Consider the following 243,793-nt stretch of genomic DNA (forward strand, 5'->3'; position numbering starts at 1 on the left):
AGCAAGAACAGTTCTCAACTTTTTTTCTGTTATATGTCCTGTTTCCAAATCCCATGGTTGACTAATTATGTCTTTGCTGTGCTGCAGCCTGTATAAGAGATGGGCTAATTTGTCTCTAATATCCATGTTGACTTAACAGTTTTATATAAATAGCAAATTGAAACAATGCCAGCATGTATTACTGGTCATTAAGCTCCTTTCAAAATTGTGTCAGTGAGTTTTGTTGTGTAAGAAGGAGTGTCAGAATGCCATTACAAAACCTAGGAACAGCGTTAACAAAACAGCACAAATGCATTGAAGCTGTGTGCATGATGCTGTTTTCTGAACTGCAGTGTAGGCACATCTGAAATCTGCTTTCTCACACCACAGAAACTACTTATTAGTGTCAGTATATAACACATCATCACCACAGGGAAAGCTAGTTTAAAATCATAAATGTCAAGACATAATTAACTTAAAGGTCAGGTTTAATTACAGTTGTTGAAACTGAAATACACTCATTACCATTACTATGTCAGAAAATTTCTTAAAATGATTTGAAATGTTTTGTTGGTGCCCATACTTTTCTGTAATTGACATCTTTTGTCTCATGATGGAGACGTTTCAATGAGCATTTTTTTACTAACTTTGAAGCAGGAGAACAAACCAGAAAACTAATGAACAAAGCACCACCACAAATCTCAACAAAACCTGTTCTCCACATTAAAATATTATTAATTACTTTCTTGTAATTGGCACTTCAGATAATCATTTAGATAATGAAATTATTTTGAGAGTCTGGTACACGGAGGAAACAGATTTAACTGTGCAGCTCTGAAGTTTAATGACAAAACTGATCAATAAGTGAAGCAGACTGGTGAGAAAATAACTCAATAACTGAAAATTTTCCTCTATCTGTAGGCTTTTCCAAGAATTCTACTGGGAATAGTTATTGACTCACATAAGTATTTAAGTTCTCTCTTTCCCCCAAGGTACAGAAAGTTTGAATGCTGTGATTTCATTTTCTCTTCTGTTTTCTAGTGTTTATTCTCCCCTCCCCACCACAGCCAGGAACTCCAACTTTTCTTTTCCTATACTTTCAGCAGTGTGATAGACATTTTTTCCCTGAAGAAGCCATTCCCAGCTAGCTAGATTATGGCAGAGAAAAGGTTAAGCTGTATAAAGTCCATTTCCCCACAACAGCATAGCTTTTAGCTGGCTATGGCCCCCATGCAAGAATTCAGAAGTCTAAAAGTGAATATAGCAGATTATTCTGGAGAAAAATATTACTAACTGATGAAGACAGGCCATCAAATGCACTGATAAAAGAGACATTTATTAAGTTTCATTCATTCTGCACCTGAGGTACAGGGTTGCAACAGCTGCTCCCATGCTGTGGTGCTGATGCCTTCCAAAGTGCACTAATCACCTGAAATCAGCAAGAAATATTTCTGTTTCTGAAGGATATATTTCTGCTTGTTAAGTGGGCAGTTCCCACACCCCTTTACCCCTCCTCTTCCACAAGCCCCAGTACTTGGTGCTTCTAAAAATTTACAGAAAAGAGCTCAAAAATCTGAATATACGGGATACAGACATCAACTGAAACAATGAAGGGCTGTCCCAAGAACACAAGTATGGCAGGAAAGTGGCTGGTTCAGAAACCAGCAAAAGAACAGCCTTGACTGTGCTACTGCCTTGCATCTCAATAAATGGGAAAGGATAGCATTTAATTAAAGAGTACCTGCCTCCCAGGTACTGATGACATTGAAATCATTGTGGACAGAAGGCATTAAAGCTGGCATAACCCAAAAAATCTCTTATTTAAGATTTACAGCTCACTGTTAGAGAAAAGTGAAAATTTATTAAAGGCTTCCATCTGGCAGAATGTATCATTGGTATTCAAACTGATAGCAGCACTGATTTAAATTTAATAATCTGAGTGGAGATATGCATCAAAAAAGAATTCTTTTAAAATATGTCTAATAGCAATAACTGACTTCTATATTATAGTCTGCCTGTGAGAAATGCCAGATATCAAAGAACAAGACATCAAATGTTAATCTCAGTGTGTTCTTCTAGTTGAAACTCACATTAAAATAATATACTTGCTGTGAATCAAGTAGCACAGACTGTACCTGTTTGTACCTTCCTTGAGGAAGAGTTGAAATATTGAGGCCCAGGAAAAGCAGGAGTTTGACCATATAGAAGGGAGCAGGGAGTTTTTAGGAGTGGAAGTGTCCCAGCAGGGGCAGTGGGGGCTGCAGAGCTGGCCCCAAGGATTTCAGCCACTGGCCCCAGTGATTCCAGCCACTGGCCCCAGTAATTAATTCCAGCCACTGGCCCCAGTGATTCCAGCCACTGGCCCCAGAGATTCCAGCCACTGTCCCCAATGCTGGGCACAGCTGAGCCCTGCTGTCATGGCTGTGGGACCTCCATGAAAACATATTTAAGAAAGGGCAAAACACTGTCCAGGAGAGAGGAGCAAGTTAAAAACAAGTGGTTTTAGAGCTCTATGAACACCAAGGTCAAAAAGGAGGAGGGGAGGGCTGTTCCCAGGCTGGATCAAAGATTCTCCTGCAGCTCCTCTAAGAGAGCACAGCAGAGCAAGGGCTTCCCAGCAGCTACTGGAGAAGAGCAGGTGTGATCAGATGTCTGCACTGCAGGGCAGGAGAACCACCCAAGAGCAGCTGGATACTCCCTAAAGTAATCTCAAGGTTTTCCTGGCAGGAGCAGCAGCCCGTGGGACTGACTGCTGCACCCATTCCCAACCTCCCTGCAAAGCTCAGTAGTGGGTGGAAGGACAAGTCAGGAGGGAAGGAGCGAAGCTGAGCCTGGGAAAAGGGATGGAGGCTTGTAAGGAAGGTGGTTTAGTGTCTGTTTCTCACTATCCAACTCTTATTTTAACTTGCAAACACAATACCAGTATTTTCCACAGGCAAGGCTCCCTTGCCTCTGATGGCAGTTGGTAAGTGATTTCCCATCCTGATCTCAACCCATAAGCTTTTTCATCCTATTTTCTTCCCATGTCCTGTTTACAAGTGAGAAAGTGGCTTGGTGGATACATGGCAGCTAGCCAAGATCAACCTAATCTTGTATTTGTATGGGCAACATGTTCTATGAAGCTGTACTTGGGTATCCTATGTAAGTATTACAGTGAGGAAAGTGCATGTAAGACAAAGAGATAATCTGCAACCTAAATCTTTCTTCTTTTTTTTTATTATTATTACCATGCCAAGTTGCATTTTGTACTTGTTTTAATTAATTATATGAAGTTACTCTTCTGCTTTCAGTTTATACAACTGAGGCTTCATGTTTTAGGCAACATTCACCTCTCAGTCTCAATATTAAAAAAACTTTTTATACATCATTCTTTCATGCCTCAGCTCTCATATAAATAGTTTATATAAAGCTAAGGTGACAACACAGGGTACCTGCAGAACAGTCTTTCTGTTAATATATACTGGGAATGCCTAAAAACACTCCAAAAGTCACAGACAGAATCACTGATATACCATCTAGCAGGTGAACAAGGGAACAGACAATTTGTTCAAGTTAAAAATAAACACAAAAATGAAGGCAAAGTCCAAGTATCACACATTGAAAAGGCTGGAGGAAAAATGTTGTATTCATTATAAAAACAAGAATAAAGTAGCTACCTAGTGCACAATTTGAATCAGTGTTGCACAAACAATACCTACAAATTATTTACCCTTTTAATAATTTTTTTTCTTAATTTCATAGTAACAGGCAGTTCAAATTTACAGGTTGGTAAGACAACATTAAAATGCTTGAAATGTGTTGTTGGCAACAACAACTAGGGTTGTTTAAATGGGGCCAGGTGCTTTAAATGTCCCAGGGCACTATTTTGCAGGGAGGCAGGCACTGGATCTGCCCTGGCAGTGTCACAACAGGTGATCAATACCAAGACACTCATTCCTTGTCTCTCCTGGCTCAGCAGGGGTGAGCACAGCCAGAGTCTGAGGGACAAAGGCTTTCAGAGTAGTCAGGCAGCTGTACAAACTAATGTGGGCACATCTCACATGGCCTGGGGGTAGGGGGTGAATGTGGCAGAGTCCCTGCTCCTCTCTCAGACAGCTGTTTAGAAAAACAAACCAACAAAATCTCTACAATTTTTTTTTTCTATTTTTCCTCAGAAATGATTCACATGAACTTCTCCAATGGCAGGTATACCAGAAAAACAAGTTTTGATTTTCAATTAAAAAATCTGAAGGTACACGCTGATTTCATTTTTTAAATTTCAGTTTTAAAAAACCATTTTGATTTCGTCCCATAATGTTTTCTTTCAATTGATGCATTCTCAGCACATCAGAAGAAAAGTTTTAATTTTTATTATAAATGAGAATGATTTGCTACATTCTTCACAAAAACCTGATAGACAGAAAAAAGTCTTTTTTTCTTAGCTGTATGTCAAATTAGAGGAAGAAAAAAGCTAGCAATTCTGATTCTTCACCAATATTTAATCTACAATAAAATACTATACAGCAGCTCTGAAGGTGTTCATACTATTCCATGTATACATCTCAGCTGACAAATCACAAAGTTTCCACACAGTCTTTGAACTCAAAAGCTCATCATTTTATACAAACTAGACATTGAAAGCTGAGACATTGTTGGGGAGATAATATGTGATGTTACACTAGGAAGAGCAAGTGCTTAAAGAACACAGAACTGCCACAAATACATGGGGAATGCAGTCATTCTACCTAATAACATCAAATTCTTAAAGTTACTGAAAATGTTCCTGGCAATGGCAGATCTTTGCACAATTCAGAGCTTCTCAGCCAGACCCCACACCATGGCATGAGAAGGTTCTAGATTACAGCCAAGGAAGATGTACCCTAATTGATTCTGAATCAATTATGGTCTAGAAATACTGGACTATATTTGAATTAGTAAGTTAATTTGTTAAAAAAAAATAATGGGAAAAATTTTCTTATTTCCCATAAAATTAAAAACCCCATAACTATGAAAAATTTATTATAGGAATAAAAATAAAGTTCTATGACTAAACTCCACTTTATGGAGCTATAATTAGTTCACATTCAACTAAACACTCTGTTCCATGCACAACTATTTATGTTTTTCTTCAGTAAAAAACATTAAAACTAAAAAATTATGAGGGTAGAAGTATAGTGTTCATAAAAAGCAAACTTGGAGTTCAGCCCTTCTAAATGCTGTGGCTTTTTTACAAATCTTGTTTGGTCTTTCATAAAATTTTATTGCATAATTTTAATTTTTTTTTTTAAATCTCCAAAGCTGATTGAATCAATAAGAATCTCATCTTTTCTTGAAAAAAAATATTGTTCATAGCTAGCCAGCACTGCTGTAAAGGCAAATCCTCCTTTAACACCCCAGAAATTACAAGAAAAATTAATAGAATCAAGCATGTATTATGTTAAAATAAAGTCTCAAGATTTTCATGCCATATGTGTGTTTACTAAATATGTGACATCAGGGATACCAAAGTGGTGAAATTTTCTTTTGTAAGATCAGGAATGGAGAAATGCTCACTTTCTTTAAAACTATAAAAAGAAGAAGTCATATAAAGAAAAACGTTTCACAGAACTGGGACAAATTAAGATATCCACAGTTTTACAGTACCACCAAACAAATAAAAATGAGATGCCTTATATGAGTGCATGCTTCTGCTGCATGCACATCCAAATTGGACAAATTATGACTGGACATAATCTGCTTACCCTTGACACTCACTGACATCTGATGCAGTAATATACACATAAACAAGATGTGTGTCAGCTGAAGTTCAGTGAAGATGATTAAACTACTACTACTATTATTATTATTATTATTATTATTATTATTATTATTATTATTACTATTATTATCCCAAGTCTAAGGAATCTTACATTTCTGCACTGGAAAAGTTCGAAGTTTATGAAAGACTGTAGACAAATCAACCCAAAAAACAATCTTCTCTGAATTATTGATTGCAACACAGATTTCAAGATAATGTATATAGGAGCACAGAGCCAGATTCATCAGAGCTTTATTGACTCATTAATGTAGCTCTGAATAAATGAGATTTTGTGTGTAGATTTAGTTCAAACGATAATTGCTAGGATCAACAGTGTGATATGTATTTAAACCTGGGACTACTGCCACTGAATAAATGAAGAAATGATTACTAGTTAATCTTTGTAGGACAGTGTGTTCCTAGTTGGACCACAAAGTATCAGCAATAATTTCTGCAATGACTGGGAAAAACTCCATTATTTACAATCACTGGAGGATTTTACCATTTTGCTGAGCCAGAAATAGAGTAGAACTTTTGGAAGATTTTCTGAGGATGCCATAGCTAAAAACAACAGCAGGTAATGTAGAAGGACAGACTGCCCAAGTGCTTTAAAATGTTTCTGTGACGTAGACAACAAAGTTAGTATTTTTAGAATTATGTATGTTTTATACATTATTTCCATTCCTTTTACTGTCAGTCCCTAGAGAAATTATCTGAAGGTTCTGAGGAATTGGTTTCTTTGGGCTGGAAACAATAATCATAATCTAAGGGAATTTTTGAAACTCTCCACTCTGGAATATTTTTTAAAACACACATTAACTAGTTTGCAAAATTTTGTAAAAAATTATACAAGTTTTTGCAGCTGTATAATTTAATCTTAATTCTGGATGTCACTCCATTTTAGACAGCTGCAATTTGGAGAATCAAACTTCAAGATAACAACAGTAATCTGGTTAAATAAAGCTTTTCTGAGAAAGAGTTTTTACTACAGCTTGAGAACTAAAATAAAATTGGAATAAAATAGCAGAGTACTCACACACCAGGTCTGAATGGTGGAAGTCATTGGGTCCAGGCTAGATTTTCTGATGTGAGGCAGAGATATCTCCCCTGATTCAGGCTGGAGATGTGAGAGCAGTACCTGTCCCTCTCCTTCTCATGGAATTCACTTTCTGTTGCTAACAAAGGATATATTGTTCATGAACTCTGGCTGCTTCTGTCCACTAAGCTACAGAAAGTCTTTCTTTCCCCTTTTATCCATAGCAAATGAGGCTTTAAAACATAAAGATTTTGATTTAGGCTGAGCTCACAGTGAGAAAACATTTATTACTCAGACCCAAGAAAATTACTATAAACAATTTTTAAAATCTAAAATACTTATTATACTTTAATCAAAAATATAATTATCTGTATTGAAACAACTTCCAGTGGAATATCTCTTTTGGTGGTCACTACTTATATTCCACTGAGATGAACAAAGAGGTTTGGCCATTCTTAGATGAGTAGTCAACAAAAGTTATGTTTGGACTTGTAAACCTCATGTGCTTACAGCTTTAAAATGACAAAGAAAAAAAAAAAACTTATGAAATATCTTGCTGGCCTGTGCAACACAGAATGCACACATCCATAGGAACATTTGATCATAACAGTATGGGACTTTACAATTTTCCCCTTTCAGAACAGCTACTTTAGGTAACAGTAATTTTAGTTAAACATAGAATGTTCAAACAACTCAAGCTTAATGAACACTTTTACATTTCAAAGCGATGAGAAATATTTGAACTCTAAAATAAATAGAAATATACAGAGAAGACAAAGTAGAAAAGAATGGATTTTACTAAGTTATTCCAGAAAAAAAAATACCATTTAGACCATTCTCTCATGATAATCAGGCAGAAATTATGTGAAGAAGGAAGAGAGATAAAGAACCAATCCTGAGCATTGAAACAAAAAGCCATAAAAAAGTAAACATTTCTTATTCTAAATAAGAATAATTCTAAATAATAAGCTAGCTAGAGAAGATACTACTAGGTCAAAATGAAAAAACTGAACATCTAAGTATGATTTGTATCTTTGTGAAAGCATCCATCATGTCTAAATTACAGTCAGTCTAATTTCACAATTATAATTAAATGTGTCCCACTCCTCATTATTGTTGTGCATGTCAGAAACATTTTTAATAGCTTCATTGTTTTCCCTGGATCACCCAGAAACACACAGGTCAAACTGTTTATAAAAGTATTCCCACTAATGTGTGAAGGAAATAATTGGTGATGAAAAACACTGAATACATCAAACACCATTTACTGTCATTAAGATTATGTGCTAAAAGTTAAAACTGCAGCATTTGCATTACATGTTAAATCTGGTTACAGCAAATTGAAAGAAAATACAGTACAAGCACTTCTGGGGTTTTAGTAGGGGTTTTTTACTAAGTACAAAGTCATAATTTTAAATCTTAGTAAATATAACAGATTAATCTAGCTACAAAACATATTAGCTTGTAACTAATGCCCAAAATGTCACACAAGAGACCTCATACAACCACTGATTTATGGTGATTACAATGGTGAGGGGAATGAACAAACAAGGCATTGAAAAACAAAAATGTCAAAATGACCTATTCCCTCTAGCTGTCCCTCCGGCACCCTCTTACTCAGTGCTGCCTGAATATGGAGTGACTGTGTTTGGCAATCCTTTTCCAGCCTGAGAACCAAGGACACAAGGAGCTTCAGCCTCAGAAATTATAAACTACAGCAAACTGAGGAGAGCTAACTGGGAGGATGGGACTTCATAACCTGAAGCTGTAATTGGATAATAAACCCCAATATGTGACTGGACCAAAATTTATAAAAGTGTGAAAACTCGTGACCAATTGTCCATCTTGTGTCATCTTGAGTGGAGCCATGGCCAGGCTCTTTTACTGTCCAAAGTGTATTCTCTAAAGGCCCTTTAATAAATACCTACTTTATTCCTTTAACACTGTCTAGCCTCTGTTCCAGGTCAGCCTCGCCCAGGCATTATATGTGTATAGACATTAACAATGCTCAAAAGAGTTCAAAAATTCAGTGAAACAAGTTTTTCTGCTCTGATCAACTAACCTCAGCTTCTAAATATTGCTATTAATATGCAATTACACTGTATTTCTTCCTAGCATCATTGTGGTAGGATTTACAAGGAACAAAAATCCTATCCTGGATACCTTACAAATGAGTGGTCTGTCAGTCTTCTCTGGAAGTCTCTTCAGAAGTCTCTTCTGCCTCCTGATGATGTGAAAAAGTTATGCAGTATCAAAAACTGTCCCTGCACTTTGCTGTTCTTTCCAGTATCTCACTGAATTGTTGTAACTTCCTGTAGCAGCTCTAGAATCCAATAATTCCAATGGATTGTAGAGGTTTCCTGGGGCACTAAAATATGTATGGCAGTACATATTGCACTTTCAAGATTAGATTTTTTCTTTGCTTTTATTTTTGCACTTTTTAACTTTTTGTTGTATAGAGTGAAGGCATTAACTGCATTCAAGCACAAGACATTGAACTGGTGTCTTGCCAGGTACTGTGATAAAAGTGAAGCCCAGGAAACGAGCCTGTGGAGCAATTATGCATGAAATGTCTTTTAAATATATTTATTCATTACTACTAATAAAAAGCTTGTCTGTAGATGATTCTTTAATTTGTTTCAGATGCAAATATTTCTAACTGTTCAAACCATAAGCATCTTGTGTTGAAAATTTTGCTCTTATGGTTATTTAGAGAAAATTATTTCAGAATGTGAAGCTATGTCATTCTGTTTAGATAGTAACATGCAATCTCTGAAATAATAAACTGCAGCATTTGTACACCTCTTTTTTTTCAGCCTACTATTCAGCAGTCATTGACACTAATGAGGCAGACCTTCCAATCACACAGCAAGTATTATTACTGTTTCACAGATGAGAGAGTTGAAGTAAAGAGAAACAAATCGCTCTAGGGTCTCCTTCCCCTAGAAAAAGATTCCAAGTTAGTGATTCACAGGCCTGAAATAAGAACACAGCTTCACTGGTTTTCTGTAGACTCCAAATTACTAATAGATCATTGTCATCACAGAGTCAAGTGCATTATAAGGAAAATATGTCTGTTGCACTGGATAATCACAGATAGTAACACACAATTTAGATTTCACTTGAAAGCTGTTTAAAATTCTTAATATAAAAACACAATGCCTCTTAAATGTTGGATTTAATCCTCAAAATAAATTTGACCCTGATATAACAGCATGTGGGGGGGGAAAAAAAAAAAAAGGAAGAAAGAAAAATCACAAAACCCAACAAATAACAGACTCTACACTGTGTAACAGTGCCTAGATGGCTGTGGAGTGGAGTTCATTGATTTAGACTCTCCATACATGTTAACAGCCCAAAAGCTTGAAGTTCAAAAAGACAGAGAATTCATTACTAAAAAATAGATGTGAACCACTTAAGGATTCCCACTTAAGCTTGGTTCAGTGACTGGAGACACTGCTCACTAAAATGTCTGTATGTGCCACAGCTCATCCCCATGAATTTGAATGTTAGTGTTACAGGAACAATGCTGAAAATTTTCTCCACAGGTTAAAAACACAAATATTCCAGGAAGGTCACAGGAAGGGAAACATACCTGAACTTGGAGAACCCCAGGGAATTGAAGACAGTTTTCAAAGATCCCAGTGGAGTGTAGGAACACTTGTAAATAACTCTGGTAACAAAAAGTACCATACATTGGTCTACTGGCTGCCAGAGTGAACAAAAGGTTTCTCAGCCCGTGCTCAGAGAAAGGCTTCAATACTCTTGAAGGTAAGAGGTAAGAACCTGCTTGTGCAAGGTCATTAGAGATTCTTTAAGGCCAATTTTTGATTTCACATTTTAACTCACATTCATTTCTCTTGCCTTCTCTATGAGCTGGAGTGAATAGAAACAGGGGGTTTTGGTTGTTTTTCTTCACTTTGGTAAACTATTTTAATCATGCTTTAATTTATAGCTGCAAACTTTTACTTCTCATTTTTGTCTGCTTTCCAACTGCCATAACCATCACATACATCTCAGCTCTCTGAGCACCATAGCTGGAAGCAAAATAATCATATCAATAGTTGGCTAACTTTGGAGAAATCACAGGTATCTGGTATAGACCTAAAGTTGCAGCATCAATCTACATTTATTACAGAGAAATAAAGTTAAATCTGCTATTGCCTTTCAACCCTTCATGATCCTTTCCCAGTTGCCTCAAGGTTTAATGGCACCGAGTTCCTGAAACATCTGAGTTCCTCTCTTTGAAGAGCTATGCAAATTGTTGTTTGTGTGCAAACTGGAATTTACTCTCCTAATTTTAATTGGTACACCATCATGCAGATGTCTGCTAATAGTAGCTTGATTTGTAGATTAAGGTCAGTAGACTCAAACATCACAGTGTTATTTGTTTCAACTAGAAAGATCAAAACCACAGAATAATGATAAAAAGCAGAGAGTTCAAATCACAGGAGAGGCAGGTTCCTCGTCTTCCTAAGGGTCTATAACCTCAGCTAAACATTAATCTGCAGCAGGAGTGTTAATTTTGTCTGCTTGGTGAGAGTTTCTGAACAGCTGGCAAACTGAAACTATTTGTCATTTATATACAGATACTATTGACACATCCTGGGATCTTGCTGAAAGATAAGCTTCCAAGTGAAACTGTTGAAACTGATGGAATGGTTTCTAGTTCTGAGAAACAAACACTGGATGTTTTTCTAGAATCAGTCACTATATCAAGTAAGTGTTTTTCAAGGGACCCACAAGTTATTTTTTCACCTTTGTTCCTCATTGCAGTAGTGATTCCAAGGAAAATATCTCTATAGCAACAAATTTGTTTCCAAATTGCATAAATAAAATTGATAGGAGATGCCTATGGAAGAAGATATTCTTATGAACTCTAAAAAGCAAAAGAAAGAAATTACCTGTGTATTAAACTGAATGTTTAATAAAGAGATTAAAATACATAAGTCTTTTGGATTTTTTTCCTGCTAGAAACTTATCCATTGACTTAAATAACAAGGAAAAACCAGATTTTATGTCTGATTTCCTGATTTGATCAGGTAAGTTGAAACAACTAGAAAAAGGATTGGTTCATAAAGTCTCAAGCTTCAATATCTTTATTTCTAAAATGGACATAAAAAGAGAAAGCATGGAAATGAACCATTCTTGTTTCCACCTAATTGTATCTGTGTACCATAAGAGTCTCTCTGCAAGAAAAATTAAACATTAAAAATAAACTTTATATGCTTCTGCAGGTCTTCAGTTAACACAAAACTACACTCCATTTCAGAGAAACTATTCAAGTTAAAAGGGCACACAGTAAAGAAAAAAAACAAACACATATTGTTCTGCCAGACAGGGCATGTAACAACATACTCACACCACATACAAAAAGCACACTTCAATCAGGAGAAGAGAGTTCCTGAACAGAATGTAATTAATGTCACATGCCAAAACAATTAGTGAAGTGTCATTGGAGGCACAGCCGTTGCCTCTACAGCTCCAAACTCCTGGGCCAAGATCCGGGAATTATATCACTTGAAAGCCCTTAACAGGAAATAATGAACATTTTTATGGCATGAGAACCATAATTCATATCAGCCGTTTGATGTGTGAACATAATTAAGCAGTCAGTATACTTAGATGTAATGGCTGGTTTCTAAGCTTTCCTCTCCCACCCAGTACAAAAACAAGTTGAAAGATCATTAAGGGATGTAGGCATCATAGGGCCTGGTGAGCTCCTAGACACCAGGCTAGCAGGGAGATGCTCAGTCAAGCATCCAGGTTTGTGTTGTCAAGAGCACAATACTATGTAAAGCTAATTCATAGTATCATAGAACCATAGAATATGCTGAATTGGAAGGATCCATCAGGATCCCTGAGTTCGACTCCTGGCCCTGTGCAGGACACCCCAAGAATCACACCATGTACCTGAGAGCACTGTCCAAACACTTCTGTGACCACTTCCCTGGGGAGCCTGTTCCAGTGCCCAGCCACCCTCTGGGTGAAGAACCTTTTCCTAATATCCAGCCTAACCCCCTCCAGACTCAGCTCCATGCCATTTCTTTGAGCCCTGTCTTTAGAGTGAAGAGATCAGTGCCTGCCCCTCCTCTTCCACTCACAAAGAATTTGTAACTGCAATGGGGTCTCCCCTCAGTCTCCTCTTCTCCAGGCTGCACAGACCAAGTGACCTCAGCCTCTTCTCTTGAGGCTTCCCCTCAAGGCCCTTCACCATCCCTGTGGCCTTCCTTTGGATGCTCCCTGATTGCTTAATCTCTTTTTTTTTGTTGTGGTGCTAAAAACTGCACACAGGGGCCAAAGTGAGGCCACTCCAGTGCAGAGCAGAGCAGAGCAGAGCAGGATAATCACCTCCTTTGACTGCAATCTCATGGAAAAGAATAGAGTTAAAATTGAGTTATAAAATATAACAAAAAGTGGATAATTTTTAACAGCTCAAAAAAGAAAAGAAAAAAATGTCTGGAAGGTTTCCTTAAAAGTCATTTGAAAAATTACCATTTTTTCTCTTTGAATGGAAAGAACTAAACTTAGACAATGTCTACAGTATGCTTGTAATTGTATTCTGAAGACCACTTTTATTCATATGGCTTTGAAATACAAGCATGGAGAGATGCTCTATGAAATTAAAACTAAGTAAATTTCAAATGTATAAAGGAGAATAGATTTTATGCACCATATAATTGCCATAACTGCCTCAGCCCTATAAGATATTACTAAAGAAATAGCTTGGTGAGAATAAATAAATTACAAAGGTCACTACTCCTCATGTTTATAGTACAAACTAATAACTAGCTGAAATAGGAAAGAAATTATTCTTCCTCTACCGCTTTGTATACAAACAAAATATAATATATAGGATTGTGCATGGCTGTGCATGAGATGTGACTTACCAGCTCTGAAGCACATAAAATACTCTGACTAATGTATGAGGAAAGAGCAGAGAAAATTACCCATGCAACCCATTTTGGAGTAGGAATCCCTGCGTGCCTAAACTGGAATACAATATCCAGGTCTACATCTTTGAGAATTTTTAGTGCCTTGGCAGTGCCCAGACTACACTCATTCTGCTGGAGCTGCAGTGATTGAGCCATTCAAGAAAAGTGTGATCTCCATCCTAGCTCACCTTGGGGGAAAAAAAACACATAAAATCAAATACTATTTAGATCTTAGTACCATAAAACAGGATGGTAATAACATTTTATTTTCATTCTTCTAGGCTGTGCAGTTTACCCTAACAGTTGTAGCTATGTGCTTACCAGAGCACAGGCTTACAAGCATATGTGTTGTACTTTGTGACCCCTATTCTAAAGGGTCTCTCTGGGGTCACAGAACAAATTCTGAAGCTCCATTTATAAACTTTAAGGTGTTTAGCCCTCATGGGAGGGAGTCTGCTTGCCCTGATTCATCAGTGTCAAATCACAATGCATATCAGCATTTGTATTAAAGAAAGTAGTCAGAGGTAGCTGTAACTTTGTCCTAGTCTCATTGGAGCTCTAGTAAGATGTAAAAGTGCTGTACTGAGGTATCTCCTGGGGACTAGAGGCCTGTCAGCGTGACCTGGGTGCCAGAGAAGGTCATGGAGCAGATCATCCTGAGTGCCACCACACAGCATGTGCAGCACAACCCAGCCAGCAAGGGTTTGAGAAAGGCAGGTCCTGCTTCTATCAGAGGGTGACTTACCCAATGGATGAGGGAAAGGCTGTGGATAAAGTCTGCCTGGACTTTAGTAAAGCCTCTGCCACTGTCTCCTGCATCATTCTCATGAAGAAATTGTCTGCTCATGGCGTGGATGGGTGTTCATGAGGTTAAAACCTGACTGGATGGCTGGCCCTAGAGAGGGATGGGGAATGGAGTTAAATTAGTTGGTGGCCAGTCACAAGTGGTGTTCCCCAGGGTTCAGTGCTGTGACCAGTTCTGCTTAATATCTTTATCAATGATCTGGATAAGGAGATTAGGAGAACACTCAGCAAGCAGATGGCACCAATTTGGGCAGGACTTTTGATATGTTAGAGGGTAGGAAGGCTCTGCAGATGGATCTGGAGAAGGCTGAATTGATGGGCTAAGGCCAAGGGTATGAGGTTCTATGTGGCAAATGCCCTGCCTTGCTTTTAGGTCACAAAAACCACATGGAATGCTACAGGCTGGGAAAGAGTGGCTGGAGAGCTGCCTGGTGGAAAAGGACCCAAGAGTGCTGGTTGGCAGCCTGCTGAACATGAGCCAGTTGGCCAGGAAGGCAAATGACATCCTGGCCTGTGCCAGCAATAGTGTGGCAGCAGGAGCAGGGCAACGATTGTCCCCCTGTACACAGCACTGATGAGGCTGCAGCTCTAGTCTTGCTCCAGTTTTGGGCCCCTCATGTCAAGATAGGTGCTGGAGAGTGTCCAGGGAAGGGCAATGAACCTGATGAAGGGTCTGGAGAACAAGTCCTCAGCTGACGAAGCTGAGGTTTTTTTTAGCCTGGAGAAGAGGAGGCTCAGTAAAGACCTTATCACCCTCTACAACTACCTGAAAGGAGGTTGTGGACTGGTGGTCATTCTCTTCTTCCAGGTAACAGGCAATAGGACAAAAGGAATTATCCTCAAGTTGTTCCAGAGGAAGTTTAGATTAGATATTAAAAAAAAAAAAATCCTTACTGAAAGGTTTGTCAGTGATTGGAATAGGCTGCCCAGGAAAGTGGTGGAATCACCATCCCTAGAAGCGTTCATAAACTGTGTAGATACAGTGCTTAGGGACATGGTTTAAGTAATGGCAATGTTAGCTTAATGGTTGGGCTCAATGATCTTAGAGGCATTTTCCAACTTTAATGATGCTTCTATCACAAAGCTCAGTGTTTTTCCATAAAAATACACCAGAGCTGGCTCTATTAAGGTAATACTTGATCTGCACTTTAAAATACAGAATAAATATACTTTATGTGCAAGTTGCTCTTCCACCATGGCCTCTTCATTTCAGAGGGAAAATTAAGTTTTGCAATATCAAAAAATTACTGCACCAGTAGACATCTTAGCATAGCACACTTGCTATAGAGTGCATGGACTTGAAAGCTGACTGATCCAAAGAAATATGTTACTGTAGCTGTGAAGGTTTTGAAAGACAGCAGTCAGCAGACAAAACTAGTTCCTCATGTCTCAGCCATTTTCCTTAAACCAAAATTAAGAATATGACTGTAAAGAAGTCAACTACAGTAAAAATGGACTGCAGAGAGGGAGGCTGTGTTCACTTATGATCCTCTCTACATCTTTCCTTGAATTCCACTGACAGAAGTCTGCCAGGTATCCAAAGTCTTCTGGAGCACAGAATTCTAGCTGCAGTACTCTGTAAAACAAAGACCCCCCCTATTCTTCCATTTTCCAACACACAAATTCATTACAATGAGTCACTAATGTCACTCTCTTTTCTGAACAGACTGAAAAGCAAGGAAACCATCACCCAGTTGGAAAAACACCAATGAAAAGCATGATAATTCATTCTTATGTCAAAGACTGCAAAGACGAGTGAAAATGTGATAAATTAATCCATTCTAATAAGGAGAGATTGTAATAAGAATAGGGACTCATTCAATTAATCCACTCTTAATATAATCCTATAAGAATGATATGGACCTCCCTGGATACCATATCTCAAGATATGACAATTCTTTTTTCTTAGCCAGAAGTTTCTGATTACAGAAAAGTAATTAGGCAAAACTGTCTAATAAAGTGGTATTTGAGAGATAACCAAAATACAACCAATCTAAAAATGTAACAGATTATTTTATAGAACCTTATTAAAGAAGCCAGATCCTGCATAGGGTAGGCAAACTTCCTATTGATTCAGATTGTCAGGGTGAGACAGATATTTTATTTTGGTTTTTTGCATCCACTGAAAATACTTTGGGTATTTATATTATCTGGTTGCTCTATATACAAAAAGAACTTTAAGAATTATGTAGGAAAAATATTAGAGGATATAGGAGAAACTGTATTTCATGCTCATTAGATATGACCCAGGGCCAATGACTATGAGTCATAAAACTTTTCCATTTTATTAACAGTTCGATTCCCACTGAACAATGTGTACAGAATATAATGTCTGGATCTCTGTATAAAGATAAGAGCAGGGGTGCAGTGGTTAGCTGCACCATCACTCTTCAAGGTCTGACCACATCCTAGCAAGACTTGCTGTGCCTGCACCAGTCATTCCTGCACACCATGCCCAAGTTCAGTTGTCTTATATCTAGTAAGTCACTTAAAATGAATAAGAAAAAAATATTATTCTCTGCTTCTTAATGTGTAGTTACACCTACAGTAAGAAATCCCTTACCAATTAAAAACCAAAACACCAGATTGTAATGGAATCCTGATATATCCTCCTCAAGAGCAAATCAAATCCTACCAGCCCACTTTGCCTTATGCCTGTAAATCAGAACTGATAGATTCTGCCATTTTTCCCCATATCTATTGCATTGGTTCACTCTACTTTGCACCAACATTTGTATTTTGGTTGACTATTGCTTAGATATTTTTATCTGTAGTTTGATGCTACACAATAAGCACAGTCTTTTGAAGTCTTTTTTATTTGCCTGGTTTCCACTATTCAAAGGTAATTAATGAAGGTTGGCATCTATTCTGCATCTCCTTTTTTTTGTTAATCAAAATAAACAATAGACCTGTGTTGAATCTACTCAAGCTCCTCCAAACATGTTTCTGTCACTTCATATAATGGAAAAAACACAACTTGAAATTCTAATTTAAAGTTCATTCTCCTTAAATACTACTGTCTGCACATGTTTCACAACTAATTCTCCTTAGTCATATATTCCTTAACACCTTGTTAATGATATTTTTTCCTCTGAAAAATCACCCAACTCACTAGTGCATGTAATGATTATTACTGGGAGGAGAGAAGGACAGATTTTTATATCATGAAAACTTGTTACGTATAAAGTTTTGGGTTATAATTTAATATATTTTTTTATAATTTAATATATATTTATATAGTTTATTATTTATATGTATTTATATAGTTTCATATTTACATTTAGTTTTAATTATTTTTCTTTAAATACTAGAAATTCTTTTTTTTTAAATTTCAGGGGCACTTACAAAAAAATAATACTTTGATTGTGAGTTTGGGTTTCCCAAGCACATATTTCCTTCAGATTTTAGGATTTTTCACAGCACAGAGATTGCCCTGTGGAACATGGCTAACCACCTGCTTTCAATACCAAGTGGCATTGCTACATTTATTATCTTAGATCTTTCAGTAGCATTTGACATCAGTTGACATTGCTCATCATGGGATTTTCCTGGAGCATCTGGAATCCTGTGTTGGCCTAAAAATCATTACTCTACACTGCCCAGAGCAGTCAGTTCTAATCTTTTTAATTTATATGTCTTCAGTGCAGTGGGCTCTGCTGCTAGACTTACTTTTTGTCCCCAGGCTTCTGAAGTCTGCATAATGCTGTCAGCCGTAGTGTTTAAGTAACAGGGCACTTGCTACAGCAATTAGTTAAACAGCAGCATCCTAAAAGTGTTCACACAAGAAGGATAAAATGAAATTTTAAAATGATAATACAATTCATATTCTGCATTGTATCAAGTCATAGATGGCCATTCTCGGACTTAGCAGCAGAATTATTTCTTTGTAGTGAGTCATTCAGGGAATTAAATATATTTTATTATTATTTTATATCTATTTGGAATTTAATTAATTTTTATTTATTGTATCTATATAATAACTAATAAATAATTACTGTTTAGAATAGGAGATGTTGTTAGATTATGTTCAGTAACTGTAATGTGAAATTTGTCCATACATCTCAGGAGAGTGACTTACTGATTTTTTTTAATAATTAAGTATTCTTTTCTGAAGAACAGAAAATTGTGAGTATCAGATACTTTCTTTGCACATACATAATTTATGCAGATATAAACCCTAGTATTTTTATGAACTACTGCTTACCAAACTCTGCAGACAGCAAAGGCACTGCTTCTTTAAGCTATTAACTTAGTGGACATTAATTTGGCCAAACCAGCTAGGTTGGATTCTTTTTTGTCATTGTCGCTATATTCTACATTTCAGATTTTAGCTCTGTGACTCTGAACTGGGTTTCCTCTTACAGCTTTCAGTAATTTTACAGACACAAAATGTTGCTGTAGGAATGGATGGGAATTTCGATTGCTAGCCTTTCATAATGTGTGTATAGTAAACAGACACATATTTGAGACTTGCACTGGGAGTGGGAAAGGAGTAAGAAAGAATAGGGATGTGAAATGGGTGAAAGGAAGAGTTCAACAGATTAACCAGCAGAAAGACTGGAAGTTATATTAGGATGTCATTTGACAACATGACTTGATCAGATATCAAACTAAGCTAGCATATCAGTGTATTAGCCCTCTCTTAATACCTTGTATTGGCTTCTACCCAAGGATCTGATTGATGTCTTTACACCACCTCATCTGCCATCTGCCACAAAATATCTACAGCTCTTATGGTTCTGGCTTTGGTAGTAACTAAAACTTTCTTTTTTTTTTTTTTTTTTTTTTTATGTTTCTTTCCAAGTCAAGAAATTTGATGGTTTAATTTACCAATCTTGATTATTCTGTAATTTCACTTTATTGTCTACTCCATTTCTGAATTAACCTACTGCAAGGGCTTTTTACCATTATATGATTCACCTCTGCAACTCAGCTCCTTCAGACATCAGGAAGATGGATACAGTAAGCAACTTTAAGGCTGTTTAATTCATTCTGCCTGGAACAGTTTTTAATTAGATATCATTTGAGATTTTTTTTAATTACTTCTTGATGCTTCTGGTCACTGAACTCTATAACATGCCCTAGTATGATAATGAGAAGTAAGCCTTAGAAGTTGAAATGCTAGAATAATAAGCACAAAATCCACTCAATATTATTCTTAGAGTCAGAAAAAAAAGCTATGATTTGCCTTTTGCAAATTATTTTAATAATTTTTCTAAAATCATGGGGAAAAAAAATAGCACAACATCTCCAAATCCAGAGACAGGCTTTTCACATTGCTTTTTCCTTGTTTTTGAGGGGCAGGGGGAGGCCTGGGGAAAGACCCTCAAGTGGTATTCAGATGGCAAGGTAAAATCTTTTATTTAATGCAGAAGAAGCTGAAGTTGAAACATAGAATCAGTGGAGGCTGAACTAACCATGAAAATAAATGCATAAAACCAGCCTCTGCCACCCCTTTCCCTTAAAAAAAAACCCCAAACAAACAAAAAATGGCAATACAAAAACAAGCAAAAAAAAAAAATTAAAACAAACAAACAAACAAACAAAAAATTCTTCCTGCATCCCAGAGAAACAGCTTGTACAGTTCTCTCTTGTCTGGGACAATCTCTGTATGATTTCTTCTTGCAGTTAGGTATGTGGAAATTGTAGTCACAATAAAATGAAGTTAGAGGACAAGAAATTCGAGGGGTTTGAGTAACTGCTAAGACAAACTTGTGATTTTTGGTACTGAGTCTACTGACAAAAAAAATCTATTTTTGATGACAAGCATATTGCCTTCACTAGCAGCTTTGGGTAACTGCAACTAGATATTCCAGAACCAAAACCAGCATGTTTTATGGCTGCCATTACAACTTTATTCTAGTAACTCATTAGAACCACAAAAGCTAAAGAAAAGTGCAGAAAAATTATAGACTGTCTTTCAGCAATCTCTCATGCTAAAGAACATGTTCTTCTTAGGAGAGTCAAATATCAATAATAAATAGCAAGCACCTTCACCCAAAAGACCAGAAGAAAAATCTTACTTTATGCAAGAAGCAGGTGTCATGAGTACAAACCTGTCAGCAAAACACTCACAGACTTCCTAAATGAGCTTCTCATGCTGCTGTCACAGGCACCCAGAGCTCTCTATGATAAAATATTAACTTTCTATCATAATCCAGTTCATGTGTTTGTATATATTATTATGGTGCAGATGCTCTCAAAGCAGTGAGAGAAAAATATATTTGGACAGAAATTATCCAGAACAGGAAAAAGACCTACTACATGAAATAGGGCTTCTCCATCTCTGAATTCTATGACTCAGGTATAAAATCTTTATCTTACAGTGTTGCTCATCCCTGCTCATAGGATTTTGTATAGCAATAAAAAGATTTAGCAAACACCAGAGAGCAGAGAAAGATGCTGTTGCATTCACATGAAGAAAAGGGGAAAGCAGTGCTTTCCTGGAAATGTTTATCTCAACCCTATGCTACATCCCTTAGTCTTATTCTTATGTATACATTTTATAAGCTCACTGTGTGTCACTGACACCAGCTGGAATATAAACAGCAGTATGAAAACCACTAATATAACTCATGCCACAATGACAGGGGATATGGTCACCCTGTAAACTCTCATAGATCAGATAAAAATTTTCTGTCTCCAAGAATGCCTGGAAAGCCATGATCAAGGCATCTAGGAGTTAAATGCTTTCACCAAGACCAGACAAAATTTTATTGCGACAAAAGAGATTAGAGGAAAAAATCATTTTCATATAAGACATTGAGAAAGGCAAATCTATCTTCCTTATCCAATAAACATCACACACAAAAGGAGCACTTGGTCTGTAAAAATTCTCATTCAATATCAGAAAATATGTTGTTTTAATAAGTACAGAGAAAGCATTTTCAGTGGGGATTTATTTAAGTTTATTTTTCTATTGACCTGAATGTTGCTTTTAGTTGACATTGCCGTCCTTTGGCTTGATCTCAAAATTCTTCTATATCAGTAGGTAAATTACTATGTCCTGTAAGTCACTCATCCCAGTTCTTTGCCCATCACACGAAGCCTTGGGATGCTTTCTGTTAGTAAAAGTACAAATGAAATGCAGAATTACTTTACTTGATCAAGAACAAATGGCCATATTTGTGCAAAAACAAGTATAGATATTTCTAATTAAATCTGTCATAAGAAGCAGCTGCTGACTATGGTATCAACAGCAGTTTAATTGACATGGGAGTTAAATATCTTTGTTTCATTCCATACTACTGACAAATAATAAATTGGAAAAAAAAATTAAAGAACCAGCATCAGGCATTTGGTTGGAATTGATTAACATTTAGACGTGATCAATCCAAAACATGAAGCATCATTAATCCAGGTAGTGATCCCTAGTTATGTTGCTCAACTGCTCACAGATCCACAAACCTAGTAGCTGAAGTAATAGCATTAATTTTATGTTTTCTAGCTCTGCTAACTACAATAACTGTACTTTAGTAACAGTGGCATAAATAAAGCCAGTGACACAAATATCTTGACACAATGAAAAAACATTTGTGCTTATTTTATATGGCAGAGTAAGCCAATGCTTTGTTCTTCTGTAGATCAACTGCAAAAGTCTCCCTCATTTGAGAAATCAAGTGGCAAGCAACCACCACAATTAAGACATTTTCACACTTTAACTCAATTATATAGTTAAAAAAATAGTCCTACATTTCTTTCAACTGTTCTCAAAGCAAATAATCCATTAATCTTTTACCGCACAGCTTGCTAAAATTAATTCCTCACAATCTTTCCCTTGAAACTCATGATACTTGGAAATTTGCAGCCAAAGCATTTTGTTTACTCAGAAGAGAGTATCCTTAAAAGCATTAGAATTTTGAGAAGGTGATACTTTTGACTATATAATACTAAGGGAAAGTATTAGTCACATACTTTTCTATAAAATTCCAGTTGCAGACATATAGATCATGATACAAAACTAAAGAAAAAAACAACCATCACTGAAGCAAGAATGCACAAACCATGCAAGTCTGTCCTAGCTAGAGAATCCTAAGAGTTATCTCCATTAAATTAAACTTTCCAAGATTCTACTGAGAAAGTATTGAAGCATTTAAAATGCAGTCTGAAAAGGCACTGATAAAGATGTAAGAAAAATAAGTGTTTATAGGAAGTTAAAAGGAAAGTAAAGCCAAGCATTCAGAAAACTTTGGTATTCTGGCCTCACATGTATACTCTCAGGTTTTGCCATTGAACTCAGGACAAGCCAGAAATTATTAAAAAAACCACAAAATCTAGGTACCTAGATACAGAAAACTTTGGTTAGTCCTTTTGCTGCACAACCATGTTCCTGTAATTTCAGCATTTATAGTACAGCACTGGGCTATCTCAAGTTTAAGCAGTCTGAAGACTCTGCAGCCAAAAAACTGAAGAGGCACTACTCAGTGAAGAGGCACTAATAGAAACTTTGGAAGGACACAAATTCCATTCTGATTTACCAAAAGGTAAACAGTCTGTTTGGGGAGTAAATTCATTTGGGCCCAGATCTCTTATAGGGCAGTACTGCTGCAAAGGGTAGATAAAGAACTTGTTCTAAGTTCTGGGTTCTGTATCACTAAAAAGCACATAAAGACTTTTGTACTTCACCCAGCCGTCAGAAGAATGATCACAATGTATTCATTCACTCTGGTGACTGGTCATAAGTGTCAATAGCCTGAGGAATACCAAGAGGTGTTATCAGAAGAGCTGGTCTTGCTGAAAAAAGAGGTGAATAAATTCTCTCTCTACGTAACTCATTTTCCTTTCTAGCAAAATTGTCAGATCCTGAATGCATAGAAACCTGGGAAGTTCTCTCTGGCAGCATCTGTCATTCTGAATAGTTTGGGAAATAAAAAGAAGGTTTAATCAGGTCAGCTTCCAGTGTCTTGAAATTCTGTCCTAGCTTCACTGAAGCCAGTCACCCTAAGAACATTAACATACTTCAGAATCCCAAATTAATTTGATGCAACTGCCACTCAGCTCCTGTCCTAGTACTTTCCATTTGCTAGGCACAACAAATTAATAATAATTCAGACAGGGCAGAGTTAAGGAACAATGCATAATGTTCTTTTCAAGAACTTTCATTATTGCCTTCAGCATCATTAGATTCAAGCTTCTGAGTGAAAACAAAAAGTCATACTTTACATTTACAGGAAATGCGAGCTGTGCTACATGAGGTGTATGTAATTCCTACTTTGTAGAGACAGTACTGTGATTTCATTTAACCTTAGAAACAATCATTGCTGTTATTAAACTTGAAGTCTTTTACAGTCTGCAGAAAAGTTATTATTTTACAGCTACTTTGTATTTTCCTTTTTACCTCTCAGTAGTAAAAAAATCTAATATGCTGGCACATCTCATCTTCCGGATATAAGCAACTCCCCTGAAGTATCTGTCATTAAGGGCTATAAAGCATGAACAATTGGATGCAGATTACCTTGTCTATCCACAACACTTATGCATCTCTCCATTACCATGGTGCCTGAGCACTTCACAATTTTAAATGCAATTATTCTCATAAAACAAGAGAAGCGCTACCATCAGCAGTTTCTAGAAAGAGGACAGAGGCACAGAAAGTCTATGGGACTTTCAGTGAAGTCACTCACAGAGGCTACCACTCAGACTAGTAGATTCACCTCTCCATTGTTTTATTTTGCCCCAAGTGAAGTATTCAAATAGAGGCAGTCTATATATAAAGCTCTCTGACATTTTAATCTGTGTATGTGCGTGTGTAATGCAGAGAGTGGAATTGTGCCCTGACCTAGTTAGGGGCTCCAGATGCTTCTGTAGGCTAAATAATTATGATAGCAATTATGTTAATTTAGAATAAAGTTACTGAATTCAATCAAGTTATTCCAGCATTACATCAATCCGAGATGAGAATTGAGCACTGAGTGACACATCCACTAATGTTTTTGGACCTTTTTAGTGTTCATAGCCCACATGATGCATTCAGTTGCCTCCTTAAATCTAAAGTGTGTCCAGAGTAATGGGAAAGTGCTGCCCAAGCAGAAAGCCTCTCCTGTTCAATAAACACTGTCCTCTGAGGTACTAGCATTACTAGAGGAGAAAAGCTACTTTAAGCTTTCTTGTTATCTCAAATGTTCTAGAACTGTGTAAAATTGTTTAGAGGTTACAGCGGCATTTCTGCTTTTACAGCTCATTTAACTATGCAATTAGACATTACAATAGATATGGAAGATTTAAAATTAGATATGCTTATCTTCAGTGCATGGGTCAGTACTTTTAACTTTAAAACAAATTAACATTTTGCTTCTCATCCCCCTCCCCTCTCTACCACAAAATGAGGGTGTTTATCTTAACTCAGCAATTCTTATTACTTCCATCAGATGGTAGAAAGCAAAGGGATAAGTTTTTTGGCTTTAAAAAGAAAGTGCTGCTGTAAAGCATTTGCAAGATAGCCAGACGAAGAATTCATTTTGTAAATGTGGAGAAAAATATGTGCGAATACAAAATTTCCATGATAGGAAGGTGAACAGGCAGTCCAATGACTGGTAATTCAGTGCTGGAAATTACATCAGCCTGAACAGATATACAATATTATATTTCTATTCAAAATGGGAAAACTGAATGTCAGAGCAGTAGGGGACAAAGTAGTAGAGGAATATTGCATCTTTAATGGGATTTTGAATTCAAATATGCTGAGTAAAACTGCTTAAAATTGTATTGGAATAATAAACAGATAACGTTTTCATTTAAAAAACAAACCAGCTGCTGGATCAACACATAACTATAAAATCCATCCTTTTATGAAAAGGATGAGAAAATATGCCCTGGAAATAGAAATGAGAAGTGAAATCTCAACCATGTGGCCTTCTTCAGACTATGGAAAGAAAAATATAACAAGGTTAACTTTGTTCTTTTTTGTCTGCAGCCCAAAAAGAGTCTCAAAGCCACAATATCATTTTTCATCATGGTTTCTATTTCTGGCGTAGAAAAGGGAGGTTTGGGGGTGGCGAGGGGAGAGATTTAAGCTACTTTCTTTTCTTCCCATTTTCTTTCACTCCCAGAACAGCATTATTTGTATTTAACATACATACATGGAGCATTTTGTGTGAGAAATTATGTATATTAGTTGTTAACTTCACCCACAATTAGTAAATGAGAACACTGTCACAGGCTAAAGAATATCCACATTTCTGAGAGATCAAGAAGTCAACTTAATCCAGAAAGAGAACTTCCAGTGACCAATACCAAGTATGACTGTAACAGAATGGAATAGATCTTCCATTCACTTGAGGCTTTGTTTAAACACAAAAAAAAAATCAGTAGAAATTGACTTATTATTGTTATTTCAGTGAGAGTAGGATCAGCTATTTATCTCCTATTATCAACAGTTTCCAAAGGCTGGAATGTCAATAATTAACCCTTTTTCCTCGTTGATATTGAAGCACCATTAGAAAAAGATCATCCTCTCTATGCAGAAAACAAAAAGCGCCCTCCTAAAGCATCTCAAACAATATGGAAAGTATAGCTTTAGGAGTCAGAACATTTGTGAAGTTAGATACATTTTCAAACAGCTAAAGAAATTAGGGATGAGCTCCCACCCTCATCAAGGCCACCTACAACTCCACAACTACCTGAAAGGAGATTGTAGTGACCTGGGGGTCAGTCTCTTCTCCCAGGTAACAAGTGACAGGACAAGAGGAAATGGCCTCAAATTGCACCAGGGAAGGTTTAGACTAACTATTAGGAAAAATAAATTTCTTTACCAAGAGGGTTTTCAAGCATTGGGACAGGCTACACAGGGAAGTGGATGAGTCATCATTCCTGGTATCTAAAAGACAAATTTAGAAGATGAGGCACTTAGGGACATGTCTTGGTGGTGGTGCTAGGCTGACTCAATGGTCTTAGAGGTCTTTTCCAACCTCAACAATTCTATTATTCTATTCTGAGTTCCTGTGACAAAGTTATTTTCACAACCATCCATAATTCCTGATGTTTTTGTTTGTCATTATTTGATTAAATGCAGAAGAAAATGTTTTCCTTTAAAAGACCTTCTTTGAGCCATGGCTAGGAAAATGATATGAGAAAATGAGAAATGAGAATTTTTTCCTACATGTATGAGACTTCAGGTTTTCCTCATCATTTCCCTTTCCAAGCAAAACCTCCATGGTTTTAAAATCTTTTTTTAATTGAAATCTGCAAGCTGTTCGGCTATAAATTCAAACCATAGGCTGGTTTGACTATTTCTTCCAAAAATATTTGGAAGAGAAACTTAGTGAACATGCTGAAGGTAAACACACTTTCATAAGCACATTAAACTTCGTCCCGTAGGATTGCAGAGGCACTGAACATAGAGAGCATTTTCATTTAAAGACTGGTAAAGCTCTTGGTGTTCTTGCTATCAGTGCTCACCTAGTTTAGCTAAGTTATTGAATTAAAAATTAATGAAGGACCAGGTTTGAAATTCTGCCCCACTGCACAAAGCTTATAAATACCCTACAACGATACTGCATCATCATGATAAATTATACATGTAATGGTTCTGAAAGTTATGTAAATTCAAGAAAACTTTAATAAAGTTGTACTCTAACTGACATTGATTGTGTACAGTTGCAGACACAACTTAATCAACTGATTCTGAGCTGCAGTAAAAGAGAAATATGTATTCTTGTCTCTTGTTTATTCCCTGGAAGAATAAACTGAAAATCACCAAATTATCCTCCCTTCACAACTGTCTGAATATTAATTGCAAGCTTGAAGGGCAACAAAAAACATTCAGCATCACCAGGACTAGTAATTAATTTGAAAGTTTCAGACTCTGACATATTGTGTACACAGTGCTGAAATGATAACCCAGAGAATGTATTCCTCCTTTGCTGCTTATGGTCTGTGATCATTCTTGTAGATACATTCAGAATTTAAATTTTTCAGACTACAGACAGAATAAATTGCAGACATTTAGAAATTAATCCAAGGAAAAAAGGTCACTATAGAACAAAAAATTCTATGCTATGTGTAAGCAATTCTGGTGCTACAGTATTATTAAGCAATATTCCTATCTTTTTTTTATGAAATTAAAAATTGTGTTTCAAATCATTATGAAGAAAAATTATGATTAAACCACTACGTCAGTCAGTGGTTTTCAGTGATTTCACTATTGTCCTGTACAACTGACTCTAACAAACAAAATTTGGCAATAGAGAGAGCTCACAGAAGGCTGACTAGCAGACTCTCACACTTTTGGGAAAATTTTTACACTTTTTAATGTTACATTTACTGAATCATCCCTTGGTAATAATCTTTTTTTTGCTTACTTTAATTATTTGGACAAGGTTTAGTCATTTAAAAACACATTGTAAGGCTTAAAGGAGTGTACTGACACTATTCTCTCAGGAAAGCATTTACCAAAGGGCTAGTAGGAGTTGATGAGGACAGATATAAGTATTCCAGTTTTCTCTAGACTTTTTAATTTCTTTAGATACAGAAGCCTTATACCTGTATAACTAGAAACTTGCTTCTTTCCCAAAGTTCAGTCTTATGTTTAAATTATAACAAAACCTCAAAGCTTGCAGAGAGTCTGCAACAACAGCACTTAAGACATCAGCTTCACTGTGCATAGCATTGGGCAGTGGGTCATTTTACTCATTAAAAAAGATGCAAAAAGAAATATGAAAACACAGCTTGAATGTCCAATCCAGCTCAGTTTTTATATGCCTCTAACAAGTACTAGAGGACTTCATTCTTGATTGATACAATTTTCTGAAGAAGAGTTCAATTCTCAAAAATTGTGAAATATGTCATGTAATTGGGTTGACGGTTATATGCACACTAAATTTTTGTATGGACATATTTGTTTTACTTGCCCTACCCAGTCTGTCTAAATGCAAGGCATTTGTCAACTGGAAGCTACAGACATGTTAGTGTGACCTTCAGAGGTCAAAAATATCTGTTATGTACAAGATGCACTCTTCCTTTTCTAATCTTCCTAAACATCAATGGCAGGCACAGATACTTTTAATTATCAACACAAGATATTAGCTTTATCAGAGCACATTTTCTCACCTGTAATCCTCAGGGTGTGTGACATAACACATTCAGAGTTCATTTGGGCACCTTGCATGCCACTTATTGTGATCACAGATAAAGAGAGTGAGCCTGCTGACTGAAAATTATAGCATTCAAGTCTATAAAGAATTCAGCATTCAAAACCTACACTTTTAAGTTTCAAGTTATCTGAGGCAGAAAAAAATTTTGGATTTGTTGTCTTACAAAGTCTACTATCACCAAAATTTCTTCAACATAACAATAATTAAACAAGAAAAAAAATAGATAAAAGACACAAAAGTATTTCATCAAACCACTCAGGGAGCAGTTATAAGAAGATCCAGAACTCAGACTTGGACAGCATCACAGTTCACTTATATTCAGGTAATGACTTAAATTATCTTATTATGAAGCCAGAGAAAAACAGACTGGGTCCAGACTTGAATATCTCCTAGGCAAAGAAGTATTCAGATACACATTTTTGGGGTCGAGTCATTTGTTCTTCTAGGGGAAAACAGAAAAAGTGAGCAATCATCACAGAAGTTCTTAAATAAATGACAGTAAAACTCTTATTGACAGTTTTACAAACAAACTCTACTTTCACCAGGATATTCTTTAATGTCATGTGCCAAAAACTCCCTTTAGTAAAATCTTCTAAGGAGACCTCCCTTCTTGCAATCATACAGAGAAGCAATTATTCCCTTATTCTCTATGGTGGACAACTGGGAGTTTCAGGCTAACACCTGCAGTTGCCCTTTCCTTGCCCCCTCCCACGGGCAAATGAACACAAGCCACTAAATCTTTTCATCTTTATCTTAAGCTTCTTAAGGAAAGCTAGCTTCACCTGATCCTCACAAGACCTGGAGTCAGAGCAGAGCAATTCAGCATTCAGGGCTGCTAAAGCAGAAATTCAAAGGACATTCCTCCCATCTCTTCAAACCTAGCCACCAGCAACTCAGTAACCTCTGGCCTATATAAAGAGATGCTTTATATAAAAGTACTGACACATCAATATGACACCTCAGTACTATAACGCCTCTGGTGATTGTTTCTAAGTTTTGAGATCAGAAGTGCAAAGAAACTTTTGATAATAGAGTGTCAAAAATAATCAGAGTAAGAAGTATGTTGTTTGTAGTCCTAAATGATAAATTCTTGTTCATAAATGCTCAGCACCTGATACAAATTCTCAAACAGTCAGCAATACCTTAAATTCCACACCAAATCAAATAAATTTCTTGCCCTGCCAGTTGTATCTGTATTAATTCCTGGAGAGCCTGGGTGTCAAACACAATATTTCTGGTGGGTAGAAGTATTCTCATTTCCTCTCCATACTTGCAGACAATGTTTTAGTTTGTTTATAAACCTCATCTCCTTCTCTCGGACATACAGAGTCATGTTCTGACTCTGATAGTGTCTTACAAAAGTGGAATTAGAGGAGATGGCATTTCAGATACCTTAAAGGTGGGGATAGTTGAGCAATGCAAAAAAGGTGAAGAATGGGAATCAACCCCCCTTCCAAATATAGAAGTAGTACAATTCGGATCTCTAGTGCTTTGTAGAGATAGTTCCAAAAACTTGTTTTGCAAGGGTAAGGCTTTTCCTCTGTCAGCTTTTGACTTGAGTCTTTCATTTTTCTTTATTTTCTCACAAGAGCCTTGGAACAAAATATTTGATTTCACGGTGAATGGAACCTTTTGTGTCAAGCTAAATTAAATGTTTCAGTCTTTCATTTCAGCAAGAAACATACCTTTCATTACTGTTTGAATAATTCTCTGCCTTTCTCTTTCCCTTCCCCTCCCCTCTATTTTATAGTCTAATTTGGCAAGGCTGTATCTGACATGAGTGCACAGTTTGTCAGACATTCCTTTCTTTCATTGACTAATTTTTATCAAATTTTTCACTCAGAGTTCAAAGCTTCTACGTGAGTTCTGTGAAAATTGGTGTCACAAGATGGTAGACATGATACTAGTACTGAAGAAAAGGCAGACAGTATTGGCAACCACTGCTGGGCTGCTCAGCACATATTCACCATCTGATCAATTTCTGTGTGCTCTTATCTAGACTCTAGACTAGCCACAGGATGTACACTGTTTCTCACCCAGTAAGTAAACCAGAAAGTAGGTTGAGATCGACAGAAACTGACAACACTATAAGGACAGTCTTCAGGAGCACAAAGATCTAGAAATATCTCAGTGCTGGGTTTGTGGTTCTTGCAGTGGAATGAGGGAGGGTGTTGTGGGAAACATAGTATATAAACCCATCATAAATCAGGTTTCCATTGCTCCTTTGCCTGTAGACTGGCTGCCAAAACAAAATTGACCATTTACACAACTTCCAAATTACACCCACCTCAAATGCTGAAAAAAAATAATACTTACCAGTTGGAAAGGTTAGAGATTTTCACTTCACAGTACAGTCTCTGGCTGTCAGTTTCTGTGGATGCTCCCAATAAGCCAGATAAAAACCCCTGTAGGATTATCTTCTCTGCAGAAGCAGCAAAGTCATTTGTTGTCCCACAAGTCTCAGGCCCCAGTACTTCATACCTACAAAGGAATTTCCAGACCCATTCAGTCCTCCCTCCCGTGAGACCTTGCTGCACTGATTTAGGGATAGGCCTGCATTCACTAAAATTCCCATCTCCTTATTTGCCTTTAATAAATAGCTGAGGCTGGCCATTATTAGGGACACCTCCAACTGCCAAGTGTGATTTATCTGCCCAGAGGGCACATGATTAAGGACAAGTTCATAGCTCATGTAACATATTCAATTTTCTTGGATCCACCTGATGAAACATGCCAGTTTACCAAGGAAAATTATTTGTGTCTGCAGCTGTATCCAAATCCTTCTCATGCCAAGCTGGAATTGTAAGCTCTCTTCTCTTTTTTGAAAATCTTTTCAGACTATGCATAAACCAAGGTGTAATGGAGATCCCTAGCAGATATGTTCTTGAACTTGTAATTCTGCTGAAAAAAAGCCAAATATATATATACATATATATATATACATATATATATATATATATATATATATATATATATATATATATATATATATATATATATATCCTTCCTTCTTGGATTCACAACAGGACCAGGATCCATTTAACAACTGTTGCTCATGCAAAAATTACCAAAATCACCTCATACACCTATGAACTGTAAAAAATACAGATCCTCAGCTTACATATGGGCATAATTGTGCTTAACTATCCTCACTTGGGCTAAGCAACACATCACATTACCCTATAGAGAATTCATGTAATATTTAGAGTGCTACTCAATGCAAGTAAGGATGCAGACTTCATAACCTAGTATTTTATGGGGGCTAAAAGTTAAGAAAAAAACAAGGCCAATAAATAATTTACATTATATTGGCATATATTTATAGATTCAAGTGACTAATTGAAGGGCTAGCATAAAAACACATTTATGATTGGAAATTGATTGTACTTTTTTCAAACAGAGCCAGAGTTTTCCTGGGGTTTAACCTGTCATTTGCATAGGTTAATTTTAAATGGCAGTGCAAATTTAGCTTGAAAAGATAATTACAATATTTCACCTCTTTTCATCTCAGGTTATGTAAATGAGACTTTAATCTTTTTGCAGTTCATATCATATTAATAAGTTAAAAAAATTGATTTATGTTATGCTGTCAATCACTTGATGGCAGTGGACGCAAATGAAAGCATGTGGGTACAAATCAGGCTAATTTCCAACTACTCTCTTAAGTCTTTCTTTTTATCTATAGGGTTATGGCACATAATCTAGATAAGAAAGTGAACAGAGAGATAGTTTTGACAGGTATCTTGTTAGATTGATTTGTCAATTTTGTCAGTAGTAAATTAATTCATCTCTCTGATAAGCAAACTGTTTCTTAGACAGACAGTTCTTTATGCAGTATTTCATTGTCTAAGATTCCACAGCTCTGCTCAGGTTCAACTACCTCTCACACATTATTATTGCTAAAAGTCCTCCTTACCACACTATTTTTTCCACACTGAGAATAAGGCTCAAATAATTTTCTCCTGGTTTTTCTCTTCCATTTTCTTACAAATTCAGAATTTGTTCCAAGAGTAGTGTGACTCAGCTGGAATCAGGATGGTCATAGGCACTAATGACTTGGCTTTGCTTTCAACAGGCACTTTCCAAGGATGTGAAATGGATGGAAAAAGTTCCAGTTCCTAACCATCATGATCAGATGACACTATTTTTCACTTATATGTAAACTTTGTTCTCCATTTCACAGATGAAATATTTTCTGGGTCTTGGGGCCATCAGCCTGTCCCAGAAGGAGTCAGAACAGTTACAGATTTTCTTACTGTAATTTGATTTCTTTGCTCTACAAACTACAGACAGCCTGTTTCCTTGAGAATATGAGAAATATTGCAGAAATTATGTCCTGCATCTCCCATCTCCCTCTCTCTCCAGAAAGCCTGTAACAACTTCAAAGCAGATACAGATACAGGCAGTGAAAAACTGAGCCCTACATTTACTCCTAGGAGATGGCAATATGACCTGGATAAGCTGTGTTCCATACACAGAGCTTCCCTGTGGTACTAAGGAAACTGATGAGATCTAACACTATAAAGAAATGTAGTGATTAAATGCTCAAGACTAAGGCTTTTTTTATGTCTGTGTTCCTTTCTGTCAGGCTTCAATATACATTGGTATCATCAGCAGGCTAAGAATAATTTCTCATTTTGCTAGAAAATATTATCTTACCAGTTAAAAAGTCCAATTTTTAGGACTTTTATCCCATAGCTGTAGTTTCTTCAGACCTTGACACACCTACCTGTCACCTGAGACAATTTTAACATGATTCTTACTGCATACATGGCAATATTTGAGACTTAAAATAATCCTCTGGCTGTGTACAAGATCTTAAATCTACATAATGTCCCTTTTTAAAATTTTCAGAAGATTTTTTTAAGATTTTGCAGAAGTTCTCTAAAACTAGTTATTCCCATTAAAGTGCTCACATACTATCTTCCTTACCAAGTGAAACCAACCAGAAGTTCAGTCCTCCTGATGTGTTGTGAAATAGCCCTTTATAACCAACCATTGTCCAGTCCTTGAAATGTCTTTCTCTGTGAAAGGAAACAGTGGACTTCCTACAGCTATGAAAGATATCAGACACCTGAGAAAAGGGTTCTAAAAGAAAAAATTATACCAACATAGTCTTAGTTGCTCTAAATAAAAAATAACTTTTATCAGTAGAAAATTCAGCTTATGGTTTATGTATGAACATTATCTAAGCCAGCCTTCATCTCTCTCTCACACCAAACTCAGTCTTTTTGCAGATTTCAAAGTCCTTTCCAGATAATTTTATAGATTTCAAGGGGAAAAAACAAGTAGAAATGCTGGTGTGAGAAAGTCTTTTTCTCATATTTGATCTGGACTGAAAGAAAAATCACCAACACATTCCTACAAGTTTTGAGGGGCTTTGCCTGCCATTAAAGATTGTATTGGGATATACCCAAACTGTAGTTTGAAATTTGCTTATTACAGTGCCCCTCTAAACTGAGCTCTCTTAAAATTTTCAGAATGTTTTTTTAAATGATGTGATTTAATAAAATGTACAGCAATGTTCTGCTTCCTGACTGCATGTGAGGAGGCTTCAAGTAATTACTTTTCCTTAGTTTTCGCCCACACATGTACAAATGTATGCTCTATGCCTCCCACGTTATCATAAATGTGCAGTGTAAAATTACTGCACTGACAAGGAAATAGAAATAATTAAGTCCTCTGCTTTGCCACTAGATCATCCAGGTCACATTCCTTGTGACTTTCAGGGTAATAAAGTATTTTAACTCATTAAAATCAATAAGACTACTGCTGGACATAGTTGATGCTACATTTGCAGAAAAGTATTTTTCCCCAGTGAGAATATGAGTCAGATTCTTTTATACTCTTCTACCTTCTCTTGTTTTCACTGCTACTCATATGAAAGCAATGCCAATTTTGAAAAATTAAGTAGGGCTTTCAATAGCTGCTACTCAAATATGGTTAATTTGGGGTTTTTTTCTGAAGGTTAAATAATGTTTGTTCACTTGACTTTCATGTCTTTCAGCCATGCAAAACAACCTGGTTTGTATGAAACATCTTCTAAGGCCTCAAATTCAGTGGAGTGAAAAAAATCTCCTTTTCCCTTTTCTTACAAGGTGAAACAAAGTACAAAAAATTAAAAGTTCAACTTTGGTAATGACACTAAAATATTCAGGAATGTAAAAAGGAGAGAGAGCACACACTAGAACTTTAGTCCATGGCTTGCAGTGAAAATGTTTTACAGTAAAAGGTTGTTTTACTCTTGGGAATTCATCTGCTGTCTGGTTTTAATGTGTTACATAGTCTACCCCAGAGTAGTAAAATAGTAATTCCAGTACTGAAAGCATTTTTGTTATTTGTTTTTTCTCTAAAGAACAAATTACCAGTTTTCACCTGGGAAAAGCTCCCAGCTGAAATGCTCAAACATTCAGTGGATCAGGTTTTCCAAAGCAATGTTCATTCTTGCTATACTTCTTTTTTCAAAAGAAAATTACTGTTGCTGAGAATTATTTAAAAATGCAATCCTGCAAAGTAAATATATTATATAGCAGATATTAAGAATACAGAAAATTAAGCACCTCATTCACAGGTTCAGAGTCCCCTTTTTTAAAATAAAAATCTGTATCCTTTATGCTTATCAGTCTAGTTCTTTTCTTGAAAGCCAATCAGACTGTAGGTAGTGTATTGAATAGTCACACAATAAGCAGCTGTCACTTTACAAAACTAATACCCATTAAACAAAATGGTCATAAGAGCATCAATCTAATGTAATAGCAAGAATGTCATTGAAATAGAAAGTTGCACAGGATCAATGTCCCCTGCCTGGAAAATAAACATTGTGCTTTCGACTCAGCACTTATCAAGCAGCAGGAGAACATTATCCTGTGATAACATCCTATTCTATTGACATTATCTGTTAACTAGAGATACTCAGTGAAATATCAGTTTTTCTCTCTTTGGATAAAATGAGCACTCATTTTCCATCTGCTATACATAATTATTGGGTGTGTGTATTTCCCATAACCTGACTTTAAAAATACAAAAATTATTAAAAAATAGTTTATAACTTGCTACTTATATAGCCATAGAATGGTCCTTAATGAGCAAGAGGTAATGAAGCATTAGACTCAGAGCTACCTCCAGATTGCTTCCTACTGCTGTCAAACCCTTCCCTGGCTAATAATTATTTTGTCATTTGCTTCTCACATTGTCAAGCTGTGATTTTTCCTTGCCTATCCCCATGTTTGAACTACCTTTCCAATACCCAGTCTGACTGTTGTACTGCCTTCAGAGTTTGAGTTTTGGACAAAGAGGGTGGGGTGTGGAAAGCACTTTTTTGTTTGATTTTGAAGTAAAACTTTCCCCATCTCTGTTTTAAATAAGCAAGTACGGCAGGACCAGATAACATTTTAACTGATAAATCAAAGATTACTGATCCTAGGATGAAATCTTCCTCCCACTAAGACCCATGTGCATCTCCCTTAGAAGTCAGCAAATTATTGGAGCACTGCCAGACCCTCTACAGGCACCTGATGGATTTCCTAATTCCATCTGTCCTTCGCAATTTAGTTACTAATTTCATAGCTGAGGCTGCTGTCTGGTATGTGAATTATTTCAAGGCATCATCTCACTCACAAACTAGGATTTTGGGCCTGCACTATCCCATCACCCTCTCACTCAAGTGTCTGTAGATATTCACTGACAATCATTGCCTTATGAGGTGTTTATTTTACCCTTTCTTGTGTGAATTTTTCACCTAGAAAATAAAAGCTCTTAATCTTGCTCCCTTAAAGTGTGAAAATTGCATAAGGCATCATGTAGTTTTAAAAAAAAAATCTTCAGAAATTTGCTCCATTATCATGAAAAATAAGGTAGTTAATTGGCACATCCCAAGTGAAGTGTTCTAAATGTATTGCAAAATTGCCACACATTCCTATATTTGATTAAATAACAAAAAAAAAAAAAAAAAAAAAAAAAAAAAAAGAGTTATGTCAAATTATGCTTTTTGTCTAGGAGAAGTAGCTGCTACACAGGCTTTTTCCTATGGAGGTGAAGTAGCTGGTCTGCTACATAATAAGGTTTAGAGTATTGAAGTGGAACAGTTTTCCTTGTTGAAAGTTTAATGTCAGCTGCATTCCTTTACATGCATAATGTGTTTCCTACATACTTGTCAATATCAGGGAAGAAACAGTTGCAGGAGTGGTGAACGTGAGGGAATTAAATTTTAAAAAATGAAAATCAAACAAAAAATAAGAGGAGAATATGAAATATTCAGCTGGCTGAGCATCCTTCTATCCTGTATGTGGGCAAGTTTTCTCGTGACAGCCCATCACAATGCCATGTTGACTTATGTATTCAGTTAAGCATGTTTGGCACCAGGATTTTGCCCTAGCTTTCTTAGCACTTAGGCAGATTGGAGCTTTCCTGTGGACTGGCTTACAGTGTGCTATCTCCATAACTGCTTGACCATTTTTGGAGCTTTCCTTAAGTCTCCATATTCCTTTATTCTGTCCTTTCCCACTATCTACTCCCTTTCTTCAACTCTCATCTCAAACAAGCTATTTTGTGGTCATGAGGCTCCACAGAATGTTTTCCCTAGAATACTGATGTCCTAGAATAAACTCATGATAGAAGAGGTGTAGGCCTACCATCTGCATCTCACAATTTCTGTTGTTTCCACATTTCCATGTCTCTTTCTTGGACTGTTTCCACCAAAGCTCCCCAAGTGTCTTCAAAGAGAGAGGGAAAACAATGCAGGAGCAAGAATAGCCCACAATGTCAATGGGTGAATGGTAATATTCCATCCTTTAGAGCCTTGATTGAAACAATGCTCCATGGCCGAAAGTCAGAGGCAAAAACAGAGTATCCTGCTCATGCTGGAATCTCCACATATCTTGAATTTCATCTTGCATTTTCTTGTCCTTCCTTGCTGATCTATCCTTACTATTTGAGCATAATTTTACACTCTCTCCAAACACCGTATATAGTGAGTACATTCTACCTGAAGTTGCAGTTTATCATTGGAGGTTAACTACTGAATATATTCCAGTGCGTTTCTAATTATTCTTCAGGATGGACAAGCCAAAGTAACAGATTTTTTTCACAAGGGAAGAAAACATGCTCTCTCACTAAGGCAGAAGGAAGAGGGTGGGTGATTCTGGAATCAACCCACAAATACAGCAATCTCATACCCCATGACTTATTCATTATTCTGTCATGTCCCAGTGTATTCACTCCCCTCAGAAAGGCACTAAAGAAACCAGCCTGATTGTTACATAAAGCACAGTAGAACCACCCAGACATATTTGAGAAGAACATTTAGATGTTTCCTACTTCACAGAACAACAGAGAGGGTAAAAATGGAATATTTCAACTTTTTCATACATTAGGATACCATAATGTTGTACAAGATAATTTATGCATCCCTCCTGGGTCTTATTACCACACAGGTACTGCAGAGAAGGACAAAAGAGTAGCTAAAATCTATTGCAATTACATATAGGCAAGCAGGTAGGGGCAGGTTCTCTTTGCCCTCTGTGACAATACACAGTAGGTGTTACAAATATAAGAAATCCTTGGCATATTTTTGCTCACTGTCTCAGAGCTCATGGCAAAATTTATCATATGAGCAATTTTTAGTATACATTAATATATAAAATGAGGTCATGGCTTCTTTTTTGTTGTACATGGGGTTTTTATTGATATTATTATTTGCAAAATTGGTAGAAAGCTAAAAAACCACCCTGAAATATTAATTAGGATTGTAAAGGAAGATCCCTGCGAAAATATTTTCATTTGGCTTTGGCTGGGTGAGAAAAGGAAAAATAGTTTGGAGTTATAAGTTTCACAGTGGGTTCCAAAACACTGAACATTGTTAATCATGTTATGCTGCTTCCTTCCCAGAAGGAGTTGCTTCTTGGGAAATCCAGCTCTAAAATAGCAAATGGCTGAAAGGCTTGGCCATTCTTGCCTGGCTGAAAGTCACTTGTATGCCCTCTTCAGACTGGGGATTTCAGACACGTTTTCTCACATGAAATTAGTGCCTTTGCCAAACAGGCTGTTAGCTACTTTGACGTAGATGTCTCAAACTCTTTCTTGGATCTGTTCGACTTTATAAAATTAAAAATTAATTTAACCACATCAAGAGGCAGCCTGAGTTTGTATGATAGTGATTAGAGCACTTTCAGATGCAACAAATTGATGTTTGAGTACTTGTTCAACGGAAGTTTGATTAGTTATTCAAAATGGAACAGCCCCAGCAAGGGAAATGTATCCCTGGAAACAATGTGTGACAGTAAAGGCACTCAGATGTAATTAGAATGAATTGAGACAAATTCATGCAGCATCATTTGCAGGGAATGTCCTAATGTCTTGAATATTTCCTAATGGTGTGTACACATGTGGTTCTCAATGCTTTTTCATGTGTAAGCTTGAAAGGTCACATCTTAACATTAAAAACAAAACAATCAAAGAAAATTCTACAGCGACTAATCAAGGTCTGCTAGTCACTAAAGTCTGCCCTAACTCCAGAACACTTCCCAATATTTTACTGCTAACAGAACATGTACAGAAAAAAAATCTCCCTTCTGTTCCAGCAAGTTTATCATATGGTTTCAGTGGTTTCACAACAGCTCTGCTCAGTAATCAATCATGATTACTAGCTATATACAGTACACACAGCAGAAGATATTAATCTGGGACAGTCTGGAGTAGCGTGCTAATTAGTGATATGCTGAAACAGCATTTGGGCATGGCTCCTTGAAATTACAATCTTTCCATTGGCACAATTGCCTCACCCTAAGTATCTCACTTTACAAATGATGTATCATTTTATAAAATTAATTGGCCTGTTACATCAACACAGTCTGGAAGAAGGCTGGTATTATGCATTAAATCTGAAGAGTGTTATGCTTCATATTTTATGCTGCATTGCACCATGTCTTTCAAATATCACCAGATACTTTTCACTTTTTAAATCAAAGTGGGAGAGCAACAACTTTTTAATATTATTATTATAATTTATAGCACATAATACATATTAGTATCCTAGTAGTCTTTTGCTGTATATGTATTAATTATATATGCCCTGATATCAAATAATTTTATAAACCTATTTTTGGAAGATGGTGGGTCAGTCTGAAGAAAGGAAATCAGAGCAAGAGTGAGAAATGAAAACTCCAGCCCCAGTAACAGATTCCAACATCTACCCTCACAGGAAATGCCTAAAATTCTAACAATGTAAATATAGTTAAGTCTGATTTGTTGGTTTGGTTTGATTTCATTTATTATCTCCCAGAAACAAAGGCTGGTCTTTAAACTACTGAAGAAAATAGCACAGCACAAGCAGTCATATCCCAAAGTTGCCTTTGGGCTGAAGAATCAAGAAATAATCAAGAAGCTCATTTTCTATGTGAAGAAACAGCAATTCCTTATGCAAGGAGCAATTATATACATGAAAATATTTTCCTTGAGATAAGGGCTGTTGGCCTGGGTTTCTTAAAAAATGTGTAAAGAGTGCCAGAACAATTTTCCAGTAGAAATATCCAGTGCAATATCTGCACTGGTACTATTGTATTACATCCTAAACTGCACTGTGGTATTCATTTCATTCATTCACCAATGGCCACAATCAACCACATCCAGGATAGATTTGAGCTCAGGACTTCCTGGTCATAAATAAACATGCATTACCAAAAGAATTACATCTTCTGGAAACAAGGACACAAGAATTAGAGCTCATAAATAATTTTTTTACAGAAAATTTTTTAACAGGTAGTCTTTTTCCTTGATGTTTGTCCCATTTCCTGCAAGACAGAGGGAAAGGAAGGTCTTTCAATTCTAATTCCCCTCTTTAGCTTCCTTCCTTCTTTTTTGCAGAAGGAAATTTCAAAACTGAGACATTCATGTCAATCTTTACCCTTTTGTGAGCAAAATGTAAATTTTCCCTGAAGTCATAAGGGTATAAACAATAAAGATATTGAAAAAGTTCTAAAAATTGAAGCAGTTGAAATTCCATTTTTCTTGTAAAATTCTTAATTGCAACTGTAGCAGTTTTCTCTGCAGGAAATATATAGCTAGAGAAGTCAGTTACTAAGTCCTAAAAAGCTTTTGCTATTTCATATAAATTAAACTCTACTAAACTTTAAATTGAATGCTTTGGAGAAAGAGTCTGGGACATTTGAAGTCATGGTTCAACATTAATATATGTATTGTCTGACCCACTGGCAGAACAAATGTGGTGTGGATCAAGTGCGAGCACACAATTACATATTTCTCCAGTCACCCACACAGCAAGCAATACAATGCTTATGCCAGATCTATGCCTGCTGTGGGAGTACAGGGGCTAAATGACTGGACAAGAACTGCTGAGACAGCAGAGTGAGGCTATGCTGTTTCAGTGCTTTGCATTTTAGCAATTTTTTATTTGTTGCTCTCGGCTCAAAAGCCCAACCTTCCATTTGGTGGAGCTGCAGCCTGAGGCACTCTGCTCTTCACATCAGATAGCATACAAATAATCAACAAATTATTGCTCCTCAGCATCCACTGAGATGACCACCTCTGGAGAGAAGAGATACCCAGTCCTAAGGCACATTCTTTACTGAGATCATTAACAAGGGGCAACTGCAACCAGTTCTAACAATGCCTTTAGTGCTGCTGATGCCCATCACTGGAAAATGGTCTGAGAGCATAGCTGTCAACAGAATTCAAGCTGCTGTTTGAGAATAAATAATTTTCAGAGTCTAACTTGATTTCAAGGCCAACTCAGACCCTTCTTAATATTTGTTCTGTGCAATTTTTGTACAAAAGCTTTGACACAGGTTTTTGTCCATTTTTAAGGGTGCGTTCTGCAGTATCTACCCACATTTCATCAGACTGAAGGCAAAAATCAATCTAGTATTTATATGCATCTCCCCCATCTTCCCCTAAAATACAAGTTTTTCTAGAAGTGATGCAATTTCTCTGTGTGATTAAACATGAAATCAAGCCTTGGTTTTCTGCTAACTATAGTGTAGGCATTCACTTGTACACAAGCTAACATATTCAAAGGGTCCTTCAACGTGGTTCACTGTGCATGAAAGATACAGCTTCAGCAGCTGTGCACTTGATATAGAATTCAAGCAACAGTCCAAGGATTAAAGTTCCCTGAATTCATTATCTGTGCTCAGAAATACCCAGTCACTTCCAGAAAGCGTCTGCCCACTGAACTGTAAACATGACCGTCATGGCATTCTGAAAAGATAAGCTAAATACAATAGAAAGGATAAAGAACAGCTTCAGCTATACAATATTGGGCACTTAAGCAAAATTGGAAGTGCAAATCTCATCTAAAATGTGGGGGTTGAAGAATACAAAGGACATGTCACCACCAAGGTTGGAGGGTTTCTGTAAACGTGAATTAATTCAGGTAGTAGTTGCTAATTTTCTGCTTAAGTGGCTATTCTAAGATAAAAACAGTTACCAGATACAAAAGATGACTTTTTGAAAAAATTCAGACAAGAAATAAACAGAAGAGCAATTTCAAAGTACATAACTCTTAATGCTTAGAGTGTCACTGCTTCACCAGTGACAAACTTATGGTGGGAAAATCCTACTAAGTGGCTAACTCCCATCTACATTTCCACAAGATCAGCAGAGCACAGAAAGCATCCATTCCCTCAAGAAAGCATGAGAAAGCTCCATTTATTATAGGAAGCATGAAAAACACCTTGAGTAAAGAAAACCAAAATAGTAACACTAAAGTAGAGCAACTTAGTAGTCTGCTTCTGCCTTATAACTAAACAACCTCAGCATGAAATGGTGGGATTCAGATGAACATGTTCTTTTCTGAATTAAAAGTGGTATTTTCATAAGTCTTTCATGAAAGTACTCAAAAAAACCATAAAAACTCCAACAAACAAGAATTCCCTTGGTCTTTGGCTGTCAGATGACTGATTACTGAATTGATATACTATATTTTCAGTTTATTCCATGAAGAAGTTTTGGATGCTATATTAAAACTGTGTTCAAGACTTTTTTCAAAGGTGCAAGTTAAAGTGTGTTATTCTCTTTTCCATGAAAATACATTTTATTTTAGTATGTACAGCTATTTGTTTATTTGACATGTAGTCTATTGAGAATGAACATAATGGTCTGTAGGAGAGGGCATTTTGCCTTATATTTCTCATAACAGATTTTTTTCCTACTTTTCATAGCTTAATAATGTGCTATGGCCCTAATAGTCTTTCTTCTACCACAAAAGTATCCAAAAGCAGTGTGTTATTATTTGGCCTATTACCCAGTGTTAAAAAGTGTTCTCACTTGTATTAAAAATGGAGAAAACGGAATTAATTTAGTAGGAATTGATTATGAGTCACTACAAGATTTTGAAAATCCCTACCTGCCTACCTACCTAGCAATTTAGGAGTCTAATTTTAGACTCTCCCTCCTCTGGGCAGGGAGGATATAAAATGCTTGTAAAAATAGACTGTGTGGCAAAGAATGATGAAGAAGGCTCAGGTTTGTTGTGTGCTGAGATATATGCAGAATATAGCTGACATTTTGCTGCCAGGATTTGCTTGATGAATTTACTAAGCAAGTGGACAAACAAGAATTTCAAGCATTACATTAGTAGCATATTGGCCAGCTTCTGCATTTTAGAAAAACTCAGTCTTAAGATGAAGAACAGTTTCCTTTTATCATCACAGAGAATATTCTCCCCTATTTGCCCCTCCAAAGTTGAGCAAGAAAAAGACAGGATTTTTTCAAATCTGAGATAATATTTCAGATCATAACCATGAAGCTAGAAATATGCTTCCAATCCCAAAGACACTAGAAGATTTGCAGTTAGAGCCATTGATTAAAAAGTGAGAAATGGAGATTTGGGATTTTGATGCAAGGCCAGAGTGGACACAAATTTGAGTTTCTTAATCCCCAGTAAACTGTAAATATGAGTTACAGGGGATTACATTGTACATGCATTAAAATAATTTCAAACTTGATCAGAGACAAAAGAGAACACATGAGTAAATTATTTCTGATGCAAGAATAACAGGAGATCATGAGACAGTATTTTCTGTACATATACAAAAATGTCTGTGGGCTCCAAGAAAATGCCTATTTACTCACCTGAATATGAAATTTGGAATTAGACCTAATTAAAACTAAGCACGGAACCAAAATATGAACCTGCTGGGGTATGTGCATTGCACTGACAGAAATGTTAGCTGAATGTTTTATTCAAACTGGTATTACATTTCACTTATATTTTACACAGCTATATTTTACACAGCTATATATCTATAAAAATAAGATGTTTTCAAATATTTTTATAAAGCTTTTATTGCTGTGATAGAATTTTTGTAACCTGCACCAAGTCTTTATTATCTTGAGGAAGGGAACTATAAAACTGCTGGGTTTAAAATCAATTTATTCTCAAGCCATGTTCCACTAGCAATTGCAACCTTGCTCACTGCTACCTTCAGTTTGGTACTTGCATTTCTATAGGAGCTCCTGGAAAATGTACTTTTCCCCCCCATTCTCAATTACAGGTTTCAGAAAGAAAACTATGGTGACAAACTGACACTAGAGAGACCTTTCAGCAAGTTAGCCCAAAGGGGTCAGCTTTGTCTCTGAAGTACTTAGAAATGTATTGTACATGCCTCTACTATGACAATAACTGAGAATACAGCTGCTGGGTAGAGAATCCATGATTTTCCCTGGTATTAGCCTTCACAGTGCTCAAAATGTGGTATATTGAAAGCCTTTTGTAATGAAGTGGGAGCTGGAAGTGGAAGAAACAGGAACAGCAGTGTTGAGGATCTTATGAAACTTCCCAGAAAGAGAGCCTTGTGGATGCACAGATAAAATGGAAGATGTAAAACATGGTATTCTACCCAGATGGTATCTGCAACACTCCAGTGATAACAGGCAGGAAGATCCCAGAGGTCCCTGCCACACACAGAGAAAATGCTTCATTTTGCAGCAGCAGGGTCATTCCCTGCAGAGGGCAGAGTGTTCCACCCACTGCAGTACTTGTGCAATTGGTTGAGGTGGTACATAAAGAATCTACATTTGGCAATCCTTCCATCTACAATTTTCCAATCACATTTCAAGAAACATGAGAAAATCTGTGGCAGAACAATAAAAAGATAATTCAGTTTCAAAATTTAGCTTGCCAGCCTGATCTAAGGCTAGAATTTGAAGAAGGATCCTAAATCCCAAAGGTCAGTGACCTTTCACTAGTGTAATGGATATTCTGTGACAAATGCCTCTTTCTCCCTGCTCCCTCTCATTCCATTTCCAATCAGAGATAACTTCCTAACAATATTTTTGACAAAAAGTTACAACTCTGTTCTTTCACTCCTCCATTTAGAATGCCTCCACTTGCTCTGCTTTGAGCCACAGAGTTGAGCTCACATGTAAGCATATTGTTGACAGAGACATAATAGGCAGTTTAGAAGAATTTGTTTAAGAAGGAAGGTACACATTTAATTTTCATACTCAAATACTATGCTTCTTAAAAAGTCATTCCAAAGATTTCAGTTTGTCTCCAGAATAGAAAATAACCTTCCCAAACTAGTAAAAACTATCAACTTTGTTGTGAAAGGCAAAGTGAGATATAAACAAAGAGCATGGCAGATGAAGTTGGATTTATTTTCTATGGAGTTCTCTACCCTCTTCTTGGGGAGATTAGTTTGTTTATTAGGTTAACATCTTGCCAAGTCCACCAAGATAATAACACAATATTAAAATGCAGGATGTTACCCCATCAAAATGTTAAACATCTTGCAAAATGTGCTAATAAATTGTGATGATAGTTAATTCTTACCTTAGAGTGTAGTACAAAGTTCCACTGATATTCAACAGTGTGAGTAAATTTCAAGGCATTGCTCCTGAGCATGAGTTCACCACATCCAGATGCTTACTTTGTTTTTCAGATCTTAAGTGCCTTTAGGAAAAGAAAATTCTGACACAAAAAGATTCAAGACAGCTTTTTCAGCTGATTTTTTTCTGTTTTGTAGTTATTCCAAGCTCTATTATGAACTTTTATAACAAAAACACAACAAAACAAAAAACCATAGACTAATCCCCACAAATTAGAATGCTAATTGACTTTAACATGAAACAAATTAATGACTTTGAAAAGATCATTGTATGAAACATTAAGTAAAACAGTTGTCACATCTTCACATATTGGGCAATGCTAACTGAACTTACAGTTCTTGTCTTCTTCCTCCCCTTAATAAATTTCTCTAGAAAGAGAAATGAACACAGAGAGGCCTGAAAGGAAATTCCATGAAAGCAATTAAAACTTAGATTTTTCTCAAAAACTCTTATTGCATATTTGTATTTGGTGAAGGATGGAAGGATGGAAGACAAGCAATAATAAAGTGTGGACTGTATCACTGTGGGCACTGCCCAAAGAGACAGAAACATCAGTGGCTACCTGGAAAGCAGTGAGGAGAGGAAGGAAAGTGTGTCTCTAATGCAAAGGTTTTGTTTGATTTGTTTTCTTTCATTTATGAGGAAAAAAAAGAAGCAACTCCTTAGATGTGAAATGAGAAAACTCTTAAGGTGGTAAATTCCAAAGGATCCAGTGAATTCAGAAGCATTTTACAAAAGAGCATTCTGGAAGTACCAATAAAGAAAGCACCAGGCAGGAACTCCTAACCAGTTACAACTTTTAAAATAATTAACTACCTTTGCTTGCAATGCCCTAGCAACCTCACAGCCTATCAGAGATCCAATGCATCCTTTCATTTCACTGCAGAAAACCACCTCTTTTCTATCCAAATGCAAAGATGCAGAGGATGAAATCAACCTACATGATACAGGCAGAATCTTTAATTACACAGAGAGAGAAAAAGATTCAGTCAAGGCTCATTGATCCTGAATATATAACACTGCCATTCAGAATCACCCCTTTCAGCTGACAAGCTTACTTCCCACAGTAACAGAGAGAAATGTTACAACCAGTGTTCTCACATTTTGAGGGATCATAAGGTCACTATGCAGAATCTGGATTCTCTCATTACCTCTTAACCTCCTAATGCTTAATATTTTCTGAATGTGGACTGCTCTTGCTCAGCAGGTCTTTGACTTGTTGTTTCTAATGACTGATTTTATCATGGGACAAGGGTAGATGCTTCAAAAAAAAATAATTTCATCTATGGAACATCCTTGACCAAACAGGGGAAGCTACTGGAGTGTGCCACATTTCTCTGCCCAAGACCATTTCCTTCCTTCCAAAGCTCAAAAGACAGTCTCTGTGTATGCCCAGGACAAACTGTAACTGTACATATTCAATGGCATAAAAATAAGCTAAAATAAACTACAATGACTAATAGCTAAATATCTAAAGGCATTCTCACACATTTCTCAATTTTCTCAAGTTCTTCTATGTAGAAAATTTTTTTGAAACTCCACATATTTGTGCATTTTAACACTTTTCTCCCCATTTAGGGTCAGATACTTATCTGGCCTTGAAATTAAATAAATCAAACTTTTTTTCAAAATTTGTTAAAATGGAAAAAGTTTGCCAACATAGTGTTTCTGATTGAGTTAGTCTATATGAAGTTCATGGTGCAGGCTACTAGTCACAGAGGATCATGCAACTTAAATGTGTGTAACCTATAATATTTTATTCTCTATTTCTAAATTATAAAGCTTAATCACAATAAAATAAGTGACTGAGCAGTAAGACTAAAGTAATTTCTCAGTTCAGCTATTTTTGTTTAGATACTTAGTTCAGTCATTTTTGACAGCTGGCTGGCAACCTCCACGTTTAAAAGCAAGATTTGAACTCTGAGATTATTCTAATGACTATAACCTCCCATCTCCACCAAACACACTGCCAATGTACTCATAAGTCCCCTCCAATAGCAGTAAAAACCTACATCCTCTCAAGTGAAATGCTGGTCATGCTTTTTATGTTCTACATCCCCACCAGTGCTCTCACCAGGACAGGGCAAAGTTCAGGAAACAAACTCAAGGTTTAGTGCCTCAAGAGGATGAAGTCATAGATGACAGTACTTAGAAAAAACCTCATTAAAGTGGAAAACTTCTATCCACAATCATAAACATAAAACAATTAGATACCTATACGTGCTGTGGCTGTTGCCATGAGCTAAGATTTTAAAAAGCTGGAGGAGTCTACAGAGACCAGCAGCAATTTTAGTGAAGTCTGTGCAGAAAAAAATATAAACACGCTCTTCTCCTCTAATGGAGCTTTATTTTTGTTCCTATTTTTTTGTACTGATTTAGAATGAGATTCATTCCAACAGAAAATTTCTGATTGCTCTTTGAATGCAGAGAAACAAAACAGAATAGATTAACAAGGTGCTGTGCTGGTACTGATGCCTGTTGCTGGTATCTTTTGTCACAAAAGTATTTTCAGAAAGCAAGAAGAATCTGACAAGTCATCAACATTAGTCTCTTTCACTCTAACAGTATTTCCACAGATTAATTAACTCAAATGTCATTCTCTTATAGCTGCATGCACTCTACAGAAGAGTACTTGGTAGCTGCTGTGTGTTTTGGATCAAACAAAGCTCTGCAGGGATACAGTCATAACTCCTGTAAATTACTAATTGCACTGGAATGTTACAAAATGGCTTTTCAGATATATTCTGGGAAAAGTCTTAGCCCAAACGCATTTTCAGAGCAAAAGATTGACATGGCCCTTTCTTCACCGTTAGAAACAATCTGCTGTTGTCTTTCTACATGTATTTTGAGAACAAAAGATGTTACCTTTTAGTAGACATAGGACCTTTACTTGGGCCATTGCACCTCAGTGTTTATTCCAGAACATCCATACCTAGGGTACAGCTCCATAACTTATTTAGCACCGTGGTGTGGCATCACACCCTTAAGGGGAAAAGAGCACTCAAGGCTTGTGGATGCTTGTGGTCAAATGGAAACACAAAAGTCAGAGGGTCTAAAAAAAAAAAAAAGTACAGTATTTTATTAGTAAATTATACACTCAGCATGGAAATTTTTGTGATAGTCCCTTGTCTCCTAGTTTAAGTCCAAGCAGCAGTTTTTGGATAAAGAGGTAGAGTGAGAGGCAGGAGGGAGAGATTGAGACACACACACAGAGATGGATTAAAGACAGAGAGACAGAAAGAAAGGGGAATTAGCAGTCCTGTTTCTAGCATCAATCAAGCTGGTGGGATGCCCAGAATCCTGGAGAGCATTCATGAGGGTTCCTTTTCATAGATAAGTTTTCTCTGCCCTGGGGATAATTCCCTCACTTTCTATGCAAATCAGTTATCACGTGCGGTCTGTTCTTCTTCGGTTTGGAGAGCTTGAGGAGTCTTGGGTGGTCCTGACAGCCCACATTTTCTTCTCAGCCTCATTCCTACACCTGTGCTATGCTGTGCTTATCTCCAGGAGCCAGAATCAATATGTGTCCCCCAGACAAGAGCTGCCCTACCTGCCCTCAGTCCCCCCTTCTCCAGCCACACCTTGCTCTTTCTCACAGCATGTTCTCTCCAGCAATCCCTGGCTGGCTCCAGGGCTGCCCAGCTGTAGGTGTTTGAGACATACACATCAGCCACCTTACCTTCTAGGCTTCCACACATGGGGAGTTGTTATGAATAACTCCTGCTTGTCTGTTGCCTTGCTCATGTCAGCAGCACATGCACACATCATGTTGTGCAGTCTTGCAGGTTCAATCCTGGCACCAGCCCCCAAAAATCAGACCCAAAAATTATTCTCTACATTCAAAATATCTGAAAGACATTCAGTAACTTACATTAAATTTGTTTCTTACTCTATTTAGGCAAATCCTCATGTCCTTTCAAAACATAAATGTGTCTTTATCTTCAGGCAATAAAGCAAAGTGGAAATAGCCTGGCCATGGTGGCCAGGATGAACCTAAAGTCTAAAGAGCAGTTCACCAGGCTCAGTTGTTGCAAGTGTCTTCATGCAAACTTTTGTTGCCCTTAAATGACTTTGGTAAATCTGAGTCTCTCTTTGCCCTCATCAATGGATCTCTGCTCCTTAATTTCCACCCTCAAGACAAAAGATCATAGTCATTCTTTCAAAAGTTTTTCCTTTTTTTCCTGTTTTCTTTGCCATTCTTAAAGCAAGTCCAGGAAAAGGGTGCATTCTAATTGTCTCCTTCCAAACAATGTAATGATTTCCCCCATACAACTTTTCCTGCTAGGGTTAGAATGTAAAGCAATTATCAGTGAGCATTTAAGGGTAAATGACACCTAGTGTAAAACCTACATAGATAAATTGGTAAATATACAAACAGGTAGCAAAAACAGTAGCAAAAAAGTATTTCATATTTGACCCTGACACAAAGCAACTCTGAATAACAGATTTATTTTAAGGAAAAAAACAACTACAACCAAAAAAACCTACCCAGTAAGACGCAATTACTATAGAAGCCAGAAGGATAAAAAAGTCCTCTGAATTATCACCATTTTCTGACCAACTACTAAACTAACAATTAAAAGGGGCTGAATACATTCTAGGCTAATATAGGGAGGCATTATGACAATCCTGCTCCTAAGCCTCTCTGAGCTTAAATCAGCATGGGTGTATTAGAATAATGTCACATAATTTTCTACATGAAACTATCATTTTGCTGTTACCTGAAGGGACACTGTAAGATACACTATAGTACTATAAATGTAAAAATTCTGTACACCAAGTGTTCCATGAGAATAGAAACTTAATGATGTATATATTACAACATCATTGCTGGAGTTAGGGTTGTATTAGCATTTTTGTGATAACCCAACCCACCATTTCTCAGAGGTTTATAAGCCAACAGTAAAAATTTACTAAAAGTTAAAATTTAACACATCAAGTCCATCCCAGGAGCACTTTTTTAAAGGAGACAGCCATCTGCATGTTATGAGATTGAAAATATATATATAAACATTAAACTTACTTGTTAGTGTTCAATTTAATGGGAAAAAAAATTAACTGTTTCAAGAAAAAAGAAATCATAATAGCCAAACCTGAAAGTGTCAAGTGAAAATAATCCATGAACAATTAAAATAAGTTTTGAAAAACAGTCTATAAATTATCAAAGTAACTCCTAGGAATAAAACCTGATGAAAAATGTCAAGATCCTGAATTTCTTCTATGTTTGTTTATTTTTCTGTGTTTAAAGACCTAATTTTCAACCTGTTCTGTTTGAGGACACAGCACTGATTTTGCTAGCACAGCTACAGATTGGCTTTCTGAGTTATTGATATGCTTTCAAAATACAGGATACACTCTAAGTGAGCTGAGCCATGAAATACTTTCTTCTCCTCAAGCATACTTTCTCCCCAGAGCTCAGCATTTCCATTCCACAGATTTAGCTCACCCTGGCAGCCACCATGTCCAGCTCAAATCTCAATAGCTGTGAAGGAATCAAAGCTTTCACTTCCCTGATCCAGTACCTAGAGTTGTTGAGGTTAGTTCTCAAGAGACCTTTGTTTGCTCAGATCATACCTAATATGACTAAGGGAGACAGTTTTTCCTATGTCTGCAACTCTATTGTAAAGCTTTGATACTCACTTATATTTCCATTGATTTTTCTCTGTTATTGCTGCTGCATACATTTTGCCTTCTTGAATATAAATAAGGTTTATTGCTAAAATCTAGGTTATTGCCATAAGCTATTCTACAAAATGTAAACTATTCCTTTTTCTGTTAGAGTTTGGGAATGATCTGAGCCCAAACTCAATATATATTTTTCCTCAGAATAATAATGGAATTATGTAAAATAGCCCAAAACTGGGAAATTGGGGGTGGGATGATTGAACTAGGATTTCAAAATCACCTTATATTTTGTTTTCAGAAAATCAAGTTACCTCTCTGTAGCTTTTTTTTTTTTTTTTTTTTTTTTTTTTTCATAAAAAGTTAAAAGAAATCATAATATTCTCCCATCAGCTAAAAGTATTTCTATTACAATTTGGTGTAACTGTACTTAGGGTGGGGGGTTTGGAGCAAGATGATCTTTAAGGTGCCTTCCAAGTCAAACCATTCTGTATTAACACCTCTGCTTGTCCAATGGCAGATAGCCCATGGACTGAAGACTATATGTGTAAAATACATGAGATACACAGGGGAGTAATGAAGAAGCACAGAAATTTCTCAATTTTCATTCTTTGATATTCTTTGTGTTTGAAAAAGATGGCTGAGAAGCCAAAGCAGCACAACACTTAAAATCAGAAGTCTTCTGGATGGATCCAAGTGAAAAAAAATTCAACTGCAAAAATCGATTGTGATGGCAACAATATGCATTGATGTGCATGAAAACAAATCACAAGTTCTTGTGCAGAAATATGAAAATCAGGGCAAGAAGTAGTTACTTTACTTGAAGCTGACTAAATCCTTTCAAACTAAAAACAGATACTCAGTGAAATAACCATGAAGCTGGGAGCAGCCAAAGCACAACAGCTTTGAGTATTGTGATCAGACTATCACACAGAGATGTCTACTTACTCTAAAAGTTTTACACTTTGCAATCAGCCATATGTTTTTGATCTCCTTAATAATTTCCTGTCCTAGCACTCAAAACCTACAGCAGTTTAGCTGAAACTTCTGTCTATAAGTCATGTTAAAGTGTCAGGAAGTGGTTGCCATAGAATCTTCCAGTAGGTAGCCAAAACAGACCTTATAGAAAAGACATATTTATAGAAAAATCATTGCCAAAAGCATTCTTAAGACCCTTCTCCAGCAGCCCTTTCCTGCCTACCTAGTGACACTGGACCCTAGACACGAGTAGCCTGTCTGTAGGAGGGAAGACCAGAGCTCCAAGAGAAGTTTAAATTCAAATTCTGACCCTCCCACCAGATAGAGTATCTTTCTGGATAATGTGTATACTGGTTCTCTAGTCTCAAGTCTTGGCAGCTTTGATAAAATTGCTATTCCTAGGTTTTCAGACAACCTTTTTTCTAACATTTCTCATTTTCCCTCCTCCAGCTCCCTTTGTAGATGCACTGAACGATAGTGTTGTACAAGTCTGGTGAACTCTCATGAGAGCCAATTTGACTAATACATACACAGCATAAAAGGGGGTATTTAACCATAAAAGGATGTTTTTCCCCTGAACTGCAGAACAAGAGCAATCATTTCAGCTAGAGTTTCTCTATGGCAGTTGGAGAGAAGTGATGGTTTCCCTGTGGATTAACATTTCCTGACTTTGCTCTTCACACAAAGGTTACAACTACTTATGTTATGTGCAAGCTATGCATAATAATTAGAAACAGGGCACACTGTCTAAATCATCATACTTGTTAGCATTTCAATGCAGATACCATTTTAATCCTTGCATTTCTAATGTCAACAGTAGCTGCTTAGAGTTGCCATTGAAATCTTTAATTTCTCTCCTGTTCATATTGCATCTATGTACACACATTGTTCATTGATTATGGTTTGGCATTTCTTCTAGGTTTTTATAACCTTGCAGTAGATTTATGCACACAAGAACTTAAACTGGCAACCTAGTACATGTTATACAAGAGAGGTTAAATTTGAATGAAAAGTATTGAAGTGCTATCTTATTCAGTAGGATTATATAGATAATAAAGGTCAGCTGTGATACATACCATTATGTTAACATGCAAAAGAATGTGTAGTAGTAGTAGTAGTAATATATGATGGGAAGGGTTTATTTATCATAAAAGCAGGTCATGCTTTAGGAATAACTTTAGGATAGCAGCAGACAATGATAGTGGATTATTGTAGGCTTATAGGAAAAGCCATTTTCATGTCAGATAAAACAATTTAAAACTGGACTCAGGATCTCAAATCCTAACAAAGCAAAGAAAAATACCTGAGGAACTTTAGAAAGAAGCTTTCATAAGGGTTTTGAGCTGGTGTGGTTGTTTCCATCAGCAGGTTTCTTGGCAGTGGATCTATCCGTTCATATTAAACTCATACTGAAAAGTCCTGACTGTGATAGTGATTTCAGCATATCATGCACCAAGAATACAAGTATTTTCTGTGATGTCTTATAGTCAGTAAAAACCAACAAAATCAGGACATTCCCTAATAATTAAAAATAAACATTTTTAGTTTTCATGACCAGTAGTTGCCTCCCTCACAATTCTTCCAGATTTTCTGCAGTTTGGAAAAGAAAGGGGGTAAAAATTTCTCTTCTGTAGTTTCCTTATGGAAGATGATGAGTGTTACAAGGTAGTTAAGGCCCTGTACAAGTCAGTTCTGAAACACAGTTCATGCATTACTTATGAGATTTCACCAAAATGTAAATCTGAGAGATTTTCATTTGTTCCCTTGGTCTTAAATGAAACAACATTTACTGAGTCCAAGGAATCGTTCTCAGAGCTTAAATTCTAGAGAGAAGTGTGTGGTATGGTAAAAATTATTAATAAAAAATACATACATGTCCAGGCAAATAAAGCTTCTGCACTAAAAAATTTCACATTTGTCTGTATTAATGTTTAATGCATTTGTAAAAAGCAGTCCAGCTTTGTAGGATATAGCCACAAAAGTGTCCTGCAATCTACCAGCACTTATGATCACAGCATGGGTCCAAAGAGGATTGTCAGAAATGCATGATCCATGTTTGATAGATCAGAGGAACCGTACAGAGTATATTAAAGCCATATTACAACTGCTAAAAGGAATGCAAAAATACTTCTGGATTAGCTCTAAAATTAGAGGTTAACTTATCATTTGATTGGCTTAAGCACAGAGCATATTAGCAGTAGGTATTGGAGCTTGCTGAGAAAACTCAGTTATGACCTACAGTAACCAATTACACAAGAGGGAGCTAAAAAATATAAAATTACACTAATCGTAATGTTTATAAGTGGCATGTCTATCTAATATAATAAAATAAAAATATTAGAATATGATGATGTGTTCTACCATAACAGGTTTATATCCATGGCATTGAAATCAAAGCATAGTACATAGTCTCTTAGGCAGGTTTAAAAAATGCCTAGCAATTTATCAGGTTTGCTTGCATCTCTGACTTAGTAGGATATGTAGCATCTAAAAACAATATAAACTTAGCACCCAGGCAGAATATACTTGCTCAAGCATTTTCTCAGATGATTTTACAAAGGGTTATTTCAGTGATATTGCTGCTGTTCCTACGTTTGTGTCCAGGTAAGAGAATCATGATCTGCCAGCCCAATGGAAAATATTTCCAATTATCTTCACAAGATATTTCAATTTCAACTGAAAAAGACATTTTATAGTCTTTTGTATCTAAAGACTATAGAGATATCAGTAAAAGTTAAAGCACTGAATTGAGTAATTGCACAGAATTTCAAAGTGCTAATATTTGAAGTAAATATGAGCCCAAATAAACACATTAGATGCAGACACCCTGTGAAATGCAAGCTCAAGTTATTCTCCCTTGAAAGATAAAAAAGGGCAGGGGATCTCAGCATAGTCTCAAGCTTGTTATACACAAACACAAGATTACTTATAATCTGTACTTGAGACTTGAATTCTTTCTTATTGAACAAAAGCTTAGTCCTCCAAACTCCTTGGGGAAATAGCCTTAAACAGGTGAAAATAAAATACAGTTAACATAGAAGTGAAAGGAGATGAGGACACCTTTGAGACTGTAGTGGGGAAAAAAAAAAGGAAAAACAAATTAAATTTTCCAACCTGAATAAATCTTTGTAGGAAATATTAAAACAAAAAAAAAGAGGATAAGAGGAAGAAATTAAATAGATTCAAAATTATGAGTGCACTAGAAAACACAGTACAATAAACTTGAAACCAGCCTCTTGGGAAAAGATTAAAAGTAAGAATTGTAAACTATACAAGAAGTATTTTGTAGAAACTGCATCTTGTTCAAAAATAAAACAATCTAACTTATCTTTCAAGATGTAATTTTCTACAGCTTAATTTGGTAGGCTAAATATTGGTTTTGAACTTTTAGCTGATTTCTGTCTAACTAACTTTAATTGTTATGTTTACTTCTAATTAACATTCAGCAATTCCATTAGTTATTTCCTGTGTAAAGAGGCTCAAAAATATCCTGAAGCCAGAGCAACCAACTCAAATGTTGTTAAAAATTTCTTAAAATATTGAAGAAGAGGTTCTAACATGGCTGCAAACTTGTACTATCACAGGATGAGTCCAGAATTACTTACAATCCACTCTTGTAGTTAATGGCTCCCAAACAAGAGAAGTCAAGCATGCCACCATGTCTCCAAAATTGTTTATGATTGAACTGTAGTTTGTAAGATAAGAGTATTTCCTAATATATGTCATGTGATTAGGGACATGCTTTGGTGCACTGTGCAAAATTCACTTGTGTTTGTACAGCAATTGGTTTTAAAGAGCCAAGGGACAAAGCAGATATTGAGCATTTCCAAAAAAAATATGGTGAAGTCTGTCAGAGCAAGATTCCTTCCTATTGATTCCCTAGGATTACAGTCTCCACAAGGGCAAATTCCTGTTCATAGGACAGAACTGGCAGAGTGTTGAACCACTGGAATATCAAATCTTTTATCATTAATTTAGCAGCTAGAAATTAAGCCAAAGTCCCCAATTTATACTTGAAATCAGAGAAAGAAATTTCCATGGGTGTCATTGTTCTAGTTTCAGTAATGCAGCAATGGAGATGCAGTCACAGATTGGCAGCTGTGTACTTCAACCCCCAGTCTGAATTTTAGTTATTAGTCCCTGTGTTTTTGTATATGTAGATACAGAGATACAAGTATATTCATTTTGTTCTTAGTGTGCTGCAATCACACCTACATTTTACTTTGTAGTTATACCTTCAGGGAATAGCTTTCAGGAATATTATGCTGGGAAACTTCCCAGGAAAATGTCATTAAATGTCTGCATCTTCTCTCCTATCCCTCTCTTCCTCCTGAAATTTTCTCTTTCACATCAAAAGTTTACTGTTACTTTGAAGTAATAGGAATCAAAGAAAAGGGAGAAAGCTGGCTCTATCAGAGCCAGTGTTGAAAAGTTCCTGAGGATGTGGGAGAGATGAAAGAAACTGGAATTGTTTCAATCAAAGATAAGAAGTTGGAGGTGGGAATTCAAGGATTTTTGTACAAGCCCATGGAAAGATGGGGGTAGGTATACATACATATATTTACACACGTATTTGAGGGGTGAAAGGAAGGAAGCACAAAATTTCTGAAATCTACTTCTTTATGTTATTCATTAAATCCTTGCTTTGCCTCCTTTCAGTCAACTTCTCAGTACTATTTCAAAAATGAATCCAAGCTTAAATAAAACAGTCACAGAAAATATCTGCAAAGCCCTTCAGAGTGGGTACAGTAAATGACAACTTTCTGGAGCTACAGAAAGATGATGTTGATACGTTTAAGCATTTCATCCATTTCAAACTTTTCTTCAAAAATATTTGAATCTTTATCAGTTCCTAAAGCTAAAAAGAGTGAACAAATAAATATGGCTCTTTAGATTACAATACTTTTAGGCTTAAGAATAAATGTAATTTAAAATATTCTTTTATTGCACATCAGGTTTTAGTAAGTGGAAGTGAAAGTCAGCAAACTCTGAAAGAAGGCAACTAGTTTGGCTCTGAGAAATTCAGGACAACTGAGAGGCTCTTGTCAAAAACACAACATACAGATGTCCTAGAACTCACCTGGAAGAAACACTGTCCAATCTAACATGGATGCCTGCAGGTATAAATCCACCTTCTCTGCTTGCTGTTTGCAAAACCCACTCATTGCAATTCTAGAAATATCCCTTTAAATCAAAAGGAGGTGTAGTTTCCAATACCAGACTGATGTCCCATCTTTGAAGCATCTCAGAGGAGAGAAAACTTTATTCCTTTTCTCTTCTTCACTACAGGAATTATTAACAAAGATAAGAAAGGACAACAATAATAACAAAGCCTCACTTGTGTCTCCAAACATATGTGGATAACTCCACACTCCAAATTCACTATGCCAAGTTTCATCCAGATATTAAAGCAGCAAAACAGAGATTGCATTTCATTGATAGGAACAGAGAACTACAGATCTGCCAGTCATCTCACCATCTGGGCTTGTATGAAGCAGGGAAATACAGTCTGGAGCACAAACTATTCCCCCTAGTCACAAAAGCAACATCTTCTCTTGGACCCTGCACACTGTAGGTACCTTTAAAACAAAACAAATGTATGCATCATAGCAAAGGAGAGGATGGGGAACTTGTACCTTTCATGCCAATCCTTCAAAAAACAGCAGCTCTGGTTTCTCTGAGTCACTTAGCCCAGAAATGGATCAGAAATGAAGAAGGCAAGCTGCAGATCATCTGTTCATCTGAAGATCAATGGAAAGTGATTCCACCAGTTTCTCAGTAGACCAAGGATGGAATTTGCATATCTTTAAGTCAATATCAGCAACAACAGCATTAAACATCAGTGTTTTGCTGAGTATAACAGGAGGAATAGGTGTGGAGTAGTGGGGGTAAGGAAAACAGAGAGAGAGTTTGAATTATGCACATCATGCATGGATCATACACATTTTTGCACCTTTATTCTGATTCTATGGAATTTCATCTTCAGGGTGGTTGAGGGGGGAAAGGCAAAAAAAGCACAGGACTACCCATCACAGTCACAGAGAAATCCTGTAAGTCTGAATTATGTTGAAAAAGCAAGAAAAAATTCATAGATGCAGGAATATCAGAGATGAAAAGCTGTGCTACTAATTTACTCCTTCCATGAGCATCACCAACCCTCTTTCCCTCACCACAGCCTGACACAGAATACCCAGTTAGAAACTAAACTGGGAAACCACACCATCAAAAGATGAGATGACTACTCTGCTTGGGCAAAAAGGGGTAACAGTCATTGACTCCCTTGAATTCATCAATTCCAAACTTTCCTTCCATTGGATTCCCTTCACAAACTTCTGCTGCCATCACTACATAGGTAATAGTGATCTCCTTTCATAAGGGCAAAAAACAGCATGCCCAAAGATTCAAGCCTAATTAAATTCATCCATATTACTGCCATTTGATATTCCATAAGAGGAATTATAATCATCTTCTGAACAAATATAGAGGCTGTTATGTGAGGATTGCAGGGTAATTCAGCTTGGAAGGGATTTCAGGACATTTCTAGTCCAACCTCCTGCTCAAAGCAGAGCCAACTCTGAGTACTGATTCCTGGAACCTGATTCCATCTCTTCCATGATCTCTCTGGCATTGGAAGTTGATATTGTGTCCCCATATCTACTGTGCCATCTCTTCTCCAACAAGCCCAGCTCCCTCAGTCTCTCCTCACAGAACAAGTGCTATAGCCCACACATTATTCTTCAGAGTAGTTGAATATTAGCTTCTAGATAGAAAAAGAGCACATCACATATTCCTTCATGAATCCAGTAACAATTTTTGGAAGAAGTATTACATAAAAGTTCAAAATTAGGTAAGATACATTTTTTTTTTTATAATGGCAATATGATTGGTGCAGTTAAATAACAAACTGCTGTACTGAAAATATTGCTATAGAATCTTTTATAATTCATAAAATCATAGGAAAAGTCAGGTTGGAAGGAATTCTAGTCCAACATCTGCCCAGAAGCAAGGTCAGCTGTGAAGTCAAGATTTTAGCTCTTCAGTCATCTACTACCACAGGCAGCAGATGAAGAATTTAACCTTATTTTCAAGGATTCCATTTCTTGCTAACTCACATCTCATTATAGGATTCTAAGGAATTAAAATATTTCATTGTGAACATGGAAATTATAAGGCAAGAGGGAGGGGAAACCATCTGTGGTAGAATACACTGCTCCTGTTTACATTCTCCTATCAGTTTGTTTACAGTGAACCCTCCTGAACCTCTCCTTGTTAGATAGGATGCCTTCCCTTTGTGTTAAGCAGGCTTATGCCCAAAGTCAGAATGAGCAGATGGAAAGAAAACTTTTAACAACAAGAGTGCTCCTCCATTGTACTTATGATAACAAAACAATACAAAGTGTCAGCAGTAGGCAGTCTCCTGCCATCTATAATATTGGGTAAATTTTTGGTTTTCTTCAATCCAGAGTAGGCTGTTTCTGAGCAACTTGAAACATGCAGAAAATTATTTTTAAAAAACCTAGTCAACTGAGGACAAAATTCAAAGGAGTCTTTCATTCCACAAAGTCCTATCCTTTTGTGTATAATAAATACAAAAGAAGTAGTCAACCTACAGCCTTGGTTCAGAGGTAATGCACAAGTACAATTCATTTATGTCCCCACTTGCTGTTTTGCAGTCAGGGCACCTTAGGCACAGGCAGGAAGAGAAACAAATACCTCAAAAAGGCAATTAGAACCTGCTTCCAGCCAATGCCCTCAGTGTTGAATTCAGCAGCTTGCACAGCAGTTTCTGGACCCTCCTTCTAGATCTGCCTGACCCCCTGGGATTGCTGGAGGGCTACTGGGTACTCTGAGGGGCATCAAGGCTCCTGCCACTGCAGGTAAAGGTACCTAAAGGAGACAATCTCTAGCAAGCTCTAGCAGCTTCTAACAAGATCTCATAGCTCTTGTTCAAAGATTGTTCTAGTCCTAACCAGAATATTAGGGAGGGTCAAGCAACCTTTCAGCAGGAGCTACAGAGAGGCATGGAGTGCATTCATTTGTGGATAAAGGGGCTAAAAAAATTTTTATGTGTGCCTAGCCAGCAGTAATGGCATGGCATAGGGCACAGTGACTGAAGCAACTATTCCTGCTACCCTCTGGAGATTGAGGACTGCTTGGAAGAAGCAGGATCCACTCAATAAGTGGAGCAAAAGCATCTATACCAACAGGCTGGCCAACCTTGTAAGGAAACCTTCAAACCAAGAACAAGGGAGCCAGAAAGTTGGCAACAGCCAATGCAGAAAGCAAATGATGGGTGGGGTTGGAAATGATGTGGACAGGAAACACCTCAATCTGACCTGAAGAGGATGCCTCAAATCTATGCAAACAAATGAAGTGCCAGCAGGACAGCAGATTGTGTATGTTTTCTCTGAAATCAGTACACTGGTGCTTCTCTGAAGTGCCTGTACACCAGTTTGCAGCATGGGGAACAGGCAGGAGTAATTAGATGTCTGTTAGAGGGCTACAACCTCCTTTGGTTAGAGGTGTGGGGTAGCTCAATGGGGGAGCACAGGCTCATTAGGAAACCACCTTAGGAATGGTGGATCCAGATGCATCCACCACTTGGATGGTCAGGATGGTGAGGAGGGAGAATTCCCCTTGATATGAAAACAGCAGATGTGATGAGCCAGCTGACAGTATAAATCAGAATCATTGGGCAGACCAAAATCAGTAATATCATGAGGAAATACTGGATTTTGTGGCCTTCTTCAGACAGCTGTAATAAGCCTGACATGCACAGGCCCTTGGGCTCATGCAGACTTCAACCATTTTTCAAAGATCATTTCCCTCCAAATTCAAGAATGGCCCACTGCAATGTGCAGACAGCCAAAGTCAGCAGAGAGCTCCTGAGAATCTCAACTATTAAAAAAAAAGTGTAATAAGAGGTGGCAGAAGGGGCACTTAACCCAGGAGGAATACAGAGATACAGTCCAAGTGTGGAATGATGTGTTGGTGTTAGGTACAACAAAACCTATCTGGAGCTGAATGTGGCAGGGAATCTACAAGGTAATCAACCTCACTTCCATCTCTGAGAAGGTAATGAAGGAAAAAAACTGGAAGTACTTTCCAAAAATAAGAAAGATTTTGGCACTTTCTCCCATAATTTTCTCACAGACATACTGATGAAATACAGAGTAGATTAGTGGATAGTAAGCAAGGTGGATTGAAAACTGGCTGAACTGGCAGGATCAAAGGGCTGTTATCTGCAGCACGAGGTCCAGGTGACACCAAGCCCTAACAGTGTCCCCCTGGGGTTGACACTGGGGCCAGAGCTGGTTAACATGTTCATTAATTACCTGGAACATGGGCCTGAGAGCACATGAACAGGAGGAGCGGCTGGTGCACCAGATGGTTATGTTGCCATTTCAGAGCCTGGACAAATGAGCCAACAGAAAGGTCATGAAGAGGGAAAAGCAGAAGTCCTGTATTTAGGAAGCAATAATCCCATCCATCAGCACAAGCTAGGGGCCAACTAGCTTGTAAGCAGCTCTGCAGAGACTCTGCAAAGGAGGGAAGGAACAACCTGATCATTAACAGCAATGTGTCCTTGTGGCAAAGGCAGTCACCTGGTTTGTGTTGGGGACAGTGCTGCCAGAAGGCTGAGAGAGCTGATCCTTCTCCTTCACTCAGCACTGGTGAAGCCATTGAGTGCTGGGCACAGCCCTGGAATCCCCAGTGCAAGAGAGACATGGACATAGCTGGAGCAAGGCTGTTTACAGGCTGTGAGGGTGATGTGAGGAAAAGCTGAGAGCTGGGACTCCTCAGCCTGGAGAAAAGAAGGCTCACATCTGATCCTGTCAGTAAAGAAGATGGAAACAGGCTCTTCTCATAAGTTAAAATACATGAAGTCCTGCTTAATATTGAAAAAAAAGAAAGAAAAAAAAAAAAAAAAAAAAAAAAGAAGAAGAAGAAAGAAACCTCACATTTTCACTGTGAGGGAGATTAAGCATTGGAACAGGTTTCCCAGAGAAGTTGTGGAGTCTTGGCCCTTGGAGATGACTCAAGATCAGATTGAACACAGCCCTGAGCAACCTGCTCTAGCTGATCCCTACTTGGAGAAGGGGTGCTGGACAATCTCCAGGTATCCCTTTCCACCTCCATGAGCCTGTGGTTCTGTGGTCACCTTCCCAAACACAAACCAAAGTGCAGGGACCTTTCATTGTGTTACATGTAGACTTGTGTGCACTTGATGGGAACACTCATCTGTTTTAGCTGCATTACAAGAATCCATAGCAGGGAAGGATCACGACCTACACGCCCTGGAGTGCTGTAGGAACACGTGTATGCTGCACTGCACTGGAAACATTGGGAACTGCTGATGGAGGAGATTCTTCTAGTTAAAAAGCCTAAGCAGAGACATTATAATTAGCTATGGACTCAAAGCTATATTTGCTGGCAGTAGAACTCCCAGGAAGAATTACTCTGATTTACAGTAATTTTCCACTGAGGATTTCAAACTTCACCAAAAAAAAAGTTTTATGAGTTCTAATATAACAGCAGAGATGAGAAAACTCCCCAGGAAAGTTTTCTGTGCTGGAATATTTTTGTAATATTTTTGCATCCTTTCTCTACTCTGACTACATACAAGACTGTATTTGCTACCAAAACTGAACAAATATTGTCATACTCTCTAAAACCAGTGATGAAAAGAAATGGCTATCTAGTTTGCAAAATATTTCTATTTGTCAGATTTTTTTTTTTTTCAGTTTTGAAACAGAAAAGTGGGGGAGAGGGCAAAAAAAAACAAAAAGAAAATACCACTTGAGCCTATCCTGTTGACTCTTGCACCTGCAAAGGAAAGCAGAGCTAGAGGTTTGCTCTCCTGCTCTGAATTAAACAAAGAAGGGAATTTAATTTAAGTCTCCAGTTAATGCCCTGTGGGTTAATTCATGGACTGTGTTAGGCGAAAAAACCAAAAGTCTGTGGGGCTAGTATGACTTTATTATGTCTTTACAATATCAAGCACTAAAATAAATCAAAAAGTGGCACACTTCAGCTTCTTAGCAGAAAATAACCATTATACTTTTTGACATTTTATGGAAAAGAGAAAAACAAGCAAAAAAGAAGCTGAAAGGAGATATTTCTAGATGGAAGATTGTTTGTTTTGCCATGGAATCTTTTCTGTCACCAAGCACATTGTAGAGGATGATAACAGTGATAAGAGAAGTCCTTTATGGGACAGCAAACCATTCTGTGGGATGAACTAGGTTAATTTTAAGAACAAAACAGAACAAGGCAAAATAAGAAGTGCCAACATCAAAAAGGTAGAACATATAATACCTGTTCATGAATCTTCCACCACATGGTACAGTCATATGATATACATACACATATCTGCACATAAGCACTGCCATGTCCTGCATCACTCCTGTTCAGACACACCAAAAATAGCTTTAAGCTAACTACATAATTGTTGCTGTCAACATAATCACAGCATCTCAGTGCAGTCTGGGAGGACTACTGGGGACATTTACTCAAGACCCATTGTTAATCTCTGTGAGACCAACACTTCTACAGTACTAATAACTATATTTGAAACAGAACATTTAACTTCATATACTGGCACAAGACATACTTATTCAATACTACTGAAAGCCATTCTCTAACTCATAATTCTTCATGGACAGACAAAGAAAAGGAGCAGATTATAAAGCTGACAAAGAGGCAGCAATCTTGTAAATTTATACCACTTTTACCATCACCTAAGAAACCTCTATCTGCATCTTTGTTCAAAGGTTCCCAGCACAGTATTTCAGAAGAGCAGTCTCACCTGGCTAGGCAGCAGTCACAGCAGAGGTCAGGGAGCCTGCAAGAGTGAGACATTAATTTCAGACAAACAGACATCCTCCCTTAAGAAGGATCCCTTCTTACTCGAACTGTCTGAACAGTCTCTGTCTCTCTCCTAAGTCCAAGCTATCAAAGCCCCAAATGCCATGAGAGATGCTAGGACGTGGCAAGAGCCATGAAATTCAAGCTCTTCAACCCGGCTTTCCCTCCAGAAAGGAGAGGTGTAAATGGATCGACACCTAATTGTTTCAACCATGTGTTGTTTAATCACCAATTAGACCTCATTTCTCATCTGCTAAGCTCAACCTATTGATTTCCAGTCACAGGCTCTTCTTGTTTACAGTAAAGACAAAGTCATGCCTCCTGTCTGCTGGAGGAAGCAGAAAGTGTGGTCCCATGTGCAGCCCAGCAGCCCCATCAGCACACACCCTGCCTGTGCCGTGCCCAGATGCCCACATCAGCAGCAGGGCATTTTATTTCAGGCACAGCTGCACAATAACAAGCCTGAAAGCTTCGGGCTGAAGCTGGCTCAGAGCAAACATCTGACTATGCAGATACTACAGTGGAAAGCTGCCCTGGGGTTGTGCCTGCAGAGCTCTCTGTTCGCATTAGTTTTCTGACTTTCTCAGACTTTTCTTGGAATAATTTTACATAACAGATTGAGATGGCACTCGGGGTAGGTGCAGCAGCACAACCCATTATATAGGGGTTGTGTAGAGGCCTCTGTACAGCATAAGTACCAAACTAAAAGCAACACTCATCTTCAGTGCCTGGCTGTCAGCTGTTCTTGGGAGAATATATTTTTAGCCCTTTGTCAGTATTCCTGATGCTCAGGCATCTTTCTGGGAAAGTTTTTAAATCATTATTTCGACAAAATGTTTTGGTTTAAACAAAATAGTAATTCCTGACAAAAAGAAAAAATTAACTGTGCATTTATTAATGCTGAGCAGTTCAATCAATTTCTTAAAATAAGCAAAAGTAATAGTATCAGAAGCAATGAACTGCAGTCATATGCATAGTAGAGGCAGGAAAAAAAGGCAAAAAGTGACAATGTAGCCAAGAAACTCTAAAAAAGGTTTGCATTCATTGCCGGGGTATTTTATATGCTGACCAGTATAAACCTACTGTTTTTGCAAGATATTAATTAATCTCAGCTACATACTGTACATTTTCTTGTTGCTGTGATCTGAATGGGTCATTCTTATTTACTATTTCACAGTTTTTATATCTTATTGATACTATAAAATCAAATTCTTAGCAAAAGGATGGTCTGTCATTTTGTGGAAAATAATCTACACAAAGCTATGCTTCTGTTAGCTTATCTGTACCTATCAAAATAATCTGATTACTTCTAAGCTTCCCTGAACTATTCAGAAGGAGAAAATTCTGTTAGAATTAGGAGTTATGATTTTTACGTCACTCTAATGTGCTTAACAAGATAAATCATTACAAAATTCGAACACTTTGGCAACACATATCCCTGGCAGGGGAATGGACATTAAAATGGCAACAAAATCAGTTTCTCATGCTCAGGAGACACCCTAGAGGGCTGTCCTGGAACAGAACTTCAGCTCTACACGGGCTTAAGTCAGATAAAACCAGCTGAAAGAAATAAAATAGAATGTTGGAGAACAGACATTTCAGCAGTTCCTATGAAGAAATGAAAAAATTGCAAACCTACCATCACAGAGAGCTGTAGAGACACAGGCTGATTAACGAAAAAATAAAGCACCAGATCCTGTGTTTGGCTAGATGCTGAAAAGTGAAGTCCATTTATTTAGAAGAACAAGACGACAAAGATACAATCTGTTTAGAACAAGGATGTAATTTTCAGTTGCATGTCCACTTTCAGCAAGTGCAGTTGCTGCGGGAAAAACAGAAATCGAATCACACTTGCTGCTAAATACATATTTAATTGCTTATGTTTTTTTTATATTTTGTTTTGCACCAGACTGTTTACTCTGCTCATGATGATGTGGAATTAGTGTTGCTAAGTTTTCTGCTTCCTTTAACCAGTCTTAAAGTGCCGCCTAGTGCACGTTTAAGGCAACATCCCTGCCTAACACAGCAGTGCCAGGGCTGAGCATGCAGAATATTCTGGCAGATTTTATGTCATGTAAAAACACTTCATTATCTCACTCCAGTCCATTTCATCAAATTTTTGGGGGCTGAAGTGGATTCTGTGTCTCTGGGAATGTGTATTAGGAGTTAATCCAGTAAGACCCTAGATTGATGTAACATGAGGAGTTGTACTGGTGCTGTCTTGCCTTCCAGCCTGCACAGCTGTGACAGAGGAGGGTGAGCTTGTCAGGGAGGCTGGAGCACTCTGGGACCAGCTCTCAGCACCAGCTCTCACCAGGACACTTGCAGTAACATCAGCCTAATCCAGCAGGCTGGACCCTGCCCAGGGGCCATCAGCCCCACAGAGAACATCCAAGCTCCAGACCTTCTTCAGCAAGAAAAGATGAGCCCTATGGCTCTGTTTGGACTTAGGAAAACAAACCTTAAGGCGTGGATTGATCTCTTCTGAGCTTTGGAAGAGAGTGCCAGGGTCTGATACCTTCCCTAGAGTCACAGCTGGCTGCATCAAACTAAGCAGCTACAGCAACAGATATTGCTGGAAACTGCAGTTATTTAACCACACACAGACACAGCATTGTACATCATCCTAACTGCTCATGTTTTCCTTGGGAGTGAACAAATCACCAGTGCTCTGTGGTACAGTGAAGGAAAAGAAAAGAGAGATTGTTCCTTTTTTTTTTTTAATCACAAAGATAAAGAGCTGTGACTTACTTAAAATCCTGTCAAGAATTACATGAAAAAATCTGAAATTACCTGAGCTTTTAGCTACCTGACATTTGCTTGAGCCACTGACTTCTTTCTCCCTTACAAAACCATGTACACTTCAAATGAGCTCTGCTTTTCCTTCACTAATAATCTTAACACTGCAGTGGTATGAAAGAGCTTGTTTCTCAAATGCTTAAATATTACTCTTGACGTATAGGGATCTACCTGTCTTTTGTGATATGTTGTGATAAGCTAATTTCTTCTGCAAAGCTTTCCTGCCAATAAATTGTACTGAAGGAAATCACAGAAACGCAGAATAAGGATTCTCAAGTCCAACACCCAGCCCTGCACAGCACCATCCCAAAGAGTCACAGCCTGTGCCTGAGAGCATTGTCCAAACACTTCCTGACCTCTGTCAGGCTCTGTGCTGTGGCCACTTCCCTGGGGAGCCTGTACCAGTGCCCAACCACCCTCTGGGTGAAGAACCTTTTCCTAATATCCAACCTAAACCTTCACAGCTTCAGCCCACTCCCTTGGGTCCTGTCACTGCTCACCACTGAGATCAGTGCCTGCCCCTCCTCTTCCCCTCATGTCACTGCACTGAGGTTTCCCCTCAATCTCCTCTTCCCCAGGCTGAGCAGACCAAGTGAACTCAGCCATTCCTCACATCACCTCAATGCCCTTCATCACCCTTGCTGCCCTCCTTTGGACACTCTCTAATACCTTTCTTGCATTGTGGTACTCAAAACTGCACATGGGGCTCAAGGTGAGGCCACTCCAGCTCAGAGCAGAGCAGGACAATCCCCTCCCTTGCCTGGTCCTGACCTGTGAGCCAGTTGCCCACCCACTACATGAAGTGTTTATCCAGCTGTGTGCTAGAAATTTGAAAAACTGGTGACAACATTTTCAGCTGGAAAACTATAAAAAATATTAAGAGAGTCCTCTGGTCATCACTATCACAAATAAACCCCAAACCAATTAAGAATCAATAACACATCCAGCTGACAAATCTCAGTGACAAGATGTCCATGTAATTAGAACAGCAGCATCTGCTTTCCCCATGCTGTCTCACAGAAATCACTTCGATCTTGCCTGTTTAGATATTTAACATTTACATTGATGAGATGAGTCTAAATTCCCAGGAAGAAGTACACATACAACAAGAATATTGAAACTCCTTTTAGTTTTCTCTTCTCTTTAGGATTAAATCAGAGTTCATAGCATGCCTCAGCCTTTTGTGGTTTTATTAATTTGTGCCTAATTACTTATAGAGCTATTTTGGTTTGACATTATTCCTACTTGAGTTCTGTTAAAAGATATTCAGCAGCTGTTCCAGATCAGTGTAAGCATTATTTCACATCCATTTTATCATCAGAATTAATGAAGCACCTGACTTATTGTGGAATCCAGGGCAAGCGGTTTTTCTCTCTGCTTAGTTTCTACATCAGTACCACCTTCACAAAGACTTATCAAGAATCACTTTTTTTCATTCATACAGCACTAATCACACCCAAAAATGCCAAGAAAATAACCAGCCCTCTTTTATGTGTCTTTGAATGGTGTATTTAAAATTGGTGTAGTGCAGAATCCAAATATGTTAAAGTGTCATTAGACTACAGATAACAGAACCCAAAAGATCATTAGTCCATCTGGTCAAACCAAGACAATAAGACTTTATACTACAAGATTTGAAAACACCCTATAATGTCACAGCAAGAACTGCTATGCAGTAATGAATTAATTTATTTATATTTGCCACAAGCAGCTTGTTCTCTCATTCTCTTCCCTGTAACCAAATTACATATGCAAAGTAGGATCTGGTAGGATTGTTTTTCCCTGCATAAATATATACATGCTGCTGTGTGCCTATTTTAGAGAAGTCAAGGTCAAAAAAGTATAGTTTCCATTTGAAGCAGCAGCCCTCACTGTGGTTCCTATAGAAGATTATTTTAAAATCTCTGCTGAAATAGACCTTATTTGCCTGAACAGCCAAAGTGACAGTGTCTGAAGGCTTTCTTCTGAAACTTGTGTTTGGTGGAGTGTTGAATGGACACAGCCTTTAAACAGCTTCAAGCTCTCAGGGGCTCAAATTCCATCAAGGAAACTGAGAACTATATCACTGAAGGGTTGCTTGCAAGAAACCACTGGAGCTGTCCAGTCTAGTCTCACCCTCCAAGCAGGATTATCAGGAGAGCTGAATCAGGTCATCAACAGAAAACTCCCCAAAGATAGTCAGTCACCTGGCTGGGTGCTGCACTGCACCCCTGGGAAGCAGGGCTGGCTTGACCCTCCCCATGCAGAAATCATGGCCATTGCCTCCTGATACATCATCTGAGGAGTTTTGGTTCTCTCATTTCCATAACTCCTCATATTGAAGTAGTTATAAATATCTACCAGGTCATTGCTTAGTCTCTATGTGACTTTATACAAGCCCAGCTCCCTCAAAGAGCACATTCCTGCAGTCCATCTTAGTGGCTAACTGACAGAGCATCAATAAATAATTTATGTATTTACTCAATTGAAACATGGCTGTGTTCTGAATAAAACTTCCCAAGTCACTGGGATTTATATTAAAACATGCTGTAATGCTGTAGATTCCAAAGCTGCATCATCTGCTGGGCAGGGCAGCACAGAGAATGACTGAGGGTCTTTCAGATGGTATGTAAGAACACACAGAGAATTCATCCTCCCCACAGAGAATGCTGTACTGTGGCTGAAATTACTTCAATGCACACCTCAGGTCTAAACTAAAACTCTTGCATGTATCTTGTTGACATTCCATATGGTTGTGGTTTGGCCCCCATCCCTGGATCATTTTGATTGGAGTCATATCACCTTACACAACTGAACAATGCACTATACCATGCATTAAATTGCTCATAATCTAGCTCAGCTCTTTCCAGGTTGCATAATGTCACAGTCAACTACACAATCCCAATGGATCTTTGTAATGACTCCAGGTCGAATTTCAGCTGGTCTGGAAGAGGATTGGCCCTCCTGAGAGGATGGAGCCATATATGAAAGATCAGTTAGCAGAAACATGCTTCTCTTTATGCTATTGTTTGTCTTGGATCAAATATTTACAATTTCAGGATTTACAACTAAAATCTAAAGTGAGCACATTAGCAGAATAACCACAGCCACAGTTCAACACACTGAAAGGTCAGAAATTAAAATGTGGAATGTATTTTCAGTATACAATCTAGTGTTTAGCTCAGAGCAAGAGCAGCAGAGTCTGGCCTGCGAAGTACCCCTTGAATGCCACCTAATGCTTAGGCCAACATAGGATCTACTTCTTACAGCTCTTGTGTCAGTCACTTCCTTTCCAGTCACTGGTCTAAAAATTGCCTTTTTATCCCTGAACATTTTCACTTCAGAAAACCACTTAAGTAGCTTTAGTTCAGGACTGTGTCAGCTCCACTCTAGCCTGAGCTATATCATATTTTCCTCAGACCTTTTTGATCCAGTGCATCCAGTTCACTGGTTGTTTTGACATCTGCATTCTGAGAGCCATGCAATTCCAAAATGGCAGCAACAACAACAACAACAACAACAAAAAACCTTAACAAAATACAAATTAACATACTGCTAGAAACAGAGAATCTGCAACAAGATTTATGACAGGCACCACATCTCAAAATTTCTTGTTAAGCATTGAAAGATGGAATTCGTAGGTTGTATGGTCCAATTTCTAGTTGCTGCTCTGTAATTTTGCACATGCATGCAAACAAGTGAGAAAACAATATTTTACTTTTCTCTCCCAAAAGAAAAACACTTTAATCCTGGATCTGAAAGCACCAATGTACAAAGGCTGCTTAAAGGCAGTGATAAAAACCTAACACCTACCCTACCTGCCAATATCTGTGTACAGATAACTCAGCTAGAATCACCAAGGGTTTGGCTTAGTTTTAATCTAGCAACTGTTTCAGAGGATTTCCATTACTTTTACACAAATGCGAGTGTTTTCCATGCATCATTGCATACCAGCAACATTTTCCAATGTCTTTCTTCAATAAATTTTTACAGAAGACCACAGCAGGAAATTCTGCATGCCCCATTGGGCTAGCAATCATTAAATATACAACATCCTAATGAAAGGCAGTTTAGAGTACCAGCAAAGAACTTTTCACACACTGAAAACCAGTTTCTCATCTTTTGAAAGCCTCATAAAAAGGCTTCCAGCTGCCATATAGTATTTGCAACCAAACAAAAACTAATCCTTGGCAAATGTCTTTGCAAAAAATAACTACAGAGGATAATAAAGTGGTTAAAAATGGAGTCACACCAAGGGTGAAAACAAACACTAAACCAATCCTTTTTAGCCTTCATTCCTATTTCAAATTGATATGACTCACTCTTCCACATCATTCTCCCACCTGTGCAAACTTGGAGGCAATATACCAATTTTCAGTCCTTCAGCACAGACAAATATGATAACAACTGTCCTATACTCAGCCAGATTTCACACATCTCAGCATTCAATAGTACAGAACCCAAATTTAGTTCAGCTGAAGCCTGGTACAGACTGACACAGTAGTGTTTTGACATTCAACTATGTTTTTCATAAATTTATGATCAATTCATGAGTAAATCTCATTTCATAAACAAGACAAGGGAGTCTCAAGGCTCTTGCCTTCCCTTTCCCCTTGGCTGCACAGGGACCTGTGACAGCCCTCAGGGCAGCAGGGCCATGATTATTGTCTGGACTTCAGGGGCAGAGAGCAGAAGCCTTTTACAAGGGTTTGCATTTCACTGTTTTTCAGCTGCAGGAGCCAGTCAGCAAGGCACAGAGCAGTGCCCCCAAAAACCCCTGCAGCACAGCACAGAGAGGAGGGGCAAGGCTGCACCCAGAGGGGAATGCCAAGGGGCAGGAGAGGCCAGGGATGTTGAATGGAGAGCATTTGGGGTTGTTATGGGCTGGGCATCAGCAGGGCAGCTGGGGCCAGGCTTGGCAATGCACCAGTGTACAAATCCAACCTGGCAGGAGTAACAACAGTCAGATGATTTGAATCAGCATGAAAAACTTTATCACAATCCCCCATCCAAACCCTACCCAAAAAGTATCTTGGCATTTGGGAAGGAAACTTGAGATGATTCTTGTGGAGGAAAGCCTTGTGGCAGCTGGACTACTGTGCTGCACTCAGTAAAAATCACTCCTTCCCCCAGCCCAAGCCTGTACTCCCAGACAGCAAACTGCAGCTTTCTCAGAGAAGACAGTGGGTTTGTAGCTATGTGATATGACTCAATACACAGCCAAAGGCAATGGCACATATCTGACCTATTTTAAACCACAAAATGTGGAAACAACTCTCAGAAAGAAAATACAAGCTGTACTTTCAGGAGCAGGGAGGCCAAAGTAGTCCAGTTATTTACCACCCAAGATGCTAAGGAGGAAAATAAGTCTCTGGCTTCCATTGTTGTTACAGAATCTCAGAAATATTCATGTCTCTACTTATTAGATGATATTCCTAATATTCTTCAATGCTCCCCTCTCATTTTTTTCCAGCAAGCTCAAACTACAAGTATCTTGAACTGACCCCATTTAACATAGGAAGTTCTTTTTCTAGATTGTGTTACATTATTTTCACATTTACTTTGGAAGTAATATAATATTTAAACATAAATTAGTTTGGAAAAATGCAGTGTCAGAAATATTAGAAAGACAAATGCATGTTTAACTTTCAGCTAATTTTTAATTTTGTAGTTCCACAAGAGAAAAACAGGCTTTTCCTGCTCCCCATCAAAGCAAGCAAAAATATCACTACTGCAGAAATAGTACATTGCAAATGTATAGAAATCACTACTGCAGAAATGGTACATTGCAAATGTATAGAAATTGTTCTCTAATCATTTTAGCCTACCCCCAAGAACTCCACATAAAAAAAAAAAAAAAACAAAGAAACAAGCAAAACAAAAGAAAAAATCCACAAATAGAGCCTTGTTTTTAAGCATTTTTTTATTTAAACTTTTTTCATTTTGCATTTTTAAGTATAGGGAACAAAATTTTTATGTGCTGCATTTGTAACTTGCACCTAAAAAAAAGCAATGGCTATGTATTTTTTCTTGTCTTTCTCCCTTTCTCTAAGGGTCTTGTGCAAGAATCACCTTTTTAGCATATCTGCTGAGCTTATTGGCCTGGTCATAGAAAAAAAAAGAAAAAAAAAAACCAAAATAAAACACAGATGTCTGCCACTAGTAGTACCTAAGGTAGCAAGAGTCAGACAAGAGCCTGCTTCCAGTGGCATCTATGAAGATGTCCTTTCAAAAAAAGGAAATGTTTGCTCCCTCTCATCACTGATTTTAATAAGATTCATTGGCTGAGACAGCTATTCATGCACAGCAGTTATGATCCCCTCAGACTTTCACTGACCTTCAGGGAATTATAAAAGAAGGAACCAATTTCCAGTTCTGGAAAGGAGGAGGGAGAAAGGCAAGCCCCCTCTCATCGTGTAAAGGTAAATACTTCAACAGAAAGAGCTCTGATGTTATAAAAGAATTCCTAACAGCAGGAAAGAAGGCATCAAATCAACTGCTGTCATTTCAAATATTTCCTACAAAGGGGGAAATATGCTTTAGTGCAATGAGATATCCAGCAGTGGATTTTTATGTAGCATGCTCAAGAATTAATCTCCATGTTCAGCCCTGCACCACTACAGCTGAGTCAGCACCATTCTTTTAAATGACCTGATTCTGCAATCGCATTATTAATATCATGAAAATTACTTTCCTCCTTGCTGTTTTGTGCTATCAATGGAAAGCCACAGAAGCAAAATGCATTAGCTCTCACAGGTCTCCTCTAGGATTATTTGCATCAATACAAACTGAATTAATCATGGGGACATTTGAATAATCACCAGTCGTGTGATAGTGCCAGGGCTGTGTCAGGAGCTGTGGTTCACTTCTGTAAAATGCTGCATTTTATTTGTGTCATTGTCATCTGAAATGTGCATACTTTATCATTCTCTATCAGGATGATATCTTGCAATCTACACTGTTATTCCTTTTTATTTCTTGGCATATTTTATATACACTGCCTGCTTTAGGTTCCCTAATGTTCAATCCTAAATTTTTAAGTGGCACATACTCAAATTTATGAATCTGAAGAGGGGAATTCATTCCAAGAAATATCAGGATAACAGGGACCCCCTTTGTTCTGAAAGACATTGACTCAACCTTTGATTTGTAGTGTTTTGTAAAACTGTAGACTTTAACTGCAAAGAGGAGAACAACTAGAGAACCAGAGGATTGCTCTGATGGTCAGTAAAGTTTAGCTCTTATTTCTGAGCACTGCTATAATTCAAGCAGGCTGCAAATGTTACAAGTAAACTACTTTGGAAGAAAACACTCATGACAAAATTGACCAGTTCTAATCCTGCTGGATTGGTAACAAGTGGGTTCAAGGCAGTTTGTGGAGTCTGTTTAACAGCCTAAATTCTAAAAACTTCAGCATTTCTAGCAATATATTAGTAAACATTTTAAATTCAAAAGAGGTTCAGCTAGCTAGAGTCAGAATTCTGATGAAAATGCTATAGGGTTTGTCAACATATTTAATCTGCAAAATTAATTTTGAAATATACTTCATGAAACAAAAGCAAGCAAACTTCTCATAAGACAAAGAACATACTAGGAACTCATCAAACACTGTGATACACTGTTGAAAAAAAATGCATCTCCCTCAAAAATAGTACATAAATACAAATGAAAGAGCTCTAACAGGCATGAGGGTTACAAGCAGTCTTACACACACAAACACAAAAGAGTCAAATTACTCGTACTGAAAATTATCATAGAAACACTCATTTACATCCCTGTTAAACATGGTTCAAGCAAGTTTTAAACTATGAAAGAAAAATATCCTTATCAAAAGGAATTCAGAATAACCAAAGTGCCACATGGTTGCCACAAGCTTTGGAATAAGGCCAGCCACAATCCCATCCACTTTCCCACCACTTTTCTGAGACCTTCCAGCTTCCAGGCCCCTGTTGCAGCAGAATGGCAACATAAACATGATTTCCCAGAGACACAAAATCTCATGGTGCAAACACCCTCTAAGCAAAACTATGGAAATAGTACCACCACACCAACAATAATAAAACTGGAACAGCAAAAAGCTGCAGTGGACTAAAAAGCATCCAATCAAAGCAAACACTGACTTTCAGTGGAGTAAATAAATTCATCTCTGCCCAAAAGGAGACAAGATGTGTCACTTGGGAGGGTAAAGGCACTTCATGAAAGTACCACAGCCAATTTATCCAAACATTCAACTGGGCTATTTTTCATTAATTTTCTTCTGAAAAGCTTTTTTCTTTTTTGTATGTGGAAAAACAATGCTTCACAGAAGTCCACATGGGGAAAAAAATCAAGTGTTTAATCCTGCCCTGTTACTGTACAGCTCCAGTTACCATAACAACTTGCTGTAGCTCTTCTCATAATAGGCTTAGGGCAGCTTGTCCATAAAACCATTCTGTGACTGGAACTACAGCTAGCACACTATTCTGCATCCATGCAGTCCCTCTGTTGCCAGAAATTTGTTCCATTTTAAGTGTAAATATAGTTCACAGTATTTGAGATTTTATATGAAAAATAGCAATACCATCACTTATCTGCATTAATCATTAATAAAAACCCCAAAACACAGCCTATTGCTGTTCATCAAATGCTTCAATATTTCATTATGCTTACAACAGGAAATAAAGTATTTTAAATATGTGTGAATTTGTAGCTATATCTTCAGTTACGTCACCAGTTCATTTACAACAAATCTGTAGTTCTTTCATTTCTAGATTTGAAAATTAAAAGTTATATAAGCCTGCACTATATATCAGCTTTTCCTCATGTATCTTTTATCTCTGTCTTTTGTGAAACTACTCCAGTTATGGAAAATGACTGTGAAATCTGCCAAAATGCTGTGGGTAAAGTTGGAAATCTGGTGTTAATTTTTTTTTTCTCTATTTCACAATATAGATATTCTTTCATACTGTTTATTGTTAAATATCAGCTTCCCTTTAGCATAATTTTGGTAGGAAATATTTGTACAGAGGCTAAGATGGAACTTGATGTCAAAGTACTAGGTTGAAAGATACTCAAAATATCTTTTAGCTGTTTTGAGTACTAATAATTTAATGAAATTACACTATCTATCCAAGATAATTATTCAATTGCTTCAATGCAAGAGAAGATATGTGCATCCAGGCTGGTCTGCTATTTGATGTTCCCAGTTGAATACATGGGAGTAAAGGTGCCAGGCAAATGCAACTTTCAAATGTTAGGAGTCTTCTAGACACCCTCTACTGTCAGGCAGGGTAAAAGACTAAATTTAAAGCTCCAGATTTTTTTCTCTTGAAGGAGAGAATAAACCTTTTTCTCAAGATGACAAATTTAAATACAGACAGCTCCATTTTTCACTCTGCAGAAAGCCTTAACCTCCTTTTAAGCAGGTCATAAATGGGAACTCACAGGTTTGCCCCTATAGCTGATGATCAAGATCCATCCACATCCAAAACAAAATTTTATTCCTCTGTCTCTGGTCCTTGGAGCAGGCTGCAATCTAATCCTGTATCTGGTTTTACTGCAACAAGTCTGGCAAATTCTTACTAATACCAGGATTCTGCCCATTAGATCCAAGACCCAGAGGCACATCCTCACAGCTCCACTGGTTTTCCAAGCAATTGTCTGTACTCTTCTTAAGACATTTTCTGTACCTTGTCAACTGTTACAACAAAATTAGAGTCCATTTGCTGTTTTTTTTAATTTCTTTGTTTTCTTTTTAAACTAATTTTCTATTTTAAGTCCTCCCCAGCAGAAGTTTATTTCTATCCAAATAATTTGTATCTGCAAAGTTCTCTGAGTTATTCAAATTTGAGGTGTGTCATTTTGTGAAGTTTGAACTTTACATCATTCCTAAATCACAGCCAACAACGTGACATATTTGAACTTAATTTGATGTGCAAAGACCACTATTATCTAGTTAGCAATCTCCTCTCAATTTTAAGTATTTTAGAAAGATCACTAAGGGAAAAATTCTGCAGTGTTTCAGTCAATGCGTACAAGTCATTACCTAGCAGAATGTCTGACCTTAACTATGGATAGAATTTTGTCTGTTTAATTAACAAGTGATGAAGAACAGCCAGAATTTGTAAGCATCCTAAGTGGCTCTAGTCCAATTGACTAGTATTTCCTGAGCAGAAGTGGCAGACTAGCAAACACCACTTTGCAGATGTCAGCTCAGCTCTGGCATCAGTAAAGTCTCTACTAAAACTTACAAAGGACATCTAAGTACAATAAGCAGATCTTTATTTCGGAGCCATTAAAATGCTGGAAATTGCATTGTCAGTAGAACCAGCAAGATGGATATGAAAAGAATTATTTCTACCTTTAAATAAAAGTGTAGTTGAATCATCCTTGGAAAAATAGCAGCATCAAATTCTTGGAAAATCACTAATCTGTTCAACATGATCCAACTTAATACTGCAAATGCCTCAATATGCAGCTTTCTGTGGAAGGACATTCAAAATGAAAGATCAAGAAGAGGTCATGAAATGACATAGTACAACCTGAAGGTTACCACTGCCTTACAATTATAGTTAACTCTATGGTCAAATTAAAAGGTTTTTACTGTATATAAATTAATGCCCTGTTTCTACTCAAAAAGTCCATGTCAATCACTGGCCAGTCCATTTAGATGAGGGAACAAATAAACATTTCTTTAGAAACCCATTGCAAAGTCCAAAGCTGTTGTCCAAGACACTGCTTTGTAAAACAGTCTGAGCACAACTTGTGGGCAAGGTGAGAATGAACTTCCTGAGAATTCTATGCAAATGCAGGATTTGGAAAAATACATGGGAGCTGTGAGGTTCTGGCACAAAGAATGACAGAAGCCCAAAAAATTGTAGTCAGCAATAGTCTTAGAAGGCCTGGAATATGCAAACACAGAAATTGCTTCCTGTCCAGGAAAGCCAGACTTTCATACAACTTCATACACGTGTACCATAGGTACAGAACAGTGCCAGAGAAATGCTCACCTCATCTCAACCCTCCTCTGAACAAACCCCAGTGGGGGCAATCACTAAAAAACAAGAATTCCAGAGGCATTCATATCCTGAGATGCTGCAACAGATATATATCTACAAAAACCATTGAGAACAAGGTGCAAAGCCTCATCCAAGCATACAAAGTCTGCTCTATTGTCATGGCATGAACAGTGAGTTTGGCCAAGTGAGTTTATCCTCTGTGCTCTTCTAAACACAGGCTTTTTGCAGTATCTCTTACCAAGCAGCTGGATGTTGCACCAATTCATAATACCCTGAGTATTTCCACTTGCAAATTACTTCCAAGGGAATGAGTACTCGGGAATTTGTCGGAGACCTGATTAGGTGGGGAAATGAATCAGTGTTAGAACCACAGCAGACTTTGATCAGTTTAAAAATGGCTTGTTTGAACATCTGAAATCATTAGCAAGGTGCAAATGGGAGTGATTTAATATAGTGTTGAGAGCAATTAGATTGGAGCTCATTTTGTCGTGTCTGTTGAGAACATTATTTTTATCTGGTTTAGAAACATTATAATACTTGCATAATAGATGCAACACCCATTCTCCTTGAGCATTGTTATAGATGTCTTTTCAGTAATAGTCACACATGTGAAAGCAGCAGTAAAAATAGTATTTGCTCTTGATCTTTTTCTGGGAGAAGGCTGAAGATTTTGGTGGATCAAATACTTATTCTGCCTTCCAAGCTCTTTAGACATTTATCCAAAGATCTACTAAAGCAGTCAATGCAGATGGAAATGAAACTTTAAGACCTAGCTCTACAAGGTATTTATATTGAATTGCTTTAGAAAAATCCAACTGCACATATTTTAAAAATGCACCTTCCTTACAAAATGCCATTAATCTGGAAGCTATGCCTCCAGTTTCTCCCAAAATTTATTGTCATTGCTTTAAAAATAAAACCTAGCAAAATGAACAACCTCCAGAAAGATCCAGTTCAGAAAATATTGTGCTCAAAGTCCCAGAGTTTTCCATTATTTATCAAATTGATTTCTATGTGAAGTTCTGTGGTAGCCTCCTCTCCTCTTCCCAGTAGTTCTGCCTTTGTCTCCAATAACAGAAATTTAAAGCTCTTTCTTATATCATTTTGCAGTAAAAAACAGTTGGGAAATATAGCTTTATAGGTTTATATAGGTTTAATGGTAGCCTGTAGAAAAGAAAAAAATATATATATATTGACTGTATAGGTCTGTAAATCAAGATATACAGCTCAAGAAGTGACCTACTGACAGACAACAGGGTTCTCAATATCAATTTATATCTACTTGCATTAAAGTAGATCACTTTAAGAGGCCTGAGCCAAACCAGTTCAAACTCAAGAAATTATTAGTAAGCTTGGAAGCCTATACACATGGGATAAAAAGTGTCATTTAGAAACCAGTAGTAGGTTTGCCTCCACGTGATTTATGTGCAAAAGCAAAATTGTGAGGAAATCGACTAGTGAATGGAGGGCTTTAGTTTTTTCCTATTGGCTGTGTCCACCATTAGCAATTTCTAACACACAGCACTTACTAATAAATGGATCACATCAGGCTTTCAAGTTGTTTTCCTCATAGTACCTGCATGTGATGTATAGAATTAATTTTATCTTCATTTATATAAAAAAAATTTGGGGCCTAAAATATGCTCATAAGCAGAAATTCTATTACAGTGAAAGAAGCTACTATGCCAAAATACAGTTTTTTCATTCCCATCCAGTAAGTCTCTTGTTTACTCAGGCATTGCTGAGACATTTGTCTCTCTGCCTGAAAAAAAAGGTGCAGCTTCTTTCAGGGAAGCATCTGTAGTTCACATCAGTGGCATGAGCATGTTCTGTACTGGTTCTGGGTGGGGATTCACCCCAAATCAAAGGATAATTGCCTGTTTCTCAAAGTCCTATTCCAGGTTCCACAAGTAAGTTTTAGGTTTTCTAGGGCAGCATTGACATGGGAATCAGCTTTGGCACATTAATCTTCACTATTTAATGCTGCAAACACTCCTCATCTGCCAAATAATTTATGCCTTTTACTGATGCTAAATCCTTAGAACAAACATATTAACTATATAAAGAATCAGTTTCAAATAAAATGATGATTTCTGTCCCAACGCCAAGTTTTTGCTTGGGAGCTTAATTTTTTTTTTTTTTTGCCAAGCAAAGCAAAAACTGCTGCTCCCCTCATTAGCACTCCACAGGTATTTAATAACTACTTCTCATTCCAATACTTCCTAAAACCTCACCTTGCTGATACATGTGAATGTGGGGACTAAGTGCAAGATCTTTCACTAAGCTTGATGCATCCTGCATTTTCAGTCAGGTATTTTACAGGAGCCACATAGCATAATCTTTGTCATGTGTTTTATAAAGCACAGAGTACACTAATATTCAAAAAAAGGTTAAGAAACAGAGTAAAACTAATGAGAAAAAAAGAGGTTGTCCCAGTATCATAGGAATTTCCAATATTTATTCTTATTGGTTTTCTCTCCTACAGACCACAGTGACATGGAAGACAGAGCAAAGCAAAGCAATTCAGCTCATGAGTTATATTTAGATCCCATGAGGAAGCTGATAAGAACAAGATCAAGTGGAATCATTCAATAACATTTGAACTATGAGCTATTTTTCTGAAGCAAAATGTTTCCTGTGCAAAATACAGAACTGTATATATTTTTAAAATTCTGTAGAAAACTGACCATGTTCATAAAGTAACAAGAATTATATTCTCCTTCTGCAAATGGCCAGATGGAAAATAAACAAACAAGCTCTCAATGCAATTTGTCCCCATTAAAGCATTTCATTCTAAGGGGTAAGGAAAGGGTTGTGATAATATTTTATTTTAAACAATCAGTCCAGTCCTTCAAGAACATCAAGTCACTTAAAGCAGAACCATTAAAATAAAATTAAAAAGAAAACAAACTAATGTCTGCCCTTGTTGTAAGATGGGTAATTACACAAAACCCAACAACAGTGAAAGCAAGATCATTACAGAGAGAGTTAAATAGAGAGAATCTCCCAGAGGAACACATAACAGATGTGGATGGTATATTACACCATTGTTATCAGGCAAAACTATTCTCTTTTCTTGTAAATTAAGTTAATGTGTTAGTATTAATACTTAGGGATTTGAAAAATAAACCAGATTTCAATTATCATCACATTTCTATACATGGTGAGGATCGAGTCCCTTGTGTCAGATGCATCCTGCAGAGTATTAGCTACTTAGAAGTGATTTCTCTGGGTTTTTACCTCCACTGCTTGCAGGGTAACAGGGCAAGAGCATGGGAGGAAGGGAAGGCTGACATGGGTGGCAGCAGCAAAAATTCTGACTGGCCCCTCATTGAGACCCCATGTAGGCTCCCAACGCTACCCCACCAACCCAACAGGGCTAAAGAAAAGCAAAATAAGATCAGGCCTCAGAGCAGTCCACTCAAAATATCCCTAGGACTGATCTGAGCAGGCAGGCAGAGCTAAGGGCTGTCCATGTGCACGAGCAGGGAGAAGCAGCACCCAAGGGCTCTGATCCAGTCAAGAGAGAGGGAATAAAAACATTTCCTCACCTCCCCTGCTGCAGACTCTCAGCTCATTTGTCTACTCCAGTTTGAACCCCCCATGGGCCTTGCCAAGGGAATCTTTTTGCATTTGGGCAAGGACCCTGAGCCTTTATATCCATCTCTCCCTGCAGAGCTCCACAGAGAACCTCCCTGTGCCAGATCCAAGTGACAGAAACCAGGGCAGAAGGTTCCTCAGTAGTACAAGGAGCCTTCCTCCCACCTCTGGAGCAAGAAATGGGAAACTTGCATAATTAGTTAATTTAGACCCTGTAATGAGCATTGTTTTATGTTCTGACATTAAAAAAGCAGGGATCATTTAAAACCTGGAAGGCAAATTTACTGTTGGTGCAAACAGCTGACTCCAGTGACATTCAGCTTGTTTATGCAAGCAGAGAATTTGGCCTGCGTGTACTTTTTGCTCAATGCTTCTGTCAGACAATGCAGAACAAACAATATTTGGCTTCATCTCACTCTGGGCAGATCAACTATTTGCACCCAGGACTTTTTTCTTTGCCTGCCAGTTTGAATTTCCCCCCAGCCCAGGCTTTGATGTACCTTTATAACAGCTGCAAAACACATTTCATGCCAAGGAGCAATTTGCAGGCACAGCACTAGACATTTCAGAGCATTGCTAGTTATTCATACAGTATTTTTTTGGCAGCTTTTCGAAATATAATACCATAGAACTGTCGTCTCTCACAGTAACAAGTATTTTCATGCATTAGTCTTTTTTGTGAAAATAATTTATAATTTTTACCACAACAGAGAACTCATCCTAGCAACACAGAAATTTTAAATCCAATAGTTTGTTTTAATAGTGCTAATCCTAAAGCAGTCTTAACAAAAGCTATGTTGACATATGTGTACAAAACATCTCAGGTAACAGAAAGGAGGGAAAAAAAGGCAAACCTGTAAAAAGCACCTTACATCCTCCACTGCATGTTTTAGCTGACCTATCTTTCCCCAGGGAAAGAATGCAATGCCTGATAAATCATATACATGCTGTGAAAGCAAAAGCTCATTTCTCTGTTCCTGTTTTTACTGTACAAAATGTACATAGAAATGCTTTTAATTTAGATAATAATTCCTCATAAGAAAATACTTCTGTTAAGTCTTATGTACCTCATTTACTCAAAAGTCCTAAAACCAGGCTAGGAAGGCCTTGCACTCTGTCTGAATTTATGAGTAATTAAATAGAAAAGATATGGTAAATAATATTTATTTTAAAAAACCCAAACCTCATAGTTTACTATCAGCAAAAAACAAAGCTGCTCATATTAGCTTTGCTCAATGAAAAGAGTTTCCATCACAGGCTAAATTCTGGAATATGAGAGGATGACTTGTTCTTAGTTTAGTTGCCTTTTAAGACCCAAATATATCTTCTACAAAGTTGTCCAAGGACAGTTTCATCACAGAATTTAAATTCTATTGATATTCAAGTACTAGCAATCCACTCCTACAGGCCAACAGCCCCAGGGCACCATTCCTAGCCTTCTATTTTTCTCAGTTCAGCAGGCACATCACTGTTTTCTTACTTTGTGTTTCACATCACAGGCAGACTGAGCTACATTTTCAATGTAGAAATCAGACATTCAAATCTCATATTCTGGAAGACATCCATCCCTGCTCACAAACCCTCCCATCTCATTCACCTTCAAGTCATCACAGCAGACTTAAAGGCATCCTGATATTCTGGCTTTTAGGAAAATATTAATTCATCCCCAGGATGTGCAAGCAGGCACTTCAAGGAGAACCTCCTTGAAGAAGAGAAGAGCCACCTGCAGCAAGTTTCATCTCAGCAGCTCAGATCCCCTCTGTCCTGGAAGGAGGTCATCCCTGCTCCTGCAGGAAGGAGTGTCTTTGTCCCATTGCTCCAGGCCCAGAACCTCTTTGGGAGAGGAAAGGATAACCCTGCCAATTCACCACTCTGCTCCTGCCCCCTCACACACCATCCCCAGCTGCCAGGGATGAACAATTTGATGTTTAGCTGGCAGCAAGCATCTTGTTCTCTCAGAGAAAGTAAACTAATTGCCTTCATTATTACTGCTGTTTCTCATCCCATTTCTGCTTTGTGCCACTTGGCTCTTTTGATCACTCACCTTAAACATACACAGCCTTCAATCCATTTAGATTTACCAGTGTTGTGTTCTGCAGGTTATTACTCTCTCAGAAAGCAAGTTTTCTCATAGTGTGATAGCATTTGGATAAGTAAGGAATAAGTGTCTTCCTTTGCACCTTATTTACTTTTCCCCTCCCTCAACATGTCAGTTAATAAAAAAATATGGATGCAAAGTATACGAAAATCTTATGAGATGTGCTCCTCCACAAATATACAGAGAAGTTAAACATCATCACCTAGGAAATCAATAGCAAAGTCAGAAAAAGATCCAATCTCTTGATGCAAATCCAACAGTCTCAGAAAAGAACTTTATGTCTAATATCACATTGGTTTCATTTATGATATATTTCTCATTGCTGTTGCTTGAATTACTTTCAACAGGGAAAGAAAAAGTAAGTGATGAGCTGGTCTTTATTTTCTTGGTTTATTTTTAAATTAAAAAGAACCTCACATCATCCCTAAATCCCGTATTTCAAAATTTATGTTTGCTTAAAGAAGAAAAGATCAAATGAACAGCAGAAATTGTGGGTGTTTTTTGTTTAAAAAGGGGACTTTTTTATTTAAAAAGGAAGGAAATATCTACAAGTATTTCTCAACTGTGACTTGCTAGACATAGATACAAAATACAAGTGCAATTTAGTTGACAGAATATTAAGTACATAAGAAAAATAGTCAAACCCTAAAGACTGATTTTCTAATATTTAAAACTTTACTTAGAAGCATTTTTGGCTATTTGGTAGGTGAAGGAGATCCACATATCCAAAATGATCAGAGCATCTAACACAGCATCCAGGTACCTTTTGGGTTGTCATTTAAGAGACCCAGACAGCAAAATACACAGCCAGCAAGGCAGCTGGATGCACAATTTATTTCCAGCCCCTTTTCTCATAATAAAGACTACTTTTCTGTCATAGCAGCAGCATTCATTATATTTGAAGCAGTGAAACAATGAAAACATCATCACACAGTAATTGGCCTGAGGGATGCTGGCATGTCAGTTCTTTCAGTCAGAGGAACATTGTGGCTCATTCCTCCAGTGAGCCCCAACCAGAAACAGCTCTGCAGCTCAGAGCTCCTACACCTTTGTTACAGCTATTAGAGTGCCCTGACAGGGTTAGATATCCTAAAATGGAGTAAGCAAACTCAACAATCAGTCATCCCCACAGGATTCCACTCTGGCTTGTCACAAATTGTGGGGTTTATGTGCAATTACAATTAAATCATTTTGTGCTGAAACTGTTACTGAGAGACACGACAGAAACAAAACCAGCAGCATAATTCAATTTGTTTTCTCACTAAAGATACATTGTTGATCAGCATTTTTCAAATCAAGGGCTTCTACCCTTGTTTCTTGTAAAAGACAGAGGACATTTCTCTAACCTCATTAAGTTCCCAACAAAGACCAGAAGGAATACTGTCTTCAGTTTTCAAAAGATGACATATGGTGTGTTCCACAGGATTGTCAGAACTAATCTCTGAAATCTTCACCTTAAATTGGCTGACAACTGTGCTAAGCTAAAGTTATTTTTGTATTAACCCTTAGGAATACAGATTGCCAGCAAATAGGAAAAGTGGTAACCTTTGCAATGCCTTTTAGCTGTGGATCTGAAAGGCTCAAGGCATTATACATGTGCCAGCCTTCAAAACATCCAGTAGGAGAGATACTAAAGCCACTTTAAGGTAGAAACATCAAGTAACAAATAGAATAAATAGATGGCAGAAGTTTGCAACTCAAGGACAGGCATAATTTCCCAGTCCTAGCTCACAGCTGCAGAGAATCCTAATTAATTCCTAAATGTTTTCCAGACCCACTACAATATCAGCACCAGCCAGTTTGAAAACTTCTGAAATCTAGCAGAAGGCACTCGCTCCAGTTTTGTTGACTTTATTAAAGCTGTTCTGGTCAGGACTCAGAAAAATACTGATTCCAACACTTCTATTGATGTAAATCAAGAATTTGATGAAACCTGGAAGACCTCTGCCTAAATAGACAATTAAATTGCTGTTGTCCTGAGCAAGTACCTAAAGTGAGATGCTCACAAATATTAAATAACTTCCCCACCCCACCCCCACAAGTCTATAAAACATCATTCTGCACTTTGAGACACCCATGAGAAAGCTGATTAAACACTAACATAGTCGGCTATTACAGCCAGCAATCATGTAAGACTGGACTTTATTAAAAAGAAAGTTTTTTCCATAAAGTACAGAGTCACCAGGGATAACTTCTCCTTCCATCATTTCAGATGGTCTCTTCCAGCTTTTGCTGAAGTCTGTTTCTAGCATTACTCTGTAGAGCATGTGAGGCTATCTAAAAAGATCAATAAGATCAGTGAACACGAGCAAAATCTGTTTTAACAGCCCATCCAGACTATTTTTTCTCAGAAACTAGACAATATAGGCGTTCTTTATCTTAGTAGTAAAGAAAGCTCACATCTCTAGAAATCATTTCCCTTTGCTGATTTCTTGATCAGACACAAGATCTTCCCTCAATTCCATCTCCATCCAGAGAAGTTGCCTTACCCCTTCCTAGATTTTCTGTGCACTAAGGCATATTGCAGCATACTACTGCTCCAAGGTGAGGTATTTTTCTCATAAAACATTTGACTAGAAGAAAAGAAAAGCCTTTTTGGAAGCAAGGAATATCTATTGTCCCCAAGACATTTTTGTGTTAGATTCCTACATATTTTTATCTCTAAACCTTGCTTCTCACAGTTCTTTCCTAGCTGTATTTCCATAAACAGCTACAAGCCATACTTATTTTTGATCTGCATGCTCATTGTGTTTGACTTTAGTGTTAGAAATCACAGCTCATCTGGGTATGTCCTTTTCTTTATCTGACTACTGTTTACAAGAATTTGCCTCTGCATATTCCCCAAGCTGTGAATGTGGTTATTCAATCATGATACATAAAGATCATTTCAGAGATAATCTCAGATTCAGGAATAAGTATAGGCAAAAAGATAGGCATTCCTTTCATGAACAAGAAAAAAAATCTTCAGCTGGTTTTGTTCAGGCAGCAACATCAACTTCCACACAGTTTTTGGGAGACATCACTCGGATTCTTGTGAATAGAGAGTCATCAGAGCCAGAGACTCTCTGGCATGCACCAAACATTAAGCTTGCAAGATCCTCTAGGCAGAGAGAAAGAAACAAAGAAAGCATTCAAGTCCCTTTTATATCACATACACACAATACACAAGTGAAGGAGCAAAAATAACACCAATATAAACTCTTCATCTAACAGCTCATCACCTCTGTGGGAACTGCAATAGCAAAGATTTCATGCCAGCTTCATATTGATCAGATGAAAATCAGTTAACCATTTTCTCCTCACAAAGAGGAGAAAATTCTTGTCATGAAACTGCAAGCATCTTAGTGGTATAGAAGTTTCTTGCTCGATAACAGAAGAGAAGCTTTAACTTTAACAGCCCTGAAAATTAGGCCACCAACTGCATTGTGCAGCATGCACAATGTGGGCTCAAAACTCACTGCATTCAAAGGAATTATAAAGGTCTATCTAATGTTCAAATTTTTATCTGTTGACTTTATGAGGTTTTTTTTTTGGTTTTTTTTTTTTTTTTTTTTTTTTTTTTGCAGCTGTACAGTCATAATAACTTAGGTATGCTGAGATTTTTGCAAACTTTATTTCAATTATTCCCTAAAAATTAATTATGATCTTTTGCAGTAGAATCTGTAGACTCTCTTACAGAGCTCTGAGAATAGACATTACTGCAGAAATTCACATCATCAGAACACATGAACTATTACACCTGAGAATACCATAAGATTGCCAGATCAGTCAGAGTTGGCCTGTAACTAATAGCATTGCAATGAAAAGCCTATGCATGTGCATATATATTGAAATTTTTATGTGCATAAAACAGTTTTTATCTTGCATAATATTCATAACATATAAATTAACATGTAATATAATTAATTCTCTCCTACACTGCTAGTGATAGTGGTTTCCAGTTAGACCTCATATACAGTAAAAGCTTCTGCCTTTGCCAAACCATGTATCAGAACATGCAACACTCTCTGTGAAGCATTGGTTTGCAAACATCTAGAAATCCAAGGCTGTTTTACACCAGTTACATTGGCAAAAGTGTTCTGCTTTTAAACTGAAATCTTGACCTTTCTAGGGCAACAACATTTTCTACTCTGCATTGCCATTTCCAAATATAGGCAGAAATAGTCCTTTCTGGAGTAGGTTTACAGGAAGGCATTCAGTGCATTTTCAAGTGAAATACAAATCTGTTTTCCCAAGCAAAGCAGTGAAATTCCAAGGTATGGGGAAATGGTAACTGCTGATGTCTGTATGTGAAGAGGCTTGGCTGGCCAGGATCTAAGTGCCCCAAGGTGTGTTTGTGGGAGCCTCCAAAAATCATGGAGTGATAAGCTTGTGTTTCAGCAGCATCTGTAGCTCACACCACCTTTCCTGGTGGTTTCAGTGATCAGGATGGTTTTACTGTGCCAGATTTGTGGCCACACTCTGGTGGGCTCAGATTCCCCAGGTGTGTCCAGCCCTGTCTCTTCAGGCAGGGAAGCAGCTCTGTAAAACAGTGCACTCCTGTGGGAACAGTCACTGCCACAAACACAGACAGCTCCAGGGACACTCATTCCTTCCTCATCACATCACTTTGGTGTTTTATCCAAATGTTCATCTTCATGACCACAGCATATTTAAAATTCTCCTAGCTGGCTACAGAAGAGCAGGATCTGCAACACTTCTGCTGCCTTCTCTTGACTTTTGACTCAGCAAAACTTTAATAAATCATATCATTTAAATAATCATATTAACAGGAATAGATGCCACCACTGTGTTGCTTCCTCTCCTTGTACCTCCATCAGGTCTTTTTAACACATAGCATCTCTGAGATGAGGACTAATTATTTCTTTGTGTTTGCACTCCAACATGATTAAGCCCTATTTACAAGCATTTAAAATAATAATTGCATACTTTTATAAATTGCCACACAGACAACACAACTGTTTTTCTTCAGTGCATGTAAAAAAATCTCACTTTACAATCATTTGGAAAACAAGTTATAGCACTGAGGACAATACAAATTGGCAATTTTATATAAACAGAGATATAGAGGTAGATATATATTTAAATCCCTGCCTAAAAACTTCAGGACTTAGGATGAACTTTTCATGCCTAAGCTTGTTCCTATCTCAATCAACTCTCTAGTGAATAGAGCAAACAATTAAATAAAGCTCATGGAGGCATCCTTGAAATCTGGCTTTAAGACTAAATAATAAAAATTAGATGGAATTTCTTTCCCACTATTTGGGGTTTAATTAGCATAACATTTGTAAGATATAACATCATTTAGTCTAAACTAGACACTTCATCTGATCTGGCCTCAGGTATCATAGACACAACCAATTCCACAATGTTTTTCCAGGGAAGCAGATTTTTGCCTGTAAAACAAGTTAAAGTGTTAGAACCTCCAGGTTTACCCAATACATCATATAAATGATAGCATACATTAATGTGACATGAGCTTTCCAGTGAGTTCATGAGAAAAACATTTCTGTGTTCATGCATCAGTGTGTCAAATTCCTTTATAGCTGTAGCAATAACAACCATTGTTCTCTCCAGCAGACTATGAAGAGTTGTACTAGTTAGTTTGGGGTTCTCATAAAGCAAAGAACCTGAGAAAAAGTGAATATTTTGATCTATGTAAATATTAAACTAAAGAAAATGGTGATGAGACTGTTAAGGTGATACAGATTATTACATTAATCTGCCTCAGCAACTCATGAGGAATGAAAGCTGGGCCATGAAACTCAGCTGTAATTGCTTAATGTGGATGAAAACCAACAGTTTAGAACTGATCACATAACTCACAGTGTGCAGTGTTAATGTGCAACACCTATATGAGACAAAAATGGAAAAAAAATGTTTTGATCTAGCAATTATTTAGAGAAATGGAATTTAAATCAGAATTTAGCATTTTTAAAATGCCAACTCAGAATTTGAACATATTAGCATGCTATTGTACTTAATACCCCAGTATTTTCAGGGAACAGGAGTAGGTTTGCCTAATTTCCTGGGATGTTTTTAGGACATTAAAATTGCATGGGAAAGCATGGTTGTACCCACTTGTGCACATTAGTGACAACATCATATGAAGACCTTACACATGGAACATACTTCCCTGCCAGCTTAATTTTCAGTTTATTAGCCACTTCATGGAATTTAGTCAACTCTGGGAATAAGTCCCTACTGAGTACACAAATGACAGATAAGAGGCAGCAAAGGAAGAGGCACCTCAGGCCAGCCCTGCATCCCCAGCACTCAGGAGCTCTGCTTGCCCCTGATACCCCCAACACCACTCACAGGCACAGGAAATGAAAAACCTGAATTGAACCTGAAGGGAAGAACAAAGTACAGTATGCCTGCAGCACATGACTCATTCAATATCACCACCCCCAGGCCAGTAATGTTGGGGAACATTGCTAAAGGCAGATTTAATGCCATCTTTAATATGGTTAGCATAAGCTTTTTTTTTTCATTGGCTACACTGAGTGATTTTTTTTTTTTTAATTAACAATAATGGAGCACAGTCTCTAGACTCCAAAGAGTTTTCCCAAATACAAAGTAGCTCTAATGACAGTCTCTGATCTTTTTTAACACAGTGAAATAAGGTAACTCCAGTGTCATTTGAAAGTGACACTGGTGGCAGAATACTGCTCAGTCTACCCCTCAAAAAGAAGGAAAACCTTCAGGAAAATTTGCTCCCCATTCAGAGTCACATGACCAAACACCACTTAGACTAAGTCAAAACCAAAAGTTATTGATTCTCTCAGGTTTTCAACAGGCTAATTTTGAGGTGTCACATGGATAAACAGAGTACACAAGAGTCTGGATGGTATAGCACTGGAGTTGATTCCCTTCCTTCTTACAAGTACTTAAAAAAGATAGGACTTTCAATTTAGGCAATTAGTTTGATTTCACAAAAATGTATGTCCAATAAAAAGCAAAAGGAAAAAAAAATCCAAAACACCTAAAGCATCAACAAACTTTAGGCAGATTTCAATGTGTAGACCAGGAAATAGATCTTTTTACTTCCTTGCTGTACCCACCAGAGTATTTATATTCTTTACACAATGTGACAGAGCAGTACTTTATTAAGTAGGTTAAAATTTAAAATACATTTCAGTACTGACTAGGGATAAGTAGGATACAAACTCACCACAAGTGGTGGTATCCAAATTCTCTACAGGAGAAAGGAGTATTCATAGATGATTGTTTGACTTTCATAGAAGGTTAAAGAATATGTTGGATTCCTTTCCTACCCACATATTCTGTTCTCCCTATTATTCTTTGTTTGGTTATCATAACAGATGAAAAAAAAGAACTTCAGGTTAAACAGCATTCCCAGTTACTGAGTAACATTGCATATATTGGGATTAAGGCAATGAGTAAAGGCTTGTAGTCCCCAAAAATTTTCATAGGGAGTACCTAGAAATCATGAGAATGAGTTTGAGCAGATTCTCACATAGAAACATATGCACACAAGAGACTAAAGGTGATGCCTAAAACACCACATGATTTCAGAATTAATAGGATTTGACCCTTTAAAGAAAGAAATAAAAATCTGGGGGAAAAGAAGAAGTGTGACAGTGAAAACACAATCCCAAGCTACAACCAGGGAAGCTGCTGTTGATAATTATTATATTCTCTGTGCATATGACCTGTAGAGCCTCTCCAGAGACACTCACCTCTCAGACTGAACAGACACCCCAGACACACAGACACCCTGCTCTGTGTGACCAACCACTTTTCCTGCTTCAGCAGCTTCATTTGAGACACAGACACAGAGAAACCAGAGCTGACTGTGCCAGGTTTTGGGGCTCACACCAGGCTGCTTTCAATCTCCCCTGCTTTTACCTTCCCCATTCCAGCAACCATCTCACAGGGAAGAATGTATAAGGAAAAAATCCCTGAAGCCAGCAAAAGAAAAATTAACAAAAAAGCAAATCTATATGTGCAGTAAAGCAGGCAGACCCTCACTGCCAGAGACAAGTTCAGCCATCCTCAAGGTGAGGAAGGATAGGTTGGTTTCTTTGCTGTCTAAAATCCTTCCACTACAAGTACTATGAATAAATGTTGTATTTTAAGAATCTGTTCAGATGAAGTGCATGGAAATTATTTTTGTAATCAGATTCTGAAATGTTTGGGGTATTTTTTCCACATTGATTAAGAACTAATACAGGCCTCTTCAATTAAAACTTTAGGTATTCATATGTATTCATATGTATTACTCAGCAGAGATTAGAAAAGCAAAAAACTAGCAATATACAAGCAAGTTTTTATTGAGGTACATCAAGAGACCCTTAAAAACTTATTTCAGCATGAGATGGAGAGAGTTTTAGCATTTTGAACAAACTTTAAACTCCCATTCTTGTGCTATTTGCAGAAAAAAACCTGCAAACTCTTCCCTGCAGCCAGAGAGTCTGTTCTGATAAGAGTTTTATGAGACTAAGCATAATTTAAAACGGAATAGTCTTTTTTTCTCCATATCATTTGCTGTTTCTCCCCATTCTCTGTCTATCCCACAACTTTATTTTTTAGAAGTGGTTTTCCTTTGAATTGGATTTTAAACACTCATCATTACAATTCTGTTAAGTAAGACTGCAAGCAGAAATGTTCCTCTCAGTCAGGAATAGTGTCTTGTTACAAGTAAAATTTTAAAGTTGCTTAGTTTTCAGGTAACATCTTTGCTTAGGTTTTTTTAAAAATACCAAAAAAACCACAGAAAAAAAAAAAAAAAAAAAAAAAAAACAAAAATTCCATAGCTCCTAAAAATCCAGCCTAAAAGTGGACCCACTTTGTTCAAGGATCTCCAATCCACTGCTGACAGTAATCCATAATCCTTCAGTTTCCAACATGTGCCACCTATCCAATCTCAATTTTGCCATTTTAATTCATTAAAAATGTTCTAGTATTAATCATTCTCTGACAATACATGAATGATGCATCTGCATGGATCTTGAAGAAGAAAGTTGAAGCTTTATTAGCTGCAAGGTTTTTCCTCCTCTTCCAAAAACCTGTCACCTTACTGTGCCTAGGCTGAGTTAGATGCCCTCTTTCCACAGGCAAGGAATCACATCTAGCACCACTAAAGCAAATCCCTTGGCATCTCTCCCTCCCGTGAGGATAAGTATAAATCAGCTTTCCCCTAAGTCTCTGTTCATTGTTTGCCCCTTGAAGCTGGAATTCTCAGCATACCTTCCTTACAAAGGTTTTAAATTTATAAGATATATCCCTGTAACATGACCAACCCTATTTTCACTTCCCTTTGAAGTGAACTGTCCCTTAAAATACATGTAATAACATAAGCTGTTGCTTTTTCTTCCAGACAGTGAAAAACACTTCAAGCCAAAAACACACAGGTGAACCAGGCACCAGGGTCTAGGCAATATCTCCACTGGATGGGGGAAGGACAGGCAGTGCTGGCAGAACCACTGTCTAATTCTCAGGAGTGCTCAAATGCAGAAAAGACTTGTCAAGTTGCCAGTGCCTGCAGGAAAAAGAGCAGGCCCCCTCCTCCTTCAAAATGTAAGGAGATATATGTCTCATAAACAGCACAATTTAAGGGCAAGGATATAAGGTAACTTCAGCTAGGGACACATTTTAGGTACTGCAACAGTGATGAAATATTGTGATTAACACCTAAGCAATGTTCCAGCATGTATCACACTCCATTGAAACACATTTTAATGCCAAAGTATTTATCTTTATTCTGATCAACCCCTATTAATGCAGGGGGTGGTCATCATTTACTTCATTTTCAGCATGTGTTGTACTATACCCTTTTAAAAACTGGATTTGAGACTATGGACTATATATCTTCAGAAAATATTTATAAAACTACTCAACTTCAAATTATATTTTCTGCCTGTCAGGGCTCTTCATAGGTCTAAAATCATCAGACCTATAAATCATTATATTGCTTTGTTATACAATCACAGATTTCTCACATCTCTCTTTTCTCTGCAGATCATACACATACAGCGTTACAACCACTCCCTAAAATGGCTTGTGCTTCTGTTAAAATGTTTTCCACAGAGGAAAGCTCCAAACTGAGAATAATAAAAAAAAAAACAAAAAACCTCTGAAAACTAACTTCTGTCTTTTGATTAAAAAGGCAAAATATTTGAGCAAATATTTACTACTAAGCTGTCTCCAGGTTTTCTCAGTGAAACTACAGCAGCCCCAGCAGGCAGCAGCTTTAGCTTCTGGCATCCCTGCACAGGATTCCCCTGATGGGCTCTGCAGCAGCACAGCAGCTCACGAGGTGGGCAGTCACCAGCACAGCACAATGCTTTCAAGAGGGCAGGCAAATCTTTTCAATCAGTGTTGGACTAGCAAAGTACTGAAATAATATTGCTGGGGGGAAATGAGGGGAACGTTGATACAAAGGTCAAAGCATACAAACTGACTTCTCAGAGAGAAGATAAGACACTTTTATCTAATGCTATGTTAATAAGGGTGGAGTAGATACCAATACTATTTGCAGCTCACATAAATAGAAATGTGAATAGTACTTGGTAAAGTGGTGGGTGTAAAGGTTTCACTTATGGTTTCACCGAGAGAAAATGCAAAGTCAAAAACCTTTTGTATGATAGCTTCATAAAACAGTCAAAAACCCTTTGTACAATAGCTTCATAAAGCACAGTAAAAATCCTTTTGTAAGATAGCTTCATTAACATTAAAAACATGTAAGAGTATGACATTCCTCTTGTACAGGGAACAGCTACAAAGGTAGTAACCCTCACCTCCTGAACATCACTTTATGTTACTTGATAGCAAACCCCTGTGGAAAGCACATTAAACAATATTAGCATAGAGCTTCCTGCTTCACAGAGAACAGAATCTCCTCACAGTGACTAGAGCAAGCAGAAGAAAAATGATGTCACAAAAGGTGACCTCTGAATAGTTTTATAGAGAGGTGATAATACAAACCTATTCTCCCAAAATAGAACAGCACAAGAATTGCAGTTACTAAGGAGGATTAGTTCAATTCTTCTATAGCAAGGAGAAAGTATTTTGTTTAAATTTAAGAAAATAAAAATTAAGAAATATGATTACACTAGGAAAAATTCAGTTTGGTATGACCTTTCCCATTGACAACAAGCTATGAGTAATCTACAGCAACAGCAGTCTTGTCATATCAAGCAGTGCATGGCAGCATTAATGCTGAAGACCTTCAAAACCCCCTAATGATAAATGGTTGCATTGCAGTAGCACTAGTTAGCATGCAGAGTGCCAAAATCCCTCGAGAGTCAAAATATTCCTGAAAATACATATCACAAATTTTGGAAGGTTTTGAAAAGTAATCACAACAGATTTCTGACAAACAAATCAAACAATTGAAGGCAGACTTTAATTTTATTTAGTAATGGGGTTGATTTATTTCTTAGAAGCACTAAGAGAGCAAATTCATACAAGTTTTAGTCAATAAAATGCTGCTTTTATAGTCTATAGAAATGCTAAACTTACAAGCTTTAAGGATTTACACATAAATAAAGATGAAGATCAGAAATAGGAACAGCAGTCTTTCATTCTTGTTAAAAAATATTTAGGAGCCTTTGAGCCAAGCTGAATGATGGATTTTTCATAAATTCAAGTATTCATATTGTCCTGAAACTTTTACATTAAAATGTTTTTGTTATTTATACATACTTTTGCTTTTCACAGATGTAAAAAGAAAAAAAAAAAAAAACAAAAAAAAAAAAACCAACAAAAAAAAAACCACAACCTAAAAAAAAAAAAAAAAAAAAAAAACTCATTGGGATGGTTCTCCTAATTTTCCCATTAACAAAAAAAGCTTTGTCAAGAGGTGTTGGGAGCAAGAGACACCTCCAGCATCTCCAGGCCAGGACTCTGTCCTGGTCCCTGGGGCCCAGCCCAGTGCATGGGAGCTCATGTGTATGCTCTGCCCAAGGGATGTGGCCACTTCTTTTCCAGCTGAGGTTCAGCCACTGGCAAAGCTGCACACACACCCAGAGATGCTGACACTGTCACACAGGCTGCCACAGACAAGGTGCTGCCTTCAACACCTTCACAAAACACAGACAGACAGCCAAGTGCCCTCCTCTGCAGACAGGTCACAGGGGAGAGCACACACACCTCTGTGCATCCCCCAGCAGCAGCACAGCCCCTCTGCCCACCCAGCATCCCTGCCCACACCCTCCTGGGGCTGCTCCTGCCTGGGCTGGCAATGAGCACACACAGCCAGCACAGCTGCTCTGGGGACACTCACAGCAGCAGCAGTGACAAGTGCCAGGCACAGGCTCTGGCCCACTGTCCCCATCAGCTGTGGGCACTGAGCCCCCTCTCTGCTCTGTGCAGCACTCCTCACAGAGATTTTACAGAGAATCCTTAAGACACGATCTGATGAGAAGCCAGACTGACTGTGATCAGTATAGGTTCAGGCAAAGGTTCTGACCAGCTTTGTTTTACAAGTTACCAACAGGTTTTTAATCCCTTTCTCTCTGTATCCACATTGTTAATTTTCAACTCCCTTCCCCTGCACATTCCCCAACCAGTTTGGGCAGTACCAACAACCCTTTGCAACATTCTGGACCCTCAGTTATCAATTTTAAACCTTATCAGTTCTAAAGTGCCAGCTTGTTTGCAGATAGCTCATTAGTTTTTGTTTGCTTCTTGTCTTTGTCCCATTATGTTTGCCTGCCAGGTCTGTCTCTGTGTTTCAGTTATTGCTTCCCTCTTCTCCTTTTCATCATCTGCTTGACAAGGTCCTTGACCAGATAATCCTACAGAAATAAGTGTTCCCATGTTCCCCACACTATTAGTTAGTTTGACATACCTCTATATACTCCCACATAGTCTTACAAACTGCTGATTGAAGTGAAATCAAGTAAAAAATACACTTCAGAAATATCCAGGGATAAATTCCCAGGGGAGCATTCCACCTTGTGTTCTTGCTTCTGGTGTGCTCAAGCAAGGACTGCATTCATACTCTTGTGTAGAGAACTTATATTTCCTGCATTTACAAAGCAGTTCCATTTTATTTCGATGAATCCTCCAGCAAGGAGAGTTATACTCAACACAACTAAAGGGTGCTTTCAATTCAAAGCACAAAGCAGATTAAACTGCAACAAGCCAATAAGAGAAAAGAAAAAACAGCCTAGATGGTCCACAAACCAAAGACAAGCATGTAGTCAACAATTCCAGTTTCTATGAGAAGAAGGAAACAAATTATGCTTTCAACTTCAAGGAGAGGCTTGCAAGCCAACACTATAATTGCTTCACTCTCTTTTTAAACCCCTAAAAATATAGAAAGCTTTTGGTAAAATGTAGCATAACTTTGAAGGAAAGAATCCTTTTTCTTTCCCTCATATTTCAACATTTACAATTTTGTGTAAATACACTTAATTACACATATGCCCATCTTGCAAAGATGGGCATGATCATTCTTGGGAGTAGCACTATAAAATAGTGTTTTGACTCCCACAACACAAATTCTGCTACAGAATGCAGAACAAATGGCAAGCACTGAGAAGATTTTTTTTCTAAATAGTTTTTATTTAGGAGTGTGGAGAGGGAGCCTGACAGCGTGGGCAATGAAAACACATACTAAACAGAAGTAGCACCACTAAAGATGGGGAAGAACACAGGCATCCTTGGAATTCTCTACCCCACTCCACAGCTCCAGAAAGATTTTCTAGACTTGAAATGTCTGACCTCCAAAAGAGTCTAATTAAAACCTCCCTCCTCTTGAAAGATTTCACTGCCCCCCGTTTTTCTTCCTATAATGTAAAGTTCAGAAAAAGTGCCAGGAGGACACAAGAAATTATGCTTAAATATTACACTGGCCAACAAAGAAATTATTTCCAATGTTTCAAAATTCTTGGAATTAGAGGATCTGGGGTGGAGCTTTTGTCATTGTTCATCTAGGTAACCATTAGAGGGGCTCAATCCTTCCAGGCTCTTACAATGCACAGAGCAGTTTACACAAATGTATTTCAGCCTGAAAGAGCAGCTTCTTACAAACGTGTTTAAAGTGTTCCTGTTTAAGATGCATTTTGTGTTACAATTTAATCCCTTCATATGCAAAGAATCTGACATAGCACTGTTGGAAAGATTAGCTCTTCCCCCAGCCTCATCCCCTCCTAGGAAACTCTACATACGTGGCAGTTCACACACATTACCTCAAAGTCATTTCAAGTATCAGCATTTCGTAGCAATTATACTTCACAAAAAATTCTGCAGCTTCTAATTGAGCAAGGCACTTTTCACAGGAAAACACTTGATTTTTTTTTTTTTTTCCTTTAAAAAACACAGCTTATGAATTCTACCTGCTTACTGATACGTTTGACACTATTGGAAAAATAAGGCAACTGATTTAGGAAACAAGAATTATTCACACTAGGGAGATCTATATCATTAACCATTTTTTGTTTCTTAATCTGTTCTTTGTGTGCTGTAGATAGAGCAATTCTGCCACCTAGAGTAAAATCCAGGTCCAAGATAAAAAGATTTTGGTGAACATATACTCTCTGCCTGACTAATTTGAAATGGAAGAGATACCTTCTCTGGCAGATAATTAAATGTAAATATTATGGGTTTATTCATTTATTTTTTTAAAGCATGCTACAAAATATTTAGTCAGCTGCTTGCTATCAAAACCAGCAGCATTGCCAGAGAACCAGGTGAACTATATAATAAATGCAGTTGAGACAATTTACATTTTTATTGGCCCTTTCATTACACACTTCTCCAAATATTTCCACAACTTCACATAGAAGTTATAGGTTTCCCCATATAAGTGGAAGAAAATTCCCTTAGCAAGGTTTTTAAATTCAGAATTAGTCTATTTAGGCAAATTAGAAAATTAAGAAAATTATAATCCAATTGAACATAAAAAAATGGCCCCAGTTCATTCATGTATATATAAATATATATATTTCCAGATATTTATATTTTCGATAACAAAAACTGCTCCTTTTTGATACATAAAACACTGTCTGTTACCTGGGAGGGGAAAAGTGAAGCAATGGCAATGCACATTCCTTGCTAGAGCTGATGATATTTAGTTAAATTTATATAAAAGCCAGGATTTCAACATGTCATTAGTATGAACTAATGCCTCTATATCCAGTTGTCTCACTCACAAGAACGAAGAACTTGTGTCTCCTCAGGCAGGAATCTGTGGTTTTAAAGATTCTGATAAATTTAAAGCAATAAATCATCTGCTTCTGAGGGCTGAAAGGACATATACTGAGCTCTTCTATGAGCAGGTATGTCAAAGTACCTAATATCACATAATTTTTACTCTAGTGACTCAAATACATTTGTCATTGTGGTGGAAAGGGATTTGCTTGCAACTAAAAAGTCTAAAAATATTATTTTCTTCCTCTATTTTCTCTCAGTCAGGGGAGAACACCCTATAGAGGGTATGCAAGGTTAATCCCTTGGCTCACCAAACACTGGCTGAAAAGGCAGGGACAAGAATTCCCTTCAGGGGCAAGTATTGGATGTAACCTTCAGATCACAAAGTCTTCAAAAATTTGTTTCTAGAAGCCAGGAAAGTTTGCCAGATAAAGCCTCTGCCTTTTGTGCAGATCTGTTCCTTAAACACCTGCTACTCCTGAAGCTGAGACAGTGAGATAACTGAACCTTGGCATGACCCTTCCTGGCCATCCTCATGGGGTTGCTATCATGATATAAAAAGCACCAAAATTAGTTGTTGCTGGAATTAAAAATAGCCTCTGCTTATTGGCAAAATATGTTGCACTGAATGCACATAGCACACTTCATTTGAGGATCTAAGTGTTTTGCAAACATTAATTAAGCTCTGCACTGCTATTATGATTCACAGAATGCCATTATCACACCCAAGGGATGCAGGAAAGAAAGCCATTGAAGCAAAGTATAGGGAAGCAAGCCCTTGAAAGCACAATGAATCTGGTTCCATTTCAGATCACATCAACCTACATGCATCCTAGGACAAAGAAAATAAAGTCAAGGATTACTCAGAATAGAGCAGTTGGTTTTAATGTGATTTATGAAGCATAGATGCTTTTTTTTTAAAGTACTGGTTTCTTTTGACCTTTCTTCCTTTTCTTGTCATTTGCAGGATTATGTACTATTAGCATTTCCCAGTCTTACTATTATTTCTGTATATTCTGTCATCTTCCTAACCTTGAATACATTCACCTTTCTTCCCAAGCCTGCTAGTCTCAACCTACTTCCAATCATTTGACCTTTGAGTATCACGTTTCCTCCAAACACCCTATCCCCCAAGTTCTTTCACTTGACATTTCCCTCCAGAAGTCAGAGAACATTTTTCCTCTCTCAACCTTTAGCACATTTTTCAATACTGCACTGATCATTGCTGACTCCCTGGGGAGCAAATCATTTTCTATTCTAGGAACTAGGAGTAAACAGGCAGAGGGGATGTCGGGACCCAAGAACAGTAAGCATTTATTGTCCACCACTGTGTCCTTTCAGCTCATCTCCACTGCAGCAGAAACACATGGAGGAGGTTCCATAACTGGTGTGTTCTGTGTTGTGACAGGTCTTTCTAGCATCAGCCATGTTATCACCAGCAGCCAGGATGGCTGTGCCCCTCTGATGTGCCTGTGTACAGCACTCGGTGTGCAGACACGATGATGGCACACAGCTGGCAGGGCTATGATCTCCCTGGGACCATGAAACGTGGTGGGGTAATCACACAGCTTCTGCAAGGGGTGGATATGATGGTGAGGAGTATGATGGTGAGGAGCTGGAGCTGCCCTTGAAGCAAGAACACTGCAGGGAATGCACAAGAGCCCTGCCTAGGGATGAATGGTGAGCCAGCTGACAGCTTGTGGGGCCAGAATCACTGCTTAGACCAAAACTGCTGATGCTGCAGTCAGTGTCTGCTACCAACCACCTGATTTAAAGTGTTGGATTCTTGTGGGCTTCTTCAGACAATTGTGGAAGCCCTGCTGCTCATGCAGGCTTTGACCACCCCAAAATCTGGTGGAGGGACAACACAAGTAACTGAAGTAACTGAGGATATTAATGACGACTTTCTGACACAAGTGATCAACCAACAACATCCAAGGGCAAATGCTCTGCTGGACTTCATCCTTGCAAAGAACTATGTTGAGATTTAGACCCAACAGGCATCCCCATACAGCTGCTCACTCACTACCCTCTGCACAGTGCTGAGGAAAAAAATTGAAGAGAAGCAAAAGTGAAAAAAATTGTAGGTTGAGGTGAAAATGGGAGGGAGGAAAGGAAAAGGAGAACAACAAAAAGAAAAGAATTTGCAAAAGCAATTGTTCAGAATGGTCAGCTAATGCCCAACTAAATCCCTGAGCAATAGCAACTGGAAAGCTCATTCCCAGTTTTATGGCTGAGAACCATGTTATGGAATCTCCTTTTGGTCAGTTGGAATCAGCTGTCCCAGCTGTGTGCTGTCTTAGCCTCGTGTCCACCTCCAACCTCCTCACTACAGCAGAGTGAGAAGCAGAGAAGGCTTTGATAGTGTGTTAGCACTGTTCAGCAGTACTGAAAACATTGGTGTGTGAGCAGCATCACTTTGGTCACCAGTCCAAAGCACAGCACTTAACAGGTATTTTCTGCACAGGTACAGAAATTAACTCCATCCCAGCCAGATTTAGTACAGGGAGTGTGAAGGCTTGGGGCAGTCATGAGTTGTGGAGTTCAGGATCCAGAAAAGAGGGGACAAGGCAAATAGCAAGACCCTGCACTTTAGGAAAAAGCACTTTTGGTTTCCTCAGGGACCTGCTTCCTCAGAGGAGCCATGGGGGGTACAGTTCTGGAGAATAGAGGGGGGTAACTGTTGGATTTTGTTCAAGGATCACCTCCTCCAATCTCAAGATTGGTCTCTCCCAATGGAAAGGACTCTTGCACAAATGAACAGGGAGTTCCTGACAAAACTCTTCTATCAAAAGGAAAAAGTAGGAGACGACAGCAGGGACAAGTGGCCTGGGAAGAGCGCAGAGACACTGTCCAACTGTGTAGTGATGGAGTTAGATATATCAAAGCCCATCTGAGGCTGAATCCAGTGAGGGACAAAAAGGCAATATAAAAGGCTTCTACAGGCATTTCAGGAACTTAAGGAAGATCAGGGGCAGTGTGGGCCTGTTGAATGGGCTCTACAGCAGCAGTCAACATGGACAAGGCTGAGGCACTCAGTGCCTTCCACACTCTGGTCCTTCCTGGCAAGACCTGTCTTTCAGAAATCTCAGGTTCTTGAAATCAGTGAAAAAGTAAGGAGCAGGGAAAGTGGTGTCAGTAGAGATGGGATGAACCCACAAGTGCTGAGGGAGCCAGCCAATGTCATTGTGAGAGCACAATGAACAATCTTTGGAAGGTCACAGGGACTGAGGAAGGTTCCCGAGGAGTGGAGGACAGCAAGTGTCACCTTCCAGAAGGGCAAGGAGGCAGATATGAGAAACTACAGGCAAACTGGCCTCACTTCAACCCCTGGTGCACCAAATAATCCTGGAAGCCATTTCCAAGCACACAAAAGGTGATGAGTCAGCATAAACTTACAGAGCAGGACTGGACAGCCTGACAGCTTTCTACAACAAAGTGATGAGCTCAGAGGATGAGAAGAGACTCGTGGATGGGGTTTATCTTTGCTTCATCAAGGCCTTTGACAGCCTCACATAACTTTCTTACAGATACACTGACAAAATACAGACTAGACAAGTGGACAATAAAGTAGATTGGAAGCTGGTTGAACTGCCAGGCTCAGATGGTTGCTGTGATCAGCAGTACAAAGCCTGGCTGCAGGACAATCACTAATGTATCCCTGAGGTTGATACTGGGGCCAGTACTCTTTAACATCTTCATTAATGAACTGAAAGATGGAACAGAGTGTGCCAACAGCAAGGCTGCAGATGATAAATTTTGGGGAGAAGTGGCTGATACACCAGATGGCTATGCTGCTTTGCTGCCATTCCAAGGGACTGCAACAGTCAGGAGAAATAAGCAAATCTCATGAAGTTCAGGGAAATCAAATTTAAAGTCACATATTTGGGGAGAAATAACCCCATGCACCAGCACAGGCTGTGGGGGACAAATGGAAGGAAAGGAGCTCTGGAGAGAAGGGGTGGGGAATCCTGGTGGACAAGGAGCCAAATTTGAGCCACCCTGCACCCTTGACACATTCTGGAAGCACTAGGAGAGCCAAGGCAGCAGGCAGAGGAGATGATAATTGCAATGGTGATGAACAACACAGGTGCTGTGACCAGCCCTGCACTCCCCAGCACAGACACACAACACAGATGAACTGGAGCAATTCCAGCACAGAGATACTGTGGAATCCCCATCTGTGGAGATATACAAAACCAAACTCAATATAGTCCTGAACAACCTGCTGTAGGTAACCCTGCATTCAGCAGGGATGTTAGATTAGACAGTCTCCAGTGGTTCCTTCTGATCCTAAAGGTTCTGTGACTCTGTGACCCAAATCCTAGTGACTAAATAAGATGTAAATAAAATAATTAAAAAAAAAAAATCCTTACTTTCCCCCAATATGTTTAAAACTGAATATACAGAAAGAGATCAGATATTGTCAGACATTATCATGCACTGATTGCAATCCACCAGCAGGTTAAACCCGCAGATATCTCACCCACAGTAAGAGCTCAGAACACTTCTGAAAAATTAGGAGGGCTCACTGAGCACGTTGAATTCCAATTAAGACAAGCTGCAAGACTTTTACAAGAATGGAAATACAAACTACAGAAACAGGGATGATGCTCTAGCAGAATACTTACATTAATGTTGTCAGCTAATGAGCAGAGAAGAGGGCATAAGCTGGAACATTCTCCTCTCCTATTTGTGTGGACTCCATTAATATATACAGGGTTTTAAAATAACTAGAATACAGATGTGAAATACACAGAGAGCACTCCTGAAAGTCTTTTTGATGTTGTCATACCACTTATATTTTGCCTTCTCAATACTTCTGTATCTTTTCCATTCCCCCATCATATTACTTTATGAAAGTCCCTGTTTAAGATGAAGGTGAAACTGCTTTTTATAATATACTCTTTCCTGGATTTCCATTCACTCCTCCTCATGTCCCCACCCTCAAAAATATGAATTGGTTAGAGTATCTTGAACAACAGAGGAAAATTTAATGTAGCTTTGAAAATCAACACTTTTCTTTGCAAGAAAAAATGCTTAGCTCTAGAAGATCTATCCCTTAATCTGGTGAATTACTAATATCTAGAATTCAAAATAGTACTTTTAATTAACAGAAGCTTAACATTCATTCAACCCCTTGCAAGAAGCCAGTCACTATTACCTTTATTTTACCAAACAACTGAATTGTCTAATTAAAAGTCACAAAACAAGTAAGTGACAAGGAGAACTAGATTTCAGCTTCTGAAGCTTATTATTGTATAACATAATATATTATGTTATCTATTTATATTTATTAGAGCAAAGATCTAAAGGCACTATCTTTGCTGATACTCACCTTTGAAGGGCCAGAAGACAAAAGAAATCTTTCACTTCAAAGTGACAATAGACAAAACAGAATTTTTCACCTGAAAAATTCATTGTTCTAAGGTATTAGTGGGAATTTTATAAATATTATAAATATTATAAACTTAGCCATCTATTTATTTTTACATATACATATATATATATATATATATTACACATACACACACTAGCTGATGTTGAGCTTGAAGCAGACAATGTCAATTTTCTTTCAAGGAAGTTTCTTTGAGGGGTTTGGGGTTTTGGGGTTTTTCCCCCTGTCACACTAGTGTGTGCCATGCTAGGCAGTAGCTGTTTCATCTAGACAGAACCTGATTGAGCTGCTCAGGGTTGACTCTTCTCAGGTACAGCCCTCAAATCACACAAAGCACAGCCAGGAGCAGCCTAGGCAGATCAAATGCTAAGCTGGGGTGCACTGGGAAACTGCAGCAGGGACTGCTTCATCTGTCTCCTGAAACAGAAAGAACAAAGTCCTACCAGTTCATTAAAAGCAGCTTTGAAAGTCCTGTAGTGTTCTCAGGTATTTCCAGAGCCACTTAAGATGAAGAGGGCTGCAAAAAGTTGTGTAAGGTTTATGAAGTAAACTTCTTCCCAGTTTAGAGCAAGATATTACTGTTAAGTGTTACCACTAAAAAAAATGGAGAATTAAACACCACACTACCTCATTTTCATTAAAGACAGGTAAATTACTTGCATTAGTGCAGAATATAAATAATAATAAATTATGTTCTTCCACAGTGAGACTGCACCTTGTATTTTCATACACAATAGACATTTTCTGTGTGTTTCTACAATCCAGTTCTACAGTGTTGTGGAAAGAAAGCACAACTAAAGATTCAGTGATTAAGGTTTTGTTGCACTTCTAGCAGGACTTAGCATGAAGCTGACCATACCATGCTAACAGAGATGGGGGGCAGAAATGCAATAGAAATATTAGTAATTACCTAACTGGAAAGCATTATTTGAAAGAAACTCCCAAGCTAACTTGCATGAGCTATAATTTCAAGCTGACAAGTTGATGGAGCACTATTTAAGTGTTTCCAGTTTATAGGATAATATTTTAAACCAACTTAAAATCCACAGGTGTTGATAAATCTTTCTGGTGTTCGTATCAGTAAACTATAAAATTCCAGGAGCAAGGAGGCTTCCAACTATAGATCCACAATCCAACAGTATTTTCCTGAAAAGTAGTACCAATGTGATCTTTGAATTCTGCCATTTCTATTATTCTTTGTCCCCTGAATTCTCCATAGCTTCAATCACATCCTACAGTACAGTACTGATCAAAGCAGGTGTCCCTTACTGCTGCAATCCCCTCTTTTCTATATGTAGGACACACAGATTTCCCCAAGTCTTTAGTAGGAAAACTCTGAATGTGCTATGTCATGAGCACAGCACTAAAACAGCCACTCACCACTGAAAGATCCTGAAGAAAAAAGAGGAAACAGCCAATGTTTCAGCAAAGCTCAGGCTGCACCTAAAGTGTGGGAACTATTTGTTTAATTTCCAAGCCTTTCTGTTAAAATGAATGTTTGACTTCTCCCAGACAGGGAATACAGTAAAGAGTAAAAGGCTTTTTTCAGAAAAAGCTAAAAAATGGAGCTGCCTGCCTAGTTTATGTAATTCTTTGCAGAGAAGTCATCCTCTAATGTGAATACTAATTTCCCTTGTGAAAAGGAGCAGCAATAATAACCAACAAGTTGAATGTTAGCATATTTGCGACCTAACTGTCAAATCAAAATGTGTGAATTACAGTGCTGCTTTCTCCACTGATGTTCGAAATCTAACATATGCCAGTTTACACTGTGCATGGAGATGGAGAGCATCTTTTAAAGACATGGAAAACATATGCCCCTTTCGCCCTCTGGAACAAAAGAAGAAAATTAATGTTTGGTTGTAATGCCAAAAAAAAAAAAAAAAAAAGTCAGTCATAGCTCTTCAATAAAGGTTTGTCTGAGGTCCCCTGGAAAATAGGACACTTTAGAATTTTTAACTACAGTAGATACAAATCAAAAACAGTTACAGCAAATTATTGCCAAGGAAGACTGAATTATTTCCATACAAATCTCAGACTAGTCTGGTTCCACAGGAATGCTCAAAGATCTGGCAGAAGCCAAAGAAGTTGATCACCCAAACCACCTTTACCTATAGATGTGTATGGCAAGTAATCAGCACGGGGCAATCTTCACAGTTTTGGCAAAGGGCATGTTTTAAGACAATCTAGAGAAAGGAGTATTCTCTCTCCTTTATGTTTCACTCCAATATGTTATTGGGGATCTTACACTTGATTTCAATAGCTCTAGATGAAATGGGGAGCACAAGCAGCAGAACTGTATTCTCTGCTACACACCCAGGAACAAGGCATGGGGAAGTCTAGTCTTTAGCTGAAAATGCCAGCTGGAGTTTCTACTTTCATGGAGCTCCCGTTCACAATACTCCTGCAGGATCTTTATTTTTAAAACATAAAATCTCCAAATAATTCTCAAATTATTACCATACAATGTTACTAATGATGCAGTAGGAGTCTGGTCAGAAATGTGGAGGAGCCCCATTTGTGTTTTTCTTTAGCTTGCTTTAATGGTGAAGAGTAAATTGCATCTCTTAATAAGATGATTCAAAAAGAATGAAGTTTCACTTTTACAAGAGAAATTATTACCACAGCAGCTAATGATTACCTTGGCCTCACTGTAAATGTCTTTATCACTGTATTTGTACACATCCAATCCCAATTCTGATGTGCAAATTCAAGTTGATTAGAGGCTCAACACCAAATTCTACATGAGGCTGCCAACTCTGTTTCTTCACATCTAAACCACATATAGAGCATACTACAGGGTAAAGTAGTTGATATTAACAGAACTAATAATCTAATCACTTGTATGCTTTTTAATGCACATTCCATCTGTAATGAAAATAAAGACTGAAAAATCTAACAAGGTGCCTTCACAGTTCCTATCCAGTCCACAACTTATTACTCCTTTTAGTTTCTTAATTCCTGGCTGCTATGCCATGAACACTGTCACAAAGGGTTTGCACAACTCTAAGAACTAATATGTTTACTTTTATTCACACTACTTTGGGATACTGAAAGAATAAAATATTACTAATTTTTCTTTTCAAGAAAATAACCAGATTCAAGACTGCAGTAACCGGAGGTTCTTGAAGGCTTTCCCTTAATTTATATTGGCATGATTTAGGCATAAATTAGAGAATTTTATCCACTACCTCCAGAGCCTTAATTGACATATTTGTCTCTGGCTAATACTAGCAATGGTACTGAGTAGCTACACCAGCTCTCTCAGACACACAATTCATCTCTGGCCATGCAGAGTAGCTCTGGCCCGATCTGCCTGGACTGCAGTATTCCAGGCTCAACAAAGCAGAATTCCAATAGAAAACCCTGAAAAAAAAATTTAAAGCCTTAGATTTGCCTGTAGGATGGGGAGATACTTTGCCAAGAGCAAAGCACCAGGGGTGTCCCACACCTGCTTTAGGCACTGGAGGCTGCACAAGTCCATTGAGGAGCACAGACTGAGTTGCAGAAACTCCTCATTGTAGTACACAAGACTCAGATTCACTACAAAACAGCCTCATGTTGAAGGTTGAGCAGATGACCGAAAGAAATCAAGATCACCAATACACAATTAATCGCTATATTTAGCTAGTCTACACTAGAAAACTTGTTTTTTAGGGAGGTATTATTTTCTAATGTTTGAAATAGATTTTTTTTTAACTTTTACATGTCAATTTTGGAATTTTTAATGTTCACAAATCAGAAGTCATACATCAAAACAGAAAGGGCTTAAAGCACACCTGTGGCCAAGCAATGTCTAGATGCATGAATGCAAGAACTCTTCAAAGTGACAGAAACTTGGCTAGAAAAAGTTCAAGTTCAGAAGCCCTTTGCTTGTTAGATACTAGAGATACATTGACTTTGCCAACTTTATCAAAACTCAGTGAGTGCTTGTTATGTCTCCAGTGCTTCCTCTGAAATCAAAATCTCTGACGATGTAAATTTACATTAATCCAGGCTGTTATATGCTCCAACTAGGCAACAGCAATCTGAAAAAAGAAAACACTTTAAACACAATAGGGTTGGGGTTTGGGGGAATTTGGAAGGTTGGGGCTGTTGGTTGGTTGGTTTGTTTGTTTGTTGGGCGTTTTTGTTGTTGTAGATATTTAGGGTAGTTATCTCACAGTGTTCCTGGTAGATGACATTCTATCTCCAGAGGCATATCACATGTTATTTCTGATGTTTTGTCTTTCGCAAAGTGTTTTATCTAAAATTGCTACAAAAAATTTATATGCACTACAGATTGAGCAGAAAGCCATTTATAATCCTCCTTAGGATCTTATATCTACACCTTAAAAAGGGGTGGATTTCTTAAGAGCAGGAGGAAGGGAGGAGAAAAAATATCCAAATATCAACTACATACTCTGTGTTTGAGCTTCCCTCCTACATGTACCTTTAATCAGTATTGCAGACTCCTGCATTCCAGAGTACAAACAATTCATGATATACTCCTTCTTCTCCTGTGCCCCTGTTCCCCATCTCTTTCTTCACCCATACAATTATTCATGTGCCTTCACACACAGGTTGTAATTGTGAAAATTTCTGGAATATTTCTCTATTGCTAAGCATCTTCTGCATAAAACTGATGAGAAAAACTGATAGATCAGCAGTAAAGAGAACAGGAAATCTGGCATGTGGTTCAGAAATTACTTCCAGAATATGATCAGTCATAGGCTGAAAGATAAGACCTCTTAGAACACAGACAAAACCTGGCCTTTGGAACTTAACTATTTAACTGCCTGTTTGAAACACAGAAGTAGAAGAGGAAGGATTGAAACAGACAAGCACTGCAGCATTAAGCAGACAGAAAATTCAGCTAAATTTCTCTTTGAATACAAATTCATTAAATAAATAAATATTTTCCACTGTATTGACATATTTGTGGATACTAAGCACCTCCTTTCAAGGCACTCAAAGTAACAGGAAGTATATGGTAGACCTTCCTGAAACTCTTCCAGAACCAACATAAGCAGGAACACTCTATACCTAGGAACAGCTAAATGCCCAAAAGACCTTACAGGAGATTACCTGTCCCATTTCAACCCTATTTCACATCCTCCATCTCACTTAGGGCAAGCAGGATACTATAGAATTTCACAAGTGATTCCATTGCCCAGTGAAATTGGAAAAGCTATCTGTTTAAAAGCCTAGTTTTGGCAGGGTAAGGCAACAGACTTGGATTTAATAGTAGTAGAATGCAGTTCATCAGAAAAATAATCAAACCCTGACTTCACTGATTGCATACCAGCTTGCTGAAGCTGTTAATTAACCAAAGCTCAGTAATGTCCTTTGGGATTAGAATCCTTTCTGTTCCACTTGCTTGGGTGCCAAGTTTTGCAGTAAAATAAGCCATTTCTTATGAGCTATGCTATAACAGCTCAATCAACATTTGCAGAAGAAATTAACAGCAGGTTCCCAATAATTTAGCTCTCTGAAGATGCTGACTTAAGCTTTGCCAGCCTATGATTTCCCCATTGACAAACAGTTAACACTGTTTAATCAAGAGCACTAAGGACAAATTGAAGTGAAACCAGTGACCAACTCAAACATACACTAAATTACTGCTTCTGAAGTGGGCTGTATTAGACAACTACAGTTGAACATAATTTATCTACAGATTCAATCATCAATATTCATTTTTATCTGTAAAAAACTAATTTCAATTCTCTAAACATAACTCAGATTGATCCTGTGGTTCACCTGGTGTCACTCACCAATTTACCCCCATCACAATCGTGTCACCTCCACATAAGTGGGATTTTGGCTTACAAGAGAAGCTGCTTTGAAAAAGCTTTTCTTGAGCTTCTTCCTTCTCCAAGCTACAAGGAAGGAATATTTAATACCAAGGAATATTAAACAAGGATTTCTTTTTTTTTCTGGTAGAGAGCCACACAGGCTCTCAAACCAATCCTCATGCTCAAAATCACAAGGCTACATATTATTCCAGCAGTTACTTGGAAAGGCTTTTCAGCTTGTTCAGAAGGGAAAAGAAAAAAAAAGAGTGGAAAAAACCCAAACAAAACCAAAACAAGCAAACAAAAAAAAAAAAAAAACAAACCAACAGCACAAGCCCAAAATCCCAAAACGTTTAAGAACTTAAACTCAGAAAAGCTCTTTCAAGCAAAAGCAGTAAGACTCAGGATTTACAAGCCTGACTGTAACACCCTAGTTGCCAAACAAAATGGTCTCCACCTTTCCCTTCACAGTAATATTGCTGTCAAGCTTTAACAACAGCATGAAAAAGAGATACTAGCCAGAACCCTAAGGAGAACCAAGAAAACTTATCTCAAGATTAAAAAAAAAAAAAAAAAAAAAAAAAAAAAATCAAAATTTATGTACTCAGGGAACAGGCTAAGATTATTAAAAATTACATAACATTTTCACTAACACAGTTTTACTTTTCAAAATGAAAGTCAGATTTATTCAACATTAAGTGCAACAACACATCAGAAATCAATAAAATCAATTTTCACTTATAAAGTAAAGCAAAGTAACATGAATAAACACAGGAAAATACTGTCTGAGACTCTCCAAGCAGGACATTTCTCATAAGACTCACAGAAAAGGGGAAAAAAAAAAAGGATTTTTATATGCAAACAGACTAAATTTCCCAAAATTCAGGTTTTTTTCCAGTTGTAAAGCAATATATAGCTAATGGGAGGTAAACTAGAAAAGGGAATGAAATGCATCATGCTGTACAACACCAAAGAAATACTCCAAATGCATTTGTGTACAGCATTAACAACATGCAATAGGTGAGGTAAAAAGCAAGTACAGTGTATATATTAGAGACAGAAACTAGTCAGTCTGAGGGCTTTTTTTCTTATTTTAGTTCAACTAATGAAAACAAACAGAAGCCAAGAGCAAACAGAAGAGCAGAATCTGCATGGAGAACATCTCTTCCCAGAACAGTAAAGCATCTTAAGATTCAAATTTTGCACACATTTACTTGTCTTGGTCCTCTTCTTGCTGTGTCATTAAAACATATCCAGATCCAATGGGCTTTATGCAAGTATCTACATTTTAATAAAGCAGTAATTAAACAAAACAATGCAAGTCATTCAAATTCTGCAAATCTTTTAAGTCAGGCATTAATATGCTGAACACTCACTACAACTCAATGTTATTTGAATTAAAAAATAAAAACAGGGCAAGACATATCCCAAACAGCCTTGCTGAAGTCTAGGGTATTCTAACTCTATTTGTTGCTTGGAGGAGAGCAATGTGAAAACAGACGTGCTACCCAATTCATTTCATTACCAATTATTTCAACAACTTTTAGACAACAGCTGGTCTCTTTGTTCATTCTATTCAGTTCACAGCCTGACAGATTTCTCTTGCCAGTCTTTTCTTCTTTTAACAGCAATTTTTTAAGACAAACTCCCAAGATCTCCTATAGATTTTGTCAACTATTGAAAAGCAAGCAAGCATAGCACACATGCATGTTATTAGAATTAGAGAGCCAAATACAATTAACTACAAAGTTCCAAGCAGTAAGTACATCTACATTCCCCTGGGGAGACTCCATCTTACTGGGAGATGGATTTGAAAGCTGATAAAAAACACAGGTTATCTAGTTCATTTCAGAAGTTCTCTGCCTTCCACCTGAAGACTTGCCAGAATCCATTCTACCACCCAACAAGCTAGTACAAATATTCAAGGTTGTCATTAATTTCTGCAAGAATGGAGTGATGGCTGACAACTGAAGATTGAGTTTAGTAGTTTTGGACATACTGACCTTAATTTTAAATGAATTCAAGTCTGAAAATAACTGTGCAGCATTAACTCAAAATACAAATAATCAATCAAAGGATAATTAAAGGATAACTTTACCACTCACACAAATCACACCAGCCAATGCTCTACCTCATTCACCTGAAGTACAACAGTGGTTTTACAATATCCAACTGTGACAAAGTCTTTAAAAGGCAACTATTTACCATTTCTCCATTAGTAGTTCCCAGCTGAAGAAAACCTGTAGTACTCTAAACAACTACCAGTACCTGTTTATTTCTTTAACAGGAGAGGGATCACAAACAACTGAGTTGAATTAAAATAAAAGGAATGTAAAGAACAAAGTTTTGATTCAGATGTCTTTAGCACATATTAAACTAAAACTGACATTAAGACATGCCACTAAAAGTTATCTGAAAGTGCTCTGAGGTCTGGCAATCATCTCAGTAAGTACTGTAACTACTAAATTTAATGCTGGGTGAAAAATAGAATAGAAATTAGAAATAAGAACATAATGCCCTGAAGAGTACACCTAAAGAAGAAAGTGGCATTTTTTGTTGGATAAAAAGTTACTAATCTGAAAGCCTTGAGACTGAATGTACCTCTCATCTCCAGCAATCTAAATTGCAAGTGTTCCTTAGGAGACTACCACTGAACATCTTTCATCCTCTCCAACGAGCAAGAGGCATTTTGTTTTACCTTGCTCAAATGTGTTATCCTTAACATCTAAGCAGAAATCAACCTTCTCACTTTCATTTCAGTGAAGCATTAAATACACAGAACACACAAAATTTGGTGAACTTGAGATTTAAACTTGTAAAGAAAAACAAAAGTTAACACAAATCTACTTTATTTCTGAATGCCTGAAGTGTATTGATAAGTACTGCCATCTGCTTAAGCAATGTCAGATGCAAGAGCATCCAGAAATAATAGCTTAAAGTTTGATATTGTTACCATTTATATGAACTGGTGCATTCTGTTTATGTAACAGAGGGCTAAGTGGAGAGTCAGAAAAACACCATCTGTACTGGGCTGGAAGCAAAAACTGTCTGTTAAACACCTGTATGACACATTTGATCTGCTACTGAAGCCTCAAAGAGTGGTCACCTAAACATCTACACACTGTCAGGCAGCCACACTCTGCAGGCAATTTTTGGTTATTAGTTATCCCAACATCTGTGTCACTAGCAGAAAATGTTAGCAGCACTTAGACTCAACCAGGCTTCACCATGAACCACTGAAGATGCAACATCCAGGATTAAAATGCCTTTGCAATTTGGAGCAGTGATTCAAACATGAGATATTAACACACCCCTACAGTAACTGGAACAGATTAGAAAAATGTGTTCATTCTATATAACATATTGCAGAAGGAAATAAGCAAATAGACAAAAGGTCCAAGAATTAGTAATTCTCTATTTGGCTTTTAAAAAAAATTTATTTACATTCTCCACTGCTCGTAAATATGTTTTTAATTAAATGGAAAAGAAAATATTTCATTGTATACTTATGAAAGTAAGGTATCAATCCCTCTCCAGCAATGTATCATGGAAATGGAATTAAACTATCCTGAAACTCTAAAAGTTGGTGATACAAGAAATACTAATCAGCTCATTTTGCTCCTGTGCATGCCATGTTCCCATATTTTAGGAAGCAAAGGGGCAAAATCTTGAAGGCTTTAATTTCTAATTAGCTGTATCTTTTCAGGCTTTCAATCAGTTGTAAATTACTGCCTAACTCCAGCTGGCATCCATAAATATCGTAAGAAAACTGAAATCAAGTATTCTTGGCTTCATCATCTTCTAGGCTTCCAAAGAAGGAACTATATTCTTACTATAATATTACTACTTGGCCTATGATTGAGAATTTCTCCTCTTTCAGCAAACTGCCCTTCAGGAAGTAGAGGGTAATCTGCTACCTAGGTACCAGGAACTGTCAATGAACAATTTTAAGTTCCATCACTGAGCTGTGGGGATGAGGGATGGAGGGGAACCACCAAAATGAAAAACAAAAAAATGCAAACACAAACAACTGTTTTAATCTCTAAGTCCACTATTAGATGGTAAAAACCATTCCCCATGGCAACCAAAACTTTCCCAAAAGTTTTATGCTAATGAAGTGTCATATAGCTTTTGTAAGAATTGTGGAAAGGTTTGGGTTTGTTTAGTTTTGGAAGAACTGGGATTTTTTTTACTTCCTTATAGAGAACCATACATTTGATACTTCCTCATTTTACAAGTGACTTGAACAGCAACCTTAAACAGGGAAAAGTCTTTTAGGCAATTTCCACAAAGGAGCTGCTGTCCTGACAAAGTACTTTAACAAAATATTTAAATAGCAAAGAGCCTCATCTTCTGAAACACCAGAGAATTAAAAACAGAACATGGATTTTAGCTATAAAAGTGAAAAAACACCCAAAATAAACAAACAAAACAAAAAGCCCACAAACCAATCTCTAATGACACTAGCTGTCTCCTGTGGCTGATATGTCCTGTGAGTCCTAGTGGCTGGAATGCTGGCTGCTCTCACTGACTGCCAGCCAGTTCAAGTTACACTCTCAGCAAATGGAGGCGGAACAGAGAACCTTTTGAGGCACATTGTCTCACTTCTTAGATGTGGACATATGCCAGATACTTCAAGCTAAGACTGGATTTGATGACTGCCAGTGAAGATCTACCTTAGAGCCAGTGCTCTCAACACCCCTCAGTAAAATGAATCGAACCACTTGAAGGCAGGAATTTCTACAGTAGGAGCAATGGAAGCCACTTACATCATGGACAAATTTAAATGGCAAGAAATGCAAGTGGCTATTAAAATAATAAAAAGTAAACTCTATTAACTTAAGATCAGTTTGTGCTCCAACATATAATACTCACCACTTCTGATTGTATTAATTTTAGCTTTTCATTCTCTAACACTTATTAAGAAGCAGCTATAAAGTTACAGGACAGCTGGTGATACACTGAGTGTTGAGAGTAGTCTGTGCTCCAAAGGTTTGCCACTTTGAAGCCAAAATATATCACTACAATAATCTCATTTGATTTGTTTGTACAACATAATGAGGTATTTTTTCCAGAAAACAGTTAAATTGTTTTTTTTAGAAAGACACTTAACACTTTAACTCTCAGCCAATGAAGAGTTCAATACCTCCTCTATTTCACTTTTAGTTATACTTACTAGAGAAAACTGAATTTGTCTGTTTTGACTTCTTGGTATTTGAGTTTGCCCAATTTTGATATCAGAATTAAGAAGTACTGCCCTTCCACTATTCAGTACCAGCTTTTTCCCATGTGTAAATGTTTACTCTCCAGTACCAAAAGGCCACTTTATTTATTTTGGTAATGATAGAGACAGAGTTGCTCAAACCTCACACCAAGATCTACTATCCAGCCCCAGATCTTATTTTCAACTCAATTATTGCTATAGCCTTCTCAAGTGCATGAAGATTTTTCTGGTAGTAGTCTTCTCCATGTTGTTTGGGAGGCACAATAAGTTCCCTACTTGCATAAAAGCAATTGTTCCCTTTGTAGATGTTCAAGTACTTCATCAGGCTTTAAACCACAGCTCTTGAAGGCTCAGCACTGAGGTGGTTCTTCAGCATTAGTCTTTTTCCATCGCTGATTTTGTGGTCAGCCACACAGAGAGTGTACAATCATTGCTCAAAGAGACCATTGTTACCTTGTGATCACTTTTTTTTTTTTTTTTTTTTTTTTTTTTTTTGGAGCTACAGCTGTTCAATCTGATTATTCAGAGACTAATGGAACAATATTATGTTCTCATTATTTTCTATTCCACCAATTTTTTTCTTCTCCAAACTTTATCAAACAGCTGATTTGTCCCATGCTTTTCTGCATAGATGGCCTACACTCAGTCTCCGTTAGACAACAGAGACAAATCAGTCCCTGTTAGTCTGTTATTTCTGTTCCCTTAAGGAATTAACCAATGTACCAGGACATTTAAAGTATTTGCACATGCAAGATCTCCACCCCATTATATAACCCTTCTCTTTCAACATGCCACTAACCACAGTAAATCTGTGAAAATCACCACCACTTCTTGAGGAAAGAACTAACATATTGGGTATGTACAGTGGAACCTAAACAGAAAATGATAGAAAAGACACACATCACTTGATTTCAATTAGCTACAGATTTTGAAGGCTCCTTACTAGAAAAAATGTAGGCAGTCTGTGAAATATTTTTTTCATACAGTACATCACATACGTATTGGCAAGAAGCGAGCCCCTAATCACAAGTCCCTGGCAGTGGCACCTGCTACTGAGGCAACAAGAACACCCCTATGGAAGATCTGAGACTGTTTAGTCATCACTGGGTAAATTGCTTCTGTTGACTAGGGCAGGAGATATTTCTTTGGAATGTACCTCAGAAGAAACTCCTGCTCAGTATTAATATTTTCAAACTGAATAAAAGGCACTGTTGCTTAAGCCGTACATTTCTTGTCTCCAACTGTTTAAAAAAAATAAAAAGATGTTTTTGAACAACTAGCTACTGCTACCCTAAGAAGGTTTCCTTGTTACCTCACAGTAATTTCATCTCTCCCTAAAAAAGCTTCACAAAAATTGCTTTTATCTGAAGTATGTCATCTCACCTTTATATCTATCTTTATATCTAAAATTATGAGTTAGTATAACAGTATGCATTATAAAATTATACCATTTACTTCAGACATCTCTGAACAGCTAAATCTTCAAACTATACAAAAATAAAGTGTATGAAATCTTACAAAAGGAGGACATTAAGACAATAATAGCTAATTCAAAAAATATAATAACTTATACACAGCAGTAAGCATAAGCAATGTAGCCTATAACAGCTTCCAATTAACAGGACCTCTGAAACATGTCTGAAACAAGCATCAGCTAAAATTGGAACATTCCCAAGCACAACAACGTTTCCAATTTATTATCTTTACCACAGTACAAACTTTTACAGCCCAAATGTCCATTGTCTGTCAATCTGTAAACAAGATCTACTATTCCCCCTCCTCATTTTGAAGGAGTGAATTTTTTCAGTCTTCAGTCAAGTTTCACAACCATCTTGCATAAGGAATCAAGAGCCTGTTCTCTTGGTAATTTACTTTTTTTTCTTTTTCTTTTTTTTTTTTTGTTTTTTTTTTGTTTGTCATACAGCCTGCAGTGAATTAAAATCACAGTGAAAGTCCTGGGAAAAAAATGATCTTTACAGCAGGACTTGAACCATTCTAATAATAAATGCATCTAACAAAGCTTCCCATAATAAAAGCATGACATTTCCATTTCCAGAAATCAAGTCAATTAGAAATGCTAAATTCTACTTAAAAACCCCAAATGATCTAAAAGTGAAAAGATTCATCTTCTCAGTCAAATATAAGTCTTTCAGTTTCACTTGCAGAGACTGTTCCAGTCTGTAAAACAGTAGTGCAATTCATTTAGTTCTACTTCTTTTATTTTTTTTAAAGTCCAGTAGATAAATGTCCTATTTCTATGGAAAGATAGGAAGATGCTCCAGTAAACAAGAAACTTTGGCAAGCCCAAGAAGGCTTACTAGTCCATTAAAGCTTAGGAGTCCGAAGTGGCTTAAAAATGGTTCATGGATAAACTTAAAAAAGCCCAACAAATCAAATTTAAAAAAAAAAAAAAAAAAAAAAAAAGGCTGAAAAAGACAAACTAAAAAAATAAAGAAATAAATAGGCAGAAATTAATGTAAACTGTCTGAACTTTTTAATGATTTCTCATTGACAGCTGGCACAACCGTTGACAGTACAGTCATTAAATATAGGTGACCTACAGAGTATTCCATTAGGGCATCCAGTCGGGAATGCTCAAATGGAATTACATTCCTAAAGATTTAAAAAATAGAGTCCTTATAATATTACTATAGGTTTTCTTCTGCCCACCTCACTTGCACTTCTTCTTAAAGAGGTTTTTAATTTTTGATGGCTTTTTATTTTTTTCACCATTCTGGTAGAGGTCCTGTGGGATGCTGCTTATCCGCGGGACAGAAGCAGCTTCATGGCTGGGTTTACTATCACTGCCGGTTGAAGAGCACGAGGTGTGACGAGGCTTTGGGACTGGGATCCCAGTTGAAAGCTGGTTCATGCTGCAAGACTTCTCCAGGATTCCATTATAAACTTTGCTTGCAGGACTAAAGATCATGCTCTTAGTTTCTGCCATGCCTACACAGTCAGGAGAACCCCTAGAAACATCTGCAGTTAGGGAAGAGGAGTCTCCTGTAGATGATTCCTCAAGTGAGAATTCTTCTGGAGATACTTTCTGAGGAGAAATTGTCTGGTACATCTCAAGACTTGCTGGAGGAGACTGCTTTCTTCCAATGGATGAATTTAAGGAGTCACATTCCGAACCTGTTTCCTGTACTTCCCTGAGTCAGAGCAGAGAGAAGGGAAAATATAATGAAATGACAATTTCCTCAATACAATTACAAAGGAAATTAATTTAGAATCAATAGCATTAGTCTAAAAGCACCACCCACACTTTTCCTTAGTAGTTAATTAAACAACAAAAAAAAAAAATAAAGTTAAACATTTTAAGTTACAACTTGCATTACATCATTTAATTATCTAAACTTAAGGGAATTAGTTTGTGCAATCTTGCTTTTGTGGGCAGCAGCATCTGCCCAGAATCAGTCATTTGTATCTCACTTCAAAGAACAAAATCTTTCTGGCACGTGAAGTCAGAAAAGTTATGAAATGAAAGAAGGAGATTTAAGCCTATCATATACAAAAAGTTTCTTCAGGACAAGTGTCCCTACCTTTCAACAAGCTCATTTGCTCCTTCCAAAAGGAATTTAACCTTTTCCTATGAGGCCATGTAACAAGAGTAGGTACACGCTCAACATGCTGTAAGAATTGTGTTACCATCCATCTCCTCTTCGCCCAGTAGCTGACATTGCTTTTGATCCTAGTTTCAGATGTAAAAGCCAGTAACATATTGTAATGGAGAATCAGGGTTAGTTCAGTGCACCCTGGATTGTAACATTACTTAACTGTATATGACATGCTAGTTATTTACATACACATACCAGACAAGAACTCTCTGCTCCATGTAGACTATATTAATTTATATTACCCTACAGATTACTTTAACTTTTGGCTTGGTTTAACCTCTAATTCTAAGCTGTTAGTCTCAATAATCCTATCAAGTTGCAAGTGCTGTTTGCTAATCTCCGTACCATTGTTTATCAGCAGAGAAGTAAATGGCTTCCTCCTCCTCTTCAGTTCGATAGAGAGCTGGGCAGCTCGACACAGAGAGGATGTCAGGGTCAGGGGAGTGCAAAGCGTGCTGAGACTGTGGAGATGATGGCACAACACTGCGTCTTGATCTACACAAGCTACTGCTTCTTGCCAGTGTGCTGGGAGCTTTTACAATGGACCCTGAGGCAGAGAAAAAGCAAACCAAAACCCTCCGAGTGACATTGATGTTAACAGTATCTACTGAAAACTAAGTAGCAGATATCTGCTTCAGTGACTTTTAAACAACTTTGACATTGCTTGACAGCTTCAGAGGAAGAAAGACTGGCACAACTCATACATTCTAGTTGGATGAAGCAGCTAATCAAGATGCAACTGCAGAGATTTTGTGCTTGCCAAATACTACCCTGACCAAGTACACCAAAGCTCTGGCTCACTATGCTCTCTTGAGAACCAAAAGAAAGATTCTACTGAACCTCCCAACCCTTCATAAACTAAAAATAGCGGTGCTGGAATTAGTATGTTACACAATGTCCTGTATTTTCATTGTGTGGTGATTTGGAGGTTAGAAGAAAAGTTTTGCAATGTAGGTATGACTAACGAAACAATTGATATATACTACACTAGTTGAAAAGTAGTTTAGATAGGAAAGACCAATTTCATTTATGTAACATGACAGAAAATACATAATTCGACTTCATTTTAAGCTTAAGAACTTCCTCTTAGATAACATTGTGTCTTGCCAGGCTAACTATGAATTTCTGGAAGCAAATGTACTAAGAATGGGTGGAGGCAGCCACACAAGACATCATCAGCAAAAGTACCCAACAGGAAGTGATTAACTCAAATGTTCCTAATCCAATTCCTCCTTCAAAAGATTATTAGGCAGCAATACTTGTAGAGAAATCTAAAGACCTCTTTTCAGGCTAGCTATTATAAGTCTCAGGTTGTTTCATACCCCTCCTCAAATTGTCCCATGGAATGCATCACTGCTTATGTAAGATACACTGGCCCCTTACTGGTGATCAAAATTCTTTAAGAAACTCAATACTAAAAATCTCTTCCATTATTTTTGTAGACAAGGATGTCTAGCCTGACAAAATAGATTTTATTTTCTGCAATGCCAGTTTATCATCATGCAAGTTACAGTTTCCCTTCCTGGAATCTCGGAGAGATTCAGAAAGTTGGACAAGTTGTCCACTCTCTTTAAGTACAGGAAATCACAACTTTCACAGCACCTTTGCTGACATTTAATTTCCAGTCCCTAGCAGAAAAGAAAGGTTTGTGAGTCTCAACATCAGAGTTGTCAAGTAACTCAAACTTCTAATATTACTTTTGAGGAATTCCCTACTGACCTTAAAAGCATGTTAGGAGATCAAAAATCATCTTGTGTCATTACAAAAAATAATAAAATAAAAAAAAAATCCTCAAAGAGCAATTGTGAACTGAGATGAGAGAATAAGAATCTCTTTAGGAAATTTGTGCTACAGGTCCAGGTAAATCAGATGCCATCCTATTTGCTCGTATTAAAAAACAGAACAAAACAAAACCAAAACAACAACAACCAAAAAAAAAAAAAAAAAAGTAAGAAAGAAAAATCAGTGAATTTTGAGAGAAGTAACAAGCATTTTGATTCTTTGTAGGTGTATTTACACAGGAATATAAAGATATGACAATTTAACATGTAAAATTTTCCAGTGTAAATGGAACTCACTAAATCAAAGAACCTGCTGAATCCTAATCAGTCAATGGAAAAGTAGAAGTTTCACTATCATCTTCCTGCTGCAGGGACTTTTCTCCACTGTCAGACACTATTTCTTAATCTAATTTTGTTCTTCAGCTTGATATTGATCAAACAGCTCTGTTACTTGACACCATTTTAGCCTATCAATGCAATTGCTCTGGCACAAAGAAGCCTGTCCAACAGTCTTCAAATTTTGTCAATCTTAAGAGCCCAAAGGATGCTGGGGCAAGGCAATGGCCCAGACCACTTTAGATCCAGCAATTAAAAACAGTCCCTTAAGTGACCTCCTGCACAATGCATTTTGCCTGATGCCTCATGACCAAGACAAGTTATTTTGCTTCTGTCCTACCTCATGTGTATTTATTATTTTTGTCTGGAGGATGGGAATAATTCAGCAGTTACTGAACTAACCTACAATAACTTCAATCAGTTCAAACAATCCTTAACACTAGTTTCATCAACATCGTTTAGCATATTTTCCTCTCCTTCCCCACTCCTGTTTCCATGTTTTATTTACTGAATAGAAATTTTAAAAGCTAGTAAACTAAGGACAAGCTACTTCCTTCATGTGGTAACTTTGACAACACCAGGTTCTTGTGCCTTACCAAAATTCAGAAAGAAAAAAAAGGGAAAAAAGTTTTTGTAGTGTTACTAAGATTCAGATTACTTTTATCACTGAGAAAGAAATACTTGCAAATGAACTGATCTTTAGCAGAAGAAAAATAAAGCATAATTGCAAAAGCATAGAGTAAAGCTTCAGCTAAGTATGCTCTTACAGTACAGTCCTTTTCTAATTGTAGTTCCTTCAAGTGCACTCTCTTCTCTGGCTTCACTTCTAAGCAAGAGCTAAATGAGAAGACTGACTAAAAAAACCCACAAGTCTGAAGCCTTTTATACATATCCAAGTGTTGTCATTGCAGACCATCTGGAAAATCATGACAATAAATGGAGCCCTGCATTTTGAAATCAGACCACAGGCTGCTCTATATAGAATTGGAAGCTTAACTCTAGACATCCATATTTTAATGGGTCTCCAATCAATTTGTGCTAGGGTTTAAATCAAAGTATTTGCATTGAAGACAACTAGAGAAACAAAGACAACTAGAGAAAAGTGATCAGAACTTGAAGTAAGAAGTGTTGCAAGAGAATTAATGAACTTTTCAATGTGGCCTGCAGAAAAAAAGGTTAGTACATTAAGAAGAAAAACAAGTGCCCAAGGCACACTAAGTGAAGCCAGCAAAGTGGCGACCTTATGTTATTTTAAATACAGTTTGAATTTTTTCTGAGAATCCCAGCCCTGGAAGAAAAATGTACCCACATGACAGTTTTCCTTCCTACTCATTCCTCAGCTTAAAACAGCTTGTTTGAATAGCTGCATGGGAGCTCATCTTTTTGATTTGCCTCTAGAGTCCAGTTAATCACAGCCTCCACGAAACAGGCTCTTGTTCTGGCACAATGACTCATAACACAAGGGTGGTCTGAATCCCCAGTGTATATCTTCTGATCATAGTTTAACCAAAGCTGGATTTCTCTCCCTCCAGAAGTTAGCCTCTCTGACAGACACTCAAACAACCCACTGCATCCAAACACAAACATGGTGCCTAAAAGCTTCCCTTGAACAACAACAGGATTTTGTTCCAACCACTAAAGAATAAGCACAAGGCTATGCAGCAGGGGACCTCCCAAGGGATGTGATCTTCCTCATAGCCCAAGGAACCCTGGACTAAATTTGTCCCTTCTATCTAAAAGACTAAATGAGCTAACAGAAACTCAGCATTGTCCATTACAAACTTTTGTCTAAGTAGAAATCCAAGGCTGACAAGCACTTTCTAAACCTTAGCTGAAATTGCCCCACTCTCCCACTGAAACAAAATAAAGCCTTTTCTTCATGCTATCTTTATTGCAAAACCCAATTTTCCATTTATTTAAGTCCCACTAGATCTAGTATCTATCAATGCTACAAAGAATTTTGGTCCTTTTGACTTTGATCTATTCCTGTTTGATTTCAGTACTCTTCTCCCGCCTGACTTGAAAATCCCATGTCCCCACAGTTTTTCCCCTTTCTTTTTACTGAGCTCATCACTTACCATGAAACTGTGAAACTATTGGAGGAGTGTCTTCATCTAAGTCATCAACTCCCCCTGCAATTGGGTAGGGAGGAATGGAGACTCGAGGCATAACTACCCAGCTGTGATCAGAGTAGAGAGAGGAGGTCAGGCTTGGTAGCCCAGAATTGTGAGCGATTTGAAACCCGCAAATCTTCTCAATCTGCTGCCATCGATAGAGACGCTCTCGCAAACACGTCGTCAGCTCAGAGAGTGCTTTCCTGAAGAAAGGCACATATTCAAATTATATACACTGTTCTTATTGACAGAGCAAAGCAATGCATTCATTCCAGCATACCAGAAGATCCATTACAGCTGTTGAAATATTCACATTTTAGTACTTTCTATATTGCTTTTCTAAAGTGCAAAACCACTAAGACACTCAATTCTATAACTCCCAAAAATGCCATTTTTCCAGGAGCAAATAATCACAAAAGAATATGCATCCTGTGCTGGTAACCCTCTTACTTTGCTTCAAGAATTTTATGGTCCACTTCATCCAGGGAGGAGCTGTGTGCAACATGTAATGTTCCAAATACAGTGCTTCTCTTCTTTTTTATCTTTTCTGCCTAAAAAGCAAAGTAAAGTGAACTGCATAAAACTAGAAGCATACTTAACAGATGACAAAATATTAGCAATATTGACAGGCATCACACAACAATTCAGTGAAGAAAAAAGCACAGATGCTTATCTGCTTTGTGTTTACTGTTTCATATCTCTAGCAACAGAACAGAAAAATCATTAAGTAGCTGAAGAATAATTTATTACCTCATCTTTAGCAATCGCTAATTGCATTTCTGCATGCTGTCTTTTGATATTGTAATATTGTACTTCAACTTCATGTGTTAACTGAAGCCACTTCTGCAAAGCTTCAGGAACAGACCAATTACTTCTCAACTCAAACTCCTTCTCAGCCTTTTTTAAAGCCATACGAACCTAGCAATCAAGAAGAAATGAAAGTGTCACCAAAAGTATCATTAGAACTAACAGGTGAATTATAAGCACCTTTGTACCCCACAGCAACATACCAAAGCTTGATGGAGTTTTAGTGTGTGCCAATTGTTGTCAGGTATGCAGATCTGGCAACTCTGAAATCTGGCATATGACCTTCCATAATTTTTCCAATTATATATATAGCTCCTAATTCGAAGTTTAAATATTTTTGTAAGATGATAATTGTTTTAGAACAATAAATACAAATTTATTGCTGTTCAGATGAAAGCTACTCTCTTGCTTTTAATAACAAGATAAAAAAAGCTTTTGTATATGTTTTTGTTCAGTGAATCCCAAAATATTATGATAAGCTAATATACAAAGTTTACAGCTTCTAATAGTTTCAGGATTATTTTACTAGATAATGGCATGATTGACAATCATTAAGCACTCTCAAAATTTTCCATTTAAGTTATCATTTGGAGAATGCTGCTTTAAGCACTGCTGACGATCTAATAAAACTAGGACTAATTTAATGTCCACACTAAATTTATAAACAGCTGGCAGGTACCTGTACTAACTCTTCCTCTGCATATTTGAGCCTGCTGAGCTCACATTCAGCTCCCTCTCTCAATTCCCTTAGGCGATGAGCTTCACGTTTTGCATCATTGATCTCGTCCATCATTTTGCGCTCCAGATTTTGCTTTTCAACAGCAACGTTTCTATTCTCTTCTTGTGCTTTCTCAAGCCTTCACAATTGAACAAAAAATATGAAAAAATACACAGTATATTTGTTAAAAGTGGCAGTCCTCAGGATAACAAAATGCATCCAGCAACAGGGCAAGAGGCAATGGGCACAAACCAAAGCACATGAGGTTCCGTCTGAACATCAGCAAAGACTTTCACCATGAGAGTGACTGAACACTGGCACAGGTTGCCCAGAGAGGTGGTAGAGTCTCCATCCTTGGACATATTCAGAAGCCCCTGCACATGGTCCTAGGCAACCTGTTCTAGATGATCCTGCTTGAGCAGGAGGGGCCGGACAAGATGAACTCCAGAAGTCTCTTCCAACCTCAACCACTCTGTGATAATAAAGACTCTACAAGCTTCATGAATCAGCAGCAATTACATCACACAACGTGATATCCATGCCAGGCAAAATACCCAAACTCTTAAGTGAACATCATTAAAAGTGCAGCATCAAAATACAAGTCTCTATAAACTGTGTTACAGGTGCACCACAGACTATCAACTCACACACTGCTATATATGCAACAGAAACTAATCAGTTCAGGTCTGTTTCAATCTTAAAAGCTTAAAAAAGGAAAAAATGTTCTCATTTCCATGTATGTAACTTTTTATAATAAACTGTATATGAAAATGACAATATATATTTGTAAATCTGTAGGAAAAAAGACTGAGCCTCTATTCTCTACCTTCATCCACAAGTTTGTATTGCCTGCTAAAATATCCAGGAGCAAGCTCTATCCAAGAAATCAGTACCACTGAAATCACAGTTTCCATGCAAAGGGAAGATCAACAAAATCCAAAGGCAGTTAATGAAGAAAGCTTAACACTGTAAAGGATCTGCATTTGTGTTTTACTTCAAAACAAAAGGACAACTTTTTTTTTTCTTTTAAGTTATATACCTTTCCTGCAAGTCAAGAAGACTCTGCTCTGCTGTTTGGAGACTTTCTAAGTCCTTCATCATTTTTGTGATATGTTCTCTTGAAGTTCTGTTCTGTGTATATGCAAACCAGCAGCCTCCAAAACCAATAACTATAGAAACCGTTAATATAAAATCCTTCATCCAGTTGTGAGGGGGACCTGTGCAGAGAACAACACCATCATTAACTAGTTCATTGATACAGACAACAGATTAAGGCCTCCCCCCTGCCTCCCCAGACTAAAAGGTGACAGAACCTGATGCTAAACAAAATTCTAGCTCATTTACCCCAAACCACCTTCAACAACTACCTTTCAAATGTAGTCCACAGCATTTTCCATACAACATAAGCAGCTCTGCTCTAATACAATTTACTTAATCTATACTAAAACATTCATTAGACAGAGAAAAGCTTACTAAACCCCTTTACAGTACATACTCCGTATCTTTATTTAGAGTTGAAAAAGAGTTCCACAATTGCACTTTATCAGACCAGTAGGAATAGAACTAGATTTGAACAAGTTCTACCCAGTCTGCACCCTCTTGAATACCCCATGCTGAGTTAAAAATGCACTTGGAAAACATAAAGTACACTTTAAAATGGTAACAGCAGCACTTTTAAAAAGTTGGATTGTCAAATTATCATATTCAAGATTCACATGAAAGCCTAATACAAAGTGCTTTTTTTTCCCCTCTAAAAATCCCCAGCTCAGATCTGGCCTGACCAGTTCAGGAACACCTGACATGCACAGCACCAGAGCAGAGCTGTGTACAAGCAAGCATGCAGAGCACTGGTGATGTGGTATGGACATGGATGCATATGGTAAAATGGGTCAGATATGGAACTCCTGCATTAAATTTAACTGCACTTAAACTCAAGTATGCACAAAAGATGCAGGTGTTGGATTTGCATCACCATCTCCTTTTTTCTTCTTGGGGAAGGTCATCCCCTCTCATTTCAGCATCCCAGCTGCACTGTCCAAGCTAATTGAGAAGTGAATGCAACCTTAGTTATAAACGTAATTTAAACAGTCAAAAATATTTAGAGAACACTTCTTATGACACAAAAGCCAACATCCATCTGTCAAGTGAGGTTATACTAAAATTTCTACATGATCTTACAGACAGAAGTGAACTTTGTTCTGCTCACAGCACCTAAATAACCTTTTTAAATTCCCTGCAGAGTTCCACAAACACATGCCAAGCAATCCATCAGCACATCCACAAAATAGACAAGCTGTCCTATCTACAGTATCAAGTGTCATGGAAAATATGCTCTGTTGAATTCTTACAATCAAGAGACAAGGGAAAAAACTCCAAAAAGTTACTAACGGGTGAGAGGTCCAAATAAAACAACATCCAAGGCTTTAAGCTGAAGCTTCTGTCTGTGACTCCGGTCAATTATTTTCAAGTGAGAGATCATGAAAGCATGTTCATTTACTGCTATCCTGTTAATGACAAGACAAAATGTTACCTATTCCATAAACTATATAACTATATTCAAAATAAGTCTATGCAAAAAAAAAAAAAAAAACAAAAAAAAAAAAAAAAAAAAAAAAACAAAAAAAAAAAACAAAAAAAAAAAAAAATCAGTAGCATTTCCCATAGTTAAGAGTGAGAAATACAATACAACAGTAATGCTATATAAATGCTTATCAGCATGTGGCAAAAGAAGAAAATTAAATCATTTAACTATTCTTTTCTTTCTGGAAAAAGATCATTAAATAAATCCATTTAGCATAGTGAAAGGTATATTTACAGACTTGTGACAGCAACTCCTAAATATACTCAGTGTTTTGTAGTTCTCAGGTGAGGTATTTATTCTCCAGATGAGGTATTTTACAGTTATGTTGTTGCATATACCCATACAATAGATCAGAAGATGTTTGCTACCACATAGAATTATGTGACCTTTGATAAGAGCTTCCACAGAAAGAAATAAAACTTTCATGAAAGTTGTATTTTGAAGTATTCTGACAGAAAAAAAAAAATGCAGCCACCTCTTCAAAACTGCAAGGACACATCTCTTTCCTTGCATTTGACTGTATCTTGTTAGACTTTAGGTTCACATAGTTCACATACAGACTAATGCAACAACCCATGGGGAATTATTTGAAACTAATCCAGAAGATATATTCACCTGGGCAGTGTTGTTCCATTGACATTGCTATCTCTAAAATTCTTTTCATACTGGGGCAATTCGACAAAGTCTGAGAGCCACTGAAGAGTGTCCTCTTGAGTCCAGTTATGAACTGAAAGAAAATCAAATACTTTAGGTTTTTAATAAAAATCAACAGCTTAGAAGACAAGCAATACAGGTTACAATAACAGAGAGTTTAGCCAAATATAATTCCAGAAAAATTAGCATTACCAAGGTGTTTCTGGCATCTTGCCTTTTTCATTACATGCTCCCCATGAAAGCTTAGGCAAACAATAAATAAACAAGCCTGGAACCAACAGCAGTATTTCTTTATTAAAACTTTCACAGAACAACTTAGTTTTCTGCTTTAGTTTAAACCAGGACAGCACCTTGTGACTTTCATCTACTTAAACCAATTCCAACCTCAGCCCCTTTGTCCTTGCTACCCTTGCAGACCTAAGCACACATCAGCTGGTGCTGCAAGCATTTGAGGCAATGTACCAAGATCTTTCCCAGGACAATGTCTTAAGAACTTGGTTTGACAACAATTTTCTTAGGGGCTTATGCCTACTAACCACAAAATGGGAGCTGACAAGAGAAGGAGACTGAAAGAAAACACCAAAAGACATAAGAAATTTAACAAGCAAACTATTAAATCTCTCTCAAACATTCCCAGGAAAAGTAGAATTACATGCAAAAATACTCTAAAAAAAAAATTACTTTAAATATGTAGAGAATAATTAACAATTTTCCTTAATAAAAGCAACACTCTACATAAACACTCATAGCTACAAATGTGCTAAGAACATACTACACTACCCACAGATATTATAAGAAGAAGAAAAAAAAAATTCTGTCCCTTATAGACCAACTGCTACAGTTTACAGCTTCACACTGACAAAATTGAAGGGAAATTGTCTGCTCCATTTATAAGTCTGCAAAAATCTGTCTGCATATGAAAGAATCAGGGACAGCCTCCTTCTAGACAGACATGTATTCACATGAAAAACTGGGGGGGTTTTTAACATTTCTCTACCTAGATCTACTTGCATGTGACAGTGCTGGGCAGAGATTATCACTAGGACACATTCTCAGTGGTGATTTTTGAAAATAATCCTTTAGAAAGTGCTGCTGAAAGCTTGACAGGTAAAGCTGCAGGCAATGGAAATTTTTATGAGTTCAAATTCATATTTCAGTTCACACTATAACTGAAATAGGGACCTCTAGGTCTCTTGTCTACACTAGCACAGCTGCAAAATAAGCTTAAACATTTTAGATTATTATCATTTCAGACAGGCAGAGACAGAACTCATTTCACAAATTCACTTATGGCTTCAAGAAACAAATTCACAATGCAAACCTCTTGTTATCTACCCATATGAATGGCTACACAACCTTACCAGTATGCTGTCCTGTTTCTTTCTCTCCCTGTGAGCTACAGCCAGGTACTGATTTGAAAAAGAATCAGTTTTGTCATATTACTCTCAGATTTTATAGTAAATATCTGGGCTTCATTTATAAACAAGTAGTTTTCCCACTGCAAAGACTCTTAACTGCTTTGTGAATAATAAGCAGTCAGATTTACAAATCATTCAAAGTAATTTGACTGGTCATTTCAAGTCTCAAAAGAGTGGTAAAATCATCCAGAAAAATATCAGCTGCATTCTAGAAATATGTCCATAGACTGATCCAAAGTAAAAGCATTGTTTTGTTGTGACATGAAAAAAAAAACCACCTCAAATAGCCACTACACACTACAGAACACTCAATTTCAGAAGCCACACTATTGACTGAGTTTAAAAGTTGGGGGAGGAATGGTTAAAAATACCATTGAAACTTTTCACTTCTACTGCTGAAAGACACTCTGCCAAATTTTACATAAATTTATAGGTTTCTATAATCCAGTAGTAATATTAAACATATTATTCTGAAAGAAATGAGTACACATTTAAGTGATTCGCCATAGAGCAAATCACATCTGCTGCACTGCTTAGACTGGTGTGATGTTTTCTTCATAGACTATCAAGGAAATTCTCCCAAACAAATCAGTTATATTCTGGGAAAAGCACTTTATTGTTCATTATCTATCACTGTATCAGACATCTCCATTAGTACAGAAACTGCAAAAAGAAGCAACCACAGTCTGTCCTAAACTAGGACTGAAACTTGGACTTTCTGTACTCTTATACTGTTACTCATTTATTAAAAAATAATATCAATTACTTCTTTATTTTGACTGATTTAACTCACCACTCACTATATAGTGACTGTAGTCACTATGGCTATATACTGTCATCTCTTATTCTGGGATGTCGAGAACTGAATCTCTTCTCACGTACATATTTTACAAGAAATTTATTTATTATGTAAACTAATTCTTCATTCACAGAAGTCCAGTGCCCCCCAAATCTCCAAGTTTTCTAGGTGGATTCAGACTCTGAACTACTGTTCTTCCTTTCCTATTCTATCAATCAGTGAAAACATTCAGACTTCCTTTTTGTTGATATCTTCCATATGCCATAGCTTGGTAAGGAGCATTACTAGACTTGTCTCCAGTGACATACATGCATGCTTGTTCTACAACAGCATCAAGCACTGAAAAGCAATCTGGCCTTTCTCCACAAGAAGCTCTTACAGTCCACTGAAACATGACACAAGGCAAGTGTTACATACACCAGGTGTACTGAAGGGCAAGCAGGCCAGCTGAAACTCATCTTGATCAGCACTGCCAATTAGAATGTGCCAACTCCCACTAACTGGCTGAGGTTGTAATTTTTCCTTAGTTTAATCACCAAAAAAGAAAGCAGTACTTCAGACAGCAGAGTAGCAAGTCACAATTACTGTAAATTAAATGCATATAGCATTACAGAGTAATTATATCTTTCTCTGTCACACCTCTTTTCACAAAGAGATACCTTCAGAGAGAGAGGCTGTCAGCACCATGCTTTGGGCAGGCAGGTATAGCAGGCACAGTGTTCACACCCCAGAGCAGCACTCAGTCTCTAGAATTCCATCAGCTATTTTACTTCAGACCACAGTTTGAGTTTTGAGGGGTTTTTTTCTACTTCTTTTCAACTGTACTACCAACAAACCTGAAGGTGAAGACAGCAAAAGTAGCTTTAAACTGGCCCTGTATGAAAGTTTCTCATTGTTAACCCACATTAATTAGAAAATCAAGGTATTTACCAGTTTTTTCTGATAAATTCATCACATCACACAAAAGGATTCAAAACTTAGTTTTTAGGACCTTCAGCAGCAACATCAGCAGTATGCAGCATTATGTAACTCATCCTTAGCCAAGCCCTGCTTGCATGCATTTCCAACCTCCAGATATTTAAAACCTGAGACAGCAAATGATTAGAGAGCAAGGCAACCACAACATGTTTATGGTATGCAGTACAGTTCCAGTTGCAGCAAGAACACTTGTGGAGTAGTACATCAGAACACAACAGGTGATCACACATGCAAATATAGCCATTTTTGTATCTTTTTATCCTAATAAGTAATGTACTAATACTTTAGTCCACATCCTATTTTCCACGAAGAGGGAGAAAGAATTAAAGGGGAAAAAAAAGGTGCACATACAAAGCAAGGAGAAGGCTTTTTTGTATTAAAAGGCAGTCTATAGAAGTATATATATATACACTATATATTTAAAAACTAAAAGCTCAAATATACCATAAAGCTTAAAAAAAAATCTACTTTTTTTAAAGGCTGTTTGTAACAACTATGTTTTGATAAGTTTCAAATTAGTCTGACAATAGCCAAGCATTCATGAACTCCAGGTTTGACTTCAACAGCTTTTACTTCAAGTCCCAAGGGACAATGCTACATCACTAAGAATGCAGCATCCAACCCCACTCACTGCGACAGGCCAGAAGTACCCAGCTGAAGGCCCTGGGCTGATTTTACAGCCCCTTGCTACTGAGACTGAACACCTACACCCTGCTCCTCAGACAGCAAATTCACATGACCACAGCCAAAAAGAGAAGGCAGGTGCCATGGAGTGAGGGAACTTCTAAAGATAATTGTACAAAGACTGGTATTCAGACATGAAATCAAATGTTCATCTGTCCCCTTTTTCACACTCAATACTACTACCTCTTCAAGGCCCTTGCAGAAAAAATACTAAAGATGCTCCTTTGATATTAACCTAACAGAAGCTACCAAGTTTGCTACTTTTGTATAGCTGATAGACTCTGTAGTACATGTGTAATTACTGCTTAGTTAGGAGACAGTAAAAGAATGCCATTCAATAAGCATATACTGGCATTTACCTTTAGAGAACAGTAACACACAATCACAGAGGTCAGAATTTCAGAGAGGAGCATCTTCTATGTTTTAAACAGCTATGATGGTTCATAGTCATTCCTCTAAACAGAGCGCTCTGTAGAATCAGATTTTGAGATTAAAAATTCAAAGGTCACAAAAAGCACATTCTAACTAAACTAAACTAAAACATAGTCTTGTTTTGTATCAAAGGAGTCCTTTAAACTGAGTGGCAACACAGCAACAATAGGCTAGATGCTGATTCAAGCTATGATATGATTCCTTCCATGCAGGTAAAACCTCCAACAGCCTTGAACTTCCTTTAATTTGCACCAGCCTAGACTATGCCTTAAAGATTCTGCAGCAGTCAGGAATATAAAAAACCTGCCCAGTGCCAGAAATATTAAAAAACAGTATTCTGAAGCCCCCTCTTTCATTAGGCAATTTTTAGAGCTTTGAATGCAACCAATCCTCAGTGTTACACTCAGTGAATAAAATCCTTCTCAATTATTTAAAAGCAACCTCTATTTTCCTTAATCCTAAAAGGAGACACCAAACATTTTTTTGTTTTCTTCCCTCAAATCTTATCTGTCTTGCACCACCAATATGTTAAACAAAGAACACCTTTAAGCTATTGGGCAAATATTCAAGACAAGCATTCACATAAAGCAAGCTTTATGGCAAAGAATGAGCAAATTCTAGTCAGCAGTAGATCAAAAAGATGTTTCTGTATATATTGTCAAGAGCAGTAGAGTTTGTAATTCTCACACAGATACTCCAACTGACTGTTTAAAAGTCTCAAATTACTGATACTGTCATTTACACTATCTTCCATCAAAAATTCCTAAAACACACAGAAAGGAACGGCAATATTCTGTACGTTACCTAAAACCAAATTAAAGTAGATCATTTTCTGAGGGGCTTCATGCTTTCTAACAATCAGCAGACCACTATTAAAACTGCTCAGGAGTCTCATTCTGAAGGTTTCCCCGTGGTGCAAATTTAGTTCTCTCAGCAGGTTATACAAATACAGTCACTATACAAACAGACACAACTCAGATGATACATTCCTCTCCAAGCCTTCTGAGTCTTACTCACCCTGCTCACTACATTCAAGAAAACTGGAATAAAGATATACACAACAGACAAACTATACTTCTAGAATCACTATAGCCTAAATTTTTTAGAGTTACTCATGACTTAGAACAACAGTTTTGAGGAGATAATTTTTTCTGATAATTTAGTTGCAATACTTTCAGGGAACAGGATCTTCTGTGAGTAAGTATTTAAAGAATATTTGAAGAGATGAGGCTAAAAGTTACTGGTTAAAACAGATATTTACTTCATACCAAACACTTCAAGCATTACCTCAGAATGCACTGAAGTGACTTGCTTGGCCCATACCAAGGTTTATTCTCTGTGTTCACCACTAGAACATGCCACGATTTATGAATGGTATTCTCAAATTTAGTAGTCCTTCTAAAAACATGTGTGTGGCTTCCCCTCCCTCTCAAATTGGAGCCACAAAGGGCAAAGATCACAGGTTGAGATAGGAATAATTTACTGGAAACAGCAAAGAGATAAGAAAAAGAACAATAATAGCAACAATACAATAACATAAGGTATAAGAAAAATAAACTACTCACATGGCAAGCCCCTGACAATAAACAAATACCATATCAGTCTGTTCCCATGTTTCTTGAGCAGAATGAACCCCTTGTCCCCAGAAGAGACAGACTCCCAGCACTGATCTGAGGTGGTATAGGATAACACTCAGCCTTAGCTATGGCCCCCGTGACTACTGCTGGAAATGAATCCTGTCCTGACCACAACCAGCACAGCACACCTTCAGAATGAGGGCTGGGATGGGGAAGGGGTGAGGAAGTTAGGTATTTTCTCCTAACAATTCTAACATTCCAGAACTCTTTTTTAATCACTATATCCTGGGAAATATTTGGCAATGAACATTGTACTGTTGATTAAATACTGTTCTTTGATACTTTGAATAGTTGGCTCAACTTACTTATTTCATTAAAGCCAAAGTGAGGGAGGGCTGGTGGTGTTGGGTAGTCAGTACATTTTACTGTATCCCAAGTTAAAGATTTTCAAAAATGCTTTGGACCAAGAATTCTAGATCTTTGTAGGTCAAATGAAATTTAAAGTGAAAGTGCATTGAATTTTCCACTTAATACTATATAAAATACTATATAAAATGTATTTTAAAATAGCTTGAGAGAAAGCCTTAGGGCATTAAATTAAAAACATGTTAATCTGGAGGTCAGCACTTGCACCAGTCACCTTGATAAATTAGAACCTCAGTAAGCTACTTTAGTTTACTCACAATACACAAAACACAATAAAGAGGAAATTACCTCTAGCTGGACTAAATGAGTTCATGTGTGCCTATAAATAATAGTGTCAAAACAGATTGATGAAGATGATTCAAGAGGTCATTGATTCACTGCTCTACACCTGGTGGAAAAATTGTTGAATTATAACTATGTCAGTAGCCATGATCATTTCCAGCTATACTTTTTTACCTACCTTCAGATGTTTTCCAGCGTTTCCACAGATCCTCAATGGTGATATGCTTGTCTTCTCTGTGCAGGTGACTGTGTTTATTTGAGGCATCCTTGTATTGCATATCTTCCCTTAGAAACTGAAGAAAAGGGAAAAACATCACCTTAAATGCCTAAATGACAATTTCTGAAGAGAAACCACACAGAAATCAGGTCGAGTTTTTCTAATCTCTTCCCCATGCAAGCAGCAGAGAATTGATCTGCGTTTTCTACAACAAACACTCTTACAAGATTTGTTTTTCACAATAATAAAATCCTGGAAAAACTAATGTTGCAGTTGCTAGTATACTCAGTTTAACATTATTAGTATGCCTCAGATTTATAGTGATTACAGGAACACACCCCACAGTCATATTGTACACTTCTCCATCCTGACAACATTTAACCAACTTCCCCTCCTTGAAAATAAGACCATGTAAGACTTGAAAGTGTGCCAGTCATTTTTGGATGAGTAATGCCTGAATCCTGCCATACCAGTTAAATGCAACTGCCTGAGGGATGAGTGTAAGCTGTTTACTAAGTAGCATTAAAGTCTTTTGATTAGACAACAAAAATTTGACTTCTATTCATCAAATTAGAAAAACAGAAGTCATCTGAGGGCCAATTTTCTGCTTGCTAATCATTCCTCAGTGGTTATGCTCCAAGCACAGAAGCATTACATAAAGCTGCTTCATTTTCAGTAATTAATAGGAAGCCTTTTAGCAAACATTATGAAAAGGAAAATCATGCAGTCATGACATACAGAGTGGGTGGTGAGGAACTGGCACAAGTTGTGCAGAGAAGCTGTGGATGCCCCATCCCTGGCAGCATTCAAGGCCAGGTTGGATGGGGCTCTGAGAAATCTGATCTAGTGGAAGATGTCCCTACTTCCAACAGGGAAGTTGGAACTAAATGGTCTTTAAGGTCTCTTCTAACCCAAACCATTCCAAGATTCTAAGATACACTTTTATGATGGCAATGTTGTTTCAGTATTCCACAAGTCACCACAAACAGTTCTCCAAATACATACTCAAGAAAAGCCATGGAACTGTAAAATTCATTCTATTTTTTTATTTCATAAAGGCCTAGAAAAGTTGGAATACTGGTTGGCAAATGACCTCCCATTAATAGTGGAAACCTTTCATAAGTATCAGTCCCTGAAAGCATTGTATGAACAGTCTCTGTGGGTGATTAGTGCCTAAGTATTAGTACCAGAAAACTAGTATCTGGTACTAACAGTACAGAAAATTAAGTCATCTTCCACAATAGATAGCTTACTTTCTTCAGTTCATGAAGAATAAAGCAGCTCAAACAAAACCAGCTACAGATAGTCCTGACAGCTAAGTCAAAAAACAGCCTTTTATATGGCTCATCATATGTCATCACCACCTCACGAGAGGTGAGGAAGAAAGCCAAGCTAGTGATGCATTGCAGAAGAGCTCCATTCTTAAAATTCAGTCCAGGGAATATTTTAAGTGCAGAGCATCCAGCAAAGGCTCCATTTCTAACAAAGGCTCCATTTCTAACAAATCCAGAGATTACACCATTCAGAAACTGCAGGAGATACTGAAAAGTAGCCAATGTTAAACAGTAAAATTAACTCTTAATAAAAAGAAACAGAATACAATAGGAGAAATACACAAGCAAAAGCTAATACTTACCAATTCTCCCTAACTAAATCTCTTTACTTGAATGCAAGGGAATCTCAAACTACAAATGGATTCAAGCTTCTCCGTGATGGACTCGGGCCAAAATGCTAGTTGTCCTCCTTAAATAAACCACAGAGCCACAGCATCCAAACATCAATTGGATGTAAATCCTCTCATACTTATCTATTACTTCAAAACTTTTTCCGATTGCCAGACATTAGATTTGTAAAGCCTTTTGACTTGTAAAATAGCTCAATTTAGCCTGCACAAACTGCATAAGCATTTTTAACTCCTCTTCCCCATGTGTCTAAGAATGGCATAAATTGAGATCTATAAATATATATATATATATATGCACATACATGCATATACATGAGAAATATATGCGAAACTTATGAAACATATGAGAACTGAAAATAGCAGTCTGTTGGGGCAAATGCAATTACAGAACTTCTGAAAAACCATGGATCAGCAATAGTAAAAAGGTTTAACAAGCACAAGAATGTATGCTCTAACTGTATGCAAAAGTAAAAATATCTGTTGCATATTCCATCATCCAAGTGGGAACCCTAAGTACTTCTCATCTTGGAAATAAGCTGGCATGAAGCTGGCAAATTCTACAATTGTCATGCAATGAAAGATGCATTGTCATGTTCATTCCCACTCCATATTTATTAAAGGCTAAACTGAAGAGCAGGAGCTAAACAATAAAAAAACAAACAAAATAATTTTCTTATCTACTAATGTCCCTAAACTTTTCCAGATAATAGCACAGTCTTACAAATGAAACAGCAGGAAAGGTGTTCCCACCTTACCTTTTCCCTCCAGACTGCAAGTATCTACTGTCAACTGACATCCTCAGTATGTCTTTCAGGAATTTGCAAAAAACATACTAAAAATACAGCAAAAACATGTATCATGTGCCTTTCACATGGGGGCTAAGGTAAATGCTAACACTCATTCTTCAGCTTTCTAGTGACTGATGATGCACTGTCCTTGGAGACTCCAAATACCAGGCATGGCCTTTTTTTCAAAACAAGTGTTGTAGGGTGATCAGGTTGCTAAAGAGGCACAGAATATGTTGCATATACAGGTCCGGGCCAATTTTGCATCTTCTCAGCTAAAACTCAGATTACTTTTGTTTGTACACACTTGCTAGCTTTACTGACAGTTGTCAGTAAAGGCTGTAAAATATCGAAGGATGAGAACTTTTGTTCAGTTACAGGTGCTGTCAAGGAAAATCTGAATTGCTGTTAACAATATTATGACATTGTTAGAAGTAAAGAAGAGAAGGAAGACGCCAACCGAAAGGCAAGAGCTCCAAGGAGTGACACCCGTCCCAGTCCCACCGGGCCCTCCCGAAAGGAGCGCGCCCGAGCGCAGCGGGAGCGGCGCGGGCTCTTCCTGCAGCTCCGCAGGGACACCCGCAGAGGGCGCCGCGGGCCCCGCGCCACGGGAACGGGACCCGGGCAAGGGAACGAGAACGGGACCGGGAACGGGACCCGGGCAAGGGAACGGGAACGGGACCCGGGCAAGGGAACGAGAACGGGACCCGGGCGCGCTAAACGGGAACGGGCACGGGAACGGGACCCGGGCAAGGGAACGAGAACGGGACCCGGGCGCGCTAAACGGGAACGGGAACGGGAACCGGGGCAAGGGAACGAGAACGGGACCCGGGCGCGCTAAACGGGAACGGGCACGGGAACGGGACCCGGGCGCGCTAAACGGGAACGGGCACGGGAACGGGAACCGGGGCAAGGGAACAGCACCCGGGCACGGGAACGGGACCCGAGCGCGCTATACAGGAACGGGATCCGGGCACGGGAACAGGACCCGAGCGCGCTATACAGGAACGGGATCCGGGCACGGGAACAGGACCCGAGCGCGCTATACAGGAACGGGATCCGGGCACGGGAACGGGACCCGAGCGCGCTATACAGGAACGGGATCCGGGCACGGGAACGGGACCTGAGCGCTCCACACGGGATTTCCCGGGAGCGGGAAGGGCTGAGAGGGCACCTGGCTTACACCGAGGCACCGACCAGAATATTTGACTATGTCCCTTTTTAAAAGGGAGTGTTCACACACCAACCGGAAAGCAGCTTGCAGTCAGTAACCTGTACAGTTACTGCTGGGGGCAGAGATAGTGAATATACGAGAAATTCTTCCAAGTGAAAAGCCCCTCTTCTATTCTGTCCTACCCATACTGCTCCCAGATCCTGTGAAAATAACACGATCATTTCCTCAAAGAGGCTCTCTGACACCGCAAGGTCACAACGCTGAAGTTACAGTGCATGTATCTGGAAAGAGGTCACTGTGTTTCAAAGAATGAGTGCATTCACTAACTCGTTCACTAAGAGGTATATAGCAACATCAAACATCTTTCTTTTGCATAAAAGATCTTTGTTTCAAAAGTTGCCTAATATGGAAGTGCTCCTTTAAGAAAAAGAACTGAGACCTAAATTGAAGAAAGACAGAAACAGAACAACTCTATTTAAAAAGAGGATTTTTCTGTTCCTTGTCATGGCAGCTAATCTCTCTTCTGTTGCTCTGGTCATTAAGTATACAAAGAAAAGGTTAGAAAAATAACTCTAAATAGGGAGGTTAAAAGAATAAGCTCTAAGAAAAACACATCTAAGTATTATCTTAGCCAACATAATTACTCAGGAAGGAGAAGTCCTTTTAAGACTACAAAGTTGAAACCAAGAAAGCAGAAGATAAGTTACCTAAAAACTCTGTATGAAACAAAAAATAACCATTTGTCAAAGCAGTTACTTCAAAAACAAGTATAGAATTAAAAAAACACCACACCTAGACTTGAAACTAGAGTTTTGATCCCAGAAGTACCATAACAGCTGCACCTCCACAAAGACTGACATCCCAGAGTGCAAGGTTATGCAGTGTAAGAGCTCAAAAGGAAAATTTCTCCTGCCTGGAGGGGACAGGACCTGTGGAGCCCTGGGAAGTCCCAGGATCAGGTACACAACCACCTTCCTTCCACTCCAGAAAGCCTTTAGTAGTGCTACTTTCACCAAAATCCAGTCAACTAATAAGCAAAACTGATCTGAAGCAAGACCAAAAAAAAAAAAAAAAGTTAAAATATCAATGTTGCAAGACACGCTTGCAGGACAAACAAGCAATTGCATACTTCCAAGAATGCCACTGGAAAAGTAAAATTAACCACACTCACTAACTGCAGCAGGAAGCACTCTCATGCTGTTTATATTTTGCTCTGGGTGAAGGCCCAAGTTTATGACTTTCGGTCTTATCAACTTAAAATAGACCCCTAACTGACAAGTTTACTTTAAGAGCAATTAGTAACATCTCCTGGCCAGGTATTACTCTCACCCTTGAGCATCTATTCCTCAGTGTTATTTCCTTTGGGTTTATTCCTTCAAAGGGAAAACCTGCAAAAATTACAATTTCAGCCTTTTAGTACATTTCCTCCCATCTATTTGCTACAGGATTTGCTGCAGCTATTGCAATGTCACACATACTAAAATATGATGGCAAATGTGCTTTTAAAAGGCAACATACTGTGATTCAGGTATGACTGCCTACCCTACAGAAATGGCTTCTAAAGATGCTATAAAGTAAAATAAGAAAACATATTTAATAATATTAACATTAATAATAAAACATTACCAGAAAAATGTAGAACACAGCTAGGAAAGTGTTACCAAGCACATCTTAAGTAACCTACACATTCAAAACCTGCAAAAAAAACCTGCAGCTCAAAACAAAACTGTAGCTATCTACTGCAAAGTAAACTTCGCAATCTCTGCGAAGCCAAGATAGAATTTCCAAGGGATCATTTCATTGTAGCAGGACTAAATAAAGAGGTGCAGACAGCTACATATTAGCTTAAGCACATCCAAGGAGGCAAGGCGTGAGGTAGGTCTAGTCCAAACCACGTTGGAACGGGTTTTATGCAACTGTACCCAGGAAAACACATGCTGCCTCTATAGGGCTTCTTTGCACAGAAGCTGTGAACTAACACCATCTATGTTTTCACACAAGACCTGGCTCCTTACCCTGCTCTGCAAAAACAAATTGTCTAGACACGTTCAGAGCTGCTTACAAAACTTCAGGAGACTGAAACACACCCTGCCTGAGGACAAATACATTAGCAGTTGAATGCAAAAAAATTAATTCAAAAAATACCTCTATTAAGAGCGCCACAATAAATTAGGGAATGCAAAGTAACCCAATAGCTTTGGGGGCAAAGGTTTGCTGCACTGGTTAGGAAGCTCAAAATCCTTGTTTGAAAGAACAATGTTTGTAACAGAATGTCTTGCACAGTGAGATGTAAAACAAACCCAGGAGCCATCCCAGTGTGATGGACGTATTTTTCCACATGCAGAATTTTGTCTAAACAACTGACACCAAAATATTAAGTTGTTTGCAGAAATATGAACTCCAGTTTAAGGAGTTTTATTACATAAATTACAAGACAAAACCAAAATAAAATACTAAGAGAACTTGAAAGGATATTTAACATCTTGCTGAGAGTATATTTCCAGAGAACAAAGTGGAACCTATCCCTGTCAAATAACAGTATTACCATTCCAGACCATGGTAGCTACTTTTCCTGCTTTAATCACTGTATAAAAGAGAATCACCTTCCCTGGTTTAGACCAAAAGTTAAGATTCTATTTGATTCTTGCCTACAGACATTTTTAAGTCAATCACTTTGGCATATCATCTCTGAGGTTCCAACTTCTTTTACCATCCTGCTAAAAGCTATTCTCTGATGCTCTCAATGCTGCAGTCTCTTCTTCTCCTGACTGTACTTCTTCTGTCTTTTTTTTTTTTTTAATTATATTTTTCTGGGGGAAGGATGTTGGAGGTTTTCTATGGGGTTTGCTCAGTTTGTGCTTTTTTTAATAAAGTAACAATTTAATTAATTAAAAAAACTTGAGCAAAAAATGAAGTGATCTATTCAGAGATCCCATGCCAAACTCTATATTTATGCCTTTAGCTTGGTGAGACATTAGACACACAGCAAGATACTAATACTTCTGCAGAGAGATTCCTTGAGGAAATGACTTTATGTAGGATCTACTTAGGGAAATTCTTTGGAAACAGGAAAAACCTATGTAAATACTGAACATATGATAAGTCTGTTTTATTGCTTGTGTCTCATCATTAAAACAAAACATGCTCCCATGGTGCAACAGATGCTTCCTGAGGCAGATAGCCTCCCACAACACATGACTAAAACCTCAGTTCTCCCTTTCATTTATCTGTTTACAGCCTACCTCTTGAAACCAGCTTAAACACTTGCAATCTTTGGCATATAAAGAAATAATATCAGCAGCTAGGTCTGATAGGAAAATTCATTTTAACCTGCCCTCATAATAAGAATAAAGGGGCTTTTTCCTTCCTTTTTCCTGTTCTCTGCTGTACCATACCAAATAATAAGGAAAAAGTAACTACTCCATGCTTAGACTAGGGCCCCTCTAACTTCCCTAGAATAATTTAACAAAATCCCTCACATTTTGCTGATTTAAATCCCATGCTAAAAATTTAGATCAGGTTTCCTCACATCAACTTTATTAAGGTCAAATATAAGTTTCTTGCCCGTCCATATAAAATATGCCCAAAGGTCCTCAGTATCAGACAATTTTTGAGGAAATAAGAAATATCTTCATTCAAATTTTCTAATATCCTAGAAAAACTCCTTTACAGAATGGTTTTAGGTGTGCCTTCATTTTACAGAGGTAAAACAAGCTACAACCTAAAACAGGGCATGAAAACATAAGGAAAACCAAACTGTGTGCAGATAAAATGTCTGGAATCACTGTTGGGAGTTAACTGGATTAGCAAATTAAAATAGTTAAAATAAATAGTTCAACATCTTTAGCTTTTTTTACCTTCCTGTCTCAAAATAGCTTATTTACAAGAACTTCCTTCCTTGGTGTAAATATACCCTTGTAACACTGTTGTAGTGCTGGTGAAACAGCAGAAAGTTATTCTACTTTGTCACATTCTTCCTGCCAAGCAAAAAGCTAATGAACATCTAATCAACATACTCAATATGCTGCTCTTCAGGATTCTTGCAAGTAAAATCCATGCAGCATAAAATAGAAAAGCCATTCCCTGCTGTTAAGTAAAATCCCTGTATTTCATGTAAGCTTTACTTCTAATAAAGTGGGTTTTTTAATTATCAGTCCTCATTCTTAATCAAGATAAGCAGCATTACCCACTGTGACAGAATAAAAAAAAAAACTGGTTCTGAAATATAATTAGGACATATTTAGTACCTATTCAAACCTACTGTAAGTAGGTAACTATGTAACTATGTTAGGTAAATGTAGATATTTTAAGATAATGGTAAAGATTTAGCATTTGTGTACTACAAGAAAAACAGAGGTTACTAGCTGAACTTGCAATTAAACCTCATTTCTCATTAATTTCAGGTTTGCATTTAATGTCTTAGAAGAAAGCACTCTGCAAATACAAATTCATCACTGATTTGCATGGAAATTCTATGTAGAAAAGAGCTACTTTGCAGGGAGTGGGTTATTAAGTATTTCTTCAATAATTAAAAATTAACTAGCAGAAACAAGGGCTAAAATTAAGTCATGTTATTTTATGCACAATGTGTACATATAGTTTCACTCATCTCTAATTACCCCAACTGAACAGCATGCCTCATCAACTATTATAATTTCAGCCATTTAAACAGGTTTTTAGGGTAGCTTCTGTTGCTTTCTCTGGAACAGAAAGAAACTTAAGGTCAGATATAAAGATGGTCCACTGGAAACAAGGGCAAATCTTCTGAATATTATAAAATGTTTCCAATGTAGAAATGTTCTCAGTATTTTCTTTTAACTTTCTCAACTTCAATGTATAAAAAATGCAGTACAAGTCAAGAGAGACAATCGAAGTACTCAGAAGTTCCTCAGGAAGCTCACACTCCATCACTAATGTTTCAGTTTGCAGACTGAAGTGTGCTTGTCCCAAACATTCTGCAAGAACAAAGCAGACTATATGCACTAATTTTGAAAAGTCATGGCAGTCAGGTAAAGTCCCTGGTGACTGGGAAAAAGGAAACATCCCTCCTATTGAAAAAGAGGACAAATGCAGACCTGAGGATATAGAGGCCATTGAGCCTCACCTCTATGGTTTGGAAGATCATGGAGCAGATCCTCATGGAAGCAATGCTACAGCACATATAGATCACATATAGATCACAGTGAAGTGATCTGAGACAATCCATCTTAGCTTTACTAAGGGCAAACAGTGTCCAACTGACCTGCTGGCCTTCTATGATGGGCTGACTGCAGTGGTGATGAGAGAAGATCAAACAAATGTCATCTACCTGGACCACTGAAGGGCCCTTGAAACAGTGCCACATAACATCCTTATCCCCTGTCTGGAGAGAGACAGATTAGAAGGGTGGATCATTTGATGGATAAGGAGCTATCTGAATGGACATAGCTGTCAATCATTCTGTCCAGTTGGAGGTCAGTGATGAGTGGTGCCCTCCAGGGCTCTCTCTTGGGACAGGGGCTCTTTGATACCTTTGTCAACACCACAGACAGGAGATCAAGTGCACTTCTCAGCAAGTTTGCAGATGACATGAAACTGAACAGCACAGTTGAACTAAAAGAAGGAAGAGATGTCATCCAGAGGGATCTGCACAAACCTAAGAAGTGGGCCCATAAGAACCTTATGAAGTCCAAGAGCAAGGTGTTGCACCTGCACTGGAGCAATCCAAGATGTGAGTGCAGACTGGGGGAAGTCATTGAGAGCAACCCTACCAAGAAGGACTTGGGGGTGCTGGTGGATGAAAAGCTGAACATGAGCCAACAGTGTGCACTCACAGGCCAGAAAGTCAGCTATATCCTGGGCTACATTCAAAGAGAAGTGACAGCAGATCAAGGGAGGTGATTCTGCCCCTCTACTCTGCTCTTGTGAGATCCCACCTGGAATGTTGTCTCCAGGTCCTCAGCACAAGAAAGATATTGACCTGTTGGGACAAGTCCAGCCAATCAAAATATCAGAGCAGTGGAGCACCTATCTTAAGATAGGCTGAGAGATGGGCTGTTCAGCCTGCAGAAGATTCCAGGAATATCTTATTAAGACCTTCAGCACATATAGGAGGGGTATAACATAGAGGGAGAGCAACTTTTTACACAGGTAGACTGCAACAGGACAATGGAGAATGGTTTTAAACTAAAATACAGGAGATTTAGACTACATGTCAGGAACAAATCCTTTACTCAGAGGGTGGAAAGGCACTGGAACAGGTTGTGCAGAGATGTTGTAGATGACCCAATCCCTGGAAGCACTCCTGGTCAGGTTGGATGAGGCTTGTTGATGCTATTTGCACATGGGCTCACAGAAAAGTAAGTAGCATCACACTAAATTTGACAACAGTAATTCATACCAACTCATTCAGGGAGAACAATCTTCCCCTAGGCGTAGCAAAAAAGGATGACAAAACAGGCCTAGATTCTTCTCCCATTCATCTACCATGAGATTTAGTGTCTGAACCACATGACTATACTCCATTTTTAGGGGACATCTTCACTCCCCTTGGTTCTCAAGTATGTGCCTAACAAGGGCCAGAAAGCAAAATAAACAAGCACAACGAAACTACACAGACATTTCCATTCCTACCCTGTAATTTTGAGAATCCCAATGGTAAAGTTGAGTAAATACAAGGGCAAGACCACCAGGAGCCTTCCAACCAAACTCATTCAAGCACAGTCCCAAAAAACTTCCTTAGGTTCCAAGACTCTTTGTATTTGCCTTTAAAATGTAAACAAAACCAGAAATCCTTCTTCTAGACTGCTCTCTGTAACAGGCATTGTTTTACACCATGAACTGCCTGCAACAGATCTAAAGTAAATAGGGTAGCCCAGTGATGCCTTAACCATGAGAATTTTGAGTGAAGAAACCATAACATCAAGCAATGGTTCACATCACTGTCTCACTGCAAGCTGAACCTTTCACCTTTGCCCACCTCTAACACCAATCACAAAAGCAGAAGCTTTTATACACAGTCATACAAAACTTTCCTTTAGGCTAGAACAATGGACAGTAATATCCCATTTCAGGCAAATGCAGAAATTAGACTTTCCCACCATATTTGTCTGAGGAAAGAGCTGAATTAAAAAGAACAGCAACAACTACTCAAATGCTGAAAGATAAAGAGCAGGTACACAAAACAAAAGAATGAAAATGACTTCATGCATGCACAGGTAAAGTTTTTTTTGACTCCTACCTCATCACTTTCATCTACTTCGATGCCACCATCTTTGTCATCATCCATCTGCTTGTGGATCATGCGGAGAGCCTCTAGGCTGAACCGGTCCTCCTCAGTAAAGCACGGCGGGCTCAGGGAACTGCAGGGATCTACAGTGAGGAGGCCAAAAAAAAAAACAAAACAACACGACAGAATGTTATTTACTTTCACTTCAGAATATAAAGCTCCCCAGCAAAATAAAGGGTTTAAAATTCTGTCTTGTGTACATGCACTTCACGGCACATCATCAGGCCATTGATATCAAATTTAACTGTAAAATAACTTTACAGTTTAACTTTTAACTTGTACAAAAAAGTGAAAGGGTTGTGTGTGCAAACCAACTCTTTTCTTTATTCAGGAAGGAGTCACAGAAACTAGGCTGGAATATATTTGACTCCTCAATTTATTTCTTCCATCCCAGCAATTTACTATCTCCATTTTTAATTTTATCATCCACCTTTAATTCATCCACGTTAATATCAGTGCAGTGACAAATAAAGCTACCACATTTCCCAACCTCCTTTCTGAAAGTCTGAACAAAACAAAGAACAGTGGAGGAAAAAGAATTGTCATATCATACAATCATAATTTTATGAACAGAAAACAAAGGGATGGTAATCACACTGCAGATCAAATTCTAAACAGGTAGTACTACTGAACACAAAATACTCAAGCACTGCAAGAGCAGAAAGCACACTGCAAAGAAAATTCAGCTGATAGTAGTACACAAGTATTAGTCCTGTACATTCTGATCACAAACTGCAGTCACTATAGAGCAGGATTCCAAGTTAAAAATAGTACATTTTCATTTGCATTCATTACTGAAGGCTCATGATTCACACACATCTGATGCCTCAGCTTGCACCACATCAAATTGCTAAATCTGTGCTCTTTCCCTTCTACAAGGTACACGCCAAATGCTCCAAAATTCTACCATGCATGATGATCAACCATCACCATGGTGGCCTTGCACAGACCTTGGCATTAACTAATAGCAGCTATTACATTACTCCTGATGTACTGAACACCAGCAAAGAACAGAAGGTAGAGAAGGATACAGAAATCATTTTTTCAAAGTTGAACTTTAATAGGGTAGGGAATTGCCACTGTAATAGCCATTATAAAAATGCACTGACTAGTTCCATAAATTGTTAAACTACACTTAAATCATATCAATGCAAGTAAAAATTGAGGAAGCATATGAGCAATTTTTGCTTCTCCCAATGTATCAAAGACTTAAGCTTTCATGTTGCTATACTCACATAAGTAAAGGAAGCACATCTAGAAAAAGAGAGGAATCAAATATTTTCAGAGACAAATAAATTTTTTGGTTTATGATTTCATACCAGCTGGATTAGCATGATTCTGTTTTTCTAATATGAATTCTAAAATAATTAAAAATCAAAATAAAGCAATGCATAAGGTTACAAAGCAGGAAGTGCAAAGATAACAACCATGACATAGCTGGAATCTCAGACACATAATTAACAGGACTGGTTTCCATAGCTAGACATGAGCCAATGCATTCTTTCTTCATACTTATGTTTTATTACACAGGAGTTAATAGAAATCTGTTATCTGTTCCCATGCATCAATTAAAAAAAGCAAACAAAAGAAAGTCAGCAGAAAAAATAACCCAAACACTTCACTGGCACTGATAGGTGTTGCTTTTAGAACTACCTCATGTAATTCAAAGACAGATTTCTATATTTATTAGTTACTAAAGTACTAAATATTAAATAATAATGAACATTTAATTGATATTATTTTTATTATAACTATTATCATTAATATTATTATTTATTACCAAATATTAAACCAGAAAAATCACAAACAATATAATTTTCAGCTTTGGAATGCAACTGATACTTTATGAAGTGGGGGGGGATTAATTTTAAAAAAAAGTATCTATTTTATTTGTCCATTTTTGGTTTATTACAAAAAGGTTTAATTTGTACAATACTCAGCCTTTAGATTTTTGCCTTGCACTGAAAAAAATCACAGTCATTGGAGGGCTTAAAGGGCCTCTCTCTGCAATTACAGGGTGCTTCATGTAAAAAGATTTGCCTTGCAATAATACTGAATCACCTCAAAGTTCTTCTAATAATTAAATTCCCATGGCCATTAACAAAAAATATTATTTTACTAAAATACAATTGTATCAGAAGAACAATCTTTGTATTACAAGTTTTGATCTACACCGCATCTGAAGTTAGAAGAAAGTGTAATTGTCAAAACATGAACAGATCCCTCAAATACACCCAACTTAATTTGTACTTAATTCTACTCTAAAACGAAATTTAATTTCAGATACAAGTGTTTACAGTTTGCAAGCACCCACTCAAATGCTTTTTTTCCTTCTGTTCAGCTGAAAGTCCAATTTTTCAAATCAAAAAGGTTTTCTCAGAGTACATTTTCTCACAACTGAGGCTGATTGGAACCTTAATCAGGGTACTTATCTTAATATGACTTTTTAAGATATTTAAGCATGAAGGCACTTTAAAGAGCTATGGCTTTTCTTGAGAGAAGTAAACAGGCTGCTTGTGCTTCAAATGTCCCATGTGCTGGCTCCAAGAACACTTGATCTCTCTTTTAAGAGCCGACACAGTGCCAATTGCTCTTTTTGGGACTGAGGAACAGAGTAGTACCACACGTCAACTGTAACAAAAATTAACCCATTCTAAAGAGAAACCAGATATATTTTCAAGCTTATTTTCATCCAGTAAAATTAACATTTAGACTGGCAGACTGACAACACTGGTCATCCCCTTCCTCAGAGAACAATCTCAAAACAAACTAAAAAGCCATAACCTAAAGAATAAGTGAAAAGCATTTCACAGGTATACCTATGGAGCCCTACCAAATCCAAAAAACAGCTGATGGAAATGTAATTATCTGTAGTTCTGCACAATATTCTATCATGCAGTAGTTTGCCTCAATTGCTTGGCAAAAACAATTCAAATTAACACTAGATGAAGTATGGTTAGTTAACTGGATGTCTGGGAAGTTTCTAAGACAAAAGCCATGAGATAAAATCTCAAGACACAGCAAACACTATGACTATAGCCTTGAAGCCCCACAACAAATCATAAGACTAGTTGATAATTTTTCACTTTGAATTGACACTATTGAAAATGTTCAGGGATTCCAAACCTTATCTTGTACTTTAAGGACAAGCCTAAATTAATGTCTAGACTGATTTCTCCATCCTAGGCTGGTGTGTTGTCATAAATAGGTTTGGTCCAAAATCATCATCACAGGAAAGAACAGAGATGAAAAATTCACTCAGAGACTGAACCAACAGCCTGGAATTTGAGCTTTCCTTTACTGAAAAACAAAGAAGAATTAGCAAAGGAAACATAAGAGACAAGGTGAGCAAGAGGATATCACACAGATATCACTCACAAGGCACAAGTTATTTTATACTTCAGTTTTTCATGTTGCTCAGAAGCAAAGAAGTTTCAGAAATATTGGTCGTAATAAGGAAGGAATTTGTTCCTAAAAAACTAATGTCAGACTCATGGCTCAACAAACTTGGCAGAGGATTTTAAAACAAACCTTCCTCCCACCCTGAGGTAGGAACTGCCTCCCAGCTCAAAGGCAAAGGGGAAGTGCTCACCAGTCCACAGGAGACTCCCATAGGAGACAGTCTGACAATGAACTAAGCACAGTTATCCAACCCAAGATAAAGAAAACTTTGCATTTATAGGCCAAGGGAAAATAACACTTCACACCCTTTCCCTCACTTCAGTCGTCTTCAGTGAGACTAAAATATATGAGACTACAAAAAGAATTTCAGTTTGAAATTCCCCTCAGCTTTAGATTCACAGCTCTTTATTCCATTTCCTAAAGACAACAAAAGTTAAACTTGAAATCTGACATTGTCAATACAAGTCAGCAAAGAAAATGAATTACACCCTTATCTTCATGCGCTCATCTCAGCAAAGCCCCTAAAATATATTTAGGAATACACCACATGAAGAGGTTCCAAAGCAAAAAGGAATATGCACCTCATAGTCCTTCATCCACCTTGCATTTGCTTCTCCCTAAACAGCTGCTATTGTTACAGACTTCAGAAAAAAAGGACTGACAGACCAACAACCAGGGAATAAGCCTGCAGTCCTCTCACCCACCTCCTTCTGCATACAGACACTGGAGCACGAGAGCTATGGTTGTGCCAAGCCTGACAGAATGACTCCAAACAGGTGGTCACAGCTCCAGTCTGGAACTTTTCAATGCCTGAAAGAGCCTTTTTAAGAATACAGGGACATCCAGAAGCTTTGTCATTTTTCACAAGTACCTGGAATCAAGTAGACATATCCAAATCTAAAATTTAAATGCCTTTAAATTTTCCCATTAGTTCACTCAGCAACATAGCAGCTGAGAGTTATTTCAAGGGACTGACTACCCCACATCATTTTTCTTCTGTGAGGCTGTTCAGCATTCACCAAGAAAGAAAAGCATGGTTTTTTATAATAACATATGGCAATCCTATGGAAGCCCGCAGGGTTTCCATGCCTCTCTTTTACTGATGAATTCAGAAGTGTTGTGCTAGGTTTATGATTCCTCATTCCTAAAAAGCCATATGGGATAAAGGGAAGCCTCACAGAAAAGGCAAGCACTATAAAGCATCAGCTTCCTAAGTACATACTCTCATCTTAAAATAACTATGCTTCAGTGTGCCATAATGACAGAAGTGCATTTCTTTGCTTTTTCCAGACACAAAGGAGGGATCCACAATATGTCCAACCTGCTGCCAAATGAATATTCACCTAACTGGGATTCCTATTTCCTGACATTTCTGTTCCACTATATTGCAGTTTCTTAATCAATTCAGTGACATCTTTCAAGGCAAAAAACCTTCACGACAACAATTTTTGAAGACCTGAGTACAAACTGGGGTGTCAAACACAACAGGAATTAATGAAGACACTGAAAAGAGAGTATTTTCAAGAATTTTACCTGATGTTCAAAATAAATTTATTCACGGTAAAGGTAAACATGTTTTTATGTTAAATCCTTACATAAGGTGTCACTAAAATCTTCAAATGCTTGAGACAGCCTCAGAGTGAGCTTCTTCTAATCTTTCAATTAAAAGCTCCCGAAGCAAATCACTCCTACTCTTAATAATTAAACTCCTCCATATGGCAAGTAGGCTGAGCAACATCTTACAGTTAACTTGACAAAGTAATTTGTGACATTATTTTTCACTCTAATTATTTAAATAAAAGTTCATCACTGCAGCACATCTTTCCACTAAAAACATTTTTAAAAACCCAAACAAACAAAACAAAAAAGAAATTGACAAAAGGTGTAGAATACCTTATCTTCTAATCACAACAGTGATGCTACTTAAATGAGCTTCCTGAAGAGGAAAATCCAATAATACTAATGACAGCAGGGCAAGGGGAAGTGGTGCAACAGGAAAGGAAATTCAGAACATTGTCCCCAAGGATTGTGAAAATACTTCACATTAGGTTTTTCCATTGTTCTGTATTAGAAATGCAGGTAACTTCTATAAATTTATGCAATAAGAGTAATAAAATTAATACATGAAACTCCTGATTGCCAAGTCTGGTATCTGGAGCCCTTGTTTCTGAATACATGTGTAATGTTTAGTGACTGGTAACACTGCAGTCTAACAGGGAAAAAAAAAATAATAAAAAAAAAAATCAACAAAAGCCCCAAACTATTTGCAGATCAGCTGCATAAAAACTACCATGATTCTTTTAAAATCCACTAAACACCTTCAATAAAAAAAAATGACAGCCTTAAAATAAATCATTACAGCTTCAATATGTAAGAAGTGATTTTCGCATGAGATTCAAACCAATTTTGTCCTTATTGAAAAGTGTCCATTTATTCTGCTATATCAGTATCTTTTCATATATGCACGTCAATTAGATTCTTTCCCCCTCATAGAAACTTGATGAGGCAAGCAAGGCTTTGATTTTTTTTCTTAAATCATCACTAGCTCATCTCTGCTTTCTCCACACCCACAAAAAAGCTGTCTAATTCTGAACTTCATTCTCTATACACTGGGAAAAGAAAGAATATCAGTGAGATCCATTTATTTAAAGTGGAAATTCAAATAATGTTGTGAACAAAATCAAGTGTTAAGGCAGGTTTATTAAAGGTTTTCTAATCGTTCCAAGATAAAAGCATCAAAAGAAGCAGCAGGCACTTAATTTTCTGATCACTTGTTAAGACATTCAAAACATCACACACTATCTTAGAAAAATATTTAAGAACTTCGTACCCAGATAAACAGTAATTCAAAGGAAAATATATGACAGAAATTCCCTAGAGAATTAGATTTGATGGCAAATTAATTATGCTTTAGCATAACTGTATTAAAAGCAACTATTCCAAATCAGCAATGCTTGTTTAAAAAGGAAGTTGCAAAAAGGGGGTTGAATATGTTAATCATGCCGAGGATCATTCTGACAAGATGAAAATATCAGTATAAATACTTCATTTAGACTGATAGGAAATTAATTATTAAAATTACAATGCTGCTCTGTCTAAATAAAAATCAAGAAGATGAGTTCATGGCTTTTCCATCTCCTTTCCACACCCTCCCTGAGCAATTACACAGTTTGAAGGGAAGAGGAAGTTCGACAGTTATTGTATACAATGGTCAAAGTAGACTGATTTAGCAGAGGAACTCCTGCCAACCCTAACAAAGCAGGAGAGGAAACTGGGAGATACATCTTACGCAAGACCCTAAAATCCTGTTTTTTCCTCCTTCTAACCTTACTTGTACTACTATGATACTCACTATACAAACCTAGAAACACATATGGACAGATATTCAGCATAAAAAAAGATGCAAGTGTCTGATATTTACTCTCAGCAAGAGGAAAGTCTCTTTCATTTTACTTATATTTATTAGTAAAAGGCCAAGAAGGGAAATATTTAAAGTAATTTAAATCTAAGTTTTCATGATTTGGTAGTAAAGACTGTTTAATGCATCTTCAGAAATGTATGATGGACTCTGCACATTATAGTCATTATCAACATTATAAAATTTTAATAGTTCGAAGAAAAAAAATTACAGACTTTTAAATATGACCTGAATTGACATGGAATAAATACATCCTTCACTCAAACAAAATTTAAAAGGACAGTCTTCTTTTCCATATGTGTTTAGAGAAAAAGGATTCAGTGAATTTTGAGTTCATTTGTCAATAGAACATTCATTAATTTGATGAGAAGTTACAGATTTATATTCATATATACTTGCTGACAAGTCATAACACACATCTAAGTACATATAACAATACACTTCTAAGTTTTTTGTGTATCTTAGGTCTGATTGGTTCTTTACTGCTCTTCTAACACTTTTCTCCCTTTTCTAAGAGCAGGAAGCTGGAAAAGATGCAGTATATCCCTGATTATATACTTTAATCTGCCCAAGAATTTGTCAGCTCTTAAGAGCGAGCAGCAGCATAGCATTTAAGCCACTTTCTTAATTTGGTCAGGAAATGAGAAAAGTGATATATACAGGTGACCTTCAAATGCCTGATAACATGTCCATGTGATTTCGAAAGCAAACTTGCTGGTAACCACTTTCCTATTAAAACCCCATTTTCTTGCTTAGAATTCCATCCTTATTAACACATTAACCTGGAAGCCTGATCTCCAGATGCCTGGTGAAAGGCTATAAATCAATATTGAGTGTAGTAATTTCTATTCAATTATGGCTCAAGAGCTAGAAGGAGCATGAACCACTAAATTCCTTTTTGGAAGACAGTGTCTGCAAAATATAGCAACTATTATGATATTAAAAAATCACAGATTTTTTTTTCATACTGAAAAGATAGTTCACCGTTTCAAAGACTGAAAAGGGAAAGGTAGGGAGAAAAGGATTTTAGCACCTTTTTTTTTTTTTAAGTTTAATAAAAGACAAAGTTTTATAGATATAGGTTTAAAATTTTTAAAACACCTGATACTTTCACATAAATAAACTGAAATTTTCTAGAATTAGAGGAGTTTATTAAAGTCTAATTAATTATTTTCACATAAAATTATATATATGTATATGTCTTTAAAATTAAAAGTTTTAATCGCGTCAGTGTTTCCTCTGATATATTTGTTTTCACATGTGATTCATAATCATATCCTATATCCATGAATCAGGCATGTAAGCATGACATTGCTGGCATTACTGAATTACTTTACTCCTCTACACCATCTGATCTAGTACGCATATTATTAACTGTTCCAACCAAGGAATCAAATTTAATCCTCTGTGAGCACCATCTGTAGCATCATCAGTTCCCTCACAGTTCCTGTAACAACATGTTGTCAAGATGTATTTATACTTTAAGAGATCATATAAAAATTATACAACTGAAACTTATATTCAAAAGATGCAACATAGAACTTACAATAAAAGATTAAAATAAAGCACCGGGGCACTTTTTTTTAAATACATAATCTGTCAGGATTCTAGCATTTGAGTATTACATTTGCCAGCCTATGTTTATACTTTCAAAAATACAAAGGCACTGAATGCATAGATTCGCTTTATTTAATAACATCACAATGAAACACTTTCTTTTAGCCCCATTCATCACATCAGTAATTTTAAATATGTACAATTACCATTTTCTTTAAATAGTCTCCATAGCTTTTGTGAAAATTTAGTAGTACAGAAGATTGTTGGCTACTTAAGGACTATCCTACTTCCAGAAGCTTACGTGAACTGCTCTGCTGTTAGCACTCCAACTCCAGATTGCATAACTGGCAGTTTTGCTCCTCCTAATATGCTGCTAAATATTTTTCTCATGATGAATTTCACCAAGTGATAAACCAGGCTGACAAATCTACTTATGGTGTCTCAGTTCACCTTGGCTTATTTGACAGAAATTAGATTTAAAAAGCCTTTTAAAATACCCAATCTTATAAAGAAGAAAAAAAATTAAAGAATTAAATAGTGCAAGCATCTCAGGAGATACCATATCATTATGCTCTTGCTCAAACTTAGCACAGATAGTAAGATGTATAATTATCAGAATGTTAGAATAAACCATAGCTGCACATATCTTAGATACATCTTGGCTGATACTATTCTGGCAAATGTATTTCTGGGCCCATAAAAACAGTAGCAAATGGTGTACTTTTCCAGTATGTATTTCATAGCTGCTACAGTGGTGAATAAAACAGAAGGCAGTTCTTACACAATGAGTACACACTGAACACACACTCTGTGCATAAAATCATACAATGGAATCACTCAGTAGAAAAAGAGGAAACTCAGTAGTTAAACAAGAACTCCAAAACAAAGAATAAGTTTTATCATGTTAGATTTAGCTCAGACAGATTGTTTAACAAAAAGCCAATGCTACAAACACATGGTTTTTGCCATCAAAATGAGTTAGATATAATTTGCATAAAAGTTTAAAGCAGTATTATTCCACCTCTAGAAAAACCTCAAGTCATTGCATACAGAAGAAAACAGTAAGGGAAACTCTACATTTGCTTGAACAAACCTTGTACAAATACTACTTGTACAGCTTCAAACACTGTCAAATGCTCCCCAACAGCATGAGCATATTTGGGATGCAAGGAAGAGCCAAGTCAATAATTCCACATATGCTCTAAGGCAGAATAAGCCAAAGACTAATGCTAAAAGGATTTCTAATTGTTGGTGCCCCTGCTGTTCATTTCTGTCCCTGTACTACCTCCTTCCTGGAACCAACACAAGCACATTTGTACAATCCCAGATCAGGAAACTGATTCTGCCCGAATTTGTTCTCTGTGCACCTACACAAACACTTCTGACAGCAGAGGTGCAGGGGAGGAGGAGGAAGCCCAGGCAGAGGCAGAGATGCCCTGTACAGCCACAGCACTGCTGCTCAGCCCTGGCACTGCCACGCCCATGGCACAACTGGATCTGCAACAGCCAGCAGCACGCCAGGGCAACAGTGCACGGAAAATATGGAATGCAACAACATCTGTGCTACTTGAGTGGAAAACTCCACCTCATTTCTTAGATCCTGGCTTTCACTACTGGGAGGCACAGGACAAGGATGTGTCCTAGACAACTTGTTGCAATTAACAACTATCAAGTGTTTTTCCAAGGTTTTTTTCCAGCGTATTTTTCAGCCTTAAAAACCTAAAAAAACAGATCTTTGCAACACTATAGCAGGAGATGAAGTAATAGAAAACCCAAAAAACCCTCTCCACAACACCTCACAGAAGAGTTTCAAACCCCACTGCCAGTAAGCTCACAGTCTGTCCTTTCTGCAAGGCCCTGCCCACGAGCCTAGAGAAGTCACATCTCCAGGCATAGCTTACTTTGGGAGCAGTCAGTCCACATCTCCACAAACATACACCAGCAAGTTTAAGGTGCCTGCTAAGTGCATGTCTGCCCCAAACACTGCTCCAATTTATGTTGTGCTTTCATTTAAGCTCCAGTTTTTTTGACCCTTTCCCAAAACCTTGGCGCCAGAACATGCATTAAGAACTAAATACACAAGGCTATAAAAAAGCAGCATAACAGAATCTGTCCCAAAGCTGACAAACTATGACACTTGGCTACACAAAGCCAAATGACTTTGTGTTTGGGACTGTTTTTCTTTCTTTAGGGGCCTTTTAAAAGTTTTATTATTGGCAGACAAGACAACAGCTTTCTGAAGAGAAGAAACAGACATACTTAAGGAAAGTTCAAAGGAGAGAGTGAGAAAGTATAAAGATCTTTCCTAATTTAAGACTGAGACAACTGAAATTATAACCAATTGCAGAAAAATATTTATATAAGATAACCTTAAAGATAAACAGTGACATTAAGTGATATATAATCTACTCTTAAGTCCTCATTTAAATCCCATTGTATGTTCCTGACACACACTGGGAAAAGTCAAGAAGAAATGAAAGGTAATGTTCTTTTTATAGATGATGACACTTTTTCTTCTCAGATTCATTACAAGACATTTATACATATTGTTTATTTAAACATAAAATTTTAATGTATAGTTTCGTCACATAAGAATTCAAAAACTAACACTGATTTGTGTCTATCACACTTGAAAATACTAAAGCATGAAAAATAATATTCTAGATTTTTTTTTAACTCTCCTGGACACCTACTGCAAATGGAGCTGGATCTCTTGCAGTGCATCACTGAAGGTTCTGTTGCTATTTGCTCTCCCCAGCAGACAGTAGCAGGAAAACAGGCACCGAGTCAAACTGCAACCGACAAGTGTTTCCACTACATTACCTCCTCCTAATGTATCAAGTATCAACACATACAGGCAGTCCATCATTTTCAATATCAAAAAGGAAGCAACTTCCTAAAGTTAAAAAAGCCATTTGCCTGTCATTAAACATAAACAAAAATAAACCAGAACCGTGAAAGATTAATTCCACTTTAATACATTCAATTAGACTCCATTTTCAAAACCACAGGAAGTTAATTTCACAAGAAATGTGATTCTACCTCCCACAGAAATACACTACGAATACAACATACAGGAAAAAAAAGAACATTTAATAAATCAGAATAGTTTTCAAATATGTTGGGGTTTCTGTCTTGTTGTGTTAGGTGTTCTACTGCTAGGCTATGGCCTTCATAGGCAATAGAATATATTTGAAGTTCCTCATTCACATCTCTGAGAAATATGTTTGGTAATATTATTCTGCCTTGTAATTTCACTTTGATTTAATCAAATATTAGGAACATACATACTCCAGGCTTTATCTCCAAGGTCTGTTTTCACACCCTAAATGACAAAACTGTCATCACATCAGTCATGTATCAACCAGCACAAATGTTTTAACATTTTCTATACCAACAGAGTGATTTTAGGATATAAATCTTTGCTTTATATCTTTTTCTGTCTGTTACAATTTTAAAGCAATTTTTATACCAAGTTATCTGCTGGGGGCAGGAGGACAGTGTTTTTCTATTCTGTATTTCTGAAAAATACTAAGCACAATCGACATACAGCTGATACCAGAAAATGGGTAGCATAGGTAATGCCTTACTGCCCATAGCAAAATGCTACATTCTCTATCTGCTCTACTAAACAACATATGAAATCATTTTCTCTCTTCATTAACTCAATTTCTTTACTGAAATTTTAATTAACACATATAAGGTAACTCTTGAAAAAGTTTCCCATTACTATGAAAACAGAGAAACAACAAGCATCTTCTGACATTTAAAACATTTGATGCAATTCTGTTCATGCAAGTGAAATTTTACTACCAATGTCAAACCAAAGCCAAATAACATTGCCTCTAAAATATTTTTAAACTTACTCAGTTCACGGTATCATAAAAAAGGATCAAAATTCAAAACTAGGAGAATATGCTCAGAAAAATTTCACTCCTATTCAAAAATTCTCTCTAGACAAAACACACTGAAGACACATCAAAGAACAGCAGTATTTGCATATGTGACAAAGATGAAGCTATCATGAAAAGAGAACCTAACTTTGAAAACCATGGCTTTAATAGATTCACCAAAAAGTTTTTACCACTTCAAAGTGGTATCACTGTAAATTGAAAGCCTAGAACACTCACCATATCGTAAGCAGATGCAGATTTTCTCACTTCCTTTGCCTATGATGACATTACACACATCCTATACCAGACTATGCCACTGACCCACTTTCCTGCTTGCTTAGTAACAATCGATTAAGTTCTCTATTTGTCCTTCCTTTCTTCGTTAAAATTTAAGTTTGGTTTTCTTAAGATTTATTTAAAGGAGAAGGCATTAAAGGAAAACTCTTCCACTTTTTCTTTTAAGCAAGTCTATAAAGTTATTTCTCTCAGCATTTGGGAGTAGGCCAAATTATGTGTTCTTGCAATGGTGGCATTCCTGCCCAAAGCACAAGTTTGACATTCAGTGGTCCCTTTTCAACCAGCATCTATCATCTCTTTGCAAAGGCAGATCCCTCAATAACAGCTGTGTCATCATCATTTCCTCCCCTACCCCCAATACTGAGGGCTCCAATTGACAAATAAAAATGTCATCCATATTTATGAAATCTTGTATCCTCACTCTGTTTTCTTAGAATGCTCCTAGGAAGCACTCTGTAGTAAAGAAGTTGCTGATGCCACACATATACATCCCAAAGTATAAAATAAATAATAACAGAAGAAAAAACAAGGTAAGGCTGAAGAAACCCTTGGAAAGTCCTGATCAAATCCCAAATAGGATTATCTGTGCACACGTTCTACTTTCTTTCAACATGTATCTCATGTCAACAGTAAAGAATGTCTGTATTCATTCATGCATGTAAATAAACTTCTGCTAAGCAATGCCTTGGCAAAATCAGTTTGTTTTCACCATCACATCAGTTATAACCAATATGTTGTATATAATGCATATATATAATACATTATATAATGTATATAATAAACAGGCTTCAGTGGAACTTAAGGCATGCTAAGAGAACAGGGTGTCAAGAATTGGTATGCCTGTAGAAGCCTAGTTTGAAAATAGGGCAATAACCATCCAGAAGAAAGAATTCATCTCAACAAGAACAGGCATGTTCATTCAAGAATGAGGATTTCTGTAAAGCTACACTATGTTGTATAAAACTGTTTTGCATCTTGCAAAAGTTCTTAAAGAACCATGTTTTACACAAGTTGATATTTTGTATGCACAACCTCATTAAGGCAAAAAATTAAAAATCTACCTGCATGGCCATGTCTAGCCCCAAATAAATGACAACCCACACTTTTAAAGTGAGATCTATTGCAAAAGTCTACACATTTGTCCCATAGCTAGAGCAAAGAAACTCTCTGACACTGCTAGTTTTCTAAAGTTCCAGTAAAATTCCACGTCATTTTGGTAAGAAGCCTCACCTTTGCTTTCAGTGATTTAATAATTCAGACATCTGGAATTCTCTGGGGATTAATACATATTAAAAGTTTTATAAATTACATATATATATATATGTGTATATATACATAAGGAAGAGAAGACAAGGTTTTGTTTCAAAATGTTTATACAAGCCAAAAAATTAATTAATGAGAAAGTGTTACATAAGTTACTGCACTACAACTGCAGTCATGATCAAAAATAAGATTCATGGTGCTGTTAGCTAAATTGCAGTCAAAAGCAGGGGGAAGGGAAAGAGAAGAGTATGGAAATAGTAGAAAAAGAGACAAGATAGTAAACCATCAGTTTTACTGATCTACTTAAGAGCAGTGTAACAAAAGCACCTTACAAAAACATTCAGAGTATTGCAAAAATTATTTCCAACTCTAGATAACCTTCAACTTTACCCATATTTTGACTGGAAAGTTGTAGAAATGACTGTATATATGAAATGCACTAATAATGAGAAGTAACATAATCAGACAAATTGAAGTGAAATTAATATGCAAATTAATGCAACCAACATCCTGAAAAACCCAAATCTATCCCAAGGGAGTTCAGCTCTTAAAGAAGTCCTACCTTAATATGAAAAACACTGAGCTCAGAGCTCATTTGTTTGTAGCTACCACAGCAACACCTTACAGAATGTGCAAACCCCGAGGCAAATTCAGGACTTACACAGAACTGCAAAAAGAATTCCAACCTTTTCTGAACAGAATCAGCTGTTCCATGGAACTGCACACTGAACTTGGGCATTGCCTAAAGGTAGGTTTTAATGCAATCAATCAACCAAAACCTTGTCTCTCACACTTGCCCAGAGTAGCTTACCTAGTAGCAGAGTTATTAACATTAAGTAACAGTACTAAATCAGTCTCAAGCAACAAACTAACAGAGAGAAACCAATGCAACAAACATTGTTTAAGTTTACTAAATATACTGGTGTAAACAATTACAAGTTTCATTGGGCTTTTAAATCTACAGGTTTTGAGAATATAGAAGTCAGCAGATAATACAAATTACTGGTAGCAAAATTTAATCTCTGCATTAACAGCTTGTTATTTTTCTCCCCAAAGAAGTGTAATTATTTCAACAGAAAAACACAAACTTACTTACACTTGGAATACAACAAGTAAGTTACAACAAACAAACTTAAAACACTTTTGTTCCTTAAATTCCCTTGTTTGATACAAGACCACATGGTTAATGATTTACTGATCCCTTACAAAGGTTTATCTGTTGTAGTAAAACCTGATTAATAGAATTCCTTTAGCATGGCAATTAAAATAAATATTACACCACTATTAAAAGCCAAAGACAGAACTGCAAGAACACTGGACTGAGGCAAAAATTAGTATATACTATTCCAAGTACAGATAATTAAAAATTTATAGAAACTGTCAAACAAATGAAAATACAAAAAAAACCCACAACTTTTATTAAAAGAAAGTTGAGAGACAAGTACAATTTTTCAAGCAAATAAAATTTTGCAAATACATGCAGAGACAATAAAAAAAAAAACTGCTTTACCAACAGTGCAATCTATGATGCTACCAAAGCACCACCTTTAAATGAATCATTTCTTTTGCCACCATTTAGGTGTGCCTTTCCAGGTCAAATAATAACAGGCAATTCCATAAATGCAGAGCAGTGAGGTGAAAATGAAATAACTAGCTTCAGAACATGAATTTTCACAGCTTTTTACTCTAAAAGCTAATATTCCTTTTATTCTAAAAACAAGTAATAACTAATTCCTGCCTACTCTTAGAATATTCAACTTCATATGCACTTTTAAAAACTCCTTTAATAATAACAAGCAATGCTTTTCTTACCTGAAAGGGCTTTCTACCTGCAGGGCTATTTGAAATGGCTCCAAAAAAGAGAGAGCAAGAGGGTAAGGACTTTCATAAAAGGACATAATATTCTATATGCTTTAACATCCACTTGCCTTTTTCAAACTAGATCAGCATTTGTCAGAGTTGTATACTTCCACATATGCACCAAAAAAAATACATACATGAGCACAAATAATAGTGTATGTAATTGCTAAATAAAAGATATTTGAGGAAACAAAACACAAGCAACTACAGAAAAATAAAATGAAGACAAGTAGGATTTGGGCCCCATTTTTCACACAGGCATCTTGATACAAATGGGATCTGAAGATTTACATTTTTCTCACACTATTTTTAATCCCATATGTATTGCTACATAATAAACCACAGCAATATATGCCAAGTTCATATAGCAATACCTGAGCACAGGCCCATTGACCTACATATGAAAAACATCTGCAGCAGCCCAGTAAAACCCAGAAGGGAGGCAGAGTTTTTAAGAAGAGTTTTCCACCTTGTTGAAAATAAGCCAGATGGCAACTTAGAAAGAACAACAGTTTCATGTTACATTTTTTCTTCAAAAAATGCCAGTCAGAATTTGTTCAGTGATCCTTATTAATTACCATGATCCAAACCTAAGAGTGCCTCCTGCATGCTCTCTGCCTGCACACTGTGCATGAGTCTGATTAATCTGTTTCTGCAGTGTAGCAAATCACCCACGCACATGAAGATGTGGCTGATAGAAGCCACACCTCAGAGAGGCTTTGAGCAGAAACAAGGAAATCAGGTCTAACATACAGCCATGTCTGCTGCATGGTGCCTTCCTGTCACCTCTGAGGCCCCAAACCAACCCAAAAACCTCTCTCTTCTCATGAGCATCATCCCTACTCTGACCAATGCTCTCCTGCCCAGCCACCCCCCAGATCCCTTGCACAAGCACAAAACAGGAGAAAACTGCAGCCCAGGCTGAAGCTGCAGCCTTTGGTGCTTCATTAACTAATCAGGAAGGTAACAGAAAGATGATTTCCTAAGTCAGTTTTGAGATTTTCTGCACGGGTGCAAATATTTAACTCAGTTTGCACATGCCTCAGGCAGGACTTGCCAAGTGAACATAATCACTTCTAGCACCTCACTGCAAGGAGAACACCAGCCTGTGGTTTTGCAAGCTCAATTCCCAGCCAGGAAAATACTTTCCCTTCTGTTAGGGGACAAATGAGAGACAAGAATTGTGTTGAAACTAAAGGAAATAATATCTCCATAATCACATAGCCAGTTGGAGATACAATAACTCATTAGAATCTAAGCAATATTACCAAAGATGTTTTGTGCATAAATACCCATAATACATAAATAAAATGTTGCTTTTTAATAGGAGTTACTCTCCCCAAAATATGATACTGTTCATCATTTGCCATGTAAAATGTTTTAGCAGAAATCAGGAAAATTTTGCCTTGTTTGGATCCACAGGAATGCTTGGTCACACAGAGCCAACAGATTCCTGACACAATGTCCTCCAATTGTTTGCTGCTTAACATCACACATTTACCAAAGATGGGAAAATTACCTCTCCCCGTAATGGGCCTTTTTTAACCCAGCCTACCCCAGTGCCTTGAGTTTCCTCTTCCTTCATCAATATAATAAATATTGCATAAATATGTTCTGGGAAGAAAACAGCTGCATTCAATTGTCTGAAAAATGTTGACTTTGTTTCTTGAAGGTAAGCTAGCATTTTACCTGTAGACAAATTCAACAGCCAGTAGATCATACAAAATCCTTTTCATAAGCTATTGTACTCAATAGAAGAGACAGTACAACATGTAAAACCAAACAAAAGAGTTTTCAGAGACAGGAAACAAATGCATCAGAGAAATCTTGAACACAATGTATGGAGCACTTCTTTGTACTCAGAGGCTTACAACCAGTTAGTGCCTGAAACAAACACTGACTTCCTTTTTTCCTGCTGGAGAGCTACAAGTTCAATTGCAGAAATGACACCAAGCATAACAATCTTCTTCCTTCCTACTGAATTTTGCTGTTGGCAAAGGAAAACATGTCAGCAGAAAATGCCATCTATGACAATTTGCAGAGAAATTCAAGTCTGAGCTGCAGAGGGAGATGTGGAGGGGAAGATGCAGAACAGCTGAACATTGCTGACTGGCACACTAAGTCACCTGAGGTAATTAAACATATTGCAATGTTTTTGAGAACTTACCAAAAGATTGCTAATTGTTGTTCACTCCATTAAATTATTTGCTTAATAAGAAGCTATTAAAAGTCACTAAACAGAGAAAGACAGGGGTAATTACACCTTCCTTGGTTGAGTACTGTGCACTGCTGTGCTCATCTCCAAACAGAGTGAGCATCATTTCAAAGGAAGAAAGGGGAAGTTTCCAGAAGCAAAAAGCATAGGATAGAAAACAAAGTGAAGAAAAAAAAACCCAAAAGCAATAGGAAATAAAGAAAAGTTATTCTCCAATTGACAGCATTTTGAAAAGCTACTAGCTAAAGATATATATATATATATATATATATATATATATATATATATATATATATATATAAATTAAAAAAAAAAATATTCAAACAGCCTTTACATAAATGCCTTAATACACAGTCATGATAATGAGTTCTATCGATCATCATGTCCAAGACACCAGTTTTCTTCCAAGTGAGATCTACACGATGGAATATAAAGCCATGTTTATATTGGGTAAGATAAAAGTCAAGTAGTCTGGAAGACATCTTCACAGTTCAGGACACAAGGTGTTTAGTAATTGTTTTCTGTTAGGAAGAATTATATTGAGTTGCTGTGTGCTAGACTTCTTGCAAAACCCTTTCTCAAGCCCCAGGCAGATGGTTATTTCAAGATATTAGATAAGCTATCTATTTCTCTGGATTTGTAAGGTAATCATTAGGTGTTAAACAAGATTCTAACCAGTTACTTATGGACCACTGCAGGGGGAGAAGCACACAATAACATGCCTAAAATCCTATTTGTGAATAATACTGGGTTTTGTCTGAAAGAGCAGTCTGTGGAAAAAAATACAACTCCCTAAAGAGCCTCCATGGATTTCTACATTACACCAGCATGGATAATAAACATGGTTTTTGCTTACAAATGCAGACACTGATGTTTAATTAGTTAGAATTTATCCCACAGGAATTGAATCCTCTGTCCTATCAGAAAGTGAAATTTTAGCAGTATGTTTCTGAATAACAGACAACAGCGATAGATGCTTGGTAGAAATGCAAGTAAGTTAATTCTTTTATGAAATCAGTAAAAATAGTGTCCAAGACCACTTTGTTCTGAATACAATATTTTGATAGTCTGTGAAGATCTACAGTTAGATCCAAAATTTGATTCCATTAACTCATTTCTGTGAAATGGGATAACAGAAGAATATAATGCATGTCTCCTCCTTGTCTGTTATCCAAGTCTTTGGAAGAAAACAAGTAATTGTAAGTAAGGCTAAATTATGTACAGCAAAGTAAAAAACCTTTAGGGTTTCTTGAGGCATATTTTCAGCACTACTGATTTTTGGACAATCTGTTCTCCTGTGTACACTAAAACAAATTCTGCTAAACCAAGTTTTTTAAAAAAGTAAACACAAAGGTGCTTTGTCAGTGAATTAGCTAAGAACTTCCAGGCACATAACGAAAGTATGCAAGAATATGCTGTGAGTGGAATAAAAAAATACACAATGTAACTTGTCAGGCACTCTCAGAGTGGAAAATTTCAAAATCACCATATTTCTCCTATAAAAATAAACAACATAATTAAAGATGTTTCTTAATTTAGCATTTCTGTTTTGCTTTATAATTGTTTCTTATACAGTTATAAAATGTATACAGCTAAAAGGTATTATTTACTTACATGAACAAATACACTGAAAGAATGGGAGACAAGAAATAATCCAAAGCAACATTTTACAGCTTCCTGACTTGTTCACTGCTGGGAACTGCATATGCAACCCTTTAACCCCACATAAAGCAAATCTGTCATCTGTATGTCTTTAGGATAGTATGCCATTAATTGCCAGAGGTTATTTTCCTAAATAAATGCAAAAATTACTCAAAATTTTTTACAATGGATCATACAGCATGGACAATCTTTGATACCCTCCCTTGACAGAGCTTTTCCCAACCCATGCTTATTCCACTGGCAACTTTTACATAGTTGCTCTCTCCCTGTTCAGTCAGTATCCATCTTCTGTTGAACATTCATAAGGCCAGACTGGCAACCTCTCCTTAGTTATTCTCTTCTTTCTACACTCTGGTTGGAACATCACACACTGCAGCAAGCAGCTGCATGGAGGGAATGGAAGAGTTAACTATGACATATCTTTTGCTGAAAGTTGACTGTGCTACTTTTAATTATGGAACTAGCATCACAATATATAAGCAAGGTCCCAGTTCAGGCTGTCACACTGCATAAAACAGTCTTCTTGCATATACTTAATAATACAGGCATTCAATATTGGGCAAAAATGGCAAAATAAGTTCAGACAGTAATACAGCCTTAACTAATCTAAATGGCTGTACATTATATTTATTAGGAACATATTTCTCAAGTACTCACTCTCATATCATTTGCCCTCTATCTGAACAGAACCACTTTATAAACAATATAAAAGGAAAATCTGCACATCTACTGAAATCTGAAAAATCTGAAATCTACTTATGGAATTTTTTAACCTATTGCTTTGCAAGTTCCATTGGACATTCAACTCAGAAAAAGACCAAAAGTGAAGGTAAAGTTAGATAGGCATCCAAAGCCAGAGTTTTCACCAAACAAAAACAAAAATACATATATTTTGAAGATCACATAACAAAGTAAGTAATTCTATACTAGAAAAATCATTACTTCTAAAAACGTTTAGTGATTAAAAGACTTGTGTACAAAGAGTTGCCCAGAAGATTTCTAGAAGCCCTAATTGCATGAAATACGTTTCTTGTGCTCAGAGTTACAGTGCAGAATTAGGCATAAATGTTCATCTATTACAACTTGCATTAGACAGACACAAAAGGCAAGAGTTCCTGCAGATTCCAAAGTTCATCCAAAAAAGCAAACAGCCACTCAGGAGAAGCCTGTCAGATATTCCCAACAACTTCTAAAAGATCCTCAAACATGAGACAACTGTAGCCTCCTAAAAAGCTGCAAATTATGTTACCAAAAATTCTTGAAGATTCTGGGTTTTCTATGTCTCTGATATCTTTCAAAGACAAGTCTATGCCATAAAAAAAAAAAAAAAAAAAAAAAAAAAAAAAAAAAGGCAGAGTAGGCAGCCCAGCATTCTGCCTGTGACTAAACCAATCACAGCTGCACGATACTGAACAATTGTGGGCGAGCATATCACAATTTCTAATTTAGCACAACATTCTGCTATGAAGTACAAAGTGTAGCTTTAAGCTCCCTGATGCAATTAATGCAGAGGTGGAATTGTTCTTCCTTTTTTCCATAGCTCTGCTTCAGTCTTATCTACTAAGAGTTTTCAGAACCACATTGGCTGATGGCAATCTACTCTTTACTTCTGACACTCTTTATGAACACAGGCAGAAGGATCTAAAAGCAGCTGTGCATCTTTTATGCCCCCCAAAAAAGACCTAGTAAAGCAGTGAAATTATTTCTGGAATCTACATGGCATTTCCAGCTATGTACTATTGCATCCAGCATTTTACTAGACCTACACAATTTCTGCATGAAAAGTTTAGTATTAGAGAAATGCTGTCTTCACCTTTTCAGTATTCCTGTTCTATTCTTAGCTTGAAGCAAAAAATAAATGGTAAATCAAATGAGTTGAGAAGGCCTGTTAAGGATTCTTAAGGTACACAATCAGATATTTACAAGATTTGTTGGGGTGAAGAAAGCAAGGCAAGACAAACACAACAGATAAGACATTTTAAAAAGAATTTACCAAATATATTATGAAACATTACATCCTAAAAAATTCTGTTACACTGCAACTCAGCTAAAGTTTGTAACAGTTCAAAAGCTGAAGTGAAGCACTGTTCTCTAGTAAATAAACCATCTACTAGGAAGACTCAAACCTCCTGAAAGTAATAAATTATTGCTAACAAAGCTAGCAAAGATGAGGAGGAGTTAACACCACTTCCCTTTCCTTAAGCAGCTCATTAACTATAGCTTCCTAGGTAGTATTAGTGATTGGCTGAAACCTTATCCTGCAGCTTTTTAAAACTAAATAACACAGAAAACAAAATTTAACTGCACTTAGTAAGCACTGGAAACATAAATATCAATTAATTATTAATTTGGTAGCATTCAAAAAAACCTAAATATGTTAAAGAAATATGGCAAAAATACCTGACTCAAAAAACATTTAAGTTTATATATAAACATATATCCTTAAACAGAATAAAGCACTGCTTTTAGAACAGTTCTCATATAAGGCCAGGAAAGCAATATCTTTTCCCCTGTGTCTAAACTAAGTGTCACCTTCACACTCAATAGAAATCTGACTTAGTGAGCAGACTTAGTGGCAAGGTCCATATGTCCAAACAGCATTTCCTATCTCACAACAAAACAATTTTAGAATATTATAGAAGGAGCTCAGATGCTGACACCTCAAGAGAGATGAAATGAATCCTACCCCTAAAGATTCTGGTCAATAACACTGGACCAAAAACCAGTGTTATTCTGGTCAACACCTCTGGGCACTAGAAACTTAACAATGTGAAACAACAAATTAAAATAATATGACTAGGTGTAGCAGGAAACTGCATAGTAAATGCTACTCAAATATGCTTTTCCAGCCACATCTTGAAGTTTGCATGGTCTGAAACACCAGCTCCCAAATGATGCTGCATCCTCAAAGTCTGGTATAACAATAGCCTTGGCATGAGCCACAGCCATTCAGAAAAGCCAAGAAGGAAGCAGGCTCACTGCTGGATATTTCCAGAGTGAGAAGTAACAGCTGCTACTGGTCTGGCTGCTTTCTGCTGCTCTGGGCCCTGTACCCCACCAGGAACCATGGCAAATGCTTCACCCAGCACTGCAACAACAAAGCTTTCTGCCTGCCCTGCCAAATGCAAATCATTATTTCCCTATTTCTCTGAAATGAACAACAGCCAAGAGAACTGGAGGATCCCTGAAAGCCATTGTTTGGATGGTGACACCTTAACAAAAATAAAGTATCATTTCTGATAGAAGTATTTAACCCATATCCAGATATTTAGGTATACCCATTGTCTTTAAAATCTACTAGGTTAAGAATGAAATGTTGAAGTTGTTTTCATTACAATTAAACCTCCTTTCAATTGCTAACAGAAAAGTACAATCCGTAAAACCAAGGGATTTTGCCTATTTAACAAAAAAACTAGCTCTAACTTGTACTTTGAAGCATTCTCTGTTTAATACCAGTTTGAGATAGACCAAAGAAGTAGCAAGTTAAATAGGCAAAAAAAGCAAAAATATTTCTAAGTGAGAAGAAATCCAACACTATTAATTGAGGCTGCTTCATAAAATAGGTGAACATGTCAGAGACAACAGCTCATTATTCATGCAAATAGTACAGGCTACTTAAAACTCTTGGGCAAGGTGAACAGGACAAGAACAACATTTACCTTGCCCTAGCACTGCCATACATTGAGAACTTCATTATTCGTACTGGCACCTGTACTTGACACCTGCATGAACATCATAATTTACCCTTTACTACGTCTCTAACTTACACCTAGTTCACATCCTAACACTAAGAAAAGACTCAGGAACTATCCTCTCCACCAGGTATCAAACAAACAACCCTGGGGTTAAGCAGAATACTTCAGGGAAATTCCTTGTATGCTTTAGCTCCACACAATACAAACTGTTCTGTAGTCAGGTGCTGAGGTGAAATTCACTACCTAGCCAAACAAAAGGAGCTCTTTGAAATAGCCAAGCATTTGTATAAATGGCAGCCTCTGAGTTGATCCTAGACCATAAGGTGTTTTCCATAGTGGTTTGCTATCGATTTTTCCAATTCTCATCTGTGTGCAGAAAGCAAAAAAGAATTTCATATTTGAGTCAGTCTTCTTCAAAATTCTGAATGAAGAACTTGCCAAGAAAAACAATTATAGCTCTGACTTGATAGTTAAACCCATGTTCCTTTCCAGTTTCTAACCATCTCTTACTACATTCCCAATTAACACAGGAGAGTTAAGACTGTCCTTTATATCACTCAAGCTACAGCACAGTCCTAGAAAAGCAAACACAATTTTCCCTCCTTTAAACATCATACTTCCCTTAATTTTCATGTGCAACAAGTCTGTGTTACCAGCAGAGTGTTTCACTTCCACTTTCATTTTAATTGCATACACCAACAAAATTTTGAAGGCAAACTGAACTAGACACATTCATGAAACATTTCTACAGTCAGTTTTCAGAGCAGAACCCAAGACAAGACCAGATAGTTTCACTTCAAGTATTCACAATCATATGAGAAGCAGCAAAACAATTATTTTCATTCCAATAACCCTTATAAACCTTTGGGGGAAGGGCTGGTGGTGGACTGAATAAAAAAATACAAGTAGCCACAAAGTCTGAGAAGTTAGTTATGTTCCCTCAGCGTCCTACAAATAAGAATGGCCTGGCAGTGACTACAGAGCAAATGCCCATTTTTATGAAGCAATTTGGATGAATGATCTTCAAAAATTAGTTGATCAACCTGCAAAATCGTCACTATCACTTAAAACCTTACAGCTGCCTAAAATCTCCACCCACAGTCAGATCTGAAGGTAAAACACCAAGGACAGATAGCCAGCCACAATATCTAGTTTTTAAGCAGTTACACCATTACTGTATTCTGAAAACTCTGTATATTCAGTTGGTATGCTTAGCTCTCTCCTAAAGTCTTTTCAAACACTTCACAGACCCCAAAAATACAGTTCCAAACAACAAATGACCAGAATTACAGAAGAACTTCTTAAAACATTTCTACTAAAGTGTAAAAAACATCTATTCAAATGAATAATCAACTATTACATTCATATTTAAAGAATAAAGCCATTTGGATTTTATTTGGGCAACATGTCAATGGCTGTCTTGTTCTTTGGCTTTTGTAAAAATGTTAATGTGCCGCTGACAGCCTTTTGAGCACAGAAAACTAAGTATGATAAAAGAAAATCAAAACCAAAAAAGTCACTGTAATTTTGCTAACTTCTGGCAGGAAAGAAATTTCAGTGTCAGGACTTTGCAAACCAATACAAATCAACAGCAGAAACACAGTTCAATAAAATCTATTTTAAAAATGAGTCAATGCCAGCAAAAATTTTGCCAGTCTTCCAACTGAAAACACCAAATTAGTTACACCTCCCAAAAATTTAACACATAAATTATGATGCAGCTCATGACATTCTGACGTTCTTCTTTATGCATTTTACCCTTATTCTTTCTACTTTAGCAATCACTTTAAACATTTGCACAAAAAGAAAAATGAAATGCTAATGGAATTGGCAACTATACTGTCAAATTGGTTTGCCTCAAAACAACACAATCATACCTTCACAGAAGATTAGCAAAAACATGTGAAATAGCCACCCTTATTCAAAGGTGTCCACTCAATTAAATCTTGCCAAGGACAATCTAGCAGCAAATGGTGCAATACAGAGGGTGATGGCAACAACAATTTTTTCCCCAAAACAACACATTTTTCTTTCACAAAACAGTCCACTCTAATGAGACTTCTAGTTCAATTGTACCTGTTCATGCAGACATGTTCTCCTACTTCACCCTGGAAACTGGGAAGCAGGGCAGAGATGTATCTATTTTCAACCATTCTGATGATTTTACAATTACTGCCTCCAGGGTCCATAGCATGGAAATAAATGCCAGTTTTCTTAAAGTTGCCTGCTTTATAATACACATTATTTCAAAGAGGCCTACCACACCCTTGCTATCTCCTCCTAAGACTCAAAACCCATCTGGTTGTCACAGTGCTTTTCCATCTCTCCTTCCACCTTCTTGGCCTTCCTTGCTTCCAGCCCAGTGTTCATCAAACCTTTGCTTAGCTAATTTCAGCATATTATTCCAGCAAAAAATGAATCTAACAACTAAAATTAAATAGCTCAGCATGAGGAAGAAGACATGCTGAAGGCCTAAATTGCAGCTGCCTTTAGCTTCTGAAGAACTATGGTCATTGGGCAGGTGTTTCAAGACAATCCAAGAAATCCTACTAGCTTATCTTACACAAAAATATGTATATAAAAGCACTGGCAAGTTTGATTCAAGTATCTTAGCTCAGCTGGTTAGAGCATGGCTCTAGTAACACCAAGGATGTGGGTGAAGTTGCAGTATGGGTCATTTCCTTAGGGGCAGGACTCAATGATCCCTCCACATCCCTTCTAACTCAGAATATTCTGTGTGTTTGTGTATATTTTCTAGTTTTACATATCCTTTCAAATGACAATGATTAGTAGTCTATTTCTCTGTATTCATAATTCATAGTATTTCTTCCTGACCAACACCCAGGCTTTTTCCAAAGAACAATCCACAATTACTCCCAAAAATCTCAAGTATAACAGCTAATCAGAGATCCATTTAATCAGTTAAATCAATTCTAAGAATACACTTAATGGTACAAAAACACTCATTAAAGTAAGCTCTTCTCTCTCCCTGCACCACTCTTTTGCACACCAACACTCCACCCCATCACCCTGTCACACAGCATCATGAAATACTTTCAGACATCTGCAGCAACAGCAGCTTAGATTGAGTCCCAGCTCATCACCCCACTACACACCAAACTTCCAGTAATTTCTGATGCTCCATTTGTAACCAACCAGTACTGTGAAGATGCATCCTTTTTCTTTCCAGTAAGACAACATGATACCTGTGATTGTTCATCACTGTTTTGTAAGAAAACAGTGATTTCTGAGAACCTGATTACAGACCAGGTTGCACACAGAGCTTCCACTCTGTTGGAATAAGGAAGTCTTACCACTCATCAACATCAAGAGGAACTAGAGCCTTGACTACTGTTCATGGGATACTATAAACAGACATGAGGCAACATAAAATAAGCTTCCTAGTGCTTCAGAGACAAAAGAATAACACATCACAGATGCATAGTTTCTTGGGATATTTACTTAATAAACAAAACAAACTAGTTTTACTTGGATTATTTTACAGCAGTGTTTAAATTAGTCAGTATTTAGAGTTCAGATAGGTGGGTGGTTTCAAACATTACAGCCAAATCAGAATGGGACATGTTCTTATTATCCTGTATTAATAAAATCACATTTTATCAGTTTCACTTTACAGAAGTACATAATTATGCCTGGCAAGCAGTTTTGAGATATAAACTCTCTTACAATAAATCAATAGGCAAAAAGCAAATTAACTGCCAAAGTGAAAGCTTCATTCCAAACCATCCATTTTTCTGCAAGCTAAGTCACTATCATCTACAATAACTAATCTCTTTAAGAAGCCCTACTAAAATCACAGCTCTACTGCTAAAAGCCTCTAATCTAAAAGCCTCTCTCTGCAAGTGTTATGGATAGTTGAAGTACTTCCTTATCAATTTTGAATGTCAATCACTTTTCAGATTCACAGTTGGTAACATCTGGGTAAAGCTTTTTGTGAGCACCTAGTCTCCCTTACCCACCGTTCTCAACTGCTATTTACTTGGCATGTGTGGGCTTCCACTAAAATGGTTAATAATAGTTTCCCCCAACACTTTTATCTCCTCACAAGATACTGTTGTGCAGCTTTGCACTGAACTGAAGCAAAGACCTGATCCTGATGAAAAGAAAAAAAAAACAAAAGAACAGCTTTCAGCTCAGTCAATTCCCCCAAGCAGTCCACGTCCACACATAAGTGAGCAGCCAGAACACACAAAATAGGCAGGGAGGGAGTGAAAGCAACAAGCACGAAGGAGGAGCATGCCTTCCTGCAGAAACAGCCCATTTCAAGGTCAAGTTAAACCAGCCACAAGGTTTACATCCTCTAAGGGATCTGCATCCTGCAGAGCCACAGGTCCCCACCCCCTGCCTCAACACCATCACTGTAAAACCAGCTATCAGCAGTGGAGCTTCATGAAACCAAAAACAAATATTACTTTAAATGCAGCCTTGGAATGAAATCCCAGTGAACGTACAATACAGTTCATGCACTGAAGTCAATGGAATCCTTTTCAGTGGCTCTTATCTGTATTTTAGACTGACACATTACTGTGCTGTTTCCAAAGTAACTAGAATACCCTCTACAGCACTGATAGCTTCAGGAACAGTCAGGGAACATGAACCAGGTATGAACAAGAGACTGAGGCAGCCAAGTTCCACAAAAATACTGGCAAAGTTAAATTTTTCAAATTAAATTAAAAACATACTCTGGGAAAGACAGAACTATCTCTATATATTTCATTTGCAATTAAAATCCACCAGTAGGAAAGGATATAAATATATATTTCTCCTTCCTGTCACTTAACAATATAAATTTTTACTTATATGATATTATATAATCTAGTTTTCATATTTAGGAAAGCAGTAAAAACTACTTGGCACTAAAAAAAAAGCAATTTCATTTTCACTTTAAAGCAATCTTTAATACTTTAGGCAATGAAAATAACTGAAGCCAGTGATATTTTCATATACATTCACATACAATGTTAAGCAAGAAGTTACCTTGCAACCTTCAATATATAGCAATCTAGAATTAAGTATGGTAGAAGGAAGGCTCCTACTCAGAATAACTATCTTCCATATTTGTTTCAAAATCATCACAGAACACCTGGTTTGCATTTGCTTTTTATTTGTTAACAGTACAGTATTTCTTATTTGATGTTCTTCAAATGAAAACACTGTGTAACATTTCAAAATGAGGAAAAATTATTTAATAAAGTTTGTCATTTCCAGACTACTAGAAAGAAACAACACAAGATTTTTTTATATTCTTTAGATCTAGGCATAAAAACAGAAGACCCACCTACTTAATGCATCTAGTGAGGGCAGAAGGAAAGAATGCATTTCAAGTAAAACCCTGTGGCTGGGACAAAAAAAATTCAGCAGATTGACAAAAATTATTAGTCAAAACTTATAATTTCCTAGCAAAGCTCACTGAACATATTTCTACATGAAAACTAGATATATCTAAAATATAATCACTTACTGAGCCATTCACTCATTCATCAAATGCTACACATATTAAAAAACAAAACAAAAAAAGCCATGTAAACACCATTCAGGAGTTAATCTTGACAAATCTCCACAGAGAAACAAGGAGTTATTAACTAATAAAAATAAAATAACATTTCTGTGAAAATTTCCTTTCTAAATAACATATTTAATTTGCAGGAAACTCTGAATTTAAGTAATTCAGCTCACAGAGACACTAGATGGAACTGAGAAAAACTGTTCCTTTATCTCTGTAACATTATCACACATTTAATAACTGCATAGAATTAACCCCTTCCTTCATTCTAAACCACAAAGTGAGAAGGAGCATTCAGACCACACTCTCATGTGTGGAAAGTTTCTCCTTTTAAGGAGAAAGTACTGAGAGCCTAGAAAACAAAAACATCTTCAGCAAATTTTAATTCAACAAAAACCTTGCTTAAATTAATACTCTCTCACAATGTTTGTTTCCTTTTAAACACAGCTTTAAATAGGTTAAGGTAAACTACTGTTTTTAGTAAACTACTCATGTCAGTTCTGGAATCTGAGCACATGACAATTGCTTACAAATGAACATTAACTACAGAAACATGGTACACACAAAAAAATCTATCAGGTATTAAAATTTTAGCTGGAGACAGTACCAGAGGGCTGGGCTGCTGACAGTTTTTAAATTATTCATAATGCACAAGAAAAGGTAGGAAACAGAAAGTGTTGCCTAGGGGAAAAGGATCAAAGCTGTCTCTGCATTCCTATAAATTCTGAGCTACTGCAGAAGTTAAGCTTCACACAATCCAAGTAGCCTCAACAATTCCAATTTACACAACTTCTGTGGTGCTGCTTGTGGGTTGCAACACAAGCTGCAGTAACTCAGTGATGCATTATTCCCTTCCCATCTCCACATCTAGGAATTGCTGGAGAAGAAAGATTCACCAGCAGCAGCATTACATTGTCTGCATAGAGAGAAAATCCCCTGATATTCTTAAAGATCTTGGCTAGAGACCACAGGAATGAGATTGAAAAGGTCAGTGGTTCTTACCTCTTAATTTGAATTCTGTTGAATCAAATGAGTCAACAGTTCTGAGTGCTGTGAGCTCAAATTCTTAGTTGTACTGACAAGCACATTATCTTCAATTTCCAAGATGAATTTTAGTTAAAATTCTACCGTACATCTCATTATACAGATTTAAAGATGTCCACCTCTACCACTGAAAACTGTCATGGATGTTTTTGGATTTGAAGGAAAATGAGCAAGATCCAGAAGAAAGTGGCAGGAAAGGTATAAATAAACTCTCTTCAGTTAAGTTGGACTTGCTCAGAGAAATCAAGTAAACAAGGGCAAATTTTCTGACAATCACCACATTCTGTTTGTCCTGATTCTAAATTTTAACAACACATTATAATTGCATTCACCTCTCCTCTTTCAGATATGCAGTTTCCATAGTAACTGGAGATACTTAGTAGTAACCAAAGGCAGAATAACACTAACTTACATAATAACTTGAAACTCACCTTGGTTTCTAAAAATGTGTATATGCTTATTTTAGGACAACAAACATAGTGGTTATTTATTTTTTACACACTCCCCATGTGGTCAAGATAAACATCTCAAGTTCCTGTATTTTAAAAAGCCAGTTTCACAGACAGGATGTAACAGACTAATCCCAATGAATTCTTCTCATAAATCAGGATTTCTGCAGTAAATTAGTCAACACTTATGTAAAATAATATACTTTTGACTTTTGAACAATTGTTGACCATGCACTAAAAATTAAAAAAAAAAAAAAAATCTAGTCATTTTCTTAGATTTCCCACATTGAAGCTCTTTGCTATGTGCTCCTCTCCCTAAATTCTGATTGAGAATGAATACAGAAAAAACACAAAAAGAGATGCAAAGATGTACAAGTTAGAGAACACAGCCTAAAAATCAATGAGAAGGCTATCAAACTGCTTACTTCACCCAAATGCTAAAAAACCCCAGTATTTTAGGTGATTTTCATAGTAGTAGTATCATCATGAGAAATCTGATCAAGATAGCGGCTCCTGTCACTGGGTGCAGTCCTCTTCTGACAAATCCATGGCAGCTCAACCTAGTTAAGAGAGATCAGTATCCCTGCAGTTAGGCAGAAGAAAATGAGTCATGCCCAAGTTGCGTAGGCTCAGCTTGTCAGAATCGGGTAGGAGGTCCTCAGAAAAGCAGAGCTGCCTTCAGAAAGCTTAGAGCTGAAAGGGCAGCACAAAAACCTGATGGAGACATGACAGAGCTCTAACATTTCAGGGAGCGACACTGGGGGTATCAAGAAAGGGTCTGCTGCATACTACTACTCTAACACAAGAAGAAAACAGCAGCTAAATAACCTGTCTAAATCACAACACTAAGACTCCTCAGAAGAGGAGAAGGAAAAACCTCACAGGACACCAGAAGGTGCAGAACACACTGCCAGAAGCACTCAAGAGTTACAATCAAAACACTGGAAGGCTGCAAGGTAAAAAAACTCAGCTAAGGGCAGAGGAAGTTACAAGGGCTTGATGTCTTATCTCTGAGTGGGAGTCCAATGCCACTCAGCCACACAAAGGTCAGGATTTTTCCTGGTTAATTGTTTTTTAATATTTGTTTCAAAACAGTCTACAAATCCAGCCACTCACAGCTTTTTTAACTGTATCTCATAGCTATGACAAGGCAACTGCTGACTGAGCTATCAAAACACAGATCTCGCCTGAATTTCTTTTATTCTTCATCACTTAAAGTAAAAAACATTTTAAGAAATTAAAAACTCAGTTTAACTGAGAAACTAATTATATTTCAAAGACAGATGACTGCATTGAGATGCTATCAAAAAGTAGATTATAGCTTTAAGCCAACACCCTTTAGAGGAGACAGGACTTGAAATTTCTGTCCTCCCACCAGGAATAGTAAAACCAGATTACAAGAAGCTTTACTAGAGACAAACAGAAGAAATGGAATTGCAAAAACCAAACAAACAAAAAAACCAAACCTGTAATGCTGAGTCTCCATCATTAGAGAAATCTACTAGCAGTTGACTAAGAAAGCAACAAAAGTCTCATAGTTCACAAACTTTCAAGAACAGTGCATGCCAAACTAGTCATGCAAAAGCATTTTGCTAGGTGCTCAAATCCACCATCCTTTTTGTATTAGCTCATCATACATGAAGTCTGACACACAACCACCAAATTCCAAATGCATTATTCAAGCCCCAAAAAGGTCACTGATGCAGTTTCACAGTCAACTTAGCCATGAAATCCTACGAACATCTTTGTTCAGACTATCACAGGAAGCAGACCATCCTTGTTCCCCTCTCCTGACACCATGGTCCTCCTTCTTCTTTGCACTGGTGCCAGGTTTAAAGCAAGTCAGGAAAGAGCCTGATAAGAAATTCACATTTTTACCTGCTGCCTGCGGTTCTTGTCACATCCCTGCAAGCCAAGGCAACAGACAGTGCTCATCACAACTTAAGGGCAAGTCGGGCAGTACAAAGGGAGCATCAAACTCCTTCCCTCCTTGTGGGTTTGCAGTAGTGGGATGAGCATGCCTACTCCTACTAGCTCTCTTGTGGTAACAATATTGGATGTATGGCCAGCTGGAGTCAACTCCAACTCCAGAGAAAAAAGCCCCACTTAAACAGCCACCCACATTAGAACAGCTTAAGCCAATTGCAGAGTTGCAGCTAAAAACACATTTTCCAGAAACCTTTGCTTCTCAAATGACAAAGTCTGATTAATTTGAAGAGCTCAGAGTTTTAAGGTGATGGCTAAGTTCCAGAATAGAAATGTAATTAAGAAAAAAAATCTTTGAATTACTAAAAAAAAAAAAAAGATTACATTATGTTGCCTATTGTTTCTTCAGTAAATAAAATTAAGTGCTGTAGTTAAAACTGGCCTCAAATATTATAAGACTTAATTTGAGAGAAATTTATCAGCCAAATACAGGTGCAGGTTCTGTATCGCACCCAAAGGCAGAAAAGTTAATCCATGATCATGGATTAAATTTAAACATTAAAAGAAGCCATAATTATCCAGAATTACAAAGCAAATTTAAAATGGGTGAATATGAAAATATGAAAACCCAGTGTTATCTTCCAGCTTAGAACAGAAGGTTCCTTAAAACGTTCTCCCAAATTATGTAGTGAAGAAGCCGAGCTGGGGTGAATAGCAAACAGCCTCATGATGTTTCCTCCAAGGGAGACACAGTTCTGTCAGTCCAATTTTCATAATCGTGACTAAATACCTTCAAGCAGTGTCACATGTTACATATTCAGCTGTCATTTAAAAATACTGTTAAAAAGGCACATATACAGGCAAGACAATAGTAATGATAATCTATATACTCAGTTAAATAAATACCTGAATATCTGATGAAATATGGCAAAAATAGAATCCTAGGCTCTTCCCTAGTCCTAAAACTCATCACACATCCCTTTTTTGTGAAGCATATAGATTATCCTTGCCAGCTTTTTCTCTAAGCCAATAAAAACCTCTAATACTGGGAACCTGTTTAACAATCTACGTAATTTGACTGGTATAAATAAAAACTTTCCAACCTATATTTAATCTAAATCACACCCACTAAAATTTACTTCCTCTTAACCTATACCTCAACAACAGTCAAAAACGAAAAAAAAAAAAAAAAAAAAAAAAAAACAAACAAAACAGAAAAAAGGCTTTTAAAACCTCCCAGTGCTTCTGCAAACCATTTGTTACATACCCATCCCGCAGCCTTTTCCACCACATCAAGATAATGCAATACTTTCATGCAAAAAAAAAAAAATTATTTCATAGGTTCCAAACCTCTCAAGCCACATCATTTGGATTTGATACTCAAAACTAGACAAAAAAGTGCAATCAAAAAAAAAGAAGAAAAATAAAAAGCCTTCTGCAATTTAAACTCGATCAACATACAAAAGGATGACATCTACTTTTGCCAGCTGTACATTGGTCATTTGGACCAATTTGTGACTAGAAGTCCTGAATTATTTCCTACAGCTCTATTTCCCAAGCATCTCTATCTGAACATCCCATAGCCTCTTCCTAGAGCAGCATTTTATATTTAGCAGTTTTTTATCTTCTGAACTGTACTTCTCAAACCAGTCAAAATTACTGAGTTAAAAGTTAATTCTGTACTTCTCCAGACAAGTGCTGGCATTCTCTCCTAACTCAACAGCACATTTGCAACTTTTACCTCTTAAGAAAATGATAGATAATATAAAATCACCTCCTGAAAAAGTTATCTGGTTTTTTTCCATACCTTCGAGAGTTCTTCCAGATTTGCAAAAAGTAACTTAAAACTATTTGAGAGGGAAATAGTTACATAGGTAAAATCTCCATGACAAATTGAAACATGTATTTATTAAGTGGATGGACACAGAACTACGTTTAAACCTCCTAAAATTTCAAACTCTTTGTAAGATGGGTGTTTAAGCATATGTATTTTTCAGACCATACTGTCATGTAACACAATAAATCCAAGTTAGATTTCCCAAATAACTGTATTTCTTCACCAGAGTCACTACCAAGTGGGAGAGTACACAGCTGATAGGCATCTGACTACCTTTAAAGTCCATAAAACATTATAAAAATGTTTTTTCCACACAGATTGATACATCAAAATTGATTAAGCACAAAATGTAGACTGCATCAGCAGTATTCATAGTAAGAACCGTTGAATACCACCTACAACCAGATCAGTTGCAATGAAAACCCAAAAAGAAAGAGCTGCTCCCATCCAGCACTGCCACAACACCCTTGGGAGGGACGGCTGCTGCTTACACACTGCGGATGTTCCAACTTCCTCAGTTTATACAGCGAGCCAACAGCCTGGACACTTCAGATGTCCTGTCCTCAAACAGGACACGTAGCCTTGCATCTCCACTTTGGAGTTATTTCACGATCGCTGCTGAAGTTTCATTAATTATAATTAAAATTCATGTCTGTAAGGTGCTGGGCCGAGAAGAAACCCAGTTATGTGTCATCAGATGAAGTTCAGCACTTCCAACTCAGGGTGTCAATACTATTCCAAACAATATCGGAAGTTTTTCTCTGAGAAATGCACACTACTTTGACTCTGAAGGGATACGGGTTTTTCTTGTTTTGCCCACCTTCCATGTTCTTCCTTCCAAACATGGAGCTTTTTGAAAAGAACGCTATGAGACAGGGCAAACTTCTAAATGCTCCTGAGAATTTCAGTCTCCTAATATACAAATCCCATTTTCTTAAGTGAACTGTCTAAAGCTTTACTGTCCTCCTGTTCATCACAAGATAGGTTCAGAGCGTGCGTAAGCAATTCAGAGCCATCACAGCCTGCTGAAATCCCATTATTTTAAACGTTTCAGTACAACCGCCGGTTTTAATTGCGGGCATTCCCAATTACCCTAAGTACGGTAATGTGACTTTTCTTTTAAGAATTAAGTGAAGGCTGGAATGCCTCCCACTTTCCTGGAGAACTAAACCCCCCTGGGGGCCGGGACGGAGCGCTCTGCCTTGGCAGGAGCAGGGCACGGTGCGGCGGGACTCGCCCGGGGGGTCCCCGCTCCCGCCGGAGGCCGCCCCGGACACCCGCACGGGCGGCACCGCGGGAGCCGACGCGGAAGCGGCGCCTCCGGATCTCAACAATATCGCTATTCAACAGGATCCTGCACACATCCTGCGGCGGGCTCCGCGCCGGGAAGGGCCGCGCCGGGCAGTACCGCAGTGCCGCCGCCGCAGCCGGACCCCCTGCAGCCCGGCCCGGCGCCCTCTGCAGAGCCGCGCCGCGCCCGGCCCCGCGCCGGCGGGAGGCGGCTCGGAGGCGCCCGGCAGCGCCGCGGCCGCCCGAGAGCAGCGTCCCACCCCGCACCGACAGCCGGGACGCGCGGGGCCGTTACCTGTCACCGGCTCCGCCGCGGCGCCGGCCGCGCCTCCGCGTCCTCCCCGCCGGCCGCCGCCGCCGCCGCCGTCCGCAGCCTCCAGCTCGCACCCCGCGCCCGCGGCGGCGGCGGGCAGGAGCAGCCCCAGCAGGAGCAGGCAGGTCGGCACCGGCCGCACGCCGGGCGCTCGGAGCCCGCTCATCGGTAGCGCCGCTGCCGCGGAGCGAGGGCAGGACCGCAGGGACGGAAGGCAGGAAGGCAGGGCTGGAGCTCCGCGCTGCGCCGCTGTCGCTCCGGCGGCACCGACCCGCTCCGCTCCGCGCCGCCTCCCGCCGCTTCCGGCGGCCCCCGCGCCGCCGGCGACACGTCACCGCGCGGTGACGTCACCGGGGAGGGGGCGGCCGGCGGCGCGCGGCCCCGGTCCCGCTCCCCGGGCAGCGCGGCCCGGCCCGGGACAGGATAACGCAGGGCAGGGACGGGGCAGGATAAAAACACAGCACAGGGCAGGGCAGGGCAGGGATGGCGGCGGCAGCAGCAGGAGCAGGAGCAGGTGCCGGGACCGCGCCCGCGCCGCCTGCACCGCCGGGCGCCGGGGCGCTCCTGTCCCGCGGCGCCCTCGGGCTCCGTGCCGGCCCCGCTCCCCCGGAGCCCCTCGGGTACAGAGCGGCTGGGCCGGATTCGGGAAAGGCGCCACGTGGAAATAACATACTTCAGCTACAAGACTTTGTTAAACTCGCCCTTACGGCGCCACCAATGCAAACACCTGAGCAGAGCTTTCTCAAGTTTAGGTTCGGTGTGTACCACGGCACTCTCAAAACATCAACAGAAGAGTTTCAAATCTGATCCCACACAACTGAAACCTGGAAAATTAAGACTTCACAAAGATTCAACTGCGATTTCATTGTGCTTAAAATCTTGACCAAAAAAACCTGCTTTTTCTTATGATGTTTCCATCAAGCCCCTGAATGGCAGTAAAGTCTGTTCGTGCTTTGTGGTATCCAAACCTGTGGTACTTTACAACATTCTGTTTAGAGCCATTTAACAAGAATAACACAGCCTTTAAAGACCAAATTCAATCTAGTATCTTAGATACACAGTATGTGAAGCAATAATGCAGCGCAGATGCTAAAAGCCATATAAACATTACCTCTGCTATTAACTATTGCAATTACCTAAGAAACAACAGAAGAGGGGTTGAAAGAGCCTTGAGAAAAGCCTTTGCCTCCTAAGTGGAACCTACAGGAGACAGGAGCATGAAATGGAGTTGTACAAGCTGCTTCTGCGGGTCAGCAAAATCCAGAAAGCGAACTGTGAAATGATTACAGTACTACTAAATGCAGCAGGGAACAATTTCTCTAATATAGTTGGCATGCAAACTCCATCCCAGTAGAAACATATTTTTATGGGGGAAAAAAACCACAAAACTTTTAAATAATCATATAGCATATAAAGTTTTGGAAAATGTGTCTAAACCTTATAAACTCTGATTGAATTCTGAAATCTGTGCATAGCACTATCATTCCAGCTGGTGAGTACAACAGCTTTTAAAGACCAACAGTATCTGACCAGATCTTGTGCAAAGAGAACAATGAAAAGCCTGTATCTTAAAAAAGCTTGTTCAGTGTTGTTTAACTTTAGGGAGGGGAGCTGGAGCAGAGTAAATTTCCCAGATGGAAACAAAGAAACCGGCTGTTAATTTAATTAATTAGTTAATGTTATATTACAGAGAGAGGAATGCATAAAGGGTACATGAAAGAGGCAAGTTTCCCAGACAAGTGTGAACTGTTTTAACTGAGAGTTAGTGCAGTCAAAAGATCCAGACTGCACAGGCACTGTATTCTGCATCAGAATAGTTATGAGATGGAGACACTCCAAGAAAACCATGTGGGTCTAAAATAATAAATGATCCTTGCTAAAAGTTCTCTTTCAATGTTCGTTCATTTTCACCTCCTGCTTTTAACTACAAGTCCCCAACTCATGAAGCATAGAATAGATTGTTTTCAAGCAATGCCTGTGTTCTGGAGTTTTGGGGATGTCACTGCCAGTCAGGACACCATAGCAGAAGATCTTGGAGTGAGAATCTTCTTAGCTGGAAATGCCTCATGGTACAGTGCCGCTTCATATCACGTAGAATCAGCTGCATGAGCTCAGAATCAAGGAAAGACTGCCGCCATTAATCCACAGAAACCTAAATAATTAGTGGTTTCAATATGAGGACCCAAATTCTAAGAAGTGCCCTGCAAGGCTTCATCACAGAATGAGAGAAAAATGTATGACCTCTAGAGTTCCTCTAGTCTAATTCCCCTACTCAACCCTGAGGAACATCACTCATAACCAGATGCTGTTCCATTTCAGACTGGTCACCACTATTTTTAAATGGAGTGGTTCAGACTGCCATCCACCTCATCTACTTACCTAGTCCCTACTGGACTACAAAAATGATGTGGATGTCACAGCAAAAGACCCTTGCTAAAATCAGTATGTGCTGCTCTTAGCACTTCAGTCATGGAGCCAACTCTCTCACGACCAAAGGCAACTGTGCTGGTTTTTCTGAATTGGCTTGTCTTTTGTCATCTCAGAAATGGCTTCCAGAAACATTTCCTTCATGATCTCCTCTGAGAGAGCTACGTAGTAAGGATGACTTCTCTGCAGTTTCCTGCACCTTCCTTTGGTGATGGATGGATGTGACATTTGCTTTTTTTCCAGTAACTGGAAATCCCATCTGATTGTCACAGACTTTAGAAGGTGATAGGAAGCAGCACAATTAAGTTACTCACCTTCCTCGGCACCTTTACAAGCAGCTCCTTTCAGCCCTAAGGACTTGCAAACATTTGCTAAATTTGCTAAATTCTCCTCCTCCAGACCTTGCCAAATTAGGCATAGAGCTCTGTGAACCCTAAGGGCTGACCTTGCTAGTAAAGAACAAGTGAAAGAGGGCTTTGAGAATCTCAGCCTTTTCACAGTTCTTCATCACTAGTGACCTGCCCCATTCATCAGCAGAGCTGTGTGGTTTTGGGGTATGCTTGCTATTTAGAATGTTTTCTCTATCTCTGAATGTAGACAGTTGTAATAGAAGGGCTGGAATTTGTTGTGAATGGAGAACGAATGGTAATGTATTGACACGGGGTCGCTAGATGAAGCACAGAGCAGCAAAAGAATTCTCACCTTGGACTATGCTGTTGGCATCCAAATTACTCAGCACATCTATGTGCAGTTTTACAAGATACAAGTTTCTATTCTGAAGAAAAAGAGCAATGAAGAAATCATGATGACTCACAGAGGTGAGACAGGATGGAGACACTGATCACTATCAGCTGCTAAAGGCTACAAAGATGCATATCCAAAATGTCTGCTTTGAGTATATCCTTTCCTGAAAGAGGAATTGCACTGGCATATGCTACATTGTTGATAGAAAGTTACCTATCTTTATCTTTTTTGCAGGGAACAAACTGGTCTCGAAGGCTTAAGAGTTCTGCCATTTATGTTACTTTCTGCCACGAATCCTGATGAGTATCAATGGACTCCTACAGTCTTGGTCGAATTTTCTGTGTGTTCTTTGCAGTATGGATAACCCGAGAGGCTTTTATTTGAGTCCTGTCCTGCATTCTTCCATTGATCTTCAGAGCAGAAAGCTTTTTTCCCTTTTATTGGTGTGTATTAACTGCTTTGATTTGCCTTTCCTGATAGCAATTCTGTCATTCACCTAGCCTTAATCACCACATTGATTTATCTGAACAGAAAAAGGGAGAGGAAATAACCTTCAGAGTTTAATGCCAACGGTTCTTTCCAATAGATACATTCATCTGGCCCTACAATAACCCTTAAGCAGGTTTGAACAATAGAGTAAAGGAAAAACAATCATTTTTTCTGTTCTTTGGTGTCATTTGCAGTCTCTCCAAACTACAAGCTGTGAATGCTCTGGATAGATGAGAAGACTGACGAGGAAAAATGAGCAAGACTAATAATAATAGATGAGAAAGAAACCTTGTGGGGGAAACAGAAACAAAGCACAAATTTAGAAAAAATGCTACAAGGTCACCTTACAGGAAAGAAGACTCAGAAATTAATACAATAATATTTTTTTAATTAAAAAGCAATGTAAGTACAAACTGACAATAAATTCAAATCCAGCTAACTCATGTCCACCAGGTTATCGGTAAATTGTCCAAGAAACATTTGATTCTATTACTGCTGTGAAAAGAAACACTCATTTTTTAACAGGCTTGAGATTAAAATTCAAATATCTTCTCTTGATTAGAGAAGTTATTCATATCTGCACCCAAATTATAAAACTTTCTAGTTCTCAGATTTCATGTGCTAATAAAATGTCAAATGAAGGTGGAATTTTGTAAGATTTATACTTGCCAGGATGAGAGGATCAGTTTAGGAACTCCTTCTCAGTTATTTCTGTATTACTGAAGTTTATGTTTTGGGGAGGGAAAGTTGTTAGTTCAAGAGAAAACTATATGAAGTATTTTAAGTGATCCTGTATTTCCATCTGTTAATGGACTAAGAAACGATGGGTCATAGATTGCTATCTCAGTCCAATAAGACAATTGGAATGTAGAGAATGGAAGTTAGTGAGACATTTTCCTTATCTGATGGGAGTATTAGCCCTTAGGATCTTCTTATCAGTGACCATGAGTCTAGATATCCTTCAAGCGAATAAATTACCTGGTAATAGGCCAAAATGCTGCCAAAATAACACAATCTCTTTCAATAAGAAAGAAGGAACAGTCATTAAGGGCAAAATAAGAGCTGCAGATCTGCAAAGAACTTTTTTATTAAGTTGCCTAATTCGAGATTTTTTTTTTTTCAATCAGCATTGTCTCGGGCATTGCAGAAGATTTTTTTCTTTAACACATATGGAGTAAAGACAAATATAAGTCTTAGAACACACAATGTTCAGCAAGTGTTCATTGCAGCTGAGTCTTGTATTTGCATAGAAGCTTTGCTTATCCTTTCTTGAAATTGTTGAGTTCTTTGTGGGAACAAAGATGCCATTCCAGTTAGAAGATGTTGGCTAGGCAGACTGTGGTTGGATTCTGTTTATTTCAAAAATAAACAAAGACTCAATCTGTTTACACAAGATCTGGAGGCACATCCGGAGATATAGAGTCTGAAGGAAAACAATGGCAGAATGAGTGAATAAAATATTTCAGGCAGCACTTAGATTTCTGGAATCTGTAGAAAGAGCCAAACAGCTTGCCAGGACACAATCTTACTGGTGGTGCAGGAGCAGGGAGGGATCTTGCTATCTTGAATATTTTGGCTTGTCAGATTACAGCAAAGTGATGGGTTGTTATATATTTTGACAGTTAAAGACCATTTGGGCCAACGTAAAAACAGTTGTGGAAATTAATTACATTACAGATTTAGGTAATCAGAAATATGTTAAAAACTACCAAGGGACAATTCTGGAGATCATGATGTGACAAAATTCATCATCTGATCAGCTCAGAACATACATCACTACAACTGGTTTTGCCAAAATTGATTGCCAGACTGTAAAAGTCCAGGCATCTTATAAAAATTTAAGAAGATTTTGATTGTGGTAATTTTGCATTCACAATAAAATCATAATGGGTTCATTTGTAGTTCAAACTGTCTTTAAATTATCAGTGTAACCATTCCTGATGTTTAATGAACAGCAATATTAACACAACAAATCCATACATTAAAAATAAATTGCTGGCTTTTTCACTTGTCAAGTAATGTGAGAATTTAACCAATTTCAAAACAGAAGTGAGAGCTGTAGACATAACTCACCAGAAACGGTTGTCTTAGAGGAAATGGAGAACAAAGAATTTTACCACCAAATTAAAAAAAAAAAAAAAGAACCCAATATGTACATAATATTTCTTTCACTTTCCCTGAATCTCAGAAAATCTCTAAATCTGCCATTACCTAAGCAGAGACAGACAGTGCTTTGTGTCTTCTTATTCCCTCCCTTCCTGCTAGACAGGAAACAAGGAAAAGCAAAATCAGGAGGTGATGAGAGTCACTTCTGCACTACTACTTTTTATCTTTTAACAAGAATATTGACCAACAGTGTAAAAAAAAAAATAGAATTAAAAACACAATTTAAAAAAAAAATATCATTTGGACAGAGTAATTTAGCACATTCTTGTGAATGTAGCAAATATTGAAGAGTGCCTCCTGGGACATATTTGGATATGTTTTTGCACAAAGAGCATAGTTCCTACTCACATGTAACAGGAACTGTCAGGATGGAGTCTGCTTATTCAGGCTGGTAGAGGCATTCTGGGGATCAGTTTTAATTTTTTCAGTGTCTATGAAGTAACTGTTGCATTAAATAATAAATTAATAATAATTAATAAATGTGAGTAGTATCTTTCAGAATATTTTTTTGTCTTAATAAAGGCTTAGTTCATAATATATTAAGCTGTTCTTTACCTGAATGAGCATGGTCAGAAAATGCTGTCAGATTAATTACTTTCAATGGAAATAATTTGTCCCTTAAAGACAATATATGGGATAAGAACAAAGACCTTTATTTGCAATCTTCTGAAGAAGCAAGAAAGTGGCAAAAGCTTTTACTTCAAGTGTTGGTTTGATACTTTTAGAAGCTGTTGATTGAAAAGTGGAATGAGCAATCACTCAACCAGAGGTCAGATCTTCAGTGAGTAGGAGATTATATTCTCATGATCTGTGACTAACAGAGAGTAATAAAAAGCCTAGTGAGCATGTGTATCATGTAAATACAATTCTATTGTCAGATGGTTGGTGGTAAATTGAAATGGCTGCTCTGAGGTCACAGCAAGCACACAGTTTCCTGGAATTTCTGCAGGCAAGTTGCACATCCTGTAAACAGGAGCTCTCTAGATCTGTGGCATTGCACTGCCAGGTACTGTGAGTGACACAGTCTTCAATAAATAACATCATTCTGCAGAGGCAGAGAAAGCTGGTCTCAAATTACCCAGAAATTTGAAGAACATATGGAAACCACTGCTCAGAAAATCAAATAACAGATATTTTTTCTTTGTCTCAAGTTTTATATGTTTTGAGTTGGGTAATAGAGAGAAAACATCAGAGATTGCATCCTCAGTTACAAGGTCATTGGATACAGACAATTTTCCTACTGTCAGAATACAACCCTTGGGCATTGGTGTTCTGATTTGGTACAAACATGTCTATTTCTCACTTCTTTTTTTTTTTTTTTTTTTTTTTTTTTAAAGAGAGTAAAATTTCATCCATTGCTTACATTTTCAGAAGGAGTACACATAGTTCATTTTTGTTCCTGCTTGCTTGGCAGGCTGTGGTACTCACAAAATTGTGTGCAATGTGCTAAGCTTACTTAAGCATTGGAGTTGAATGAGATTTTTTGATTTTCCTCGGTTCTGGACTTCTTTTTATTCCTTTATCTGCCCATTATGAAATTGTGACAGTTTTCATTAGGGTGGGACAAAAAGGTGCTGTGTTCAGTGAAGTTTTTCAGCTTTCTGATATGACTTGTATAGGACAAGTAATATTTTTTATCTTCTACTTAATGAGTTTGAGCAGTTCTTTCAAAACTCTTCATAATAGTTAATAGGAAATGTAGGGAAGGGCCCAACTAAAAGTCTAAATCAGAGACAGTCAACTCTGAATCCCTTAAGAATCAATAGAGAGTAATGGGAATTTCAGGTTGGATATTTCTTACTAAAATAAGCATCTAAGATCTGAAGTTTTCAAACATGCAGAGGAGAGGCAAATCAACCTTCAAGAGAAAGAATGTCAGTATCTCCTGTCTCTTATCCATTAGGAAATGACCAGTTAACAGTTCCCCTGATGCCTTTCTTTATTACATATTTTTGGGACACAGGAATCAAAATACCTTTTAGGCCTTACAGATACAACTAGAAAACAGCCATAAAGGAAACTGCTCACTGCATGAAGGAGTTAGAATGCACATCCCAAGCAATGGGTAAACTTTTCCTAATGTTTTAGCATTTGCTTTCATGTTTATGCTGCTGCAATTTCAGAGAATATCTTCAGAACTAAAATGACTAAAGAGAGACTCAAAAGAGTATTTGGTTCCTAAGATGTGCTCCCAGTGGGATTATCTGTGCTAACACCAGCAGTACTCCCCTTCCCCTGAAATTAGTGTCTTTGTTCATTCAATACTGAAGTCTCGATATCACTCCAGAACAAGTCTCTTCTACACAATCTTGATATTTTTATAATCCATAAAAAGAGACAAACTCAAGAAACAGTTACCTACACGATCCAAAAAATCAGGTTCATAGAATCACAGAATGGGTTGGCTTGGCAGGGACCTTACAGGTCACCTTGTATGTTGTTAATGGCTTCTGAACTATAAAGGCTTGAGGCAGATGTGGCACCTATAGAGAGTTACTGGAGAGAGATTGCAGTAAACCACAAACTATGGTAGTGGGTGCTGTTCCTTAAGGCAGGGCAGTTGCCTCATCCTGAGAGTTTTATACTGAAAAGAATGAGTGGTGTACTTCTTAAATGCTATCAACTTTCCTTTTCTGATATAACAGATCTCACAGCCTGAAAACTCACAGTGAATTAAGTGGGCTAGTGAAAATTTAAAATATATTACATTATGGAGGAAATTAAAAACTTAAATGCCTAGCATTAATCCTCACCAAAATCTTAATAAAGCACTGAGTCTTGAAAGAACATTTCTGTTCCATAATAGCCCCTGCCTTCGAATGGCCTGGTCCCACCAAAAGCAGAGTGCACAACACTGACCTATTTGCATTGGAACAATTTCCTGACCAGTATCAGTAACCATCTCTGTTTAAATGTCTGGACTGAAGTCAGGAGCGAGTAATTTATCCTGCACTTGTCATTTAAAATCTCTCCATGGTGTTTTCTAAGAAGGAACAAAGCTTCCATCTAGAGAAAACTGAAAAGATGGCTTACATTTTCATCAAGAACATATTAATTTTATTGGGTTGTGTCCAGTTTTTTGAAAGATCTGCAGTAAATTCTACAAAAAGAGCACGAAAAATCCAGTTCAACTCAGAGTACTTTTTATTAAACTGTTTGGAACTTGTCAACAAAAACATCTCTATCTATAAAGGGCTATATCTTCCATAACATTTTACATTGCATGTTTGTGCTGCTGAACAAGGCGATATTTTCCTTTATAAAATAAAACAGACTGAACCGAGATTTTATAATAATGTTCAGAACTGCCTAGCAAGAAGAATAGTAACCTTGAGCTGAAACTCAACTAACTGTGAGAATTACAGCTCAAGCTTTTAAACTAGGAAAATACAAATTTCATTATTCAATGAAAACAAAAATGCCTCATCTGAATGGGCCAAGATGGACTATACATGTCAGAGACTCTTGCTCTTGATGTAAAAAAAACCAAAAAACTCTCCACAGTTGACTTTAAAAAATAATTACAAACCTTGGGGCAGAATTTCATCATTTTGCAGAGATCAGGAAAAATCTGACAAACTAGTAAAATGTGTCAAGCGGCTAACATTATTAATTACTATTGTAGATACCACATAAGATGATACTTGGCTTTTTCTTTGCCCATATTGCCAAGGTTAATTTAAGCCTAACCCTAACCCTAACATTCTCTGTCTTTTCTCTGGAAACCGTATTTTCATTTTGTCCTAGTCTCGTGTACTAGACTCCTGTATAAAGATCTAGTGTATACAAAACAAATAAGTTTATTGTACAATCTACCATCTCGGCCCTTCCCTCATCCAAAGTCTAGTAGTAGGAAGGAGTTTTCTGGCCATGTTTTCCATTACTTGCTTGCAAGTTAGTTTCTTACACTCCTGTGTGTGCGATTTCTTCCAAAGCCAAAGTGACCAAGGTCTTAGACAGGTTTTTTCCAACTTGGAGTGAACACACAGATTATCACCCAGCCTGAGGAAATCTGCACTTACTGTGGTGTCTGCAACTTCCCTGCTTCTCTCTCACTACTCCCTTCTAACTGAAATCCTGGCAGGCAATGCAGCTCTCCAGTGTCTGCATTTAGAATGGGCACCTGGGATGTTCAAGAAAGCACACTGGACATCACTTCCTGCTGTTTCTGGAGGAATGCACTGACAGGAAGGTCTTGGCTTTCTAAGACTGCAAACCTCTATTTAGGTCTTTATTAACCTAAATTGTTGCAAAGCCAAACATCTACCACTTTCACCTTTTAATTGTGTGTTTTCAAGACTGAATATTGATTAGCTGCTTAAATAAATAATACTTGCCATAAACAAACTCTCCACTAAAATACTTACCCCTTATCCCTATTACCACCTACTGCAGAAATGGTTTGATACTAAATTTAAAGTTTTTCCGGATTTCTTTGTAACCAAATAGAAATATATTTGTCAGGGGAAGAGAACAATCCTAATCAGAAAGATTCCTATTTTCTGTAAGCTCTAAATCGTAATTCCCATGACAGGAAACCCAGATTAGACAAAACTATGTAAGGATATTTGTTGAAGATTGCAAAAAGAGAAGAGAGAAGAAGCTATAGCTCTTGAACAGAAAAATCTAGTGGTACAAGTCTGAATTTCAAAATCTATAGAAACATATCAAAAAGACATTTTATCCTTGTATTATTAACAAAGCTTATTCAAGCTTTTAAAATAAAAAAAATATGTTGAATAAAGATGCAATATAAATTCAGTAGAAGAAAGTGTACTTTGTAAAAAGTGCAAGTCGCAAATGATCACTTTTTGTGTTGCAGAGGTCACAGTCTACAGCATTTGAACACCTTTTTCCCTTTCTTTCAAGGATTGCTTTCCCCGCAGTGGAAGTGCATTGCTTGAGGCAGATGGGCTCTCCTGCCTCTGTGTTAATGGAAATGAGGGCCATTAATACTCCTAGCACCTCTTTCTCCAGTCTATCAATTAGCTGTAACGCCTTCAAAAACTGGGTACAGTTAGAAGGTTAGAACTATTACAAACGAACATGAAACATCTAATTATGTCTTAAGGTCAGAAATGATGGGGAGAACTTCACCAGTAATGTGAGCACTGCTAGCAACTGGAACTTCCTCCACAAGCAGTAACCATGCCAGTTTTCTACAGCTGGAACTTGATGTTAACTTTAATGGACCACGGTTGGGCTTCAAAGAAATTCTTGTTTTTGTAACCCAGATGTACTTGGAAAAAAAGGGAGAAAAGGGAAAATGTTGTGACATTAGACTTTTTTTAAAAAATTAGCTAAGAAATAGCACTGAATACACAGAAATTTAAATATTATTGCTTTTTATAACATATTTTCTGCTGATTTACTATTTATAATTCGACTTATTGGGGTATAACTATCCGAGCTTTTCAGAAAAAAAACCCATAGAATGTAACACTCAGAGAACATGATTCTTGAATAAAATGAACAATCAGATACCTACTAAAACATATTATGTGATTAAAACATAATATTTTGCCGTTGACTATCAGATTCCAACTTGTATCTTAGCAACATGATACAGGCTTTTTTGTTTAAAGCAAAGCACAGGAATTGGTCACATGCTTTGTCTTGCACAAATTGTGTCTTTAACTCTTTTGTTCAATATTCCATTTATATTGGTCATAATTCCAAAAGAAACAATTTGTTCAAACTGTTCAGCCAAACACAATGTCATTTGGCAAAGCACTGTGGTCCTCCATAAAGCCAATTCTCTAGAGAGAATTGTTTGCACATATCAGTAGTCCAACATCCACAACATGCTGATTTTGAAATGTGGGTACACAGAGGCCCCTCTGCAACTTTCTTCAGAGAACCTCAAACTCACTTCCTGTAACCAGCAATGTCCAACAAGACACAGTATCAGGTGTAACCCTCCCTGGGTTTAAACAAACTTAAAAAAAATTTGCCAAAAAAGCAGTATTTCTCCCCTTGTGTTAATTTTAAAGCTGATCCCTGGTTAGTATTTAGCACAGTCAGATGGCAATATCACTGTTCATGTGTTCCAGTGTTACAAAGCATGTTAATGAACTGAAGACAAACATCTTGTCCTAACCATAGACTCGTTCTGTCCCCATTAATAACTGCTGACTTTGCTGCATTGTGTCCTCCACAGAAAAGACAAGTATCTTAAGATGCTTCTCCAAAACATAATTGGCCAGTAATGCCATAATTTGGTAGGTATACTATTATTTACCTAATTTAAAAAATACTAAGCTGAGACATTTTAACACTGTTTTAAAGCAGACCACAACAGCCACACTTGTTGGATCAAAATTATCTTCCCTGCATTAACAGTTTTGTTAAGGTACTGAAAAAGCCAGGCATAAAGTGTACAGGAAAAAAAAAATTTTTAGTTATTCCAAATACCAGCACACAATCTCTGGGTTCTAGAGATTTCAGTTTATTCCCTGGTTATTTGCTGCAATAAGTGGTTCAGGTCACAGATGTGCAGCCCCTCACTTCATGTGGGACCTTGTGCTAAAAGCCTGAAGCCACCAGAAGGGTACTTTTTGCCTTCTATACTGATTCCTAAAGCTGGGAATAAACAAACCCTGAATCCCAAGTGTTGGAGTTGTCCTTCAGCACTTCTTCTGAAAGTACCCACAAGAATGATACCCAGTATCATTCCTATGGCTACTGGAAGGGGAATTATTCGGAGGAGTTGTTTCTCCTCTGGTGCTGCCCAGTCCAACAGGAAGGCTGGCCAATGGCCCTCTGCCCACAATTGCCAGGGGCCCTCACCTCAGCCCTGCCCTGCAGCACTCCCTGCCCAGCAGCTGAGCTTCCTGGGGCTGGAGGAAACCTGCTGGAGCTGGCTGGGCAACACAAATACGTGCTCTTGCCCTTTCTAATTGCACTTTCTGTGGGGGCTGAGGGCTGTGGGGATGGAAGCTGCTGGTCCAGCACATGGCAGGATGCCAGGCACGGACAGAAAAGGTCTGGAGGAAAAGAGGGAAAAGGAAGCGCCCAGCAGCTCCCACCGCCCCAGCTGCATCCGCCCCCTCCCTCCCCCATTTCCTCACATAAAACACTGAACAGAATATTTTACTGATTTGTTAAAATATGTTGAAAGGCTCTTCCCCTTCCTCACTGAAGATACAGCCCTTCAGTTTTGCAATGTATTTCAATATCTTTTATAAAATGCTTATTTTACTGTTAATGAACAGCTCACTGTGTTGCTTTCCCCAAACTGATCTTTACACAGCAATTCTGTTTTAACGAATCCCTTCGGTCTTGTTGGAAGCATTTTATGAAATTCATTAGAAGACAGTAAAATGGGTGCAAGCATCAGCTTTTTTTTTTTTTTTTTTTTTTTTTTTTTTTTTTTTTTTTTTTTTGGTTTTCTGGCAGCAAATAGAAATGTGTCTTAAACTGGAGACTCCTTGCAGCCTTTTCCCTTTGCTGGGATATCTAACTGTTTTACAGTCTTTATACTCTCGTCATTTCTCATAATAAAATTTGTTACTATGACAAAAAAAATCCACTAAAATTATAAACTGTTCTAGTTATTCAGTTGTTCCATGACCCAGACATCAAGATTTGAGCTTCAACATATTTTTGGAAGTACTGAAGGAAGATAACTTGGGTACATTTTTAGACAAGCCTATTTACTTTTGCATTTTTACAACAGTCTATTTGACATTACAAGAAACCCTTGACAGACCATAGCCAGAAACCTAAGGTAAGCAGCAAAAAATTTGATCATTATCTATAAATATGAAGACAACTGGTTCTTGTGCTGAAATGTCTGTTTATATTGATTTCAGATAGGGAGGAACAGACCAAAACAATTTGACTAAACTGAGCCATTGGACATTAAGCTGAGCCTGTTTAAACTGATGTAATTATCAAGTTAGATATGATTCTACAATAACATCTGGGCATTACTTAAAACAGCAAAAATAAAAAATAAGTTTTAGGAATTTGGAAGTCAAATGACAGAATACAGATGTCAAAAAGTTTGAACTGATCTCTCAAGTTAAAGAATTAAAACTTAAATAATTGATACTACCTGCCTATACAAGAGAAGTATCCAGCTGCCATATAGAATCCAGTCATTTTAATATTAGTATTATTTTAAGTAAAAGAGATTAAAAATGCAAGTATCAGCTAGAATCTGAAACAGAGTACTTTGCTGGAACTAACAGAGCAACTGAGTGGAACATGAAAACAACACCACTTCAGTAAGAGCAATATTTTAAAATATATTTTTAAAAATATATAAAAATCTAGCAGTACAGTTGAAACTTAAGGTGAGTATTCTAGTTAATTTTTAAATCTCATTTTAATCTCATTTTAAAGCACTCATGCTCAGTATTCCTTATTCCTGTATAGAAGATGACCCTCATGAGCTCCACTGCACAAGGTTCCCTGTCCAGTCATCAGGAGAGACACTGGTGCAGGTCAGGGAGAGTTTAAGTGCCCCAGTGGAGATGCAAGGGAGATGGGAGATAAAAACTGACCATATCATTTTAGTCAAGGAACTGCTGAAGATTCCAACAGTCTCTATGTCTCCCTACTTATAGCATTTCCAAATTTATTGAAAATTAAAAAGAAGATGCTCAAAAATCCTAATCTGGAAAAGGTTGAGGTACTGTTCAGATTCTGCACCATGTACTAGCACAAAGCAAAGAGAATTAGAGGGTCAGCAGGCATGTAGGGAATCTCCCTTGCTATTTAGTAAATACTTTTAATTCTTTAAAACACCATGGTAACCTTGCAATGACCTTATTGAGCCACAATCCTTGTGACTGCTTTGTAACATTATAATTTCTAAACTGCTACCCAATTTATGGATTTTTAAAAACTGCAAAATGCTGCATTTTCAGAGGCAGGTGTATATTATGTGTTGTTCTGAAGATGAAATAAGATCTTGTGGTTTATACACAAACTGAGTATACAGAAATGCAAACAGAAATTCAACAGAGGCGAGTTTGCTCCCCTCCTTTAAGAATTTACTCTGTAATCTTTAGCAAATCACTTAATCTTTCTATGCCTTCATTTCCCATATATAAAACAGGATAATACTTGCTGTAAAGGATAAAAGCTGTCACATGTCTTTTTAAAAACTAAATGTCACAGAAAAAACTCTAGTTAAACAGTTAACTTCTTGCAAAAGGAAAATATCAATTTTCTCTGTTATCCAGAGAAAAAAATTCCCCAAATATTCTCACATATTATATCTGCTAAGTAATTTGGTTCTTTATATAGGAGGTGATACCAGAGTCGACAACTTCCCTTTTTTTAAAATTAGCCTTATAAATTTACTAGCTCACTAAGTTTCTACTACATTATCCTGATAGAGACAACAAGATTCACAGATACACAGCTCACTCCCCCACCTGAGACTACAGCTTAGATCACTTGTCAAATTTTGAACAAAATATGAAGGATTCATGTTTCACTGATTTACATTCAGTATGGCAAATGACAACTATATGTACATAAGCATGTACATGTTCATAAACCAGGCAAAGACAAAAGTCCTATTGTAAATGCAGTGACTATATAATAACTCATTACTATTTTTTTAACTGAGAGCTTTTCAGGTGCTAAGATACACTTAATCAAATCAGATTATTGATTCCAACTCTGGTATTAAACAAACCAAATAAATTTTGTGAGGAAGACCTCACAAAAAAGTGTGACAGCTAACAGAAGATGCCAGCCTGACTGTAGTGACAATCCATCACACATGGACATGAGCAGGGCTCTTGCACTGAAGCCTGAGCTGTTGAATCACAGAGGCTGGAAAACTGTCAAAGGCGTAGCACTGCTCTCCCAGAGAGGGTGTGGGGCACAGCAAAAGGACTCTTGGCATCGTTCTCAGGGTAATATTTTGTCTCATGCAAAGACCAGCTCCAACAAGCTCTGAAGGAAGCTAAGCTCAGGCCTTCTCTGCAGGGGAACATATTTTATGCCTTTGATGGGACTCTGGGGAGGAGTTCAGCAGATGCCTGAGATAGCTCTTTACCTAGCCAAAGATGAATGGGGAATGCGTGACTACACCTCTGTGTGTGAAAAGAACAGGAGCAGCTAACATGAGAAAGAACATGGAGAAAAATTCTGTGAAAAGAATAAATAAGATAGGGCTAGCAAAACTGATTATGATCCCATCTTTTTCTTAGAAAATAAGAAAAAAATCTTGCAAGTATCTTTATTTTCTTACTTGACAGTATTGGAGATGATATCCGCTAAGCAATGAGCCTGAAAAAGTAATTTCATATTAAAAGAATAAGAGATTTTACAATGCTGTCAATAACATCACAAAACTCAGGTCATGAATTACATCTACTTTATTTAATTTAATAATACATGCATTTTAGACAGTGATTCATATTATTTACTTGCACAAGTAGTCATTCTCAATGTACAAGTAATAACCATTGCTTTTACAGTGAAATTCATTATCATGCACTTCACACACTTGTGTGCAAAGTGATTTTTTTCCAGTTAGAAAATATTAAGGTAACTATTTCTAAATTGATTTTATACATGGAGTTTGATTTTGGTTTTATGCAGACATTGCATAGTTGATGCTTAGCTTCTCCAGAAAGACTGGAATGTGGCACCACTATTGTTGAAGCAGATCAAGTGACAGTAGCAAACAAGAAGATTTGGAGAAGAGGCATAACTTTCAGGGTTGAAAGGTCAGCAAGTACAGCCTAGGACGAAAACCAAAAAGGCTTGTTAAACTTGACATTTGAATCAAATTTCCTTAAACCAAGGTAAGAAGTTGGGGAAATATTCTAATACTGACTACAACACTGCCAATAATTAGATTTGGACATGGCAAGAAACAAATTATACTAGTTTATGATAGTACAGTATTGCATTCAATTATATTACCGTTATATTCTAACATTTCAAAGAAAAAACACATTTATTCAATGTATAGTACCCAAGTAACTTTATTTTAGCCTTTAGCCTTACTTCAAATATACACACCATCATGGGTGAATAAGGAGTCTAGCATTTCAACTTGCTTCTAAAAATAATTGGGAATTAAGAATCCTTATCCTGTGGCTTGGCTAGTACTTGTGAAGTAAGTCCAATGTAATGCCTTAAATAATAAATGTCTTCTCAAGAAAGTATGTTTTAAAAAAGCCAAAGAAATTGATTACAAACTCTCAAAGTCTGGAAAAAACCCATCACCATATTTTTGAAAAAAAAAAAAAAAAAAAAAAAAGAAAAGAAAAAATTAACAGGTTACTAGATATAAACAATAATAATCTTAATTGTAGTAACTTCATTTTCTTAATTTCCTCTGGCAGTACGCACAGTGAAATTTCAGATTCATGTTGGCGAAGTAATCTTGTAAAATTTTTGTAATTTGTAGAACAGAATAATCTAAAATGTACTGAGGAAAATGGGTACAAACCTCTCCAATATTTCAAAATCAATATATCCCACTAACACAGATTATATATTAAAAAAAAGTAACTGTACAAAACAATTTTATAACACTGCATTTTTATAGCAAATACACTTTATTTCCATTTACTCCAGTAAAGCAGCACTATGTACTGCATGTTCACAATTTCCTTGTTTTTTATCTAAGGCAAGAATTTAGACAGAAAGATTTGCACTATGCACCATGTGCCATGTGAAGTTCAAGTTACTCTTATTGGCAAAGCATCAGAAACTATTTCAATCTCCTCTGAGTGAAACTTATCCTTACTTCAGCTGCAGCCAGTGATGTCACCTCCATCAGGTTAACTGCTCGGAAAGCAAACACAGCAGCTGCCAGAACTGAAAGAAAATGTCCAATATTTAAGTTTTTGACCTGATAAGTAGTGGTTAGAATTAATATTGATATAAAACATAAATTAGTTTAATTATTTTGAAAATCATGGGGACTGTCAATTGCTTTAAGTACAGTAGAGGTAGTTGACATAAATAACATGAATCTTGTATTTTGTGAAAGGTGATGGATTCATTTACCACTACTACTGAAGCTGGGAGAACATCCTAAGCTCTCTTCAGAGAGCACTTAGCATTTTTTGAGTATTGCCATGAAAAAATTACCTGACATATTTTTTATTAAAGATGCAGTACTCATGCAATTCCATTTTCTAGATGATATATGCTTTGACATGTATGCAACCTGCTGTCTGCATTCAAAGAGAAACTCATTAGAAAATACATTGAGGCTAACAAGTATTTGCCTTACATTCACACAGACACACACATTTTGTAAACATAACTCTATTACCAGCAAGAATTTCTAGAGAATTGTATCCCAGGATTCTATCCCACAGAAGTAAGAGCTGGTCTGTAGCTAAATAACCAGAAAATGCTCGTACCATCCATTTAAATGAAATTCGTAGCCTGCAAACAAGTGACAAACAATGGTTATTACATTTCTGCCTCCCATAATGATCAGACTGTCTATAAATTGAAAATATTTAATTATCTTTCTGCATTTCTCTTTCGGGAAGAATAGGCATTTTCTCTTGCTGCAGTAAAAATCAATATTTTAATTTGCAACAGCCACCATAAAACTATTTAGCATTTCATTTGATAAAGTACTAATTTCATTCTCATTATCATTCTGATCAAACAATCACATTAAAATGATCTTCATCTATTATCACCCTTAATGTTTCATCCTTTCTGCTATTATGCTATTACAATGGATACCAATTAAGATAAAAAGGTTTTCAGGTTCTGTTGTGCGTGGCCCCATGAGCTCACTACTGAATGACTCTTGTTCTCTTGCCTCTTCTAGTATCTTCTGCTGCAACTAACACATTTATGTGTCTTCTGTCCCCTAGGAAATACATCACTTAGTTCAATCAGATCCAACATGAATTACTGAAATTTAGCTGAATAATGCAGCATAGAGCATTTCTCACAGAGCAATTCTTCTTTCACAGGGCACACAGAAGAAATGCACAAAGCACAGATATACAGGTTAGACAAAGCACTCCATCAGACTCTCAAGAAAAAAGGCACATTGATGGTTATACTTTTGCATAATTTCCCACAGATCTTAAATTAAAACACTACAGACCAGCATTTTCAGAACAATGAATGTGCAACACTTGTAACAAATCAGAAAAAAGTACTTACGGCTGAGCTCCAATTTCTCGGAGGTGATAGAAGAGCTGGGGCAGATGGGTTTGTAGAAGAGTCTCAAAAAGCAAACATAATGATACAATGCCCTAAATAAACAAGATCATACTGTGAATGCTAACACTCATCCTGTCAAATCTGAGAAAACAGTATCAGCATGTAAGTGTACACTATAAATGATATAATATTCAACTCAGGTGAGAAAGGCACAAGCAATTCTAATACCTTCAGTCACTAAAGCCTTGAACCTGCAATTCCCTGTACGTATTAGCAACATATGTTCTGACAATTCCTTTCAAGTCTGATTTAATTATGGTGTTTGTATGTCAGGGTTGAAGTACTTTATGGGTTACTATAGTGTAACCTACTTGAAATATTTCCACTTTGATGAAACAGACCTTAGTTGCACTAAAAAATAAAGAATGTGAAAAGAAGTATCTCTCTGATAGTAAAACCAAGTACCAATAGGGATAACTACAAAAATAGTTAAACATAAACACATTTAAAATTTTATTTTTTCAAAAATTACTATGGAAATTAACAGACTCTTGTGTGACCTCTTTCTCTGCTATTAAAAATGGAAAGCACAATACATAGCCTTGAAATGGTATACCAAGGAAACTATTTTCTTTTAACCAGGAAATTTTCAAAAAGCAATATACCTCTTCAGTACTTTTCAAAGGAAAAAAGAAATATTTACTCTGGTTTATTCTTCAAAATAGAAGACAAGACAATTTTTGCAACTCTTGTATATTCAAGACAGCTGATCCTGGTCACAAAGAGACAAATTATTTAAACTCATCTAGTAGTACTAAAACACATGTGCTGTCATACCAAGATACTTCAGTTAAAGAAACAGACATGAACTTGGTATCACTGAAACAGTATCTCTATACATATATTTTAGTCCCTTTACCAGACAATATTCCAGAGTCCATTTACATATCTTTAATGAAAATGAATTTGTGTGACTCTTTGAACTGAGAAATCTATTAGATTAAAAAACTTGACTCTTATAAAAGACCCCATACCCTCATAAAATGAGAACTTACTATTTTAATAAGGTACATGATAGCAAAGTCTAATAATGACATTGAAAACAACAATATCCAGACTGGAATTACCTATTATAATTTTCCCAAGCTTGCCTGAAATATTTTATTATATTTAAAAGGATACATTTCAATCACATAGAAAATCATGCTATGGTATATTATTGTTCTGTAGCAAACAGGATATCAAGTGAGTGGATTTAATTCCTAATGAACTTACAGAGGGATGAGAAGAGATGGAATGGAGTCTGAAGAAAAAACGCACATACATCTCACGGAATATCTGATACAATTTGGAAGGTTCATGGTACAGAAAACAAAGTGGAGCAACTGAAAGGATAAAAGAATTATAATTGACTCAACACTGTAAACTGCTGAAAGAGTTCAATGATTAAGTGTATGAATTATGAGGAAAAGCCATGTAATTTATAGTACCAGAACTTACAAAAACAGTACTAAACCAATTATTGAGAAAGAATTATTCCATCGCAGTCTATCATTTAATGTAAGAAGTCAAAAAAAGGAGTATGATACACTCTAAATATTATTCCTACACATTTCAAGAAGCTAAACCAATTAGAACCTGCTTACTACAGAGCTGGCTTCTCAACCATAAGAAATAAGCTGTAAGGAGAGCACCTCTGGAGTACAGCACAATGCAAACAGTATAAGTTTTCAGTTCAACTGTCTGTAACTTTCAGTGTGCCATGGGGCAAGTGATCAGTCCCAAAGTGATGCCCTATTTGCAAGACTGCTTGAAGACGGATATTGTGAAAATGAAAACATTAAAAGAAGAGCTTTCAGTTGCCACAATAACATCACTAAATATGACAAACTCATAGAGACATGTTTATTTCTTACAAGAACTGTAAACCATAGATATTTGGTACTTTACTGTTTAGAAGTGTTCTAGTACACCTAGAACAATTATTCAAAATAATAATCGATTACATTTGTAAAACAGCAGCTCTGAAACTTTGCTTGTTTCATAAAAGTCTAGTATATAGATAAATCTGTATGTGCTGCTGAAACATAACCATCATTCCTTGAAAGTCCATTCCCTCAATGCATTCTCACAGACAGTTGTTATACCTTTTTGTGAACAGCCTTTTGATCTGTCCAGTCATCATGCTGACTGCTTCATTTTACAGGTGCATTCATTTTAGCTGACAGCTTACATTTTAACACACTCATAGTTTCTATCTCTACATTTACCTTCCCCTCCATTTTATTTACACTAAGCTAGGGATATGGATACATTTATCTGCATATGTATGTACACATAGATATATGTACATTTTTTAATATATATACATGATTAATTTTATGCATGTGCGAATTTATTTTCATATCTAAATATCAGAGAAGGTGGCTTAATAACAAAAATGTTATCTGTGTATGAGAGGTGGGGTGCTAAGGTAGGGTGATATTCACAGAAACATGTATTTCTGTAGGGGTAAGAAAAGCAAAGGATGTTACTTGTGCTCACGTTTTTAATGCTTGAAGATGGAGGTGGAAAACTTGTCAGTGTGCACATGTACATAAAGGCCAGGAGTGTAACAGAACAGCCTCTGACAGCTGGCACCCTGACAGTGTATGCATGCAAACAGGAAAAAGGGTATAGGATTTTCATAAGGACCCAGACACTTCCTCATATAGCAGCACAGCATGGAATACAGAGGATAGTCTGCTTGGTATCCACAGCCTTGAGCTACATTACCATGTTTCTGCTACCTTGCTTTTCACCCTTCTTCTGTCCCAGAGCCAGCGTATTCTGAGCCTGTGCAAAGCATGAGGACAGGAGGGAGGGAGGAAAACTCACACCCAAGTTTGGGAGGCATTGTTCCCAAGGGCAGAGTCAAACCCAAACATTTTGACAGGCAGCTCACACAGACCAAGTGAACGCCTCTAAATGAGTTCCTAAGGAAGAGTTTGTAATTTAAGTGATCATTACTCTAAAGAATTTAGATTCCCTACTCAGGTTGAAATTTGCATTTCACATTTCAATTCCATGATTTTAATGATTGTGTGTGATCATTAAATTTTATTATTAGTAAAACATAGCATTTTAAGTATAATCTTACAATCTGCTTGCCTGTGATGCTAGAAACACCTTTGATAAACCAAAAGAAAAAAAAAGAAAAGCTAAAACATCTAATCTCACATCTGCAATAGCTGCAATACATCTGCAACCCAAAGAGATTTTTCTGCTTTTTTCCTAAAAATCTTGTTTATATTTTTGCTTTTCTCTGTGTAGTAAATTAGCAATCATTATATTATGCAATGCTCTTTTAACACCTCTTGTAGGCAAATGTAGAAAGCAACAGGCCTTTCACATTATTCATGTTTTTAAGAACTTTTTTAATGGGCAACTTTTTGGTAACTTTATCCCTCTAATCATGTACATTAAGATGCATAGCTTAGCTCAGCTATTAGCTCTCAAAGAAGGAATTCTCACATTGTAGCAAGCTGTAATATAAGTAAATAAAACAACCTAAAATTTTAAAAATTATATTCAACAGTCTTCATACACAAAAAAAAACATAAAAGCACATACACAAGTTTAAAAGTTGCAGAAAAGTATACACAGCTTTAAACCATAATGAGGAAAAGCAATCCTGAGGTTTTAGCTTATGAGAGTCACACTTACCATACATAGAAAAGCCATGAAAAGGGATTACACCTGCAAAACAAAAATATTTATTTTTTTGTTCTTTAATAATTATGCATGCAAAAAATATTATTCCCCCTCACTCAAATTGTATTCTGCCTACATCAGGAATAAAGTATTCATAGCTCTCCATCTTGTACATACATAAGTACAGAATCATCTATGTCAGTACAACCAATTACATGCTTAAACACAAGCTACATTTCCTAGAAAGACAAGTAAAACTCAGTTTCCATGAAGCTGTTACACAGAAGCTTTGCTGATATCAGAACCTAATTTCAGATCAATGACAACCCATAAATGTCATGCACTGTCAAGAATGGAGTAGGAAAAAAAGGAGGCCAAGACCTCTAGTAATTCATGTAGTACTCAGATAGAACATTCACAGTACTTGGCAGTTGCAGCATGACAGATTGCTCCTCCTTCTCAGCTGATCTTAACTCCCATTCACTAGATTTTATACAAGACTGGTAAGAGGTGGCTGCTCTGGCAAAAGATCATAATAACAATGCTTCATGGCTACAAAGCTGTGAGAATTGCAGAGGCAAACAGAAAAAAATTGAAACAAAAGTATGTACTGCAACTGACTCCACTGAAATACAAAAGACATAAAAGACAAGGCCAGAGACAGACTTAAGACTGGTGATGTAAGGCCTTGAAAGCAAGAAAGACCTTGAACTTGAAACTCAAATGGAGGGAAAGTATTCCCTTGAATCCTTGAAATTATTTCAATAAGGGATTGAAATGGTCAAGGTAAGAGCTGAAAAAACCAATTTAATAACTATAGTTATAACAACAGCAATGATATTAAAATTACATAGATCTGTGTCAACACACATATTGAAAGGAGAAGACTTTAGGGTGTGGTTTGCTAAGTACTTAAAAACTGGGAGGTCAGCCAGTTTCAGCATTTATCATTCAAATCCTCTAAGTGCTGAGGACCGAATACAAGCTTCTGCATCACAAGTTGTTTTCCTTCTCTTTCCCACACGCATAGACCATCTCTGTTTGTGATCACTAACACTAGGCTGAATGTGGGTTTGGAGTAACTTCCATCCAGTTTACTCCTTTAAATAAATGAATTTCACAGAGTAACAGCAAAATATAACTTGTAATAGGAAAAGAAAAAATCATGTACTTGAGAAAAAAAAATCTTTCCAAACTACCACTAGAGGAGGCCATAGCATAATTCATACCATTTGGAGGATAGAAAACAGCATATTCTTCCATTCCAAGTTTTCCTGTGAACAATCAAAACACAAATAAAATGTCATTAAGCTGTAAAAAGGCACAAAGATTTAAATAATTTCAATTAAAATAAACCAGATTTTAAGTTACAATTACAAAAATCATAATGAATTACATTATTGACCATCTGACATTGTCTAAAACGTGGCAAGCAATGTAATGGGACAGGTACAATGTCAGATATAAAACTGAAATGCAGCACCAATAAAGAACAATGACAAACAAAAAAAAAAGAGGAGGAAAATTTCAGCAATGCTGTTCCATTGAGATTCTATTTGTGTATGTCCTAGAAGCTCTAAAGGTGTTTGCTGAAGACTTTGAAGACAGTGAAGCTCTAGGAGGGAATAAGGGCAGACTGACCTAGGGACAGGAAAGGCTTTTAAATAGATACAACCACAGATAAAAAATATTCAAGGCTTCATTAGGTCTGCAACAGAGAAACATGGATATTCTGATATAACAAATAGTTGAGTAATCTGCTGGACACAAAAGACTTAAGTCAAGAAAACCTCTGATGATATAATTTTTTATCTTCCCTGCAAAATGAACACATTATATTATTAAACTGTATTTTAACTACAGAAATTAATAATCCAAAATCCATTACTAAAATATAAACATTTATTTAGAAATATAGAGGTGTTATTAAACATAATTACAACTAATTAAAACTTGCAATTATTTTAGTTCTAAAATGAGAACATTCAACTAAAAATTTAATTAATTACATGAAAATTTATATAATATCCTGTGTACTCTATTTACTCTTCACAACAGAATTTAGCACATAGCACTTTTGTCGGGTTCAATGGAATCTGAACCTTGATATTTTCCTATAGCATGAACTGACTAAAACAAAATAAAAATTAACCTGCAAAACTTCTGCCTACTACCCCATGAAAACAAAATCCAGTATTTTCCAATTATACAAATGAGTTGTTTCATTAAACTAAAAATTATTTTCTCCTTTTCTTTTCAATAGTTTGCTTGTTGTGCAGTCAGGAATTATAATCTGGGAGGATGAGTATTTTTAGCATAAAGTATATCTCTTGGAAAATCGACTAAAAATAGGACGTACAAGCCTTTTGGATTTACACCGCACAAATTTAGGTATCAGCAACATCATTCCCCAGATTTTTCTAGGAATATGCAGGATGTTCTCCATAGCTGTGTTTCTGGGCTGCCATTGCTCTGTGTTGGAAGTGAAACCTGGGATCCCACTGCTGTTCCGCTCTCAGGTGAGTCCTTTGCTTATTTCAAGCAGTACGTAAAGAAAAATCCATAATTCAGTGGAAGATAGGAAAAAAAGCAATAAAAAAGGAATTAAAAAATTAGAAAACAAACTTATAGCAACACAAGAAGAAGCAAACCAAAAACTGTCAGCAGAGGTCCTGCGCAAAAAAATACTGAGGGATCATATTTGGCTAAATACACAGGCACCAGGACCAGGGAAATAAAAAAGAATGTAGAAGATGATGGTACACAGGAAAAAAAAAGTGATTGGATTACTGAATGACTCAAGAAAGAAGGCAAAATTAGGAACCTCTAGGTAAAATCAAGGTAGGTGAAATTCTAAGATGCATGGAAACATCCAGAAGAATGAGAATCAGAGAAGGCAAGTGGACTGAATCAAGAAATCTTAGGAAAAATAAAGAAACCTCAAGTCAAAGAACATCCAAAAATAAGCTAATACTCTGGAAGATGCCATGCTTTAAAAAAAAAAATCAGTGCTCAGTATACTTGGTAAAGCTCTACTCTCCCACGCTTTTGAGCCCACGATGTTTTAGCACCATGTTCTGCTCCTGTCTACAAATATTTGCAAAACTCACTGCTTTGCAAAGAAAACAGTCTAGAACAACTTCCAGTTGCTAGATTTATTGGGGTTGTAGAAGACAATATTGTCTGCTTAAATGTCTAGCTGTGACGAAGACAGACTGTCATGATTTTACCATATTGTCATAGTTGTGTTTCATTTCTTCTGGTAAAACACTGCAGAATTATACACAGAAAGCTGGAGTAAAGGAACAACATTACAATCTGTGATCAGCTTCTAAACTGTCATGATAGAATCTGTGCAGAAGTCAGCTGGATACATTTTTATTAACATTATTTATAGTAGTCTACTAGGTGTTATGAACACAAAGCAAATTCACATACTGTATTAGTGCATCAGGCAACAAAAATCTACATGATCTTTTCAAAAACAACTCTTTTTACCTCCTACCTTGTATGTATGATTTGGGCGGGGTGGCACTACTGTAAGCAAAGTGCTCCAGTACAGACGTATCTCGGGAAAAACACAGTAACACCTGCAGGAAAGAAAGTCAGCTGACAAACTGGATCAAAGCAATGTCAAACAAATTTAGGGACCTGTCTTAATTAACACTTATTAGATGCTATTTAAGAGAGCCAATAAGGTTGAAAGCTCTTCACCACCTTAGTTTAGTTTATTTTAGTTTATTTATTTTATTTATATAGTTTATTTTTCAGATTTCCAGGCTCACTTTGAACTTGCTATAATTTTACATTCACCCTTATTTGTTATCAGTTTTATATCCACATTCTTCAACCCTCCTCCTTCCCTTTTGGCAGGTGTTTATCCCCTTCTGTCACAACATTAGTGACTCTATGTACCTGGCTGCTTTTACATCTTTTAGACTGTTTTTCTACTCAGTTACTATGACCTGGGGATGTCCTAGTAAGTGAATAAGCAAACGAAACATTTACACAGATGTGTGCAGTTCTGGAAAAACTTACATTTGCTTTCATTACAGGGATCTTTACAAAATGTTTGCATAAAATTCAGCTCTGTCAAACAACATATTATAATGTTCACCTTTTATTGTAAAGATCAGAAATGCACATTGTATACTCTAAAGTATATTTGGGGTTTATTGCTCACATAAATGAAAAAAACTATTCACACCAACTGAGTATAAAATTAAGCAATAAAAGAATTAATAGGAAAAAAAAAAGAATCTCATTCTATCAAGAGCTGTAAAAAATGTGGTGATTAGTATTGTACCGTAAAAAGTTCATGTTTCCACGCACTGAAAAGCTGTACTATGAAGAACATACACAAGAGGGCAGACATAAAGCAGGCTTCAACTCACAGCTGACTTGTGTTCACCTGAATCCCTCTCTTGGTGTGTAAACCCAGCTGGAAACTAAGCATCACTCAGACTCTCGCTCAACCCCCACCCTCTCCCTCTCAACACCGGTGGAATGGAGAGAAGAATCAAACTAAAACTTGTAGACTGAGATAAGAACAGTTTACTAAGTGAATAATTGCAAATGATAATGATAATAAAACACTAATATCAGACCCTTCTCAAAACTAGATTGGCCACTTGATTCCAGGTAACTTCTGGTTTATCTACTGGGCATGATGTTCTGTGGTGTGGTGTGTAATCAGTCCTGCTATGCTCTCTAGCTGTTTCTTTTGTGTACCTCCTCACTGGCAGAGCATGAGACAAGGAAAAAGTCCTTAACTTAGGATAAACACAACTTAGCAATACCCCAAAATATCAATGTGTTATCAACACCATCCTCATTCCCAATCCAAAACACAGCACTGTAGCAGCTACTGAGAAGAAATTAACTCTACCCTAGCTGAACTCAGGACACTCTGCTCTTGAAGATTTAAGAGTTTATTTTAACTATAGTTAAGGTGTAAAAGAAGGAAATATTTCACTACATAATTCATTGTGAATAAAAATTAATGGATTTTTCCTTCCCACTCATTGGTGCAAACATCTTCCATATATCAGCATTTACCAAAAGGAGACACGCAAAATGACACATCTGAATCTCATGGCTTTAATATTTTTTTAATCGAAAGCAGTTCATATTTTGATACTTTTCTTTTTTGAACTTCAAAACTATTTCTCAAATACAAACATCTTTCAAAAACGAATAATACTTTATCTCAAACAGTTTAAGCTAAATATTATTTTTGTGCAATACACAATCATGTTCATAGCTGCCAAAATATCACTGACAATAACAATACACAGGCAAATGTAATTCTATGTGTATGTTAACTGAGGTGAACGAAAGAGAAACTAATCTGAACAGGACATAAACTATGTTCTCTCATAGGGGAAAGAATGTAACCTTCATTTGAGGCCCTCTTTTTTTAGGAATACAGTGTCCAGTACCAGTATCTGGAAGTCTTTAAATGAAGACTCTGCATCTTTCTAAGTGATAGACTCTAGCTCAAACCCAAGTTATAACTACACCCAAAAAACTCTAGGCAAAGTTCTTTGCACGTATTCATTCTGCAGGATGTAAGACTAAAGTATTCAAATTGACTTTCTGGCCCAAAATAAAGAATTTACGAATTTACCAATCCATGTGTTATTTTCCTTATTGACAAAATCATAGTGCTAAAGAAAACAATGGCACAAACCCCTTTTCAGGTACAGAAATATTGACCAAATTATTGAATATTTATAATCCAACTGAAAAGAAAACCACTGAATTCAAATCACTGAGGGCAAGAAAAAAAACCCCAAAGCTAAAGCTTTTATCAAAAAGAAATTACTTTATTAAAAGTACCTGCATTTTATTTCAATATTTATGAAGAAGTAATAAAAATAAGTAAACTTTGGGTAAAAGAAAGCAAAGAAATTGAAGGAAATAAATTACATCATTCCACAGCATTTTTCCTGAGAACAACTGAATGCTACTAAAGAGGTACCAATAATGCATCAAAATATCCTCTGCTCAATGACCTGGAAAACTTAAGAGGCAGTAACCAGTCATGTAAAAATGCCATAAACCCAGGGCAAATCCAGAAATAATGTATCTGGTTTAAACTAACATTTTCGTTGTCTATCTTATTTAGCCAATATTTAATTCCATTTATCATATTAAATCAATAAATAATGTCCTATATCACAGTGACTCATATTACAAAATCTTTCCAGGGGCTATAGAACAAAATAATTTGGCAGTAAAGCATGTGCAAATTAGGTTGGAAGAGGAAATTACCAAGGAAAATGGATAACCTTTTTCTAGAGCAGAGTCTAAAGAATACCACAAAACAGAAATCACAACTAGAGCAACAAATAATTAGAAGTTTGAGATATTCTCTGCTTCAAAGCCTTGCAATAAAACTAGCCACATAATTTTTCAAAGATCTTTGGTGAGTCTCCTTCAAACTATTAAAGAGAGTTTAGTCTTTTTTTATGATTTTCATTCTGTAGCTATAGAGATATGAAAAAAATGGAAAACATTCCACTGGGTTATAATTGAGAATGATGAACAAAATATATTTCTGATGGTCTTAAAACAAAAGATTATATCATATATTAGTTCATACTTCTTCATAGTTTATAAGCCTGTGTCCACTGCAAGTGTTAGTTAATGACTAATTAATGACATGGTAGTCTACATAGCAAATTAAAAAGAAATAGGAATCAGATTTTCACATCCCAAGAAGAAGACACAATGTTACGACAATAAAGATCATCTTTGACCATTAAATCGAAGAAAATTCTTGTAAAATATTTTAGTAAATGAATATTTTAGTGAGCAAATATCAACGTTTGAGTTGACATTATTCAGACAGTTTGCAAATTTCACAGAATCACAGAATCAGCAGGTTGGAAGAGACCTCCAACATCATCAAGTCCAACCCATACCCTAACATCTAACTAAACCATAGCACCTAAGTGCCACATGCAATCCTTTTTTGAAATACATCCAGGGCTGGTGACTCCACCACCTCCCTGGGCAGACAATTCCAGTACTTTATCACTCTTTCCATAAAAAACTTTCTCCTAATATCCAACCTATATTTCCTTTGTTTCAGCTTAAAACTGTGTCCTCTGGTTCTGTCGGTTGCTGCCTGGAGAAAGAGACCAACCCCCATCCAACTACAGCCACCTTTCAGGGAGTTGTAAAGAGATAGTCACCCCTGAGTCTCCTCTTCTCCAGGCTAAATCCCAGCTCCCTCAGTCATTCCTCACAGGGTTTGTGTTCAAAGCTCCTCACCAGCCTTGCTGCCTCCTCTGGAAGTGCTCAAGTGTCTCCAGGTCCTTCCTAAACTGAGGGGACAAAACTGGACACAGCACTTGAGGTGTGGCCTCACCAGTGCTGAGTACAGGGGCAGAATGACCTCCCTGCTCCTGCTGGCCACACTGACACAGGCCAGGGGCCACTGGCCTTCTTGGCCACCAGGACACACTGCTGGCTCATGTTCAGTGGGCTGTGGACCAGTACCCCAGGTCCCTTTCTGCCTGGGCACTCTCCAGCCACACTGTCCCCAGCCTGTAACATCGCAGGAGTTTATTGTGGCCAAAATGCAGGACTCAACACTTGGACTTATTAAATGTCATCTTATTGGACTCTGCCCATCCATCCAACCATTCCAGGTCTCTCTGCAGAGCCCTCCTGCCTTCCAACAGATTTGACACATGCTCCCAGCTCAGTGTCATCTGCAAAATTACTAATGAAAGACTCAATATCCTCATCCATGTCATTAATAAAAACATTGAACAGGACTGGCTCCAGCACAGACCCCTGAGGGACCCCACCCTGACTGATCCCAGCTGGATGCAGCACCATTCACCACTCTCTGGGCCCGGCCATCCAGCCAGTTCTTAACCCAGCAAGGAGTGCTCCTGCCCAGGCCATGGGCTGCAGCTTTTCCAGGAGTGTGCTGTGGGAGACAGTGTCAAGGCATTGCTGAAATCCAGGTACACAATATCCACAGCCTTTCCTGCACCCACCAGGTGGGTCACCTGGTTGTAAAAGGAGATCAGGTTGGTCAAACATGACCTACCCCCCCTAAACCCCTGCTGACTGGGTCTGATACCCTGGCCATCCTATAAGTGCTGTGTGATGGCACTCAGTATAAACTGTTCCATAACCTTACCAGATACTGAGGTCAGGCTGACTGGCCTATAATTACCAGGCAACCCCTTCCCACCCTTTTAGTGAATGGGAGTCCCATTGGCCAGCTTCCAGTCATCTGGAACCTCCCCAGTGTTCCAGGACTGCTGGTAAATGATGGAGAGAGGCTTTGCAAGCTCATCTGCCAGCTCCCTGATCACCCTGGGATGGATCCCATCTGGTCTCATAGATTTATGAACATCCAAGGCACTCAGCAGTTCTCTGCCTGGCTCCTCCTGGATAACAGAGGGACCATTCTGCTCCCTGACACCATCTGCGAATCCAGGAGGACAGTTGTCCTGAGGACAAACCATCTTCCCACTAAAGACTGAGGCAAAGGTGTTAAGCACTTCTGCCTTCTCATCTGCAGTTATTAAGTTCCTTCCTGGATTCAGCAGAGAATAAAGTTTGGTCTTACCCTTCCTTTTGCCATTAATATATTTGAAAAAACATTTTTATTATCCTTTACAAAAGCTGCCAAATTAAGTTCAAACTGAGCTTTGTCCTCTAATTTCTTCCTACATGCCCTAGCAACCCACTTAAATACTTCCTGAGAGACCTGACCCTCCTTCCAAAGATGATACATTCTCTTTTTATTCCTAAATTCCTTCAAAACCCCATTGCCCATTCAGGCTGGACATTTGCCTCATCGATTCATCTCTGGAACACAGGAACAGTCTGTTCCCGTGCCCTCAAGATCTCTGTTTTGAAGCATGCCCATCTTCCCCAGACTCCTTTAAGGACTGCTTCCCAAGGAACTCTCTGAATAAGTACTGAGTCTGCCCTCTGGAAGTCCAATGTAAGAATCTTACTGATGTTCCTCCTGATTTCACCAAATAAAATTTCATGATCACTGTGCCCCAAGTGGCCTCCAACCACATCTCCCACCAGCCCATCTCTATTTGCAGAACAGAACTAACATAGTCCCTCCCCTGGTGGGCTCCCTCACCAGCTGCAGCAAAAAGTTTTCCTCCACATACTCTAAGAATTTCCTGGACTGTCTCTTTTCTGCTGTATTAAGTTCCCAGCAGATGTCACCTACAAGAACAAGGACTGGTGATACTGAAACATTCTCCAGCTGCTTATAGAATAAGTTTTCCACTTTTTCTTCCTGGTTGGGTGGATGACAACAGACTCCCAGTAGCATGTCAGCCTTGTTGGCTGTCCCCTTAATTCTTAACCATAAGCATTCAACCTCATTGTCATTAGTTTCAATATCCATGGCATCAAAACCTCCCTAACATAAAGTGCCACTCCTCCACCTCTTCTCCCTTTTCTGTCTCTTCTAAAGAGCTTGTAGCCATCCAGTGCAATGCTCCAGCTGTGGGGTTTACTGCAAACTGGAAAGGGGAAAAAATATGGCTGACTTCGTATTTTCCAGTTTAGTGCACTGGAAAGACATTGTGAAGGAGTTTTAGAAGCTTGCCCTGCTTAATCTATTTAAGTGTCCAAGTTTGCTATTCAGAAGGGAAAGTATATGCAGCAAACATATGCAGCAAACAGATGTATCTGTCCCACTGTACTCTGCAGTTCCCTCTACAAAGATGATACAATCCCATAGAAGTACACCTTCTAGGTTTCCTAACCAAAAAATAGTTACATACCTGATATAAATAATCCTCAAATACAAAATAGTAGTCATCGTTGCTTGCTGTAAGCTTTACATCCTGTAATGAAAAATACAAGAGTTTGAAGCCAAAAGACCTCTCTTCAGACTCCCATGGAGGCTGAACTTAACATGGTGATAGAAGACACTGTTTCACTTTCATTCAAAGAACTATAGTTAAGGTTAGACTCCACATTTTAAAATTTAAAAATGCTATATTAATTTGATGATTAAGTATTCAGAGTTGAAACTTGAAATGGAAGCAGTCATACTCTGTTGGTTCTTTCTCACAAATGCAGTTACTCCTTCAAATGAAGATACCATTCCTTTATGACTTTACAGTTCAATTCAAATGCCTTACATGAGAGACAACACAGCACAAGGAATAAGTTCACAACAGCAAGTATACACTAATTATTTTTACACTCCTCAAAACCAAACCATCTAGTATTTTCTTTGTTAAAAAAAAACAAGAAGATACCAGTGTGATGAGCACATAAATCACTCACTGTTTAGTGAATTACTTACTTTGTAAATCAGGCTGTCCACTAAAAGGTCATGTTGAATCACATTTGACTTAAGCTGTTCATAGTACAAGATGTCCTAAAATTAAGAATATTACCATCATCTGTCTGAGGCATGACCTGAATTTATATTTAAAGTAAAGAAATTAATTTTCAGCAATAGAAAAAAAAAGCCCATATTCAACTGATAAAAACACTGCATATTTATGAAGCATCTATCATGGTTTGTTCTAGTTTAAGCCCTAAGAATTGAGATTTGAAACATTATAAAATGACTTCACCTTCAGAGAAGTAATAAAATGAAAATGAAGGGACTAGTTCAAACCAAACACCCATATCTTCCAACCTTTGGCTCTCTCTACACCTAAAATCTTTTCAATGCTCAAAATCCTTATGTTTTATTTCTTTGTAACCCTCTGTTTTCATGCACCTCTCCACCAATAGGTTCTGTCTTATCTTTAAGCATTAGTGAGTCGTTACAAATATTTGACATTAAACTAGTATGAACCTGTGAACAGTTTAAATCTTTGCAAAGATGAAATGATAGATATATATATATAAACTGTTGAAGAGTAGAAAACACTAGGACCTGTTTTTAAACTCCAATTATTTCCTGAATGTCCACAGACTATACATGCAGGTGAAACAATGGGGAAGAATCAGAACAAACTTCTCTGCTTTTACTTATTCTATCCCTTCCTTCTTAGAAAGAGCTTGCAAAAGAAAAATAGAATTAAATATCGCATCCTGTAACTCCAAAATCCCTAAATATGTCTCTGCCATTACATCTACAACTGAATAACAATTTCTGATTGATTTGAACTAATTGATAAATTAAGAAAGCCAACCCAAAGATCCTTCCCACTTCACAAATCTGTTTTGATTTTGAGGCATCTATATGGACACCACACAAATATTTGTATATTCCAAACTTCACAGATTTACTGCTAATTTCTTTGATATATACAAGTCCAGAGTAAGGATTTGAAGAACAAGTGGGAAGTAAGATAAAATCTTGAGAGAGAGAGAACGGTAAATAGCACACACTTAGAAATTACTAGAATTAACATATTACTAAACTGCTAAGTTGAAATGAGGACAAAAGCTGAATTTGCTAAGTATTGATGCTTCCCACATGGAAAATACTTAAATTTTCCTTTTGAGAAATAAAAAAGGGGAGGTATAAATATTATACTATTTCTTTAGGAAGGATCAGACATAAATATTTACTAAATGCAAAGTATCTGCTGTATGAACATAGCATTCTGTTCTTCAAAGCAACAAAGAACTACTCAAATACTCAAGTCATCATTTTAAAGCATCAATACTGTAGTCTAATCAAGTATAACACTGTCAAATGAGTAACATTTCTTTTTTGCCATCTCCAAAGACTGTCTATATTAAAAGCTAATATTAAAAAGAAGCTAATATTAACCAAAAGCAAAGAAACCACAAACCAAAACCAAAACCCATGGTCAGGGGGTTGGAACAAGATATTCTTTAAGGTCCTTTCCAAGGCAAACCATTCTATGATTCTAAGAAGACAGAAGGACAAGCTGTTCCCTAGGAATAGAACTCATGCAAAAAAAAAGTTTAGGAAACAAATCAGCAATTATTAAAAAAATACTTGCAAAGCTAAGACAATTATAACCATTCTAGGAATAAAGCTTTTAACTCATAACTTGCAATTCCTTCTCTCTTAAATTGTGATTGCTATGATGTAAAATGAAGCTGGGCTTTGGAATCATGCCAGATTTTCAGCCACAACTTGGTTATAAGAGATCTTGCCCATGTCTTGTAGTAAGACAAGAGGCTTGTGACTGATGCTGTATTTATAGATTTATTCCTTAGATCTGAATCATAAACAGGATTTACTCTCAAGATACAAGACTCTGGTGAACAGTCTCTCACTTTGAGAGGAATATTTTAAGAACCTCACTCAGCCTTTAAGAAAGATTCAAGTTCTTCTTTTACTATTTATTGGCTGCATTTCTTTCTCCAGATGAGACATTCCACTACTGGCAAATTTCAGGAGTGTCCAAAAATGTGTTACATCCTTACATTATTAAAAATGTTTTCAGTTATAAAACAAAAATCTGATTCAAAAATCTGATTTCATCTGATTCAACATTTCTTGTCTGCCAGATCTTCATGTAACATTGATCTGCAACCCTTTTCCCTTTTAAAAATATGTTACATTTTTATATAGTTTGCAGCTTTTCTGAAAATTATATACTTTTATACCACACCTCCAAATATACTCATCTTTCCAAACTGAAATAAAGTACACTTCAGAATTGCAGTGACCAACCTTCGTGACCTTACATAGTCACATCCCAAAATTTCACCCAAAACATTCATCCACTTGAGAGCATAAGGAGCTCTGAAAGGAGCTCATGGGCAAGACAGGAATATCTTTCAGCAGAATCCAGCAAAGCTACTTTAAGCAGAATCTGGATATTCACCTTCTCTGAAATAAAGGTTTGGATTACTCAGCAGCCTCTGTTCTAGCACAGTCAGTCCACTTGAAATCACACTTTCACTGATGAACTGTTGGCAGGTCATGACCCATTTTCAGTTACCCTTGCTATGTGATTGCACTATTGCATTTGCCTCCTGCATTTGCCTCTCAAATCTAATAAGGACAAAGCAAAAACCTAATCAGATTACATAACCAGAAAACAGACAAATGAGTTAAAGGAAAACCCTCCTGGTAAATACCTGAAGAGAGTCCAAAGCTTATTCTCCTTTTACCAGAGATCTGTGAAATCTACTTGTAAAGCACATCCTTCTCTAGCCAAAGATGATGACAGCCTGCTACTGTAACTGGGTTTTCCGCTGTTTGAATGGGAACCTTTGACTACTGATTCTAATCTAAAAAACCCTTCTGATAAAGCAGATATATATAATGCCCCATTATGAACTTACCACCTCATCTACTCATTATGTTTTTAAACCTTGGAAACTACATTCAGTAAAACACAGAGCAAAGAAAAGCATTACTGATTTTTGTATGCTGAATTAAGATTTTTCTTAACTCAAAGAAATTAGAGGGGAAGAAAAAGCCTATCAGATAATGAACAAATTTCTTTCCTAAGCACTGTTTCAGTAGCATGCAGGGAATAAACAATTGTGTAACACTATGAACAGAAGGAAAAAATTCTCAGTAAGTGTGCGCCATCCATTTTGTGCAATGAGACAGACATCCCACAGGAAATAACTGTGATTCTGCGATTCAAGACCACATGATTAAAATATATATACAGCAAATTGGACTGTTTACACAGACAATATTAACTGTGACACTGCTCACCTTCAAATGTTTCTCTTTGCAACCTTAAAAGGGCTCTTTTAACACAGTTCCTCTAAAGTGCACCATTACAAATGAGAACTGAGAAACGATTCATTGTCAGGTAATGTGTTCATACATTTCTAAGTAATCCTGCATACTGGGTTCACAGTTTATCATTTTTATGATTACAATGCTAGATTGTTAGTATCATCCCTTGCTTGGCTGTATATTAGCTTTATACAGAGGCTGAGCTTTATCGAATAAAATTTTCCAAACAACAATATTGGATGCTAGCACACACAATGCTGCCCATATCAAACCCTCATAGTGCCTCACATTAAAGAAAGGAAATTCACAGTTCATGTGATTTAGAGATTCATACAGCTATAAATGTTATAAAGCCTAAATTGCAAATCAGAAATATAACAGCAAGGAGTGTCTGCAAGCAGACAACTCAACTCCAGCCAAGAAACAAATCACAAGAGGTAGAGAAAAAAAGTTCTAGATAAATCCATAAGGTCTATATGAAATTCAGCAGATCATAAAACAGCTACATTTATATGGAAACTGCTTTGCTATTCTTTACAAAAAATAAAGCCATGTATTCAGTCTATGCAAGAACATCTCAGGGTGTGTTAAAATTCAGGCAGTAGTCACAGCTTACTTCTGTGCAAAAAACATTAGTAAATACAATGCTTAAACTGAACCATGGCTACTCAGCTTATAACATAGTTGTGGTAACCCACATACTATTCTACCTGATCCATGGGCAATCTGCTAAGTCTCACTCAGAAAATGGACCTTTTAAATGCATGTACACAAAGTCCATAAAACAATTTTAACTTAGAATCCAGGATAAAAAATGCTATGCAAAAATAGTCTTGGAGAAGAAGACAGAAGATTATGACAGCTGTTACATTAGAAGAACAGTTTCAGTTTTGCATGACAGAGAAAGATTTACACTTACCTCACAGCTTAAATTACTTTCTCCACCTTAGTGTATCTTGTCCCACCTTGATAATTTCTGGTTTTCATGGGGACTGAGGGCGCATTTTGTATTTCACTGTTTTTCAATCCTTTATTTCAACAATCACAAAGCAGTAGACTAATTTCCCAGTCTGCATCATTTTATTTGCTCTTACCACTTTGTCTCAGTGTTATCAGTACCATTTTCTAACCACTTCCCCTCATCTTTCTAGAGTTCTTTAAGCATCATCACAAAGTATTGTCCCACCACTAATTCACTGCACACAATCTACTCAGCTCAATCTCAAGGTTCTGGATCCAGCACAATGCCTCCTAAAGAAAAATTTCTACTCCACTCACTCTTAGAATAATGTATGTGTACATAGTTCCTTTTTCTTTTTCATCTATAGCTGACAAGTATAATTTGCTAAGTGTGTAAAAAATTATCAAGGTAATTAAAAAAAAAATCAAGGTAAATTATTATGTACATATAAATTATTATGTACATATAAAAGCCTCACATCAAAGTTTCCCCAATTATGCAAAGACCTTAAACAGGGATTTAACTTTTCAAGGTGTACTAAATATAGTAACTATGGCATGGCTTTAGATACTGCAAAAAGTTTAATTGTTGAGGGCTTGCATCAAATACAAGCTAAAATGAAAAACTGTTGCTGTATAACATGGAAACAACCCACATCTTACTAGCTCCCCCCTCCAAGTCTTTTTGATTGTACATATGCAGAGTATATGCTATAATACATAAAGCAACTTATAAGCTATGTAAATGCATATGATGACAGGGTCAAATAACCAGGAAAAAGATCGAACACATCTTTTATAAAACTTATAATAGATATGAGAGGTTCAGTCTTCTCCTCATATCTTTTTTCTTGCCCCCCTCTAAAAAAGTCAGCATCTTATAGGAAAATCTCAGGATACAGTCAGATAAATTGAATAATTTGTTCTACAGTATTTTGCTCACATATCTATTAAAAATTAGGAAGAGTGGCAAAGACTTCACCACAGCACAGACATTTTTAAACCATTTATCAGTTTCTGTGACAACTCAGTAGAGCATTTTCTATTTTGGAAAAAGTATCACTAGAAGATATGTGCTTGCACTTTTGTGTTCTCACCTACTCTTCACATTTTACTCTCTTTTTGCTACTTACCTCTGGCTGATTAGAAATGTTAAGAATAAGGGCCCACAGATCAGCTCGGAGTGCTGTTGGACATCCCTGACGAACATACTGCTGAGCTGCAGCACTATCTTGCTCTGCTAAAACTGTAAGAAACAAAGCAGGTAAAGAGTTGATGTAGTGTAAGACTTCTATCAAATACCTTTAGTTTTAAATTTAAAAATTGGTTTACTCTGCTGTAAGCATTAGCTAATAGGAAAACACTGAAAAGATCTGGTTTCTACAAAGCAATTTTTAAGTAATTCACTGGGAAACAAGGCAATTGGCATTAATCAGCAAGGCTGTACTACATTCTGTCATAAAATAGCACTTTGTGACTATATCACACACCATAGCACACATCACTATATCAAGGCTAGTTGCAGCTAAGCTGGCATCATGAAGAACAAGTAGCCATTTATAGCCACAAAATAGTCCTGGTTTAACTATGAGAGATATCTCAGTTCAAACAGGAGAATGCCACTCATTCTTACTTTTTTTGTGCCTCCCTTCTTTTTATATTAGCTATATGAGTATCTTCACAGATAACTGTGGGGCCAGAATTTTCCACTCCAGAGTGTACTGTCTTTTTTTCTCATTATTGGTATATTTACTCTAGAGGATAAAGACCTTAAAAGATGTTGGTTTACCTTCATATTGACATAAAATAAATACTCTACTGCTGACAGGTTTGCTTATTTGGGTCACTGTTGTGAAGCTTTAGGCTACTCTGTCACAAAGGCCTCATGCTGAATACAGTATGTATATACCATAAAACAGATTATCTCATTACCTACTTAAATCTATAAACTTGAAAGACATACATCTTTATCTATCATAATATGGTAAAAGTGTTCCTCATCAAGAGTGTGTGATTAACTGTACCCTCATACCCAAAATGTCTTTCACAGAGAGAGAGAGAGAGTTGGGAGACATTTCTGCGTTGTTATCTCAACATTACATAGGGTGTTTGATGGCTACTCGGAAGCTTCCAAATCCATATCCTCTAATTTTCCTGAAGTGTCTATGAAACAGCTTGCTTTTCTATATCTCACTGAATTTAGTATTCACAATACCCTCTCTGATAAGACTCAGAAGGACAAGGTTTGGAATTAAATACCTATCTAATTGATTTTTCTTTTCTTCCTTTTTTGCTTAAATACTGAATAGACCAGCTTGCCAAGTTTTGTTTAACTTGCAGAGCTCTAACACAGACATTTCTATGATCCTTTGCTCCTGTACGAAGAGGGCAAAAAACCCCATTCCTCCATAGAACTTCAGAAAAACTAGTAGTTTTGGTATATACAAGATGGGTTTTACTAAACACAACAAAATAAAATTCTCAGACTTGGCAATACATCTAATAGAAAAGCAAAATCAATACCTCAGTGGCAAACAAAGTCATAGCTAACACCTATTAGAGCAAGCAGCAAGATTCCCAGTGAATGAGAAGGGAGTTCAGTTTATGGTCAAGGAACTTACATATTTACAAAATTTTTAATCTTTGAATATAGGAAAAGTCGAGGTATTCTCTAGAATAGAGATGCTCAGTATAGACAAGAGATGACAAAAATGAACATGACAATGTGGAGCTGAATGAATAGCTCAAGAAGTCCAGAAAATATAGTTTATTTGGAAGAATGGGAAAAGAACAGAGAGGTGGACAGTACCTAATGAGTGGCTCTTGGATTAGAAAATTGACAGTGTGGGACAGAAAAATGAAAACAAAAGAAGTAAGAAAGAAAAAAAGAAAGAAAAAAAGATCATTGTTTTGTTACTGCAACAAAAAAATTAGGATGGAGTACTTTTGGGACAGTATCCTGCCTATTTTTCCCTTGGATGCTAATATTCAGCAGGAAACAGAAGAGACAGTTATGAGTAAATATTGGTGAATTTCAACCATTCCTTGTATGTTTCTTCTATAAGCAAACTTAAATTATTATTTCTTTTAACTTCCTTTTGTAGGTTATTTCTTAACCTACAAAAACAATCCTGGAACTTTTCAGAAAAAGCAGTATAGAGAGACAAGTAAGTGAATATTCCATAGTGGCTAAGTACTGCATTATTCCACAATTGCAACTGATTATTAAAAAGAGTATTCTGACACAAAGGATAGATCCCCTTACAGTAATGAGAACTCTGTGTGCAGAGAAGGGACTCCACAGAATTTTGATTTTAAACTGAAATTCAGTTGTGGAAGAATTAAGTTGTCACCAAAAAGATATCTATGTGCTTCCTATTTTGTTTTAATTGAAAAATCTGTGGAGCTTTTTTCTGGTAGCTACTGGTAGACTGCAAATGTTTGCTTAACAGTATTAGTGATTGTCTATCTAAATTACAATGGGATTACTGATAATGCATTGTGCTAATTTAAGTTTTTAAAATTCTATGAGGTACATGCAAATAAAAATTTACTAAATGCATTCTTAACTACTCACAGTTTATTACAGATAAAAACAGATCCATACCTTTCTGCCCAACATGTACATGTTCATTTTCAAAGAACTCTATAAAATAAAGACACAGAAAAGCATGCAAAAAATAAATTAAAAAGACACTCCAACTGATAACGTATTTTGTATTTTTACCACACATTATTACAATCAGTTGCTATTTACTGCTAGCATCACTAAAAGTTAACCTGCATCAAAGTTCTTTTCCAAAACCTTTTTTGTGTTAATTTTGTGTTTAATTTTGTGTTTTAAAACCACAAATATCAAAGCAGCACTATACTACATGATTTTCATTTTCTCTCCTTAATGTGATGACTTTAAATATTCTCCCAATCTGACTCTTCATATATGCAATTTTTTCTATTACTAGCTGTATTTTACCACAAAAATCACTACAGTTATAGTTACAGAAAAAATATTTATGGTTTACAATGGGAAAAATACACCATTTTTTAATAATTTTGAAGAATTCTGCTCATTAGTGTTCTGATTGAATGACTGGAGAATGGCAATAGCTTACCAGGAGGCACTTGTGCTGAATCATCAATACCTAGCTGTCCTATATTTAAGCCTAGTTCGCTAAAGTCTTCTTTCTGAAAAGAAACAGAACCATAACAAAGTAATTAATATGCTTAATTCTCCAAATCACTTGAGATTTCTTCTGAACCAAATTAAGTTATTCTAAATGCATATATTTGAAATAGAATCTCACATCAATTCTCACTCTAATTTTAATTATAAGCCCCAGTTTGCATGTCAAGTATGAGCTACACCTGGATGTAGTGAAGTGGTGAATGAATGATCAGGTTAAGGATCACTAATTCCCATTTCTTTTCCAACCCAGGTGAAAATTTTACTAGCATAAAATCTCCAAGAGCCTCATCAGTGAAGCATTTAGAAAAACTCTCCTACATAATAACTATTATTCAAACATTTATTTTCATTTACAACCTGACAATAAAGGAATTTAAAATTATATTGAGAAAAAAGTTACAAGCTAACTCATTGTCAGGCTACGGATCTTGTTCAGCATCTGTAGAATTGAGACGTGCCACAAATTTGAAGTTTCTCATACAGAAGAAAAATGGTTAAGTGAACAGCATGTACAGAAGTGTTTTTTTGGTACAAATTAAACCTGTGTGGCATAAAATGAAAACTTACCTACTTGCAGAAAATTTACTTTCTTTTTCATTAAAATAAAAGGTGTTTTTTTCATTAAAAATGTTTTTTTAATATAATTTCTTCATGCACTGTACTTTAACTACATAATTAGATTGATTTTCACTTTCAAAAGGGGAAATTTATGATGATACTGATATTCTTTTTAAGTAATTAGAATAATTTTCATTAGCAAGAAAAAATAACTCTTACAGAAACCTCTTATAAGAAAAAAAATACTTACCAATTCTGGAATATCTTTAACTTTTAAGGGAACCTGAATTAGTCCCAGATGATTTTTGAAACTAGGCTGCTCTCCATTTTCATAATTTGGATTTCGAAGATTCATCAGTACCTTAAAAATTGTAGCTCTGTCATTTCTTGCTTACATTCAGAACTCTTCTCAACATCATCAGAATTACAAACAGTACATTAAGCATAAAATCGCTTCCCACAACTTATATATATAGATGCAAATTATCAAATTACATCTCAACATTTTCAAAATCAAAAAGTATTGAAATCTTTAAGGAAGCCAACAGAGTCTACTTTGAGAAGTCAGCTCAATTACAAAGCAGAAATAATTTTTAGTATATGCAAGTAAGTGCTGGCTACATAGTAATGTCTTGACTAAAATTTACTTCTTCATTTAAGCTATGCCAATTTATATATTTCTGATGGCTACAGTATCCAGGATATTCTTCAGTATTACCTTTCTCTGAAAGAATTTTTATCCATCTTCTTACACTGCAATCCTACAGAGCTTCTAATAAAAGCGCTACATAATTTGCTACTAAATCAAATCCTTACTAAATTATATATCAAAATATTTTCTATCATATAAGAAAAAGAAATTACAGAACTGAAAACTTAGAGTAAATATAATATAAAAACAAGGAATCATGTCAAGGTAAGTAAGTGTGATCTATAAAGGAATTTACAGTCTCTTTCATACTGTTATTCCAAGGTATAGATTTTGATATGACGATGATGATTCATGATTTCTAGTACGAATTTCCAGCTCTTATGAAATTATTTCATAACACTGTACCTCTACAATTTTCACTCTTGTAAATATTCTAATACCATGTAATCTCACTTTCAAACTTGTTAATTTAAAGAAACAGCAAACTCTGAAAGGAAAACGGTATAAAAGAAAAAGAGAGTGATCATAGGGCCAAGCTAAAAAAAAAGATGGATTTATTTAATGATCCAAGATTAAAAACACACCATGGCTGCTAGTATAATGATGGAAAACAAAATAAATAAAATATTTTCAACATTATTTTAACTGAACAAAAGAAGTAATATGTAATAAGTACTGTTTTACTGCAATGTTCTGTGCTTGAGTCATAGAAAATGATGAATACTGACATTTAAGACTTTAAGGAGTCCACAGTCACCAATTTTTTAATGGTTTAGTTTGATTACACACAAAAGCCTTGAAATTCCACACAACCCTGTTTCATTTTTGATTTTTTTACAACCTTCCTAGATGACCTACAATTTCAACTGCACACAAATCTGCAATCTACTATCAAACAGTCTATTAGTTTCACATATTGTGATTGATGAGCTTAACATATTGGAATTTATAAGGTAAAATGGTTTAAAAAATAAGTTGAGAATCTCTTTCTGAGGAAAAATGTTGGGCCCAGACTATGCTTTAGAGAAGTTTATCACAGGTTCAATTTGAAACTGCAGTTAAAAAAAAAAAAAAAAAAAGACACAATAGTGTTTTGTTTTGTAAACCAAACATGGATTCATAAAAAACCATGCCAAATTTCACTTGCAACAAAAGGCAACTAGCATTAAATACACTTAGCAATTATTTTTCCCACTTCATACAAAGGACTATAATGGGTACAAGCCAATGGCTGAGTATTGTTTCATAGAGGCTTACCTCAAGAAAATCTTTAGGCGCATAAACAGGCCGGAAAAGACTTAGATCTGAAGTAAGATTTCAATGACACTATGTTAAAACCAAAAGATAAATAAAACATGTGCCATATCTATAACACAATCTAGCAATTTAAACACCAGATTAGAGCAAAGACCAAAATAACATCATCACAAATTTCATGGCAACGACCACCACATACTCTGTCATGATTATGCTACTGATAATTGCTGTATTTTTGTAAACCCCAGATAAATAAAGATGAGGGTGTTCTTCAAGCTCCCTTGCAGACCAAGCCATTCTATGACTTTATGAAGTAAACAGTAGTCACAAGAAGCTTTTACTTAATCTTTGTAAGTACTTAGACTGAATAATTCTTAGGAAAGATATGATTTTCAAAAGCAGAATATTTTTTAACAGCTAAGATTGTTGAATTACATGTACTGCTGTCAAATGAAAACTGGGGAGCAGTACTTAGAAATCCATGAAAAGTGTTTGGCATCAGAGAGGTGGTAGTGTGATACAAACCAGCACCCCTGCAAAATTCTTTTTAAGGAACTTGGCTATGAATTAGCATGAGAGTTAGCCTTGCTCTCCCAAAGTACAATATCTCTGATTATTCTGTGCAAGAGTTATTTATATTTTTTGTCAAGGAAACATTATCCATAGTTCTGAACATTTTCTGTTGGCCTGAGTTTACAATAAGAGGAGCTGTGTCCCAGTTGAATAAATCTCTAAAGCACTGGAATATGTAGTATTATACAATAATCTCTCAGTAATAATTCAATGTTAGTACAACTTGAAACAAAATAACAATGAAATAAGTATTTATTGATGCATAATGACACATTATCAATGGAAGAAAGATCAAAATCAATTTGCCTTGAAGAGATTAGATTAACCTTTGACTGGTAAGTAAGATGCGCATGCTGCCTTCCTATGGATAAAAATTAAATGCATGTAAATTTATTTGAGCTTACCTGGCTCATCGGTTCCCATTTCATTCCATTTATTAAGCAGTTCTTTTTGTTCATTTACAGGCCTCTGAAAGGCACAAAAAATATATCTTCTTTTTTTAACAGAATTAATAAAAACACGGCTATTTGAAATATGTATTCATTTCAAATATATATTAATGCAATGTTTTACAAAAATAGCAATACAAACTTGCTTACAAATTACCCCTAGCCTGAAGGTACATACAATGGAGAAAGCCCAAGTTCCAGTTCCCGGAAGGAAAGATGCCCATTAAATAGTTTCAGGTATTTAGTAATGAATTTACGATATTTAGTACTCAATTTCGTGTTACTGAATATTTACTGCCCATACCATAGAGCTGTTGGATTCTACCAAATTCCTGTCACTGGCAGTCATGAAAACTAAATACATCCTTTAGCTCATGATGAACCATAGAGGTTCTGCCACCTACCACAGAGGTATAACAGGAGACTGAAAAAACATTCTAACATTACTCCCTAATTCCATGATCTTTAAAAAGAAAGCCTCTATATTAATTTAAAAACAAAACAAAACAAAAAAAAAAACCCCAAAACCTAAACAAAACCAAACCAAATCAGACCAGAATGAATGACGAACAGAATCAGCAATGTACCAGTATCTCTCTCTCCTCATGTACCAGTTCAATCACGGCCTTCTCTGCACACAAAGCACATCTGTATCGCACACAGGCTGCACAACTTATACAGCTGAGTCTGCACTCAAAGTGCTCTTCTAAGAGTAATGAACACTGTAATTAGCTTTCCAACATGCTGCTCCCTCAAGAGGATAACTACTGCAACAGCAAAGAGGAAAATCTACCTAAAGCCTTCATCTTCTCCAAGATGAGCTGATGCATTCATTGTCATAATCTCTGAAAATTAATCTGCATTAAAATTATTTGGAACCATGTCTAAAATGAAGATTACATTACAAGTGTGCAAGACGAGGCTTAATTTCAGAGAAAATGTCATTTTGAAAACAGAAAATTAACAATACATTACCTTCTGTGCTAGTGGGATATTGAGTTCTGTGCACATGCTGTTCAGACTTTTCAGAATTCGCTTCTCCCAGCTTCCCTAAATTACACACAAAAGATAAATTATAAGGAATTTCCTTTTCCTGAAAATTGAATTTACTGTATAATAACACGCATTTTTTTGAGATATATATGAAAGGATATGAAAGGATAGCAAGAGCCACTGACTGACATCTGCAAGCATATGAAGGGAATATTTACATGCTTCTTTACATGGAAACAATAGATCAAACAGATTTCATTCTTTACCACACAAAAAAGAACCAGAAAATTTAATTTTTTCATACTTCAGACCTTTTAAAAAGCATGGATTTCACAATTATTGATTTTTATATATGCTTAATGATCAAGCTTCTTTACAGATCAACATTTAATAAATTTTTCAAACAATTATAAGAGGTCAATCAACTGTGCATAGCAAGTACCTTCTTCACTTTGGGGCCTGAAGAGACTGGCAGTCTTTCTCCACAAAAAGTATCTTGGATGTTGTCAGAAATTAAGGAAAGTTAGAAATCTGGTATTCTGTAATGCTTAAAAAAAATAGTTCTAACACAATGCTCAGTAAATAGTTGTCTAATCAGAGAAACCTCAGTGGCTAGTGGACAGCTTAAAAAGCAACCAGATTCTTCTGACAATTGCATTAGGCTTCAGTAGTGCCTACTCCATGGCTAACTCCTCTGAAGTTAATGCCAATTAGTATTGACTTCCTTGTCAATGGACTTAGTATTTGCTTCTGTGATTACAGGACCACTGGTGGGTTTTATACTTAATTTAGTTTTCAATGGATGACAAGCCAGATCTCGATCACATAAATGCAAAGACTCCTCTTAATTTCATTTAGTTCTATTTATTACTTGTAATTTGCTCTAAACACAAATTTTACAGCAGTTAGTACTGTTTAACTACACTCCTCAATGTTCTGTCCAAAAAGAGGCTGCAGTTTATTAGGGAGGAAGCAAATGAAAGGAAGGGCAGATGTTCAATTTTTCTGTTTAAAAAAAGAACTAAAAATCTTGTCTATAACTGCTTCATTTTAGCTTTCATTTACAAGATCCCCTCATACCTTTTTCCATCAAAAAATAGCTATCTTTCACTAGAAATTTTTCCTCACAACCAAGTCATCCTTTCACTTTCTTTGGCATAAACAAAACAGATCTGAGTTTTGACTGTAAGGAATGTTTTCCAGATTGCATACTTTTTATCACACTCTGTAAAATATTTTTATTTAACTGTATTTTCATATTTAAATTCCTTTCAAATGCTGCACTTAGGCAACACCATGCCACAAACTGCTTCATCTCTCACAAAGTGGTAGTATCAAGCATTTACTGTTTTGCTAAGAAATGAGGTTTTGGTGCTAGAGAATTAAGAAATGAGAGAGCATGAAGATTACTATGCCATATAGGATAAGAAAGTGGCAATGGAGAATATACAGGTAGTAACAGCAAAAACAAAGTTAAAGGTACAGTCTTTTTTGGTAAAAGCGTGGTCTAGATCAGATGGCCCAGTCTCCTGTCCAGCCATATCCTGAGTGTCCAATGTTGTCTCCCTAAGGAGATTACTCTAATGGCTGATTGTTCCCTATGTGAAAAATTCTCCTCTTCTGTCCAATCAGAATCTCCCCTGGAGTAACTTGTACCCATTACTTCTCATCTTTTCCACGTGACTCTTGTAAAAAAGGAATCTCCATTTTCTCTGTAGCCATCCTTTAAGTAGTGGAACGGAACAAGGTCTCCCCTAAGCCTCCACTTCTCAAGACTGAGCAAACCCAGCTCTCTCAGCCTTTCCTCACATGTCAGGCTTCCCAGTTCTTTGAACATCTCTGTGGCCCTTCTCTGGACCCTCTCCAGCCTGTTCACATCCTCTATTGTACAGGTGGGGACCAAAACTGAACACAGTACTCCAGATGTGACCTGACAAGCGTTAAGTAGAGTGGGATAATGAATTCTTTAACTCTACTAGTGATGCCCACATTGATGCAACCCAGCATCCTGTTGCCTTTCTTTGATGCAGCAGCACACTGTCTACTCATATGGAGCTTGCTGTCCTCCACGTCCTTCAGGTTCATTTTCTTCAGGCTGCTCCACAGCCAGCTAGATTCGAGCCTGTGTTGCACTCCTGGATTATGTTTACATTTGTCCTTGTACAGCATAAAGCTTTTGTTAGCCCACTCTTCCAGCATATCCAAGTTTTTCTGCACAGTGACTCTCCCTTCTGAAGCAGCCACTTCCCCACTCAGTTTGGTACCATTGGCACCATCACTTCATGATACCATCAAAATTAAGGGAGGACAGGTGGGAGGGGCATAGGGAGAGGAATAGCAAAGATATGCTTAAAGATATGAAAGCTACAAAAGAGGAAGAGACAGATGACAAGACCAAGAACCATCTCGTTCCAAAGAGCAGTGGAGGTCAACACACTTGGTGTGACTTACAACTGCCACACCAGACATGAATCCACTTAGTGCACTGGGGATGCAACATGTTGGTAATAAACCACTTATACACAGTCATAAACTGTGACATAATTCAGCTTTCAAGACCCAGTAAAAGATACTCAAAAATGCAAAGATACTCAAATAAATGCAAAATGCAAAAAAAGATAAAAACAAAGTAAGGGTTACACAGGTTTTCTCTCCAGGACAGCAGTGAAGTGAGCAGAAACAGAATGCACTGTTCTTGACTAAAATAAAAGGCAGAAGCAGAGCTCATAAAGTCATTTTATTGATGGGAATGATACATTTAACAAGCTAATTCCTCTAGTCCTATGAAGAAAATCAACACTAAGAAAACACACTATTAGGATTGCTATGGTTACAATTATTCAGTAAAATAGCTGAAAATGAGGAAGGTAGTACTGCAATTTGGAAACAATTTCATAGTGTGACAGAATGGTTTCCAACACCTAAAGACCCTGCCTGAAGGGAGGGAGAAAGATTATTAACAAGGACATGAAGTGATAGGACAAGGGGGAATGGATTTAAACTGAAAGGCAGGTTTAGATGAGATATGAGCAAGAAATTCTTTACTATGAGGGTGGTGAGACATTGAACAGGTTGCCCAGAGAAGCTGTGGATGCCCCATGTCTGAAAGTGTTCAATGACAGATTGGATGGGGCTCTAAGCAACCTAGTGGGAGATATCCTTGCAAGGAAAGGTTGAAACCAGATCTTTAAGGTCCCTTCCAATCCCAACCACTCTATCATCCTATGACTTACAGCATTACTACTCATTGCCATTAATGCTCTACTCTTCACTGGAAACCTGGTTATCTTCCGAGGCAGGAAAAAAAAGCAATATAAAAACTTCAGTCTGCCATCTATGAAAACAGAACCAATGTGAGGAGAAAAAATGGTTAATTATGAACATTTTTATATCTACTCTAGGAAAAATATTAATATCATTTTAATCACTGATTCAAAGTCATACTAGTAACTATCTAAGATGGTTTTCTGGGAGTAGTACCATTATTTCCAGAATTCTGAATTAGAGCAAAATTAATTAAGATAGAAAAAGATAAAGAAACTGTCAACAAACTTATGACAATGGGAACATTTTAAATGGTGACTGTATCTAATAAAAATAGAATATGACAAATATGACTTATATGGACAACATTTTTTTATGGGGACTTTTATCTCTCTCCCAAAAGGTATTACTACCCTGTATACTTGTATTTTAGCTATTTCCAAATATTTTTAAACAAACAAAACCATTAAAACACTGATTTTGTAAGCTTTTTACATTGTCTATGCATCTTTAATCAAAAAGAGTAACAAAACAAAACCTAGCTGTGATTCAATTGCTCTGATGACACTTGTTTTCTTACAGGCCCATTATCTACAGTGATGTGTGTCATCTTGAAAATCAAACACATGCATGTATCTCAGTGGTTTGAGAAAAGACAATCTCAGTTCTCTAACTGCATTTATTACTATTTCACAGCTGCCATAATTTACCAGTATTTCTCTATGAAAAGGATTCACAAGTCTTTATCAAAGAGCAGTATTTCAAGAAAGGGTTTGGAAGAGCATCTACTGGTTTAGCTGGGATAGAGTTAACTTTCTTCATAGTAGTTAGTTTGGTGCTTGCTTTTGGGTTTGTGACCAAAAGGGCATCACGCCAATGTTTTAGCTGTTGCTAAGAAGTGCATACATAGCTTCAAGGTCTTCTCTAATGCTTCCTCAATGGCAAAAAGGTTGGGAGCGCACAAGAAATTGGGAGGAGACAGAGCTAGGACAGCTGACCCCTAGTGAGCAATGAGATATTCCAGACCATAACACATCATGTTCCAAATAAAGAAGCTGGGACAAAAGTTGCCTGATGATGGAAAGTAATGAACATATTCCTGTTTTGCTTTCTTGACATGTGTAGCTTTTGCTTTGCCTATTAAACTGTCTTTGTAACATGATTTCTCACTTCTGCCCTTGTGATTCTCTCCTGTTTTGCTGGGGGAAAGTGAGTGGCTGAGCTGCCTACCAGGGTTAACCCACCCAGAGGATGTGGATAACTAATACTCTTTGAAATAGGGAATCAAATTTTGAAATTAGTGAAGACAGGACTTCCCCTGCTCATTTTTAAACTACCGGAATAACAGGCCTTTCTACACACAGCTAAAAACACTGCAAGTATTACATACACCTTTGTAAAATAATAAACTGTGAAACTGGGTCATAAAAGCATGCATATAGATATACGTCTGTGTTTTTTGCATTAATGAACTAATAAGAGTGATTCTTTTCAGGCAGCAAATTGTGGAATTACATTTTACACCACACAAGAAAATTTGGTTAAAGCAATCTTTAGCCCCAAATCCTAAAGACTGAAACCCAGGACAGAGAGATAAAACTTAGGGGAGTAAACTACATTATGATTGTAAAAGTAACACAATTTGTTGAGTATTTTGTAAAAGAATACTGCAATGTATTTCTAGGCACAGAAGAGTTAAATATACTTTTATTCCTACTTCAGATGTTTTGGTTAGATCATGTTCTTGAAGCTTGTTTATTTTTTTAAACATTTTTATGTGGATTTTTATGGTTATTTCAAATGGCATATGTAGGGAAAAATAAACAAAGCAAAAGTATTTTTCCTGACACCAAAAATCCTCATTTAATCTTTACAGTCCAGTTTCTCTTATTCTCCTTCAATATGCCTTAAGCTCCTTAGCTCCGTATTTTTCATTTTCCTTTCACATTTCTAAGCACTAAATATATCTCTTCTTTCTGCAGACCTCACTATCCCTGCAGCCAACTGTTATCTTTCATCATGAAACTGCCTATGTCCCTTCAAAAAAAAGTTTTTGTAACCCTAAGTGAAATTACCTATAGCTGTCCCTATTTTTCTTCTCAATGAAACCAAATTCTCTTCTTTGATATATTCACATCATCTCTATTCTAAATTTTTCACTTACCTGCCGCTACATCCTACTTCTTTCATGGCTGGAGAACTACTGGAGTATTTTCTGTATTTATGTAAAATGTCACATATACAGTATTACTATTACCTCTGATGCAATTACAAATCTGTGCTTTTCCTAAGGTATAAAACATAGAAATTCAATAACATTCTACCAAGTAAATCCCAAATAGTCTAATTAAAGATCTGATATAAATGGTAAAATTGATAACCACTAACCTGTGCTTTCCTCATATAGGCTAAAGGTTCTTTAATATGTTCAGGCGGTGCTGCAGGATGACAGGGCATAGGAAACCTTAAGAAGAAAATATGGTAAGCCATAAATATTCTGATGTTATATTTTGCTTAATTAATCCTCTACTTGTAAACCTAAATATAACCTTTTCGTGAAACTACTAGCAAAAACACAAGTGCATGTTGATCAAAACTGAGTATTATTTTTAGAAGTATTTTTCTCCTCATCCATTCTATGGATACAAATAAGATAACAATATGAAATTATTAATAACATTTCAACATCAGTTTTTCTTCTATTAAAAATAACGCTCCTTTATAATTTCACATATTAATAAAATAATTACATAAACAAATCAGGTATTTTAAAAGTGCATTCTCTTCACATCATGTCATCTTTATGATTTCCCTCTCCAAGTCATCACATTTTTTTCAAGAGACAATTTTTTGTTTTGAGGGTCTCCTTTTAAAGATCAATAGTGAACATGTACGTGTCCAAAGTAATTAGAAGTTTGAGGTATTGACTTAACCAAAGTTGAATATCCACTCATAAATTGCATTATGACAAAATATAAAAGCCATAACAAAAATTAAAAACCAAACCAAAACACTAACTTATGTTTCAGTAGTGCAGGTTATTGTCAACGAGTTTTTGCCAAACATTTCATCCAGCTTAATTTCAAATGTCTCACATGTTTCTCAGGAAACAAAATTTACACATAGCTTCTCTAATAGTTAGGCTGAATTTACATTTGTTTGAATGTATTCAATCAGTTCCTATCATATGTTTTTGGGAAACCCTCCCCAAATTTCTTCCCATTTTTAACTGAAAAGGTCATTCTTGTACTTGCTGCAAATTTGTTATAGACTATTCTGTCCCAATGTGTAAAACAGAATCAATACCAACAGATTTCAGATATGCTGTTTCTTAGCTTTTCCATGATGCTTATGAAATCATGGTGTTCATAGTTAATTTCAATTTTCAAGGGCTAATTTTGTCATTCTGCTGCTTATTTCCGTGCATCAGCCCTAGAGACAGGTAAATATTTCTCTCTGGAAGATATGATGAAGATGAATCCTTACAAACAGATAGAAGCATTTGCTGAATTTGGTCCCTCATACTACTCAATATACATTGTACTAAACTGGTAATTCTAACAAGTTTATTTAAATTAGCACAAATAGATTTGCATACCCATTACTTATTTTACAGCTGCATTTATGGCTATATGTGTTATGAAATCCACCTTTCCATTGTGCCAGAATGTAAAGAAAAATTATGTTTCCCAGAAAGAAAAATTATGCTTCTAATCCAAAGTTTGCTGAACAATAATAAAAAGAAAACATGACCGATTTTACTTGTTTATTGCCATATCCCAATCATGATGAGCATTGACCAGGGAAGCCTAGAGATCCAATATCTTAAAGATTTTTAAAAGTAATTAATACAACAAATATGTGCATTGCTCTAATAATACCCCAAATAGAAGTAATTTGCAGCAATTACCTCATTTACATAAGAATTATACTGTGACCCTTGGTACCTTTGGAAGTAAAGCAAAAAGGAAAATACTAAAGTAACTACAAAATGTAGTGATATTTATTTCACTTATTCTTTAAAATGCACTTGAGTCCAGTATTTTCACTAGGATGAAAAAGAAATAATGGCACTTTAAAAACAGAAGCTAAGCAGGTCCCCTTGCTATGACAGATATTGCAAATTATAGTAACACACCACACACCTTTATAAACAAATGGATCAAAAGTAAATCATGTGAGTAGAACTCATTAAGTGAAAATACTAAATAAACTCACACATTGAGTTCACTATAAACAGCATTCTGAAGCTTCTTTTCCCAACCTGTTAAAATGAAAAAACAACCAGAAGACAACTTTAGCAATTAATACTAATGGAAAATCAATTAGAGGTTGTTTTGCAGTCACTGGAGTTTTATGTTTGGCCTTAGCTCATGTCTACCTACCAGAGAGACAGGAGGAGACAAGGAAACCTTAACATAATTAAGATAGGAAAATTGCAAGTTGAGACCTCTATAGAGACCGAATATCCTTTATTTCCATCTGCTGTTCAAATAATTAAAATACAGTTTTGGTTAAAAAATTTACATTCTATTTTTTTAAAGCCAGCATTTTACTAAAGCAACAATTAATATTAAAAGACATCTTGTTCCTGATGATTATAAATCTTAGATCACTTATAATAAAATCTTCACATTATAGTAACATAGCCTACAACTTTCAATGCAAATTGGAAATTTAACTGAAGATAAAATTTTCAAGAGTATCTCCATGGAAGTTAATTTCCATTTTCAGGAGTGACTGAACTCTTGTTTCAATCACAACTTTCAAAAAAATCACCAGTATCTAATAAAATGAGAAAAGCATTTTGCATAGTATATTTTTTCAAAATGCAGATTGGAATCCAACAACACTTTCCCTTTTAAGTTTTCTCTATCTGATTTAATAATCTGGAATCACTGAACGTCTGCTTCCAGCTACTGTCAATGACAAGACACCAAGCTCCACAAACTACTGTTTTTATCACTTATATCACATATGTTCTTACATAAATCTATCCCATTCACAAATGTATCAATGAAGCATTACCAACCTGATGTCTTCAGAAAATCCTTAATATCCTCTTTTAGTGATTCCAGCTTAATTTCTGGTTTGTGTAGGCTAACCTAATATTAAAAAGAAATAAATAAGCATCAAAAAGTAAAGAGAAATTACATTATTCAAGTTACGAAGTTAGAAATGACCATGCTTAAGGTTACACACAAAGCAAACTCCTTCCTTGAGCAATGGATATAGCAGTCAAAAATATCAGTTAACTTTTTTCTCACTCAATGTCTTTGCCTTTTTTATCAATGCTAAAAGGTGTGTCTAGGGAAAGAGAGAGAAGAAAGGAGTATAATATACAATGAATGCATATAAACATACACATTTAATAATCTGAGCAAATGCCCCACATACTTAGCCCAAATGCTAGACTATACCCATTAAGGAATTGGTCATCAGGTACATATGGAAAAAACTAGAAGCCAGTTACTGTATTTCACCTGAAAGAATAAAACTGAAAACATTCCATAAAAGTCAAACATCTCAGAAATAAATAACAAATTATTTTTAATAAATGTCAATGCCTATCAGCTTTTCCCTGTAAAACTAGCATTGTGCATAATCTCATGGATAGGACACCAAGGCCCAGGTGTGGGATATCTATGATCATCTACAGTCTCAGCCAGCTTCTTGTGAATCAAGACACATCTGTCCTTTCCATATTCCTTCATAAAACAAGCTATCATTACAGCATTTCTTGGCACCTCCCATTTGCAGTTGTACAGAACGGCAGGGTAGTTTGGGCACCTTTAAAATTTTGCCAAATTTGCTGATGCCTAAGGTACCGCTAGCAAATTTGTGTGTACATGTTTGATTTTGGTAAGGTATCCTGCTGAGATCTGGGCAGTCACCATCGTAAGTGATACTCTAAATGTACCCTCTCCCTGTACCTGGATGCCAAGATGGAAGAAAATCAGAAACTCAGTGCTGATCTGGCTGAAAGGAAGCAAAAGGATAGCACAACAGTAAAATAATAAAGTTGGTTGAAATAGTAAATTGACTCACAGAGGAACTGAACAGAGATCAGTTTTGCAATTTGCAAATTAGCATCAAATTTGAAAGTGGCATTCAGTCATCATGACTGGAGCAGCACTGATCATGCAAGACATAATCCATCAACCACAGCACTCAAAGAAGTACAGGAAAATAATTAGAGGACCAGCAACATACTACTAAGAGGAGCCTTGACAGAAGAAAGTGTTCCAGCATAACTCCTGTGTTAAACTATTTCTTTTCTCAACAAGAATAAATACTGCAGAGAAGTGATTCAACTATACTGAAATGTGGAGTTGCATCAGATGAACACATATTTTTATCCTGTTCCAAACAGTTCTGCAAATAACTTTACACAATCCTAATATTTTTACAGGCTATCCACCATAATTTCTCTTAAAAGCCTTTTTTGTTTAGATAAACATGTACCCTCCCAAAGCATTTATTACTGTTCAGTATGGCTCTGCAAAAGTGCACAATGTGTCTTGGTTTTATTGGTATTATTTCTTGAGTTACAATAAAACAAAATCCCCAAATATAATCAATCTTTAGAAGAAGTTAATTCAATGAAAGCTAATAAGTATTCACCTTTCCTTAAATGCTTCATTCTACCATAACTGGACTTTATAACGACCAAGCTGACTTGGTAAAAACCACTTCAAGCACAACCACAACAATTTCAACATAAACACTCACTAAAAACTTAAAACCCTGCAACTTTAAGGGAGAGATTTTAGTTTTGGTTATACATTTCTGTAACACAAAGAAGATTCTGAGCCTAACTAAAAAAATTTCAGTAAGTGTGAAACCCTGATTACACTGACAATTTTCCAGCACTTCTACATGAATTAAGTGAAAAAGTATTGTGAACTTTCTTATACAAGTAAAATTAACCAAGCAGAGACCTTCAATTGGCCTCATATGGGAGTAAACAGCTTCAAACGTTATGCTGTGCTGCAAGATACAAGGATATATTTTAATGGTGCAATTTTAATGTTTAATAAATTTTCTAGGTTTTGAATATAAAATTAGTGCTGAAAATAAAATACACATACAAGGCAAAAAACCAGAATCCACATTACTAAAAAAGTACTACTCTGCCAATCAAGCTTGTATTGCTTCTGAACTCCATTATCTGATCAACACATACTCAACTTAAATTGAATTAAATTTAAAATTCACTGTAATACAAATATTGCTACTGAACCACTTAAAACAAAGGTACAAGCTCTATCAGCAGGGATAGTACATACTTTGCCAATTACAATGCATGAAAATGAACCATTAATTATCTATGATGACTCATGAGCCTACATTTGTTTGCTAATTTTTATTAAATAAATGCTACATTGCACAGAAACATTCTCCTTCATAATTTGATCTTTTATTTAAATTGAGATTGGTATAATTTTTGTGGTTTTTTTTTAACTGGCAAAAAATGTCATGAAAACAGTATGCTGAGACATGTTGCAAACCATTTGCTCCACATAAATTATTTGAAGCTTATTTACCTACACTTTCTTTAGAAGCACAGTCAGGCACTACTCCAGCTCCAACATTCCCAGTGCTCCCGAAGCAAGTCCTCTCCTCTTTTGATCCATCTGAAGTCTTTACAAGTCTTTACCTCTCCCTTTTGTCAATACTGTCTTTACCCTTCTGGATCTATTCAGATGTGCAGATTCCCCTCCTCTGGACTGTGTTTCTGATCATGACATCTCCTCTTCACCCTTCTTTGTACCTTCAGGTACCTCCACCAATGTATTTTCACTCCCAAACTTAATTGATACAGTGAGGTGTGATGGGGTATCAGACCTGATTTTTAAACTTATATTACCCCTTTTAGCCTACTATAACAGCTCTTACCATGCTTTTTTCAAGTTCCCTACAAGAAACATCTGAATTAGACTGACTTCTTTTAGAGGTTTGCATGGGACAAAAATTAAGATTGATTAATCTTAACTGATTAATAAAGCCCAACTTCCTTCAAGGATTATGAAAAATGAAGTTTCTGAATTGGTTGCAAATGAAAATGTGCTAGAGAAAGGTAGCACTTTTTTAATGTTTCTGAATGGTTCCATTTTTATTGTCAGTCCACTGACAGATATTTTCCCAAAAGAAGAATTTTAGCAAGATTTCATAAAATAATTTGGTTTAAAACTGTATTTTGTCCTTGAGACAAATGCCTCTAATCTCCATCTTAAAAGCATTTATAATGCAGAGAGGGAAGAGAAAATTAAGATAAGAACAAGCAAATTTGATTACAAACTTGAACAGTGAAGTTGTGCCCAGAAAATGAGGTCTCTCCCGTGCTACCCCACTAACACAAGCAACAATTCTACCTGTTGAAAAGTTGCTACCTAATATTTTGGCTTTTTGTCGCTATTTCCTTTAAAGACACTACAAAATATGTTCAGAAGAAATTCCAAAGCAAATCATAGACACATTAGCACCCTTACCCACATTAATTCTCTTATTAATTAATATATCAATATCTCAAAACTCAACCTACAAAAATCAACCTAATATTTATTTATTTATTCATTCATCACTTACAAGCATATGACACTATCTCTGCTTCAATCCTTGGGGTAAAAATGTGATTGTCTTGGTATCCCCAGAAGTCAAGCTGTGACAGCAAATCATTTGATGCCCATGACAAAGTTATTTCAAAGAGATTGTGTATCACAGCCCTTGACACTAGCTCAAGTTTCCTGTGACAGCCAAGCAAAGTACTGGTTTGATCCATTCATAACCACAGGGCTACTCTATCACCTCTCACAAATAATGTCAGGATACTGTTTTCCCCAAAATTCTATTAACTCATCAATGAAACTTCATTCTGAGCTCTCCTTCCTAGAAAATAAGAGATTAATTCACAAAACATAGCTTTTCTAATAGCTAAAATACTGTTTGTGAGACTACAGGCTCTCTCAAAATTTCAGGCAATATTATAAAGCACCTTACAATACATTTTGACTGGAATGTTTCCAGAGACAGTAAATATTTTTGAGGAACAAATATCAACAACATTATTTTCTACACTAAGAGATGAAGAATATTTGTGAAGTATAACTGCAGTATAAATATCCAACACAAAAGTAAGTTTCACTCTGATGCACTATTTCCAAAGACTTCTCAACATACAGTGTGCATGTCCTAAAATAGTTTAAAATCCCATACAAAGGGACCACCCTTCAAAATCACAGCTGGTGCAGATCAAGCACTGTTAACCAGCAGACAAAAACTCCATCATATCCTACTGATAAACTGGAGCTCAGGTTGGGTGCACAGCAACAGCTAAGAGTGCATATTTGACAGTGCCACTCCAGCAATACCCCATGTAATGGGAGGAATATCAAGCATTAACTTAATACAGAGTGAAGCAAAATTCAGACCCTTTCAGAATTCTGTACAGCTGCTAAGGGATGGACAGGAGACAAGCCACTGACTGAGGAGCCTTTGCATCTTCACAGTACAGGACTAACATGATTATCCAAGCTTTATAAACAAAACAAGTCTTCCATACATGAAAGAGCATAAATGTGTGCAAGGTCAATAAAAAAACCCTCTCTATCAAGAACACACTGATTCCTGACAAACACAGTGTACATTTGGCCCTACTAATTTAAACTAGTCTCCAAGAGACAGTTCATTTGATTGAGAAATCCCATTGTTGATGTATCTATAAACTTTCAGATCACTACACCAAAATTTAGCTCTGATTTAACCTTCTATTATAAACCTTTCAAACAAACTCTAAGGATCAACTTGAATATTTGTTGCCCTGTTTCTTTTCTTTCCCCTTAGCAGTTCATATGACTAGAATGACCATGACCTATATTCACACTTTTTTTCTTCTTCTCCAAGAAATCTGTAAAACAGTACTCTGCAAAGCCATTACAGCAGACAAATTCTCGTGTCCAGCAGGGATTTAGGCACCTCACAGCCCTTTCAGACTCCAAAATCACTTTGGGAGGGCACTGTGTCCACCTGCACAAAATGGCTCCATGAAACAGCCACACACCAGCAGCTTCTAAACACCCAGCCACATCCTGAGGACTCCAAGCCTCCTCCTGTCTGAAAAAACCCATGCAAAGAATCAAATGACTGTGAAATCAGACCCTGCCAGAGACAGAGATAAAAGAATGCACATGGAAAGGAGTAGTGCATTCAGGTTTGTCAGAAACAGGAATGGAGCTGTTAGAAGAGAGCCCTGTTCATTGACTGTTTTGAGGACAAGGTCTGACTCTCCACTCCTGATATCAGGCTATTTAGGATACCCAATTTCCTAAAATTTAGCAGAACCCAACCTCTAAATTCTTTCATAATTCCAGCCCCTTTCAAGTCATGCACATTGGCTTATTCAAGTATTTAGAAAGTCCCGTCAAGAGAAGCAAGGCAGACACACATTTATAAAAGCATTTAGAGACTAAATCACCAAATTTAAATATAAAACAGACAAAAGACAGTCAGTGATGTCACTTGCTATAGAAAGCTTCAGGGACATTCAAAGAGGAAAATCATGTTTCGTTTAAAAATGCAACAAAACTAACGGACAGATAATGGACACAGTATCCTAAAAACAAAGAAACAAACAAACAAACAAACAAAACGTGCATAATTTTAAGCAATGTTTGAAAAAAACCCTGAAAACCAAAAGCACAAGATTTTATAAAACCCAACCCAAAATACTTCAGTAATGCACGGTATTTGTTACAGCACCGTGACTAGGTTATGATCATGAAAATTGATGCCATTTTAATCTGAAACATCCTAAATTAAATTCAGCTGAAATATGAAAATCTGGCCTAAGTGCAGATAAGTTATAAAAAATATATATTAAAACAGCAACTGTTTTCCTAGATACTAAAATTTACTTCCATGAGTGTTTTTTTCATTTCTTTTCCTTTCACCAAATCCTCATTTTCTCAGGGACACTAGAGGAGCGGGGGAGCGGGGGTGGAATTTAAAGCTCTCCAAATTAAAGATTAAAAAAGCAATTCGTTTCAGGACCTCTATTTGAGGCAGCGATATTTCAGACGGATAGTCTTCATATTCACTGCGAAATCCTTGGGTCCCAAGGGGAAACACAATAAACACGGCTCTAGAAACCAAACACAGCGCTCTCCGGCCCCGCCGAGGGGGGAGAGCAGAGGGACAAGGAGCAGAAGAGGGAGGGGACGAGCGGCGGGAGGCCGCGGGCCCCGCGCCCAGGAGGAGGCCGGGGGTGACGGCCGGGAACAAAGCGCGGGGAGGGGCGGCGCGGAAGGGAGGCGTGCGCGGGGCACAGCGGCAGGTCAGGGCTCACCCGGGCCTGTCGCTCCAGCTGTGAGTGCAGGCTGGAGCCCTGCAGCCGCTGCACGACCCTCGCGATGGTGAGGGACAGCCCGCGCTCCGGGTCCAGCATCGCGGCCCCTGCGCGGCCGGGCCGGGCCGCCTTCGCCGCCGCACCGCCGCGTTACCCGGCAACGGCGGCAGCGGCGCCGCGCTGCGGCTGCGTCCGGGCGGGAACCGGCGCCGCGCTGAAAGGTTCCCCCCGCCGCCGCCGCCCCGCGCTCGAAGGAAAGATGCCCCAAAGAGATGGGCGCTCCCGGTTCGAACGACAAAAATCAGAGGGTCTGCAAACAATCAGAAAGTTTTATTAGAAAAATACTGGAAATTGTTATGCCCTGACCTCCTATATAAGCCCAGAAAGAAAGAAAGAGATGCCGAGTGCGGGTTCCAGCGCAGCGATTCAGCCGCTGGGATGCCCGGGGTCCTGGGCGGATTCCTTTCTATGGAAACCTGTGTTTGTCCACCCAGCACACATTGCTGTGTGCTTCTTGAGGGATACAAGTCCGCCTGTATTGATGCGAAGTTTTAGAGCTCTTTTGGATATTTTTCTTTGCTCGGCATGGTTGAGGCGCTGGTTCAGGTTCGGTGCCGGGAGCCCACACAGCCCCTTTAGGCCGAGCAGGTGTGTGGCACTGTGTGCACAGCCCTGCTGATGTACGTGCAGGGAACTTTCATCTATTTAGCATCTCTGGGAAAATCTATTCCTATGTGCATCAGTAACAGAACCCTGTAATCAAATTTTTGCTTAATAAACTAATTTGCTAAGTCAAAATACCTATTTTTAAAGTCCCAGAAGGATTAATAAATAAACTAAGAGAGAAGAGAATGTGAAAAAGCTGATCATTGACCTCTAATGCGTTAGTACCCATCTGCAGCTCTGAGGATGATCTCTGTAAAACAGACTGTTTCAAGATTCTGAAACATCAGGAGTAACTTTTTCACTGTTGGGAGTAACAGATATGAGGAAATAATAGCTGTCATCAGTTATGTCAATAGAAAATACAACTGCATATAAAAGGAATAAAAATGCACCTGAACTAATTTGTCTGCCACCAGTTTTGACTTATCTGTGAGCATTTTTGGATAAAATAAAGTTTAAAGGAGAATAGTAATAGAAGGTCAAAGATGAAGTTTTTTAATGAACTGTAGAGAAACCTGAAAAAGTCACTTATTCTAATCAAAATACCGAGGAGAGGTTGCTTCACAGTTCATGGAGGACATGGGGAAATCAAGTGCCCAGTTGTCTACCAGTGCCTTGAATGTCTATTTACCTGATTTACATCAGGTTGTCCATCAGTTCTTTTCTTACATGCATCTATGATGTTAGGGGCAACAGTGAGCATATTTTTTTTCCATGTGTATTGAGAGAGTTAATAATTTTTGTCTACATTCCCAACTGAACAAGCATACAAAGTGTAATACCTTTTTGTGCTAGTTCATAAAAACAGTCTGCAAAATGTTCCCATACAGAGAGTACCTCACCTCATTTTGTTTTGTTTTTTAATTGATGAGGATCATTCATTTGTGTCGGGACTTCACTTTCTAAGGAAAGCACATGCAGAAAACTGGAGCGTGACCATAAGCTCTGTAGGTTGCTTATGTAGTTGTTGACAGCTGAAGTCCAGAGTTTTACATTTCAGCTGCAACTGTGAGAGAAAGCCCTCTCTCCTTTCCTGGCACAGTCCTCATCATCATTTTCCTTTCCAGTTTGTGAGCAAACCTGTGGACTGCTACAGGGATGGAAGTCTTACATTGTGTTTGGTGAACATGTTATTTGTCAGGGCTGCTCGATATGTGAGGACTCAGAGGCTGGGTACATTCCTGCTGGTAGCACAACACAATCTCTGGCTGCTTTCCATGTGATCTGCTGGCACCACATTTGGCCACATGGCAGGTCACAGAGTGGGACAGAAGCCACAACACCTTGCTGATTAGAAGTGTATGTTCCCCTGCTTCTGGGAAGTATGGGGAAACCATACATCAGGTGAGTTTCAAGTGCAATGCATAAAATTGCAGCTCTGCAAAAGCCATTCTGATCACTATAGGTCAAGAAGACAGGACAAAAAACTAATGTCAGCTGTGGATATGTAATTTCCTGTAGTTGAGTACCCCTGCTCCAAGGTTGCCTTTATAATCCTCTGCGAATGCACATCTGTCAGTCTTCATTCCCTGGGTTTTTAGGCTGTTTCCAGTCTGGTTTCCTTCCACTGGGTTTCCCTTTGGTCAGTTACACCTCCAGTATGAGTAGGAAAACTTACTTCTTTCTTGTAAATGCCTATCCAGGATTAAAAGTAGGATGATTTTATAAAGATAATCTACAGGATCTTACCAAGAGCTT

General features: G+C 37.2%; 2 protein-coding genes across 4 annotated transcripts; both read right to left on the reverse strand.

Annotated features, from left to right (window-relative positions):
• Nucleotides 1-112,045: 112,045 nt before the first annotated feature.
• On the reverse strand, nt 112,046-181,204 carry STIM2 (stromal interaction molecule 2). Of its 2 annotated transcripts, XM_056489800.1 has the most exons (13): nt 180,884-181,204; nt 145,209-145,339; nt 134,308-134,422; nt 127,495-127,606; nt 126,687-126,802; nt 125,338-125,515; nt 124,260-124,437; nt 123,524-123,691; nt 123,224-123,324; nt 122,738-122,976; nt 118,888-119,089; nt 118,468-118,616; nt 112,046-118,077 (listed from the first exon to the last, which is right to left on the reverse strand). In XM_056489800.1, exons 1-13 carry the CDS (start codon nt 181,065-181,067, stop codon nt 118,040-118,042), a joined length of 1,911 nt encoding a protein of 636 aa, XP_056345775.1. In that variant the 5' UTR covers nt 181,068-181,204; the 3' UTR covers nt 112,046-118,039. The 2 variants fall into 2 exon arrangements, with proteins under 2 accessions (XP_056345775.1, XP_056345774.1); XM_056489799.1 differs by lacking the exon at nt 118,468-118,616.
• Nucleotides 181,205-197,054: 15,850 nt separating this feature from the next.
• On the reverse strand, nt 197,055-241,619 carry TBC1D19 (TBC1 domain family member 19). Of its 2 annotated transcripts, none has more exons than XM_056490405.1 (21): nt 241,430-241,619; nt 235,118-235,190; nt 234,304-234,349; nt 232,474-232,549; nt 226,804-226,878; nt 225,784-225,847; nt 224,807-224,853; nt 223,148-223,258; nt 222,266-222,338; nt 221,761-221,799; nt 219,287-219,399; nt 213,858-213,932; nt 213,328-213,390; nt 207,048-207,132; nt 204,772-204,816; nt 203,555-203,587; nt 201,125-201,234; nt 199,850-199,941; nt 198,990-199,105; nt 198,456-198,526; nt 197,055-197,439 (listed from the first exon to the last, which is right to left on the reverse strand). In XM_056490405.1, the coding sequence occupies exons 1-21, from the start codon at nt 241,526-241,528 to the stop codon at nt 197,365-197,367; spliced, it is 1,581 nt and encodes a 526-aa protein (XP_056346380.1). In that variant the 5' UTR covers nt 241,529-241,619; the 3' UTR covers nt 197,055-197,364. The 2 variants fall into 2 exon arrangements, with proteins under 2 accessions (XP_056346380.1, XP_056346381.1); XM_056490406.1 differs by having other exon boundaries at nt 235,118-235,185; nt 241,430-241,591.
• Between the last annotated feature and the right edge of the window lie 2,174 nt (nt 241,620-243,793).

This window comes from Oenanthe melanoleuca, chromosome 4, assembly GCF_029582105.1.
Source record: "Oenanthe melanoleuca isolate GR-GAL-2019-014 chromosome 4, OMel1.0, whole genome shotgun sequence".
NCBI lineage: Eukaryota > Metazoa > Chordata > Aves > Passeriformes > Muscicapidae > Oenanthe > Oenanthe melanoleuca.

Coding starts and splice junctions, on each gene's coding strand:
- STIM2 (XM_056489799.1), bottom strand. CDS start 181,067: ATGAGCGGGCTCCGAGCGCCCGGCGTGCGGCCGGTGCCGACCTGCCTG. Junction 145,340..180,883: donor CGCGGCGGAGCCGGTGACAG/GTAACGGCCCCG, acceptor TCCTCACTGTAG/ATCCCTGCAGTTCCCTGAGC. Junction 122,977..123,223: donor CATAAAATTCTTGAAGCAAA/GTAAGAGGGTTA, acceptor GCCTTTCTTCAG/GAAAGCACTCTCTGAGCTGA.
- TBC1D19 (XM_056490405.1), bottom strand. CDS start 241,528: ATGCTGGACCCGGAGCGCGGGCTGTCCCTCACCATCGCGAGGGTCGTG. Junction 204,817..207,047: donor GCCCAAATCATACATACAAG/GTAGGAGGTAAA, acceptor GATTGTTCACAG/GAAAACTTGGAATGGAAGAA. Junction 197,440..198,455: donor CATCACTGGCTGCAGCTGAA/GTAAGGATAAGT, acceptor TTTTCGTCCTAG/GCTGTACTTGCTGACCTTTC.